Below are 231,813 nucleotides of genomic sequence, written 5' to 3' on the forward strand. Positions count from 1 at the left end.
AATGTTGAGAGACAAGTACCAGCCTCTGTCCATAGTAATTTGTAACATCTCTTGTCTCTAGAACACTTTCTTTAACTCAGCTAACTCCACAACTTCCTTATGAGTAAAAAGAATCCTTTACTTTTTAATGCATTTCATGGCATCTAATACATACCAAGCACCCAATAAATGATGTAGGAAATAAATTGATGAATAACAAATGAAAAAAGCAAATTCGTAAAACTTTGGTAGACTCTATTTTCATGGCTGAGCTACACACAAATAGTGTGACCACGTGATAATGAAACTGATTTATGTATGTACGTGGGAAGATAAAGACTTTTTTAGAGCCATAATCCTAATACCAGTAGAAACAGAATTTTTTTAAACAAATGAACCAGATCCTTTGTACCCAAAGGAGAGTCTTCATCTTCAATGCACACTTTATAGTCCCCTGCACATTCTGCTTTACAATAACAAATTATGTTGAATTTTCCATCTTCCAAGGGTCTATTTGGAATTTGGAAGCATGGAAAAATGATCTAGCACTATGTCTGATAGATAATAAGCAGATGATCCAGTATTATTCATTTAAGGGTTTTTTTTTAGTTAATGGTAAAGTAACTGGCCTAGGTCTCTTATATGCTTTTTAAAATACCTGTAGGAAGTAATTTTAGGAGTGCATTTCCTAAATCCTTTAAAGAATGGTGAATTACCTGAATGTCATAATTAGTAGTTACTTATCATGTTATTATTTTGGTAGACAAAACATATTAACAGGATATATATATATCACATATATATATAATTTATTTATTTTTATTTATCCCTATTATTTAATGAACAGGATTATGCACTATGGATAATACAAATTAGATTTTACATTTATATATACATATATATATCTATACCTACACACATATATTCAATACATATTCTATATTATATATTTGTACACATACACTCATGTCTGTGTCCCCCTATTATTTGATGGACAGAATTATCCAGAATGGATAAACAAAATGTTTACCAGTCCAGACCTCCCATTATGTAAAGCATTTACTGGGCTCAACATTATTTTAGATGGTTACTGAAAAGGAAACCAAACCAAATTAAAAAAAAAATACTCTGATAGGCAAATAAAAATACAATAACAATATATAATCAGTTTAAATCATGTAATAATGTTTTTTCAGAGAAACTGAAGACATTTTACAGACATCAATTTTCCTAGGGGAAAACGAAGGCCACATCTCTTCTGCGAGCCATTCTTAGCTGTTTATGCAATGCTGAGCCATTATCTGAGATGTGGAGAATTTTATATTAACCACAAGGAAAAAACTGAATCAATAATGTTGCTTAGAGTGGACACAGCACTTCTCATCTTCCTAACAGTTTACCAACATTGATGAATTAAGCCTCCTGCTGTCCCAGTGAGACTAACACAGAGTCCTACACTTTCACTCAAGGAAACCGACTGAGATTAGGTCAAATCAGCTGTCCTCAGGAATGTGGGGAGTTAGGGTCAGGGGCAGCACAGAGAAAACTGGCATGGAGAGTAATAAACACTATACCCAGCTCACTCAAGCCCTCCACTGCACTCCTCCTACCATCTTCAGAGAATGGTCTTAAAGCTCAGGCACCCCATTGTCTGAGACAGCGTGGAGAATGTGTTTTCAAGTCAAATATCTATCAATCAACACACATTGATTTTCTTTAATTATCTCCACAGAGCAGACTTGATTCTGAGGAGCTTATGTGATTTGAAAAATGTATCACCTATTTGTCAGACATGTATAATTTATGAAGACCCTTTCACTCAAGGTCTGCAGTCCAAAGCTGGCAATTTGTGAGTTATTAACATGTTATTAGATACACCCTACTAAGATTTGCAGACTTTCAGCCCCTTACACAAAAGCAAGAGAGACACTACATAAATTTTCACTTGCACTATTAAGCTCAGAGGATTCTGATTCAAACACCAGCCTGTGAATCCTTCCTAAGGAACTGCCTGATACAAAAAAACTATCAAAAAATTATCCTTACTTTAGTAATCAAATTCTTTGGTTTAAAACAAGTCTGCTTCAGATAGATTTCTACTTTCCTGGAATGTATTGCAGTGGCTTTTTTCCCATGCATAGTGCTTGCCAATACTGATATTAAACTCAAGAGAAATTCTAAGGATTTTTTTATTACCCATATACGCTCTGGAATTAGAGTACAGATCACCTTTTTACAAGCACCTGACTTAAAAGTAATGACTAATACTTACTTCATGATTCCCTTTATATTAGGTATCACTTACTAAATACTAAGTAATATTAAATTTGGATATGTCCAAGACCCATGGTAAAAGTTTCAATTGTTCTGGTAAGATAATTAACTTTATTACCTGTTATTGTCTCATGATAGCAAAAATGAACCAAGAATAAATAGACATGTCACCATTCATAAAGAGGGATAAGTGGGTGTTAGGGTGCAACCTGATTCATTCAATCACTACAATTTTAATTTCAGGTCAGTGAGAGTTAATAAACAGGTATTGAGCATGTGTCCTTGGAACTGTGGGGATGGAGCAGAGAATAAGACCCAGAGCAGGGTCAGGGCAGATGTCCTTAAAGAAGCACCTAGAGCTTAAAGCTGAAGGGAGATGAGGGATAACAGTAAGCCAGGCAGAGGCACTGACCTGTGAAGACCCTAGATGGAGAGAACAGGGAATATAAGAGAAGACAGAAGTCCAACAGGCAGGGGAGAAGCCTGGGGCAGAATGCTGCAGGGCTGTAGGCTGCCTGGGGCTTCATCCTGAGGACAACAGGAGGCCATTAGAGAATTTTGAGCACGGAGGTGGGGAAGTGGGGGAAGAGACTCTGGGATATGTGAAACAAATCACTGTGAACAAAAAGGCCCTGACGGTCCAGCTCTTTTTTAAAACCAATCTCGAATCTGAGTTTGAGGTGATGTTTTTAAATTTAACAGAAAGAAGAGGTCACCTTCTCCAAACCACATGAAGTAAACCCAGACTTCTAGAAATTGTTCTTCGCCTGCAATGGTATTACATCCTTTGGAGGCTGGTAGGAGGAAAAGGGAGATGATGGGGGAGGGGGATGCACTGTTTTATTATTAAGTATTTCCCATATGCCAAAAAGCATAAAGAAACAATAACAGATACCCTTATGCTTACCAGCAGATTTAGCCAAGGTTAACAGTCTTCAATATTTGGGGTTTTGTTTTTTGAGAAATAAAATATTACAGCCATAAACTATTCCCACTGTGGATATCTTCCCCTTCCTTCCCCAGAGGTAATCATTATTTTTTTTTTATTTTATTTTTTTTATTTATGATAGTCACAGAGAGAGAGAGAGAGAGAGAGGCAGAGACACAGGCAGAGGGAGAAGCAGGCTCCATGCACCGGGAGCCCGACGTGGGATTCGATCCCGGGTCTCCAGGATCGCGCCCTGGGCCAAAGGCAGGCGCCAAACCGCTGCGCCACCCAGGGATCCCGGTAATCATTATTCTAAAATTCTTGAGTGTACCCTTATTCTACATTTTATTTTTAGTTTTAAATATAAACATGTGTATCTATAATGATACATAATCTTGCATTATTTTTGAACTTTAAGTGAAATGGTTTCATACTGTATGTATAATTCTGAAACTTGCTTTTTTTTCGCCCAACATGCTTTTGAGATATATTCATATTGATACACATAGTTCCAGTTCATTTACTTTAATTGCTACATGAATATTGTATAATAATAGTACAATATATTCATCAATTCTATTGATATTTGGGCATTCATTTTTTTTTTCTGATCACAAACAATACTGCAGTGAATATCCTTGTGTTTCTCTTGATGCACATGTATGAGAGCATCTCTGAGGAATAATATCTTCATAAAATGTTTTAACACACTGGAGGAAAGTAGTCCACTGAATTGAACTAATAACCTAATTGCTATAGTGACAACAATGACAGTGATATGTTTAGGTTACTGGGAAGAGTTCAAAGCCACCATACTGGAAAATATATGAAATCACTTACATTGTGATGAATGGGCATGTAGAGGTCAGCCAGAACTTGGTCAAGTGTTTAATTCAGTGGCTAAAGCTCTGCAGGGTCTGATCTAAGCTGAAAATCTGGTTGAAAAGAGCTGAGTGTTTCTAATTTAAGACATATGCCAACTAGACCTAAATAGCAAGGAAAGACGGGAATAGATGTACTGGGAGAAAAAAAAAAAATCTTGACAGGTTCAGGTTAGCTTCTCACTGAACAAGCTTCCCATAACCCCTGAGGCTCATACAACAGGAAGAGTTATACAGAATTAGCTACAGATGGATGAGATTTTCAAAGTCTGATTTCATTTTTCTTAATTTTTTCTTTCCAAAAACTAACAGTTTAGGGCCAAGCTGGAGTTAGGATTTCGATTCACATCTTACGGCTTGCTGTTTTTTTCATCATCACTCATCTACAATACTCAAACAGCCACCTTGTCAGAACCTGCCCTCTGGCTAAGTGAACTGAGAATGAAAAATCCTTTTAAACTGAACAGTAGTCTCATGTGGGCAACTGGCAAGGCTTCGGTGGGAAGAAATTAAGTACAGGATTCATCCCCTCGAAGTTGATGAAGGTCTTAGATCTCCCTACCTGCCTATGAAGTACAGAACAATGCTTTCGAACAGACCTAACATGTCCCACAAATTGAGCCCTCAAAACTGCCATGACTCAGACCCATTATGTACTTGGAATCAGAGGAGCATAGACATTTTTAATTCATAATGACCTTGAATATCATCTCTTTTCAACCTCTTGTTTTGCAGAAATGGGAGCCCAGCTGTACTAAGTGTCTTGTCCAAGTTCACACAGTAAACTGTGGGCATACAAAGACTTCGGATTATGTAGGCTCTTTGTCCTACATTATGTGATTTGCACATACCACTAATACATCATAGTAGTTAAAAATATTCACTCTTTTTAAAATTCGAATTCATCACATATTCCCATAACTTTTCAGCAACAGTATTTTAGGTCTTTAGTAGAAAATTCCTGTGGAAGATTATATTAACATTCCCAATCATTGACTCTGCCTTTCTGCCAGTGGATTAAACCACTTTATTTGTATCAGGTTTGACTGTGTGACTTACTCTAACCAAGGACATGTGACTAGAAGTGAAGCACGCTATTTCTAAGCAGAAGCTTTAAAAGCTATTTCATGTTTCCTCTCTCTCCCTCTCTTTTTCTCTTTGCTATCAGACAAGCATGTCCCAGATTGGGACTACTCCTTCAGCCTGGATCCTCGGATGAAGAAGAGACACACAGAAGAGCTGAACCTGACTTACAATTAACATACTCTAAGAAGCAAGACTTAACTGTTGTAAGCCAGGAAGATTTTAGAGTTTTCTGTTATTGCCCATAATCTAGTAAAAGGTGACTGATACAGTTACCAACAAAAAGCAAAAACAGCAAGAGTACCTGGGTGGCTCAGTTGCTTGAGCATGTGACTCTTGGTTTCAGCCCAGATGATGATTTCAGCTCCTTGAGACTGAGCCGCACATTGGGCTCCATGCTTAGTGAGGTGTCTGCTTGACATTCTGTCTGCTTGACATTCTCTCTCTCTGCCTCTGCCCCTCCCCTTCCTTGTGCACATTCTCTCATCCTCTCTAAAATAAATAATTTTAGTCAATTAATTAAAACAACAACAACAAAAATGTTTGGTCAGTCATAACAAACAACTCATAAAATTGTGAATAGAGAGACTAGCCCTATACACTATTTTTAAAGATGAAAACAAGCCATAATTCATGTTTTATCTTATATGTATTCACTTCCACATTGCACATAACTTCCTTTCCAAGAGCAGTGTGAAAAGTTGATTGTGGGATTACTACTGGTGCTTTTTAGTTATCCTTCTCAAGAATGCACATCTCATATCAAAGGTATCAAGATCCCTGCATGAAATTAAGATGTTGTATCTCAGCATCAATCGCTCTAAAAAGGAGGCTAAAGATAAGAGACCAGAGAGAAGCCCAACACTCCCAGAGTCAATGTCTTGGGGGATGAAGGCTCAAGCTACTTCTCTTTATGCCCACCCATGATGGTAGTCATCCGACAATCACTGTCTCAGATCTAGCCCATTATCATCTATATGAATCCTGCAAAAAAGTCCATCCTGCTTGGGTGGGAGAGATGGCATGACCCTCAGCAGAGAGCAAGCCACTTGTCTCCCATCCTTCTAAGTAAAAAAGGATGATCTTTCATTCATTCAGCTAAGATACATGAGTGCTTACTATGTGCAAGGCTTTGCTAGGACCGAAGACATAAAGAACAATAGAGACAAGGTCCCTGACCTCAATTAATTTACATTTTAGTGAAAGAGAGACAAAAAAAAACAAGCAATAAGCATAGATTTTGTAAAAATAAATAGCTATATATATACACATACACATACACACATACACATACATATAAAGTAAACAAGGTGCTATAGTAAAGGATTACAGCACAAATTGTTTTAGATAGTAAAAAGCCCTCTGAGAACATGACATTTTAGCTAAGATTGGAAGGATAAGATGAATTCAGCCATGCAGAGAAAGAGCTGCGGAAAGTGTATTCCAAACAGTGGGGGCAGGAACCTCAGAGACTCTGGGGCATGAATGAGCATGATATGTTCAAAGAACAGACAGGCTTTCAGGGAAATGGCCTTGTGATTTGACTCCTAGGACCAAATTGAACATCAGAACAATCCAGACTGAGTGAAAGTCAGGGAGTGGACTGCTGGGAAACAGTGCCATTTATTGAAATTATGAAGAATATTGAGCAGAGAAACAGATTTGGTAGGGAAAAAGAAGAGGAAATCAAAAACTTACTCTTGGCCGCATTAAGTTGGTGAAACCTATAAATATCCAGGTAGTGCCAAATGGGCAGTTGGATACCTAAGTCTGGAGCTCAGGATACAGAACTGGGCTGTGGGTATGGATTAGGGAGTTGTCAAGACATAAGTGGCATGAAAAAAGCAAGCTTCACATACTGTCAGAATTATAGAGTCACAAACTAATTTTTCTCAAATAAACCTATTACAAGAAAGCCAAGAGAAAGGGTTCTAATGGCTTCTGACTAGAAATTGGGTTTATGAATTTATGTAGAAATGGAGTTATGGAATAAAGTTAGTAAGGTCATTAACAGTCCTGGTTGGCATGCTACAGCTTAGGTGCATAAATCCAATATCCTATCCAGATATATTCTAATATATACAATTTCTTGTAATAGATACATAATGAATAAATGTAATTCTCCACAACAAATATGTAAAACAAGCTTTACAGAAACCATAGCCTCTGGGTTAAAGATCATATTACACAGATAATTACAATAAACCTCTGTAATAGAGAAGGAAAATATCCCAGGAGATTTCTTTAACTTCCCAGCAAATAAAGCAGCCAGAAATTCAATTTCACATGGAAAAGTGCATAGATAGATAGATAGATCTGACCTTAAGAGAACTTTTAACCTACCTAATAGAGTTTATTCTTTGTGCATTTTTGATAACTATTTGTAAATATTTTTCAACCTTGCCCCTTATCTTTGGAGCAAAGGATATGGAGTAGCTTGGTGTTCTGCATTCTTCTCAAGAAATCCCATTCCACACTCTTTCTTATTAAATTCCTACAATTTCAACTACTATATTAGCCACAGTTGACTCAAAACATTCTGGGCTATGCCGATTTGTTTTCAGCATGGACTGAATAAAATCACCTTGAGAGCAAATATAGATATGGAAGAGAAGAAGGTCTGGAGCTGGGCCCTAAGCATCAAGTTGAAGAGGCAATACAGTGAGTAAGACTGAAAAGAGTGAAGTAGGAGGCATAGTAGGGCACGGTCACATCAGAGAAGTTGTTATAGGCATTTGTTGTTTTTGCTGCCTGGTATTCAATCTCTTTCTTGTAAGAAGACCCCAAATATGCTTTAGGGGAGCCACCCCTCTCACACTTTAAATACATGGAATTCAGATGAAGCCAATTCTTTCACCTGGGTCTTAGGGCTGGAGCATTTAACCAAAACCTACGCCAGTTGATGCATTCCATTCCCCTGGCCACAGCGACTGGTTCAGAGATAGACACAGAACTTAGAACAAGACAATAGGACCAATTAGTGCAAATCCCAGGAATTCTTCGCTGAGGCATAATTTTTCCTGCTGGATCTGCACATTATTAAATGGAAGAGTGGAGTCTATGATAGCCATCCTGTCACTATGACAAGAGAGTACATATGAAAATGAAGCCAATTTGGAGAAAGTAGAGCCAGAAAATGCAGAAAAAGAAAACAGTCTTGGTAGTACCATCTATAAAGCCAGCCTTACCAGAACAGTAATTATATGACCAACAAATTGTTTTACTTGGTCACATTTGGCATGGGTTTCCCCTCACCAGCAATGAAATCCTAGCAGATGAAAAAGCAAGAGAAAAAAAAGAAAAAGCAAGAGAAGACTGTTTCAGTGAATGCAGCATATGCTGATTAGAGGTTTAAATGGAGTCAGAAAAGTTCCCATAGGATTTGCCAACATGGAGGCCAGTGAGAGCCTTGACAAGATCAGTTGCACTACAGTGGTAGGTTGGAAACCAGATTCGAGTGGTCCTGTGGAATGTCCTCCATGCACATGCATTTTTAGTCAAGGCTCCTAATTGATGAAATGGAATAGAAAGGGCCCTGGACAGAGAATCAGGAAGTCTGGAAGCCAGACACAGCTCAGACATTAACCGTTTACCTGACTTTGGACAAATTGCTCACTTTCCTCATCTGCCAAGTGATTACACCTGCCTAGCACCCAGAGGCCTCTCTGGCTCTAAAATTCTTGGTATTTGCTTATTTTCAGCAAAATTATTCTGTTCTGGAACTCAGTGAAGGAAGAAGTTATCAAATCCACTTGGGTCTTATTAGCATACTCTCCTATGCTGCTAAGTTAAACTCTCCTTAGCTCAATCTTCATTTCATAGGATCATTTCATTGAAGGTCCTATCGCTGTTGTGGGTGGCTTGTGCGACCCATGAGGGTGTGCCCCTGTCTCTAGCATTCTAGACTGGGTGTCTCCTCTGTGGTCACCCGTGACTAACACTGTGTCCTCTATGTCTTGGGGCCTCATACTGCTCTCACAGTTTACTGAAGATACAAGTTATGGGCTCCACAGTATCTAACCCAGAGAGATTCCCAAGCCTTTGATCCTCTAAAAGAAAAATATTTTTGCTGATCATCTTTCATTTTTGTCAAAGTTTTTTCTGAAGAATGTTGAATATGCATTGTTCTTTACTTCATACCGCACGCCGGTCCCACTGCAAACTAAACTTTAGCCGTGAAGCAAAACATACACAAAAGGTCAACAGTGTTGAAATGCATCTCTCTTATATAGCTCAATCGGGAGCAGAACAGGAGAGGTTAATTTTTCAACCCGGTAATATACCGTATATATCAGCACTAACAATCAGGTTTTATTTCCCTGAGTCAGCTTTAAAAATAATGTTGACTTTTATGGTCGATACATTATAGATCACCATATTTATGTCAGAACATATTGGCATGAAAATAAATCAATGAAAATATTAATACAGGAGCCTCGTGTTTAAATGAAACCTCTTGCAACTCCACACCTTTCCCTCGTATTTCACTGTAGTGTTTTCTGAGACCTCACTTCTGACATGTTTTACTGAACATGACATCAAGGCCTGTTTTCATTCTCTATGACTACTGTTTTTAATCTGTCTTGCATATAATAAGGTTCAAAAATATTCACTTTGTTCTTTTACCAAAAACATACATACCTGCATTCCATCATTAATAGGACTGTCAACTTAAATTTATGATTTATGTATGAACAAAATATCTCAGAGTCAAAGCTCTGACAGGCATACTATTAATAAATGAAACTCTCTGTGTTGGAGACCAGCTTCAAATATTATATTTGCTATCCACAACTGTTTTAGAGTCATGAGAAGTTTCTATTATAAGTATGTGTTTTAGAAAGCAAGTTCATAATTTAGACATTATCAAAGAAAAATGGGGTTTGGTGAGAAAGAAAACCTATTCTCATAAGTGTGTCTTCTCTTTTTGAATAATGGTGATACATGGGTCAATCAGAGTCTCTTGGGAAAATTTCTTTGGCTCTGTGTAGAGTTCATCATCTGCAATTGTAGTAGAAGCCAAAGGATGCCCAGAGGGAAAGCCGAGTCAGAAGAAGCAAGGAAGAAGGAGAAACTTAATAGAGAGAAGCAATAAAATAGAGAAATAATAGACAAAAGGATGAAAACATTGGTTGGTTGCAGCAGAAAGTAAAGTCCCTGGCATAATTCCTTTATCCCTATATTTAATCATCACCAGATCATGTTTATTTACCTCCTAAGTATCAGTTGAATCCATCCATTTCTCTCCATTGCCATCCTCACCACTCAAGTTAAAGCTACCATCTTGTCCCTCTTAAACTAAACCAAATGCCTTCCAACTTATTTCCAATGCTCCCTGCTCTCCACTCTCCAAAAAGCATTTAATCTAATCATGTTGTTCTGTGTTTCTCATACACACATGTATACACACACAAGCATTAAACGCATCAGTAGGACAAACTCATTTAGATCTAAATGGGAAAAATTTTCATATGCTAATATAGTAGAATATCTTTATGACCTCAAGACAGAAGCATTTTTAAACCAGATACAAAAAGCATAATCCATAAAAGAAAAATTGATCATTTCAACCATGTTAAAATTGAGAACTATTCTTTGAAAAAATACATATACCATGTATATACACCTACATACACACACACACACACACACACACACATATATACATGTTATTAAGCCAACAAAGCCACAGAGTTAAAAAAATTATAACATGAATAACTTTAAAGACCTATCCAAAGTGTGTAGAGAACTCCTAAAAATCAGTAACAACAAAAACAAGAAATTCATTAGAATACAACGAGCAAAAAAAAACAGGAAGAACGACTTCACAGAAAAGGATAAAGGATCAGATAGAGCAAGAGCTCTAATCTCCTGTGCAAAAGTAACACAGAAGTACAAGTAAAGGAAGAGGGTAACATCTCATAGGGCAAAAGAAAAGTGGGGTTTGGTGGGAAAATGCATTTTCTTCAGCATGTCTCCTCTTTCTGATGTTCTGTACTCACAGGACACGCCCACCAGTATGGCCTGGCCAGTGGGAGATAGAAGCTGGTGGACAAGTGCCTCCTTTTTTCTGGCCCTGGGAGGACCTTTTTTTTTTTTTTTTTTAAGATTATTTATTTATTTATTCATGAAAGACACAGAGAGAGAAAGGCAGAGAGGTAGGCAGAGGGAGAAGCAGGCTCCAGGCAGGAAGCCTAATGTGGGACTGGATCCTGAGACTGCAGATCACACCCTGAGCCAGGTGCTCAACCGATGAGCCACCCAGGGGTCTCCTGGGAGGACCTTCTTGAAATGCAGTTGATGTAGGTTTTCAAATGACAGTCTCTAGGGACTGAGCACAAAGTTGCCTTTTGTGGGGGCAACTCAATAATCCACCTTGGAATCCTATTAGCTCTTCCTCATTCACCAGGTTATTCCCCTTTTGTTCCTCACTCCTGTTCCCTAGGACTGTATTCCCTAATAAAATGATTGCACACTAAACCTTGGCTCTGCTTTCTGGGTGACTCAAGTTAAGACAACAGCATTCTCCTACCGCCCCCATGAGCTGAGTATGCAGAGCCATTGTGGATTCTTACCACCACTGCCCCCCACCTTAGCAACACCCTAGCAACAGGAAAGGCTCCAGTGATGGACAGCCTGTCTGCATGTTACTGATTTAAGCAGCATTTTAGGGGCAGGCTGGAGGGGAGCTTGCTGCCTGAGGGTAAGAGTGGATAGAGGGAGGGGTCCTAGACACAAGCCCTCCACTCTGCAGATGCCTTGGGCAACTTTACCACTAATCCTACAGCCCCAGGCTCTGCTACTGATCTCTGCTTTTGCCCCAAACCAAACATGCTTTCTACATTTCTTGACACAGAACACAGGGAAAAGACAGTCTCAGTGGTGGTGCATTTAAAGATCTTTGTCTGATGCCAAATGAAAGGAAAAGGAAAAAGTTTCATAAAGATCCCCTTTCAAGGTTGTGAGCCCAAAGGCAATGATGAACTTCTACAACCACAGGACAATACAACTACAGTTATTTTTACTGCAACATTAACGTTAAAAATTCCGATTTCAAAGTCAGTTTGAGGGATCACACAATTGTACAGATGGAGTAAAAAGATTTTTTTTTAGTAGTGATTATTTTTCTAGACAAAGTAACATCAGTTTCAGAGCAGCCACCTAGTCTGTTGTGACAGTACAATGTCAGAGAATGTTTCACAATCACTCCCCATGTTTACACTAATTTGAAGCTGCCAATTATGTCGCGTCCTTGTCAACAGGAAACAAAAATGTGCAAGCTGCTATATAAATTAATTATTGAAATTAAGTACTCACTGTCTCTAGACAGTCCCCTAAATTATTTAAAGGATCCAGTTTGCTTTCCTTGAGGGGAAAAAAAAAGCCCTTGGACTCCAGTGTTTTGGGGACAATCCAAATGTGTAAAAAGAATCCAGGTACACAATAGAGGTATGCTTGCAGTGTAAAAATATAGTATAAAATCATTAAAAAGCTAATGTCAGTGCCTTTTATCTTAAGACTCAACTGGGTATAAGGTTGCTATGTAGGTCTCATTCTTAATAGCTTTTTCTTTTTTTTTTTACAGTATTTAAAAATTCTATTTATTCTGTTCTCTCTTTACCATTATTTCCAAATCATGCTTTTTTTTTTTTTTTTAAGATTTTATTTATTTATGAGAGACAGAGAGAGAGAGAGAGAGAGAGAGAGGCAGAGACACAGGCAGAGGGAGAAGCAGGCTCCATGCAGGGAGCCCAACATGGGACTCGATCCAGGGTCTCCAGGATCAGGCCCTGGGCCGAAGGCAGTGTGCTAAACCGCTAAGCCCTCCGGGCTGCCCTAGATCATGCTTTTTAAACTAGGGTTCTGTCGTCTATAACAAAGGCACTACAGAAAGTTACTTCAGGGATGACCTGCTCTTTTATTTTCATGTCTTCTTTCTTTGTTGTAGTACGTCTATGGGAAGGGGAGGAGGGAGGGAGGTAAGAAAACATTTCCTGGAAATCTGGGAATGAGCTGAGTCTCTGTTTTGTAAAAAAGCCCAGGCTTTCTCCAGATCATCTCAGATAGGACTTCCCCCGAACCTCTCTGAACCTCTCTGAACCTTGGTTTGCTCAGCTGTAAAACAGGGAAAATAATGCCTACCACAATGCCTATCTCATGAAATCAATCATGATAACAGGCTGCTTTTGGCTGACTGTATCTCCATTTCGTAGTGTGAACCTAGCATAGTAACTGTAGATATAAGATAAATAAGAGGTAGTTTGATTGGTGGGGTTTCCTGTCTGTCCTCAAAGAATTATACCTCATCCACAGCAGCTATTCCTGGACCTGCGCCCAACCCTAGTTCCTATTTCCTCCAGGGAGGGGCTAGGGATTGTAACCTGTAGGTCTTCATCGCCACCCAGTGGTCTGCTGGCCAAGTAACACCAAATTATCTACTGGATTTGAAACACTTAGGAAAAGTAATTCAAAATAAATCACCAATTACTTTAATCCACCGCCTCATTTTTTAAAAATCTTGTTGAAAAATCAAATAATTACATGTAGTATGAATAATAAATCCCTAATTCATCTTTAAAGAGTACACATATTAACAGTTTTTCAGAATAACTTGTATAAATGAACTTTTACTGTCTGAAGGTATTTATGAGACTCCATTACATCGCTTCACTGTTGAAGTCTGTCCCTTGCAAGAAAAGTCTTCAGACAAAGGTAAAATATTAAATATTAAAATCAATTCATATATTTAAACACATATAATACAATAGTGGCATTTTAAAATGAAAATGAGCAATTCCCACTCCTTTGGCCCAGAATCTTTTTTTAAAGGTTTTCTCATTCAAGGACCATTCCTCAACAATTGAAAGGCAGTAACATTTTATTGTTACTCAAATTTATTCATTACTTTTCCCTTTTTGAACTCTTGAAATATGTATCTTATAAACACTTGTTAAAGGAGAGAGAATAGTTCTTTCATCTTAGGTGTGTCACTTCCGTGGGTGGTGATAACTACTTTAGACCATTAAAATGACAAAGACTCTCCTATCCCCTTTGAAAGACACCCAGTGTGGTCCGCAGAGATCTCTACTGCACCTGGGGGCTTGCTGAGGTCCCTGCCCTGTTCAGCAGAGCGCCAGAAACAGACCCAGGCTCATTGACACTCACAGTGGGAAGAACCCTGGGCTCAAGGTCAGAAGCCGTGGTACCCATTTGGTGACACCTGTGTCATTCTTTTCATGAGGCCCATCCTCTCACTGAGCCATTTGAAAGAAAAAAAAATCCCAACCCTAAATTGTGTCAGTCTTTTTGAAAGCTGTTGAGCTAATGGTAACAAAGAGGGGAAAGTGCATTATGCATGCAGTACACACTTGCTAGAAGTGTGGACTTCTTAAAATCGGATTCATCATGGCAGAGGCCCCTTAAGTTCTCTTGTGTTGCAAAACCTCAGCCTGCCACTCTTCCACTCTTTTTCCTTTGTTCTTTGAATAGCTACACAGCCCTTCAGTTCTGCATCCCAGAGAATGCAGAGAATTAGGAGTTTTAGGGAGCAAGGAGAAAAGTCCAGCGGATGACAGAAACCAGAGAAGAGAGGTTTCAAAGAGGAGGGAGTGGTCAATACTGTCACAGCTTCCAGCAAGTGAAGTAATCCCTTATGGCCTTCTTTCCCTCCCCCTCTTCCTTTCTCCATAACAGCAACCTCAATGATACACTAGTCCAAACACTGTCTAGTTCTCTACACTTACGCCTTGACTAATACGGTCATCCTCTCATCCGAAAAGCTGTCCCTCCCCACCCAGTAGGCCTTAAAGCACATTTAAGGTATCTCAGTCTGCTCAAGCTGCTGTAACAAAATACCCTACTTCGGCTTAAATGGTAGAAACAGTTCTGGAAACTGGGAAGTCTCAGATCAAGAACCGCAAGGTTTGGTTCCTGGCGAAAGCTCTCTTCCTGGCCTGAAGGCCACCTTCTATGTCCTCACATAAAGCAAGTTTTCTCTGATATCCTTCATTACAAAGACGCTAATCCTACAGAATTAAGATCCCGCTCTTATGATCTCACCTAACTTTACCTCCTTAGTTTAACTGTAGTTACATTGGGAGTTAAGCATTCAGCAGATGAATTTGTATGGAACACAGTTCAGACCATAGCCTCATAACCATGAAAGTAAAACTCATGAAGAAAAGTAACTTTCTCCAGTTATGGGGTAACAAAGGCACACTTGCCTTCCCATCCTCCCACATAAACAAAAGAGCTCAGGTTTTCAGGGCACCATGGTCTCTAGGAAAAGAGGGAAGAATGAGTAGGAAGAGGACTAAAATGTGTTGGGTCTGTCCCTTGCAGCAGGCCTGTGGGGCCTGTGTGCCTTTCTTCTAGATAATTCTCACAGAAACCTCACCAGAGAGACTGTCCCATTTTATACCCAAGGAGACCATGGCTCAGAGACAAGGTGGCTTATTTCAAACCTTAGTAGTGGTCCCTGACAGAGCTAGGTCACAGCGTTTTCCACCACACCACATGGTGCTCCGAGGAAGCAGAAACCCACAATCCACATCAGGAACAAGCCAACTAGATTAGAGGGCCTAGTGAGCCCTATAGGGGTGTCTTCTCTGACTCTCAATTTCCTCAGCAGTAAACTGGAGCTAATAATGCTTCATCCACAAGGTTGTTCTGAGTATTAAATAAGATCACAGTGTGAACTGGCTGGCTGAGCCTGCAGTAAGCCAGGCTGGTTCCCCTCTTTGGCTTCCCTCTGAGAGCCCACACCAAGATGGGAAGGCAGCTTTGATGGAAATAACTAAGCATTTGCCAACCCCCCACATGAAAGATTACAGAGAACAAAATGAGAGAAAACTATATTCTTTTTACTCACCCCATCAAAAAGCTTTGCTCTCCTAATCAAGTAGATCCCAAAGCCAGTTAGCGAGGTGGCCAGCCCTTTGGCAAGCTGCAGCACAGAGCCACCATCCTGCAACCTCAGAACATGTCTCAACCCTCAAGCTTCAGGCACTGGCCTCAACACTGGCCTCACCACCTACTCACTCAATCTCAGGGACACCCTCAACTCCTCCTCTGGTGCTTGCCCTATGTCCATTCAGTCCAGTCATTCCTGCCTCAGCAGCATCTCCGGGGACAGGTCCCTGCCCTCCATCCATCCCTCGTGGCCTCACCTAGAGTACTGAGCATCTCCCATCTGCATGCTCTGCTACAGCTCCCTTACAGTCTGACTGCTCCAGTCCTGGGCTGCTACTAAGCATCTCCCTCAAACACAAGCCTATCCCTAAACACTTCTGCTGAAGAACATTCATTCTCCTTCTGGTGGCATCCCCCACCCTGGCTCTCCTGCCATCCCAGGACACGCTGAGCCCTTAAACTCCATACCCTTTTGTGGGCTGCCTCCCCCACGCCACCCCCACAGGAAGTGCCTCATCCTTCTTTGCCTACCAAGCTGCTCTGTTCTTTTTCCAAGCAGCTCGAATGGCACCTCATTAAGAACCTTCACTGAACTCCCTTAGCAGAGAACTGCTGCATTCTGCTGGTCTTCACAGCATTTTGTTGACCATTCTTCACATTGTCACAATTAGCTGTGTTGGTTTGTGTCTTCCCCACCAGACTGTGAAATCCTGGAGAGCAAGAGCCATATTTTATTCATGTTCCTATCCCTAGTGCCAGACCCAATAGATGCTCAATAGATGTTTGCAGACTGGCAGAGTGAATGAGGTCTTTGCTCCTTTTGTTGTGAATAAAACTCTGCTATAGCTCATAGTCAACACTCAATTGATCCCAAAATTACCTATCTTAAACCTTTTTCTCTTGCCCTGGATTAGTCTTTCTGAATGTCAAATTCTAGAAACAAACTTTTCATTCCTGTAGGCTCCATGGTGATTGGCTGACCAACCCACTGACTTGCCAATGTGACACATGAGGATTCACACACAGCTTCCCCAGCTATGTGGATCTGCCTCTTCGATCTCCTTCATCAGCAGAGGCAGGAATATGAAAGAAGTTGCACCTGGCTTTATGGCTCAGACTTGTTTTCTTGGGTGTTTGGGATGCTGAGATGGTTAATAAGCAAATCAGCCTCAGTATTCAAATACGCAGTTAATAAATCCTGAAAGAGATACAAATCAAAATTTCCTTGGAGGTTTCCTGGCTCTATGCAAAGGATTCTAGCCAAAGGAGTCAGTGATCCAGGTTGTATGTCCTGTTTAAATTACAGCAGCACCTTCCTGCACCAGAAGGTGCTGCTGCACTTGAACTGCACCTGCACTTGAGCTTCCTAGCACACCTAGCCTGGAGCAGAGAGCATATAACACAGTGTAAGGCCAGCCCTTTGAACCTGGTAAGTCTACAAGCCCTGCTTTTAAAGACTCCTGTGCCCTTGGGTTATTTTTTGTTATGTGTGTGTGTGTGTATTTTTTCTCCTGGAGCTGGCCTATCTCAAACAAAGACTCTAACCAGATTTTGGGAACCCAGACTTGAATGCCAGATCAAGGGAGAGGCTAACCAACACCTAGCCAAGGTCATGATGCCATGCCGCCCATTTTGTTTTTTTCCCAGGAGGAGCACAAGCAGGAGCTATTGTGCTCCCAGAGGGAGCCTCCCAGAAGATGGAGATGCTGGATACTAATGCCTCAAGGGAACAGACAGTCTGCAAGTTCTCAGAGGACTACAAGCAAATCTACCTCTCCCTGACCTACAGTATCATCCTCGTGCTAGGGATGCCTCTGAATGGCATGGTCTTGTGGCTCTCCTGGCGCCAAACCAAGCGCTGGAGCTGTGCCACCATCTATCTGGTGAACCTGATGGTAGCTGACCTGCTTTATGTGCTGACGCTGCCCTTCCTCATCACCACCTACTCCCTGGGTGACAGGTGGCCCTTCGGGGAGCTGCTGTGCAAGCTGGTGCGCTTCCTGTTCTACACCAACCTCTACGGCAGCATCCTGCTACTGACCTGTATCTCTGTGCACCGCTTCCTGGGCGTGTGCCACCCCCTGCGTTCACTACCCTACCGGACCCGCCGGCACGCCCTCCTGGGTACGGCCACCACTTGGGCCCTGGTGGTCCTCCAGCTACTGCCCACACTGTTCTTCTCCCACACAGAATACATCAATGGCCAGATGATCTGCTATGACATGACTGGCCCTGAGAATTTTGATCAGTTTTTTGCCTATGGTGTGGTTCTGACGTTGTCTGGCTTCGTCTTTCCCTCCTTGGTCATCCTGGTGTGCTACTCGCTGATGGTGAAGAGCCTCATCAAGCCAGGAGAGGCCCTCATGAAGACAGGCAATGCAACCCGGGCCAAGTCCATCCGAACCATCTTGCTGGTGTGCGGCCTCTTCACCCTCTGCTTTGTGCCCTTTCACATCACACGCTCCTTCTACCTCATGCTCCGCTTCCTACCTTCACAGGACTGCCAGCTCTTGATAGTGGTCAGCGTGGCCTATAAGATATGGAGGCCTCTGGTAAGCATGAGCAGCTGCCTCAATCCAATCCTGTACTTTCTATTAGTTGGGAACAACAGAGTCAGGGTCTTCCAGGAACTCAGGCAGAACAAGGGAAAGAGACCCATGGGTGGCCAGATCTGGGTACTGACAAGATGAAGTACTGCCAAGATACTGACGATGACTTGTCTGAACACAGTCATGTGCTATTGGGAGAGGGGCTCAAGATCTCCTAGTTGTGTCCTGCTACAAAGGATTTTATATTGATATGAAGAGATTTTAAGGGTGACTCTGTCAGTTAAGCATTTATTTGCCTTTGGCTCAGGTCATGATCCCAGGGTCCTGGAGTCAAGCCCTGCATTGGGCTCCCTGCTCAGCAGGGGGTCTGCTTTTCCCTTTCCTTCTGCCCCCCACCTTCTCATGGATGCACTCTCTTGTTCTCTAATAAATAAAAATCTTTAAAATAATTTTTTAAAAAAAGATATTTTAAAGTTAGAATATGAAGAGAGCCACCAACACAAAGGAAAACCTTATTTTAAACAGAGCTGACATTTATCTCATCACTTAGACCTCGGCTAGAACACCACCTCCTCAAAAGCTCCTACCCACCCTAGTTAACACTGACCTCTCTCCCCATAACCCAGTTCCCTATCTACTTTTTAACACTTATTAGCATCTGAACCTTGTTTACTCATTTATTTCACCTGACTGCTATACCCCTAACGCCTGCATCTGCAGCAGGGCCCAGCACACAGTGAGTGTATAATGGACAGTAGAAATGAATGGATGCATGGATGAATGAATAAGTAATGACTGGTTGCATGAATAAGTGAATAAAGTCCTTACTATGGAAAAGCACTTTCCATAGAATAACTCATTTAATGCTGACAACAGCCCTTGGAGGGGGGAGTTACTGTTTGCCTCATTTACAGATAAGGATACGGAAATAGAGGGCTTTAAGTAACTTGTCCAAGGTCACCCAGCTGGAGAATGTCCAGATCATCATGCTGGATGGAAGCTTTGAAGCCAGGCACTGGCCTCCAAAGCACACACTCCTAAGACTGAAGTGTATGGCCCGATCCAAGCATTGGTCAAGATCTAGCCAAGTTCTCCTCAACAGCATCAGCTCATCATTTTAGGTGACTTCACCTTTCATATAGTTGCTCTCATGTACAGACCACTGAGTATCCAACGTGTGTTCTTTTACATTACACTTCTTAACAGGGTTCTGATTAAGATTAGAAAAAGCTCTGTAGGACAAAGTGAGGGGGGGGGGAAGGGCAAACTGCATGAATGACAACTCACCTTATTCTTATTTGAATTTAATGTCAGTTTATGACAGAAAAATTTTATCACTGTCTTTAATCATATGATGTTCATTCTTTAAAAAAATAACATCCAAAGTAATCCAAAAAGATAAACTTAAAAACCTCATATTTGAACAATATTGATCTCCAAGGAGTTCTCAGATCTAAACATACATTATTTAATAGTTCATTATAATCTCCCTATGAAGAGGTGAATAAGACTTTTTAATAAAAACCAAAGTGTAACCCCTCATTACTACCCCACTCTAATTACAGGAAGTGTCTGAAGAAGCCACGTCTATGTCTAAATTATAAAATTTTATTGTAAAAGTACAGTTTATTGCTTTCAAGGGCACACAATAATTAGAACTAGACAAAGTATTGCCTAGCAGAATTCCTTGAGATAATTAATTTAATGAATAGGCAAAGACGTTTTCTAATTAGCAGGTCAGCTGTTTCCACATAAGTGCCTCTATAGCAGCTAAGAGAACTTAAAACTGTTTGCTCTTTTGAATATTCTCAGCTTTCTTGCTTATATTATTCATTTTTGTCCCCTTCTTTGCATAGCACACCGGGAAGTCAGCTGTCCAACAGTCGCAATGATTATCCCTTACAAATTAATATGGCTTACATTACTGGAAAACTGGTGCACTAGGTTCCTCAAGAAAAACATAAAGCCATCCCCTGTGTCCTCTTAGCCCTTATCTTGAATGTACATCGGTCTGCTAACCCTGGAGGCGGGAAGAAGACTAATCTAGAATCCTCAGGACACATTACCTTTATCTAAAAAAAGTACTTTAACACCTATGGCCAAAGTTTTCCGCCTTTAGTCTTTGTTAACTTAGGTGTTTGCAATTATTTCCCTGATCTATATAATGCTAATTTTTCTTCTGCAGAGTCTTCTGACCTACTTAACAGCAAAGTAAAAGCATCCATTTTTAAGTTATTTCTGTAGAGTTGGGATCAAAAAAGTTTAATTTAGTTGACATCACATCCTGGTTTTCAGGGATAATTATCTCAAGACAAGAATCAAACTAGACTATTCCTTTTGGGAAAAAAAAAAAAAAAAGACCCACTTGTAAGAGGAGCTGGGAACCTACTGCCCACCATCAGTCTGAGGGATGTTCCTGACTCCTCTGTGGTCACTGAAAATTCATCCAGAAGGAAACAAAAAGGCTAGAAGAAACAAAAGTTCTTTCTGAGTCTACTCACTCAATGTCCCATCCTGGTCAAAGCCGAGATCCTCAAATATGTTATTGCTCTGGGCCCCAAGAATCTTGATAATCTTCCTGGTTATTTGGAACAAAGCTGAAGGTCAGCAAATATTACCATGTGCAAAATAGCATGACTGAGGCAGCAGTGGATGCCAATAAAATGGCTGTAGGCACCTACAAAAGTGTCAAGCATCGTACCAGCCCGTAAGGATGTTATAGACTATTGGAGAAGCAAAGCAAGACCACACAAACAACAATATGAATGTTAATTAAACAGTTTCAGCAGCTATGAAGAAATCATGTCAGTTGTTAATTAATCAAAAGCGAACAGTACAGAAGTTAAGTATTAGGGAAGTTTCCCAAGCAGGGTTAACAATACTACTACTGGCTGAGAGGATCCTGAAAAGCATTACAAGCATGCATAAGTCTAGTGAAATCTCAATTAGCACAATTTCTCAAGCAGTGTTCGAGAACATGGAAAATCTGTGTAAGAGTCGATAGTTGGTTCCTGAGGGGGAGGAGGTAGAGATGATGCTGGAAAGGTGGGCTGAAGTGTGATTACAAAAGCCATCCCAAAGCCAGCAAAAGAATCACTCAAGGCACAGGGCATCTCTGAGGGCATCTGAACAGGACAGTGGTTGATCAAAGCCGTGAACCAGAAACTTAACCTGCCAGTCCCCATGTTTTGAATGAATTGGAGAAAAGAAACAAAACTATCACAGCGGTCTTATGTGAGGTCTCCTAATGACTCTCCCTTCAAAGCCAGCCTCCACACCGCCACCCCATTTTCTTTAAAAAAGCATTTTTTGTGCATCACACTCTCCCTAATTCTGTCCATAGACCCAAACCCCATCCCTCACTTCTATGAGACAAAGCCCAGACTTCTCACGCAGGCATACTACACCTATCACAGTGTGGTCCCAGCTGAACTTTTCAACTCATAGCTCTCCTGATCCACCATGTGGATTTCTACCTCTCACATGTTTACCATTCAATACACCATCCCCAAAACCTTCTCCACAAGCTTAAGTACTCCTCTTCCCAGACCTTGCACTCTACTTCCTCCAGATGCCACTGGTCTCACTCTGAACTGCTGACTCTCCCACTGGCTTATCACCTTGGAGTTGATGATGGGCTCCTGTCTCATTCCAAGTCTGTTTTCTCTCCCCCACTACTCCATTTTCCAATCTGTAGAACATGGCATGCTAGCAACTTCTGAAGACAGTAGACTCTCAGTGGGCAATGGTGATGCTGATAATGAAGAAGGCAGCAATCCACATTGAGAAGACCACTGCAGTGACCCAAGTATATAGATAACGGGCATGAATAGAACTGAAAAGATTTTAAAACACCTTAGAAAGACTTAAGATAAATAAAATACTTATCTAGGCATGAGTGGTAAGGAGACAGAACAAAAATGACTCTGAGACTCCAAGCCCGAGGAATCAAAAGAATGATAAACTAGCAACTAGCATGAGGTAGGCACTCAATAGTCAATGAGGAAAGAAAAAGAGAGGGAGGAAAGGAGGCAGACTGAACAGTGCAGGAGAGAGTTCAGATTAAGACAAGTTTAATGTGAGTGCTTGAGGGAGGCCTCAGCTGGAAATGCAGGATGGAGGTTCAGAGATGGCTTCGGATCAAACCCTTGAGTTTAGAGTTGTCTAGCCAGGGATATATTCAAAGCTACAGACGTAAATGATACCTGTGAGAAAGAAGGAAAGAGAACAAATGGAGGACCAGGGAGATATAGGAATCATAAAAGTCTTGACAGGTGACACGGGGATAAGGAGTTGGTGCTAGAAAGTCAGTAAGACAACAATTTCAAGAACGACGGTAACTAATCAAAGGCATCACATGAAAAAGACTAGTCAGAGACTGAATAGCTGTCTCTCAGAAAGCAACCCAAATGCCAACTCTTCCAAGAAGCCTTCCCTGACCATGCATCAGAATGCCCTTTCCCTTCTCTGACCCATCATCCACACCTAAGGCACATCTCCCCTGTATGAGCAGCAAAATTTAAATGCTCTTACTTCCCCTCCTACAGGATCTAGCAGAGGCTTCAACATATGGGTACCTACTAAATCTTTGTAGAATAAATGAACACACAGCGAATGATTCTCCTGTGTATGCTTTTCTGAAATTACCGCCTAAATCCAATTTATGAATGTGTGCCTATAAAATTAAATCATGAGTTGTCTGGGATTTATTTGTTCTAACACTCACCAACTCCAATTCAAAGCAATTCCAGAATACACAATACCTGCAAGCGTGCTCACTTTTTAGCCCATATATTAAAGACAATAAAGAGGGGAAATGTTTCACAAAGTTGTCTGCAATTAAGCACAACTTAACCTAACATTAAAAAGTTATATATTCTCATTATCTTTTACTTTCTTGTAAACCAGCCAAATCTCTTTAGTATTTCAATTTCTTAACTTTTTGTTTTGTTGAGAGGTTTGTTTTGAACATATCAAACAACTTCAAAGGTAATGGCCTTAAGAAGAACTCCATGATGAGAAGCAGAACTTAAGTTCTTGCAGCAAGCTGTAGCTGGAAATTTTTATAGTGGTTAAAGCATGAACAAAAAAGCAAAGAGAGCCACTTCAAGAAAACTAAAGAATCGCAGTCTGAGAATGTTCCACTCCACAAGTAGAAAAACACATTAACAAGACCTGCTTTATAAATAAAGCAGTAACCTCACAATAAAAAAAAAAAACAGCCGCTGAAGACTCCTTATGTTCTCTCTTCCTTTGTAGCCTAGTTTCTTGCAAGAGTAGGCTACACTTTTTTTTAGAGTAATTTCTACCTTGGATTCATACTCCAAATCATTACAAGCTGGCTGCTCTTTCCTGTTAAATGGCACCACCATCCATTCAAGCTGGAAATCTGGGAGTCATCTTCAATTTCAGCCTCTTCCTCCTTACACATCACGATCACATTGTCAGTTGGACCTCCCAAGCATCACTAGAACTTGTCTTTTCCATCTTCCCAGTCACTGCTTTAGTTCAAATTTCCATCATCTCTCATGGGCTTCACTGCTCCAACATATTAAACATCTTCCTGACTCCAGATTTGTTTTCTCAAACTCCATGTCATTTCCTTCCTTCTGCTTCTAGGGCCACCTTTTTAAAATGTAAACCCCATCTTAATCCCCAACAGAAAAATCTTCCAAAAACTCCCATTTGCCTTCAGGATTAAGATCATGCTGTACATGGGGGTACCTCAGTGGCTCGAATCCATTAAGCCTCAGATCTTGGTTTTGGTGCAGGTCCTGATTTCAGGGTCCTGGGATCAAGCCCCACATCAAGCTCTGTGCCAGGTGGAAAGTCTACTCCTCTGTTCTGCCTCTATCTCCCTCTGCCCAACCCCTCACTCGCATGCACTCTCTAAAACAATCTTAAAAAAGATCATGCTGAAAAGGCTTCCCCAATCTGCCTTGTATCAAAATTTTCAAGCTAACCTCCTGCCCTCCCACATCATCTTCACTCCATTTTCATTAACCAGTAGGCTCGCTCAGCTTTAAGACCTCTTGCCCTCTCCACTCTTGCCCCACTCCCTCATCCTACTCATTCTTTATGATACAGCTCAAAGACCATCTCCTCTGGGAGTCTTTGAAGTATTCTAGGTCCTCTGAACCCCATTAGCCATTGCTCTGTAACAGTGTTCATCAAACTATATCACAATCACAGAATCACTGATTCCTTTGTCTGTTTTCCTCATGCATCCATGCAACCCTTGAGGAAAATGGGTTTACATTTTCCACATCTCTGACTCACCACCACCTCTAGTAAAGAACCTTAGGTTCAGTAATGCCAGAAGCAAATGATAACACAAAAGACTGTGCTTATCTTACATCATCAAGCATCATCATATTATTATAGTGTTATGCCTGGTTTTCCCTACAACTGCTTTTCTTTGAATTACATGATGTTGCCAAACATATATCCCAATTTCAAAGATGTGAAAGGTGAAATATTATAGTCCATGAAATACAGCATATTAAGTTCCATAATCATGAAAACTTTATGCACTTAATCATCAGACTAGAAAAGCCTTTCAGAAGTTCCAGTGTTAAAAAATATACCAAACTTAATTCTTAAATGAAGGGCCCACATGTACATTACCTTCAAATATTACAATATTTTTCCTACGAAGTGATCACCGAGAAACTATCTGTTCTATATCTTAACTGTGGTAGCCAGAACACAAATCTCTATTAAAACTCATGGAATTGTAAAATAAAGTTAAAGCCACGGAAAGTATTTCAAAGCATCCACTAAATATGTCTGCTGTCTTAGGCCCATTTCCCCACTCTCCATCCACCGAGCCTGGACTCTACTTACACGGACCCCACCAGAACCCAAAGAGGACACTTATTTCTCCTTTGACACTTTCACTCCATTTCATGATCAGTGACTCTAAAACCTGCCTGCAGGCCCATCTGCCCATTCCCTCTGTGTCCCAGCCCAGGCTTCTTGTTGCTAATTTGGGCCTGTTCTCCTTCCAGCTATTTCTATCCCAGCCTCCCCTCTCTCATCCTCCTCCCACCTCATTCCATCAACTATCCCATCTCTTATGCACTGTACCCTGTGAAATCTGGGTTGGGAAGGGGGAAAAAGAAGGGCTCACCTTGTGTCCTAACACTTTTATTCTTCCCTAGGGATGCCAGGATCTGCTCTGAAAGGTTAAAAACTACCTGAACATGCTAAGACACAGAACCCTGAAATAATCAGATTTTCCTTAGAAAACTGAACAAGCCTCAATATTGGGGGGGGGGGGGGGAGGCGGAAGAGTTGGATAAACTTCAAAAGAAGCTTGAAAATGTCATCAGCCCACACTTTCCTTTCAGCTGTTTGTGAACAACCCACCATATCCTAGAAATTTCTGAGCATGCTCCATTTATTTGCCAGAGTGCCCAACGGAATCTTTGGCACAATCCTAGGAGAGCCATTTTCTCCAACCCATCAACTAAATGTAAGGAATGGATAGATATTTCTCTAGATAATATTTTAGGTCATCCATCAATGAATATATATCTAACATGTGGCAATCAACCATATCTGTATATTTCATAAATTAGGTACAGGAGCCCTAGAAGAAACTCTAGTGATATTCCATTTTGCTAATTAGGAAATGGAAGCACAGAAAGCTACAATGTAGTGAAACTTAGGAGACAAGCATGAAAGGTGACCTTCTTCAAAGAGACAAAAAAGACAAACTCCTACAAAATACACACTAATCCCAAATAGAATGCCACGGATTTTTATTACACAATTGATTTGCAGTCAAACATATGGGGGAAAAATCATTTTAGGAAGTTGAGTGAGTTAGGCAGGGTCACTGCCAAGATGTGGGACTGATAAAGATCCACCACGGAGAAGACATGTATACTTGAGTACATGACCTTATATACGAACACCTCATGGAACTAACTGGTATTAAGTTTGTAAACAGCTTGGTTGTCTGGCATACCTGCATGATGTTAAAGGCTTTTCAGTATTTCTTACAAAATATCGAAAGATTTCCCCATTAACTTCTAGGTCGCAAATCTCTGTTCAGGGCCTAAACTCAATTTCCCCCTGGTGTACTCCAGGAACATGCAAATGGAAAAAGCCAAGGAGAATCAGGTTGAGATATCCCAGAAATCACAGAGAGCTTGCAGACAACTTGAACCTGTTCTTTGCCACCAGTGGGGCCAGAAAGTTTATTATTTCCTTAGTTTTTACCCCATTTTCTATTCTGTTTTTTCTCTCAAGTTTCCTTTCACATGCATTTTTTTCCCTGTCAATGCAAATTCTAACTCAGGGACCTATTAACTCCCACCTAACTCCATCCCCAAAATTCTTTGGGAAACATTACCTGTCACCTTCCTCCTTTCTGAAACTATCACTTTCCTCAAAAGTAGCACTCAAACTTGGGAATTTTGTTCTCTATGAGTTTTTAAAAGCTTTTATTACAGTGTTATTGCTGAATAATTAGAAGTATAAATAAGCCTTGAAGATCCCTGGATGGCTCAGTGGTTTAGTGCCTGACTTCGGCCCAGGGCATGGTCCTGGAGTCCCGGGATCGAGTCGCACTCAGGCTCCCTGCATGGAGCCTGCTTCTCTCTCTGCCTGTGTTTCTGCCTCTCTATCTCTCTGTGTGTCTCTCATGAATAAATAAAATCTTAAAAAAAAAAAAAAGTAGAAATAAGCCAAAAGAAAGTCCTCACTCAGAGACACTTACATACATATCCTTCAGACATGTTTGTTTGTTATTAAAATAGCAGCACTCTGTGGGTGCCTGTGTGGCTCAATTGGTTGAGCATGCTCAACCAATTGAGCATCTGACTCTTGATTTTGGCTCAGGTCGTGATCTCAGAGTTGTGGGATCCAGCCCCACACTGGGCTCCACACACACAGCAGAGTCTGCTTGGGTTTCTCTCCCTCTGCCCCTCCCAATGTGCACAAGCAAGCTCTATTAATAAATCATAAAAAAAAAGCAGCACTCTGAATCTTTACATGATAATGCCATCATTCCATGTCAATGCTCTCTAATGAAACCATTTAATGACTGTTTTAATATTTCACTTTAAGGACATGATATGGTGTACTTAATAAACCTATTCTAATAAACATGAGTGTTTTCCTTTTTAAGGCTATCATAAAACAACCAACCTTGCTACGAAAATACTTTCTTAAAATACATTTATGTGTATATTTGCCTGATAGCTTTCTTGGGATAAATTATTAGAAATAAAACTGCTAAGTCAAAAGGCATGTAGTCCACCATCATGAAGTCCCCTTTTTAGGTCTTTTTATTCATATTACCAATTTACCCTCCAAAAAGATTACTCCATTTTACTCTCCTTTTAATTTATGCACCATTCAAAAAATATTTATTTTGTGCATACTCTGTGATAGGCACTATCAACACAATCATAATTAACGTAACAGACACAGTCCCTGCCCTTTTAGAGCTTACAATCTGAAGGAAGACAGACACTCACACTATCACAAATTCTTCATTTTAAGTTGAGGTAAGCCAAGAAAGAAAAAACAGGGCTTTTCAGAGACCACAAAAATTTTAGAACTTGATATAGCCTGAAGGTCTGGAAGAGTTCCCACAGGAAGAATGCTTCTGAGCTGGGGCTAAGGTTTTCTGTTGTAAATCAGGTGAAACCAGGTTACCGAGGATCCTGGATAAAATATCCTAGGCAAAGGGAGCAGCCAAAATGGAAAGGAACATGACCCATTTGAAAAAATATAATTAAGCAGCTCACTATGGCTGAGGCACGGAGGTGGTGAAAAAAGTAAGGCATGGACCACGCAAGCCCTCCAGCAGCAGTAGCAGCTGGCTTCCTCCACTCTCACCAAGTGATAAAGCCAACACTCAATAATATGGGCTAGAACATTCTGTCACATGGCAGTCAAAGCCTAAAGAACTAACAACTGAGTAAGGACACAATAAACTATAAATCAGAAAAAGGGATGTAAGCAAACTTAGTAACCTGAATAAGGAATGTACTTTCAATCTGTTCCAGAACTTTCTAGCATACAATGTTACGTCCTGTATTTTAAACACTACAATTAGCTAAATATGACAGTTTAATAGTTTTCTAAAATATCTGCATACTCCTGGAGAGTAAAACACATGAAAAATTCTTCGACTTTAATTTATAATAGGCTAAGACTAACTCAAGTTTAAAAGTTTTTAAGTCTGTCAAAAAAAATTTATAATCACATTTTATTTAATCTGAAAAACATAAATGTTACTTAGGTCCTACTCTGGAGAAAAGGGTACTTCACTGACTTTCAAAGACTGTAATTAGGCAAATTTTCTTTATTCCAACTTAGATTTTCTTATAGAAATAATCTTCCAAATAAATAAGAGTTAAAATCAATGTTTTAATATTTTCTTTTAATCAAAGGTTTTAGAAGACATCGAGTATTTCTTTTGCAGTGTTTTTATCCATGTAGGTATGCAACTATCATAATCCATGTAGGTATGCAACTATCATAATTTAAGGGATACTTTTTAGAAATTAATCACTATAAGAAAACATTTTACAGAAAGTCTGTACTATAAAATTAATCCCTAAGTGATCAGGGTCCTTAGTAATGGAGAGATAGAGAAGCTCAAAAGGGTCACTGCTTGGCAGCCTCTCATAACTAAAGATAGCAGAATACAATCTGCTATTTGTGAAAATGAGGAGATTGCATAAAAAAAATCTCTTAACTATTCCCTATAAAAACAGGGAATGTCTACTAAAATGCCATTGTTTATTCTGTATAAAATATCCCTTTTACCCCCTCAAAAGCTTTTTGTTTTAAGATTTTAAAAAAAAAGCCATATCCTTAAGAAACATCTTCTGAAAATTATCTTAATACAAGATCCAAGTTTTCCATTATTTACTGTCCTTAATGAAGTTCACTTGCATATTCCAGAGAAACTTTCTACACTTCACTGTTAGCCGATTCCACAGAATTCTTCAGCAATACACAGTACATAAGACAGAGTCTGAAACAGCTCTCACAAATATACTTTGAAGTAGGTGTTTTTGATATATAAATATACTAAGTTTCCAAACCATTATTCTCCCTACATAAACTCTAGATTAAAAAAAAAAAAAAGTGAGGTTTTCGAACCAATGATGTGTGCAGCCCATTCTCATGACACAGTCATTTAAAGCTTCTCATCTGCAAAACACAATGTAATAAATTATCAAAAAGAGGGAAAAAACAGGAGGCCTCATTTGGTTTACAAAATAAAAACCATAAGCATTACAAAACAGATATGCCAAATATTAGAAGTTGCACACTTTGCTAAATAATCTCTTAAATCTTCTTGATTAGAAAAGTAACAAGATCAACACAGAAAATTTGGGAAATACAGAAAAACAATAGAAAAAGTATGCCCGTAACCTTACTATATTGAAATGGAATTGCTGGTATTTGGAGTTTTTCCTTTCAGTATTTCTTCTATTATATACAAGTAAGTAAGAAATATATGTGCCTGTGTACTTTTTCTTGAACAAAATGAGGATATTACATTTGCATTTTAATCTTTTGTCTCCTCAACATGTGGCATGGTAAGTATTTCTGACATGGTGCAGGGAGGGAATTATCTCTGACTTTTAAAATCCTTCTAAAACATGATTTTAACAACAGTATTATATGGATATGTCATAATCTATTTAATCATTTCCCAACTTTGGGACATTCATGTTGTTTCCAATATATTAATGTAACAAATAAGACTGTTATAAAGATATTTAAAACTTGTAACACTTCTGATTATCTTTTCAAGATGCATTCTAGAATTACTACCTTAAAGGGAATTTGAAATGGCCAAGAATCACCTACCATTTTTTGTTCTACAAGATTTTAACCCATACAAAATTCACAAAACTTATAGTTACATGGTGTATGTTTACAAATAAATTTTTTATATCATAAAAAATTCAATATCTAAAAATCAGAAATCATAATAATAGGAAATATAGTTCCTATTACATTTTACCATACCTTCATGAAAAAAATTAGTTCAACTTAATGCCACACTATATACTTAATCTGCTCCAAATGAGTCAGAGAACATAGAATGTTAGTACCAGAACAAAATGAAAAATTTTCTCAACTAGTTAAGAAAAAGAAAACATCAGAGAATGGAAGGGTAAGCCCAGCACAGGAGTTTAGGACAAAGACCCTTCCCTCTAATAAGTTATAAATACTAGAGTTCTGGTCTTTCTCTCAGAAAGCAATTTATTTATTTATTTATTTTAATTTATGATAGTCACACAGAGAGAGACAGAGAGGCAGAGACACAGGCAGAGGGAGAAGCAGGCTCCATGCACCGGGAGCCCGACGTGGGATTCGATCCCAGGTCTCCAGGATCGCGCCCCGGGCCAAAGGCAGGCGCCAAACCGCGGCGCCACCCAGGGATCCCTCAGAAAGCAATTTAAAACCCAGTTATTTTTCCCCCTTCACTTTAACCCTTGATATCCATCCTATTTAAATTTTCTGAACAAGACTTTTGTTATAGTAGTTCCGGAGATAATCTCTAGCTCTTGAATCTCAAAGACTAATTTCTTAAAAATCTAACCCTAACACTTTGAAAAAGCTAATGTTTGAGAATTGCGGGGGGGTAGGGGGGGAAAAACAACTTTTCTCTTTTAATACTTACTCAGCATGAGAAAGTTTTATTTCTTCCCTTTGTCTTGCAGAATGATTTAGGTTTCCCCCTAAAACACAGATAGGCATAGAATCTTTCTACATGACTATTAAAAGTAAAATTTTCTCTCTCTCTCACACACACACACACACACACACACTTACTTGTATGGGTATACCTTAAAGTAACAGAAAAGGCTATGAAAAATGAGAAAGAAATGTTTACCTCCTGGGACCTTCCCAAGGGGAAAAAATGTTTTTTAAGAATCTTTATATGGAAAAAAAAAATATGATCTACATACAAATAATCACTCCTTAATTCGAGCATTGTTTTTTTAAGTTTGGACTCATGTACTGCTTTACATCTTGTTAACTGGGAAATTGTATTTATTTTCAGTAATAGTGAAAATTAAGAGAAATTAAAGGAAGTGACCTAAAATCATTTAAACAGCAGGTATATACGTTTTACCAAGTGTATAACAAACTTTAGGAGCAAACTAGTTAGAAATAGCTTGGGCATTGGGCATAAGGGTAACATCAAACTCATATACAGAACAAAGAAAAAAAGTACAAATGCATTTATAATATGCCAGCAAAAGAAAAAAATCTGTAACACCTCATTCTGTATCAACCTTAAAATGCAAACTATTTTCTTACAACCTTAAAATGCAAACTATAACTATGAATTTGTTTCCTTATTATTTTAAATATGAGACAATAACACAGTAATGGCTTCAGGTTATTTTGAAACGCCATACTTCTTTATGCTAACATAAAAAAAATCTAAAATTTTATATTACAAAACTTAAATTGAAAAAAAAAAAAAAAAAAACCACTTAGATTGAACTGGCCAGAAAAGGCAGGACAACAATCTTAATAAATCTGAAGTTCCAAAATATATAATTACAGATTACATAATGAAATGTGTTTCCATCACTATGAAGAGAGTGTTATCATTACATGAACTAAAGCACTGGCTTCTAAAGAGGTATACAGACAATCCAGGGACCCCACAAGATGATCCACAATGGTTTAAGAAGAAAATGTCGAATTCTACTTACCTCGGGCACGATTCACCACATAGAGTAAGACCACAGATAAAAGTGACACTGGAAGTGAAAAAAAAAAAAAAAACAAACCACAGGATCCTTCAAAAACATGTACTTCTTCCCAATGATTCCTATGTAATCATAATTGCAAAGTAAACCTTATATAAATCTTTATTGATTGGCATTTAAAAATAAAAACACTATTATATTATCTTCCAAAAAGCACTAAAAATGATTTACACACCGTTTATTCGATGGGCTACAGGAGCCCAAGGGCAGCAGGATCAGAGACAAGCTGATACAAGAAAAGGGGTGATCCACAGAGATCATCCCAGCTGCTATTTACTCTCTTTATTCTTCCTTTTAAGTGGTAGTCCTTCCTGGTATTCCAAAACTCCTGCGAGCCCCCTATCTTTTTACAGAGAACCAAATAGAAACAATCCTTTGAGGATTCTAAGTCTGAAAACATCATGTTCATTTTTAACAAATTAACCAAACATAGAATGTGGCCATTTGACTCCCAAAAGCCTGGAGCCAGTGACAATCTCTAAGTTACAGCCTTTTTACCTTAACAAGTGAGGCACACTAAATTTAACTTAATATCGCAATAAAAACATTTTTAAATGGTAGTGTTTAAGAACCAAATATACATAGAATCGTGGATTGAAATTAAACCACATGTTGCAGCATCAAAAATAGACAAAAACACTTTGATGACCTAGTATTGTGAATTCTACATGACCCACTTTTTAAAAACAACATATTCTTAAAATTTGATGTGTTTACTTCTAAAATTATGAAATAATAAAATACATTCAGGGTTTTCATAATAATTATCTACTAATACCACCTTTCAAGAGAATGTGATTTTATAGAGATTAAATGCCTTTAATCTCTATAAATGTAAATGATAAAATCAGCACTGGGGTTAGGGTTTACCATTTTAAACACATGTAAAAGCATAAAGGACAACTTGATATATAAGAATTTTTTTCAGATGAATACAACTATGCATATAGTGAAGGCTACCACAGGAAAAATGCTAATTTATTTTTATTGTTTTCAATAGTAATACTGTTTCCTAATACTTCCTATTTTCAACCAACAAATCATTACAGGTAAACACTAAATAACAGGACTAAAAATAAAGGCAATTTAAAGTTGTCTAATGAATAAACTATGAGCACTCACACCTAACTCATACCAATGTCCACATATTCACACCAGGGATGTACTCGCCACCTTTTAAAATGGTTTCACTTCAAACAGGATAATGTTTCCTAAAAACTGTAAATATTTAAAATAGAATATGAAGCAGATTCCACTACTACTTTTAAAAATAGGAATTTCCTAAAAAAAAAAAAAAAAAAAAAAAAAGAGCCTGTGAATCCTCAGAGAACCAGAAAGCCACCAGCTGGGAAACTAATGCACAGACTAAGAAACAGGCAAATTTGAGAGATACATACTAGGGATTTGGTCTAAAAGAGGGAAAAAGAGAACAACAACAAAAACCTAAAAGTATAAATAAAAACATTCTGTTACATATTAAAACAAACTAAATGTTGCCACATAACACACTTACAAGAAACACAGGCAATGAAGAAAACTTCTAAGAACAAATATCCCCGAGTATCCAGTATCATGCCAGCAATGATGGAAATGACTGCCAACCCAAGATTCTGAATGGACTGCATGCTACAAAACAAGAAATACAAAAACATATTTCAGTTTCAAAAGTCTTCACACACAGAATAACAATTCACTTTAAATATTAGTATCCATAAATGACATACTATTAGTGTTAAGAGATGTTTTTAACCAGGGACGACCTGATTAGGTTTTTTCAACCCAAGAGTGTTTCTGCTACTAGCTGTTATGCTCAAAGGTAAGGCAGCTTGTCTTATTAAGTGCAGTATGAGCTTAATACTTTCCTGCTGAATGAAAGAAAAAGCTACGTGAATACCAACCATGAGTGCAGTTCCCACTTTTGCCTTCTGCCCTGTTCTGAGACTAGAACTCAACTTCTCACTAAGAAACGCTCAGATAAACAGGCAGTCAGTGGCAATGTCAGAAATCACTTCTAATGGGTTAGCTTAACATCAGCTATCTTGCTGGAGGCTTGAAGCATCCATTGCCACAATATCACAAATAGATTAACTGACTTTTCTAGTAGTTTCTAGATTCAGAGCTGTCCCAGGAGCCTGAAGAGGACTAGATTCAGGAGATCTGGAGTTTTATATGATAATCAAATTGATACAGCAAAGAGGGACATTATAGTGCAAACACTTACAAGCCATATGCAGTTCCTAGCTGATGTTCAGGAACTACAAACGCCACCATGGGCCACAACGCACAGGCAAGCAATGAATAGGAGAGTCCCAGGAGAACCTGTAGAATACAGAAAAGGGTAAAAATCTTAACATTAACCAAAAAAGGTGGTTTTCCTTTAATGCAAATTAGCCAATCTGCGATCATTAGTAAATATATGAATATTCATGCATATTTTATTATGATTATAACTAAAACTCACATTTGATACAAAAAAGTCCTGACCCTAACAGTATCCTTCTAGTGACAAAATACACACAAGTTTGTTTGTTTATTTATTTATTTATTTATGACATAGAGAGAGAGGCAGAGACACAGGAGGGAGAAGCAAGCTCCATGCTGGGAGCCCAATGTGGGACTCGATCCCAGGACTCCAGGATCACGCCCCTGAGCCACCCAGGGATCCCCTGTCTTAACCATTTTATATTATGTGTGCTTATAACTGACTGGGCCCAGGGTACAATCAAGGACTGAGCAAGAAAATAAAGCTAATTTGCAAAAAGTTACTACCAACATTTCTGGAAAGTTAATCTTCCAATATTTATTATTTACAAATTAAGCAATCAAGGCACACCATGCCAAAAGTCTATTATCTTACCTCAGATCATCAACGCCTAACTGGAGAGCAGGGTAGAAAACCATCACCTAGTGTTACTTTTTAATTATAAAGGAAGCCTTATTATTTAAGTTTAAGTAAGATCATCTACACCTATTATATTGGCAAAGGTTAAAATAAGGCCAATGCCCAACATGACTAGGATACTAAAAAATGCACATTTGTGTATTATTGGTAAAACTATAAATGGGTAAGAACTTCTTAGAGGAGAAGTTTCACAATGTCTATCAAGATGTTAAATGTGCAAAACCTTTGCTATAGCATTTATACTTCCAGGAATCTGTCCTAAAGAAATCTCACTAAGTGCAAACATATATGTTCAAGATATTCTTTTGTTAATAGTCAAGAAAAGCAGCACATCTCAGCCTGTGGTCTTTAAAAAAAGAGTAACAAAACCCTGATGAAGTTTTTAACCTTCTAAGGATCAAGGTCAAAAGAATGCAAAATCATGAATCATGGGTAGAAAGATTTTTTTTTTTTTTTTTGGTCACTTATGATGGAAGAATTTCTTTTAAAGAAGTACAGAAAAATAAATGGAACTAATAAGCATTTTAGCTTTCCTAAGACTACTTTATCTCAAATTCTATTTCAGCACTGAGATTATGTTAAAAAGCCAAATAAAATTAAATATACCTTATTCATTAGTAATCAAATTTACTTTTAAAATAGTTATTTTGTAGAAACTGAAATCAAGGCATTGTTTTTCCCCTTTCACAAGTTCTACTATCAGAATGAAGTATATGGTGGCTCCTGACATGCACTTTCACAGAGTCTTCCCTGAAGCCCTGTGCCCTGCCAGCATGAACAGTGACATTACCATAGCAATCCAAGGGTTCCACAGTGTGAAGGCCAGCATGATGTGGGAAGCAAGAGTGGTCACCACTGCACACAGAACCCAGATGATGTTCTTTCCTGTTTTATCCACCAGGAGCCCAAATATCGGGGACATGGGAGCTGATATAACATATACAATACTGCCCAAAGAATATAAAAGATATTTAATAAAATCATAACAGCTTTAAAAAAAAATCCAAGAAGTCCCTAAAACCATCAGGTAAAGCAAACCCTAGCTCATTTAATTTAGCATTCTTCTAAAACGGTCATCAGAAAAAAATAAAAAATAAAATGGTCATCAGTAAACAGAAATTTACAATATAGTATCTTTTTTTTTTTTTTTTAAGATTTTTATTTATTTATTTGTGAAAGACACACAGAGAGGCAGAGACAGGCAGAGGGAGAAGTGGGCTCCCTGTGGGGAGCCTGATGTGGGACTCAATCCCAGGACCCCAGGATCATGACCTGAGCCAAAGACAGACGCTCAACCACTGAGCCACCCAGGCGCCCCCAGTAAACAGAAATTTAAAGATTAAAGAGCAGCCCAAGATTTCTTCAGTTTTCCATTAATGCAAAGACGGTCTCTCAGGATCAAGTACCAACAATATAATGTTGATTTCATATTATGGACGTTAAGTTACATGTATTCTTTGTCTCTTAGGACATTTGGTTATAATTAAAGACCCACACTATGCACAAAATAAGCACTCACAGAATTAATGAAATACCTGTTTATAGCACTTGCTGCCTGGGAGGAAAATCCAAATTTCTCTGTAAAGAAAACTCTAAAATAGAGAGAGAGAGAGAGAGAGAGAGAGAAATAAGTACTTTAGAGAGAACTGCTGTTTTTAATAATTAAAGTCAAAATAAAACTAAATTAAAATAATTCTAAGTTTAACCAACTTTTCCTTCTTGATTATTATTTTCTTACCTGATCTAACATTCATCTTTAAGCAACTGATGTTAAAGCTTTAGTGTTTATGTAAGTATTTCACTAAATAAAATGCCCTGATGTTGACTTTTTTCATTTTAAATAAACAAACAGTACACATAAGTTTTCAGAATACCAAATGAATTACTACATGAAATTAAGAGTGCTTCTTTTCCTTAAAGCGGGACTGGATAGGTTCTTTGCCAAATAATGCCTAGAGATATTGTCTCAAATAATTTAAAACACTCTGAATTTAAAGGTTCTGATTACAAAGACACACCCCTATAAACACACTCAACATACTGCTCTGTTCGAGCAGTGGAAAGGCAGAGTTAAGTGATAAAAAAAAAAAAAAAAAAAAAAAAAGAAATTGATTTTTAACCCTGGCATAATGTAGTCCTAGCAAATGCGCCCAGGCATGGCACCATAAGCCAAAGCACTATTTCCATTCTTAAGAATAGGCTTCCAAACAAAGGAATAAAGAGGAAATTAAAAAAAAAGAATACTAATCTAATACAAAGCATTAAAATAAATCTTTATTAAGATTCAAAACTGTTATATTTCATCAAAAATAGAATGAAAGTATTAAGCCAAATACTAACCCTTATAAGGTAAGAAAATCAGTTATATCCCAGGATGTAAAACAATTCCTATGTAAATATAAACTATAACCAGAAAAGCAAGATTTATAGCTAAAAAAATTGCAATTGTGTGATTAAATTCTCATTATAATTTAGCAACAACAATGGAATGCCAGAGAATACTCACTTCCCAAGTCCAATAAAAGGGAACACTGCCACATAATAGCAGACACAGATGATAAATATTAGCCACAGGGGAAAAGAGAAGTCCTTTACATCAGTTAACTTAATAACTTCACCTTAAAAAGAAAGGGAAGAAGCTATCAGCATAATTTTGCACACCTAGGTCAAGAGTATTGATTAACCTTTGCCATTCAGTTTACAAAACACTTTTCTCAGTAAAGTACTGGAACATAACTTCTGGGAAAATCTAAAAAGCCATTAGAAAAAGCAAAACCCAAGATTACTGTCTACTTTCCTGCTGTCTTCCAGGAACACTCATCATTTTCCAAATACACAAAGTGCAATCAAGAATGTAAATTCTAAAAATAAAAATAAAAAAACAAAAAATAAAGAATGTAAATTCTGTCAAAAGTGCTTAAGTAAAAAAAAATTTTTTCCCCCAAAATTTAGACAAGTTGAAACAGATTGGAAATAAAAGATAAAAGACACGTATTAAGCCTCACTGGTCTTATAACACTACATGAGGAACTTATCTCATTGTAAATGATGTTCAAAGTTCCGCAAATCCCCAAAGCCCCACTTTTCTTGCATTTAGACCTACCTGTTTTTCCTTGTGCTTTATGAAGGATCTTTTCTGCTCTCTGATCCAAGTAAGCAAGAACCAAGGCACAGATTAGTGAAAGAATACATGTTATACCCCCTATAATAAAAAAAGAAAAAAGAAAAAAGAGAGAGAAATTTTAAAAAGTGAATGAAGGTTCCCAAGAGGCAGCACCTTACAGTCATAGCAGAAAACTTAGCAATTGAAAGGGATGCCATCCTGACACATATAAGAAAATCTTACAATTACTAAATCAGGACAAAAGGAAAGGAACAGCATGTGGTTAAGTACTCAACAAACTACAGTCACTCTTACTACATTTATTTCCCAGCAGAAGGTTGGAGACTAGAGGGAAAAGACCATAGCATACTAGTCTAGTCTTGTAATCTAGAATTTCCTTAAGAAAGTGGATGACCAGCTAGCAAATCAGTACTAATATATTAACTAAGTCTAAGCACTGATTATTGATGGATGCCAGCGGGGGAAATTATAAAAACAAAGTCTGGGGACGCCTGAGTGGCTCAGCAATTTAGTGCCTGCCTTAGGCTCAGGGCGTGATCCTGGAGTCCCAGAATCGAGTCCCCAGGTCAGGTTCCCTGCATGCAGCCTGCTTCTCCCTCTGCCTGTGTCTCTGCCTCTCTCTCTCTCTCTCTCATGAATAAATTAAATCTTTAAAAAAATAAATAAAAACAACAAAGTCTGATTCTGCGATCATCTCATCTTCCTCTCGATTTCTTCCCAAAGTCTGTAACCCTTGCTCCTGCCCTTTGGCAGCCCAAAGGGCTCCACCCACCCACCCACAGCACAGCTCACCCAGGCTCTCCTTCCTCTTCGTAATCAGCATTACTCACTAATGCTACACTCCTATCATTAAACTGAATCAGGATAAAGAGTAAATAAAGTTTATACTTTCAAGATTTTTAAAAGAAGTTCAGTAAAATAAATTAATCTTTAATTTCATAATGTGGTCTATCTGAAAATTGCTAAAATAAAAGTCAGTAGACATGGGTTCTACTTCTGCCACAGCTGAATGATGTTGAACACAGAACTTAATCTCTTAGGAGTTCAACTTCTCCATTTGTAAAACTAGAGGCTTTGACTTGACAGCACAAATCTTTCCTGGCTCTAAAATTCTTTAAAATTATTAAGTTCTCCGTTGTGGAGAGGACTGGAAGGAATACTGAAGAGCGTCTGAGAGTAAGAAAAAGAAGTTTTCGATAAGGCAAGGGATTTGAGAGGTGAGAGAGGAAAGGAGGAGACTCTAGATTTGTTACCTGTTCAAGACTTCCTCTCCACTGACCTCTATCAAGTTATGTATAAGGAATAAAAGATGGCACAGAATATTCTCCCCACCATCCCACAGGTCTTTGTAGGGCTCTCCAAGTGGCCCTCTTACCCACTATGGAGCTCAGTTACAAAAATCCACTACTCAGAGAAAAGCACAGGTGGTAACTCCAGAAGGCCTCATATGTGTCTCAGTGATCCACCCAGCAACCAGGACAACCAAGCCTTAGCTAAGAGAACTTAGGGCCAGAGGGACCTATACAGTTTCAGTCAAACACCTGAAATTTTACAGAAAAGAAAGCTGAGACCCAGGGGCTAATCATCTTGTCCAAGATGACAGAACTAGTTAGAGCCAGGACTAGAACCCACACTCCTGACTCCCAACACAGTGATTTCCCATGACAACTTCTGTAAAATCTTAGCTCCACAGGTATACTAAATGAATTTGCTTAAAAGGAAGTAATTTTCTATTTGCTACAGACTAGTAACACCTTACATGTATAAAGTCTCTGTTTTCAGAATTTTCAAATACACTCTTATTTGCTCATCATGACAGTGCTGAAGCAGATAAAGAGGGACAAGATCCTCCATTTTAAGAAAGTGGAAATAGTAACACAAACAGGGTGAATGATTTACTATTTCTAATTAGGTCCAAGAACTAGTGAACTGTTCAGGCAAAACTATAACCAAAGTGGTCTAACCCTGATTCCAGTGTTCTTTCCTCTCCCATAATACTTCCTATGACATGCTTTCAGAAGAGACAAAACAAGGGACATCAGGATCCACTAACCAATCATAAGTGTGACCCCAAGGGTTTTGTGACCAGCAGAACCCAACGAAGCTTCAACTTTAGAATACAGCCATCCCATGAGATTCATGTTTACTGTACTTCCCTGAAAATGAAGGAAAAGGCATATATATAATTTTCATTTATACATACTCCATCTCGTTCAATAAAGGATATGAGGTAGCTAGGAGAAACAGGTATAACAAGATCCAGATTAAATAGATAAATTTTTAAAAAACACTACTAAGTTTTTAAAACAAAACTAGCACACTAAGAAAAAACCACAGATAAGATTACTGCACACACAAAAAAGCTAATTTATAGAAAATGCTAGTATTGAAAACAGCAAAGTACACTTAGAATTTTCTAGTAGCAAAAGCAAAAATGAAACGAGTGACAAAATTCACAGGGTAGCTAAGAATAAATAAACTTTCACTCAGAAAAAGCATAGCGTTTGCTGATACTGACATTCTTAAAAAAAAAAACAAGAAAACTCATCCTATCCATAAAAAGACAATAAAAGTTACAGAAAATAATATCCTCATTCACATATTCATTCAGCAATTATTGAGCCCTGATTGAACCAGTCACTGTTCTAAGGTACTGGGAATATAACAAAGAACAAACAGAAAAATTCCCAGCTTTCATAAAGCTGATATTTCAGTGGGGCAAAGTGGCAAAATATGTAGTATATATATTACATTGTGGTAAGTACTTTTTTAAATAAGGGAAAAAATAAAGCAGAGATGGAGAACATAAAGGGGTAAAGGCCTCACTGAGACTATACTATGCCTTTGAGTAAAAACTTGAAGGCAGCTAGCCATGAGGTGATCTGGGGGGGAAGGACAAAGCATTCAGGCAGAATGAACAGCCAGGCCCTGAAAGTGCAACAGCACTGTGCTCCAGGAACAGCAGGGACGGCAGAGACTGGAACAGTGTAAATGAAGAAGACAGAAAAATGAGAGGAGATCCCTGGAGAAGAAATTGGGGGGGGGGGGGGGGGGGGGGGGGATACAGATAATACTAAGGATTCTGGCTTTTATTCTGTATGAGATGGGAAGCCACTTGGGTTTTGAGTAGAGAAGCAGCAGGATTCCATACATTTTAACAGATTTGCTCTGACTGCTGTATTCAAAAGAGACTACAAGTGGGGATAAAGGCAGAAGCAAGGATATATGCACTAGGAGGCTACTGCAATAATCCAGAAGAGAGATGGTGGGTCTTGGACTAGGGTGGCTAGCAGTAGGCATGGTGAGAAGAGGTCAGAATATGGATACATTTTGATGGTAAAGCTAATAAGACTGGCTAATGGAAAATACATGTTGACCGGGGAGGAGTAATTTAGGATGACACCTAAGGTTTTGTCTGAGCAACTGGAAAAGAGTTGCCCATAACCAAGGATGAAAGAACTACAGCATAAGCTGGGTTTGGCGGGGGGAGGGTTGAGGGGAGGGTAGTAGTAGAAAATCAAGAGCTGGCTTTTGACCATGTCAGGTCTGATGTGCCTACTAGACATCCAAGTGGAAATGTCAAGTAGGAAGTTGCATTATAGGGGTGTGGAATGCAGGGAAAAGGCCTGGACAAGTGATATAAATGCAGGAGCAAAGACACCTTATTTAAAACTTCAAAACTAGATAAGATCACCAAGGAGGTGAGTGTCAAAAGAAAAGACGAGACGTCCAATAACCATGCTCCAGGGGACCCCCACATTTACAAGTTGAGAAGACTAAGATGGAACTAGCAAAACAGGCCAAAGGAGTAAATAGAAAGGCAAGAGGGAAACTGTGAGACTGTAGTGACCTGGAACCCATGAGAAGACATCAGGGTAGGTGGAATGCCAACTATGCTAAATGCTGTTATTGACAGGTCAGACACTTAAGGACTCAGAAATAAATGTGTCATCCACAATATTCTCACAGCAAACACTGTAGCAAATTCCATGCAGCTATTTCTTACAAAAATAATAGTTTATGGCATTATTCAAATGAGTAATAAGGTATAAATAGAGACGTACTAGAAACTTTCCCCAATATCATTGAAAATGAAAGCTGCTCAATGACAGGGATGTTGTCCTAAAAATCCTTTAATTTTAAAATGCCTAAATGACATGACTTAGCAAGTACTCAATAAATATTTGTTGAAATAATGCATTTAAAAGTAACAAATTACAAATGAAAATCAAGAGTGCTGGACTTCCAACCCCCAGTAAGACACAAATAATAAGTGAGAAGTCCGCAGCCTGAAGATAAAATGCCCACAGCTCAGGCTATAGAAAAACTATAGAAAGGTAAAGCCAGAATCTCTACGACCATTTTGAATATGCCCAGGGACAAGGAAAGCACAAAAACCCTGAAACTCCAACTATCCCAGCAGCTCTGAAATGGAATCCTTTGGTCTCATATCTCTCACAAGGACCCTAAGCAAGAAATCAGGTCAAGGCTGAGCCGCCCTAGCTGAAGAGAAGGTGCCTGCTTGCAGTCTGGCTCACTCTACCTCCTCCTCAGGTCCCCCCATTACCCCAATTACCTCCACCCTGCATTCTAGAAGCCCCTAAGATTCCTTTCTTTTTTTAAAAAAATATATTTTTTATTGGAGTTCAATTTGCCAACATATAGTAAGTATAATATCCAGTGCTGTCAAGTGCCCCCACTCAGTGCCCGTCACCCAGTCACCCCATCACCCCGCCCACCTCCCCTTTCCACTACCCCTTGTTCATTTCCCAGATCTAGGAGTCTCTCATGTTCTGTCTCCCTCTGTTATTTCCCACTCAGTTTCTCTCCTTTCCCCTTTAATCCCTACCTAAGATTCCTTTCTAAAAAACTTAGGGCTCCTTAGAATGCAGCTGAACGGATTAGAGCTAATTTGTGACCATACAGAGAAGAACTTGAAGACCACGAGTAGACACAATGATGTCACCAAGAGTGCATCTCACTTCCTTCTTCAATAAGTTATTAGACAATGAGACCCACAAACCACCACAGACATATCTTGACTTGCACAAGATACATAACAAAGTACTCAGAATATCCTTGTGTATAAAATTTAGATAATATGCAAAATCACACTAGCTAATAATTACAAATAAAGTAATATTTAGGTGTTTCCAATCAAATTGATAAAATAATTTTTTAAAGCAATAACAGTCTGTACTATCAAAGCTATATAATAAAAAGAATCCTTTCATATCCCACAGATGGAAATATAAACATCATTGAGAGAATAATATGGGAATATGTCCTAAGAAAGCTTAATTCTCTTGACTCAGTTCCATTCCTAGCAACCTAGCCTCAGAAAACAGATGCAGACAGGTTTTATAGAGTGTCACACAACAGTGCTGTCTATAATGGTTGAAAAATTAGGAAGAATCTACATGTATAAAGTCACAAAAGTATCATACAGGTGACACGTGTTACACATTTCATATAATGAACTACTACATTAAAGACTTTTTTACTGGATTTCTTTTTCCCTAAGAATATGTTACAAGCATTTTCATGCCATTTACTAGTCTTTGGAACCTTGATTTTCAGTGGCAAGGATTTAAAAACAAAACAAAACAAAACAAAACAAAACAAAACAAAACAAAACAAAACAAAACCAAAAACAAAAAACCCTCTATTCATAGGAGTTTATGAGAAAAAAATACCTAACAGGGTTTGGGATGGCCAAACACCTTATAGGTTGCATTAATAAAAGTACAATGTTGCTTCCCTGAGTACCCTCTATCAGACCAAACCTGAAACACCACAAATAGTTCCAGGTTCCAGATGCTGAGAAAAGTACTGAATACCTGCAGTAAGCCCAGGCAGGTGGGAGCACCATGGCCAGGGAGCTGAAACCCATGTCATGTGGCTTAGACAACCACAGGAAATGAGTGAGGAACTTAAAAGCTGTCTTTATAAGCAAAGTGCTGGCTCACAGCAAAGGAAATAAATATTAACAAGAGGGAAAAAGTTTGGGCAATCAGAAAAAGTTACTTGTGGAGGCAAATTTCGTCTCTATGTGAGGTTGAACTTCACAAAGCTAACTAAAGGAGCCGCCCTATCACACAGTGAGCTTCCAATCACTAGAAATGTTCAAGTATAGTCTGGAAGACTTTCATAGGAGGAATGCAAAAAATGGGCAAAGAAATTTGATAACAAAACCTGGTAAGATTTTGGTAAGATCCCTACCAATGCTCAGATTCTTTAAACTAATAAATGCTCAATTAGCCTTTTAGACTGTTTCCTGAGTGAAACAAGGTAAAAATGCCTTAAAGTAAGGTAAATGTTATACTATGGTCTACAGAAATACATAAAAAAATCAATACCTAATGTAGCAAACAAAAATACACTTCATCCCATTATTTTTAAGTGATAATTATAAGATTAAATCTCTTACTTCCTGTTTGACTTCATTAGGTTTGTCATACTTACAATTCTAGCCATACTAAGTTGGAGTCCAAACACCAAGTTTAATTCTTTGCCTTTAAACCAACTCACAGCGTATGTATTCTGAGCAACTGCTAAGGACTCCCCACCAATCCTAAAAGTGAGAAAAGGAAGAAAAATTACCGCTTTTACAGAAATACCACTATTAGCAATGCAAGTTTAAAATCTGACACTCTTCCTATCAAAAGGTGTGTCCCCACCTCTGAATCTAGTGGGCCTAAGACTGCCTCAACCAATAAAATATGGTGGAAGTGGTGCTATGTAATCAAAGCTGACATCTGCCTTTTTACTCAAACATTCCCACTTGAAGCCCTGAGCCATCCTGTAAAAAGTCCAACAACCCTCAGTATACCATGCTATGAGAAAGCCAAGCCACCCAGAAAGACCACATGTAGGCACTCCATCCAGCAGTGCTAGTCTTCAAGTTATCCCAACCCCAGAATGAGACGTTTAAGTCAACAAGCTTTCAGACGATTCCAGTACCCAACCTTCCATGAATCTTTTGGGCTGAGACTCCAGACATCCGGTGCATAGACAAGCCATCCATGCTGTACCCTGTTCAAATTCCTGACCCACAAAGTCCACAAGCATATTGTAATGGCTGTATGACACTGCTAAGTTTTGGGGATTGTGGCATGTCGCAATAATAAACATGACCTGTAATAAAAGGAGTCTGGGTTACATCATCACCTATGTTACCTATGTTACATAAAAGGTCCCTATGGGAAGAGTAGTTCTTACTTTGTGGAAACACAAAAATTCACATTTTCCAGGCCAATACCTTCCATATTTGACATTTTTCTATTTCCTGGGCTTTGACTTTCTCTCTGTAAGTCCTACATACTGACCACTCCCTCTCTAGACCTTCAGTTAGGAGATTCTCCTCCATATCCTAACACTGAGTCCTCCTCACTCTGTCTTAATCCAAAAACCCAAAAATATTCCCCTTCTTTCTACAAATCCAAACCTGATGCTGAAGTCAAGGCATACTTCATCCATGAGGCCATTTCTGACAATACCTCCATCTCTTGACCCTTTTCACATTTTTTAAAAAGATTTTATTTATTTATTCATAAGACAGAGAGAGAGAGACAGAGACATAGGCAGAGGGAGAAGCAGGCTTCTCACAGGGAGTCCAATACAGGACTCAATCCCAGGACCCCGAGATCATGCCCTGAGCCGAAGGCAGATGCTCAACTGCTGAACAACCCAGGTGTCCATCTCTTTCATATTTTTATATATATTTTGTTTCCTTCTCTCTCAGTCAGAAACTTTCCAAGGCGTATCACATATGTCTATATGTCCCCAGTACTTATAAGAAAAGCTTAAGTAAGTTCTATCATCTGCATCTCTCAGCAGGGAGCCCAAGGCTGGACTCAGAATGGATGTATTGAACAGGCACTGAAATTCATGAAGAATAATCAGTCTGCTGGTAGTTTGATCATTCAAGCCTCTTTAACAGGATTCAAAAAGACCTGCATATCATCCATTAAGAAATGGAAAAATGTTCATAAATCGCCAACATACAAATGGTTGGTCTATACTTTTCTAAATGAAGTTTAAATCAGTCTTCAATATAACAAAAAACAAAACATCCGGGAAAAATATCATTTCTGGAAAACTATTTAATATCCAAACCCCAAATAGTTAACCATGACCACTCAAAATTATTGCTTACTTTAAAGGAAAAGTAAGACAATAAACAGTCTTGTGTATATATAGATAGATTTCAAGGATTTGAGGTATTTCTCCAGAAGAGACATAATTTTATGAATCTTTAATAAATTAATAATAAACACTAAAATAGTCATTAACATATTAGGATGAATAAAATTATGCCTAACTTACCCAAACACAAATCTTCCAAATTCCATCAGCCAAAAAGCATTAAATATTCCACCCAGAGCAAAAATCACCTAAAATGTAGAACAGAAATGTAGAATCATTTCAATAGAAATAAAAAGGTAAAGTATTCAAGAGAAATAAATAATAAAAAACCACAACTTCTATAATGGTTTTAATGTTCCCTCTTAGTAAATCTGTGAAATTTAAATATTAATGTTCATCTATCTCAAGGCTTAAAATGGAGTCTGCATTATGCTACATGGGCATCTGTGGGCCCTGCTTAATTAAGTGGGGTAGTCAATAAACACATTTTTGCTGGTAGAATTAGACAAGAATTGAAAAGTCACTGTTACATAATCAATGGATGTTTTGGACTTTCTTACCTGTCCAATGCAAACAAAGCAGCTAAAAATAATGGTGCCCCATCTGTGAGAGAGAGAAAGAGAATGAATTAAGACTAAGTCACCAAGTCCTTCAGTAATAATTCACTCCAGTTTTCTTTGACCCCTACATATTTCTTCCAGGAAAAAAAATAAAGTGCTAGTCTGCCTCTAAAGTCAGCAGCTTTCCTAGAGAGATTAATCTACAGAAGTCTTGACTTCTAAGAGGATTCCAGAGAATGGCATACACTTTTAAACCATTATCATCTCTTCAACAAACAAAATTTGTTAAATAATCTTCAAGAAGTTCCCAGGGTTCCCACTTAAAAATCAACATTCTAGGGGTGCCTTGGTGGCTCAGTCAGTTAAGCATCCAACTTCTGGCTCAGTTTAGGTCATGATGTCAGTGTGGTGAGATGGAGCCCTGCATCAGGCTCCATGCTCAGTGGGGAGTCTGCTTGAGATTCTCCCTCTCTCTCTCCGTCTGCCGCTCTCCTGCATGCACAGGAGCATGTTCTCTTTCTTTCTAAAATAAATAAAATCTTTAAAAAAATGGACATTCTTTATAAAATTACTATTAAGAGTTTAGAATTTATTCCAAGATTAAGTAATTTTAAGTGGTTATAATTCCCGACAACTAAAAACTATTTTTATTTTATTTATTGATTTTTGTTTTTGTTTTTTGAGTATGGTTGATACAGTGTTATAATACTCCCAGGTATACAACATAATGATTTGACAAGTTTATACATTACTCTACGTTCACCACAAATATAGCTACCGTCTATCATCATACAACACTATTACAATACCATTGCCTATACTCCTTACGCTGTGCCTTTCCATTCCTGTGACTTACTCATTCCATAACTAGAAATTTGTATCTCCCACTCCCCTTCATCCATTTTGGCCAACCTTCCATGCCCTCCCTTGTGTCAACCATCAATTTGTTCTCTAATAGGAATGACTCTGTTTTTTGTTTAAATTCCATATATGAGTGAAATCATATGGTATTTGTCTTCCTCTGACTTATTTCACTTAGCATAATTATTTTTAAAAGGACAAGTACCAACCAAGTTAATACAATTGCAAATCTGCCCACTCACACATTCTATACTTCAAATCTCTCATTAATGTCCCAGAGTAATAAAATGCCAGTATTAGAAGAGACTTCAAAGATTCTACGAGTAAATTCTACTTCTGAAACTCAAATCCCTCTCAAGATCCTTGTGAAATGGCCATCCACATTCTACTGAATAGTTCTCTAGCATTGGAAAACTGGCCGTGGTCCCAAGGCAATTCATGGCCCCTCATCACACTCACCATCACACTCACCAAAGCCTACATCTAAGTAGGATCGGTCTCCCTAAAGTTTCAAGCTAATTCCATCCCTTCAGACCAAGCAAAATAACATTAATTCCTCTTTTATACTTAACCCTTCAAAACTTTTAATAATAATAATAATAATAATAATAATATAGGTTATCACAGTCAATACAGAATTTTAATTTTATCTTTATCTTTATAGAATGTCTTAATCTACTTCTGTGTTTTCCTAATAACATTTTACCCACAGGGAGATGTTTCTCAAGCTTACCGTATTCCAAATACTCGATCTATCAAAAAGCCACCAAAAAAACATAAAACTACATTGGGCCAAGAATACCAGGCATACAGCAGCATGAATTTCGTGGTATTCACCTGCATATCCTATAACGAAAGAAAATAAAACTCGTTTTTTTCCAAACAGTTAAGTATAGCAACAAATCAAACATTCTTTGTGCGTAGGACAGAAGTTTCTTAATCATTTATAGTCACTAACTGCTTTGAGAATCTCATGACAGCTATGGCCCCTATCACAGAAAAATGGTGACCCTTGGGATCCCTGGGTCCGTATGCCTTTTCAGAGCATTTATGGAATCCAGGATCAATAGATCCCCCCACTACTGGGACCATCTCCATCTGCCTGTAACTTCTCCATTCTTATTCCCATTATACCATGTGCACTGGTATTCCTTCCACATGGAAAAGATAATCTTAGCCCATCCCTATGCACCCCCCAAATCCTACCTTCTTTTCCTTTCACTCTAAAATGTTAAGGGCTAATCTTTTTCTTTCTGTACAAAGATAAAACCTTACAAAGAAAAAAATATCTAAATTCACAAGAAGCTGTAAATATCAAATATATTTTTTACAAAACCAGACTAAAGATACTGACATGGAGAATCCTCTGCAGTCAGCATCCACATTTAAAAAAAAAAAAAAAAAAAAAGAACGAATGAACAATAACAAAGATATATTTAAGAAAGCAAAAAGCTATTCTACAGAATCATTTGTCATTCAGATGATTATGCAATTGGAAAGTGCATTACAAACAAAAATCTGCTAATATTTTTTGGCAATTCTACGGAAATAGCACTCATTTATTTAAAGTGTAAAACGGTATCTCGTCACAAGTGTTATAAATGAATTCTTTGTGGCCACCCATTCCCACTCAAGAATACTCCTTACTACACATGAATGTCACTACAGATGTTAAAATGGATTCAACGGACGTTTCAGCCAGGCAATCTGAGACTTGATGATGCCTCAACAGTTAAACCTACTCCAAAGCCAACAAAAGAAATAAAGTGAAAAATCAACTTACCCGCTTAACCTGAGTCTGAAGGGCAGCAGGATTATCATAGCAAAAATAGCTGCCTACAATAAGGAAGAGCAAACATTTTATAAATAATAATACTGTCCATGTAGAAGTTTCAAGTTGCAAATATTATTCAATTGGTGATTTTCAATGTTTATATGAGGGGCTCAAGGACTGACAGCGTGGACCACTTCCTTTCCACTAATATTTTCTACGTTGTAGCCAAATGATGCAGAGAAAACATGCCAAATCATTTTCAACTTATGTGCATAAACAGCAAATATTGGGAACCTTAAGAGAAGTCAATCGACAATTGTCTTTTTTAGCATCTTCATGAAACAGCTTTGTTTTCCTTATTTAAAGCTACCAAAACACACACACACACTAAAGATTTCACAAACACCCTCAGCAGTTTCCTAATAATGTTACCTGAGGTCACCACTTACCATGAGAGTGCAGGAATGGAGTTTAACTACTCTGAGTTGGTAATTGAAACAATAATCTAGATCTACAAACAGAATTCCCAAGATTCCCTGCCTGTGTGTCTCTCATAAATAAATAAATAAATAAATAAATAAATAAATAAATAAATAAATAAAGTCTTAAAAAAATTTCTCAGTAATTAAAAAAAAAATAATAAAATCAGGCAGTTAACCATAATTTACCCAAAATAATCTGTCTGCTTGAGTAGAGGTAATTTTAAGTGCTTTGTATGTTAGGTTTTTTGGTTTCTAAACACAGCAAGTTATGATTCCTGTTTTAATTTCTGTAAAAGATACCAATGTCATGTTTTAAAGCTATTGGACAGGCACCACCTTTCCACAAAGTGTGGGGGAAGGGGTGAACCAAGAGTTGCAAAGGAGGTAAACCCAAAGCATCCTTCCTGGAAGCCTTTTTACATATTTCCAACAGCAGCATAAAATTATCCACAATAACGTTGATTACACATTCTAGCAGGTTCTAGCAAACGCCCCTGAGAAACACATAACCACCTCTTAAAACCATACCAAGCTGACACGAGAATGCTGGACACATCAGCTGCGGGAATACAAGCAGATGTTTTAGAAATCACCTCAAGAACTTTTCAGAGTCGTCAGAACACCGCCAGGACCACCACAGGGCAAACCCAGGAGGGATCCTCCACCAGCGGCAGAGCGGAGCAGCAAGGGAGCACACCTACTTACTGCAGCCACCGGCAGGGCACATTCAGGGACTTACCCAAAGAAGATGAGAAGCAAATAACAGACTCCTCACCTATTAGTCCTTTAAAAAGCTGGGGGGGGGGGGGGGGGCTTAGGGGTGGAGAGTTTAATCTTCCTGAATTCCTTCTTAAAAAAAAAAAAAAGATTTTATTTATTTATTCATGAGAGACACAGAGAAAGAGACACAGGAGGAGGGAGAAGCAGGCTCCATGCAGGGAGCCCGACGTGGGACTCGATCCCGAGTCTCCGACCGCCCCTCTGAAATCCTTCTTAACAATATATCGACACGAGCTTTGACAAACCAGGGGTTCCCCCACATCCATGGCCCCAGGGAGCTAGACCTTCTTGGAGGGCAAGAGAGAGACAAAACTCGCTCAGCTTAGCCGACTCCGACCCCCACCGAGACGCCGGGGACAGCAGCTTCCGCAGGCAAAGGGGAAGGGAAAAGGGCCGCGTCGCAGCTCCGAGCTCAGCGCGGATGTCGGGGCTCCCAGGCCGCACCCCGGCAGGCCGGAAAGCTCACCAAAGCCGAGGAAGCACATCAGCAACAGCACCAGAAGCCGGTGCGCCAGGCGACTGGGGTCGCAAATTGCCGGCAGCGCCCCGGAGCCGCCGGGGGCCCCTGTGCCAGCCCCATCCGGGCGGCCTCCCAGCAGGGCCCGCGCTTCCTCCTCGTCCTCCTCCATCGCGCCCGGGGAAGCCCGGGACGCCGCAGCCGCACTGCGGGGCAAGGCCGCACGCCCAGAGCCCCGGCGAGAACGCGGTCACGTGGCCGCGGCCGCTCACGTGACGCCGCGGCGGGTCACGCAGGGCCACGCTCACGTGAGCGGCCGTGGTCACGTGGTCGGCGGAGCCTGCCGGGGCGGGGGGAGAGGAGGGGGCGGGGCGTCGCCGTCCGCCGCCCCCGGGGACTGTCGCGGTGCCTCCCCCGTGGGCTCCCGCCCTGCTGTCGTTGCGGCGCCCGGGGAAAGTGCGGGCCTCCCGGGCGTGGCCTGGAGACGCGGAAAGACGCGCCCTCCTTCTCGCGGCCTCTGACAGCTGTTAACACTCACACTTTTTTTTAAATTTATTATTTATGATAGTCACAGAGAGAGAAAGAGAGAGACAGGCAGAGGGAGAAGCAGGCTCCATGCACCGGGAGCTCGACGTGGGATTCGATCCCGGGTCTCCAGGATCGCGCCCTGGGCCAAAGGAAGGCGCTAAACCGCTGCACCACCCAGGGATCCCGACAGTGGCATTTTTAAGTAAGCACTGGATTTTACCGAAAGGGCAGGGCATTTGGGAAGGGAGAATAGGTGCACGGTTTAACTAGCTTTGGAGAAAGTGGCCACAAAGAAGGTGGGAAATGCTGAAGGTGCTTGAACTTAGGGTCTAACTAAGAATGACTGAAAATGAGGGCAGCCCGGGTGCTCAGCGGTTTAGCGCCGCCTGCAGCCCAGGGCCTGATCGTGGAGACTCGGGATCGAGTCCCACGTCGGGCTCCCTGCAGGGAGGCTGCTTCTCCCTCTGCCTCTCTCTCTCTCTCATGAATAAATAAATAAAATCTTAAAAAAAAAAAAAAAAAAAAGAATTAGTGAAAATGAGCCGGTCGTGCTGCCTGTTTCAGGGGATGGGTTACTGGAAGGAGGGGGAGGGGTGGGTAGAAGGGATAATAAAAATGCTAGCATGAACCAGAACTGGGTGTGTGTGTGTGTGTGTGTGTGTGTGTGTGTGTGTGTGTATTTGGGACTGAGAGAAGGAATCCAAGAGTAGCAACACTAAAGCTGTTCCACAAAGAGCCATGCAAGGTTTTTTTTTTTTTTTTTTTTTTTTTTTTTAGCAGAATGGCAAGAATACACGATTTGTGTTTTTACAAATTCAATCTGGCGGCACCACCCGATCCCCAACCCCTTCTCGACCCACCTTTCTGCGTGTCTCAAGGCTTTACAAAAAGGATTTTTGAGGGGATCCCTGGGTGGCGCAGCGGTTTGGCGCCTGCCTTTGGCCCAGGGCGCGATCCTGGAGACCCGGGATCGAATCCCACGTCGGGCTCCCGGTGCATGGAGCCTGCTTCTCCCTCTGCCTATGTCTCTGCCTCTCTCTCTCTCTCTCTCTCTCTCTCTCATAAATAAAAATTAAAAAAAAAAACAAAAAGGATTTTGAGGGTGACGGTCCTAGGGATCTAATTACAGCGAGGAGTACTAGGTATCAGGAAGATTAGAGGTGGCAAGGGCCTGCAAGAGGAAATGTGGATGGAGCAAAGGAGACAGCAAAGGAGACAGCAAGTATTTAGGAGGTGAAACAGGATGTCTTTGTGAATGGCATACAAGGTCTGAAGGAAATGGAGTCAGTGTTTCCCAGGTATCTAGCATAGGCCTCAAACAGAGGTCAGAGTATAGGAGGAGAGGCGGGGAGAGCGTCAGAGGAGACTGATTAGTTTGGAGCTTGTGGCCTTTGAAATGTCCGCACATGAGGTCTCCGCTTTGCACCTCCTCTTCTCTCTTCAGTTCTAAAAGAGCAGCACCCAGTCCCATGAAACAGTTTCGCCAAGATGTCTAACAATTGCATTTTCCCAATTACAGAGATCACTTCTCTGTCCTCGTTTTACTTCTCCTCCTCAGTTGATGCAGTTGACAGTCTCCTCCTTTATGGCCACTTGACACTATGTTTGCCTTGTTTTCCTCCTAGTCACTAGCCTGTCACTTGCTGTTTCATTTATCAGCTCCTCTTTTTTTTTTGTTTTGATTTGCATCCTTAATGTTCAAGTGCTCCAAGACCCAGTCCTGGGCTCTCTTTTACTCCTCTGGTCCCATAGCTTGAAAGATCATCAGTATTTCTGCTGTCCATTAGGTAGCCATCCCTGTGCGTGGCTATTGAGCGCTTGAAGTGTGGCTACTAATTGAGATGTACTGTACGTATTTTATACGTATAAAATACATGCCAGATTTCAAAAATTTTGTATGACAGAAAAGAAAATATGATGTTAATTTTTATCCCGATCGCATGTTAAAATGATACCATACATATATTGGGTCAAACAAGATATTACAATTAATTTTACCTGCTTTTAATGTGGCTGCTAGAAAATTTTAAATTGTGTATATGGCTTACACACATACATACGTGTATATATGTATACAGAGAGAGAAAACGATGTGGTGAAATGTTAACATTTAGGGGATCTGGGTTCCAGACATATGGAAAACCTTTGTACTAGTCTTTCAACTTTTTGTGAGTCCTATTATGGTATGACCTATCGATAGTCAAGCAGATTGACTTTATAATTACCATGTCATGGAAAAATAAGAATGAGGGCATAGGTATAGACTATTACCTGGGACGCAACATAGTTAGATTGACCAGCCACTTTCATTGGTGTGACGATGTCTACAGCCTCTGAAGCAAAGTTAGCCCATAGAAAAGAGACTAAGGTTCTCTTGAAAACCTTAAGTTAGTCTAGATTCAGCTTTCACATGCCTTTACTATCTACCACTCCTCCAGAGGGCTGGGTGGCTTAGAACATTCCTCGTATTTCCATCCTATGCGGAAGCCAGGCTGAAAACCTCATTAGTCCTCTTCAGTGCCTTCTTTCCCTCTGTGGCCCACATCCACCCCACCTCCCCACACCCCCACACTAGCAGTTTGAGTTTTCTAATGTGGGGCAAGAGTGAGGAGTATCTGGTTCTGCTTGGGATCCCAGACACAGTAATAAGTGAGCTTGATCTCTAAGAATGTAGAAGATTCAGGGGCCAGGGGCCAGGGGAAGGGATTAAAGTAGTTAAGGCAAAACACAAAAATACTACCACATACAAAGACTCAGAAAGGGATACAAAAGCACATGAACTGCCATACCAGCGTCATCCAATTCTATATGGAAGATGTGCAAAGGAAAGCTTTGGAAGTCTGGTAAAAATAACTAGATTGATTTAAATCATGGGACTAAATAGTGTAGGATGAGATTACCCTTATATTTCAGAATTGAATTGGCAAAACTGGTAGCCCAGAAAATGGGAAGGTACCCACTAGGAGTTCTGGGGTGCATTGGCTAATTCATATAGTAATCATTCTTTTAACTGTCTCCTTTAGTTTTTTCATTGTTTTGTTTTGGGGGGAATTTTTTAACATTACCATCATGATCTGAGAATCTGTTTCTTCCATATATTTTGCCTGATACCTTGCCTTTGACTGTCTCCAATGTGGAGAAAGCTCTTCCCTCAACTCTCAACTCTGGGACTCAGGTAATGCTATTTTTTATTCCTTAACATTTCTCTCAAAAATATGTTTGCAATATTTCGAAATCCACTTGAATATCTGCTTCCTTTGCCCAGAATATAAAATTCACTCTTTTATAAAGAATTAAGTAGCGTGACATAAAGTTGAAATGATGTTTTTATTAGACATGATTTAAAAGCTGATTGAAATAGAAGTGATTTTTCAATAAGAAAAGATACTTAGTATATGACTTGGACTCATTGCACATTTCTGCACCTTAATTTTTCCATCAGCAAAAATCATATTTTTGACCTGCATACTTATTGGGTTGCCAAGGTGATTGTGAGATTTTTAAGAATGTTAATTTAATGTCTTCATATGGAAAAAATATGAATGATAGTGAGAAATAAATAAATAAAACTAGTCTTAATGTTTTCTAAATATGAAGTTTTGCATCTAAAATAATTAAAGCCAAAGAGCAGTCTTTATGGATCTGATCCTCTATGGCCAAACTTTTTTTTATAAAGATCTAAAAGAATGTTTGCATGCTCAGTAAATGAGGCTTTTTATTATATAGAAAAATGCCTAAGAACCATTTAGATTTATTATATTCACCTCCAATAGAGTAATTCTGTTGTTTTCCTCATTTGTTTATGGCAAATTTGAGTCCTGAAGAAACAGAATAAATAATTCACTGGGGTTTCAATACAAATTAGTGAATAAACAAAAAATAGACCATAAATTGCTGTATGACCTACTTGAAAGAACTGGTTAAAAGAAGGAAAGAGATTGCAAAAGATATTATGTTAATATATATGACTATTCCACTGAATGAAAAAAATTATTAAAAATACAAAAAGTATAGACCTATTGGAAATATATGAGGCAATATGACAAAACAAAAATAAAGAGATACAGAATAAAGAATTACAAGATGAGGATGAAAAGAAAAGAAAAAATTAACACCACCAAAACCAGCCCCTTGGAAAAAAAGGCTTGAGAAAGTAAATATGAGCATGCTCCTAAAGAGATGCAAGAGATTTCTTATTGGGAAAAGTAGGTACTGGGAAAGAGAGCTCTTACACCTCAGTGGTCAGAGCTGCTGGCCCTTGGGTCTCAGTGAGACACTTAGAACCAAAATGTGTATGAGTGTAAAGTATAAGAGTAAATACATTTGTTTCTATTCATATGCAGACCCCCAGATTGGCACATCCTTATTATCTGTTTTGAAGACTAATTAAAGAGAAGGGGCCTGCCTCCAAAGATATGAAATTGGGATGTCAGGTTGAGGAGAAAGGCTGGTAAATTGGAAACAAAGATAGGTACCATGCCCAAGATGAAATGCCATCTCAAATTTTCCTAAATTTCTATTGCCAGTGACTATATTTATGCCCTTCAGACTTCAGTTTTTAATAAAGATATGTTTGTCTTACTATGATAGTTTTTAATCTATGTATATATATCTCTCTCAGTTTATTTCTATTTTTCTCTTTATGTGTCCAGCTATGTAGTCATCCATATGCCTACCTCTACCTGTACATTTATGTATTCATCTATCATGGTTATGGAAGTCTGTCTCATGGACTTGTGCACGTACTTATGAATAACATACTGAAGAAGAGAAAGAGAATGAAAAAAAGAAAAAATAAAGCTATCGGAGGAACAGCCACAGGAAGTGTATATAGACATGCCTTAACACAGATTTGTGGTTACTGCCGTAGCTTGTTCTTTTCACCTGGTCTGTGATAATTTAAATGTTTTTCCTTTGCCCCTGGCACAAAGTGAAGCTTTGTCAGTAGACAGCACAGGAGAGACCTCTTAGGCTGAAAGGCACATGCTCATTCCAGGGATAAGTGTGGGCAACCTTTTCAGTGCCCAGTTCCTACGCGCAGGTGCATGTATCAAGGAACCCACAGCTTAACAGAACAAGCAAATCTATAAAGTCATGAATATAACAAAGCTGTACAACAAAGATAACCTCTGAAATTTAAAGTGAGAAGAAAAATAAAAGGATGAGAAAAAATTAAAATAACCAGCCCGTGGGACGAATGACAACAGAAAGGGAAATGTGAGCACACCACTGCAGATGCGGGGCAGGTTTTATCATTTGGGAAGTAACAAGGTCTTCTCCACTCTAAGCTTGAAATTTAAATCAACACACACCTACATCAAACAGATCATTGTAAAATCTTGGAGTCAACAAACTCACTGGACTCTGGTCCACCTGTTGCATCTATATTCAAGCATAATTTGTCTGTAAATACTGCAACATGGCAGAGTCAATGTGTGATTCAATTCAGACATCTAAACGTAAACACAATTAATTATCTGTTTTGGATCCCTATGAATGTTTGTATATATCTACCTCTCCCTCTATTGAGAGAACTGACCCGCTACACATAGAATCCATTAGTGAATATTTCCACAGGGCTGGCCCAGGGAAGACAAAGACTTAAAATGCCTTCCTCACCTATCTCTGTGATCCCTGAGTCAGCACAAATTTCTAGTACTAAAGTTCAAACTATCTCCTGGATTAGGTCGAAAAACAACATTAATACAGATGTCAATTATTAAAAGTTGTTTCTAACAACATATCCTGAAAAATCCTCCATATCCCTTCTTATAGATCTTACTTATTCTTTTTTCATACCTGTGTAATACTATGTGTTATACATGTACTATAGTTTATTCAACCACTTTCCTATATTTGGGCATTTATTAAGCATTCAATATTTTGCAATTACAAATCATGTTGCATTGAATAATCTTCGCATATGTATTTTTATATTGCTGGAAGTTTCTGATCAGGCTGACATGCAATTGCTGAGTTAAAGGATGCATATATGGTTTTGTTAGGTATTCCAAATTTCCTTTTAGAGGGGTTGTAATACTTTTTGCTGTGAAAATATCTGTTTCCCACAGCCTCACCGAGAGACTGCATTGTCAAGCTTTTGAGATTTTGCCTATTTAGACTGGCATATGCAGCATAGATTTATAAAAAATGACAAAGAAATGTTTACAATAGTGGATATAAATTTTTAAAGACAGAAATCATTGGCATTTGGATTGGCATATTCAGCTATTTAGAACATCTGTCTCCAGATGCTCTTTCTTTGTTATATCAGAGGTAAGCTCTCTCTCACATAAGCCAATAAAGCTGTTTGGCCAGTGGAGGTCACTCTAGTGCTACTTTAAAAGGTAGATTCTAGTACAGCCCTCTCAGTTCATATATCTTAGGACAATAACTCTTTAAAAATCCACCGCCTATGTTCACTAGGTAAACTAGGCAAAAGACTTTCCAAAGGATAAGTCTTTTTTAAAAAACCCAAGACCTGGAACGTCTGGGTGGCTCAGCGGTTGAGCGCCTGCCTTTGGCCCAGGGCATGATCCCGGAGTCCCAGGCTAGAGTTCTGCATCGGGCTCCCTGCATGGAGCCTGCTTCTCTTTCTGCCTATGTCTCTACCTCCCTCTCTCTCTCTCTCTCTCTCTCTCTCTCTCTCTCTCATGAATAAATAAGTAAAATCTTTAAAAAATAAAAATAATAAAAAACCCAAGACTAATATGCTTAGCAGGAAAGAGCTTTCTGAAGGGCTAAAGAATAACAATTTAGCATATTCTGATTTAAACAGCATGTGGTAGTTTTGATCTGATAACAAAGGTTAGCTAAGTTCAAGACAAAAGTTATGGGCAATGAGAACTAAACAGCATTTCTGTCCCTGATGAAATGACCTACACAGATCCAGAAAAACTAGAGGGTGTCCTTACCTGTACTCAACAGACCCCTCTCCAGCCAAGGACAATGTCTTTTTCACTTACTACAGTCTCCAAACATAAAATGACAATGTCTTAGCTTACCTTCATAAAATTGATCCTGACATGAATTCCTAAGGCATTTTTGGATTAAGAAAAATTGGCAAGGATGATCTTAAGGACCAGAGAATCCTTGCATTGATTACCTTGTGGACTAAAGGGAGACAGAGATCTTAGCAAACTTAAGAGTATTAAACTGTAGATCTTGAATATTCATTACTTCAAAAAGTAGGTAATTTTCAAATCAAAAAGAAGGTTGAGTTCACAGATTAGAGCTGTGTTATTTATCTTCAGTATCAGGCATGTTTGTTATCAAAATAATTAAATGGCATATAGATTGTATTTTTGAATATTTTATCAGTAGAGTCCCAGCAGAAAAATGAGAACAAAGGAGTAGGGTACATCAAAATAGGGTATATCAAAAAAGGTCCTAAAAGTTTTAATAAATCCTACAAAAGGTTAGTTGAGAATAGCCAAACTCCCATTCTAGAATAAGCACAATATTCATTAAACATAACCATGATCAATAAACATGATACACACTGAGTTTTGATACCAACAGTTAAATCACTCCTTACGATAACCTTCAGTCAAGTGTAGCTAAGGAATCATCTCCATTCTGAATTTCTTTCTTTGCACTGTGGAAGTTCTGCTACACATTGTCACCTGCTGGCTCAGTCCCTTTGGGGTCTTACACAGCCTTTGTTCCAGTTGCTGGACTGTCCTGTGTTCTTGGTTATACTCTCGTCGCAAGGTCACCTGAAATGCAGTGTCACAAACGAATTCCCAGGATTATCCTCTTATTTCTACTGTGCTTGCTAAATGTCTGTTGCTAATCGTCTGTGGCCACAGGACTGGCTCATCTCATTGTGTGTGCGAGGCCCTGTGGCGTCTGTATGTTTCTGATTTGAGCCTTCCATGTTTCTGGCCATGGCTTCTCTATTCTCCTCACAAGCAGTTATAGAAGGAGGGTTTTTCATGTCTGCTCTGCAAGTATTGAGCTATTTTTTTAAAGGTAAGATTAAACTGTATGGGTAGTAGAAGCTGACGCGGAGCTTATAAGAATTGTCATTTTATTACATTCCATTTCTTGAACAAGAATTTCACTAAGTCTACCTAGCAACCTTGAATTTAGGAGTTGAGCTGGTAAATCATTCACAACTGTTTGAGAGGAATAGTATTGTGCCTAGAACTTTTGAAATTTTTCAGAAGCTGAAATTGAAAATCAGCTAAGTGTTCCTGAAGAATCTACTGCCTTTCTAGTCTCCTGATGCATTTCAACGAGCAGGTTGAAGCAATCTGGGCATTCCATTTTTTCCTAATAAATATATATCTACCAACTATTTATACATACATAATAATATCAACTTCTTACTGTATTCCAAGCAGTTTTAAGCACTTCTCTGGTTTTATCTGACATAATTCTCACAACCCTGTGAGATAGATACTTTTATTATCCCCATGTTATAAATGATGAATTTCTAGTCATCATCAGAGAAATGCAAATTAAAACACAATGAAATGGGATCCCTGGGTGGCACAGTGGTTTAGCACCTGCCTTTGGCCCAGGGCGCGATCCTGGAGACCCAGGATCGAATCCCGCGTGGGGCTCCCGGTGCATGGAGCCTGCTTCTCCCTCTGCCTGTGTCTCTGCCTCTCTCTCTCTCCCACTGTGTGCCTATCATAAAAAAAAAGTAAAAAAAAAACACAATGAAATAACATTTTACTCCTGTCAGAATGCCTGAATCAAAAACACAAGAAATAACAAATCTTGGTGAAGATGTGGTAAGGAAAAGGAGCCCTCATGCACTATTGATGGGAATGCAAACTGGTACAACCACTGTGGAAAACAGTATGGAGTTTTCTCAAAAAATTAAAAATAGAATTATTACACGACCCAGTAATTCCACTACTGGATATTTACCCAAAGAAAATGAAAACACTAGAATTTAAATAAAATTTTAAAAGAAAATGAAAACACTAATTCAAAAAGACATGCACCCCCATGTTTATTGCAGCATTATTTACAGTAGCCAAATAAAAAACAAGCCAAGTGTCCATCTACAAAATAAATGAAGAAAGAAGATGTGTTATACAATCAAATATTATTCAACCATAAAAAAAGAATGAAATCTTGCCGTTTGCAACATGGATGGACTGGAGAGTACAATGATAAATGAAATAAGTCAGAGAAATACCACATAACTTCATTTATATGTGGAAATTAAAGAAACAAAACAAATGAACAAAGTTTAAACAAAAGATAAAGAAACAGACTTCTTAAATACAGAGAAGAAACTGGTGGTTGCCAGAGGAGAGGTAGGTGGAGGAACTGATGGAAAAGACAAAGGAGTACACTTGAAACAGATCGAGAGTACACTTACTTTGATGAACACTGAGAAATACATAGAATTGTTGAAAAATTATATTGTACATCTGAACCTAATATAACTGTTAATTAAACTGGGATTTAAAAAAATATTTAAATGAACGGTGGGTTTCTAGCTGTGGAAGTAAAAAGAAAGAAAGAGGAAACTGTAAGTAAGCCAGAAGTTCTGGGGAATATAGACAGTCTACCAAGAGCTGGCAGGGTAGATGAGCCTACACTATACCCAGCTAGAGTATCCCTCAGTAATGCAGCCTGATGAAGGAGCCTCTGTCCTGAGGAGAGAGAGCTAGAGGCTCACACTGGGTGCCCGTCCTATGGGAGAGGAAGCCTACTCTTGATCCTACTAATTAGTCTGGGCTAGTAAAGAGGTAAAACAAAAGAAAACAGTAAACCCTGGCAGGGCTTCCTGTGACCGGGACTTGAAAGCAGGGGGAGAGTAAAGACCTTATTTCTGTCTTTTATGGATAAGGCAGATTCTCCCTGGAGCTCTCGCTGCCCTGGGCCAGACTGCAGCTTAAAAAGGACTCTCCTGGAAGGCAAGGGTTCTCTAGGGGGAATAAGGTGCAAGTATTTCACCCTAGGGAAGGCAATGGGTAGCATGTGAAATGACTGGACAGTAGTTCTATGTTCATGTTTTATTTCATGCCTTGTAGAGACTGGGAGAAGTGTCCCACCATATCCTCCACAGGCATGTATAATTTCCATACAAGCACATCCAACCTCCAGCTTCACCTCTTTGCTTCAGGGCTGGCTATGGCCCCCAGGGTCCACTGGGCCTCTACACAGGGTGGGCTAAAGGTTCCAGACAATTAATACCAACTGTTAATTAAATATCACATCCCTCTTGCCACTTGAGTGGATAACTCTGAAGTGCATGTTCCCCAGGAAAAATTTTGTCCTGATTGCCTGTTCTGGCAACTTATTTAATAATATATCCTTTTAAGGGCCATCATTCCTTCCTTTCTTCATGTCTTCTGGGATCACCTCTGCTGGGGATCTTCAAGACTCCCTGCCCCTAGGTTCAGTGATTTACTAAGAGGATTCACACAACTGAGTATATAGTCATATTCATGGATATGATTTATTACAGCTGAAGGACAAAAAGCAAAAAGAAAAGGTGCACAGGATAAAACCCAAAGGAAACTAGAAATGAGCTTTCAAAATTTCTTCTCCAGTAAATCACATAAGACGTTGTTTATTCCCACAGCAGCAAGTTGTGACATGTTTGAAAAGCTGTTTACTAGGGAATCTCATTAGAGACTCAATGCCCAAAGTCTTTAATAAGAGTTGGTCCTATAGGCAGGCACCCTCTGCTTGGCAGGTGCCCAAATCCAAAAAGAAAAATGGATGTTTAGCACAAACCACATTGTTTGCATGCAGTTTAGGCACAGTGGGCCATTCTTTTTTTTTTTTTTTTTTTTTTAGGAGTTTATTTATTTATTCATGAGAGACACACGGAGAGAGAAGCAGAGACACAGGTAGAGGGAGAAGCAGGCTCCATGCAAGGAGCCTGATGTGGGACTCCATCCTGGATCCCGAGATCATGCCCTGAGCCAAAGGCAGACGCTCAACCACTGAGCCACCTAGGTGTCCCCAGTGAGCTATTCTTATAAGGGTTTTGGGAACTCTCTCAAAATTCAAACTTCCTGAAGCCCGCCAAGTTCCAACCTTGCAAGTGGGCCTCAGGATAGCAATCTTAGTCCTGGTGTATTAATGCTTTTATCCACATAGAAAATATCCCAAATAGATTTCTTGCCCTCAGATCTTTGTGTCAGGGTTCACTTAACCCAGACTAATCCTAGAGTATGATCCTCCTCTGAGATTACTGGCTAGTAATCATGTCAGAAGCTCAATGTATTTGATTTTGAAACTTATTAATGTTTCACTCTTTTTCAAAATGCTTTGGATTTATATACAATAATATTGCACACACCAAAAAGAACTGAGAATGTGATATAGTGGCTAAGTCTCTGTTCTGGGAGTTAGGGATCTTGACTTCAGTCTTTTTATGCCTCACATAAGGATTGGCTAACATCAATGGATTTCACTTTGTTACTACCAATAATCCCTTCTTAATTTCTTTTTTTCATTCACTTGGGCTGTTATAACAAAATTCCATGGACTGAACAGCTTTACAAGTAACATAAAATTATTTCTTAAATTCCTAGAAGCTGGGAAGTCTAAGATCAAGGTACCAGCAGATCCAGTATTTGGTGGGAGTCCAGTTCCTGGTTCTCTTCACTGTGTCCTTTCATGGAAGAAGGGGCAAGGGAGCCCTCCTGGTTATCTTTTGTAAAAGTACTACTCCCATTAATAGGAAGTCTACCTTCCTGACCTGAGCACCTCCCCAAGGCTCTGCCTCCTACCATCATCACAGTGGGAATTAGATTTCAACATATGAATTTTAGGGGAAAAGCAAACATTCAACCTATAGCAATTCCCTACTACCAGAAACCCCACATTTCTTTGATTTTTTCTAAAAACTTTATTCTTTATTGAGGTATAATTTACATTCAGTAAAATTTATCCCTTGTCATTGTGTAAATCAATGATTCATGATAAATTTATACCACTATATAATCACACAACAATCTGAAGAAAAGGAACCAAAAATTTCCTTCATGGCCCATTACATTTAATCTTTTCCTCTACCTCTAGCCCAAATACTAGACATTTATTGATCTGGTTTTCCTTCATTGCAGTTTGCCTTTTCTAGATTTTCATGTGAATGGAATCCTAGAATATGTAGTCTATTTTGTCTGTCTTCTTTCACTTGACATAAGTCGCTTGAGATTCATTAATATTGTTGGGAGCATCAATAGTTTATTCCTTTTTGTTGCTGAGCAGTATTCCATTGAATGAATATAGGATGGTCTGTTTATCCATTCACCTGTTCATGAACACTTGAGTTTCTTCCAGTTTGGGCTATTATGAATAAAGTTGCTAAAGACATCCATGGAAAAAACTTTGTAGAACATGTTTTTCTTTTTCTTGAGTAAACACCAAAGAGTAGGATACTGAATTGTGTGGTACATGTATGTTTAACTTTTTAAGAACTGCAGGACTAGTATGCAAACTAGCTGTGCTTTTTGCATTCCCAATAGAAATGTATGAGAAATACAGTTGTTCTACATCCTCATAGACACTGTATATTGTCAGATGTTCTTATTTTAGTTTTAGCCCTTCTAATGGATGGGTAACAATAGCTCATGGTAGTTTTACCTTATATTTCCCTGATGAGTAGCCATGTTGATTGAACAACTTTTCATGTGTTTATTTGAATATGCATGTTATAAAACTACTTTAGTGAGGTGTTTTTTCAAATCTTTTCCCCATTTTTAAAAATTGAGTTGTGTTCCCAATATTGTAAGAGTTCTTTATTAGTTTAGGATACAAGTCCTTTCATCAGATTGTATTTTGTAAATAACATTTCCCAATCTGTAGCTTTCATTTATATTTTCTTAATGAAGTCTTTTTTAAAAATAGCTTTGTAGAAATATAACTCACATATCCTACCATTCACCATTTAAAGTATACAAGTCAAGTGCTTGCCTCAGCAATAAGGCAACAAAAAGAAATAAAAGGCATTCAGATTGGCAAAGAAGAAGTCAAACTCTCCCTCTTCACAGATGACATGATACTGTACGTAGAAACCCAAAAGACTCCACCCCAAAATTGCTAGAACTCATTCAGCAATTCGGCAGTGTGGCAGGATACAAAATCAATGCCCAAAAATCAGTGGCATTTCTCTACACTAACAATGAGACTGAAGAAAGAGAAATTAAGGAGTTAATCCCATTTACAATGGCACCCAACAGCATAAGATACCTAGGAATAAACCTAACCAAAGAGGTAAAGGATCTATACCCTAAGAACTACAGAACACTTCTGAGAGAAATTGAGGAAGACACAAAGAGATGTAAAAAAATCCATGCTCATGGATTGGAAGAATTAATATTGTGAAAATGTCAATGTTACCCAGGGCAATTTACACATTTAATGCAATCCCTATCAAAATACCATGGACTTTCTTCAGAGAATTGGAACAAATCATCTTAAGATTTGTGTGGAATCAGAAAAGACCCCGAATAGCCAAGGGAATATTAAAAAAGAAAACCATAGCTGGGGGCATCACAATGCCAGATTTCAGGTTGTACTAAAAGCTGTGGTCATCAAGACAGTGTGGTACTGGCACAAAAACACACACATAGATCAATGGAACAGAATAGAGAACCCAGAAGTGTATTCTCAACTCTATGGTCAACTAATATTCAACAAAGCAGGAAAGACTGTCCACTGGAAAAAAAGACAGTCTTTTCAATAAATGGTGCTGGGAAAATTGGACAGCCACATGCAGAAGAATGAAACTGGACCACTCTCTTACACCATACACAAAGATAAACTCAAAATGGATGAAAGATCTAAATCAGAGACAAGAATCCATCAAAATCCTAGAGTAGAACATACACAACACCCTTTTTGAACTTGGCCACAGTAACTTCTTGCAAGATACATCCATGAAGGCAAGAGAAACAAAAGCAAAAATGAATTATTGGTACTTCATCAAGATAAAAAGCTTCTGCAGAGCAAAAGAAACAGTCAACAAAACTAAAAGACAACCTACAGAATGGGAGAAGATATTTGCAAATGACCTATCAGATAAAGGGCTAGTATCCTTTATCTATAAAGAACTTATTAAACTCAACAGCAAAGAAACAAACAATCCAATCATGAAATGGACAAAAGACATGAACAGAAATTTCATCAAAGAAGGCAGACATGGCCAACAAGTACATGAGAAAATGCTCTGTATCACTGACCATCAGGGAAATACAAATCAAAACCACAATGAGATACCACCTCACACCCATGAGAATGGTGAAAATTAAGAAGACAGGAAACAACAAATGTTGGAGAGGATGCGGAGAAAGGGGAACCCTCTTGCATTGTTAGTGGGAATGTGAACTGGTGCAGCCACTCTGGAAAACTGTGTGGAGGAGTTAAGAGTTAAAAATAGAGCCACCCTATGACCCAGCAATTGCACTGTTCGGGATTTACCCCAAAGATACAGATGCAGTGAAATGCTGGAACACCTACACCCCGATGTTTCTAGCAGCAATGTCCACAAGAGCCAAACTGTGAAAGGAGCCTCGGTGTCCATTGAAAGATGAATGGATAAAGCTGTATGTATACAATGGAATATTACTCAGCCATTAAAAACGACAAATACCCACCATTTGCTTTGACGTGGATGGAACTGGAGGGTGTTATGCTGAGTGAAATAAGTCAATCGGAGAAGGACAAACATTATATGGTCTCATTTATTTGGGGAATATAAAAATTAGTGAAAGGGCATAAAGGGGAAAGGAAAGAAAATGAGTGAAAATATCAGTGAGGGTGACAAAATATGAGAGACACCTAACTTTGGGAAACGAACAAAGGGTAGTGGAAAGGTGGGGGTTTGAGGGTGACTGGGTGATGGGCACTGAGGGGGGCACTTGCGGGATGAACACAGGGTGTTATGCTGTATGTATGTTTGCAAATTGAATTCCAATAAATTTTTTTTACTTTAAAAAAAAGTAAACAAGTCGGGGATCCCTGGGTGGCTCAGCGGTTTAGCGCCTGCCTTTGGCCCAGAGCGCAATCCTGGAGTCCTGAGATCCAGTCCCGTGTCAGGCTCCCAGCATGGAGCCTGCTTCTCCCTCTGCCTGTGTCTCTGCCTCTCTCTCTCTCGCTCTCTCTCTCTCTCTCAAATAAATAAATAAAATCATTTAAAAAATTATACAAGTCAATGGATGTTATTATATCACAGAGTTGTGCAACCATCAGTACAATCTAATTTTAGAACATTTTAACACTCAAAAAATGTACCTTATTTTCACTCTCCATATCCCCTTACTGACCCCGCGTTACCCACCTAAGCCTCTATAACCAATAAACTTTCTGTATCTCTGAATTTGCCTAACCAGAACATTTCATGCAAATGGAATAATAGAATATATGATATACTATGATTAGTTCCTTTTATTTTGTAAAATGTTTTTAAGTTTCATCCATGTTATAGCATGTGTCCGTACTTCATTCCCTTTAATTGCCAAATAATAGTACACTGTGTGGACATACTATATTTTCTTAATCCATTCGTCAGGTGAAGGACATTTGGATTGTTTCCACTTTTTGGCTATTATGAATGACACTGCTATGAGCATTTTTATATGAGTTTTGTGTACATATGTTTTCACTTATCAATAGTTATGGATAAGGATCCTAATTTCTTCACATCCTTGCCAATACCTGTTATTGCCTTTTTTTTTATTTTAGCCATATTTCTTTGCTTTACATTTCCTAATGGCAAATGAAATTGAGAATCTTTTCATTCTTTTCATGTGCTAATTAGATTTCATAAAAATTTGGAGAAATGTGTTTTCTGATCCTTTTCCTCTTTTTAGAGAGAGAGAGAGAGAGAGAGAGAGAGAGAGAGAGATGGGGGAGGGGCAGTGAGAGAGGGAGAGACAAAGAACCTTAAGCAGGCTCCATGACCAGCACAGACCCTAACTCAGAACTCAGTCTCACAACCCTGAGATCATGACTTGATCCAAAATCAAGAGCCAGACTCTTAACTGATTGAGCCACCTGGGTCCCCTTCCTTTTCCCATTTTTAATTGGATTGTCTTATTAACTATTACGTATAACAGTTCTATTCTGTAGGTTTTACTCATATTGTTTGTGGAACAAAAGTTAAATTTTGATGAAATTCAATTTATAAATGTTTTTCTTTTTTCCCTTAAAGTTTTCCCTTAAAGTTTTGTCATATCTAATAAACCATTACCTAATACAAGGTCACAAAGATTTACTCCTATTTTCTTCTATGAGTTATAATTTTGTTCCTTACATTTGTGTATTTGATCTATTTTGAGTTAACTTTTGTGTGTGATACAAAGAAGGAGTATAATTTTTTTTGCATGTGTATATGTAGTTTATCTAGCACCATTTGTAGAAGACTATTTTTCTCCCATTGAATTGTCTTGGCACCCTTGTCAAAAATCAATTGATTGTAAATGTAAGAGTTTATTTTTGGACTCCTAAGTTCTATTCCATTGATATGCATTTCTATCCTTATCTCAATGCTATACTGTCTTTTATAGTAAATTTTGAAATCAAGTGAGTTCTCCAATTTGGTTCTTTTTCATGATTGTTTTGGCTATTCTGGGTCCCTTGAATTTCTGTATGAATTTTAATATCAACATGTCCGTTTCTCTAAAGAAAAAAAAAAGAAAAAATAACCAGCTGGGATTTTTAGTAGTGGTTTCACTGAATCTGTAGATCAATGTGGAGAATATTGCCATCTTAACAACATTGTCTTTGGGTGGTGGTGGCAATGAATCATATTTTATTTTCATAGCATATGCCAAATGGAAACAAAAGAAGCAACTCAGAAAGGTCCAACGTAATCAGCCAGTATTACAACATAATATTGTCTTCTGATCTATGATTATGGGATCTTTCTACTTATTTAAATTGCACTTAATTTTTTCAACAATGTTTTACAGTTTTAAGTATACAAATTTCTGTTCTTGTTAAGTGTATTTCTTACTATTCTATACTTTTTGATAATGTGAATGGAATTATTTTCTTATCTTAATTTTCAGATTGTTTGTTTCTAATATATACAAGTATAATTGAGTTTCATATATAGAAGTGATCTTTTATCCTGCAGCCCTGCTGAATTCATGTGCTATTTCTAGTGTGTTTTACTTAGGATTTGTTATACACAAGGTCATGTGATCTGCAAATAGAGATAATTTTACTTCTTCCTTCCTAATCTGAATACTTTTTAATTTTTCATGCGTAATCACCCTGGCTAGAACCTCTAGTGAAATGTTGAATAGAAGTGGGAAGAGCAGACATCCTTGCCTTGTTTTACCATTAAGTATAGTGTTAGCTGTAGGATTTTTTTGGTATATGTCCTTTATCATATTAAGAAATTTCCTTCTTTTCCTGGTTGCTGAGTGCTTTTATCATGAAAGGATATTAATTTTGTCAAATATTTCTTTTTTTTTTAATTTATTTATTTATTTATGATAGTCACACAGAGAGAGAGAGAGAGGCAGAGACACAGGCAGAGGGAGAAGCAGGCTCCATGCACCGGGAGCCCGACATGGGATTCGATCCCGGGTCTCCAGGATCGCGCCCTGGGCCAAAGGCAGGCACCAAACCACTGCGCCACCCAGGGATCCCCCTTGTCAAATATTTCTATGTCTATTGAGATGATCATGTGATTTTTACCCTTCATCCTATTAATATATATTACATCAGTTAAATTTCATAAATTAAACCTTGAATTCTTGGAATAAATCTCACATGTATATGATATATAATCATTTGTATATGTTTTTGGATTCAGGTTACTAGTATTTTCTTGAGGATTTTTGCCTCTGAATTCCTAAGAGATATTGGCCTATATTATCTTTCTTTTTCTGGTTTTGATATCAGGGTTATCCTGGCCTCATAGAATGAATTGGAAAATATTCCATCCTTTCTTATTTTTGAAAGTTTGGGAGGGATAGGTATTAACTCTAAATGTTTAATATTTGTTTGATATTTTAAAAATATTTGTTTAATATTTAATGTTTAATATTTTAATGTGTAATTCACCAATGAAGCCATCTGGGCCTAGGCTTTCCTTTGTGGGAAGTTTATAGTAAGTTGTTTTTTTTTACTTGTTATAAGTCTATTCAGATTTTCTGTTTTGTTGAGTCCGTTTCAGTAGTTTGTGTCTTTCCATATTATCTCTTAGATTTGTTGGCATACAGTTTTTTAAGGTATCCTCTTATATTTCTTCCTATTTCTATAAAGTTGGTGTGTGTAGCCTCTTTTTTATACTATCATCATCAATTGATGGAATGGACACATGGTCTGCTTCCATAGTTTGGCTATTGTAAATAATGCTGCAATAAACACAGGGGTGCATGTGTTCCTTTGAATTAGTTCTTTTTTTTTTTTTTTTGTAAATACAAACTGGCTGCACCAGTTTACATTCCCACCAAGATTTCTATTCTTTACATCCTCACCAACACTTGTTTCTTGTGTTTTTTTTTTTATTATTTTAGCCATTCTGACAGGTATGAAGTGATACCTCATTGTAGTTTTGATTTTCATTTCCCTGATGATAAATGATGTTGAACATCTTTTCATGTGTTTGTTGGCCATCTGGATGTCTTCTTTGGAGAAATGTCTGTTCATGTCTTCTGCCCATTTTAAATTGGATTATTTGGTTCTTGGTATTGTATCTATTTTGGATGCTATCCTTTATTGTGTATGTCATTTGCAAATATCTTCTCTCATTTGGTAGATTGTCTTTTAGTGTTGTTGATTGTTTCCTTCACTGTGTAGGAGCTATTTATTTTGATGTAGTCTCAATAGTTTATTTTTGCTTTTATTTCCCTTGCCTCAGGGGAGATGTCTTAGAAAACTGTTGCTACAGCCAATGTCAGAGAAATTATCGACTGTGCTCTCTCCTAGAATTCTTACAGTTTCAGGTCTCACATTTAAGTCTTCAATCCATTTTGAGGTTTTGTTGTGTGTGTATGGCGTAAGAAAGTGGTCCTGTTTCCTTCTTTTGCATGTAGCTGGCCAGTTTCCCAACACCATTTGTTGAAGAGACTGTCTTTTTCCCATTATTCTTTCCTCCTTTGTCAAAGATTAATTGACTGTATACTCGTGGGTTTATTTCTGAGTTTTCTGTTCTGCTCTATTGATCTATGTGTATGTTTTCATGCCAGTACCATACTATTTTAATTACTACAGGTTTTTTTTTTGAGCTTAGAAAGTTTGTAATCATTTAATCTTTCAGCAAATGCCACCATTCCCAAAACCAAAATTATTAGTATTAAAGAAAGCAGTTCATATTTAAAATCACATATTTACAAAATTCAATCCTTTGTGACCAGTCATTATGACAAGGTATCAATTTAAAAAAATAACTTTACATGTTTTGCAACCTCTAATCTTTTCAAGTAAACTTTAAATAAAAGGAATTACATGAATAAAATTTAAATATTCCAAATTTATTCCATAACGACTCAGAATATTTAATGTATGCTAAAAAGTTAAATATTTTAATATTTTGTTTTAAGTATGGAGTACATGAGGCACAATTTTAAATAATCTTTTTGAACAGAACAGTAATGCTCAACCCTCAGTTTGTCCCTAGGTGGCTCAGTGGTTGAGTATCTCCCTTTGACTCAGGTTGTGATCCTGGGGTCCTGGGATCGAGTCTCATATCAGGCTCCCCACAAGGAGCCTGCTTCTCCCTCTACCATATCTCTGCCTCTCTGTGTCTCTCATGAATAAATAAATAAAATCTTTTAAAAAAAGAACAGTGATGCTTAATTTGGAAATTTCAGTCACCAAAATTTTTAGAAAAATTATTATTTTTTTAAAAATCATGTATATATGTCTTTGGTGGATTATGCTCTTGATAATTTGTTACAGAACGTAATGAAATACATTTTTTTTCTGTTAAAAAAGATCATGTCAATCTTTTTGGTTCACATTTCCTTCTTTTTTTTCTATCAAGGTAAAGTTATTATTGAAAAAAGAATGGTAACTTATCAATAAAAGTTTTTTCTTTGAGGAAAACTACACGTATCACAATAGTCTGAAAACCTATAGAGTGTATTCAAAGCACTCAAAGCCTAAGAAATTGAGGAACCTATATTGAAAAAATAATCACACCTGGGATTTTTGTTTCTTTGGATAGCAGGTAGTTGAGTCTTGTGTTTTTTGGGGGTTTTTTTTTGTTTTGTTTTAGCATTTAAATACACATCAATATGTTTCAGCATGTAATTTGCATATGAGTTCTATGGAAGATAATTGTCAATGTTAAATTTACACAGTGTAATAACTATTGTATTTAGAGAACTGATTACTACAGCTTTGTGATATGACTTGAAGTCTGGAATTATGATACTTCGAGTTTTGTTTTCCTTTTTCAAGATTTCTTTGGCCATTCGGAGTCTTTCATGGTTCCATACAAACTTTAGGATTGTTTGTTCTAGTTCTGTGAAAAATGCTGTTGGTATTTTGATAAGCATTACATTAAAGGCGGAGATTGCTTTGGGCAGTATAGACATTTTAACAATATTTGTTCTTCCAACCCAGGAGCATGAGATGTTTTTCCATTTCTTTACATTGTCTTGAATTTCTTTCATCAGTGTTTTATAGTTTTCAGAGTACAAGTCTTTCACCTTTTTGGTTAGGTTTACTCCTAGGTATTTTATCGTTTTGAATGTAATTGTAAATGGGATTTTTTTTCTTAATTTCACTTTCTGCTGCTTCATTATTATTAGTGTATAGGAATGCAACATATTTCTTTTTTTAATATACATTTTTTTATTCTTAAGCAATCTCTACACCCAAAGTGGGTCTTGAACTCATGACCCTGAAATCAAGAGTCACACGCTCCTCCAACTGAGCCAGTCAGGGGTCCCTGAATGCAACAGATTTCTGTACATTGATTTTGTGCCCTGCAACTTTACTGAATTCATTTATCAGTTCTAATAGTTTGTTGGTGGAGTCTTTAGGGTTTTCTCTATATAGTCTCATGTCATCTGCAAATAGTGAAAGTTTTCCTTCTTCCTTACCAATTTAGATGCCTTTTATTTCTTTTTGTTGTCTGATTGAAATAGCTAGAACTTCCAGTACTATGTTGAATAAAAGTGGTGAGAGTGGGTAGCCTTGCCTTGTTACTGACCTTGGGGGAAAAGCTCTCAGTGTTTCCCCATTGAGTATGATATTGCCTGTGTGTTTTTCATATAAGGCTTTTATTATGTTGAGGTATATTCCCTCTAAAGCTACTTTGTTGAGGGTTTTTATCATGAACGTTGTTGTACTTTGTCAGCTGCTTTTTCTATATCTATTGAAATGGTCATATGGTTTTTGTCCTTTCTCTTGTTGATGTTTTATACTCCACATACATTTTATTATTTTATTTTCTTTTTTTTTAGACTCTAAAGGAACTTTTTGTTACTTTTTAAATTTAAATATTGTTAGTTAACATACAGTACAATATTGGTTTCTGGAGTAGAATTCGGTGATTCGTCATTTAAATACAACAACCAGTGCTCATCACAGTAAGTGCCCTCTTTAATACCCATCACCTGTCTAGCCCATGCCCCCCACCCATGTCCCCATCAACCCTCAGTTTGTTCTCTATTATTAAAAGTCACTTATGGCTTGTTTTTTCCTCTCCCTTTTGTTTTTCTTTTCCCCTTTCCCATATGTTCATCTGTTTTCTTTCTGACTTACTTCACTTAGCATAATACACTCTGGCCCCATCCATGTCATTACAAATGGCAAGATTCATTCATTTTGATAGCTGAATAATATTCTAGTGTGTGTGTGTGTGTGTGTGTGTGCATGTGTGTGTACATATGCCACTTCTTCTTAATCCATTCATCAGTTAATATAGCAGCATTATCAATAATAGCCAAACTATGGAGAGAGCCCAAATGTTCACATACATTTTAGAGTCAGCTCATTAAATTATACAAAGGAGACCTATAGTGTAAGAATATTATTAAATTCAAACCAAAATTACAGATAGGGGGATATAAAATCATTAACCTGGAATCAGTCCTTCACCCTTTTTGTAAGGTTCTATATAAAGATATGACTAAAACTGAAGAATCATAGTATTGTGGTGTAATGACGGGAAATCTGAAGGCCTTGGGGCTCTGTTCTTCCACATTCATCATTTAAAATCCTCGAGTCTTGAATTCTCCTGGATAGAATTAATAATTTTATCCATTTTTTTGGTTATATAAACTACCCCAAAATTCAGTGGCTTAAGCAATAACCAGTTTATACTATTGGGGGAAATACTTTATAACTGGAAAGCCTTGTGAAAACATAAGAGATTATTACTACTGATGTTCCAGACTATTTAATTTTTTTCTAATTCTAGCCTATTAAGTTAGAAAGGAACAAAATAATGTCTAATAATGCACTAATGGCACAGTTCTGAGCTATTGTATTCCTGACCAGTGTCTAACCATCCCATGTACACTCCAAGGTGTGCAATCACTCACCAGATAAAGAAAAGGGCATAAATCTCCCTCCCCTCTCTCTCTCTCTCTCTCCAGATAAGGCAAACTGTGTCAAGTCAGTCCCCTGTGGGAAGGGAAATATCAAAAAGATGTCAAGGCAAGATGATAGAAGGGAAATAGAGACAAGGGGAAATGTAGCTCATTCTTTCCTTCCCCCCAAAATAACTGTGGCCTCTACACTTTCTGTATCTTGCCAAATGCTCCCACATGGCTCAAGGTTGATCCAGGTTCTAGCCTGTCCCTACCACTAACTTCTTCATCACCTTGGACCAGTCAACTTCATCTCTTTGGGCTTTAATTTCCTTATTTTTTTTCTTTTTTAAAAAGATTTTATTTATTATTCATGAGACACACACAGAGGAAGAGACATAGGTAGGGAGAGACACAGACTCCATGCAGGGAGCCTGATGTGGGATTCGATCCCAGGACTCCAGGATCACACCCTGGGCTAATGGCAGGTGCTTAGCCACTGAGCCGCCCAGGCATCCCATTTTCCTTATTTTTTCCCAAGCTTAATTATGGTGAGGCTTACAATTAAAAATTATATATATCTTTTTTTTTAATTATATATATCTAAGGAATATAATGATATTTTGCACTATGTATATATTGTTAAATTATTACAAGATCAAGCTAATTAATATATCTGTCACTTCACATAGTTTTCATTTTGTGTGTGTATGATGAGAATACTTGAGATCTATTCTTTTGGCAAATTTCAAGTATATAATACATTATTATTAACTATAGTCATGTAGTATCTTAGGTCTTCAGAACATATTCATCTTATAATTGATAGTTGGTACCCTTTAGTCAATATTTCCCACTCCCACACCAGCCTCTGATAATCACTTTTCTACTCTGGTACTATGAGTTCAACTTTTTCTTTTTTTAAGATTTTATTTATTCATGAGAGACACAGAGAAAGGCAGAAACATAGACAGAGGGAGAAGCTCCTCACAGGGAGCCCAATGTGGGACTCGATCCTACGACCCCAGGATCATGACCTGAACCAAAGGTAGATGCTCAACCACTGAGCCAACCAGGTGCCCCTCCACTTTTTCTTAATTCCACATATAAGTGATACCATGTGGTATATGTCTTCCTGTATCTAGCTTATTTCACTTAGCATAGTGTCCTCCAGGCTCATCCACGTAGTTACAAATGGCAGGATTTTCTTCTTCTTCTTCTTCTTCTTCTTCTTCTTCTTCTTCTTCTTCTTCTTCTTCTTTTAAGGCTGAATAATATCCCATTGTATACTATTTACTGCATTTTCCTATACATTCATCTGTCAGCAGATATTTAGGTTGTTTCCGTATCTTGGCTACTGTGAACAGTGCTGCAATATAAAAGAGGAAATTTAACTAAATCTATATGATTCCTTCCAGTACTAAAATCTTATGACCCAAAGGCAGGGGTGGTAAATCCCTATTAGTAAATCAGTTTGCACACACATCCCAAATATATACATATTTATTTAGTTTCAAAATGTACATATGTACAGAGTACTAGTATCTTATAGTAATGAACACATACATATAAAAATTTTTATTTTTTTTTCATATAAAAATTTTTAAAGAAAGATATTTTAAAATGAAATAAAATGTCTGTATAATTGGGCATTATATTCCTGTATACATGAATATATACATGATACATTATATTCATGTATCATTATCAGTATCTCAACTCACAATATAGACTTCATGTATCATTATCGGTATCTCAACTCACAATGTAGACTTAGTGAATGTGAATCCATTTCTCAGGTGTTGGTTCTTGTTGGCTTGCTTTCTTGTTTGTTTGTTTGTTTGTTTGTTTTTTCATGCTAGGAGAAAGGGGCATGTCTGCCTAGCCATCTCCATGTTCATTGTCTCTGCTATATTATTTAGCTGAGAATCAACAGATAACCTTTGTCTCTTACCCACCTGTGTTCTAAAACACAGTAGTCAGAGAGAGGGAGATCAGAATGATAAGTAGTACATTAAATGGGCCTATGTACAGAAAAGAATTAACATAGCTGCTATCCTTGAGAACATAGACTTGCAAGGTTGGCCCTTGCCTGGTATCTGGGAACTTAGATTTCAGGAGAGTTCCCACCCATTAGCTGATAAACGTGGCTCACTGTCCAAACTGTGCAAATAATGTAGTTTATGCTGAGTATCTGCTTTCCTTCTAGGAGTCTGGAATGTGGATATATGCTAGATAAAGAGGTCTATGTAATAAGCCCTCAAGAAAAATTCCAGGTAATAACCCTCTAATGGAGTTCCCTGGTTGGCAACATTATACATGTAGTGTCACAACTCAATGTTGGGGGAATTCAGGGTGTGACTATACTTGGAGAGGGCTTTTAGAAGCCTGTGCCTGTTTTCCTCCAGAGTTTACCCAATGCACCTTTTTCCTTTGTTGATTGTGCTGTGTATCCTTTCTCTGTAATAAAGCCATCACCCTAACACACTGAGTCCTGTGGATCCTCCTAGAGAATAATTGAAACTAGGGTGGTATTGGGGACCTCATGACATGGCCTGGCAAACAGTTCTTGACATAAACGTATCCCAAACTATAGACCTCCCTTTGTTGGGTTATTTGAAAAGAAAGAGGCTTTATCAAAGTTTGTGTGAAAACAAAAATAAGCTCACATACTGTATCTTAAGAACAATATTCAAATATGGCAATACAAATATGTACTATTATAAAGCCCGTGCAAGTTTTGTTTTTTCATGACTTTTTAGCTTACTGTGTCACACAGGAAGAACTAACTCAATAAATGCTTACAAACTAAATAACATACGTTCTACAAAGGTAAAATGATAGTGGAATATTTTCCAAATTTTTCCAAATGTGTAATTAAAACAGCTCTTGAATTAGCATTAGGGAAATTGGATGCTCTTTGATTATGCTGCCAATCATCCTTTAGATGAACTAGATGCATTTTTGTCCAGACTTGCTCTAACACTACCTAAAAATAAGCATCTCTCACTCATTAATATGGACTCAATTATAAATAATGTTCCTTGTTGTGAAATTATTTTCTATTTAGATGCTCTTAGTTTGGTATATATTGAAATAGTTCTTAAATAATTGAATTATGCCACCCTAGTTATAACCATGCTAGTGAAATAAACATGAGACAATCCACATAAGATTAAACAGAACTCACAGGAATTATGTTGAATTTTTTTAAAAGTCAGTATCAAAAGGTTATAGACTGTATTATTCCATGTATGCAGTATTCTTGAAATAACAAAATCACAGAGATGAAGAAAAAATTAGTGGTTGCCAGAGTTCGGATCTGGGGGAAGGAGGTGGGTATGAAAGATAAACAGAATATGATTATTAATCAGAAATATAGAAAGATGAAATCCTGCATGTCACTTATTTTTTAAATATTTATCATTACACATTTGATCTTTTTCATTTCCAACCATATATAGTTTTCACCTTGGTGATGACCTTGCTGGGTAGGAAACATAATATCTTTAATACATGAGTTAAATCTAAGATGATGTTCAAAAGGACTACAGGTAACTGCTTATGTCAATAATAAATACAGTAGATTACTTTTAAAACCTATACTTTGGACTTTTTATTACAGATTCAGTTGCTGACTTACCATAAATCATTGTGTTTAAAGTGCCATATGATATCAGATGTTTAGCTTAACAGCATAAAATTGGGGCAAAACTGTAAAACATGTTTTATAGGTGCTATAAAATCCTGAGGCTGAGAAGGTCCCGATTTTTTGCATTACTCTGATCCACCAAGTCCACTGAAAATTCCAGATAGCCAATACACTTGGGAATTGCAAATTGGCTTTCAAAGTTTTACTTGCTTTGGTTATTATGACCTCAGAGACAGCATGTTCTGTTTCCTTTTTTTTTTTTAATTTCTTTTGCATGTTCTGTTTCCTAATATGAGGAGAGAAGCATAGGCTAAAGTAGGACCCAGATACTTAAAAACTTATATCCTTTACAGTGCTCTTTTATTCCATCTTGCTGATTCTGGCCTCACCTTCCACCCACTCAATCCCTTGTAGGCGCCTCTTTAGCATCTGAAAAGAGACTAATGGATATAGCAAGAATGTATTCATTGTTTATCTTAAAATGTTTGTTTCTGCCAATAGTGAACACTCATTCATTCAATAAATTGAGTTACTGCTCCACTTAACGCATTGTTCTGTGGTTAAGCAATAGAGAAGAGGTAGTCAGTGAGAAAGTAAAGATGGAGAGATGTGAATGGATGTGAGGAACCTTTAAGATAAGATATAGAGGCAGTCAGACTTGGTGATGAAAATGAGTGAGAAAGAGAGAGAAGTCAGAGATGATGTCCATGTTCTTGGCTTAGCCACTGGGTGGATGATGGTGCTGTTATGTGAGAGAAGAGTACAGAGAAGGGAGCTGGCACAGTGAGGAAGGGAGGATACATTGAATATGAGATACTCCAGGTAATCTGATGACAATTTACAATAGCAATTGGCTATATAGATCAAGACCAGAATACAAATTAAAAGGAATCAACTGTAGTAAACACCAATGGTGTTTTCTGTTGTTGTAAATGCAGTCCCTTCTATTATAAAACCATGTATCTCATGGATCCCTTAAAGAATTACCTGATTCAGCCCTCCTTCTTTATTTATTCTATTCAGTCATTGATTTTTAAGCCTAAGCCATCTATTGCTCACCTTTTTAGAACTTGGAAAGTCTGCTACTTTTTCTCTTCAATCTATGGAATCCAGAACTGAAGGTAATGCCTCAGTATGTTGTCAGAGATCAGCACTGAAGAAATGAGAACAGTCAGTAAAGAAGTCTATGACCAGTTATTAAAGGGGCAAAATGGAATAATATAAAATGTATTGACCCAAAAAATGAAAATAAAAATTAAAAATGTAATGTAATACAAAGTAGGTGAACTAATTAGAAAACCTATTAGAAAAGGTTATTGTGAGCTACAGCTTTCTGTAAAAATCGCTATAAATTCAACTAAGTCTATAATATAAATTGACTACATAATCCAAGTAAAAAACTAAAACTGTAATACTAGATAAAAAAAACAATAGACACTCTTTTTGACACACTATGCTACATTAGTTTTAGGTATTCAACATATTGATTTGACACCTCATATGCTATGCTCAGCACAAGTGTAGCTACCATTTGTCATCATAAAATCATTACAGTACCATTGGCTATATTCCCTATGTTGTGCCTTTCGTCTCTCTGACTCATTCATTCCATAACTGGAAGTTTTTACCTCCCACTATCCTTTACCCATTTTACCCACCACCCCATAACTCCCTCTCTCTGGCAGACATCAGTTTGTTTCTGTATTTATGGGTCTGTTTCTGCTTTGTTTGTTCATATGTTTTGTTTTTTAGATTCCATAAATAACTGAAATCACATGGTATTTTTTTCTCTGTTTGACTTATTTCACTTAGCATGATACGCTCTAGGTCCATTTATGTTTTCACAAATGACAAGATGTCATTCTTTTTGGTGTCTGAGTAATATGATATTGTGTGTGTGTGTGTGTGTGTGTGTGTGTGTGTGTGTACAGATCACTTCTGTCCACATTTTATTGGCCAGAACCTAGTCATATGGCCAACTTAACCATGACTAAAGCTGGGAACTACACAAGAGCACATGAAAGGTGCTCAGACTGCCTAGCTCTGCCATTATGAGCATCAGCTATAACAACAACAACAGTAATATTGTCAGTATTCTCCAGTGATAGTGTTATTATTCTCCAAGAATAGAATATTGTCTTCTGGTTATGTTTGCTCTCTACATTTCCATTGAACTTAGAGCTTCAGATTACTTTGTACCTCTGTCCATCAATGTTTAAAACACCATGAAACCTACTTTTAGGGATCTCTGGGTGGCGCAGCGGTTTAGCGCCTGCCTTTGGCCCAGGGCGCGATCCTGGAGACTCGGAATCGAATCCCACGTCGGACTCCCGGTGCATGGAGCCTGCTTCTCCCTCTGCCTGTGTCTCTGCCTCTCTCTCTCTCTCTCTCTCTCTCTCTCTCTCTCTGTGACTATCATAAATAAATAAAAAGTAAAAAAAAAAAAAGATGAAGTTAAAAAAAAACCTACTTTTATTTTATTCTCCATAATGGTAATCTAATTTTATTTTACTCTCCATCAGGAGAGCCACTATATTTACAACTGTTGAATTTTTTAGAAATCAACTAAACAAGGGCTCAGAGTTAAAATTCAGTTGATGTAAAGAAATGCAATATTTATTGCGCATCTGAGTTTGCAGTCTGAGACTGATTCCTAACCCATTAAAATATAGAGTCTACAAAGAAAGACTTAAAGAGATTGAAGTATTCTCAACTTTCAGGACATTCCATGCGTCTTGTTAATAAGGCCTGGTTGTTTTAAGAGCACTGGAATAAAAGGTTACTGTGAGCTACAGCTTTCTGTAAGTTAGGCTGCAGCCTAGAGATTTGACTGAGCAAGGGTTGGATTTGGTAGTCCTACTGCATCAGCAAAAAATCATGAGAAAGACTGTGTTCTAGTGCTCACCCTCCAGGTTCATCAAGACACAGGGTTTAAGGTTATCAGTACTGCCATGAGCAGTACACACAATATGATTTCCATTTTATATTTTTATGAGTTCAGAGAAATATATGAATTTTCTCGAGGTCACATAGTCATTTGGATGTGTTTGGTATATCTAGGGCTCATAGTGCAAAACATTTCCCTGGAAGAGTAATGGCAGAGAAGACTGCAAAGTAGGTTCAGAACAAATCACAGAGGGGTTAGAAGATATCCAATAATATTTGGATATTTTTCTTTTGGCAAAAGGACCTTGCTTTGCAAGGAAGCACCATGATCCAAATGATGTTCTATGGAGGTTAATCTACCAGTGGGAGAAGGGTTGGTTAAAGGTGGGAAGCTATAAGCAGAGAGCCTAGTTAGGAGGATATTGTAATTATTCTCAATATGGTCTGATCTAAATTTTGGTTATGGTGTCAAAAATGGCAATTAACTTTTAAGTGTAAGTGGCTGAATTTAGATTTTCTATGTTAAGGCTGAAAAACATTTTCATGCTTATAAAATGAAATTCTTTTGTTGCCATGTTTCCTTTTCTTTTCTTCTTATTTTTTAAAAATATTTTTCCCCTATTTAATCAGCCATGTTTCATCCCACTGAATTGTCAACCCACATATGATCATTTCAGTAGTACTTCATTAGGAATGAGAAGGCCATTGGGAGAAGCCAGGATGCTTTCAACCAAAATTTTCATCCCCTATCATCTGGCTCTACGAATATGAGGCATCAGGGTGGTGGTGGTCTTCAACTTCCACAAAGAACAGCCTTGGGAAGGGGCTCTGGGTCTATCACATCCAGTGCCACCACCTTACTAAAACCTTTAAAATCTGCCAAGCCTCCACCACGGCATCTTGATCGACCAAGACGTTTACCAGTGTGTTAAAGGATGTGATAAAAGATATGAATCAACAGCCAGGTGAAGATATGCAGAGGGTGAGGTGTGAAAAAGGGGTGCAAGCTTTCATATCCTCTCCAGGCAGACACTGCCCCCTTCTCCACATGTTCACCAACCTGGAGCTCCTCTCCTGTCCTCTTTTCAAGTGTCCATTCTATCTGATGGCTGTTATATCCTTCCTTTGTTCCTGCAGTGTCCCTGGCAGCTGAAATCTTCACGGACCCATTCTGGAGTTTGCTTCTATGGATTGTTCTTTTCTGTATGGTTTCCAGACCCCTTTCTTCAGCCCTTCTAACAATTCTCTAACTGCCCACTATTAATACATTCCTTTTTTGCTCACCTTTCCCAGAGACCATTTCTGTTACTTCCAAGTAAGAACCATAACTGATTCATTCATTAAATTTGATGCCATAACCCAGATATTAACTAGAACCACGCTGCCATGATGATTTAGATAAGACTGATTCAAACTACATTCAATGGATTGTAAGAAAGTCCAATGTCTTCTCCAAGATTTCTACAAATTTTGCCAGAGATTTAGGCTCTCATGGACACATCTGACTCAGATCTTTTGCTCCCTCTAAATCAGGATCTCTCAACCTTGACATTTTACCCACTTTATTGTGGGTGGTTGTCTTGCACATTGGAGGAATTTTGGCAGCACTCCTGGCTTCTGCCCACTCAATGCTAGTGGCTGCCCTGTCCCAGGTATGACAATTGAAAGTGTCTCCAGACGTTTCTAGATGTTGCCTGGGGGTGGGGGGCAAAATCACTCCTAGTGGGGAACCACTATCCTAAATTACTTCAGTACAGGAACTGACACCTGTTGTCCCTGTTGACACCAAGTCAATATAGGTGTGATACTCAAACATTTTTCTTAATGTCCATCTTTTATTTTTTTAAGTCACAAAAGGTATCTATACTGGTAGCAAATTTGATGGAAGTTCTGGAGAAATTGAGAGATTTTCATCCTGAATATCCAATCAAATCAAATTTGTTATATACCCATGTTCCTAAAAAAATTCTCTTGGTCGTTTTGGTGCCTTGGGCTCTAGCCTCTGGCCACGTTGCTTGTCCCTCTTTGGCTGTCTTCCCTTTTCTCTCTACCTTCTCTATTCTCTGTTCTTCCCTACTTCCAAATTTCTGTTCATTTTCAATTCATAGTGGTTTAGTTATATCATTTTGCTTCTTTGTGCCAACTCATACCCTTAGGGTCTTACCTTCCACTCCCAATTGGCAGATCAAGGGATTTTTCTAAACAACAACAAAACACCCATCTCCCATAGTAATTCTGGAACCTATTTTGAAGATAATTAAAATAGAATCTTGTTGCAATTCTCACTACAAGCTCCCTCTATGTAGCTACTGTAGTATTAATTCCCTTTTATAGGAAGGAAGCTGCTCAAATTATGTCGCAGCATAACAACTGACCAAACAGGTGCTGGCTTAAAACAGCAACCATTGCACCGTATCTCTCTTCAAACAGCATATACACAGTTAGCTTGGCATCCTCCAGCGGGGTATTCTTGGGCTAATTCATGTTTTACATGGCAGCTTACGGCTCCTAGAGGAAGGGTTTTATGTAGCAGGAAGAGCCATCAGTCTCATGAGTCTTGAGACTTTGATGTCACTTTTGCCATATGAGTCAAAGTAGTCACAGAGCCTGTCAGATTCAAGTCAACATATAGTATCTTTATTTTACCACTGTATGCCCTCTGACCATAAATGTTGACATTACTCCTTCATGCAAATTACCCTCTTTCCCTCCCAGGACCTCCAAAAGTTTCCTTCCACTATAGCCTCAGACTCAGGTTTGAGGTCTAGGTTTTTGATGCATCAGAGAACTGGAAAAAAAAAAAAAGCTAAGGCAGCTTAGTGTTCTGAAAGCTGGGGAACAAGTGGATCTCAAGGACAGTGATCAGTGGGGTTAAAGATCAAGTAACCCAGAGACTGAGGAGAGGAGAGCTTTGGCTGTGGCCAATGGAAGGCTTAGATCCCCTAATCCCTCTCCTTCACTGTGGTGGTGGTGATGCTGGGAGCCATACCTTGTTTACTTTACTTTTTATATATAATATTATTTTTCTGATGGCATAGAATATGTTTCTTCTAGAAATTCAGAAAATATGGAAAATTACAAAAAAAAGATGCATAGATAGCCACTGAAACCTTTCATTGATTTCTCTATTCTTTATATGAACACGTATACTTATATATGCATGTAAAAATGAACATGGGCGTATATATATATATTCATTCCTTTCCACGCCCATCTTTCCTCCTTTGTTCAATCACCAACAAACCTTTCCTGTGTGTACTCAGAGTAAAGTTACAGCAGGAATGTGAAGAGAAAGGAAGGAGACAGTTATCAGCATTTATGTTTTCTAAATAGACTTGACATTCCTGGGAAAGATATTACTTAGAGGAAAAGGATTTCTGAGTCTCCAAATTAGCCTTAGGGGACAAAAACTTAATTTTATTTTTATACATAATAGACTCTGGAAATATGAGTGAAGCAAGAGCCAATTTTCCTGCCATGGATTTGATAGAAATGCCATAGCTGAGGAAGGAGAGATTTGGAAGGTATGCTTGGGTGGTTTGGTGCTAGTGTCAGTCTCAGGGACGTTCCCATACTTTGTGGCATCATAGAAGTCCTAGAGAGATGAAGCTGGGACCTGAAGCAGAGAAGCATATCTTGATTCCTGGGGGAAATCTGAGGAGGGCAGTAATGATGACACAGACGTCCTTCATGCTAGCATGATGCAGCAGTAGTGGAGAAGAAATGGGCAAATCCAGGCAAATCTCGCTGGAGACCACACTCCACACTGCCTGTGGCCCCGGGGGGCTTGGGAAAGTGCCCTTGAGTTTTCTTTGCTCCAAAGGTGTAGAGAAAGCAGAGATAACATGATGAAGCCACAAGCGTCCCAGGGGAGGCAAGCCTAGCACAGGCAAATTACCAGATAAACAAAGACAAGTGATGGCTCACCTGTGCCAACAGAGGACAGAGGATGGGGAAGGACCCGCCTTTCCTCACCCTGTGACACCAAAATCTAGTGAACACTGGTGTCAATCTAATGGAACGAAGAAGGAAGGGGGTAAATCCTTCAATGATTATTTAAATACAGAGTGCTGAGGAATACCTGGGGTGATTGAATTTTTTTCTCCCATCAGGAAAAATGAGGGATTAAGACAAAATCAAGTTGAGTCATAGAAAAAATAGTTACATTTTCTGCATGCTGTGACCCGAGAACTATGCATCATTGTTTATTTGTGTATGCGTATATATGGTTATCTATATTATTCCCCAAAGTTTTGGTCACCCTGTTGGTAAATTTTACTAAACATTGTATCATGAACAGTTTAACTATGTCATTAATATTCTTAGGAATGCCTTTATTGACTGCACAATAGTCCTAGATATAGATACAATTTTCCTTTTTTCCAGTTTCTTCCTTCTTTTCCTCCACAATTCCCTGATTGTTAAACACTCTTTTTTTTCAGAGTTTTCATTATTATATATGATATTTTTTGGTGTTTTAAATATTTTTCTATAATTTGTATTATTCCCTGGGGAACAATTTCCAAAAGTGAATTACTGGGAGAGAAGCATAAACATTTTTGTCTTCAGGTTCACATTGTTAAACTGCGCGCCAGCCTAAGTGTGCATTTTACATTCTCACCAGCCAGTTCCCTCCCTTAAATGTGTCTCTCCTCAGAGACCCCTCGGGAAGGTGAAGTGGGGTATTGTTCCAGCAGAAGGGCCCTGAGTATATTGTGGCTCTTGTCTGGACTTTGAAACACCAAAAGTGACTGGCACATGCAGACTGTCCTTTGCCACTAAACGTATATAAAATATGCAGCCACTAGAGGGCAGAGTTATCTCACTAAACCAAGGCGGGGGTTTTTTTGTTTGTTTTGTGAAGCCCAAGCCAGTTTATAACATCAATCCAGGTCAAAATCCTGACATTGCCATCAAGGTGGCTTCCGTTACTTTAACAAGACGATAAACAAAGGCAGGGATGCTGTAAATTTGGACCAGGCAGTTCCCAATAACCGTAATAAACACTTTGTATTCACACTGCTTTTTAAAGACTGAACTTTTAATTTTAAAATAGTTTTCAATTTACAGAAAAATTGTGAAAATAATACAGCCCTCTCAAAAGCTCCAAACCCAGTTTCCCCTGCTGTTAACATCCTGCTTTAGTGTTTTACATTTACCACAACTAATGGACCAATATTGACATAGTGCTATTAAGTACAGTGTATAATTTTTTCAGATTTTCTTAGTTTTAACCTAATGTTCCTCATTTGTTCCAGGAAATCATGTCACATTTAGTTTTCATAACTCCTTAGGCTCCTCTTGGCTGTGACAGCTTATTGAACTCTCCTTGTTTTTGATGACCTTGACAGTTTTGAAGAGTACTGGGCAGGTATTTTGTGGAATATTTTGTCCCTCTATTGGGTTTTGTCTAATGTTTTTTTTCATCTTTAGACCCGAATTATGAGTTTTTTTGGGGGGAGACATTACAGAGGCAAATGCCATTCTCATCTCATCATGCAAAGGGCACATACTACCAACATGATTTATTATTGTGGATATTGACCTCCATCACCTGGCTGAGGCTGGTCAGGTTTCTCCACCACAAAGTTACTCTTTTTTTCCTTCTTTCCATACTGCACTCTTTGGAAGGAAGTCGTCACTGTGTGCAGCCCACACATGAGTGGAGAGCAATGGAACCCTCCTGGAGGTAGGGGATAGTATCTACATGAATTATTTGGATTCTTCTGCATAGAATATGTATCTCTTCTCCTTGATTTATTTATTTACTCTATCCTGTATTTACATCAGTGTGGACTCACGGATATCTATATTATACTTTGGGTTATAATCCATATATTGTATTTTTTTTATTATTGTGTAAAAGATACACAATAAGAATTCCCATTTTCACTATTTTTTAAAAGATTTTTATTCTTTTAAAATAATTTTTTAAAATATTTTTTTTAATTTTTATTTATTTATGATAGTCACACACACATACAGAGAGAGAGAGAGGCAGAGACACAGGCAGAGGAGAGGGAGAAGCAGGCTCCATGCACCGGGAGCCCGACGTGGGATTCGATCCCGGGTCTTCAGGATTGCCCCTGGGCCAAATACAGGCGCCAAACCGCTGCGCCACCCAGGGATCCCTCCATATCCAATTTTTAAATTTTGTCACTCAGATTGTTTTAGCTTTGGCCACTGGGAGATCTTTAGTTGCTCCAATTCCTTATGGATATATCCTCACCATTGTTTTGTTTTGTTTCTAAGCCCTTTATGTTTTGGCACTATAAGGGGTTTCAGGCTCATCTTATGTATTTGTTGCTCTAGTCCTGGAATCAGCGATTTTCCCAAGGATCCCTGGATATTTTTACTGGAAAATGGTATTGGAAACAAAGATCTGAGTGCTAGGTTTATGGTCTCTCATGCACACATTTTACATACTTTTATTCTTCTAACAGCACTGTAAAGTTATAAGGCTTGTATTGTAGATGAGCCGTCTTGACAGCCTTGCATAGGCTCCCCCATTTGGTTGTAGAGTCTGGTCTCACATCCGGATCTGGGGTGACTGTAAACCCATATTCCTTTCAGTATGTTCAGAAATAATGGCTAAAGCAAGGAGGAGTCTCCATTATTGCATGCAATTGGATGAACAATTTTGCCTTTAATTTTACTTTTCCCCTCAGAGAAAGAAGGAGCTTTTGTCGTAGAATCAACTGTTTGCCAAAGCTCTTTGGTAGTCAAAGTGAGTGATGGTGCTTCTGGTGCTCCCAAATACAGAGGACACCACTATGGACCTTGGATCTCAGGCAGGCTGCCTTGTCCAGCTGGGCTCACTTGATCAGAGGAAGTGTATGTGTGTGGGGGGGTCTGTCTAGAGGACCCTGGGCAGGCTATGAACAGGACCAGGGCTAATCAGGTTTGGAAGAGGCAGGGACTGGAGGGGAGAAAAGAAACAAGGGACATGACAGAGATGAAAAATTCTGGAAGATATAAACATCCTAGCAGAAAAGAGAAGGCTTAAGGCACGGGAGCTAAATTTCCATTTCTTGGGCAGTTGAGGGAGTTTGGTGCATCCTTAATGAGGATTCATTTCCTGCCACCAAGTGAGGTGCACAGCTTCTTTATTTCAGTGTTTTCTATACAACTGGGATGAACTTGCATTACATTTCCAACTCCATATCCTTGGAAATAATACTCACTTCTAGCTTGCGGATGCCTTCAAAGAGAATGACCTTCTGAAGCTCCCACTGGGAGCAAGAAACTTAGGCTGTAGCAGAGGTTAAGAAGAACCTAAAGAAATAATGCTATAGCAAAAAACATGCTTAATATATTTTTTTCTGATTATAACATTAAAGCATGTTTATTATGGAATAATAGATGATACAGACAAATGAATAATGCAAAGAATTATCCTAATCAGAGACATTCACTATTGGGGCTTTGTTCTATTTCTTCTTTTCCTTTTTTCCGTTTTTTTTTCCTTGTCTATGCATTCGTGGGTAATATTGGGCTTGTGTCACATGTAATACTTTGCATTTTGCTTCTTGCTTAATATTATTTTTTTTAAACATTCTATTTATGTATTCACGAGAGATACACGCACACACACACACAGAGGCAGAGACATAGGCAGAGGGAGAAGCAGACTCCCCAAGGGGAGCCTAATGTGGAACTTGATCCCTGGACTCTGGGATCATGCCCTGAGCCAAAGGCAGAGGCTCAACCGCTGAGCCACCCAGGCGTCCTTCTTGCTTAATAGTCAATTACCTTTTCCACATTACTAAATATTCCTTTAAAACTTGATAGATGTGTAATACTCCACCAAATTGGATATATTTAATTCGAACTATGCTGTGATAATTTTTTGTATACATTCTTTTTGAAGATAGCCAAAATTATTCCCTCCAGAACAATTCTAGAAGTGGAATGAAGTGATGATAATAAAAGTGTCTACCTCATAGAGTTGATGACTGGAAAATGAGGTGAGGTGAGTTAGCTTTCACCAGTGTTTGGTACAGGCAAGCAGTCAGTGAATGTTAGGAAGGATTATTGTAAATATATTCCACTTGAAAAATAGTAACAAATAGTCTTCCATAAAACTCCTTTTCATTCTTAATATGAGCATATTATCAAACACTTTGTTTTTTCAAACACTTTAATAATAATTGAAACTACTGTGAACCACAACACTAGGCTTTGGGAATGACAGCTGGGATAAGAGATGGGGTCTTGGCCAAAGGGATTGAATAAATTAGCGGTAGCTCTCCCAAAGAGTGAAGGGGTGAGAAAAATCTGGGAAGGGAATGGTGAGACAATTCTCACCGGTGGATCTAATGGGAGAGTAACTAGGGCGTATGCTGAGATACTTAGTGTGTACATGTATGTGTGTGCATGCATGCATGTGTCTGTATGTGTGTACATGATATTGTGAAATCAGTTTTGTGCTGCACAGATTATTGAGGGACGAATACAAGCTAAGTGGGGTCACCAGTGTTTTGAGGAAGGAGGCTAGGCCAGCTGCTGTCCAGATAAATATATGGAATGTTCAGCAGTGGACAATGTATAAACTGAAGACCATCTGTTCTATACAGGGCTTATAAAGATCAAGGCAAAGAAAAGGCTGGAGATACAAAATTAAAGACAATCAATGAGGTAGTAAATTCTAATAAGTGAAACTGGAATTTAGGGCAGCAGCAAGAAGAGTAGGTTAAGAAACAAAAGGCAGGTTCCAGAGAACCACAGCCTAAAACACATCTATATTACCTGGTGGGGAAGAAAGCGCTTGACTTGTCAGTAACTGCACAGGCTTGTGATTTGAGGATGCAAGTATTCCCTCCTCTATGGCCCTCCCGTCCATTACCTCCTAGATGCTCAATGATGACGACCTTGTGGTTTGCCTCTCATGGAGCACTGAAGTCTCCACTGGGCAGTACTAAGTGCTTTACAATGTCACGAGGATGTTCTAGTGTACAGAGGAAGAAACTGAGGCTCAGAGCAGTGAAGAGACTTATTTAAGGGCACATGATGGAAGAACAAAAGGCAGGAAGTGGATGTTTCCCACCTCCTATCCCACAATACATGGTTGTTCCATAGTGTTTGGTATGCAAGCTGTTGGCTGCCAGATGCCAGCAGAGTGCCAGCTGGGGAAGGTGCCCTGTGTGGTGGGAGAGAAGAAGAAGGCCAGACCCCACATAACGGAGTGGGAACTCTGAGTGAGACTTAGGTCTGTCAACCTCTAAAGCTCCTTCCCATGCCAAGACAATCTGGCTCTGAATTTCTCTCATTTAAGGGGCTGGGGTTGCCCTCGTTAGACAGTGAGACTGGCCGAGGTCGGCTATGATTCTTTCCCTTTTCTGTGCCCTCTGATGGTCTTTCAAAGGCCCCCAACATCCCAGGACCTCCCAAACTGCCCTCCCTTATATGAAACCACTCCTTCCAACATTAAGAGCTTCACAGAAGTAAAGAGCATGCAATAGCAGCAACAATGTTTGCTGCCCATTGACCCTGTGCTAAGCGCTACCTGCTCCTCTTCTCTCCCAGCTTCTTGTCAACTCCAAGAAATTAGGAGTCAAGGAATTTGTTCTCAATCACACTAACCAGAAGTGGCAAGGTAATCATTACAGCCCAAGGTCTCTGACATTAAGGCTAATACCTTCTTCTACTTTATTGAAGTATAATTGAATTACAATAAACTGGACATATATGAAGTGCAAAATATGTCAGGTGCACACCTGTGAATTAGTCACCACAATCAAGAGGATGGAAGCCCTTACTCTTAGCTAGTAGGCAACAGCTTCCATTTGTAACAACCCAGCCTTCTGTGTGACGAGAAGTCAGGTATTTGAAGATGACCAACTTGCACTTTCTAAATCTCCTATTCCTCAAGATAAGCACCTTCATAAGTTTCTACAAATGCACTTCATAGTACACAGCTGAGTTTCTTTTATCAGCTTGTTAACCCTCCTATTGGGTTTTTGCCCAGGTAATTGCTTATTTGGATGATTCCCCAATCTGTCAGAAGCCATCCAAGCTTTTGTCATGAAGACCATAGGCTGGTACCAGGCCTGCAGGTGGCAGCCAGGAAAGCCCACTGCAAGGCCCAGGTAGGCAGGCTGGCCAGGGTTGGGAGGTCTCCTGGTTAGCAAGTCCTGCCCTGAATGCCGTCGCATTCAATAGGCTGATACCCTTCAAGTAAGCAATCAATTTGTATGTAACTTAAAAAGATTAATAAAAACATTTAAATTGTCTTTTTCCTCCATTTATATATATGACAAAATTTCCAAGTACAATTTATCTTCGATTTCCACTACTAAATTTATATTTTTAGATTTTTATATTTAGTATCTTTTCTTTTAAAATATTCTTATGTTTTCTTTTTTAAAAAAAGATTTTATGTATTTATTCATGAGAGATACAGAGAGAGATGCAGAGACACAGGCAGAGGAAGAAGTAGGTTCCCTGTGGGGAGCCTGATGTGGGACTCAATCCCAGGATCCTGAGATCATGACCTGAGCCGAAGGCAGATGCTCAACCATTGAGCCACCCAGGAGTATGTCTTATAAGTTTTCTGACACTAAGCTGTACATATATACATTATCTAGCCATCTCATAGAATAGCTATCTCCTTATTTACCTTTTTTTTAAAGTAATGCAAGCAGGGGCGCCTGGCTGGCTCAGTTGGTTAAGTGGCTACCTTTGGCTGAGGTCATGATCTCAGGGTCCTGGGATTGAGTCCTGAGTCAGACTCCCTGCTCAGTGGTGGTTCGGCTTTTCCCTTTCTCTCTGCCACACCCCTCACATCTGTGCTTCCTTTCTCAAATAAAATTGAAAAAAATCTTTAAAAAAATAAAGTAACGCAAGCGTAACATAACCTATACTTGCAAAAAATGTGGATCTTGTGTATCGTCTCCCAGAGACTCTGATTTGGTAGGTCTGGATTTGGACCAGGGATTGTGGAGTGGAAAAGCTCCTGAAGTGACTTGACAGCCACCACTGGTAAAAGAACCTCTGCCATTCAATGCTGCCTCTTGCAGGGTGAAGGAGAAATACACAGAGCAACAATGATGCATACAACCAGCCAACTACGAGAGCCCTGGAGCCAGGGAAGACTGGGCTGAAGTCCCAATGGGGAAAGAACAGTAATACTCCTATGGCAGACACAGGAAGAAAGGTGTGTGTTTCATAGGGACTTGTAAAGGAGGGAAGTGCCAAGACAGTGGCAGCTCCCAAGCCCCTCTGGAAGAACAGAGGCTAAACTGGAGGCTGGAAGATTTATTTTAAAGTTGTGTTTGCATGCCAAACACAGTGTTTACTTACTTGTTAATTTGAGGTGCTTTGACAGATTAATGGAGGCTTCGGGGTAGAAAAAAAAACCTCAGAGAGCCCCCTCTGATGCCACACTAAATGGGGGAGGGTCTGAGTACTGGGAGTACCTTAGTTTCACTTTCCACTCTTTTTTTCCATCAGGAAATTACATATTCCAGGGTCTTGAAAGATATATATAATATGGACAAATAAAAGCTATCAACCTCATTAGTTGTGCATTTCAGTCTTCTCCCAAAATATCATTGACTGATCTGCTAGAAAGTCTCCTATCTTCTGTGCAGCTTTCTTGTTGATGAAAGCAATGACCAGCATTGAGTGGATACCAGGAAGGAGGTAAACAGAGGGGCCCAATAGAAGTCCTGGCTTTGTGTCCCTCTCTTTCCATCTCTGGCAGGCCTCTGTTCTTGATTTCCCCCCGGGGTGGCTCATGACCTTGTGCCTGGGTCATTCTGGGCCCGTGGTGGAAGTTCTGAACCCAGCCCTGCCTGGTTTTCTATTGCTCAGCAACGTCACACTCCCTGCCAGAGTGACCGGAGGTGCTGCCCTGATTCTTCTCATTGAGCTCCTGCTTCATTCCTAAGTCTAGGTCCCAAGGCACTGTCTGGTGGCCTACACTGAGTCCATATCCTTCCTAGAACTTAGGGCTAGTCATTCTCTCGGCTCTGACCTCAAACTTGAATCTCACCCCAGGCCTGAGGTCTCTGGTTGGGATTGGTCACTAGGCGACTGATTCCTGGAGCCAGCTTTCTGTCTAGATTTCCAGGTATCACTTGCCTCATGGCTGGACTCTATCTACTTGCTGGGAATGTTCCACTTCTGTCTTATGTCCTTTCCCCCACCCTCCTGACCAACTGCTCTCTTAAACTATAAGCAAAGATTGCCTAAGTTTCAGTTGCTTGCTATATTGAACTTCCTTTGCTAGTCTCTGTGACTTCATCAGTTCCCCAAGCACTCCTTTCTTTACCCCAGTGGATGTGTCCAATGCCATGTCCCAGACCCTCTCTATGCTGCTTAAACAGTTGGATACACCCTACAGTTCTGTGACATGGTCATAGCCTTACACAATTGGTGGGTTCTGGGAATTTTTTATTTAAATCAAACTTTTCAAATGAAATTCTCTTCTAAGTATTCTAGAGAGAATGTTTCAAATATCTTACTCTGATTCTTTTACAAAAGGTAGACAGCAATACAGTGCTACATGAACACTTGAGTCCCTGATTTGAGTCCCATCTCTCACAGATTGTAGCCTTGGGCAAATCATGATATAGTCTTCCTGGAACTTTTTCCTTACCTGAGAAACAATGGGGTCATTTTAGTACCTTCTAAGTCTGTGATTTCTTTTTTTTTTTTTTAAGCTTTATTTATTTATTTTAGAGAAAGAGTAAGTGGGGGTGGGGGGGCAGAGGGAGACAGAGAGAATCCTCAAGCAGACTCCCCACTGTGTAGGGAACCTGATGTGGGTCTCTATCCCAGGATCCTGAGATAATGACCCGAGCGGCATCTAAGAGTCAGCCACTTAACTGCCACCCAGGCTCTTCCTGTGGTTCTTAAGTTGTGCTCTACCATGTATTATTTTGTATTTTCAAATTTCTAGCTTAAAAGTTCTCAAAATTAAGTACACTGGCATGAAGTTTCTGCCTGGAGATTTACTCTCTTGGCTTTTTAAATTATTATTATTTTTTAATAGACTGTCCTTCGTGACCTGGAATTATCACATTAGTTGTCAACTAAGGTAAGCTCCACAGAAGAGAAACTGCTTTACCTCCAAAGAAGAGTCTTTTATTTTATTTTTGGAAATAGCAGAATGCAAGGGGATGGGGCTTTTCTAAGTGTGGATATATGGGCCACCGCAAGCCACCTTAAAGAAGGTCAGACCCCAGTGCTAAGTACAGAGAACCAGGAGCAATGCCTCTGAGAAATAGAGACAGCCATTAGCCAGCTCTTTTCTTCGGTAATTAATGGGGAAGCCCTGTTTCTTTGTATTAGACCCTTTAATCTAAGGGTTGCTAAATGTTTTACAAACATTAATTAATTCAATTAAACTTCACATCACCACCTTGAGGCAGGTAATTCCTCTTTGGGACATCTCATCTTTGCTTGCTCCAGTATCATGCACACATTTTGCATTAGTGCAGACTAGGCTAATGAACAGTAAGAGTGAAACCTTGAGTTTAGATAAAGTTCCACAACTAAAAATCTCAAGTACTCTATAAAGATCAGTTTTGGATAATGGGGACTGAAGAAGAAGCTTGAAGCAGCTCATTGCCAATGATGGCAAGGCAGCAACGTTGCGCATGTTTCAGGTTCCACTCCATGCTGAGGACACATGACCTTGAACAGTTCTTTGTGACCCATTTGTGACTCAGTTCCTCTAGTTCTCAAGTGGGGGCAATAATATTACTCACCTCCGTACTTCACAGAGATGTTGCAAGGAGCAATGTTTGTAATATGCTGTGGAGTTCTCAGATGAAAGGTGGAAATTAATATATGATGAAACATTATTACCATTTATCTTCACACCATCTAAATGGGTTAGGCTAGTGAAGTATCAGCATCCCCACAGTCCTGGCAGAGACTAGTACTGCCATTATTCCCACTTAACATCTATTATATACACCCAAAGAGGTTGAGAATTGCTCAGAGCAGCAGGCTTGCTCCTGGGATAAAGGAAAGCAAGCCAAGATACCAGATCAACAAAGAGGTCGCTAATTATTTATTTTCGTCTTCTTTTTTTCTTTCCTTTTTCATTCTTATTTTAGATGGAGTGTTTAAAAGGAAATGAGTGCAGAGGAAGAATCCGGGAATGGCTGAAACAACTTTTCTTCGGACTTTCAATTCTAAGTCATCAGCATCTGTGCATGATTCATAGTCCCTGAATGAGCTCATGGGCAAATCCTCCTCTGGGCCTTTGCTTTCTGTCTCCTTTTTCAATAAGGTTTTCCCTACTTATCTAACCCAGTATTGAGCTCTTTACCTCCATGGAAGCTTCTTGGCCTCACTCTTTACCTCAACCCCCTCTGCCACTCTTTTGTAGTTATTAGCACGTGCTTTGGAATTTATATTTTGATGCTGGTCTTACTTTCCAGCAGCTTAACTCTTCAAGGTCATATTCTATTAATCTCTATTCTTTATCTAGTACAATTCTTGGCTTACTGAAGTTAATCAAGTAAGTATTAAATAAATGAATAAGTGGAATCCATCAGCAAAAGGATAAGATACAAATTCAGACCACACCAAATCCATATCCGCTATTCTCACCACGCTGTATCATACCTGTGAAGCACATGTAGTGCAGAATAGAAATATTGAACAAGCAAAATTGAAGAGAGACAGACTTATTTAAATTTTAAGTCCCTTCAGGTAAATACTAAGGAACACAATTGCTGGATCGTATGATAAGATGTTTACTTTTGTAAGAAACCCCCAAACTGTCTTCCAAAGTGACCGTACCATTTTGCATTTCCACCAACAATGAATGAGGAGAGTTCCTGTTGCTCTGCATCCTTGTTAGCATTTGGTGTTGTCAGTGCTTTCAATTTTGGCCATTTTAATAGGTGTACAGTAGTATCTCGCTGTTTTAATTTGCATTTTGCTAATGGTGTCATCAAATTGTTGAAAACATATGTCCACATGAAATTCTACACATGAATGTATGCAGCTTTATCTGTAATTGCCAAAACTTGGAAGCAATCAAGAGGTCCTTTGGGAAGTGAACAGATACGTAAACTGTGGTACATTCATGCAATGAAATATTATTTAACTCTAAAACAGAGTGAGCTATCAGGGCACAAGAAGACATGGAAGCAACTTACATGCATATTACTAAGTGAAAGAAGTCACTCTGAGAAGCAACATACTGTATGATTCTAACTGTATAACATTCTGGAAAAAGCAAAAACAATTGAGATAGTAAAAGAATCAGTGGTTTCTAAGGGCTAGGAGACACATAGGGATGAAATAAAGGGAGCAGAGAGAATTTTGAGGGTAGTGGAACTTCTCTGTTGGTGGATATATATGCCATTATACATTTGTCAAAACTCACAGGATGTATAACACTAAGAGTAAACCTTTACATAAACTATGGTCTTTGGGTGAAAATGATGAGTCGATGGGGCACCTGGGTGGCTCAGTGGGTGAGTGTCTGCCTTTGGCTCAGGTCATGATCCCAGGATCCTGGGATCAAGTCCCACACCAGGCTCCCCCTAGGGAGTCTGCTTCTCCCTCTGCCTATGTCTCTGCCTCTCTCACTATCTCTCTTTCTCTCTCTGTCTCTCATGAATAAATAAAAATCTTAAAAAAAAAAGAAAATAATGAGTTGAGGTTGGTTCATGGATGGTAACAAATGGATCACTCTAATGGGGGTTCCCAATAGTGGGGAAGGATATGTATAGGGAAGAAGTATACGGGAATCTTCTGCTCAATTTTGGTGTGAAATTAAAACTGCTCTAAAAAGTCTATAATTTTAATGAAAAGGATACACTTTCCAAGAGGGAAATTGAAGATGTAACTTCCAGTGTCCAAGGGAACTCTCCAAAGGTATACATTATCTAGAAAGACTGAGTCACTTTAGAACCTACTTATGCAATGATTCCGATATTTACACACAGGCTGATCATGTGAAATGTGCGCATTTATTGACATCAATTTGCCCTCACTGGTTACTCATTGTTTTAAGTCCACACGTAGGCCTCAAATTCCAGACCTCCCAGAATGCCCTTGATCTGTATTTTTTGCCACCTCTTACTTCCCTCTTCTTCCATCACACACATACCCTGGTTACCGTAAAGGTGATGGACACACTCTGGACAAGCCTGTGTGTTTCTCCTCCTGATGGCTTCCTCACTTCAAATACCTTTTCCTGTGGCCCCACTCCCATTCTGAGCTCTAACATCTCCATCTATTGCCTGTTTTCAAGGCCTTCTCAAATGCTTCTTCCACACAAAGGCTTTCCTAGCCAAATAAAGGCAACTCCCTTGCAGAACACTTTGGATATGCCAAATAAACGTGCACAGCATCTGGAAGAGCACCACCCATGAGGTCATGCTGCCAGAAAGGCACTGGGATGTTTTACTATTAGAACTCCTTGAGGAATGTGAAGAAACTGTCACTGTTTCAAAGTCCGCAGTTCTCCTGGGCAATGTTGTTGGAAATGATTTTCTATGGATTTTCCTGGTTTTCACAAAAGTTTTTTTTTTTTCTTTTTGTTCCTAGAGATGGATTTTGCTATTCGAGTGTGGTTTAAGTATTGTTATTGCACAACCAGATTGCTTGAGTGAAGTAAGTTTGTGTGAGGGTTTTCCTTTAACTCTGAATCAGTTACACACTCATCTTCACCCACAATGGTACATGAGTTGCCAAATGCGTCCAGGAACCTAGCCAGAAGGCAACAGTGTGAGGATTACCAATTATGGATGCTAGAAGGAAACACTCTTCTCTTACCTGCACACCAGCACAAGTATGGTTTCACCACTTCACATAGTAACACTCCTCAACCACAATAAATTGAGATCAGGTGTGAAATCTTGTTTTGTTTATTTGTCTGCTAAACATTGGAATGACTGCTGGCTAGAATTCTAACATGTTCACTTAACTTTTTTTGAGGTATAATTTTTTGTTGAGACATAACTCATGTTCATAAAATTCACCCTTTAAAAGTATAAAATTCAGTGAATTTTAGTATATTCACAAAGTTGTGTAGCCACAACCACTATCTACTTCCAGAACGTTTTCATCCCCCTAAAAAAATCCCATATTCCTGTATTTGGATGTTGAGATCAAAGGCCAACTTCACTTATTTATTTGATTAAATTGTGTTAACAGTCTTTGAAAATTCAGTGAATAGTATATATATATATTGTAATTAATATTGTAATAGCTTAGCATTTTTTAATGTTTATCTTGCTTATACTTTACTATTTGATCAAGGTTTTACATGTGCATACGTGCACACACACACACACACATACACACACACTGTAGTCTTGGTCTTTTTAGGGCTACTAGGGCCAAGTTGGGGATATTAGTGCTGAGAGTTGTAGCTTGAAGGAATGAGTGGGCACAGCGAAGGTAAAAATAAACTCAGCTTTATTTGAATACATACTGTTTCCCATGGACTATTCCTCACTTATGTGAGGAAATGGAGGCTTATGAAGTTTATGGAACTTATTATCCTAAGATGGTATAAGTAACCTACCTTGGTTCATAGCCCAAATTCAAACCCAGGCTCTCCAAATTCAGAGCACACACCCTTAACTGCTATGCTCTATTGCCTGCTGTTAAATTGGACATTTAATTTAATTATACCAACAGCGCTTGATCAGTGCTGTGCAATATGCTTTCACAAGTCCTCATGCAATGCCTCATATTACTGGATGAGAAGAGACAGCTTCTGTAGGCAAAATAATCACATAGCTCAACCAATGTGAACAAGCAGCTGGAATCCAGGGTTCTCTCCAAAGCCAATGTGGATGTGTGCTCCCCTACATCATGTTGAGCTTCTGACAGTTATCTTAGACTTCCGTTCCAGCTTTCATAATAACAAAACACCCTCTGTCGTATTTATTTGCATGTTTGAATTCCTACATCAGTCTGAGGGTTGTAGATAGGAGTTGATTTATATGTGTAGTCCTTATGCTCAGATCATGTATGTTGAATGGATACATGGATAAATTAGAAAATGAATCTTGCCACAAAGCCACTTGAATATTTGATTCCTGGACCTCCTTAAGAGTTTAACCACCAACATTTCAGTGAAAGGGGACCTCATAAAATAGTGTGATTACACCTTTGTTCTTTCTCTACGTTTTTCACAAAAGCAAACTTAATTCCACATACACATTAAGTCAAATGCTTTTTGCATACACAAAGAAATGTGGCTACAAATAACTTTGGAAGAGGATTAGTCCTAACTTGTGCTTTTTGTAAGCAAAATGAATGAGGATACTATTAAAAGCTGGTGGATTGGGGCTTTTATTAATGGAATAAAATCTGCAACTCTGTTAGCCCTCCCCACCCCCAATTCCTTAGCCTCTGTGAATAAAGCAGTGACCTGGGAGCTCTTGAGCCCGCTCCCCCACTCCTTGGAAAGGTCCTGCCAACTCCGCATTGTCCTGTTGGATTTGCAGTCAGATGTCTTATGCTGGCAGGCACTGGGCAGGCAATGAGTTCTTTCCCTGGAAGTTGGGCACAAAAAGACCGGCATGGGAGCAGCCTGTTTTGGGACAGCTGCTCTGAGACAATGCAGTAAGCAAGGCAGAAATTCCTCCGAGCAGAGGGTGACTCGTGGGAGGAGTTCAGTTTGCTAAGTATTGTCATTTGCTGAGAGTAGGTGTGTGCTCCAGAAGGAGTCTTAACCTGGAGGATCATTAACTCTTTATATCAGCTGGTGAGTTGCGGTGGCTCGGCAAGTTGGTCCTGGAGGCTCCTGCTCAGGAAGGCCAGGGAGGAGGAGTGGAATCACTTTTTCATGGGGGACCAGTTTGAGAAGGGCCAGCATGCTCTGCTCAATGAAGGAGAAGAGAATGAGATGGTAAGATTCTAGCCACATACCCTTCTTCCCATTCCCCAGCCTCCAATACTGTCCCCCTACAGGCACACACACGCATGCATGCAAACTCTCAGACACACTCACATGATCCTCTGCAATTTGACTCTGGTGTTATGTGGAAAAAGGTAGTGTCCAAGACATCTCTCTCTCTCTCTCTCTCTCTCCCATAAATGTAATCTCTAACAGCAGAAATTGGCTGGAATTAAAACATTGTCTTCATTTTATCAAGAAGTTTTCCTTTTTAAATAAAACAGAAAGGGAGAGAAGCACAATGCCATTTTATGATGCTTTTTTGAGCCTCAGGAGTCTAGCACGTTCTGTTCAGAACTTGAATAATTTCAGCAAATCCCTACTGTTATGAGCAGTGTATGTCTTGATAGGAAGAAGTGGAACAGCCACGGTGAGGTAGGAGTGCAGCTGAGTCTCTGACTGTCTTCTCTTCAAGTATCTGTGTTTACAAAGAATGTTGGAAGGGAAAACATAAAATATTAACAATTATCAGCCTATAAATTTCTCTGTTTCCTTCTAAAATTTTGCTTATAGGTCTTTAGCTAAAAAGATTAGTTACAGAAAACTTTCTGTAGTTGACTGTCTCTTTTATTTTAGATGTGTTTCTCCTCTAGGGAATTATAGGAAAATCAGAGATGATTCTTATGTTCTTGCTGAATTTAAACTGTATTTCTCAATTACAATGTAATCAAGAGAGAGTTAGAAATGTGTACGTTTGGTTAATAAGGCCTTTCTGCTAATTGTGTAAGCATAGTCTTTTAAGCCAGTAATGGTGTAATTAAAATGTTAAAATGTGATACTCCCATTCTATAATAGCATTTTATCTTCCTGGAATTAATATAGAAATAACAAACCCAAAAGATATTTATTTAAATTTTTTTCTTGGTTAATTGCTTTAGCCCTGACTATTAAATTCTTTGTTCCTAAACTGGTCTTTCAAGTTTAATCTGCTTACCTGTTCCTATAGCAACAACATTTTTTTGGACCTTCAGGAGTAGATCCCTTCTGCTATCAAAGCTGAAAAAATTATAAGGGAATAAAAGACACCCAAATCGACATGGGCTTCTTAACCATCTCCCTACTTCTTTCAGATTGGACTGACAATGACAATTATTTTTAGGCCCTACACAAATATCACTAGAAATGACTTTCTGATTTTTTGTTCGCTATAATCCTTACTTCTCCAAAATGTTTTCTTTGGAGGGTCAATATCCTATTATTCTGTATATAAAGTTGAAAATTTGACCCTCATCTGGAATGCTCTTCACCAGAAGGCAGGGGCTCCTCCCTCACATCTCCAGATGGAAACACACCCACTCTTTTCTCATACACTCATTTCTGCTCTTTGACAATTTGTCACTGAATAGTCATTAACTGTGATCCACTTGCTGGCAGACATTCCTCGTGCTGGGAAAACGACTGTCCTCTAGCCTACACACTGCAGCGTGTGATTCTGTGCAGTTCATCTTCATAATGGCACCACCCAGTGCATCCTCATGTTGCATACAGCTGAAAGTCCAGTTAGGACAGGGCCTTTGGTATGGAAAGGGGCTCTGTGTTTTCTGGACAGGATTCGTTTGGCCAGCAGTCTTAGCGGAGGTGCGGCCATTAGTATGCAGTCTTGAGCTCTCCATCTTGTTCCGCCTGGAGAAACCTGGCCACCTGCCTGTTGCTGTGTCTGCCTCTGTCCCTTTGTAGCTCACCACTCCACCCCCCACCCTCTGCCCAGAGCTGTAAACATCCAAAGTTCTGAAAATCTCTTTCTATTCATTTATTTATTTGGTTTTGATAGAGTATAATTGACATACAATGTCATGTTAGTTTCAGGTGTACAACATGGTGCTTTGACACTTCTATACATTATGAAACGTTTACCACAGTAAGTGTGGTCACCATCTGTCACCATACAATGTTTTTACGATATTATTGGCTATAGTCTCCATGCTGTACTTTTAACCCTGTAACTTTTTTCATTTTGTAAATGGAAGTTTGTACCTCTCTGTCCCCTTCACCTATTTTGCCCATTCTTCCAGCCCTCTCCCCTCTGGTAACCATCAGGTTGTTCTCTGTGTTGATGAGTCTGTTTTTGATTGTTGTTTTTTTTTTTTTTTTTAGATTCCCATATGAGTGAAATCATATGATATTTGTCTTTCTCTGTCTGACTTATCTCATTCCATAATACCTTCTAGGTCCATCTGTGGTACTGCGAATGTTAAGATCTCACAAAATTATCAAGTTATCTTAAAGATATTTCACATATTTTTATAATGAGTTTTAGTTTACCAAGTATTTTTTTGGCCACTAGCTGATTTGGTTTTTACTACACTTTGTGAGGTACACGCTATGATTCCTGCTTTAGAGATGAAGAAATTGATGCACTGAGAATTTGCTTGTCGAAGGTGGTATTAGCCAATAAATCCGAGAGCTGAGGCACCACATTAATTAAGTTGGTACCTCTTTTGTCTCTGGACCTAAACATAGCCCAGTGATACCTTTCAGTTCTTCCACAGGATAGTGTACTCTTAACACACTTCCTTAAGATAAAAAAACGTAGGGAGAACTTTGGATCTCAGATCCCCAGTATCGGTTTTGTTGTATATAATTTGTAAACTTGAATTTCCTGAATAAGTCTGCATCCTCTGACTTGAATTTTAATCCCTTTAAGAAAGCCAAAAATTGTCTAGAAATGTGCCACATCAAAATGTTTATAGTTTCTTGCTTTATAATATACACCGTTGGACCTTTGCAGAAGGCATTCCTCCAATCATAGAAATGACTTCAAATTTCAAGAGAAAACAACATTCTAGCAGTTATCTTTCATGTCCAATGAAGAAGAACAAGAATACTTCCAGGCCTAAGTATGCCTGGGACTGTCTTCCATTCTAGAATAAAAGAAATAGGAATGAAAGAGCAACTCTAGGTGATATGAAAGTAACATTATTAAGTGTGAAATGAGACAGGAGCCACAAGAAGAAATAATTTGTTAGAAGGACAAGGAAGAAAAGGGAAGAAAGTAATCTTCAGAGCAGGTTTATCTGAATGACTGCCTCAATAGCCTCAAAGAGCAGACTAATTCCTAGTCAGCACTGCAAGTGGACCAGAGGCCCAGTCTCACTTACTGCTTTAGCCTGTTTCTGTATCTGTCAAATAGTTGTGGTCCTTCTCATCCTACCTGTCTCACAGGGCTCTTATGAGGATCAGCTGAAATAATCTGGGGGAAGTGTTTTAAGAAGTATAAAATTCTAGGTAAATGTAAGTTGCTATTATCTAAACAAAAATAGGAAGAGTTAGGGCTTTAGCAATTAACCAATTGAATGACTACTAACCCCAAAGCGAGGTCATCTCTTCTCATTAAATAACTGTAAGTAAGGACTGTATGCTTTTATTCTCAAGTTATAGAGACCACTTATACATGGAAAAGAGCTGAGTTACCTTATACCCAGCCTCATAGTCCTTCTTTTGGGAAAACCTCAACCCTTCTTGGGACTGAGTTTCCTTATTTGTGGAGGAAGAGTATCAGACCTCCTGGGAACCCAAATTCCTTTGAATACAGTGGATACATATTTATATTTTTAAATGCCTCAGATAGGCTAAGTGCTCATTTCCTTATACTATGACTTAACAAAGTGGTTATCTGGTTAATATTGTAGCTTAGTTAATTAGAATATTGCTCACTGTTATCCTTTGTTATAATCTAATGAAATCATATTCCTTTTGAGGATGTTATTTTATTCTAGTGAGACTTATTTTAAAAGTAATATTTCCTGATTTTTTTCTTTCCTAGGTTCTAGCAAATAAGAAAGAAAAAAAACCTTGTATGTTTTTCTGATTATAAAGATAACATATGTTTATTATAAGAATATTGAAATGACATAGAAAAATCTAAAAAATGAAGTAAATATGATTCATAAATCTTCCACTCAGACCTGATCAGCATAGTCGACCCTCCTTCTAAAGACATAAAAAGTGAAAATTTATCTAGCTCATCTAATGTATAAAGCTTTCTATTTTTTTTACTACATTTTAATATTATCTATACCACTGTGTTTATTTACATCTCTGTATTTGTATCATGGAAACACTACATACTACATACAGTGTGTTACTATTCATTTCTTTTGACTTCATATTCAGTACACTGAAATAAATAATGTTGGGAGTATTTATGTCTTAGAAATCAGAAAATGCTACACAGGACTTGCATCTTGCCTCACCTGAAGGCCAGTTATGAAATATTTACCTCTGAACATACCTCTGAGCGTATTATTTAAGACTTCCTTTTTCTTTTTTTTAAAGATTTTATTTATTCGAGAGAGAGAGGGGGGTGGGCAGAGACACAAGCAAAGGGAGAAGCAGGCTCCATGCAGGGAACCTGATGCGGGACTCAATCCCAGGACTCCAGGAGCAAGCCCTAGGTGGAAGGCCCGCGCTAAATCGCTGAGCCACCCAGGGATCCCCAAGACTTCCCTCTTCTTCCTGATACATGTCTAAATACAGAAAGCATGTTGTATTTAGATATTATCCATTTATTTGTGCTATTCATCATGCCAAAACACAATAACAGCAATCACAATCTATTCTAAAAAGCATGCATAATACACATATTCACAAATATGTATTTTTTAAACAAAAATCGGATTTATCTCATCTATATGTTTTTTAAACTGTCCTTTTCATTGTATCTAAAAATATTTCATGGCTATATTTTCCTTTTGAGAATTGTAGCTCCACATAATGATTTTAAAGCTTAAAGTATATGTGGATGAACTATACTAGATTAAGCAAATCTCTTATGTTGTATACTTCTGTTAATTCTAAATTTTTTGGCTGTGATGGACAACTTTGTATGTGCAATTTGACATATTTGTCAGATTATTTCCTTAGGATAAAGTCCTAGAAATAGCGTTGATATATAAGAGGGAGTGTGTGTTTTAAGTTTTCATTGATACGTAATACTTAATTGCCTTTCAGATGATTATGCTTGTACCAATTTATACTCTAACTAGCAATCTTTTTTTGAGAATACTTGTTTTCTTTACCATACTTGCCAATGTTGAGCATTATCAATCTTTTTAACTTGGGCTGATTTGATATGTGAAAATGACACCTTATGGCTCTATTATTTTTGCATTTCCTTGATTTGAAATTGAGCACATCTCTATATGTTTATTGGCATTCATATTTTTTGGACTAGACTCTCTTAATGTCATCACTCATGTTATATCAACTAGTAGAATGGGTAAGTAAAACCTGTTGAATCAGGAAAAGCAAGAGAAACTCTTTTTGAATTTCCATGTTGTTTTTGAGAACAGCAAGAAATTAGTACTGCAATGAGTGCATAATAAGGCAGCAGGGTGGTGTGTGGTCTTTGCCACATTGGAAGCCCTATCGTGCCTTCAGCATGAGCAAGGGACATCTGTCCTCACCATTATTTGGCTCACTTTCATAACTGATGTTTGTCTTTTCTTCTCTAACACCAGGAAGCAAAAGCACCTCCCCCCACCTCAATAGCCACTTATTTATTATGCTCCATGAGCACCTCCGAGTTGGTTGCCAATGTTAACTAGTGAACCCACAGATCTCATAGTGGGAGAATTGTGTTCAGACTGAGACATTTTGTCAGCTGAAATGTTCAGGAAGCTGGGCTACTGGCCAAGTCTAGTGTCTTTATTCTTGATTCATTGCTGCAGAACTCCCATGAAGTCAACTCATCTTTGATATAAATTCTTGAAGAGTGAGATTTAATTGCTTCTTGAGGACAGGAACCCTGCTTAGTTCACCTTTCTGTGGCCTGCCCATTCCCTTCCCCACTATTCCCAGAATTTAGCATAGTGCTTGGCACAAACAGTAAGGGCATGTTTGATAACGTAATTCCAAGCTCCATTAACCTGTAATTTTTTTATTCCGAGAAGAATGGGGAGGCAAGCAGGGCTTAAAGGGAAAAACAATTTGAATAATAAAAATGAAACTTGGGAAATTTTGTGTTATTTATTTGGAATAACCAATCATTTTGTGAATTTATCAATTGACTCCTCTTTCTCCCAAGCATAAACAAAGCTTATTCTTCAGAGTTAATTAGCCATCTATACTATTTTTCTATGAGATACTTTATGCTATCCTTTCATCTGTTCATGTATAAACTCAACAAATATTTACCAAATGCTTACTCTGTGCCAGGACTTCTCTGTGCTAACCAAGGAGGACTTTGAGTGAAAAGCAAAAAGCTTTTGTTTTTAAGGAGTTCACAGTCGAGCAGGCAGGACTGGGTACATAATTTGTGGGGCATAGTGCAAAATAAAAATGAGTTGTCCCTTGTTCAACAATTATTAGGAATTTCAAGATGGCTGTAACAGAGCACTAAACCAAGTTCAGAGCCCTTCAGAGAGCAGGGTCCTGTGGGATTACACAGACACGTGACTATGTAGCAGGCCCAAGTAGGGGAGTGAGAGGTGTAAACATAATGAAATTGTGATAAAACAAGTGCCACTGAGGGAGTTTTGCACACAGAGCTATGGGGCACAGAAGAAGGAGCAATGCAGTCAAGGGGGAAGATGGCATTTCATTTCCCTGGAGGGGTAGGTGAGGGCCTGAACGTGAAAGACTTCACAGGACACTAAAACGAGTGCATATTTTATCCTTTCTAATTATGCCTGAAAGCTAGTCCATGAAAAAACTGTACCAGAATCAAGTTGGGGAGTATATAAAGAAGAGATTCAGTATGCAACTATAGCCTTGATATAGAGGATGCTGAGTAGAGAATGGATTGGAAAGGTCCTTAGAAATTAGAATTGCAAAGACTTCATAATCCATAGACCAAGGGTGAACAGGATGAATAGGATTAAGGGTGTCTGTAATGGGAGAAGATGATACAAGTGCTGAATCCCATAGGGAAAAGTAGGAACAGGTTGGGAGTGGAAATGGCAACAGTAGTAGCAGATATTTATATGGTGATTGATCTGACTAGGAACCTTACACATAATAACATATATAATTATTTCAGAAACCCTAAGAGGAATCATCATCTCTCTTCTGCAGATGTAGGAACTGAGATGTAGAGAGGTTAAGTAACATGACCAGGTTCATTTGGCTAAGTACATGGAAGGCTATGGCTTAAGACCCCGATTTAAACATAATGGTTTGCTGCTTTTTTAAAAAGATTTTTTCTTTATTAGGGGGGGGGGCGGTGAGGCAGAGGAAGAGGAAGAGAAGGAATCTCAGGCGGACTCCCTGATGAGCTTAGAGTCTGCCTTGGGGCCAATTCTATGACCCCAGGATCATGACCTGAGCTGAAACCAAGAGTCAGATGTTTAATCAACTGATCCATCCAGGTGTCCTGGTTTACTGCCTCTTAATTTTGCTAAATTCTGGATGCATTACTTTAGTTATTAATTAGGTGGCAAAAATAACAGGGCGTGAGTGAAAGAACCACAACATTAGGAGACTGAACACTAGCATTGTTGTGTTGGCTCTGCCATTATTTATTCTTATACCCGTAAAGCAAATCATGGTCACTTCTCTTTGGTTTTGTCTCATTGATAAGGTGGAAATGATAATACCTTACTAGTTTGAACCAGGGACCAATGCAGGTGGTTTCTTGAGGTTCTCTCCAACACATGTAAAGGATATGATATCAAAAGTTTTAAAATAGGTGGATAAAATCACTATGAAATGTCTTAAGAAATTTAAGTGATACTTCCGATTTTTTTTTTCAAAGCGCTATGAGTTCTTTTAGTCAAGGAAAGGAGGACATATATGGAGACATTACATCAAGTGAGAACTGAACATTTATGGCAGTTGTTTTATGAATGTTTATTATGGGTAAAGAGTAAATAAATCCATTGATAAATGATTAACCAGTGCTGAACCCTATAGGCTCCTCAGGCCTACAGAAGACATAGAGCACAGCAACTTGACCTTCAACAGCATTGGTGCATTGGTGATGTGTCCAGAAGATATTCATTCCTGGTGCCATTTTCAAGGCTTTGTCATTAGTTTAAAGCTTTGTGAAGATTAGCCAAGTGGGATCGCTGACCTACATGGGCTACAGCTATTTCTGAATGTCAGTCATGTAAACCTTGGTGAGCTGTCTGAAACCATAGCCTAGATAGAGATGGAAGGAAGCTCAGAACGCTGCCTCCTTAACCCTGTCCTCAGCCTAAGGCTACTTTTCTGGACAACAAGCACAGCTTTGCCCTAGATGCCCCCTCAGAAATCAGAACAGAGAGGAGGCCCAGTGCGCTGCAAGCTTTCCAGAGAAAGATGTCCCTCAGGCCAGGACACTTTCTGATTTTGGTGGTTACACACACAACACTCTGGCTGGGACTGTATATTTTAGCATTTCCAGAATCTATTTTGGAGCCATGGGTAGATGATTTTGAAGCTCTGGTACTCGAGTCTCAGAATCAGTAAAGAGATCAATGTTTTGACACCAGTTCAAAAACAAAAGAATCCAACAAATGAGTTTGTTTAGATAAGTGGTTCCTTTTTCTTGCTTTTTAATGGAAAAATAAGGCTGATTTTTATGGCACACATTTTCCTGCAACTTTGTTCTCTTTCAACTTGGAATCACTGAGCCAAAGTAAGGATCTTCAGCCTGGAAACCAAGCCACCCTGTATAGGTTTTTCCTTTAGCCAATTTCAACAGGCAATTATTTATTTGCCATTCTCTCTGCTTATGCAGATGTGCTCTGCTTGTTTTCCCAAGAATACATTATGGACTGTCTCTGCCAGGGATATATCTTCACCTAGATACCTGGCCATCAGAGGCCTGCACATTCACCAGAACCCATCTCAGATCTGATTCCCTTCCTTAAAGCCATCTGGGAGCCCCTGGATCACACTTAAGTACTTCCTTGTCTGGAGTAGATTTGAATGCCAATTTTGGCAATTTCACTAAGTTTTATAGGTAGAGTCATGTGTTTATTCTCCTCCCCCAACAGTTTGTGAGTTGTTACAAGCACGGACAGATCTTATTTCATGTCTGTATCTTCTATGCAACATTGAAGTTACTTAACATGTTTCTGATAAGTTGAACTGAAGATTTCTGTGCACAATCTTACAAGAGTTTTTATCTTCTTTACTGACTTTTGAGTGGTTAATGCCAATTTTACAAAAGGAAGCACTGAGAAATTATTTAATTTGTCCAAGTCTGGAAGCTAAGAAGCAGCAAAAACAGACCTGGAACCTAGGCAGCTTGCTTCCAAAGCTCCTATTCTAGCCTTAGGTTTTTGATGTGGCCTTGCTACTACTACCACTACCGCTACTATTTCTACTATTACTGCTGCCACCACCACTACCTACTACTATTGCCACCACTGCTCCCACCCACCACCACTACTACTACCTCTATCTCCCCTGCTACCACTACTACCATTACCATTACCATTACTGCTACTACCATCACTACTACCACTACTATTCTACTACCACCAACACTACTGCTACTGCTACTGCTGCCAGTACTACTACCACTACTATGACCACTTCAACAACTGCTAAGTAAGCCCAAGACCATATTAATTTAGCAGTTATTTTATACTTCAGGTTCAGGTTCATTTTAAGCTTGTGAGAGGCAAAAACCTCCAGGTCTCTTTTCACAGAAGTCTTTGCTCTCTGATCTTTTAGGTACAGAAGTAAACGGGTACAGGTGCTGGAACTGAATCAGCCATCTGTGCATGCCCGCATCACTTAAGCGGTCTCTCCTCGTGCTCTCCCCCCTTCTCCAGCAGTGGCCTCTTTGGCTTGTCACTCAATGCTTAGCTCCTAGTAGGGGTAGAGAAGTTACCTGTTGTCCTTGTTCTACTTACTCTTAGGCAGTCCCTTTGTGTCTGGGCTTAGAGGAGCGGGAGTGCTGTGCTTTATTAATATTCGCATTCATCCTCCCCATGATAGCTACCTCTATCTTTATCTGAAGTTGGCTTCAGATGGAAGTTTCTTACACTCTCCTAGCAGTTACTTGGGCTTGATTTTGTAGAATCTTGGTTTCAGGATGGTTAGTTGTAAAAGGTTATTTGCTACTATACTTCATAAAAGGCTATTTGCTACTATACTTCATACAGCATCAATTGATTTTTGCTTTCAGCTTTTTATTTTATTTTTTAAGATTTTATTTATTTATTCATGAGACACACACACACACACAGAGAGAGAGAGAGAAAGAGAGAGAGGCAGAGACACAGGCAGAGGGAGAAGTAGGCTCCATGAAGGGAGCCTGATGTGGGACTCAATCCCAGGACTCCAGGATCATGCGCTGGGCCACAGGCAGGTGCTAAACCACTGAGCCACCTAGGGATCCCCATGATTTTTGCTTTCATCTTTATAGAGGATTTCCCACTTAGAAGTAATTGACCTTTGTTAATTTGACCCTAATGGTTTTATTCGCAAACTTTGCATGGGACCCTCTGGTAACTGAGGATATTACCTATCCTCAGGTATTACACCAGTGGAAAAAAATTGCCCTTCATTCAATAGTCTCAGCAAAATACTCATTTGTTTTCTCACTGGATATGATTAGATGATTTCCCTTTCCAAACGTATTAGCGTGGCCAGAAGAAGACCAAGATCTTAGTCACATGGCCACATCTGGAGTTGGAGTCAGAGTCAGCTCTACATGAAACACAGTTGAGAGTGGTAAAGTGGGTGGTTTGAGACAAAAAAAGTGAGATAATTGGGGATCTAGTGGTTTCAACAAAAAATATAAATGGATAAACGGAATTTCCAACCTGAGAGTCAATAAATAATAATTTAATGAAACTGAACAATAGTGTTTAAGGTGGTCAGGTCCCCCACATGATTTTCTTTGCTAGAGAGAACATAAAATTTGGAGCTTTGCTACTGTTATTTTAGATATCTGTGAAGAAGTAGAAAAGGGCTTTTAAAACATATATATTTATTTTTCAGATTTTAAAAATGAAACATATTTATTGATTAAAATATGCATAATACAGATGTGCCTGGGTGGTTCAGTCGGTTAAGCAGCCAACTCTTGATTTTGGCTCAGGTCATGATCTCAGGGTCCTGGGATTGAGTCTGGGTAGGCTCCCTTGCCCAGTGGGAAGTCAACTTCTCCTTCTCCCTCTGTCTCTCCCCTGCCTCTTGTGTACATGTACAAGAGGGATTTGTTTTTTTAAGTCAGAGAGTCTTTCTTAGTGGCCTAAAATCATCCCCTTTGGAGATGTGCACATTCTTTCAAAATCCTTCTCAGCAGTAGAGATTTGGGCTAATAAGGAATTGCCAGGAAGGGGTCTGCTTTAGATGCTCAGAAATGCTGCATTTGTCATTGTCTATCCCAGAGAACTATGAAGAAGGAGTGCATACTAGGAAGTTGTGAAGCTTCTGTTTTACTTAACAGCATTTCAGAAAGCATCATGTGCATATAAAGGGTCAGTTCTGACCATAGCAGACAATGAGCCTCTAGTAACAAACGAGAGGGCCTTCATCTTTCATTTCAGAAAATTTCCCATGTAGCTTCCTTCTGCTATTTCTTCTGTAGGAGGAATAAGTAAAAGCTATAATTCTTATTATTTGGTAGCAAATTCTATCTCCTGTGGACACAGTTAGAGTATCTGTTCTTTAATAAAGGCCTGATGGTGGGGGCTTTCAACTTTATGGGAAGAAAAATCTATTCATCTTCCTTCTGAATTTTTACACAAGCTCCTGGAACAGGAAAACATTTTATTTTTGAGTTTTAGCATTACTGAAATAATTGCCTACAGAGTATCCCTGGGTAATTAATTGGCCAATTAAACAATAGCCAAGTAATATACAAATAAAAGTGGAATATTTCATTCCCCAAGGGAGGATATGCTTTTCTATTTAATTCTTAATGACTTATTGGTGACCTATTCACTGCTTCATTTCCAATACTTAGAAAAATTATAAATACACAATATATATTTGGGGGGTAAATGAATGAATGGTGGATGAATATAGCTAGTTACAGTTACATTCTAAGTCTGTATGAAATAGTATACGGATCTATAGGTAAATAAGGATTAGAATTCAGAGAAGAGGATTGATTTACTATACTTCATTTTACCCCTTCCATAGAATCAACTTTACAGCAATCCAAACTTTGTCTTTCTCCTGTTCCTTACCTCACCCATCCAACCTTCCCTTAAATGCCCTCAGAAAGGGAAACTTGCTGTAAGACAGGGCATTTCCTTGTGAGACAATGATGACTATTATAAAGACTCGTCTACATTGAACGGAGATATGTTTCTGTTAATCTGAATTCATTAGTTCTACTTCTTTTGCCTTTTGGGGCCACCTGTCAAAAATCAGCTTCCTTTTCTCATGCATGTAAAAATTGTTCTTACAATTTTGTTCTTACAATGTCCTTTTGTTTTCATCCCTCCTGCGTTTCTTCTTCAATCTAAACACACTTAATTTCTTCAACACTCTTCCTGTGGCATAGTTACCATTTATTGACTACTTACTAGGTCCTATGACCATTGCTAAGCATTTCCACATGATACTTTATTCACAGTAACCTCATTAGGTAGATATTATCACTATAGGAGAAAAGACCAAATGTTTCTATTGTTTCCCTGTGGCAGGGGTCCACAAACTATTGACTATGAGTGACACCTGGCCTACTGACTTATCTGAAAATAAAGTTCTGTTAGTAACAGCCTCCTCTATTTGTTTACAGATTATCTCTGGTTGCTGTTATACTACAATGGCAGAAATGAACGGTTGTTAGAGAGACCACATAGCTCATAAGGCTGAAAATATTTTCTATCTGGTACTTTACAGAAGTTTGCAGATTCTACCGTTTTCCTTCTGATCTCTCTCTCTCTCTTTTCTGATTTCATTAAAAAATATTTTTCTTTATTGCCATAGTAAAATGTTATTTGTTAAGGTTGTCCAAGTTTTGCATCCATCAGCCATGGATGTTTAGGACAGCCCTGAAAGGGCTTAGGCTGGGTGGTGTTTAAGGATTTAATTGGCTGTCAACGTGGTCAGTAGATATTTACAAACTGCTGTGGTGGAAAGGGCCCTGTTTGAAAGCTTGCATTCTTTCTAATCTGGATTCTTCCATTAACCATTCATTTTATGTGAGGAGTTTCCCCTTTCTTGGCCTGTTTTTCCATTTCTTTTTTTTTTTTCCAAAAGATTTTATTTATTTATTCATGAGAGAGACACACACAGAGAGAGACAAAAACACAGGCAGAGGGAGAAGCAGGCTCCCCACAAGGAGCCGGATGCGGAACTCGATCCCGGATCCCGGAATCAGGACCTGAGCCGAAGGCAGACGCTCAACCACTGAGCCATCCAGGCATCCCCTTTTTCCATTTCTAAATAGATCTAGCTCTGTAGGATCTATCTGATGTAATTACATAGCTATCTTCATTTTGAGGTTGCCTAGACCCTTACTTACCAGCATGAACATTGGTGTCCAGATGTGTAAGAATCTTCATTTTTTGGAAATAGTACACCCTGTATAACCAAGAGCCAGTGGACCCTTAGAGCCCCCCAGATCATAGAATTTCAGATAGAGAAAACTACTCAAAGATAATCTAGTTCAACACATTCATTTTTTAAAGTTTTTTTTAAATAAATATAATCATAGATTCACATACAGTTGCAATAAATAATACACAAAGATTCTGTGTATGCTTTACCCATTTTCCTCCATTGTAATGTCTTGCAAAACTATAGTAAAATATCACAAGCAGGGAATTCATGCTGATGGGTCAAAGTAAAGAACATTTCCATCACCACAAATATCCTTTGTTTTTGCCTTTTTATAGCCACATCTATTTCTTTCCCATTCATCCCTACTCCTTAAATCCTGGCAACTACTACTGCTTTCTGTTTCTATAATTTTCACATTTCAAGAATGCTATATAATAAGATCATACAGTATGTGAGCTTTGGGATTGACTTCTTTTACTCAAAATAATTCCCTGGAGATTGATCTAAGTTGTGTGTATCAATAGTTCATTCCTTTTTATTGCTGAGTAGTTTTCCATGATACTACATTCATGGAATATTTAATCATTTATTTATTTAACCATTCATCCATGGAAGGACATCATAGTTGTTTCCAGTATTTGGCTATTATGAATAAAATTGCTGTAAACATTTGTAAATAGAGTTTTATGTGAACATAGGTTTTTGTTTTTTCTGGGATAAATGCTCAGGAAAGCAATAGCTGGGTTGCATGGTACTTATATGTTTAGTTTTTTTTTAAAAAAACTACCAAACTATTTTCCAGTGTGGTTGTACTATTTACATTCCTACCAGCAATGCGTGGGTGATCCTGGCTTTCCAAATCCTTACCAGCACTTGTTCTTTTTACCATTTTTTTATCTTAACCATTACGACCATTTATTTCTAACCATTCTCTACATAGCTATAGAGTAATACCTCATCGTAGTTTCAATTAAACTTTTCTTAATAGCTAATTATTTTGAATATATTTTTGTGTGCTTATTTACCATGTGTATTTTCATGTCTCTTTTCAATTATCTGATTGAATTGTTTGATGTTTTACTGTTGAGTTTTGAGAGTTTTTTATGTATACTAGATACAAGTTCTTTATTGAATACATGGTTTGCAATGGGTTTGTAATGTGGATATCCAATTGCTCACTCCAGCACTATTTATTGAAAAGACTATTTCTTTCCTCATTGGATTGCTTTTTCGTATTTGTCAAAAATCAATTGGGCAGAGTTATATAGGTCTAAGTATAAGAAATTATATAACACTAGGGAATTATATAATAATTCTTGAAATCAGGTAGACTTGTTTCCACTTAATTCTCATTTTTTCACAATTGTTTATCTCATTAGTAGGTCATAGAAATAAAATTAATTTATTTTATATGTTTATCTTGCATCTTATGACCATGATTAGCCCTTTTATTAAACATAGTGTTACCTGTATGTTTTTAAAGATGCTTGTTATCAAGTTGAAGAAGTTAGTTTTCATTACTATTTCTCTAAGAATTTTTACCATGAATGTGTGTGAAATTTTGTCAAAAGCATTTTCTGTGTCAATTGATATGATCATGTTATTTTTAAAATAAAAAAATTAGTTTTAGTCTGTTTACATAGTGGATTACACTGATTAATTTTTGAATGTTAATGTAGCTTCATATCTTAGGAATAAGTACTACTTGGTAATGGTGCATAATTCTTTTACCATATTGCTGAAATCTATCTGTTAAAATTTTGTTGAAGATTTTTGCTTCTATGTTCCTGAAGAAGATTGGTCTACAAGGCATTTATTTTCTATCCTCTTTGTTCCATTCTTCCTCCCTCCCTCCATTCCTTCCTTCCTCATTTTTTAAGCACTACCTATGTGTTAGTCCCTGTGAAAGCTATTATGTATACAAAGAAAAGCCCTAGAGCTCAATATCTAGTGGAGGATAGACTTCAGTGGGCCAGTGCTATAATAGCAGAATATGCAAAGTTCTGTGAGAACACAGAAGAAGCTACAGTCAATTCCTGGATGACTTCAGTGGAAAAGTGCCAATTGAAAAGAATCTAGATGCACGAATAGGAGTTTACCAGCAAGCCCCGTTAGGGTGAAGGACATACTAAGTCAAGGAGACACAATGTACAAAGGTACTGAGATGTAAAGGAACAAAGCACATTCCATTCAGAGAACTGAATGTAGCTTGGCAACGCTGATGTGCAGGGTGTATGTGTGTGTGGTGGAGTGGGACGGGAAGAACAGAGAGTTGAGGCTGAAGAGATAGTGTGGGAAGATTAGGAAGAACTCCACATGCCATTCTAAAGGGATTTAAGGGTTTTAAGTAGGTAACCAACCACACTGGCTTTGCCTGGACTTCCTGGGCATTAGCAAAGGTCACATCCTGAGAAACCCTTCAGCCTTGGGCAAACTGGGATGATTGGTAAGTCTAGTAAGGAAGTGAAATCAGATGTCTGCTTTAGAAAAGTAACTCTGTAGCAATGTGGACAACAGTGTAGAGAGAAGTGAAGCTGGACATGATGATTCTTGCCATGATTCTAGTGTGAACCCTGGTTGAATTAACAAGGCAGGAGTATCAGGGATGGAGAAGAGGAGGCCGATCTAAGAAATATCTAGGAGATGACCAATAGACCTCGGGCTAATTAGATGTTGAGGGAGAAGGAGAAGAATATTAAAGGGAATTCCTAGATTTCGGTGTCATAAAACTGGATGCGTAGTAGAGGTCATGGTAATGCAGAGAGAGGAGTGTGTGGTTAGTGAGTTTAAACTTATGATCAATTCTGACTGAGGAGGCATCATAGAGAAAATTTTACATGAATAGTGTTTTTAAAGATTGTTAGGATTTTTGGTGGGGGATTGGGGAGAGGAAACAATGAGGTCGGGGCAGGTATTTTGCAAAACAAAAACAAAAAAAAACCGCTTGAGTAAAGATATATTGTTGAGTAAGATAAGAAATTTCTAGGAATGGCGAGTAGTTATAGGATATACTCAGTTTAGGTGTAATTTTGCCTGATATGAGTGTGATTAGACTGAGGAAAATAAGAAAAGACAAAGGCATTGTTTTGCTATAAATATATGATAGGGCAAGACTACCAAACTGGTGTGCCATGAATAGCACTGGGATGCTAGAGATGGAGGACAGAAGTTCTTAGAGGAATATTGGGATATTGATCACCTCTAGTTTTAGGCAGCCTCATCTATTTATCTGATCTGCACTGTGCAAATATTGTCATTTTACTATGGATACCATTATATGGAAAAGATGTGGAAGCACTGTGCTGAGGAAATTCCTTCTTCTGTTGAGTTTATTTTTTTTTTTTAATTTTTTATTTATTTATGATAGTCACAGAGAGAGAGAGAGAGAGGCAGAGACACAGGCGGAGGGAGAAGCAGGCTCCATGCGCCGGGAGCCTGATGTGGGATTCGATCCCAGGTCTCCAGGATCGCGCCCTGGGCCAAAGGCAGGCGCCAAACCGCTGCGCCACCCAGGGATCCCCTTCTGTTGAGTTTAGAGTTAAACTTACATTGATTAAAAATACATCCAAATTGGGCAGCCCCAGTGGCTCAGTGGTTTAGCGCCGCCTTCAGCCCAGGGCCTGATCCTGGAGACCTGGGATCGAGACCCCTCCCTGCATGGAGCCTGCTTCTCCCTCTGCCTGTGTCTCTGCCTCTCTCTCTCTTTCTCTGTGTGTCTCTCATGAATAAATGAATAAAATCTTAATAAAAAATACACCTACATTTTTATTAGAATGCAAAATAGCAAAACAAAGATTAAGTTTTCGTTTCTTTCTGGCTCATAGACTTTATTTTTTCCCAGCTCTTTTGAGATATAATTACATGTAATATTGTATAAAATTAAGGTGTATTATGCAATAATTTGATATACATAGATATGGTGAAGTGATTAAGTCTGGGTCTAAACAAAAAGTCTGGGTCTTTTTTCACCATTGTCCCTTGTGGGACTAGTGTTATTATTTCTAAAAATATATAGATACCCGTTAAAATAAAAGCAGCCAATGATTGGTCATTTGCTATCTTTGAAATTAGTGGGAATGTAGCTATTAGTATTTGGACTCTTGCAGAATGACTGGCCTTTCAGAAGGTCATTATTATACAAAATAGGGAAAGAACTTAATTAAAAAAGAACCAGCAAAATTTCACTGATGCCCGTATAAGAGTGTGTGACATTTCATCTCTTTTATTATAAAATACATTCTTCTTTATCTATATAAAAGTGCACAAATACTTTTGTACAGAATGGATAATTATAAGGCGAACATTTATTAACCATCGTCCAGGTTAAGAAATAGGGTAATGCCTAACCAGTTTGGAAAAAACAGTTGTAGGGGACATTAATGGGATGTTGTGAAATTTGAAAATGATTTGGGTATGAGTTGAGATAAAAACTCACTGATCTGGAAAAAAATGGAGGCCAGTGAATGAAAAATCATGCTGTAAAATGCTGTAAAAGAGCATTTACTGGGTGGTATCCCAGGATATTTGAAAAAGGTAGAAATTTTGGTTCCCCTTCTGCCCCACTATTCTCTCAATTTTCCATTCTTAACAAGTTACTCATTTCCCCATTACCTATCCTATTTTCACCTTTCGCTGCATCCATCCATTTGCTTGAAATTCTTTGGCAGATTAGGAAGTCCTTCTTCCATCAGCCACAACCAGAATCATGCATTCACAGGTTGACGGTGACATTTTACTGAAGAGTGAGGAGCCTTTCCCAAGGAGGTGCTCAATTCTGAATACCAGTTATGGAAATGAATCAAGTTGTCTTGTCACACTGGGGGAACTCTGATGCTAAGTTAGTGAATATGGCACAGTGGCAAAGGAGTCACACTTTGGCATAGTGACTCCCATTCTCGGGGCCAAGCATGGGGCTTCCTGCATGTAGCATACTCCCTCTTCCAGAAGGCCGTCTGATAGTTCTCCAGCAGGTGGTCTGCACAGCCTGTTGGCACCAGTTTGCACAAATGGTGCAACAATAACCATCTTTTATCTTTCCTTAAAAGAACGTTGAAGTTTGAGTGAAGGTCACTTGGGCAGCCCTGAAGTGAAGGCAGGTATCTCCGTGGAAAGGATTTGTGATGTAGATACCTCTGAGGTGACTCGAAGCTGTCACACAGTTGGTGTTAGGGAAGTTCTTATTGTTACAATAATTATAGGTATCAAAATTTAGAGAGATTCAAGGGATCATATAATCTAACCACCTCTCTTACAGATGGAGAAACTGAGTCCCAGAGAGAGGAAACGGATTGTTTTATAGGACCACGGTTCAGACTAAAATTCCATCTCCAAACCAATATTTTTCCCCTACACCAGTGATTGCAAAACTGTGGGTTGTGACTCTTGATAAGTGTTAAAGTTATTGCTTTGAGTCCAAGGCCATGCATGCCCAATGAGCATTGGTATAACCTTTACAAGCAAAAGTAGAACACAGTCATTTGGAAGTGTGTGGCAGTTTTTGAAATGCCATATAAATGTGTGGAAAAATACATACAGCTAATTTAATAATAATTCAAAGCCATATGATCACTGCCTGAGTCAGAAGATAGAACACTGCTTGCACTCCAGATGTTCTCCTGGGGCCTGCCCTAATTTTGACCCATCTCTGCTCTCTGCCCCCGACTCCACACAGAAGCAACCTCTCACCTGGCTTGTATAATTATTATTTTCTTGCCTTTAAAAATATTTTTTTCTAATTATGTCTGTATCCCATAATAATTTTTTTGAGGTCTCTGTGATTGAAATCACACTGATTATATTCTTTTGTGTTTTGCTTCTTCTGCTTGTTATATTGGTGAGATGTATCCATATTACTGCACAAAATTATAGTTTATTTATTTGCATTGTGACAGAATATATCATGGTAAGACTATACTTTCTAAAGAGTCAGTTCAATTTTCGATGGACTCTTGGATTGTTTCCAGCTTTGAATTTTTCTTGTCTGTATCTCTTGGTATGCAGGTCCACAAGTTTCTGTAGAGAAGATACTTGCAAGTAGAACTACTGAATCGCACAGTGTGTGTATATCTTTAACTTCACTGTGCAAAGTGCTTTTTAAGGTGGTCTTGACAATTTATCTCTCACCAGCAATGCTAAGAAAGGATTCTTCACTCTAAAAACAGGTAGTAACCATTGTTCTAGTACATGCTTTCAACTCACTGCCACTATGTGGAACAGATTTCCAACCTTCTCAATGAGAAAGCTTGGTCACATGGTGCTTTTCAGAATGATTTTTATTTACACAGGTCCTTGTTTAGGCATAAACTTGTGATGGAAATTGATATATTTATATTAATTTTATGTTATGTTGGTTGAACAGGTGGAAATGGTTGAAAGGGCAGTGCTTGGTGTGTGTGTGTGTGTGTGTGTGTGTGTGCACTAAGTGGGAGGGAGTGCAGAGTACACTTGCTGGGTCCTAGCCTAATGTCTGGCACATGGTGTAATTATTAGTAGGGTTGTCTGAAAATGGAACAGCCTTCCCAGGAAGTAGAGTTTGCTTCATTGGAGGTGTGGGAGTTTCACATTGTGAAAGAAATATAGGATCAGGTCATCTCTGATCGTTCCCTCTCATAGAGTTCATGACAGCATACTTCTCCCTCTTTCATTTTCTAAAATCCTATGGTAAGTAACAAATAACTGGGAGAAAAACAAAAATAATACTTAGGGATATAACTTATTGTTGGGAAAATTTCTCTATTTGTCAAAGAGTATAAGGCTGACTTTGAGAGGATATCATTGCTTTTCCCATGCTCTCTCTCTATGTGCCCTTATTTGAGAATTCTCTTAAGAATTTTTTTGGAGGGCCTGGCGGTTCAGTTAGTGAGGCGTCTGATTCTTGGTGTCGGCTCAGGTCATGATCTCATGGAGCCCCACATTGGGCTCCATGCTGGGCAGGGAGTCTGCTTGAAGATTCTTCTCTCTCTCACTCTCTCTCTCAAATAAGTAAGTAAGTAAATAAACAAACAAACAAACAAACAAACAAATAAATAAATAAATCTTTTTTAAAAATCTCAGCTTTCTTCCTGAAAACTGATGTTTAGCTGGATATTTGCTATGCTTCATCAGGTGCTAATAGCCAATGCTTACCATTTTCTACCTCTCTGTTTACCAGTCTAATAATATTTCAATCTAAGAAATAACAATATAACCAGAGCTATTGATGCATTCAAACAGTATCTGTGGGCCTATCATGTACCGAGAACTGTTCTGTTCTGTGCCAGGGATTCAGCAAAGAACAAGACAGACCAAAGCACTGCTCTTGTGGAACTTACATGCTAGGAGTAGATCACAAAAAAATAAACAAAAATATCAGATGGAGATAAGGGCTCATACAGGTTTAACATGGGATGATGTGCTAGAGAATGATTGGGTGGCTTCCTGAGACCATGTGGTCAAGGAAGCCCAGATCCCAATGATAAAGAGAGGCCAGATATGTCAGGGTGTCCCTAAGGGTTTAATAATTAACCTTAAGTCTAATTGCCCTCATAATGACAACAACCTATATTTGAATAATGTGCCCACTTCTGTTATTCCATTTCATTGTCATAACAGTTTTGTGAGGGAGGCATTAGCGTTCTTAATTTTTAGATGGGGTAATGACGTCCGGACGATAAAATTAGTAAATGGTAGACCAAAACCAGTCTTGAACCCTTGGCCTTTAAGTGTGGTCTTTTCCCATGCCCTGCCTGATCTTGAGTCTCTATCATGTTCAGTGAGTAGGCTGCCCAGACAGGCCAGTAGTCCCACATACTGACCTGTCTGTGCTTTGTCTTATGTCACTCAGACATCATTAGAAGATAAGTTTTAATTTCAGCACCACACGAGAACCTAGAAAATGCCTCTTGCCTAAGATCGCCAGACCAGAAGATTAGGATGTTGCTGGCAGAAACCACCACCGTCTGGTTGCTAGGTGGAGTCTCTCTTGCCTATTTCCTCCCCCTCTGCGGTTTGAGCTTGTGAAAACCTGTTTAAGGGGAAACCTAAGAACTTGTCTGGGCAGCAACCCCACTAACTCAAATGTGAGCAATTAGCAGGAGTTCAAGTCTTGTCCCCCATGACCTCTGCCACGTGAGAATGTCAGAGCTGAGGATGGAATGCCGTCAGGAGAGGCAGACTGGGGTGGGGAAGAAAACAGTTTTAAGTAAGAAGGACTTGACTCTGTTATCTACAAGCAGGATGACTAAGGATACATCCTTTAACTTCTGTAAACCCTATCTTCCTTACTTCTTGCCCATGGCTGATATTAACTTCTTTATAGAGTTGCGAGGATTAAATCATAATGTGGAAAAATATATATTTAGTGTGACAAGCACATAATAGAAGTCATTTACATGAACTGGTTTTTCATGAGCTTCAGCCAAACTAGATGGACAATTATTCACAGGGCAGAGTATTTCCACCCTGTCTGCCACTGACAGGCGGGACAGTTTGCTTTTCAGCCAGCCAAATGGTGCGACCAAGAGGAGTTTCCACAGCCCAGGCTGGAGAAGAAACGCTGGGTGGAGAAGAAACGCTGCTTAGTCAAAGGACACTAAAGTCCCATACGCATCTGTTCTTCCTGTTTCCATAATCAGACTGCTCCCAGCTAAAAGACTGTAGGCAGCGGCCTCTTCCCCTGATTTCACCTGAGGACAGCAGCTTTAGGGAAGCCATGAGAAGTCCACTTGTTGGGTGTGGAGGGAGAAAGATGGAGGTATAGATTTTAAGGGTTCAGCAACTTTTGGCCACTGGCTATAGAGGCCACTGGAGTAGAGGACACATCCCTGAATCCCTAGTCCCACCCCAAAGTACCTTATCAGGCCTGATGTGACCCAGTTAATGGGTCAACACCACAGTATAATGACCTTATTATACCTTAAGCTGACATTTTGTCCTGAAATACACCTCCATGTTTCAGACTCTTTTTCTTTGCTCTGGGCTAGTCCCTTCACGTTGAGTGCCTTTTCTCCTACCCTTCTTTCCCGACTGTTGAAATTCCAATCTTCCCCAAGTCCACTTCAATGAACAATACTCCTGGAGAATCTCTAGCAGACCTACTTTACCTTTGGCCTTAGACACAGTGGGCAATTCGAGTTGAACTTAAGGAAAGACACCTGAAGACTTTGTTCTGAGAGGTAGCACGTAAACATTTTTATGATGAGTTCCTCACGTCCGGGGCCTGACACAACACCGGTGTTGTTCCACTGTTTCCAATAGTAATTGTGTGAGGTAAGACTTTAGCAAGAGAACCAGGAGTCAATGGCCAGGAGATGACTTTCCTAAGCTAGGAATGAGAGACAAGTGAGAATCCAGAGCTGGGAATGAAATTAAGGGGCATTTCATTTGCCTATCATGGGATAGTGAATGGTACCCAGGTCACTAGACTCTTAAGGATTCCCTCAAGGCACGCCCTTGCCACAAGTCAATGGATGTTAACGTTGTTTGTTTGTTTTTAAGATTCTATTTATCTATTCATGAGAGACACACAGAGAGAGGCAGAGACACAGGCAGAGAGAGAAGCAGGCTCCCCATATAAAGCCTGATACAGGACTTGATTCCAGGACCCCGGGACCACACTCTGAGCCAAAGGCAGATGCTCCAACCGCTGAGCCAGCCAGGTGTCCCTGAGGTCAACACTGTTAATGGAAAATGGAATGGAAAAACTTAACTCAGCTGATAAGTAGTGATATATTTCTTTATCTATTTCTAAAGTCGTCTTTTTTTTTTTTTTTTTTTTTTGGTTGGAGTAGTGGTATTTTCTTTATCTATTTCTAAAATAGTTTTGGTTTTTTTGTAAAGAAATTTCCAAGACAGAAATTAGTATAACTTACTGACAGGCAATTGTGAACACACCTTTTGGTCCAGAGCAGAAGCTTGAGGAAAAGATATCCAAATCAGTTTGCTTCTTGCTTCCCAAGCCCTTGTTACACCTCTGTTGAAGGAAGGAGTTTGTGAGACTCAGTCTTACCTTTAGCATCTTTTCAACTCCCAGAGAAGACAATAAAGAGGAAGAAAATGAAAATGAAAGCACTTGTTTAAGAAACCTAGTCCTAAAGATTAACTTGAGTGTAATGCAAATGCATTTCCTAATGACCAAAGGCAGAATAGTCCTGAGATTGTTTATGTTTCCTTTTCCCCATATCAGTGGAATGATTTAATTTTTAGAGAATCTGAGAGATGGATACAGTTAAACTAGGGCTAGGAACAAGAAGAGTAAGGGTTCATTACCTTCCAGACCAACCAACCTTCTTTCTTTTTTTCCTTCTTGCTCTTCTCTCCTTTTTTCCTTCCTCCCTCCCTTCCTTCCTCCCTTCCTTCCTTCCATATAGTCACTAACCTACTTATTCATCCATTCAACACATATGCAGATAATGTGCCAGGTGCTGGGTAAACTGTATTAGAGGAAATAAACTTGAAAGGATCTTAAACTGATAGAACTTACAGACCAATCAACCTTCTTTCCTTTTTTCCTTCTTGCTCTTCTCTCCTTTTTTCCTTCCTCCCTCCCTTCCTTCCTCCCTTCCTTCCTTCCTGTCACTAACCTACTTATCCATCCACTCAACACATATACAGATAATGTGCCAGGTGCTGGGTAAACTGTATTAGAGGAAACAAACTTGAAAGGATCCTCAACTGATAGAACTTAAAGTCCTGTGGAGGGTAGAAAGGAGAGAGCTAGAATAGCAAGCAAAAAATACTAAGAACAAATTGTGAAAATGATTTTTAAAAAGTCTTATAAAGGGTGGGTGATATCAGGGTCTTATCATTATATAGGAGGTTGACTAAGTCCTCTCTGAGAAGAACACACTTAAAGGAGGCTGCCACAGACTAGAGATAGCCAGCCATGGGAAGACCCTGAGGGAAGAAAGGACTCTGTGCCTGTGGTTGGTGTGGCCAGGGCAGAACCAGGTGGTGGGAAGTGATTCAGTTTGGCGAAAGAGACAGATGCACACAGGCAGAGACAGACAGATCACAAGAGCAATTTGCTTTCTCTCTTTGCACTCAGTTTTCCTCATCTGCAAAATGAGCTGTTGCACCCATTATTGACCTTAGTGAGCACTTCACGCAAAGTGCAAATTCTTTTTTTTACTATAGGTTTCAGTATTAAAATTCTCTAGTTCTCCTCTGAGTGCTGAGAAGAGCATCTTAGGCACTAGGACCTAGAGACCTGTGTAGATTAGGTGGGAGAAACTCAATACCTACTCAGGTTTCTTAACCTCAGCATTATTTGGGGCCAGAGAAGTTTTTGTTGTGGAGGTTGAGGGGCAGTTGTCCTCTGCACTACAGGATGTTTGACTGCCATGGGTGGGGGGTTATTTCATAGCATTCCTGGCCTCCACCTAGAAGCTATGTCAGTATCACCTCTCACCCAGTTGAAAGTCATTTAAAATGTCTCTAGCTATTGCCAAATGTCCCCTGGTAGCAGAATCACTCCTGATTGAGAACCACTGGTGTACAGGATGAGGCTTGTAATCTTATGAGCAGGCCCAGTATGAGATGAGAAAGGAATCTGGCATATGGCCTTAGTGTTGAGGAAAGGAGAAAGTATGGCAAGAACCATGAGAAATAGAGGAGCAACTGCTCATTTAAAGGGAGCATCTCTTACTCTGATTGATTCTTTCTTCCTTTTTTCCTTAAAACTTCAGGTGCCCACAATTAGATCACCCATAATCCTTGGTTCATGATACTCTCATTACTTGTCAATGCTGCATTGCATTAATTCAGTTAGCTCTTTAATTGGTTCTTTATAATAACGTGATGATTCCTCCACCCCCAACAAAAGCCAGGACCTTGACAATAGTTTGCATTTGACAATGTGGCCCTGCCTTGCCTCAGTGGAGGTAACTACTGTCCTGTATCATGTCTTTGTCAATTCCTTGTTTTTCTTCCAACGTAGCTTTCTTTTATTTAACTCTATCCCAAAAAATATATTTTATTTTTCATTGCTTTCAACTTTGTAAAAATGCTTGCATGCTGATGTAATTGTTTGAACTGATTTTTATCACTTACTAGTGTGTCACTAAGAGTCATCCACGTTGTGGAGTGTTGCTGAAGCTGATTTGCCCGAAGTGCTGTGTAAGATCCCATTGTATGACTGTACTGTAGGGCCTTATTCTCTATCTCACTGGATGGTGTTGGGATAGTTCCTGGGTTATTTGGTGCTTTCCAGCTGATTCTTCCAGTATAAGAATGTGGGTACTGTGCTGTCACGATTTCTGATTTATTTTAAAGAAAAGCCAGAAATCAGAATTTTTTTATGTGAAAGTAACTGGAGGACCAATATAAAGTTTTAAGAAATGCTGACCAGGCCAACAAGAAACCTATCTGCAGGCCATTCTTCTTGAGCGTCCAGTTCAAGATTTCTGGAATAGCTCATTCAGGTTGAGAATATCTCCCTTTGATCTAGAAGTCAACTAAACTTAGGGGTACCTTGAAAAATCATCCTTCAAAGTTACAAAGTATCAAACAAGAAGCTACTGAGGTAGAAATTGGAGTACGGTTTGTGGTGAGGATAAGCAGTTGATAGAAATTGATAGAAATTGCATTCATTCAGAACAAATTAGTACAGTGAAACAGTCCCTTCACATCCAAAATTTGGAAATAAGGTAAATAAGATTATCTTTTTTTTAAACTTTGTTTTTTAAATTTATTTTTTATTGGTGTTCAATTTGCCAACATATAGAATAACACCCAGTGCTCATCCCATCAAGTGCCCCCCTCAGTGCTCATCACCCAGTCACCCCCAACCCCCGCCCACCTCCCCTTCTACCACCCCTTGTTCATTTCCCAGAGTTAGGAGTCTCTCATGTTCTGTCTCCCTTTCTGATATTTCCCACTCATTTTTTTCTCCTTTCCCTTTTATTCCCTTTCACTATTTTTTATATTTCCCAAATGAATGAGACCATATAACGTTTGTCCTTCTCCGATTGACTTACTTCACTCAGCCTAATACCCTCCAGTTCCATCCACGTCGAAGCAAATGGTGGGTATTTGTCGTTTCTAATGGCTAATATTCCATTGTATACATAGACCACATCTTCTTTATCCATTCATCTTTCTTTTTTTTAATAATAAATTTATTTTTTATTGGTGTTCAATTTGCCAACATACAGAGAATAACACCCAGTGCTCATCCCGTCAAGTGCCCCCCTCAGTGCCCGCCACTCAGTCACCCCCACCCCTGACCTCCTCCCCTTCCACCAACCCTAGTTCGTTTCCCAGAGTTAGGAGTCTTCCATTTTCTGTCTCCCTTTCTGATATTTCCCGCTTATTTTTTCTCCTTTCTCCTTTATTCCCTTTCACTATTTAAATAAGATTATCTTAAGGGAGATAAACTATTTTTTAAAAATCACTTAAATTTTCAAATATTTAATGAGACCAGGAAAGAAATGCAGAATTGTCTTAAAGAGAATAAATGGTTCCCACGCTAATGGGATTTGACTGTAATTTGATTGAATGAATTAGCAGGCATGTCAGTTAGGGTGGGAGATGGTCAGAGAAGAGTCCAGAGCCCATTTTAAGCACTATGCTTGCATTTGGCTCCATTGGCAGGACAATCACTCCTGGAGATGGTGCTGTTGGGAAGAGAACAAACTTTTAATACCTACCCATGTATTCATCTTGTCTTGTGAAGGTTACATGCATATCATTCTCTCATTTCAACCAGTCTCTTGGACCAGGTGAGCTTTAATCTTCTCTGCCAGAGGTGTTTTTCCAACAATCTTTGAGTCTTGAAGGCTGAGAGCCACTCTTAGGACTTGGTGAGGCCTGAGGTGATGGCATTACCCTTAAAGCTTCCTGGAGTCAATGTCCTACTCTCATCACCCTCTCATGTGCATTTCCAAAAGCATTGTCTTCCCACAAATACTCACCCAGTGTCAGGCCCTAAGTATAAGGGCTTGTGAATCAGATTTGATTCAGCCTTGTGCACTTTCTAGGGCAGGGTCTTACCTAGACTGTGGGAACTCCCTAAGTATGGAAAAATTTACTTGTATGCATCTGTATGTATCTGGGTATAGGGTCTATAGACTTTTAAGGGGTTCTGTTGGCTGAGGTAGTTGAAACCATTGCTTTGGAAAACATAAGTGTGACATCTTGAGTATAGGGATCTGCAGAGGAGAAGACCTGGACACCCAGCAGCCAAAGTTTAAACCCTCAGGAATGCAAAGGACCTAGATCTCCAGGGACGGGGGAACGGGGGAATCTGTGGGTAGCAGAAAAGATAAGGAAAGGGATAGTGTGCTATTTCATAATGCATGTAGACTGCCATGAGTGTGATATTCTTCTGAAATTTTCTCAATATTCTCTCTCTCTTTTTTTTTTTTTTTTGGCTGATGGACTACTTTTTGTAGGAAGTAAGGGTGGGCAGAGTGCAGAGTAGCAAAGATGACTCCCTCTGCATTTTGAGGGATGAGCTACTAACTGATGTAGCGTCCACAGAACTGAGAACAGGCAAGCTTTGAATGAAATACTCTGGTCTAACTAGGGGATATTCACCTGGCCTGACTGTGGTACTTCTGGTCTCCTGCTGTACCGGTGTTTTTATTAATAGTACCCAATTTAGATGACAATTTATATAGTCATTCCTCTATCTAACCCTTTTATTGCTCTAACCTTGTTTGTTCTTATCTGTTTGTGTGTCTCTCTTTCCATTAAAGTAATGAGTTCCTTGAGGCTAGAGGCATTGTCTCATTCATCTCTGTGTCTAGCACATGTCTGCTGTTTGGTGGACATTTAGAAATTGTTTGTTAAATTGAACTGAAATCTGAGACAGAATGAAGAAGAGCCTTAGAATGGAAATGACCAGCTCAAATTATCTTCCCTGTGCTGAAGAGGTCTAGATTGGAGGTCCAATTTTGAGTTACTCATGAGCTTTATGCTTTAGAAACACATGTAATCTCTTTCAAATAAGTGAGAAGTCCTTGGAGAAGGGCTTTGAGTGCTCAATAAATGTTAGCTGCTATCATTGTTACCAATAATACTTGCTAATCATATCTATTACATATAATAACTTTATTTTCTTATTTATTTTTTACATATAATAACTTTAAATTTCAGTTTTCGTAGCTGGAAAATGAAGATAATTCATGCTCATATTGTTTTGATAATGAACATGCAGACAATTTAGAAACTATAGAGGGCTCTTATTGGATAGCCCATAAAATAATACATGGTAACAGGGAGATTTGTGCTTCTAGAATTGGCATAATTCTGACATATTACATGGGTGGCTCAACTGATGGACAATATAAAGAAACTTTTAAATATAACATTCAAAAAATGATACAATGTCTGGGATGTGGAGCAGAAGTTGACATATTCCCAAGTGCAGGAACATTAAAAAAAAAAAAAAAAGCACATGGGAAAAGATGATAGGGTAGACTCAGAGCAAGTATGGGATTTAGGATTGGGTTCCTGCTCAGTGTAAGATCAACAAAGCATTGCTTCAGGAATGATGAGGGGGCTGAACCATTCCAGGCTTGGCAGCTGGAGAACAAGAACTTGAATTTAGAACAAAAGAGGATTCATGTAAAGAAAGACATCCTAGGTGGCAGAATTGGCCATGAGTTTATATTTATGAGTTAATGTGAACATTTAATCAAAGTCATGCCAAATGTGAACGACACCTGAGGCAGACAGTCAACACCTGCATGCATTGCTAATAAGAGGAAGATTCCCCAAAATTCGACATTAAAGCAGCCTTCAGCAAAGATCACAGAAACACTTCTGGTAATGTAATCTTTAAAGTTGCATGTTCCAGGTCCCTTGTTATTTTAACAGGCAATCCTAGCAGGAGCAGAACTATTGACACAAGGAATTCTTAGATCTAAAAAGTGCCATTAAACCAAAGGGTAGAATTTCAAGTCTACTTCTGGGAAAATGGCTAGATGATAGTAGAAGTAACAGCACCAGCAGCATGAGCAGCAGCTGTGACAAACACATGTGTAGCACTTGTACATAGTAACTCATTTAATTTTTACTGAATTTCCCAGTTTGATTGCAATGTCCAGGAGGCCTGAGATTATATGGTACTTTGTCAGGGATCCTTCTCCCCCTTCTCAGTCTCTCCTCAACTTCTTCAATCTCTATCCCCAGTTTTATCACCCGAATTCCAGTTGGTTCAAATGCTATTTATTGTGCTTAACCAATATTTGCGGTCATTTTGGTTCTTCCCCAGGAGATATTTGGCTACCGGACTCAAGGCTGCCGGAAAACTCTCTGTCTTGCTGGATCCATCTTCTCCTTTGGGATCCTCCCTTTGGTGTTTTACTGGAGACCCGCTTGGCACGTGTGGGCAAATTGTGTGCCGTGTTCCTTGCAAGAGGCAGACGTCGTGTTGCTGAAGACAACAGTAAGTGTGTACCTGGCTTTTACCTGGTGGCCCTTTTTCCTGGGCATCTCATTACAGGATGGCAGTGGGAGATGTGCACCTGGCAAGTTCCATCACAGCCTTGCATTTATTTACCAAGAACTCAATAATTTCTCTATGATAGTATTTCAGAAGAAGACCTACTTCACTGGGTATTCCTTTTAAACTTGTGAGTCTTATGGATATTAGGGCTGAAATAACAATAGGAGTAGCTAAAAGTAATGGGTAATGTGAAATAGTTAAGTCAGGCTACTAGCTACAAAATTTGCATGGATGCTTCCCCTCATGTCCTGATGTATCACACCTACCCCATTTCCCCTGGAGCAACTCTGCAGGAAGAGATTGGGAGAGGTAGGAAGGAGATGGGGAGTACCCCTCTGAGGAGGATGTGGTCTTCTGTCGATTTGAGAGAGCCACGGTCTTTGAGGGAGTGTGTTGCATCCTGCAGATAGGCTAGAGTTAAAAAAAAAAGCAGCCACCTTTTTCTGAGCTCATTGTTTCTCTCTGTTAATACCAGGTACAGGTGTTAGGTGAGTTTCCATGAATTTGCTCAGCTAACACTACCTCCTAACACTCATTACACTTAAGCAACGTCTGTCGTTCATGTTTATGCTGGACTGTCAGCTCCACAAGGGAAGGAATTATTTCTCACTTGCTAATTGCCACATCCCTAGTTCCTGTGTGCTGTAGGGATTCCATAATATGTGGTGGCTGACAGGCTGAGGTGGATATTCCTATTGATGGAAGTCAAAGTACAGTCTTACAAAAAGAACCTTCTCTGGCTGACTAACAACACATCAGCCCAAATGACCCAGAATGACAACCACATTTTGATAAATCAACCTCTGCTGGGCTCTTAGCTTATTTTTATATATAGTAATCTCTCTAAATAAACACACTATTTAATACAGCAAGAGGAGATGTAAGCAACAGTCTTATAACCATGACCCTGGAGGAACCTCCTTCCAAGTTCTACTATTGTTCTCAGGGGGCAATGCTCTTGCTGTAGCAGAAATAACTTCAGGAACAGAAAAGCTTTTCTGCCCTTTCAGAGTGTACCACCAGACTCTTTGGATCTGAGAATGGCTGGCTGGCCAAATTGTACTCTTTGAGATTGCTGGCAGAGTCAAGGCACAAATCGGAATAGGAAGAAATGAGCAAGAAAATGGCAAGGGAAGGGAGGACAGTGAGAAAACTGGAGGGTAGTGGATAAAGGGAAAGTGAAGAGGGAGAAAAGAGAAAGAAACATCCAGTAAGAGAAATAAACAAGTTGTCACCAACAGGGAATGAATGTGCAGTTTGGGATTCGGAGTCAAGAGGTTTGACTCCTGGTCCTAGCACCCCAAGTATGTTACACCTCAGGAGTGTTACCCAACCTTTCAGGACTCTGTTTGGAAAATAGGCTAGAAAAAGCACTCATTCTTGCTTGCATTGATGTGAGAATGAAGTGAGGTTTTGTATATGAAAGCCCTTTGCAAACTGTAAAATACATGATCAAAGACCATTTTGATTGTGTGTGTGTGTGTGTGTGTGTGTGTGTGTATTATTGCTGAAGCAGCTCAGAGAACTTGCTATATAAAAGAGGCTGTTATACAAAAGAACCTGCTATAGACTAAATGCACCACATATAATTGTTTGATTGTCTGGATACTGTGTCCTCCCGTTTTTAGTCAGGAGCATTCCTTCCAGGATGGGAGACATAGGGAAGAGGTCCAGTGCCTGTGAATCCCCAGTACTCATTCATCATCCATGCTCAAACAATCATCTCTCCTGGTTGCATGTGGTCAGCTTTGCAACCAGATACATATTGGAAAAATTTTAAGAAGACTGGTGCCATAGGGTTCTGGGTTCCATCCTCCTCCTCTTTCTTTGTCTCTTTCAAAGCCGATTAAGCCCCGCTCCCATTTCACTGCCCTCCACAACTAATCAGAGCAGCCTAAACCATCCTCAATCTTTCCTTTTTCATCTTGATTTCAACTTTAATTTTTAATTACCTCCTCTTATGTGTCATTTTAAATGGATTTGCTATGCCAGAGACTCTCCAAATAAATGAGGTCCTAAATTAGTCTTTATGTAATTAGACAAGAACTCAATTATATCAAACATTCTTACTATATGAACCTTAGATAGAAATAAGCTTTGGGCACCAATAGCTTGAAAATCTGAGGCTAGGTTATTTGCATTAAATGACACCTTAAAATTTTTTATTTGAATTGTATTATAATAGCTGGACTATAAGAATTTCCCATTAAGGCTAAAAAGACTCTTACCTGAAAATGTGTTGTATATCTATTTTTCATGTTATTAAAAAAATCAGTACTTGGTATTTATCATCAATCTCACACTGGTAAGATTATGGATCATTATCGCAGATACTGATTAGGTAGTCATTTCTTAACATTAAAAAGGGGGGGGTGCCATGATGTACTAACTAAAAGTCTTTAGCACTCCGTTTATTTTCAGTTCCCCATCTCTTATTAAGCACTTCTAAGAGTGGGATTTTTCCAAAATATAAGAGTAACTACACTTCTATTTTATAATTTTAAAAGTGGCATTTTATTCATTATTCATCTACTTTTGAATTTTAACTGATATCTGTAGGGTGGCCACATTTCTATGCAAATTACATGATTTACATTCATTGGTGTTTTGAATTCAGATGCTCCTGATGATTTCCATAGTTTTCATCTTTATTATAATTACAGATGTGTTTTTTTTTCCTTCCCTGTCATATGTCATGTTGTCAAAGACCCATGATGTGCAGAGGAGGATGTGAGGATTGGTTAGTAGGCTGAGTCAGGGTGTTTCATTTCAGTGTTTCCGTGGGGGGCATTTCCCCTCAGTTTCACCTAAAGGTGTCAATGCTTGGGGCTTTAGTTTAAAAACTCAGAAATTCTGCAAATCAGCCATGCAGATGGCATCCAGAGTCCACTAGCTCCCCTGGATGCTCTTCAGCCACCGGGGTTTGTATTCATGTGTCTGGATTTCTGACTTATCTCTCCCTTCTCCTCTGCAGCCTGGTCTCTCTAAGCCCCAGGTGCCTCACACCAACACCATTTCCTAAGGGAGCTAGACAGGTTTTGTCTGTGCTTTTACTCATAGCATTTCTTCTGCTATTCTTTGTCCTCTTCATTCATTCAGTTATTTATTCATTCATTTAATACTTCCTGAGCACCAATCACATACCAGACATTGTTATAGGTGCTGGGAATATAGCTGTAACCAAAACAGATGGAAATCTCTGTCCAGTAGAATGATATTCTGGTGAGGAATCAGCTCATACATGTATGCGCGTGCGCTCACACACACGTATTCGCACATACACATTTTCTATAGAGTGAATATAGAAAGGAGGTGTTCTACTTCTATTTATGAAAGCCTACTCATCCCTCAGCCATCTACCTCCTTCTCCATTGATGATCCATTCTCTGACTCAATTTTGGGGGAATTAATTACCTTCCTTCATTCTCTTTTGGCTCCACATTTTCACTCCTGACTACTATAATGCTTCTTGCAATCTGCCTTGTATTAAAATGCTATTCATTTCATATTTTATAAAACAGCATCTCATTGACTATTTCATATAATTCTCATAACACCCCTGGAAAAAAGGCATCATCACCTGTCTCTATTTTACAGATGAGGATACAGATTATATCTTTGCAGTCTAGTAAACCTAATAAATGTCACCCAGGCGTTTCCTCTCCCTCTTTCTCTCTCCCTCTTTCTCTCCTTCCCCCCCTTCATAAATTGATAAGCACAGGTTGTGTGCCAGCCATAGTGGTAGCTCATGGGCAGAGGGTAGAGTATAAGAGTAGTAAAATCAGGGTTCTTTTTTTTTAAAGATTTATTTATTTATTTACTTATTTATTTATGATAGACATAGAGAGAGAGAGAGAGGCAGAGACACAGGAGGAGGGAGAAGCAGGCTCCATGCCGGGAGCCCGACGTGGGACTCGATCTCGGGACTCCAGGATCGCGCCTTAGGCCAAAGGCAGGCGCTAAACCTCTGAGCCACCCAGGGATTCCCCAAAATCAGGGTTCTTGACCTCATGAAGTTCATTAGATCACTACACAAATAAATGTGAACATCCAACTGCTATAAGTGCTACTTAGGAAAGGTTCATGGTTATAATAGGATTGTAAAATAGGGCTTTGACTAAGTCAAGAAAGTCTTTCTTGAGCTCTAAAGAATGATGGGTCAAAAGGTGATGATGGCTGGTGGGAAGGAGCACATGGGAAACGGTCCAGGAAAAGGAAATAGTATAGGCAAAGAACTTGCACCTGTCTTCTGATGCTCTAAATCTAGAGTTTTTTCCCACTATGCTTCATTCCTTTTTTATAGTTTTTTCTTTTATTAGATTATAGGGTTTTTGAAAACAGTAACTATAGCTTATTTCATTCTTTTTTGTGACTGAATAATATTCAAATGTGTGTGTGTGTGTGTGTGTGTGTGTGTCCCATCTTCCTTATCCATTCATTTATCAATGGACCCTTGGGCTGCTTCCATAGTTTGGCAACTGTAAATAAAGCTTCAATAAACATAGAGGTACATATATCCTTTCAAATTTGTGTTTTTGTATTTTCTGGTAAGTATTCAGTAGTCTAATTACTGGATCATAGAGTAGTTTTATTTTAAACTTTTGAGGAACCTCTATACTGTTTTCCTCAGTGGCTGCGCCAGTTTGCATTCCCACCAACAGTGTATGAAGGTTCCTTTTTCTCCACATTCTCATTCTCACTAACACTTGTTTCTTATGTTTTTTATTTTAGCCATTCTGATATGTGTGAAGTGATATCTCATTATAGTTACGATTTGCATTCCCAGATGATGAGTGATGTTGAGCATCTTTTCATGTGTCTATTGGCCATCTGTATGTCTTCTTTGGAAAAATGTCTGATCGTGTCTTCTGCCCATTTTTAAATTGGATTATTTGGTTTTTGAGCATTGAATTTACCAATTCTTTATGTATTTTGGGTACTAACCCTTTATCAGATATGTTACTTGCAAATATCTTTTCCCATTCACTAGGTTGCCTTTCAGTTTTGTTGATTATTTCCTTCACTGTGCGAAGCTTTTTATTTCAATGCAGTCCTAATAGTTTATTTTTGCTTTTATTTCTCTTGCCTCAGGAGACAAATCTAGTAAAAATGTTGCTATGGCTGATGTCAGAGAAATTGCTGCTTGTGCATTCTTCTAGGATTTTTATGGTTTTAGGTCTCACATTTAGGCCATTGATCCATTTTGAATTTATTTTTGTGTCTGGTGTGAGAAAGAGGTCCAGTTTCATTCTTTCCATGTAGCTGTCCATTTTCCTAACACTATTTGTTGAAGATATTGTTTTTTTCTCATTGCATATTCTTTCCTCCTTTGTCAAAGATTAATTGACCATATAATTGTTAGTTTATTTCTGGGTTTTCTATTCTGTTCCATTGATCTTTGCGTCTATTTTTGTGCCCATACCATACAGTTGTGATTACTAACACAGGGCCATTTGTAATGTGATTTATATCTGTGAGATGTTTGCATGTATGTTGCCTCATTTAGTCTTTTCCGATACAGATTTTTTTCCCCCATTTTACAGATAGAAGCATAGAGAGTTCAAAGAAGAGTTCAGGGTCCCATAGCTGTCAGTGAAAGAAAAGCTTCTATCAAGAGCTGAACTGGAGTGGGAACTGGAGATCTTATTGTCCCCTGGCCAGCAAGCAGACTCCACTGAGGCAATAGTGTGAAACTGTGGAAGAGTAGAGTCTGGAACCTAAGTGCCTTGATTTCATTCCCTGTGTTACTCTTGACCTACTTTGAGTAATGCATTAGCTCACACTGCCATAATAGCATACCACAAACTGGGTGCCTTAAACAACAGAAAGTTATTTTCTCACAGTTCTAGAAGCTAGGGGTTCAAGATCAAAGTGTTGGTAGGATTGGTTTCTGGGGAGATCTTTCTTCTTGTCTTGCAAATGGCCAGCTACCCTCTCTCTGTGTTCACATGGGAGAGGGACAGGTTTGGTTCTTCCTCTTCTTATAAGGGCACCAACCCTGTTGGATTAGGACATCACTCTTATGACTCCCTTAATCTTAATTACTTCCTGAAGGCCCTATCTACAAATGCAGTCATACTGGGGGATGGGGTTCAATTGACTCATTGTCTAAAATATCTGGAAATGCAGTGCTCAGTAAGAAGTAACAAATAAAAAGTCTAAATTGGTTTTACAAAGTGTGTAGTAACCAAGAACCATGGAATGACTACATGCCAGGCACAGATTTCACCAAAGCACCTTACACCTACAGTCTCATTTGTTTCTCATGACAATGTGGCAGATACGACTGTTAGCCCCACTTAACACAAGAAGAAGAGGAAGCGGAGGGTGACTGGAGAGTGGGTAAATAACTTGCCTGTTATAAATTGAGTTCATCTCCAGATATTTCAGGCAATGAGCCAGCTAACTCACTACCCATTCTTCCCTCAGAAAATGTTCATAAAAAAAATATTCAATCTCTCCAAAAATATATGCTGAATTGTTCAGGATTTCCATTCCCACCCTCAAACATAGATAAAGCCTTTGCTTTGTCATATAACTTTCCTGCTTTGTCCACTCTCTCTACCACCACATCCACTGCCCCTCCCCCATGCCTTTTTTTTGGTCAACATATCCCAAGAGTGCTGAGACAATAATTAGGGTGAGATTTATTCAATGTTTAGAACTTTATTTCTTTATTTTATAACTAAATACTACATTCTAGCCAATGTCAACTTTTTTCCAGCTAAGCAACTTTGGGAATATGAGGTCAAGGCATCAAGAGTATCAGTGGGTATAATCAGGAGGGGAAAATGAAAGAAAAAAGTGATAATTAAATATAGAAAGAATAGTATTTTGCCAAAGTAAAAGGTCTGTAAAGGCAGCACAGCACTTTAGAAAGAACCTGAGAAATATAAGTTATTACTTTATCCATAAATCTCTAAGTACTTCTTAGGAAGAGTTCATGCTTTTTGCATTGCAATTGTATCCATCTCCAAGTGAAAAGTACTGACCTCCTGATATCTCTTTGGAGCTTTGCAATGGGTTACTCTTCTTAAGACAAGCTCGGAAGTACATTTTGTGTTAGCAAACTCCTACACAAGGAGGTAAGCCACAGCATTGGCATGAACTTAAAGTGACCATTACACTACTTTAAAATTCTAACAGATAAGATGTGTATTACAAAAAGTTGTACAAAGATAAGCAAGGTCACCCACTTTGCGCAAATGTAAAAGTTAGCCTGGCATTTCAAACTTCAGAAATTGCAAGGCCCCAGGAAATATAAAATGCCCAGGTTTCCCCCACCCCTACCTTTCTGTCCAGGTCAAGCAAAGGTCCCCTGTGCACATTCAGTTCTTTGAAATGCACTCTTGAATTATTTTAAATTCTACTTTAAGAATTCAGGGACTGATCTGGTTAATTCTCTTGCTAAAAAAAGTGGTAAAGCCTGCTCAGTGAGACTTGAGGTGTTAAAAGTCTGGATTTGCCCAGCAAACAGTTTGGATTATTTGCATTACAAAGCAGTTATTTAAAGTGGTAGTTCCTCTGGTGCACTTAAGTCTCTTATGGATCATTAACTGCTTGAGAGAGCTGGGAAACAGAGTGAAGTGGGATAGCCATTTCCAGGTAAAACTGCTTCTTTTTCCAAAAAGAAAAATAAATCGAAAGACTCTCAGAGACTCTCACATTTCCTCAAAGGTAAAGTGAGTTCTTATTTACAGAAAGCTCTCAGGAACAACATGTTGAAAATGAGGCACAGAGCCGTAGGCCAATGAGCATTTGTTGTACTCAGCTACAGGCCAGACCTTAGACCAGGTGCATTATGTATTATTGCATGTAATCCTTCAAGCATACATGAAATGTGGTATTCTCATCCCTACTTCAAGATGCAGAAAATTAGGCTCAGAGACTTACAAGGATTTTCAAGATGGTACAGAACCAAGGTCTGCTAAGGAAGGGGCCTGTGCTTTTTCCATGTTGGACAATATCAAACCAAAAGCTGGGAGAAGGTGATGATGTAATACAGAGTGACTATCTCATACTGACACACTTCTCCATCCATTTCTTTGCTTGCCTTTTTTTTTTCTTAAAAAGTTGGGTAAATTTCTTTAAAAATATGAATGATTTTACAGTGTTTAACACAGCAATAAATAATAGAAAAGTCAGTGTTATTACCTACTCTAAGAAAAATGGTTATCTCACTACGGTATCTTTACTTAACCCATAGAATTATAGTTTGTGTTATATCGATTGCCTGGATAGCTCAGTTGGTTATGTGTCAGACACTGGACACTTGATTCTAGTTTCGGTCATAATCTCAGGTAGTGAGATTGAGCCTGGAGTGCGGTTCCCTCTGCCTTGCCCTGCTTGTGTGTGTGTGTGCACTCTCTCTCTGTCTCTCAAAAAAAAAGGAATTATACTTTTCATTATATAGAATTATGGGTTATAGAGCTTGGAGGGTAGAGGGGATGGTAAGAAATAAAGTTAAAGGCAAATATATCCAAACACCTTTGATTTAATTATAATACGGCTTATATAATAAGATGGAGGCATATAGATGAATTTTGGTCTCATATGTACCTAGACTAAGGCATTCAGTTGTTACATTGGATTAACACTGACCTGGGGGAGCTTGGAAGCTCCAGTGTTCTACTTTGCCATTCCATTTTTAGACATTATAGTCTAGAGGTCTGTTTGCTGTCACACAGGGCCAAAGGGTAACAGCTTGGTTTTGGAAATCAGATTCTCTGATGCCAAAAGAGCAGAGATTATGAGAAACTGGATGCTATTTGTTACATGGTGCAGATTTCAGGGTAATTGTCATCCTACATGAGCCACAGAAACCATGGGCAATGTTGAAACAAAGAGAAAGGAGCCAAGATTTGGAATGAGAAGACCTGGCTTTAAGTCTTGGTCCTGTCTTTGCTACCTGTACCAGACTGGTCTGGTCTGAGCCTTGTTGTTGGAGCATCTGGAACAGAAGTGCTAAATAAATTTTAACACTTTTTATTATTATTAGATATTCAAACAAAATCCCCTTACAGCAACACTGCCTTTGAAGTGGTCAAAGACAAAGCTATATGATGCTAAACTATGTCAATGTCAAGATATGTCCTATGGAATTGTTGCCTGTCCCACAGTACCTAAAAGATGTCCCCCAGTTCAGTGGCTCAGCCATTAGAAATTTAGCCATCTTCAGTCATTTTTAGGCCCTGAAGGTAACACCATCCAAATCTGGTTTGATTTGATTTAGATAAATATCTTTTTTTTAAATGAGGATAACAGCCAAGTCTATTGGTTTTTAGAATTAATCCATTAACTTTCAAATTTCTGTTTTTACCCTTCCTTTCTTCTCCTGTCCCCACCCTTTTCATCTCTTCCCTCCTCTTCCCCCTTTTCCTCCACACACCCTTTGCTTTGCTTTCTTCTCTTCTCCCACCCCCACCCTACCTCTCTGTCTCTATCTGTCTCTCAGAAGCTGTGTTAGGTCTGGCTGAGCACAGATACCCATCAGATGCAGTCCCTACCCACAGTCCAAGAAGAGTGATAAGGTTGGACAGGTAAAGGGGAATGCAGCAAGGTAGAATGTGGTAAACATTTCAAGTACCCTGATGATTTAGGGGAAAGATCACCAAGATAAATTTGAAAGGTTCTTATGACGTGAACTTTGAGCTGACCCCTAAGAGATGGTTAGAGTCTAGCCATATGAAGGCTTAAAGAGAATAGAGAAGGACGTGTATTCCAAGGTAAGGAAGCCAAAAGAGCAAAGCCATGAAGGTGGGCTTCTCTTGAGGAGAATCAATGCAAGAGATTAGCTCCAACAACGAGTGTATCTTCTCTTCTCTGTCCTTTTGCAGCATCAGCTCGGACACTCTTCCCAGCAAACGTGGGTTTGGTGGAGACAATTCCCGGCTCTGACCTGCATTCCTTAGACAACAAATTGTTTCCCCGGGTGGACTTCCCTTGCCATCCTTCCTAGCTCCTGAGGTGTTCCAGTCATCCTAGTGGATTTTACACATAGCATTTACCCATTCAAATAATAACCACAGTTATTGCCATGTCTGTCTCTGAGGTACCATTGTAGTACCTGTTACTTAATCCAGTTCTACTCGCTCTGGTTTTATTCTATGATGAAGTCAGCAGTGAACTTCAAGGGAAGCAGCTTCAGTTAGGCTTATGCAAAAAGGTACCTCCTTCAATCCTAGTCATGCTAACCTTTGGACAGTCACCTCTGGGCACCTGCAGTCCATCCATTCATTCTGTCAAACATCCATTCATTCTGTCTCACTGGGCAGGTCACAGTTTTTCCACATGGATGAGGATATAAGGGACAATAAAACATGGTTTCTATCTTCCAGATGGTCTGGATGAACTAAGAGAATGCAAGGCAGAAAGTGATTTGGAGCACAAGAGAGGGTGGTTAGGATCTTTGGGAGTCAGTACAATGATAGACCCTACCCCCTACCCCAGCAAGATGGTGTTATAGGGGTTGTCCCAGAAGAGGTAGAATTGAGGTTAAGCCTGGAAACACTGGGATGGTTTGATTGATCTGGTTTCCCCATCCTCAGAAACCAGCAGAAACCTTTTGGAGTGCTTATCTGTTTGCCTTTTTTTTTTTTCTGTGAAATGTTGCATCTGGCTGTGGCCTCATAGCTTGGAGGATACTGGGGATAACTAGCTCTTTTCTGAGACTCTACCTCCCTACCCTTGAGTTTTATTATATGTGCCATTATCTCATATTCACACCCAGATTCCTCAGTAAATGATGACAAGCTTTTTCCCTCAAGGCTTTTTATCTACTAGTTTTCAAGGGCATGTAATTTTGTGTAGAAGGTTTATTAACTTCATGAGTTTATAGGATTACATTACTATGATGTATCCTAGGTTGAATTTTTGCCCAATGACTTCTTTTAACTTCATGGAGGTTTTGGTGTCTATTTCCTTAGGATGAATTCCAAACTTACTCATGGAAAAAGATAATGTGGATCTACCTGTCATCATTAAACAGCGCATCTGGTGTCACTCCTGACCACCCTCTCATTACAGATGAGGAGTACATCATAAATAGGGCCATCAGAAAGCCAGACCTAAAGGTAAGTAAGTTGTGGTAACTGCTGATGCTAGAGAAATGTAATCTTTTTCCCAAAAAATATAAGTTTAGATCCTTCACCATGCCAATCCTCAACAGTATGCAGAGAACATTATAAAGAATGTGTACTTTGGAGTTAGAACTAAGTTCAAATCTTAGCTTCATCTTTCTAAACTGTATAGCCTTGGATCCATTACTAAACTCTATTGAGCCTCTTTCCTCATATATAAAATTATCATGATAACGCCTACCTCCAATGTTCGTTAATGACATTCAGTAAGTTAAGGAATACAAAGATCAATATGGTACCAGGCACATAGCAAATGCTCAGTACCCATTAATGCTTTGTAGCATCAGGTCCCATATGATAATTTGTGAAATAGGGTTTCTCTTACTGTAGAGGTAGTCACCCAGAAACATCCCAGGGGTTTTGCTTATGTCTGCAAAATGATCTTATTTTGAGTTCTGTCATTCAAATGTATTTGGGTTACTCCTTCTTCTCCATATTAAATTAGTACTACTTAGATTATGACTAGGTAACATTCACATTTAAAGCATTTTATAAGACAGACTGTTTTTTCTTAAATTTATGTATGCGTAGACAGCTGTTCAGTTTTATGAGCTCAAGGTCAGTTTTTAAAAATAATAAAAGTCAATTACAGAGCAGTTTATTGTCCATTGTTATCATCCAATTGCCTTAACTACCAAAAATAAAAGAGGTCAAACACCTTCAACTAACAGATTGCATAATCTGTCACATGGTTATTCACCTGGAAAAGTAGGCATCCCAAATTGATCTTCTGGACCTGACCTCAGATTATTATTGACCTCCAGGTTCTTTAATTGCATCAAACAAATAAGTAGACAATGAGATGAAGAAATGGTCAAATAAACAAAATGTAAAGAAGGTCAGAGGTCTTGAAATGGAAACTCTGGCACCAGGCTTGATATCTTCATTTACCACATACGGCTTAGAGAGTTTGCCTCTCTGAGCCTTGAACTTCTTATTTATAAAATGAGAGCAGTAACTCCTTCTGTGCCTGTTTCTCAGGCCATTGTAAACTTAAGATGAGAAGGTAGATATTAAGGTGATTTGTGAACTGTGTGAGTTACATTCATAAAGGACAGAAACTTCATTGAAATTAGAGGAGGTGCCACAGGCTCAGTCATGATAATACTGATGGTGACAGTCAGAAGAGCAACAGTACCAACATGACAACCATTTGGGCCTTTCAGGGAGAGTTTGGAGACATGCGGCAAGGAGCTCTGTCAGGTTTACAGACGCAGGCTAAGAGGAGACTTTAAGGATCATCATGGGATATCATGCAAAACTAAATCCCAGTGCTTAACCTGTTAAACAGGACACTCACAATGTGTTCCAACAAGAAATGAGGAACAGGAACCCTGGGCAGGGGCAAGCTTCCTGGTTCTGAGCAGAAAGATGAGTCACCCCACAGCATACCCTTGATGTCCTAATTACTATTTCCTGGTATGAAGTTCCAGGAAATGTGCAAGTAAACTCGGCCCCCGACCCTGCAAATTTTGTGCTTAATATTCTCTTACCAGTATCCAGAGCCTCTGAAGGGTATGAGGGAGGCAGAGCAACTCCAGGCTGAGATGATTCTTGCTAGGAAAATGTAAGGATATTTGAAAGGTGTATGATGGGGTCATTCTTCTCACTCTGTGAGGAACGGCCTCAGGAAATTATCAGGAGATAATAGAACTTTCTATTTTCTGGCCTGAGGTAAAATTTACCGGCCACCTCTTATTCCCCATCATTGCTGCCTTCACCTGCTGATGTTCTGTGTCTATTATGTTTTATAAGCTTCTCAGTCTCAGTCTGTGCTTTCATGTCCTTTGGATTTAGGTTCCCTCATGGAGCAGGGGCCTCATTTTCTCCCACAGCTTGTCCTTTAAAAATGTTCTAACTTAGATTTTTGAACCTATGGAATTAAAAAGGGGGCAACCCTCACTTTATACAGCTTGAAACCTGCCAACAATGGGATTATCCAGACCTTCTGAGACTGGCATAAACATCATGCCCCTTGAGAGATTGGACTTTGGGAGCCAGATGGGTTTGAGTTCAGATTCAACCCCTGCTTCTTAATAAGTGTGATAGTGGGCAAATGATTAAATCAAAATGAACTTCAAGGATGAAGTGAAGGTGAAAGTAACCTCTGTCCTGCCAGAAGATGATGAAAAAGACTAGAGACCAGAGAGAATGTATAAAAAGCCCCCAGGTACTCAACAGGCAGTAGCTATGAGTACAGTCCAGCTCTGCTTGCAGAACTGCAGGGACTGAACAGGGATGGCAGGTGTAAGGCAAGAAGCATGAGGTCCCTACATGGGCCATGACTACCTTCATACCCTCTTTCCTTCCTTCAACTTGAAGCTTGCGAAGAAAGAATCACTCCCAGCAGCGGTGCACTTCCAATTTTATACATTGAAAATAAATTGGAAAATAGGATTTATTTTTTTGAAGTTATTTTGCAACCTATCTTGCTGAAATAAATCAATTCTATAAAATAAAACATCTAGCATTTAACACTCTTACCAGGTAACTATGTATATATGTATATGTGCACGTGCACCTGTGTGCACGTATATCTTTATTGAAAAATGTTAAGCTTCATTTAGTGTAACTCAGATCTTGACGCTTAGGAATTTAACCTTTATTTGTAGTTGTACAAAGCATTCATTCACTTATTTATTAAAAAAATGTATCGAATATTTACTGATGTTTCAGCTATATGCTCTTTCCAGGTCTAGAATTGAACGATTATGTGGACCATACTATCTATGGGTATAGATACATACTTGGAAAAGCTGCAGTGGAAATTAGAGATGATCTGCTCAGTTGCCTCAGTTTATTCATAGGGAAACTAAGGTATAGAGAAATTTACTCAAATTTCTCAAGGACACAATTATCAGAGTAGCTATAAAAGGAAAAACACTGTTTCTTAATTTTGACTGTACATTTGAACTATCTGAGGAAAATTTAAGAATATTTATGGCCAGGTTGCACCCTTGACAAATAAAATCAGAATCTCTTGGGAGCTGGACCCAGGCATTAGTATTTTTTTTTAAGATTTTATTTATTTATTCATAGAGAAATAGAGAGAGAGAGAAGCAGAGACACAGGCAGAGGGAGAAGAAGGCTCCATGCAGAGAGCCTGACGTGGGACTCGATCCAGGGTCTCCAGGATCACATCTTGGACGCTCAACCTCTGCACCACCGGGGCTGCCTGACCTTAGTATTTTTTAAAGCTTCACAATTAATTCCAATGGACAAAATGAGATTATAACCGTTGCTCCATAACAGTATGACAGTCTTGCTGTATTTCCTTGTGCTTAGTTGATAACCAGTTAATGGAGATTCAGATTTGCATATAAAATTGCTTAAAGAAACCAGAAACAAGAATGCAGAGTTGCCATTACCCTTAATCCTACCTTTTCTTTTCACTGCCCACACCCTCAGACCCTCACTTCCTGGAGCACATTTTCTTGCAATAGCCTCCTCACTGTTTTCTAGACCCTGCTGCCTGCCTAATCTTTGTCATTGTGTCTTCTATAGTTTTCTCTGCAAATCCATTGCCTACAAGAAAAAGTCCTAGATACCTCATCCTAGCATTTAAGGCTGTACACTCTGATCTTTATTTATCTTTCCAGCCTCATTCTCAGTCTGCAGTCAAAATGCCCACTCATTTGCCCCTCCCCACAACTAACTTGTGGCACAACTAACTTGTGCATAATCTCTTTAAAATGCCATTTTCCCTTCTCATCTGAGCAAAAGTCTTCCAACCGTTCAAGGCCACAGCTCAGATATCATCTCCTTTATGATGCCTTCGGTTATCTGCCCTCTCTCTATTTTAATACTGTAAATTTTACTTTATTATATTTCTCTTTGACACATATATGCTTGGCTGTATGGTATAGTTTTCTCTCTTTTTAAAAAGATATTTATTTGTTTATTTATTTATTTATTTATTTATTTATTTATTTATTTATGAGAGTGAGAGACAACATGAGCACTAGTGGGAGGGGCAGAAGGAAAGGGAAAGAAAATCTCAAGCAGACTCCACACTCAGCATAGAGCTCAATTCGGGGCTCCATCTCACAACCCTGAGATCAGGGCCCTGAGATCAGAACCTGAGCTGAAAACAAGAGTTGACCGCTTAACACTTTCTTCCCTTGTTGGGTTATCAAATAGTGGAATGCTGAAACTGAGTTTTATTCATATGTTTATCCAAGTAGTAGGCCTATGATATATGTTAACTGAAGTTACACTTCTAATAAAGAGTGCCATTTGTGTATTAGGGAAGGTTGGGGTAATTTAGGGAAGGATAATCGTAATAAGTATTTTAGGGCTCTGTCTTTGCTCCTTCCACGGATACTCCTTTAGCCACTAAACTTCTATGTATTTACTGATCATTATACTAGAGACTTTCTTGGTACTTTTCTTTTGCAGGTGAGATGCATAAAAGTGCAGAAAATAAGATATGTTTGGAACAACTTAGAAGGACAGTTCCAAAAAATTGGGTAAGTTGTTTTGGCAGTTTCATCAAAAAGAGAGAAATTTATCTCAAAAAACATTATTTCTAAATATGTCTTTCTCATTATTATTATTTCAGGTGTTTGGAAGACTGGCTCAGTTCTACCAAGATACACCTAAAATTTGGATCAGGTCTAACAAAAGAAGAACAAGAGATTAGGTACTATACCTACTGTTATCTATATCAGCTCAAAAGGACAGTTGCTATTAGCCAAACAGAGAGTCAGTCAATATCAGAAAACCTTATAATGCTCTGTTCAGTATTGTTAAATGCATGTACATACATTATCTCACTTCATCAGGGCAGCCTTGTGGGGGAGGTAGAAAAAATATCCTTATCATCCCAATATAATGCATGAGGCTCACAAAGGTTTAATGGCTTGAACGAGGTCACACAGATGGGAAGTGATAGAAGAAGAGCTGAGTCTCATACTCTGACCAGTTTAATTCTCTTTCTACTCTGTACAATGTTTCTCAAGGTTATAATAATGAGGTTGAGCCAGTTTTGATTGTAATCGGTAAATATATATTATACTAAGGTAACATAGTTGAATAATAATTGTAGAGCAGCAGAAAGTATTGTATGAGACCTGCAGCTCCATGATTCCAAGTCAGTTCCTGGGCAGAGGAGCAAGGCTTAGGAAGGCCACAGTATTGAATTTAAGAGTCTATCAACAATTCACTGTGTGGTTTTGGGCAAGTAACTTCTCATACCCGGGATTTGGTTGCCTAATTGTTAATAAGAGAAGAAGGATTCTGTAAAGGATTATTAGGCCCTGCTGGTCCTAAGTTTCTATGATTCTTACATTCTCCTCCAGCCCCTTTTCCGTTAATTGAAGGGACCTGCATCAGCATCACCTTTTTGGTTGATCACCTGCCTGTTGATCACCTGCTTGTTAGAAATGCAGAATTGTAGACCACACATCATCCTTGTTGAATCAAAATCTTCACATTAACAAGTCATGAAGTCATCTGTATGAATATTAAAGTTCATAAGGCACTGTTAAGTTCCAGAGACACTGTTCTAATATATTTGGCCAAGCTATTTGTTTTTTTTTTTAAAGATTTATTAATTTATTCATGAGAGATACACAGAGAGAGACAGAGATAGAGACATAGACATAGGCAGAGAGAGAAGCAGGCTCCTTGCAGGGAGCCCAGTGTGGGACTCAACCCCAGATTCCAGGATCAACGCCCTGAGCCAAAGGCAGACGCTCAACTACTGAGCGACCCAGGCATCCCTGGCCAAGCTATTTGATCTGAACATCTATGTAGAAGGAACGGAGAAACTGGCTAGTGTTTGCAACAGCAAAATAACTCAGAAAGGGTCATTGATCTGCATAATCAAAGAAACATATCTCTAGGTTTTCAGTTAAAGGATTGTATAACTGTGTATGAAAGCTATTTTTGAGATCCCAACATCTTTTCACTCACATTAAAACAAATTCTGCAGCTTCCCAGAGCTGAAAAGGAGTAAGAAGGTAGGTCTGACATTTCTAAGCAGTAAAATGATTTTCTTGTAATGATTCCTCCATCCCACATTCACACAGCCAAAGTTGGGGACAGAGTTGAGAGAATGCCGACCTTGAAACTACTTGAATGAGACAATGGCTCAATTAAATACCAAAATTGTCATCAGGGAAATATTTAGACCTGAGGAAGAATCTAATTCAGTAGATGCGATATGATCATGTTTATTATTTTTACCCTTGGGAACTCTCCCCTTCCTCAGTTATTTTGATAGGATGAGGACATTATGTAACAAAGGGGACTTATGCTGATTGTGAGAAAGTGAATACACCATTTTTTGAATGAGTGAAAAATGAGTGTCATTTTTATTATTAATGACTGACTTATATATGATCTATCCTATAGGAGGCTAATATGTGGGCCGAACACTATTGATGTTGAAATCACACCAATTTGGAAACTACTCATCAAGGAGGTAATCTGTACTTTCTCTTGGTGCTGGGTAGGGAATAAAGAAGCTTAGTTCTAGTCAAATTATCAAGAATGCTAATTGCTAATAAGTAACTGCAATTTGGAATACTTCAGAAGAATACAAAATATAGTTTCTTCATACCTATTTTCTACTCTTCTTGGAGACTATCTTTTGCATACGTTGCCTGATACAGTAGAAGATGATGCTCATGTGTCTACTTATCCTTCTATAACTAGATGAACATACATTTCTTCTCTTTCTTTCCTTTTTAATTCTATGTGTCTTAATCTGTCTCAACTTTGTGAAACTAAAATAATAACTAAAAAGTTAAAAACTCAAGATTTTCCTTATGGACAACATATACAATTTCCTCAGCATCTAAAATTATAGGAAAAAGAACATCTGTTTGGCCTTATTAGTTCTCTTGATCTTAATGTGTGTGTGGGAGGGAAAAAAAGGACTTGACCATCATTTACTGAGTTTATTTTTTCTTCTTTGACTACCACAGGGCTTATTTTTCATTTTGCAGTGGTTACTATGAGGCTATAACCATACAGCTGTACTCTGGGTCTTTTTCTGCACTTTGCTACTTGCTTTATATAAAGCTATTTTCTCAATATTTCTAGCAAGCTTTCTTTCAGGCATGATAGGGAGCAAAAGAAACTGATAGGAAATGTTTCTGTGCACTCCTTCCTTAACCAGTGGCAAGGATTACTATTCCCATCCTAGACAAATGAAAATCAACCAGAGTATTTGAGTAAGTGTGCAAACTGTCTTAAACCAAAACAGGCTAACGACTATTGGAGTTAGACTCTCCTTTCTCCCACAGTGTTCTAGTTGTTCTGGTGACAATTTCCCACTTGCAGCTTGGCTTTCTACTTATGAGCAATTGTAGTCTTCAACTTATCCATTGATCTAAAGTATTTTGATGGCTTTGAAGATGGCAGATGGTGTGTCTTAGGGTAGAACAGCAGAACTGAGAACATTTTAACTGTAGACCTGAACATTTTACTCTTCTGATGGCCAGTACATGTAAACTGGGCCTGATATCCATACTCTACACCCTTGTAATGGTCTACATGAGGACCCATGAGACACTACTTTGTAAATTATAAGGTGCAGCAGTGATTAAAAGTAAGTGCTCCTGGGCCAGATTGCCTGAGCTCAAGCCCTAATCTTGACTGTTGCAGCTGTGTGACCTTGAGCAGTTTGTCAAGATCTGAGGCTCAGCTTCTCCATCTTTGCAATAGTGATAAGAAATAGCTTCTGGGTAATAAGGTAATTATGGAAATTAAATGAGAAAATTCAGGTAAAGTTGCTTAGTGCAGTGTCTGGCACATGGCAATTGCTGGATAAATATAATAATGAGAATATTGTGTGGGGTAATTTGTGTCACAGAGATGCTTATGAAAGCAAACAAGTCAATGAATAGCTAAAAGTGAAGACTAAATATCCCCTTTGTCTTCCTGTTTTCCTGCCAACAGGTTTTAAATCCATTTTACATATTTCAACTCTTCAGTGTCTGTTTGTGGTTTAGTGAAGACTATAAGGAATATGCTTTTGCCATCATAATCATGTCTATCATGTCCATAGCTTTGACGGTGTATGATCTCAGAGAGGTGAGTTTTTTCCCACCAATCTTGTGGCTGCAGAAAGGAAACAGTAGTGACTTTATTGAAATTTTGTTAGAAAAAGGAATCAGGAAATAGTCATTGCCCACTCCACAATAAATGAGACCAAGTTTGTGAATATATAGCCCAAGTAATGATGCTAAATAATGTTAGTCCTTTTCCTTCCCTCACATCCCAATCCCTAGACTTCTGAGTAATTTTCCCCCTTTAGTTTACTCAGGCTGATGAGAAGAGTTTACAAATATCTGTGAATTATGAATAAATGAAAAAGTAGGTGCTCTAACATTGTTGTATCTTTAAAGACGGTAGAAGAGGGTGGAAGGTGGAAGAGTCTATTTAATAATGACTCTTTTGCTCTTTTAATTTGGTTGGTACTGACTTGTCAACGCCTAAGTCTGACACTTGGCTTTCTTTATGCCCACACTAGGGAATCTAAGTGCTGTTGGGAAAAAGTCATGTAGAACAGACTGGTTGATCACACTCTAAATCCATGAATGCTATCCTCATCTGGGCAAGCTTTCTGTATGTCCCTGATCCATGCATTCTCCCATTCTCAAAATTAAGGTTTCAAACCAAATCTCTCTTCACCTTTCATGAGATACTCCATTGCTTTTATTCCACTTCTCCTCTAATTCAGCAGATAATCTCACCACTTGTTCCACAAAGAGGACAGAAACAATAAGGCAGGGATTTGCTCAATTTCCCACTCTCCAACTGCCAAATGACCCATCTCTCCCTTCCTCTTGCCCAGTCCACTCATTACAGAGGACAAGGGGCCTTCTGCCTGTGTTTGCAATAGTACCCTTTCCCACTTGCTCAGAGTGCTTCTGTAGTCACTGAATGATCTCTCTACTCCCCACCCAAAGGGCCTTTCCGTCAACGTTAAACATGCTCAAGCCAGGTAACAATCCTTCTCCTGACCAAGCTTCTACCTTTAGCTACTACTCTATCTCTCTTCTCCCTTTTACAGCAAAACTTCTTTATGCATACTCTCATCCCTTCCTCATCTCCCTCTCACTTCTCACTATACCGACCTGATTTTCTCTCTTGTGACTCCATTAAAGAACTCTTGTTAAGGTCACCACTATAATCCTAAGGCCATGGGTAGTTTAAATATTTTTTAATTCCCTTTTTAAATTTGTTATTTTTTTTCTTAGTAGAAGGAGTAATATATTGACATGATTTTTAAAAAGCTCAAATAGAACAAAACAGTGTACATAAAAAGTAAATATTCCTCCCATCTTGGTTCTTCCAGTATCCAGGTTCCTTTCCCAATGCTATCCACTGGGGCCAAATGCTCTATAATGTTCAGAAGTTTTAAACAATCTATTTAATTCAAAGTCACTTGTTTAGGAAAGATTTCTATTGCTTCCATTGGCTATATATGCTCCAAAAGCACATCTTTTTCCTTATTACTAATCATAATGACACATTTATGTTTGTGATTATTTGACTGAAAGTGTTTTTCCCAGTGGGTTGTAAATTCCTTGCTAGAACTTTTTTTGACTATTCTATCCTCACCTCTTAGCATAGTTTCTGATATATAAAGGTTATTTAATAAAGGTTGAGTGAAAGCAAAAATGAATAAAAGAATAGGTTAATAGAATACTCTTTCACCTTATATTATTCTATTAATCATTCTTAGGACATATTAATCATATTTGTAAATGATTTGATGCAAGGAGATTTAGGGGCTGTCTTAAATGGCAAAATTGGAATAAATAAATGAATATACTAAATGATTAGGAGTTTTAACCCTAATAGTTCTTTTAACCCGCATAGTTCTCTTACAAAACAGTTTCTTAATCAATGTGAAATCTAGCATAATTTTATTTTATTTTTCTTTTCTATCTTTTTATTGATCCACTCTCAATGTCCCATGCATTTCATATGTTAAAATAACATATACTATGAGGAAATATGAGGCACCACCAAACTCTTTATGACGTTATAGATTGGGAACTCTGATGAGGTGTAACTCAAAGCTGAAATGACTATTAGTTCTCAAAGCTATTTAGGTATAAACATATATCTTGAATGATTAAAGTTCTTGATGTTCTTTACTGAAATAACTAAACATAAAATTTATGCTTATCAAAAATTACTTTGAGTGAACAGAGCATGCTGGGAAATTCCTTTCTATCAAAGAACACATACTTCTTATTGCTGGTGAGCAGCACAGCAAGTTGGATGACTTTTCAGTTGACTGGTAGGCTACTTAGTCTTTCGTTTTTAGTCAGTGTATTCAGCTGGAAACAAGACACTGCTCTATCTTTAAAGAGACCGGCACTTTACTGAATTAATACCTGGTACCTATCTTCAAATAGATAAGCATTTTTCTATTTTCTGTTCTTCTTTTTCAGCAATCTGTAAAACTCCACCGTCTAGTTGAGTCACATAATAGCATTACAGTCTCTGTATTTGTGAGAAAAGGTAAGTCTCATTATTTTAGATCTATGTGTTGTTCATAAGAAATCAAAACAACATTTAAATTTGTATCTCTGACTGTTTCTACTACTCTCATCTTCATATACCCTTTTCTCCTGTGCATTTACTTAAAAGAATGAGGTACGTGCAACATTTTCACCTTAAAAAAACTTTATTTTAAAAAAACAACTTTATTGAGGTAAAGTAGACATTGATTAACTGAACATATTTAAAATGTACAATTTGATAGATTTTAACTTATATGCATCTGTGTAACTATCCATGAAACTATCACCACAATAAAGATAATGACTACTCATTACCCTCAAAGGTTGTCTTTTGCCTGTTTGCAATCATCCTTCTCAACCTCTCTCTACCCATCCCCATCCTCAGACAACCACTTGCATGTTTAGAATTTTATATTAATGGTATCATACAGTAGACTTTTTGTGTCTTTTATAATACATTTTGGATAGATTTTACTGGGATCAAATTCCTAATTATTTTAAAATGCATCCATTTTGTTAAGTATGTCAATAGTCTATTCCTTTTTGTTCCTGAGTAGAATCCCAGTATATGGATAGACTAGTTTGTATATCTATTCACCTACTGGTGAAAAATTTGGGTTGTTCCTAGAATTAGGATATTATAAATAATGCCTCAATGAAAATTTGGGTTCAAGTCTTTGCATGGACTACACTTTTATTTGTTATGGGAAAATACAGAACTGTAGAATGTCTGGGTCATATGGGCATGTAAATGTTTAACTTTTTAGGAAACTTGCCAAACTATTTTCCAAACTGTTTGTACCATCGTACATTCTTAACAGCAGTATATGGGAACTGAAGTTGCTTCACATTCTTGTCTACATTTGATATGGTCAGTTTAAAAAAGTTTAGCCATTTTAACAGATGTGTAGTGGTACCTCATTGTAGCTTTAATTTGCATTTCCCTAATGAGTAATGGGACTGACCATCTTTTCAAGTGCTAATTTTCTATTTATGTATCTTCTTTGGTGAAATGTCTGTTCAAATCTTTTGCTTATTAGGTTGTTTTCTAATTATTAACTTTTGAGAAGTTCTTTCTATATTCTGAATCTAAATCCTTTACTACAAATATGATTTGCATATTCTTTTCTCATTCTGTGACTTATCTTTTCCATTCTCTTTATAGTGTCTCCCAAAGGATGAATATTTCTACTTTTGTTAAAGTCCAGTTATTAAATTTTTCTTTTTATGGATCTTGCTTTTTGTATCATATCTAGGACATCTTTGCCTAATCCAAGGTTATCAAGCTTTTCTATGGTGTCCTAACGTATATAAGTGCTTAATACATAAATTGTTAATGAATATCTATTCAATAAATTGAGGTGAGGTACTTTTTGATTTTCAATAATGCATTTTTATAACAATACAGGAGGAAAATATTGGTGATTTTCTTCCTAGAATGAATTCATCAGATCCTTCTCAATATGAAGGGTTATAAGCTGGAGACTTACTTGGAAACCTTATACACTTAGGGAATCTGTTAAAGATTAGGGTAGATTGAACATATTTAACAGTATTTAACAACTTCATTGCATAGGAAGTTTGGGAGTACAAAGTAGGAAGTTTATCTAAAGGATTGAATAGCCTGAACGACTCATTTCATCAAGAAATCATCCACAGTTTTTAAAAACCATCCACAGTTTTTAAAATAGGATAGTAATTATGAATATAGCCTGGTGGATATAATTCTAGTCTTTATCCAACCCTCATGAACATATCTATCTGGTTCCCAGGAGGAGAGGGCTATAATTAACAACTGCAACAGATATTTTCCTGTAATACAAACAAACAAAAAAACAAACAAACAAACAAACAAAAACCTATAAAATTTGTTGCCTAAGCAGAAATGATTTGGGTTCCAGAATCAAAATGTAACATAAAATATGGAGTAATGCCCCCCTCTCACACTTCACCTTAGACCTTCACAAAATAGAGTTCTTTACAAAATGGAAATGTCTTGCATGAGAGAGTGAGAGAGAGAGAGAGAGAGAGAGCCCCATAAGATCAAATCAAGTATTGCCATTTTGTCTTACAAGTTGGTAGCGAAACCCAGCCTGCTTGCTTGGCTTTATTTACTTATGGTAGCTAAGAGTTTGTGATTGGTGCTGAAAAACTGGGTGCTTTGCAGGGTTTATCACTGAGTTGACTTTGGTGAGTAGAGGAACATATTTTTGAACTCCCAAATAATCAGCAACACCACTACCTTTTCCTTTCATGAGCCTATTGGTGAAGTCCTTGGTGGCTAGCTGGTAGCCATGAGTATATGGTTTTGTTTTATTTTGTCTTTCCTCCAGGTATAAGAGGCCTTCTCCATAATAAACATCATTAATGAGCCTTCTAATGTACAAATATACTTGCAATCTTTCCAGACAATTCTTTGCTCCTTACTATAAAATAGCATAGATCTGGTCTTCTAGTTTTTCTCCTTTCAGGTACAATAGGAAAGTTAACATAATAATAGGTGGAGTTCTGCCCACCGTGAAGGTTTTCTTCTCCATAGTTATTCTGGGACTCTTTTAAGCCAGGATCTAATACCATGAAATGTTTGGGATTCTTTCTTGTCTAATAATGTCCACAAAAAACTTCATCTGAGGTCTTAGATGTAGGTTGAGGAAGAGACAGCAGAATGACAGAATTGGGAAAACATGTTGGGAAGTGAGAAAACTGTTCTTGAAATTCACTTGGACTTTCAACATCTGTTTAGGTCTTATTTTGTATATAACTCTTCTACTTGATAATTTAATGCTGTTGGGAATTCATAATTTATAAGGCCAGCCATATCAAATAATGTTAAATTCATGATAGGTGGGTAAGGGCTCCTAATTTCTTGAAAGCCAAGGATGGTTTTTAGTATCCCTTAGAGATTAATAGCAACAAATAAAAAACCAAAAACTACATTGTCTGCATTGTCTTAGAATGTTCAAAGTTTTAGGTTTCACATTTAGATCTATATTGTATTTTGAGTTTTTTAAATTGACTCTTTGCAAATAGATATTCAAAGTTCCAATACCATTTAATGAAATCTATTCTTTCTCCACTGATTTGCCTTTGTATCTTGGTCAGAAATCAGTTACTCATACACAGATCTGTTTCTGGACTCCCTATTCTGTTTTACTGATCTATCTGCCTATCTTTTTACCAATGCCACCACATGACTTTATAATTAATCTTTAAATAGGGTTATGTTAGTCCTTCAGCTTTGTTCTTCTTTTTCAGTGTTGCTTTGGTGATATTAAGACCTTTGTATTTTCATATGACTTTTAGAATCAACCTGTCAATTTCTAACAAGAAAAAACATGAGATTTTCATTGGAATTGTGTTGAATCTATAGATAATTTGTGTAAAATTGGCATGTTAATAAATGTGGGTCTTTTGACCTATAGACATAGTATGTGTCTCCAGTATCCAGTCTTGGTTAATTTGATCTTCTTTGATTTCTCTCAGCAATGTTTTGCAATTTTCAGTGTATGGGTCTTACACACTCTATGATGCATTCCTAAATATTTCATGATTTTGATGCTATTATGAATAGTATTTTTAAATGTAAATGTTCAATTGTTCATTTGCTGGTAGTTACCTCAAATGCATGTGATGATTAGTTTCTATAGACTGTCATGTCTGTATTCTGAAGTCAGGAAGACCTCTAGATTTTGTCTGGGTTCCCTCCCCCCCTGCACAGTGGTCTGGAAACTCTCTAAAGGCAGAAAGTGCAGCAATTGTAGGTCACCTTCACTTGTTTCCTGTCTTTTGTTGCTTATGTTAGGTGTTCAAAACCATTGTTTCATATATTTTGTATAGTTTTGGTTGTTTTGGGTGGGAAGATAAATCCACTCCTTTTTACTACATCATGGCTGGAAGTGAATCTTCACCTTTTAAAAATACCCTGCTCATTTTCTTGTTTAACTTTTTATGATGAGATAGTTTGCATACATACAACAATGGGGAGAATACAATAATGAAACCCCATATAGCTGTCACTCAGATTCAATAATTATCAACACATTGAATCTGTTTTTCAACTGTTCTACTATCTCCCTCAGTCTGTATTATTTTGGAACTATTCCAAATATCATATAATTTCATTTGAAAAAAATTCAGCATATATGTAAACTATAAAGATTCCTTCTTAATTCCTTTACCTAAAAAAGTAAAATAACTCCATAATTTAAAAAATTAATTATATAAAACGGTTGAAATTTACTCAATTGAATCACAAGTGTGTGTTTATACATGTATATATTTTTTCAAATCAGGATCCAAATAAAGTCTACATATGGCAATTAGTTAATATGTCTCAGGTTTTTTTAACTCTACTTGTTCCCTCCCCTATATCTTATTTTTTGACTTGCAATTTTTTTTTTATTGAAGAAAGTAAATGATTCATCCTGTGGGTTCTATAGTTTGGATTATATTGATTACATATTCATAAAGTTATTTAACATAATTTTTTGTAGCTTGAACTTTCCAAAAATTGGTAGTTAGATCTGAGGCTTGAGTTTTTAACAAGAATACTTCATAGTTGAAATCACATACTTCCAACGGGAGGTACATACTATCTAATTATTTTCTTTTTGTGATTTTAGCAGACATAAATGCTTCTGACCCAGATTATTTCATTAGGAGTTTTAAATTTCTATTTCTATCATAACATCTTCACATACTAAGGGTAGTATTTCTACAACTATTTCATTACTCTCAGATTCAGTTTGTTTAAGAAAGACAGGGTTAATATTTTATTATCACCTTTTATATACTAGCTTTCAAAATAATGGGTTGATCTTCTAGCATTATCCAAAGGATTTTTTAGTGTCATTGTGGATGCATGATGTTAAACATCGTTGGCACATTTCCATCTTTGGCAACTTTTATTCTTACTGTGCTCTAATTGTCTCATCTTTGGCCATTGAGTGTCTCCTCAGGTTGGCTTCTGAATTCTTTTGCTGTGACCCCAGTACTCTTTATTTCTTTTTGATATGATATGATATGATAGGATATGATATGATATGATAGGATAGGATATGATATTCCAAACTTATCTTGGAAAATTCTTGCTCCAAACCTGGACACATTCATTTTTCCAAAGAGCCCTTAAATATGGTAGTTAGAGACCTCAAACAGAGCACTAAGAATGGCCACCCAGGGATCCCCAGAATGATAATTTTTATGGTGTTAGTCACTGTTACTCAGCCTTTTCAGAAGACAGACCTAGTCTTCTGACATTTCTTTTTAGAGAGAGAGAGAGAAGGATGGGGAAGGGGTAGAGGGAGAGAGAGAATCTTAAGCACACTCCATGCCTAGCACAGAGCCCTCACAATCCTGAGATCATGACCTGAATTGTAATCAAGAGTCAGATGCTTAGCCAACAGACACCCAGGAGCCCCATCTTCTGACATTTCTAAATCAAGTTTGGAACTATGGGCTTTTTACTTAAGTTTGTTGATTGTATTTTTGTCTCTCCTTTCTCTATCTCAAAAGTCATGATTCTTTTTTTTTTTTTTAGTTTTTTTTTTTTTATAAATTTACTTTTTATTGGTGTTCAATTTGCCAACATATAGAATAACACCCAGTGCTCATCCCATCCAGTGCCCCCCTCAGTGATTCTTAATGATAGCAACAAATTACTCATTTACTCTATCCCTTATATGCAGTAATCTCAGAATAGAAAGTCAAAATACCTTGGAGGAATATAATTCCTAAAAACAATTTGAGATTTTGTTGAAGTTTTTATTTTTCTCTGTTTGTGGCATACCATTTGAAGTATTATTATACTCAAAATTTGAAGTAAATTATACTCAAAAAAAAAAAAAAAACAACTTATGTTTCAAAGTTACCCAAAATGGTTCTTCTTTGTATGGTTATGCCAGCAACTCGATAGGTTCATCTCATTCGTTTTTTAGATTTTTAGTGTTAGCTTTTCAAATTTATTTTTTATTAGTTTATGTAGATACTATACACAAATATATATATATTTTTAATAAATTAATTTTTTATTGGTGTTCAATTAACCAACATACAGAATAACACCCAGTGCTCATCCTGTCAAGTGTCCCCCTCAGTGCCCATCAAATATATATTATTTAAAATATATAAAATATATGAATTATATAAAATCTTATAAAATATCTACATGGTTCAAAAATTAAATCTGTAAGACAAGACATTCAGAAGAGTCTGGCTCCTATCCTTCTTTTCTCTACCTTGTGCAGTCTCTCTGTCTTTTTGATTTATTCTTACATTTAAAAGATGCAAAGAAATTATATATAATATCCATATCTATATAGTATATATGCAGAATTGCATATATATTTATCTTGCTGCTTAGGTAATGGGGGTATATGTGTTTAGCTCATATTTCCTAGTGTGTATGCTTTACATACTTTTATTTTTCATTGGAACATAGTTGACATACAATATTATATTAGTTTCAGATGTATTTACATACTTAACCATGCTTCCTAGAGATTCTTTCATAGTGGTATATATAAGTATTTTTTACTCATTATTTTAGCTTTCTAGTACTCATGTATGGAGGAACCATTGTTTATTCAATCAGTTCTCTGTTGAAGGATTTTATTCTATTTTTTTTTCAGTTTTTTACAGATAATGCTGTAATAAAGAGGCTATGTATATGTCTGTCTTTTCATATTTCCACCAGTCTATCTTTGATATAGATTTCAAGGAGTAAAATTGCTGAGTTAAAGAATAAATGTGTATATGTATTTTTGCTAGATAGATATTGCCAAATTTCTTTCCATGGAGATTATACCAGCTTGCATTTGTGCCAGAAATATGTGAGAGTGCCTGTTTCTTCACAGCGTTGTAGACAGACTATGCTGGCAAACCTTTAGATTTTTCTAATTAGCTAGGTGGGCAATGTTAGATGTAGCTCTCCCTCCAAAACCTTTTGTTAAAAATATTTTATTTATTTATTCATGGGAGACACAGAGAGAAGCAGAGAGAGAAACAGAGACAGAAGCAGGCTCCATGCAAGGAGCCCAATGCAGAACTTGATCTCAGGGACCCCAGGATCACGCCCTGAGCCAAAGGCAGATGCTCAACCACGGAGTGACCTAGGCATCCTCTTTTTACCCCCCCTTTTTTTTAAGGAAATAAAACTTACAGAAAAGGTGCAAGAATAGTTCAAATAACTTTTTCCCCCGAGCCTTTTGAGAGCAAGTTGCCAACATATGGCTCCATGACTCCTACATATTTTCGAGTATATTTCTTAAAGACAAGGACATTTTCCTACATAAAAGACAGTGTAACCATGAATATCAGGAAGTTAATATTGACATATTAATAGCAAATGCTCAGACCCCATTCAAGTTTTGCCAGTGGTCTTAATAATAATGTTCTTTCTTTCCCTTCGTTCTTTCTTTCTTTCCTTCAAAATTTTATTTATTCATGAAAGACAAAGAGAGAGGGGCAGAGACACAAGCAAAGGGAGAAGCAGGCCCCCCACAGAAAGCCTGATGCAGGACTCGATCCCAGGACCCTGGGATCATGACCTGAAAGAAAGGCAGACACTCAGCTGCTGAGCTACCCAGGTGCCCCTTAATAATGTTCTTTATAAGAAAGGATTTGGGATCACACAATACTATTGTTTGACACGCCTCTTTAATCTTCAAACTTTCCTTGACTTCGTGACCTTGACTCCTTTGACTCTGGTTATTTTATGGAATGCCTCTCATTTTGGATTTGTGTGATGTTTCCTCATAGTTAAATTCAGGTTATGCACTTTGGGCTACAATATCATAAATGTGATGCCATGTCCTCATTGCTTCTTCTCAGGTGGTACATAATTTAAATTTGTCCTATTACTGGTAATGTTAACTTGGATCAATTAATTAAATATTATCTGCCAGGTTTCTCCATTGTAAATTTACTCTTTTCTCCTTTGTAATTAACAGTTATTTTGTTAAGAGACACTTTGAGACTATGTAAATAAGCCATCCTCATAAAAATTTACCCACTAGTTGTATCCATTTCTATTTCTTGGCTAAATTATTACTTTGATAGTTGCCAAATAGTGATTTTTCTACTTGTGTCTTTTCTCCTACATTAATTGTAATTTTACTGTAAGAAAAAGCTCTTTTCTCCCCCATTTATTTATCCATTTATTTATGTCATATGGACTCATGAATTCCTATTTTATTTTAGTTCATTTCTCATTATTTACTGTGATGCTCAAATCATTACAGATTTAGGCAATGAGAGCCCGTTAAGTTGGCTTTGATATTTTTTCTATCTGTCTCCATCTTTTCTCCAGCACTTTTATACTTAATGTTGCAACTAAATGTTCTAGCTTATATGATACTTTTCTTGGCCCAGCCTTGTAACCAGCCATTTCCTTAAGGAACCCTGATTCTTTTTTAGGGGGAGGAATAGAATTTATAAAACAAAATGTGGACAATAAATATGCACACTATTATTGGGGTTTCACTGCTCCCAGGCCCTCTTAGAATTAGTGAATGTATGCACAAAAAAAAGACAAGCAAACATATTATATATGTATGTATTCTCACATACATATTCATTTACATCTATATTATTTCTCTACTTATATACTGAAAACCCATCAGTTTACATTGTTGTCTCCAATTCTAATTCAATACCGCAGAGTTCAGTCTAGTTTTATTTCTGTCTATATTTGTAATTTGCTATCTTTGTGGGAAACCTGTCTCATTGGCCTCATTATATCTACTTATTCTATCAATCCCTGCTGAGTGTAGTCTGCCTCCCATAATTACTGATATTCCCTCCCACTTCCATGTAGACACCTTTTTCACTCTGCTTGGACTCCAACATCCCACACCAGGCTACTGTCACCATGGGGGCCCTTCTTTCCCTCTTTGGGGAAACACCCTGCACCAGGCCATGTAAACACCTGTCTATCCTTGTTAGGTTCTAAAAACTGCAGTTGGCTGCCATGCACATCCCCACCACCAACCTTCTGCAAGGATGCCTCACTTGTTCAACCCCTATAGCTTTGGGACTCAGTGAGGAAGGAAAAAAAGTTTAGAAGAAAGTAGACAGGAAGGTAGGTAGGAAGGAAAGGATTTTAATTTTTTAATTATGGGTAAGAATGAGATCTTTTCAAATGTTTAACATGCCACTTGCATTGTGTGTGCGTGTGATAACTGTTAACATCTCCAGCAATTTTACTATAGTCATTTGCTATACATCTCTTTTTTTAGGAGTTCTTTATGTATTAGGAATATTAATCTTTTGTCATATAATGTAAGTTTCAAATATGTTTTCTGAATTTGTCTTTAGTTCTTTTTCCCCCTGCTTATTTATTTATTGTTTTGCCACACAAAGGTTTTTATTTTTTGCACTTTATTACTTTTTTCTTATTGTTTCCAGATTTTGAATTGATGTTGAGGAACGGCTTGCATTTTGGAAATGTCCTGGTTGCTTTTTCATTGATTTCCAATTAAGGTAGATGTTGGGCTATGTGTTTATGGGGAAAATAATCTGACTTGACTCTGCCATCTCGCACTTTCAGCAGGAGTCCAAGAGCTGGAATCACGTTTCCTGGTACCTGGAGATTTATTAGTTTTGACAGGGAACAAACTACAAATGCCATGCGATGCCATCCTGATTGACGGCAGCTGTGTGGTAGATGAAGGCATGCTGACAGGTAGGGTCCTGTCTCACAACTTACAGCCTCTGTGAGCTCTCCCAGGTTCCTCTTCTATCTGATGACAATGGCAAAGCATGGCAAAGCACAGGGGTTTTGCGGGACCTTCCCACTCTCACAAGTTTTCCTTATCTGTCCTGCTCTGGATGGTTCTGAGAGTTCAAATTAAAGCTGCTTTCCATGTGCTAGGTTGGATATAGTTGTAACTTTCTGAGTGCTTAGCATTTTCTTCTTGAATCAAGAGTATTACAGCCCTGTCATTTTACCTTAAAAGATTGTGGAGATCATTAGACATTTCAGAATCATCTGTGACTTTTATGTTTAGTGTTTTCACATAAAATATATCTTCAGATAAACTTGGAGGATTTGAAACCTGTTGATGACATCCTGAAACCCAGGTCAAGTCCAAGCTCTTCCTGGCTTGGCTTGAACATGTTGAAAAGTTCATGACACAGGATTTGGCACATCTATTACTTTGAAAATACACATTGGGAATTTTGGACTACCTATATTTCATTTTTAAAAAGCATGCTGAAGGGGTACCTGGGTAGCTCGGTCGGTTAAGCATCTGCCTTCAGCTCAGGTCATGATCTTGGGGTCCTGGGATGGAGCCCTGGGTCAGGATCCCTGCTCAGCAAGGATCTTGCTTCTCCTTCTCCTTCTGCCCCCCTGCTTGATTTGTTCAAGGTCACAGTGCTTTGAGTTATCATGTGTACATTTGGAGATGTGGTATCAGCATTTCTGTAAGATAAAGAAGAATCATAACATCTTTTTCACAGAGGGACTAGGGGGCGAGAAGACACAATGACATACAGTGGTTCCCACGAAAGCCCAAATTGAATCCATTTCTCCTGGGCAGACCAGGAAGGCATGAAATAGAGGCAAGATCACATCTTTCTTCTGTTAACTTTACCAAAAAAATTTTTAAATGTGTGGCAGGCCAGGTTTCTTCCTATAAGGAGTACATAGGTTTGTAAAAATCTCTTAGTGCTGGGACTTCTGCAATGCTAAATACCATTTTCCTGGCAAAAGTGGCCCTAGTGTGTGTGTAAATATTTATATATATTATATATATATTTAATTTATTTAATTTATTATATATTTAAATATATATATTATATATATATTATATATATATATATATAATCTCCCAGTCTGTGAAGACCAGTGGAAGGCTTTACAAGGTTTGTTTCTCAAAACAGGCCCTAATTACTTCCATAACTTCATTCACCACCTTGATTAGCACTTCAACCTGCTGCAACCTGTCCCTTCCACCACACTGACAAAATTCACCTCTTTCTCAATAGCCAAATTCAAAGGATTCTTCATATTTCTCTTCTTATTGACTTCTCTGCTGCTTTTAAGTATTCTGACCATCTCTTCCTCTGGAAAACTCTCTTCTTAACCTTCCAAGACAGCACTGTTTCTCCAAGTTCCTCTACCACTGTTCATGTCATCCCGTGTCCTGTGCTGCCCCTCTTCCCCCTTATCCTGGACTATTGGTGCTGCTCAGGGTTGGGTCCTAGTCCTATTCCCTTCAGTCCTCACACATGGTCCCTAAGTAATCTCATCTCTCCTTGGCTTTAATCATAGTCTGGTGAACTCTGACTAAATGTCTCTGGTCAAGGCCTCTCCCTTGAATGCCAGACCCAAATGAATAAACACAAGACATCTCAAAGAGCCATTCCACAAAGCATCTCCAACTCATGGTGACCATAAGACAATTCTTCCCTCCTCCTGTAATCCCTGTGTTGATGACTATTGCCACCCTCTGCTCATTTTCCCATGTCAGAAACCAGGACGCCATTTTGAATTTCTCTGTCCCTGCGACCTGCCAATAGAAAAATCTCCCCAAGTTTTGTAACTACTTTCCTCCTCATTTCTCAAATCCATTATTTCCTCTCTATTCCCACTGCCAACTGCCATAGCTCAGACCTCGTTCTCTCCAATGGAATGCCCAGCCTCCAGCCTCACCAAACTTCAATCCACTCCCTGTATTGCAGACTCCTTTATACACAAATATGATACTGCACTCCTGAATAAAGCAGTGAATTATTTCCCCACCCCTTTCTGCCACTAATGCTTATAAAACCCATTTAAACCCTTAAATATGTGCACTTAGGCCCTCCAGGCTTTGGCACCTACACAGCTCTCATGGCCACTTACTCCTCATGCTCCACATTCTGGACTGTACAACTTGCTATTCCCTACATAGCTATTTCTAGCCTTTTTAAGCACCCACATTTAATGTTACAAAACTTACAGTATTCATAATACAACATTATGCTTATTTGTCTAGATTACAAATCTCCTAAAAACAAGAACCATATTTCTTTCTCCTTGTAGCCCTAAAACCTAGGGTTGTCCCTGCTACCATAGCAGGCTTAAAACAAATGTCTGTCACATGCTGAGTGAATGCATGCATGATTTAAATGAGTGAAGTTTCCTCACCTCACAAAATGAGATGTATATTTTCTATAGGAGAAAGTATTCCCGTGACTAAAACCCCATTACCCAAACTGGAGAGCTCTGAGCCCTGGAAAACACAGAGTGAAGCAGACTATAAACGACATGTCCTCTTCTGTGGGACAGAGGTTATCCAAGCCAAGGGAGGGTGCTCTGGGACCGTGAGAGCAGTGGTGCTGCAGACTGGTGAGTCAACATCTCTTCTTTTGTTTTGTTACTTTAAGGAAATATTTTTGTTCCATTTGTCTAGTGCCTTAAATTTATGAGGTAAGGAATAGTCTTTAGGTAATAAACCAACTGTATGTAAATTTATATATTTTAAGTGTGAATTGCACTATGGTGTATGCCTTTTAGTAAAACTAATACTGATGACAATTGTTTATGTGTTTTATAGTTTATGAACTATTGCCATATAGCAAACCAGCACAGCAAAGATGCTGGGTCTAGACCTTAGATCTTTTACCCCAAATCCCAAGTTCCCTCTTGTCAGGGTTAGAAACTGAAAACTTTACACTGAAAAGTATTAGAAATTAAGTCCATTGGTATTTACTGGACCATATGGTTTCAATTCAATTAATGTGCACACGTGCTTGGATGTATATGTAAGAATGTTCATGAGTCGTTTCCTTATAATAAAGTTATACTTGGAAAAGCTGTATTCTGACCCTACTGTGGTGGTTTCCTTGCTCTGAGATGCATTGAAATTGAAAGTAGAGAGAACAAAGATCAGAGAGCAATAGGCTCTGAAATGGGTATGTTGAGATATTTCCGTTGCAGCACTCAGGTATTTTTCCAATTATCCTTTAGTTGTCTTTGGCTTAAGCACTGTTTAAATATCTCTAGAGAAAAACAAAGGCCATGTTGAGGCTTAGAAGAGGGTTAGCAGGAGGATTTGTTATCCTGAGAATGTGGACTGTGTGTTTGTTACTTTAGGATTCAACACTGCAAAAGGGGACCTCGTGAGATCCATTCTCTACCCAAAGCCAATGAATTTTAAGCTCTACAGGGATGCCATCAGGTTCCTCCTGTGCCTTGTGGGGACAGCAACCATTGGGATGATCTATACTTTGTGCGTCTATGTGCTCAGCGGGGTAAGCTATTTTTGTTCTTTTACTACATGTACACATACACTCATCTATGTATAATTTATATTCTGCATGTTAACCTTTATGTCAGGCATGGTTTACAATCTGGGAAACAAAGCCAAACACTGAACCCTGCACACATATTCGAAGTTCCCCAATATAAGTGATTGATTGCTAAGTAATATTCTAACAATCTGATCTAGAGAGACAAAACACTGTTCATTGAGCTATCAACATGCCTCTCGTCTTGAACACTCCCCCTTACAATAATTTTTCATTTTTAATCTGAGAATATTTTTATTCCAATAATGTAGTGTTTTTTTAGTTATTAAATAAGGAGTTTAAGATAAAACCCAGATACCCAGTGTTGGTGAGGTCATGGTGCCCTGGTGGTAGTAGTAGGAATCATTACAACTTTCTCATTGCACTTTGGAAAATATATGAGAGCCGTACTCATACTTTTTGAACCACTTATATAATTTCTGGGAATTTGAACAAATAAGTAAAAAAAAATGGAAAAAGGAAAAAGCCATATGCACAATGGTGTTCAGGATTGATTTACCTGTAATAGCTGCAGAGTGACGTTGTGTTCCAGGAACCTCCTGAGGAGATAGTGAAGAAAGCCCTCGATGTCATCACAATTGCAGTTCCTCCTGCCCTGCCTGCTGCTCTGACTACGGGCATTATCTATGCCCAGAGGAGGCTGAAGAAGAGAGGCATCTTTTGCATCAGCCCCCAGAGGATCAATGTATGTGGACAGTTAAACCTTGTCTGCTTTGACAAGGTATGTGTGTTTCATCCTCCTTCTCATCACCATTTTATCATCATTGTCATTGGGTGGAGGTGCTTCACACTCCCTTAGGGCAGGAAACAGGATGTGGCATCAGACTTCATTTTATCTCTGGTTAGGGTGTGTGATCTAGGAAAGGCATGTTTCTTGAGCTCTGAGATTCTGGAGTTTAGAGGAGGGAGAGTAGGTACTGAATAGGTGAATCTTTTACGATCTTTCCAGCTCCAATATTCTATCAAATACAACTAATTAAAATATCACTCTGTCCCTCCCCAGTCAAAACTCCATACAAAGAACAAAACTTAACCCTTTACTATGGTCACTGCTGTATCCCTGATATTAAGAATATTGCCAGGTATATAGTCAGTGCTCAATAAATATTGAATTAATGAATGAATAAAAAAAAAGAAAAGTTTATTTAACTTGTGTTTTACTTAGGTAAACGGACTTGGTTATAGGAAAGCCCCAGTCAAATCCTTACCATATTTTCCCATCTGTAGTATATTGCTTAAAGTTATCCTTGATTATATGCCAGTTATTCCAAACCAGCCTCTTATTCTACCTTCTCTGGAGTATATTGTTTCGGCCTACGCCTCTACTGGGGGGAAGTAGAGCAATGAGAAGGGAAGATGGAGAAGATGGGCTGCTTTGTGCCCAAGTCTTCATTTATAAATATGACTGATGACTGCAGAGAGGTCAATGCCTTTGAAAGAAGTTTAACATTATTCACATTTCTGGTAAGGAGAGGCACTGCTCACCTTGTGGGGCCACAGGAGGAATGCCAGGCTTTGACGAGGAAACAAAGCAAGAGTGAGGGGAATGCTCAGGCGTGGTCTTTATTGGGGTCTCTCCAAGGAAGGCAAGTCAGACCATAGCTTATGATTGGCTTGCTTGAATGATGTGGGTGAGCTTGTGACTGTAGGATGGTCTCTGGCGCTTGGCCCTGGGATGAGGAAGGTGAACTATTGCCTCCTGAGGAGAAGGGGTCCAGTAGAGGATTGGTTAGTTTGCATGTCAAATGCATGCTGAGATCCTGGTTACCTGTGTAAGAACTGGCTAGCTCCAGAGATGCAGTCTTTCCTTAGAAAGTTTTTCTAAGCTGTCAAATCATCATAACATAAAGAAAATTAATTCAGTTCAAGGGTATTAGAGGCAGGTAAATATGGGTACACAAATGGATACAGGAAAGCAATAGAGTTTGTGGTTTTGACCAGAGCAAGACATTAGTAATAGGAGACACCTTTAATGTCTGTCTAAGAATTTTTTATGTACTCTTAAGCAGTGGGGAGCCTCTGAGGTGTTTTTGCTTTCTAAATTGTTCTCTTTTTTTCTTAATTTATTTTTTATTGTGGCAAAATATATATTAACCACTTTAACCATTTGTAAGCGGCTTTAAGTGCATTTGCATTGTTGTGCAATCATCACCACCATTCATCTTGAGAATTTTTCCATCTTCCCAACCTAAAACCTATGCCCATTGAATAGTACATTGAGGTTTTTGATGACAGAATGAAGGAGATCAGAGAAGTGTTATATAAGTACTGGGAAATCAGAGAGATCTACCAAGGTCAGAAGATTAACATGGCTCTTGCCAGCAATTCCGTATTATTTTGTCAGCAAACCAGCATAACAAAGAAGGATGTTCTATTTGTGGGGTCATCTCTTCCTTGGGCCTGGCAAAAGAAGCAGGTGTGAGAAAGACAATTATAACATGAATTTGAATAAAATAGGTAATAAATAATTATGAGCAATTATCATTACAATTTAGTCATACTCTATATGTGGGACATTAAGTTAAGCGCTTTATTTGTATTACCTTATTTGATATTCACGACAACCTTATCTGATTATAAGCATGTTATAAGTAAGGGCTCTATGTTCAAAGGGATTAAATAATTTGCCCAGGTCATAGAGCTGGTGTTTTTGTTGTTGTTTTTGTTGTTGTTTTAAGATTTTATTTATTTATTTGACACAGAGAGAGAGTGTGAACACAAGCAGGGGGAGTGGCAGGAAGAAGGAGAGGGAGAAACAGGCTCCCCACTGAGCAGGGGGACCAGATGCAGAACTTGATCTCAGAACCCGGGGATCATGACCTGAGTCAAAGACAGACAACTGACTGAGCCACTGAAGTGCCCCAGTATAGCTGATGTTTTAAATGAGTCCAAGCTCCAGGAAAACTTACTTCATTATCCTGCACTGAGAGAAACAAGCAACTTTTTTAGGTGTCAAATAGGAAACCATCTGTTTAGAGCAGGGAAAAATTCACTCATTACTTACTTCTGATGACATGCTTTTATCTTCTGCATAAAAACTGGAGCTCACTCATTTTATAGCTCCTACAGATTTACTGAGGCTTTCCTGTCCATTCAGTCTACCATTAGATCCTTAAAACCAGGCTCTGGAGTATGCGAGGCAAATACTGTTTTCTTCTTTTTATTGCCAGCTTGGCCAGACAACTGGTATAAGCTCATCAGAGCTTCCATCCAGGACCCCAGATACCCACCTCATTGTGTTCTTCCTTGAAGTATTGATCTCAGTAACATGTTCGTGACATATTTCCCTGTTAAAACATACCTTATGGGTTGTCATCACGGGGCTGCCCAATCTTTGAAGTAAACCAAGTGCTTGTTTCTGTTTAGACAGGCACCTTAACAAGGGATGGTTTGGATCTCTGGGGAGTCCTGCCCTGCGATAGGAGTGGGTGAGTACCCTGAACTGAATGCTTTGGTGTTTTTATTTTCCCAGAAACAATACTCCACATTTTCCTCTGTAAATTAATAATGAAGACATTTTGGCTTTGGCCTTGGAGCAGTGGTTAACACAGTATCTTTATGTAATGTCTTTTTTTGAACACTTCCCAGTCTTACTAAAACATGCATTATCTCCCTTCACCCTAGCTCCCTGCCATGTGCTACTAAGGAGATGGAGGGGTTTCAAGTCCTTGCTAAAATGTAATTTGCAATAAATGAATGAATGAATGAATGAATGCATAAATAAATGAATGAATGTAATTTTCTGTCAGCATATTAGTCAGGGGCTTGAAGTTGACCCAGTGTACCTAGTGTGGAGAATACTAGGACACTGTCCATCTGGGAGGTCACATTGTACAAACAGAGCGTTGCAGCGCGCCAGGAGGAAGCACTACACGGACTTGTGTACACTGAATTGCAGGAAGACGAACACCTGTGGAACCGTAGCTAATGCACTTATTTTCCTTGGTATCCGAGTTCTGGAAACCCCACCTTTTGGTTGCCAGAAACTCTTTCTGTCTGGCCAGAAAAGATTCCTCTTTGGCAATTTTCAGCTCAGGGTGGTAGGATTTTTCAGGGCCCTCTTGTGGCCATGTCTGACTTTACAGCCCTGTCTGCTCTGACCACTGTCTCCACTTGTGATCAGAACACGAAACACTTGACATTTACATTTTGAGTTATTCAGTGAAAATGTTTCCCTCTCCCACTTACAGATTCCACCACAAAAACATCTAATACATAAAAGGCACATGGTGGTTCTTCTGCGTTATGCAGATGACAATGAATTATCCATAAAAGATTTGTAATTATGGGTGTTTAATACACTTTCATATTAAAATATGATTCATAAACAAAAGTCTATTTCCTGGGTTAAAAAATAAATCTTAGTGATTCTTGCCACTTTAGTCCACAGAAGAAACCTCTTATAACTATTAAACGTTCTAAAGTTCTTTTCATTTTCTCTCAAAGATAGATTTAGATATATACCTGGTCTTCCTGTTCACTAGTATGTTTCTGCTTCAGCTTCTACAAAAAAATGTATATATTTATTCAAATATGTGAGCATCCTGAGAACAGTCTGTTTCTTACTTAAATTTGTGTTCCTAGTGTGGTAGCATTATACCAGGCACACATAGTACATGCACAGCAAATGTTTGTTTAATTAAAATGAACTTACTATGTTCCATCTTTTGAATGCTTTTCTACCTATTGAATTGCCATCATCTTATTCACAAAACTTTCTAAGAGTAGTGTATCAAATTTAAATAAAAACAACCAATATGATGTTTAAGTTGTTGATTGATTAATTAGGACTGCCACTTTTTCTTCCTCCTTTCTTTTCTTCCCTCAAAAAGGTCAAAGTTGGCTTTAAATGACTAAAAAGGAAATTTAAAAATTGAAAAAAGATTGATAAATTTAATTAATAACATCAAACAAAACGTACTCAATACTAGATAAGAAGTAAGCATCTGACCTATTCACTATAAGTACCTTGTTGTAAAAGATAAGCTTATCTTTAATAATTCTTACCTTTTCCAAAAAGGCCAATGTGCCAGATACTTCAAGAACCATCAGAGGCTCTTTAGGTTACTTGAGAGGGATCAACCAGAAACATTCAAATGAAAATGCAAGGACAAGGATGAAAGCCAGTTTTATTTATTTGTTGTGCAAGCCAGAGGTTGGTCCAATCCTCAGGAACTCAAGAATTACATAGTGATGGGAGTGTGTGTGCCACCTTAAAAATAAGATTTGTCCTCCTTGATCTGTGTTTACTTTTTATTTTTTTTATTTTTATTTTTTTTATTTTATTTTATTTTTGTGTTTACTTTTTAGTGTGAGCTCAAGCTTCTGTGTTAAGCTCTCTGCTGGTGATTGCTTAATGTTTACTGAACTATTAGGGGGTATGCTGAAAACCACTAAGACAACTTGAATTTTTGATATATAAAAATAGATACGATCAACAGGATCAGTAATCAGCCAAGAGGTTTTTGAACTTCTAGGGAAGCTTGAATGAGGAAGCCAGGAAGAAATATGGCTGCATTATGAATTCACACTGTGATGTGGATGCTTTCAAGAATAAAAGGCTAGAGGACATAATTAAAGAATCGAAATGTCCATATCATGAGAAATAATCATCTGATCCCAGAGACCGCATATGAAGACAAACTATGACAAAAACTTTTCCAAAAAAGAGTTATTAGGATGGTGAGAAGTCTGGAAACTGCACGTTGTCAGCACAGCTAGTGGTTCCTGTGTAATCCCAGAGGAAGAAAAGATAATGGGGATGTGCTTCAAACTAAGGGTGATACTTCTAGTTTTTCCCACGCCTTTGGAATTAAATCACTTCCAGAAAGAGAGTAAGGAAGAGAGAGAGTTTGTAAGAACTTCAAAGACCTTTCTCATACTTGCTAAACTTCTAGAAGGATGATGGCTACATGAAGCGATTTGGGAAGATTAGAGAATGGGTACTAATGTAACAAACCATGCTAAATTAATTTTTAAATAGATATTTACTTCCAGAAGCTCCATCTTGGCATGGAGGAAGAGCTCTGAAGCCTCTTTTCTTTTCTCCTTTAGCTTTCAGGAAGTCCACAGCTTTGCCTCGGGGAGGTCTGTGCCGTGGGGCCCTCTGTGTGCGGCCATGGCCAGCTGCCACTCTCTGATCCTTCTCGATGGGACCATCCAGGGAGATCCTCTGGATCTCAAGATGTTTGAAGCCACCACCTGGGTAATACCATGCTCTTCAAAGAACCTAAGGAACTTCTCCAATGCCAGAACAACCCAGATTTCATAGTTATTCAATGCTTACAAACGTGAGGTTTACAATATAGAGTTACATGTAGTAGAGACAGGGAAACTAATCTAAGTCTGTTTTCCTCATCTGAATGATGCAATTGGTAACAGTATCTCCACTGTAGGATTATTGTAAGCTTTAAATGGAATGATGCATTTAAAAAATCCCTGGTAATGTGCCTGGCATATTACAGGTTAGTAGCATTAATATAATTATGATTATTATATATTTTCCATCTCTTAAGACAATATAATTATTGTATAATTATTTTCCAACTCTTGAGCAATGTCTGGTTATAAAGTTTTCTAGAACATGGGGATTTGGAAACAGCACTGGCTCCCATGTTTAGGATAACTCATTGTTACCAAAAGTTTTATTCCTATTCATTGAATATTGATTTTGTTTCTAAGGCTAGAAACAATAGAAAGGGAAACCATGAAAGAACTTTTGTTGAGACTTTGAGGTAGGCTTTAAGAATAAATGGTATATGTTGTTTCTAATGGCTGAGTAATATTCCATTGTATACATAGACCACATCTTCTTTATCCATTCATCTTTCAATATTCCTCAGCCATTAGAAACGACAAATACCCACCATTTGCTTCAACATGGATGGAACCGGAGGGTATTATGCTGAGTGAAATAAGTCAATCGGAGAAGGACAAACATTATATGGTCTCATTCATTTGAGGAATACAAAAAATAGTGAAAGGGAATAAAGAGGAAAGGAGAAAAAATGAGTGAGAAATATCAGAAAGGGAGACAGAACATGAGAGACTCCTAACTCTGGGAAACGAACTAGGGGTGGTAGAAAGGGAGGTGGGTGGGGGTTGGGGGTGACTGGGTGACGGGCACTGAGGGGAGCACTTGATGGGATGAGCATTGGGTGTTATTCTATATGTTGGCAAATTGAACACCAATAAAAAAAATAAATTAATTAATTAATAAATAAATAATTATATATATATATATATATATATATATATATATATATATATATATATATAACAAATGGTATAGTTCAGGACCAGCAGGCTGGCTTCCTGGTTCTAGTTTTGGCTCTATTTTGACTGCTTGATCCTGTGAAGTCATCCCTCTTGTTGGGGCTTTGGCTTTTGTGACCTTAAAATGACAGGACTGAATTATATCAGTCAGCAGTGTTCCTATAAAACAAACAAAACAAAACAAAGTAACCAAACTGGAATCTTATCTTAAAAGCAAAACTTATTCAGAAGCATTCTATAAAAAAACAACAGTTGGAGTTGCTGTGGCTGAGATAGAAGATGGGGAGCATCACATGAGGTGCAGGGAACCACCCTCCACATACTTAGCCACAAGCCCACCTCCACGCCCTGCATCCTGGCACAGCTCTAGGCCGCTGTGATACATGTGTTCTCCCCACTGAAGGACACAATCTCTGGAGTCCCTTCCAGCTCTAGTAGCGCGTGCTTCTGTAACTGATAGAACTTTGCTGGTCCCCCATTCTTTCTGGGTTACTGTTTCTGTATCTTTAAGTAGAAATGACAATTTCCTTTCTGAGATTTTTTTCAACTGTTGGATGATACGATTACAAAGCATTTTGACATCTTCGGGGAAAAGGTTCCTTTGACTATGATTTAGGGTTATTATTTCAGCAATTACTGAGTGTTTACTTAACACTAGCCATGCACATCACAGTCCCTGCCCTGCCTGGCCCTGAGGACTATGGATTCAAATTAGACAGAAAGGGCAGGGCAGGGCAGGAGCAGCATCAGACTCCAGGAAAACAAAGACAGTATGGTGCTTGCCTCACACGCAAGTCTGGCTCTTCATGCTCACTATTTTCAAGTTAAGCTCTTCAGAAGTGGAGAATGAACCTTTATGCAGCACAGTCCAACGGAGAAAGCAGGATAAATTGCATGAATAATTCAGAAGTATCTGCCCTTCAAGTTCTGCTGCATTTCCAATGCACTTTTTTTCCCCCTGTGGTGAATTAACTCTGGTTCACCTCCATCTAGCTGAGGGAGGAGAAACCAAGCATACATTGAGGTGGTCTGAGGATTTTCTCAAGGAGTGAGTTTGAACCTAGTATTAGTGGATGAACAAGAAATAAATCTCTACAATGAAATATCCCATTTGTGAAATAGGAGATGGCTATTTCTGAGGACGATTTCCACATCAAGGGAGTGCCAGCACATGCCATGGTAGTTAAGCCCTGCGAAACAGCCAGCCAGGTAAGCCTTGCCTGCTATCTGTCCCACAATGCCCAAACTCAAAGGGAAAATCTCATCAGGCCTAGAATTTTGAAAGAACACAGATGTGTGTTCTTTGAAATCTATATGTGAAAATTGCTAAGAGCTTGCTTCCTGTGTTTGTGAAAATAAGGACTGAAGGATGACTAGTTAATTCCTAATAGCTAGGAGCTATGTGGGTATGTCCTACTCCATTCCTCATCCCTCAACCAGGTCCCAGTTGAAGGAATAGCAATCCTGCATCAGTTCCCATTCTCATCAGCACTGCAGAGGATGACAGTCATTGCCCAAGAGATAGGGGGTGACCGGCTGGCATTCATGAAAGGTGCACCAGAAAGGGTGGCCAGCTTTTGCCAACCTGAGACAGGTAAGTGAATAGACTTATAGTACAACTGACAAATCTGTATTTCCAGCCCGAATATGTCCTGTCAGCACTAGATCTATGAATCTAATTGCCTACTGATCATTGCTAATGTGGTGACTCAACTGGCATCCCAAACTCAATACTTCTCTTTCTAACTTCCTGTATCTTCCATTTTGGAGAATAGTACTACCAAGTTACACTACTACCCCCAATTTAGGATTTGTCCCCTGATTCCTCCCTCTCTTTCAGAGCCTTTGTTTTATCAATTGCTAACCCATGGCTCTGTCACTCCATCAACTCAGGCCCTATCATCCCTCCACCAGATCACTTTAATATTTGATAAACCAGCCCCCTGTCCCCAAAGTCCTTATTCTGATTCACCCTTCATACTGTGACCAGATTGGTTTTTCCACCACATAGTATAACCATATTGTCACTTTCTTGCTTTTATTTGTTCAGTTGCTTCCCACAGGTTTCAGGATAGTCTCAAACTCCTTTAGGATTATATATAGGTCCTTCATGACCTGACTCCTATCACACTTTCCAGATATGCCTTACCACTCCTATCATCACTTGTGCTTCCCCTGAGCTGAACTCACTACTGAAGTCTTCCTTGTCTTGTGTCTTTATGTCTGAGCATATGATGCTCCCTTGGACAAAATACCTTTCCCCTTCCTTCATCTACCCACTTTCTACCAAAGGGCTTGGTATAAGCTCTTTGAAGTGTTTCCATAGCACATTACAATTGTTTGGATCTCATTGCAATGGCAATCATCTCATTCTCCTGGCTGTTGCCCTACTAGACAGAGATTTCTAGATCAGGGCCTGTGGCTTAGTCTCTGCAGATACATCTGACACATACATGGTTAAGTACACTCTCAATAAATGTTTGTTGGTTAAGCTAGAGAAAAAAGAATTACATGCTTTCCCCATTTCTTTCTTTTTTCTTTTCTTTCTTTCTTTCTTTCTTTCTTTCTTTCTTTCTTTCTTTCCTTCCTTTATTCTCATTTCAACTTCATTGGATCCCAAGAGATCAGATCAACCCTGATGATATAATTATGTTTAGGGTTTCCACTGATTTATTCATGTATCTTTTTAGAAGTATGTTTTCTTGGAAAAGAGTTGGATCTATTTTTTGTTGTGTTTTTTTTTTTTTTAGTTGGATCTATTTGTAAAGAATTTCTCCACAGTACTGGCTGAGTTAATGTTGCATACTAATCTTGCATTATTTTCTGAACAGTACCAACTAGTTTTGCTAGCGAACTTCAGATTTACACAACACAGGGCTTCCGGGTCATAGCACTGGCATATAAGAAGCTGGAAATGGATCATCACACCACCTCCTTGACAAGGTAAGTGGGGAGAATTTAATAAGGCAAACTGATTTGCTGGACAGTGGACTGGGCAGTGAACTGAGCAACATAGCTTGCTGGAGCAGTGTGCATAAAGTGTTTCTGAACTTGATAAACAAGGATATGGTCATCCCTGTCCTGCCTCAATCACAAAGCTGATGTGAACACTGGGAGAATTTATGAGAAATAGCTGTATAAACTATAAAGTGCAATGTAATTATACAGCTTTGTGAAAATAGTTATATTCATATATCTATTCTCTGTTTCAGAGAATTTGAAATTGTGAGTTATGCCCCCAGTTTGAACCAAATATAAGTAGCTAATTTTTTATTAGAGTTAGCAAACTGGTTAAGAGTTAGAAAACATTTATCTGAAAAAAGTTTTTGATAAGTACTCAATGAAACAAATAGAGCTTAGATTTAACACATAATCCAGATAATGTTTGTAGGAAAACAAGAAAAGCTTCAGAGGATCCATTCTAGAGAAAGTTTTTATATGTAAAAGGGGTGTTTGAAAGCTAAAATGGATTAGGGTATTTATTAGTTCAAATTTGTTGTTTTATTTTCCACAGTTTAGAGATTACTGTATTTCTTTTGCCTTCACTGCCATGTCCAATACTCTGTGTCAGCTTCTATGGGTAACACTGCTATGGAGATAATCAAGCCTTATTTTGTTATATTGGATTTTAAATTTGATATAAATTTAGGTTTAATATAGTTGTGTTCAACCCTGTCAGATTCAACGTTCTCTTACTATAATTACATTTTGTACTGCTTCCTTTAAGATAAAACTCATAGGTCATATGATCTGCATATATTCTATGTAAAAAAATAAATATAATGCCCTCTAATATAGTAAAAATAGAAACAAACATACAATTCATGTCAAAAAGTAATAATTCAATGTTTACTTAGCTGATTCCACTAAATCAAACTGAAGCAATATGTTGCTTGCACCTGTGTGTAGAATCACAGAGGGGTGGGGGGTAGGCTGCAACAGCTAGGAATGTAGACTGATACAGGTGTGTTTACATATTGAAGTCTCAAGTACCCCCAGCAGTCATGCTGTCAGTGAGATGACTCTGAAATGGTTATAAACTCTTGGTAAAACTGAATAAAACAGCACAATCTCTTTTGAATTTACATGGTAGTTAAGTTCCTGAAAAATTCAACAGAATATCAAGGACATGCGAAAATACTTTGTGTTTGTATATAAAACACAGCAGAAGGAAATATAAAAGTTTATATTTGCTTAACATAGTATTAGATATATTATAGTACAGTATCCTATACAGTATATAATAGTACAGTATAAGCCTATACTGGCTTAGGAAAGTACAAATGATTTTTTTAATGTCCATGAATAATCTGTAAAATATTCAAAAGGCATGTAGGGTGCAGGGGAATTATTCATTGTGCATTGGTTCATTGCAGAAAACCTCACATAGATACCTAGAAAGTTTCCAAATATCCTAGAGGCGGTACCATTCCTGCTGGGTGAGAACCACCAATATGCCCTAACTCTGTCACTTTGTGAAGGGCCAGTGGGGCCCAAAGAGGGAAGTGGCTCATCAAAAATCACTGAGTATTGGATTCCTATGGCCAGCTTAGACTGACCCTCAAATCTTTGGCTATTACAACTCTGGGTATTTGTTGTAATTTAATCAGTGCAGGCCATTCAAGCTGCTGAAGTCAGAAGGCTAAAAGTGACCTTTGAGACTGGATCTTATATTTTCAAGAAAAAAAAAAAAAAAACATGGGTCTAGGATATGGACGAACTGGGAATGGAATTTTATTTCCTGAGAACTCATTGACAGATAAATATCTAGACTCTGGCTACTGTGCTGCTGCTTCTGATTATTATAATAATATATTTGCCTATCTACAAGTCTCAAAATCATGGCTTTGGTGCTGGTGCAGATAACAAAGCACTAATGGGGAAGGCACGTAAGGAATGGCACAATAGGGGATGGCAAGGGCTGTGGCATGTAGGAGGGTACATGCCCTGGGTAACAGCATTGAAATTCCAACTTCTCAAAGTCTGGTAAGATCTAAACACTTGTAGGATCTAATAGGATCTAATCTTAGGTTGTCAGTTTGTGCTAAAGCCACATCACCACTACATCTACTCCTAACTAAGCTAATTTACCTGAACTTTGCTAATCTCTAATCAGAGCAGAACATTCTTTCTTTCTAGGGGGTATGTGTGTGCATGCTTGTGCATATGTGTGTGTTTACTCAGAGTGCTTCCAACACTGATATCATTTCTCTGAGTGTTTTTGGCCCACCTTTTGCATATTTCATCCTTTAAAGATTACATGGATTTTAGGAACATGAGGGGTTATCTCGTGGTTGACAATGCTCCCTTTGTATTACATTCCCATTCTTTATTATTTTTGGATGTTTCAGAAGCAGGTATAATGTTTGTGTTAGATGTAGGAAAAGATAGCTCACTATTCCAAGTTGCAGAGCTTGAGATCCCTCAAGAGACCATTTCTCTTTACTTCTTGGTTCCCACTGAAACTCATGAAAAGAAGAATCATGTAGTGCTAGAGCTAGACGAGATCCATTAGTTTTACGACCTTCTTTTACAAAAGAAGAAATAGATTACCAGACAGAGAAAGTGATTTGCCCATGGTCACAAAGCAAGGTAGTGGAAGGTCTTGGATTAGAAGTATAGTCTCTGGATTATTGTGTATTGAACCCTATGAACACCATGTGCCAGAGGAACCAGAAATATGAGTGCCAAGGTAGACTGAGGACTGTCAGATGGTAGACCATGTGGCCATTTTCTTGACCCAGTCTGGTAGCCTTATGATTGGCTTATGTCATATCATCTCTGAAAATATCTAAAGCCTCAATCAGGAATCACCTAAATTATCCTTCAAAGAATAGCTCAAATATCCCCTGTTCCAGGAAAGTTTCTCCAATCAGTCCATGCAAAAAAAGATTACATCTTCCTCTCTGATTCTCAGGGCTCTGATTCCATAGGACCATTATTTGTGCATGATGATGCTTTTCCCAGCCTTCTTTACTAAGGTGGTCAAGTCTAATGTCTTCCTGGTTAAACATGAAATCTCTAGAGTTAGGGGCCACTGTCGTTTCTGCATATTCTCTCCCTTTAGTCTTATTCCTTGCCCTTATTTAGGTATTTGTACTGGCTTTGCTTTCCATGAGAACCCTCTGGCAGTAGAATTTCGGAGAGAAGAAATAAATTTTCCTAGGCTGCCTGTTAAAAAAAAATGATCACACCAGACACCAGAGCATTTCAGTTAAGGGTACCCTAGCCACTTCCTCTGTGTTGGGCACCACATGCATGTTGAGACCCTGTTGCTGACCCTCAAGTTGTTGAGAGTGATCAGATAGCAAAGAATGGTGAGTGATAAAGGAACAGATAAAATGCATGCTACACTAATGTACAGGTAAGATGCTAAGAGAGCAATTATTTCTACCTGGGGAGGTTTTGATGGGGAGGTACATGTGAACTGGCACTCAAAATATAAATGGGAAAGATTTCAATGGCAGATCATGGGGAACTTACAACATTTTCCACGAAATAAGAAAGAATGTCTTATGGCAATCCAGAGCAAATGTTTCGAGATGGTTGAATAGAGAGCATAGCCATGGTGTCTGGTTCACCTTGTCTGGAGGTTAGTGTGGGTGAAGAATTTAGTGATAGGGAAAGCCTGGAAGATATTCTGGAACCAGGTTATGCAGAGACTTACTGCCAGTTTCAAAATAATGGGAAATGTCTAGGGTGAGTAGTGCAAACTATGCCCACTTCCTTCTGGCCACTCTGGTGGAGGTGGTAGCAGTGTCCTAGCAGCATGACTAACTGTAGTCCATGCCCCTGGTTAACATGAGGCTCAGCATTGAGATGTCCATGACAAGCAAGGCAAGGTGTTTTTCTACGTGTTGCTTTCATCCATATTTCAGTCAGAATTAGGCAATGCTGATGTTTTGCTCTTGTATCTGCTAGAGGAGTCTGGGTTTCAGATAAATGAATCATGGAAGAATTTTTGCCCCAGCCCCACCCCAAATATACTCCCCTGCACTTAATCCTGTGGAATGTCTTGGAAATGTTGTTGTAGTGGGAATAATAATCATGTAGTGGATGGAAACCTCAGAGGCTCCACTTCCTTGCAGAAATATTCACGCTTTATGCAGAAGAACAATGCTGCCTGTAGAGGGAGGAAGTGAAAGGAAGAGCTTGGCTTTAAAAGAGGGGCTGTTTTTTGAGCAGCATACCTCTTAGGACTAAAATAGTATTGCTGATAGGCTTGGATTATGGAGAAACTGGCATTTTGTTTTATTGTTCTTGAGCCTCACTTACTTTTCATGATGTTTTGTACCAGAGCTAGAACTCCTCTCTGGTAGTTGCTAACAGGTGAAGAGCTAGAAATCAGACTAACTACAGTAGAAAAACTTTGGGTCATTTAACTCATTCTCCATGGAAATTAAGGCAAATCTTTTGCTTAATAAATACTGTCCCTCTCAATTGATTCAGTCAGGATAAATGTCTTAGTATCCTTCATGTCCACTCCTGTTTTCTTTCTGGATATTTCCCAGCATGTATTCAATGGTTAAGGAATGATACTTAAGTGGATGGGTGAGAACCACTTTGATAGGAACATATTTGCCTTTGTTTTTGTTTTGCTTTCCCTAAGAAAGGCCATAATGTGCTATTTATGTTCAATTATATACCTATACATTTCCAGGGACAAAGTAGAAACAGATCTGATATTTCTGGGATTGCTAATCTTGGAGAATCGGTTGAAGGACGAGACAAAACCTGTTCTGGAAGAGCTCATCTCAGCCCGGATAAGGACTGTAATGGTCACAGGTATAGAACAAAGTGTACGTGAAAACAAAGAATTTGATGTGGGAATAATCAAGATTCACTCATTTCCCAAAGATTGTTGACTACCTACTGTGGGTTGGACGCCATTGGAGATTGGCAACAGGAAAAGCAAAGTTACTGCTCTTGGCCAAGTTTCTATTCAGGTGGAATGAGATAGAAAAATCAATCAATCAATCAATCAATCAATCAATCAAATAACAGCTAGTAACAAGAATTATGAGGTACATGAAACAAAACAGGGTAATGTTAAAGCATGTCTGGCTGGCTAATTTATATGTGGTGTCCTCTCTCAGAGGGGCCATTGAGATAAAATCTGCATTATAAGAAGATATGAGCCACCCAGAGATGATGATTTTTGCTGTTGAATGTTAGAGGAAGAGAAATATTTAGCTGGTGTGGTCTGTGAATTACACTGAAGGCCCATCAATAATGAGACCTCTTAGCTCTCAGGGCTCTAACCTCAGGGTAGGGAAGCCCCTGCCCACCAGTTAGTTCTTCTGGGGATTCTCCTAAGTACTTTGGTAGAAACCTGAAGAAAGCCATGTTAGGGATAGTAAGCTGGTGTTATTTATTGTTTAGTGGTCACTCTAGGAATCACAACATCTGTACATATCATTTCAAGAAGCCTTATGACCATAAACATCCTCTGCATTTTCTCCTTTATATTATAGTTGTCACAAATATGACAAGAAAAACCCCACAAGACCATGTTAAAGTTTTTACTTTCAATAAGCAAGAGTTACACACAAATGAAGAAAAATAGACTTTTATATTTACCTAGATCTTTATTATTGTTGTTGCTATTATATTTACCTAGATCTTTATTATTTTTGTTGCTATTATTTCTCATGTTACAAGTTTCCCTCTGGTGTCATTTCCTTTCAGCCTAAAGAACCTGTAGGATTTCTTTTTGAGTATATCTGCTAGTAACAAATTATCTTAGTTTCTCTTCCTCTAAGAATGTATTTATTTATTTCCTTCATTTCTGAAAGATACTTTCACTAGCTATAGGAGTGTGAGTTGATAGTTCTTTCTTCAGCACTTCAAGGATGTTCCACTGTCATCTTGTCTGCACGGTTTTTGATGAGAAATCTGTGATAATGTGAATAATCATTCCTTAATATATAATGTATTTTTTCTCTAGCTCCTTTTAAGATATTTTCTTTATCTTTGTTCTTAGAGATTTGATTATAATAGGTCTCAGTATGGTCTCACTGAGTTTATCTTGTCTGGGATTCACTGAACTTCTTAAATCTATAAATTTAAATCTTTTACCATATTTGGAGACTTTTCTTGTTTCTTCAAAATATTTTTTCCTGTTCTCATTCCTGTCTCCTCTCCTTCCTGGATTCTAATGACATGAATGTTGTTATTCTTTCATCTCTGTTCTTTTGTTTTTAAATTATTCTCTCTATTGTTCAGATTGTATAAATTCTATTGATCTATTTTCAAATTCACTGACTTTTTCTCCTGTCATCTCCATTCTGCTTTTTGAGAGCATCCAGTGAATTTTTTATTTCAGTTTTGTTATACTGTTCAATTCTGAAGTAGTAGTTTTGTTCTTATTTATAAAGTATATTTTTTTCTCTTGAGAACTTCTATCTTGTCATTTATTTTAAGAGTGTTAACCTTCATCTCATGGAGGAGGCTTATAAGAATTGCTTTAAAAACATTGCCTGGTAAGTCCAACATCTGAATCATACTTGGACTAGCAACTGTTGATTGTTGTTGTTGTTGTTGTTGTTTTCCTTGAGAATTGACCACATTTTCCAGGGTTTTTTTTTTTGTATGTTTAATAGCCTGAACATTTAAAATATTATATTGCAAGACTTTGAATCCTGTTATAATCATGTGGAGAATGTTGAGGTTTTATTATTTTAATAAGCAAAACCCTAAGACATGAGAGGAAATTAATATTCTAGTTCAGTTCTTGAGGTTTCTACTCTTCTTCTGGGTTTATTCTGCATGTACACAACTCTAAGTTGAGTTCATATACTATTAGTTTTGTTATATTGTTCTCTCCTTTCCAGGGTCTGTCCCATAATTCTTCAGGCCTTTTTTTTCTGGTTTCTCTGGCCAGAAAGACTAATTTTCTCTTGGAGTTTTTGCTTCCTTCACATCTCTGGGACTGGGGTTCACACTCAGGTCAAACATGTGAGAGGAAAGAGGAAAGAAAAGCCAAGAATATCATCATATTGTAGATTGTTTCTCCAGATTTGACTCCCTTCCACATTCTGCCTGCTTCTGTTTACTTTTCAAAATCCTTGGAGAGTTGCTTTTTTATTTTTCCCATAGTTTTACATTGTAATCAGTAGGAGATAGATTTTAGTGGTCTTATTCCAGTTTGGCTGAAAGTGGAACCACCTGATACTATATTAAATCAGTGGGGTTTTGCTAAATGTTTACCAAGCTAACAAATGGTGGAAATAGATTTGAATTTTGCCTTTTTATTTTTTCCTCTCACTCTCTGGAAAAAAAAAAAAAAAATATATATATATATATATATATATATATATATATATATATACTGGTAGGTTTTGAAGTAACCAGATGAAGAATAACAAGAATCACAAAAGGGATCATGAATCCATGGAGAATCAGAGTGAGAGAGACTTAGAAATGATTTCATTTCACACCTAAAATTAGTTCTGAACTCCTTAACCTAGTGCTCTAGGCCCTACATGAATTGGTTCTATTTCTTCAACCTCATCTTGCTATCTTCCTCCTTTCTTATAGGTGACAATCTTCAAACTGCAATAACAGTGGCCAGAAAGTCTGGAATGGTTTCTGAAAGCCAAAAAGTCATTCTCATTGAAGCGAATGAAACCACTGGATCCTCATCAGCATCTATATCTTGGAAATTAGTAGAAAATAAGAAACACATTTCATACAGCAATCAGGTATACCTAACAATAGATGTTCTGCCGTAGTATCTTACTCGCAGTGTTGGCTACTCAGTGTTGGCTACTGAGCAGCTTTGACTGGCTGAGATGTGCAAGTGACTTAAGATCAACATATTTCTCACACATATGCAGTTTGAAGAACTCCTATAAGTTTCTCGTACTGTTCCTATCAAGCTTTAATGTATATTGCTTTCCTGGGCGCCAAGAAGAATTCATTCTTTTAAGTGTAATAAAGTTGTTGGCTCTATATGAGGACTGTGAATCTAATTTCTCATCTTCTTCTTGCTTGCTAGCCATTCCATTGGATCCAAAGGAGATTTAGTCCTTGGGAGAGAAACTGCTCTGTGCATTGGAAAATTAGATTATGTTTTCAGGGTGGGAAAAGAGTTTTATTCATTTAATCTTGTCAGTATTTTATCTCTATTGTGTCCTTGTGGAACAATATTAATTCTATAAGAAAAAAAAAACTGTAGGTTCTCACTTTAGGGAGAGATTTGTTAAGCTGCACTGCTTTGTATTTTACACTTGAAATGTGTGAAATGTGCTCTTCTCTGGGATTCACCAAGATCAAATCAGGATGAGAACAGGACATGAGTAAGTGTTATTCTCCTATTCACTAGAGGCTGTGATGTGCAAAGATTGATCGAGCAAAGAGAAAGTGTTTCTTTGAGGAATCAGGTGTAGAATGTGACTCTTAAAGAGAGACCCCAGACTCTCATCAGGCCTTCTCTCTGATATATTTGTGCCCCTTTACCACTATATCAACTGTCTAAAGTAACCAGGTCTTGCTTTGCAGGATAATTATATTAATATCAGGGAAGAAGTCTCTGATAATGGCAAAGAAGGAAGTTACCATTTTGCCTTAAGTGGAAAATCCTTTCAGGTTATAAGTCAACATTTCAGCAGCCTACTGCCAAAGGTAAGTTCTAAGAGGGTATCAATCCCCCAGTAAAGATGCTGATGATGTCACTTACAGAGCATGTTCTTAAGTAATTTCAAGATATATCTATTGAATATATCATAAAAGAGGCAAATATTCTTGTTGTCTCATTTCCTACTAGATTTAAAATTAGTAAATTTGATTAGCCAGTTTCTCATCATCTATAGGAATAAAGTATTAGGGACTCTCAAGTCATAAGGATTGCTTTTGGATGGCTATCTTTATATTGTTATGGTGAGGGGTCTCCTAGCATATTGAAAATCCAGTATTTATATAGGAAGGCAGGCCAAAAATAGAGGAATTCCATTAGGTTTTTCGATAGAGAAACTCTATACAAAAGAGGGTCAAACTTAACACTTCTCTGATGCAGAATGAACCCATAAGGGGGCAGGTAAGTTTTATGTATAACACATAGATAAACTAGAAAAAGATTGTGTCCAGTGTAATCCAAAAAAATAAATTGCTTGTATTCAATTTATTATCCTCTTAGGAACTATTTAAGAAAGAAAAAAAAAAAGAATAAAGGCTTTGAGGCTGATGGAACATTAAGCCGAGTTAGAGCCCAGAAGAGCAGGGTACATGGAGATATAAGACAGAAGCATTTAGATCCTGTAGAATAAAGCTCAAGTGGATGGAAGTAGTATGTGTTTAATATCTCCAAACCATCGATGTTCCATAACCCAAATTAGGCTTGGGATATCAGCTGAGCTTCACAATTGGTCAAGTCTAGTTGGTATGGTTAAATTAAAGACTACAAATTGTCACTATTTCATCATCAGGCTGTTTTTCTACTTGTTCTGAACAATTTTCTGAGAAGCAGTTCTGTCCTTTCCTTTTCTTGGGTCACTAACCTCTGAGTATCTTGCAATTTCTTATACTCTACTGGTTCAAGATTCCATGAAGCTCAGGATTTTTTGACCACATTCTCTATGGCAGTTCCACTAGATTCTTGAAGATCATCATTTTAATCAAATATTTTTATTAAGTCTTTACTGACTTTTGGTCTCCTTGGTCATTTATTTAGTGACCAGGTCTCAATGTCTTAAAATCCAAAAATGGACTTCTTGTAAACAAACTATTTTTGTCATTCATGGATTTTATTACCAAGTGTTCTGAGTATTATCAATTATCTCATGTATGCCCAACTGACATGATAAAAAATTTCTCTTGGGTTCCTTACAGATACTGATCAATGGGACCATCTTTGCAAGAATGTCTCCTGGGCAGAAATCCAGTCTGGTGGAAGAATTTCAGAAACTGGAGTAGGTTTTTTGCCAACTCAGGTGGTATGAAGTGCCTAGAGGCGTGACAGTCAGGGAGAGTTGTGTGAGGTACAGAAGTCACCTAGTTTGGCTAAGGCAGTGGTTCTTAACCTAACTGCATATGGCAGTTACCTCAGGAGCTTTGAAAAAGTAGCAATACAGGGACCCCACTGTCCAGAGATTTTGATTCAGTTGCTCATGTGAGGCTTAGACATCAGTGTTTTTTCGAAGCTCCTCAAATTAAGTCAGTGTTGCATCCGGAGTTGAGAACTACTGGATCAGAATATATGGGGCATGAAAGTGTATGGTGAGAAAGGAACCTGAAAGGGTAGTCTGAGTTCAGCTCCTAAAGGTTCAATGAGAATTTAAACTTTATTTTTACAAGTTATCATCACAGTTATGACATAAGGAGATTCATATGACAAAAGATTCATATAACCTTAAAAATATTAAAACATTCATATGACAGAGCATTCTCTCTATCCTAAATCAGAAAAAATAGTTCGAACGCATGGGTCTTCATGACAGAGTAGACATTCAAGTAATGTAAGCATCATTTCGAACCCTTTATTTCTTGTTAATAGAACCCAGCGAGTCCTGGCAGCTTTCTTTACTTCTGGTGCTGGACCACATAGACATGACTCCTACTCCTACCCACTCCTACTTCATGTAGTCACTTGGCAAACTTCTCGATTCACAAAGCCCTGTCTTCTCCACATGGTTGCAAACCCAGACAGTAAATGAGTCGCCTTCGTATGACAGTGTGGAAGCCAATTCTGTAAATGCGGTCAGAGCACTCCTACCTGAGAAGCAGACTATCCTTAATCTTTGTCAACAAATAAAGCCAGCAGTCTGCACTCAGCCCTGAAGAGCGATCCTGAAGCAGGGTTGTGTTTTCTTTCTTCAAAGTCTGATCCTGGTGCTGCCTTTTTTAGTTGAGTGACTGCTGAAATGGCAGATATTCTCTCCTGTTGAGAATTTTCTTTCCTATTAAGAGCACCAACAAGTAATTTTTGTTTCTCGTTTTAGAGATTATAAGATGCTTTTCCATACAGCGCATCACTGAATACTCATAATCCTTTGTAGAAGAAAAAATGATGGCCAAAAATGGCAAAATGATCAGGTCAAAGGTCTCAATCTAGATTCAAATCTGATGCCCTCTCCACCGTGCCACTGTGCCATGGTGTCACATCATATAACTGCGAGCCTCCCCTTAACAGCCAACAAAGCAGCTTCCTAAACAGTGACGTGCAGGGTCTCCCTGAAATGCTTGGAGTCAGGAATGGTGCACTGGACTTCTCGTTCTATTGTGGAAACTGCTGAGTCACACTTTACTTGTGTCAAACTAGACTCTTAGGAAAACTCCCTTAAAATAAATAATCACTTTGAACCTTCAGTAATGAAGTTCACCTTATCTTTTTAATTAGAGAAATTAGCAGGTCAAATTGCTTTGATACCCTTTACAATTGACATGGTTCCCTTTTAGTTACTTCGTAGGTATGTGCGGTGACGGGGCCAATGACTGTGGGGTAAGTAGCTGCCAGTGAGTGGCACACTAAGACACTGAGTCACACTAAGACATACCAGGACTTACACCTGACTGTGCCTCCCCAGGGGGCTGGGGAGGTGGAATTGGCTGCTATAGGTGAGGGGTATGTGAAAGCATTTCTGAGTAGGTGAGAGATGAAGAGGAACTACATTCTGGTAGAGCAACTGATGGCAGCAGAGCACCCAAACAGGAAAAAGCCTATCTTGAAATCAGGTTTTGGAATCCCAGGAAAACATTATGACCAGAAGGAAATTTAAACTCTATTTTCTTTCCAAGGAAAGACATAAAAGTGACAGTTCATAAGTAATCTACTTTATGCTTTCAATATATACTATTTACTATCTATCTATCTCCTTTAGAGACAATATCCCGGGGATGTATACTACCTCCATTGGTTTTGGTGGAGAAATTGATGTGGAGAGTTTGGGAGGGTTTGGACCAAAGCCATAGAATGGCTCAGTGGTCAGTATAGACCAAATGGCTAAGAGTCCCAGTGCCATCTCTTTCTTACACAGTAGGCAGACCAAAAGCTGGTCAGCTCCTGGCTAGTTCTTGGGTCCACAAGCCACTCTGTGGCTAGTTTGATGGACTTCTCTCATGTGGCTTCAGGAGAGATGTATGAGACTGTGTTTGGAGAGTAAGCTGACCCTTTGCTTTCAGGCTTTGAAAATGGCTCACGTGGGCATCTCGTTATCAGAGCAGGAGGCATCTGTGGCCTCACCGTTCACTTCAAAAACTCCAAACATTGAGTGTGTACCTCACCTTATCAAGTAAGTAGACACTTTGCACCAGCACTGTTTTAATCTTTCTTGACTTTCAGGTGCAGATCCCATTGTGCTGCCAGGAAAAGAGCAGGAAAACTTTCTGTTCCTGGGTGGGGAAGGTGCCTTGCAGGACAATGCAATCCACCAATCTACTCCCAAGTGGATTTACCAGGAGTTAAAAATAACTATGGGAGAATAGTGACATTTCTAATGAAAATCACTCAACAGGTTATTTTTAGAAAATTGGAATCTGGAACTTGTTACTTGCTTTGAAAATGTAGTTCCTATTCTTATTATTGTTATTTTTACACTGATTAGATGCTTTATAATGGGGGATGTACAGAAGCTTTCTCTTGCCCACTTTCTCTCTTTTCCTCTTGACTCTTTATGCTTCTTTGGAATATCCTTCCCATCCCCAAATATTTTCAAAATATTTATTCATTTTTGCTGCTTCTACTAAAATTTCCCCTGGTGCTTTATCTCTGCCTCCCAGAATATGTACTTCTGCTATATTTTATTTGAATGATAGAGATGGTTAGCATTGTGGTCGCTTTGGGCTATTATAACTAGCATGTATCTACAGTTTGTGAAGTGCTTTAATACCTACTATCTTATGCTTCAAAATAGCCTGGAGATGTAAGAATGGTCACTATTTTCTTTTGCAAATAACAAAATTGAGGTTCCATTGATGTGCCCAAGCTCAAACATCCATATAGGATTAGAAATTATTAAAACATTAAATTTTACTTAAATGTCTTTTACCTACAGATATCATACTATTCCCACCACATTAAAATAATGATTTGGCTAGCTCCTCCCAATCTTTAAAAAATTATGCATGTATTTGACAAATATTTATAGAGTAAGCACTTAGTGCCAGGGACCAGTAGAGACGCTGGAGACCCAGAAGAAAGTAAATCACACATCCCTTGATCTCATAAAGCTTTCTTCTGGTGAAGAAGTCAGGCAATAAACACATGCATGGATAAATCACGGTAATGAGAAAAGTAGGAAGGGGGCTGGGGAGGTGGAATTGGCTGCTATAGGTGAGGGGTATGTGAAAGCATTTCTGAGTAGGTGAGAGATGAAGAGGAACTACATTCTGGTAGAGCAACTGATGGCAGCAGAGCACCCAAACAGGAAAAAGCCTATCTTGAAATCAGGTTTTGGAATCCCAGGAAAACATTATGACCAGAAGGAAATTTAAACTCTATTTTCTTTCCAAGGAAAGACATAAAAGTGACAGTTCATAAGTAATCTACTTTATGCTTTCAATATGTACTATTTACTCAAAGTCAATCAACAGTAACAAAAACAAGGATGCTCATTGTTTCCAGTCTATTTAAATTCCATATATGACTAATTTGACTGTAGGTATTGTTCTAGTCCAGTTTCAGAAAAAGTTGGCACTACCAAATGAGATTTTTTTTTTAAGATTTTATTTATTTATTCATGAGAGACACAGAAAGAGAGGCAGAGTCAGAGGGAGGAGAAGCAGGCTCCATGCAAGGAGCCCAATGCAGGACTCGATCCTGGGAATCCGGGATCAGGCCTTGAGCCAAAGGCAGATGCTCAAGCACTGAGCCACCCAGGCGTCCTACCAAATGAGATTTGAATGAAATGAAACACCTGCATGAAAATAGCCCCCAAGTCAGCAATCTTATTTAAATCCCTTAATTCACACAGATGAAGAAACTGTGTTAGAAGGAAACTGACCTTCCAAATGACATCAGTGCATAGGTATGAGATCTGGGACCAGTTCCCAGTCCCTCTTACTCTGGGTTCACATAAGGCCCCACACAAAGGAAGAGACTAACACTCAACCTGGGCTCTATAGCTGAACCAAGCCTGTGGATTTTGGCCTGGAATCGCTGTTTCCTGAAAATTTAGTCATTTTAGCATCCTGACAGCCAGCTCCCACTGGCTCAAGCCAGCTCCCAGTCTGTCAGACAAACAGTCAAATAATCAGGCTTTTGAGGTTTTTTCCTGCACTTAGCTGAACAGCACAGAGTAACTGACCTCATTTCCTTCTATTCCTTTCATTTCCTTATTTTTCATTTCTTTTCTCACACAGGGAAGGACGCGCAGCTCTCGTCACCTCATTCTGCATGTTTAAGTACATGGCTCTGTACAGCATGATTCAGTATGTTGGTGTTCTGCTGCTCTACTGGGTATGACTTGGGACCTGAGCTCTTGGTTAGTGAGAACTGAAACGAGTGGTGGTGCCCTCCCAGTCTGCAGTGCCTCTAAGGAAGAGTGCATGTGGGGAGATGCGAGCACCAACAGCCCTTCTAAAGTTACCTTTATTTTGAAAGTAAATCAGAAATAGATGAATATACGCAGGAAAAGTTGATGGTATTAATTCTCTGACTCTCTGACAGACATTTTTTATGTAGTAGTGGTAGCTGAGGATCAGAACACAGCAGACGCTCCCTCTTTTTCGCTGTTGCTTCTGCCTGCTTGGACCAGGTCTCTATCTTCCCAAGTCCAGTGTGACTCTACTCCAGTGTACTGTTCATTAAAGAACCGATCCTCTGATTGGGGTGCTGGTAAATGTTTCATAGCCGGCTCTCCCTGGAAAAAACAAGCCCTGGTTATTAGTGTTTGCCAACTTTCATGGTGTAAATACTCCCACCATGGCTGGTTTCGAGCTGTCTTAACGGCTGTCACTGAGCATCGAGTTGGGAAGAGATATGCAATAGCATGCCATTACGTAGTACTTGCACTTCAGAGACACAAGAGTTGCAACTATCTTAAAGAGCGTAGATAACAGTATAATGTAGGATAATGATTAGGAAGCGTTGGTTTTGGGTCATTTACTAGCTTTGTTTTTAGCATAATGTATTTAATGGTAGATTTGTATGACTTAAGTTTTTATAGTGGCTGTGTTTAACAAACAGCTCAAAAAGATCCCTGAAAACTTGGCAGTTGACTCTCATGAGCTCGTACAAGCAGTATATTGCTGATTCCTTAGATTCATCTCTATGTACTGCCCTCTTGCTTCTGGACTGAAGGTTTTGGTAGTTATTTTCAAATTATCTATGACTTTTCCCACTCACTAATGAATGGGTTGGAGAAGGAGAAGTTATGTATGTAAATTTGGCCCTATTTTGGAATCCCAATAATGCATGCTATAGAATTAAACATGGGTCATCATTATTCCTTTCCACTTAAAGGAAAGGGGGGCAAGGAAGCAAGTTTCTTGAAATCAGTAAGACTTTAACACTTTTTTCTCAAGAATATCAAGGTGCTTTATCAGGACTTTCCAATAATGCCCAAGAATGCAAATAGTGAGTTCAGTTATTCTCTTTTTCCATCAGTAAAATTTTGGTAAGATCACCATGTATTTATCACTTGCTACTCCTGGGAACCCACTGTCCTATTGTGGCAGCCCAAACCCTGACTTCTCTGCTAGCAGGAAGAAAAGAGATCAGAGATGAATCTACTAGAGTAAGATGTCCCCCTCAACAAGGGGATACCGATGCACAAAGGACTCAGCCCAGAAAGCACACAAAGGTAGCCTCCTGGCGACAGAGGGTTTTACAGCCTTGTCTTTGATACTCTCACCTACATGGACAGGACCCTGGCCACACCATCTCCTTGTAAAATCCTATGTTGCAGTGACAAAATGAATGCAGTTAACATCAGACTTCAACCAGAGGGTCACAACTTTTTTTTGAGTCATTTTCCTTTTTATTTTTAGGAGACAAACAGCCTTTCAAATTACCAGTTTCTGTTCCAGGATCTGGCCATCACAACTCTTATTGGCATAACAAGTAAGACATTTTTAAAACTTTCTTTGCTCCCCTCAGTATATTTCCCTCTGCCCCAGAAGGCCCATCAGGAGGGATACTAGCTATAGCCTCAGGATTGCGGGACTCATTCCCGAGGATACATACAGAGAGGGAAAGAGGAAATAGGATCCCTCCTTTTGAGTGTTAGGTTAAAAGAAAAGTGTTAACAAAGGAAAATCTGGTTAGTCATCTTGCTGTTTTGCACAAAATATGGGGCTTCCATAATGGTCACTAAACATTTAAAAGGAAAAGTGCACCTTGAACATCAAGAATGCTGACTTCAGTATGCACCCCGTTTATAGAAGCTGAATGGAGGTTATGTTTCCATCTTTAAATCTTAGCCTTTTGGGGTTTTGAATGGAGATTAAAGGTTATCTTGCCATTAGGCCACTCTCACTCCCACCTCTTAATTGACATGAATTGTGCCCCCAATTTCCCTGCCGTAGGATTCCCCCACTTACCCACTCCCCATCATCTTTACCATATTCTCTGCTTTCCTGTTACAATAAATGCCAACAATTCCACTTGTACTTTTAATACTACCTCCTCCTACCTTCCAAGGATTTTGTTTCTGTAATCATGTCTTTCTCCACCATCATCAACTTTTCTCTGGTCTGCTGGATCATTCCCATCTGCATATAAATATATTTTCTTATCCTGTACCAGATCTGATATTCAGCAAAGTCATTGACTATGGACTGAGTGCCTAGTTTGTGTTACTTACTGGAATAGGCACTTGGAATACATCAGTGAAGGAAAGAAGCAAATAAAAATTCCTTTCCTTACATCCTAGTAAAATAGCACCACTAAGACCTGGAGTCATCCTTAATTTCTCTTTTCATTACTCTTCACAGCCTTGGCTGTACCTGCAGAAGCCATCCTGCATCCCTCCTCTCAATACGCAGCTCTATAGTCATTGTCATAGAGCAATGTCACCTCCCTTGTGGATTCCTGCAACAACCTCACAACTGATCTGGCTTCCCCTTACCCCTATGCACCTTTCCAAGGGTAGCAAGAGTGTTATTTTTAAAAAGTAAATTTTATTGTCATCCACATGCTTAAAATGCTTTCTTTGGCCCCTGCCTGCTTCTCTGCCTTTACTTCCAACCACATTGCTACTCCCTTGTTCCCAGCACCCTGGTCTCTCACTCTCTTGAGCACTGCCAAGCTCATGGTGATCACAGTACCTTTGTTTTTATTATTTTCTTTGCCTAAAACACTCTTCCCTTCAATCTTTATATGGCTTTGACTTTTTCTTATTATTCAGACCATAGCTCAAGTGTCACCACCTCAGGAAGGTCACTTTAAGTAGTCACCAAGCCAATTATTCTCTATCACATAATTGTGCTCTATTTTTATTTTATTTGTTCCCAAGTTTTATTCAAGAACACATACAAATATTCCAGATAAATGAATTTTAATCTTCACCTTCCTCCTCTTCCTTGTCCTGATTAACCTGGAAGTAATGCAATCCGTGATTCTCTTTGCTGTTAGCAACTACGCTCAAACAATCACATGGATTATTCTTCTTCAAATATTCTTTTTCTTTTTCTTTTTCAATTATTTTTTGATGAGATACTTCATTGCTGTAATTTTGCTCTTGCTCCTTTCAGTAGTTAAAACCCCTCCACTGAGATTCCTAGCTTTTTTGTTCATTTTGATTCTCTCTGGAAGAAACTGCTCAAAACTGGCAGTGCCCATGAGTCCCTCTTCTACAGGGTGGGTGCAATCAAGGGCAAAGTTCAGAACTTGCTTCTTTTTTTTCTGCTCCCCTTTGCCACAAGCTTTTTCAAAGGCGAATGGTGGTAGCAGACGCAGAAAGCACAACTGTGCTCTATTTTTCTTGTATGGCTCTTTTCACAATCTGAAATTATATTTATCAATATTTTACTTGCATTTTCTTGCCTTCCCTCTTCCAGTGCGCATGAATGATGAGAACAGCACCCTGTCTGTCTTGACTACTGCTATGTTCCCAACGCTATTGATACTATTGACAGTGCCTAACATATCCAAGGGGCTCATTAAATACTTGCCAAATCTCTGGAAAGAACACCTTTGGACAGTCCATACTGTTAAGCGAGTTCTTCATTTCAAGTCAAACCTATCTCTGTGTAGCTTCCATTCACCTTTGTTCTGCCATTGCAGTGGCATAGGGTAATCTGAGTTTTCTCCGGGACAGTCTTTCTTCCAGATTTTTGAAAACAGCCCTCTTTTCTTTCATGATTGTTCCCTGTTCAATAACAGGCATCTCCAGGTTTTTCTTTATTTTTTAATAAATAACTTGATTATTTTTGTTCTTATGATTACTAATACATATTCATTGTAAAATGAAGATAGAAAACATCACAAGGTATGACAAAGGAAAAAAACCCACCTTTGTTCTACCATTCAGACCTAACCAACTAAAGCATTTTAATGTATACGTATAAATGAAGAAATCTGAATTATGTTCTCTAGATAGTTGTGAATACATTTTTTTTCATTTAACTTTATAAGTATTTTTAGGTTTTATTTAAATTAAAGTTAACAGATAGTATATTATTAGTTTCAGGGGTCAAATTTAGTGATTCACCAGTTGCATATAACACCCAGTGCTCATTCCATCATGTGCCCTCCTCAATGCCCATCACCCAGTAACCCCATCTCCCCACCACCTCCCGTGCTGCAACCCTCAGCTTGTTTCCTATAGTTAAGAAGAGTTTCTTATGGTTTGCCTCCCTCTCTGTTTTTATCTTATTTTCCTTCCCTTCCCCTAAAATCTTTTAATGTCATTAAATATTTTAATTCTTTTTTATTGTGGTAAGATGTATATAACATAAAATTTGCCATTTTAGACATTTTTAACTGTCTAGTTGAGGAGCATGCATGACATTCACAGTGTTGTGCAAACATTACCACTGTCTACTTCCAAAACTTTTTAATCACCCCAAACAGAAACTCTGTACCCATTAAATAACAGCTCCCCATTGTTCTTCCCAGCCTCTGTTAGGTAATCTGTAATCTACTTTTGGTTTCTATAAAGTTGCTTATTGAGATATTTCATATAACCAAACCATGCAATATTTGTTCTTTTGTATGGCTTATTTCAATTAGCATAGTGTTTTCAAGGTTTACCTTTGTTGTGGCATGTCTCAGAACTTCATTTGTTTTTTATGGCTGAGTAATATTCCATTCTATGTATATACCACATTTTGTTTATCCATTTATCTGTTGATGTAGTTGAGCTGCTTTCACCTTTTGGCTCTTATAAAGTGCTACAATGACTATTTGCATAAAGTATTTGTTTGAGTCCCTATTGTTAATTATTTTGGGCATAGGAATTAATTTCTGGGTCCTATGGTCATCATATATTCAGCTCTTTGAGAAATGTCCAAACTATTTTCCACAGTGAGTATATATCATTTTCCACTCTCACCAGCAGTGTATGAGGATCTCAATTTCTCCACAGTCTCATCCACGCTTGTTATTTTACTTAAAAAAAATTATTTTCACATCCTAGTCAGTACAGAATGGTATCTTATTATGGCTTTGAATTTGTTTCCCTAATAATTAATCATGTTGAGCATATTTCCACATACTTATTGGTCACTTGTATGTCTTTTTTTTGGAGAAATGTTTGTTCAAGTCTTTTGCTCATTTCTTAACTGGATTTTTGTCTTTTGTTGTTGAGCTCTAGAGTTCTTCAAATGTTGTGGATGTTAAAACCTTCTCAGACATTATTGCAGACATTTTCTCCCATTGTAGGTTGTTTTTTTCCCTTTCATGATAATGTCCTTTGATGTACAAAAGTTTCTGATTGTAATTAAGTCCAGTGTATCTATTTATTTTTTTTATAGTTCATGCTTTTGGAATCACATCTAAGAATTCAGTGTCAAATCTAAGGTGTTATAGATTTACTCTATGCTTTCTAATAAGATTTTGTGGTTCTTAGGCACCTTTTCATATTTTCTTTTTATTGATATTTTCATTTAGTTCATACATTGCTTTCTGATTTGAAACAGTTGTTTTAAAGTCTTTGTCCAATATGTCCAATGCCCATGCTTCCTCAGAGATGATTTCTGTCAGTTTATTTTGTTCCATTAAATATTATCATGTCATAACTCTGGAAATCAGATTGACCCCCTTCCCTAGGGCTTGTAGTTTTTGTTTTGCTATTTCTTGAATGCTGTCATAGTCCATTTGTTTAGTGACTTCCCTGAACTATTTATGCAAAGACTTTATCAGTTGTCATGTATGGTCAATGAAATCTCTGTTGCTTTAGCTTTTGTTCAGCTAGTGTTTTGACAAAGATTTTCTCGACCTCTACGAATTTAAAATTATGAGCAAAGAAAAAGCTCTCCCAGTCTTTGCAGATTTGTTCTTCACTGGGACACTTCAACACCTAGCAGGCTTACGCTGAGTGCAGAGATCATCCAGAGCTGGAAATTGGGGGGCTATTCTGGTCTTTTCTGAGCATGTATCTATCTTGCCTTAGGTGTGTGCATGGCTTTCTATAATCCCCAATATACACAGGTGCTTTTGAATGCCATAATTTCCCAAGGAAACTTTCTTTAGCCTTTATTTATAATAGCTGTTTTTTTATGTCTCAACTCTTTTGCCCTGGGTGATTATAGGTAGTTGGTTAGCCTTATGATATTTTTAAGCAGTATATGCTGCTGCCCTGAGTTAAGTTTTGGATTAGGTGAGATAGAGATGAGTGCCTTGCACCAGTGCTTCAGGTAACCCCCAGACAGGTTAAAATAGATCTATACAATAATTTGTGATGAAGTCTGCTCTTCCCCTTCTGTGACCAGACACCAGAGTCCTTCCCACTGTAGGAGTGTGAATGATCAACTTTGAGATTGTCACTGAGCTGAGAAGGGGGTAGGGCAAGGGCAATTAAAAATGACACAAAGCTTTCCTACCATTTTTAAGTTGCCTTTTTCTTGATTCAATGTTTGTTTGATTGCTGTAAACCTTTGTTTTTCAGGATTCTGACAAAGTTAGTTTTGACGGTTTCTGCTTGTTTGTCAATGTTTCTGTGGAAGGATGGGAACTTAGAGTTGCCTGCTCTGCCACTTTTTTGATGTCATTCCTCATTTTGTCATTGACTATTTTAAAGCATTACTTCTTGGTGAATGCACGTTGTTTCATTATGTAGATGTGCCATAGTTTACCGTTAATGATGCAGTAATGAACATCTTTCTACATCTCTGATTTTTTTTTGGCTTAGGATAAATTTCCAGGAATGACTGTGTCAAGTGCTATGAATATCTTTCAGTCTTTTCATATTTATTGTCAAATTGCCCTGCAGAAGGTTTGTGTCAATGCACATTCCCCCAAGCAGTCTATGAGAGTATGCATTTCATCATGCCTCACCTATAATTTGATAGCCTTTGCTCATTCAATAGACAAAAATAAAAATGCCTTATGATTGTCCTATCCACTCTCTTAGGAATTCCTCATATGATTTGAGTTGGAATCCATTCATTGTTTTGTTCCCTCAAAACAATGATGTACTTCAGTTTGTCAATTTGCTTGGATGTATGGGCCCAAGAAGTTATACTGTTCTTCTGATTAAGAATACAACATTTTTCTGCTCTCACAAATATGAAACTTGAATTTATTTTGTAGTGAATTTGAATGGTGCCTACCCCAAGCTGGTGCCTTTCAGGCCTGCAGGACGGCTGATCTCTCCACCTCTGCTGCTTTCTGTGATTTTCAACATTCTTCTCAGCCTGGCTATGCACATTGTGGGCTTCATTCTGGTTCAGAGGCAGCCTTGGTATTCCATGGAGATGCACAGGTACTATCACAGCCTCAATTCCAGCATCTCACATTCTAATTTCTATCAAATGTCATCTGGCCCCTATGACAGGAGGCAAATCATTCTTCATTCTTCTAGGAGCATTGACTTCTTGAAGTCCCTTGGGAAAATTTCTGGTGATCTCTTCTCCATAACACAGTTTGAGGATATTATTCATTGGCACTTACCTCTGCCTGTCTTGTGTCATAATGATCTACGACCATCTTTATATCTAGGGTGACCATGTTTATACTTTGCCTGGGCAGCCTCACTTTAAGCCTGATATCACAATGAAATTATTTGTAATTAATTAATTAATTACTGAAGTATAATTGGCATACAGTGTTATGTTAGTTTCAGGTGTACAAGCTATCGATTTGACAATTCTATACATAATTCAGTGCTTACCACGGTAAGTGGAGACAATCTGTCACCATGCATTATTATGATATTATTGATTATATTCCCTATGCTGTACTTTGCATCCTCATGACTTATTCATTTTGTAACTGGAAGTTTGTATATCTTAATCCTCTTTATCTATTTTCCCAATTCTCCTACCCATGTCTCCTCTGGCACCTACCAGTTCTTCTGATGATATTTGTCTTTTCCTTTAACACTCAAATCTGTTCTTGTTGGATGACAAATTATATGGTCACCCTATTTATAAATGTTTAGAGATCTTAAGCCATGAGAGGGAAGAATCATGGCTTACTCACATCTTTCCCACACAGCCAAAATACACATGATGGGTATCCAATTTATTGAATAAATACCTTGCTTATCTATCTATCATCTATCTATTTATCATCTATCTATTTTTTATTTTTTTATCTATCCAAAATATAGATCTACCTGTGCTGGTTTCCTTCTTTTTACTTTCCAGTATATTCTTTCCCAAAATATAAGTAATTACACTAAGGACATGGAGTCCTGTAGATATAAGTGTTCCATAAAGACCTACCATCTTACTTCATTACTTTTTGTTTTTTTTAGTGCCTGCATACTGCAAAATGAAAGTATCTCAAAGTTAACTATTTCTCCAACTGCTCCAGGAAAAATTGGAAATAACGGTGCCTTCACAAGCTATGAGAACACTACCATATGGTTCTTGGGAACAATCAACTGTATCATTGTGGCTCTTATTTTCTCTAAAGGAAAACCATTTAGGCAGCCCATCTATACAAACTGTGAGTAGCACTGTATTAAATCAAGGTGAGAGATCACCAGAGGGAACAGACATTCCAGGGTCACTCAGGGAGCAGCTGCAGAGTTGATGCTTATCTTGTGTCTCCTGACTTCTACTCTAGGGCTCTGTAAAACACATTGTGCAGCCTCATCCTTTGCTCCTTCCCTCAAAGGTGCATTAAATTCTAGGGTTTCCTTCTCTACCTCTTTCCTTCACCAGAAGTTTGTCTCTAGGTGTCTTTTCATGGCACCACTCCAAACTGGGATGGCTCATTTATTTCCTTACTTGTCATTACTTGTCAGAATTCATCTGAGAGGAGGTGGAGAGGAAATGTCACAGCACTCAGTTAGAACATGAGTCCTGTCATGAAGACAATGGTTAAGATGGCATTGTGTCATTGGCAGGGTGGGAGTGGGTCCAGTCTGTAGGAATCTGGCCACAGTGATTGTGAAAGCGTTGAGCCAAAGTACCTGCCTCTTCTTACATTCTGGGTGGGCATGGGGAGTATGTTAGGAGAAGAGGGTGACCTGGTTAGCACTTGGGACATTTATTTGTATGTTACCCCCATCTCTCTAATTGGAAAAATTTAGAAGCACAAATTGAAGAACCAATATCCTCATAAAAATTTGTTTGTTCAGAGAAAACTATGTTGCCATTCTCCTTCTTGGGATGAAAAAGCAGTCAAATGCTGACCTGTACATGACTGCAATTTAAACTTTTTGATTATTTACAACCCTCTTTTTTTCCAGAAAAAGATTTGAGGCAGGTGTTTTGCACCTGCAGTCTCTTTAGAGACTCAGATACTTAAATGTCTTCAAGGCATTTTCTGAAAATGTATTATGTCAGTGTTGCTCTCTCTATATTTCCCACTTTTACTAATTGAAACTTACAACATGTATGTGAAAATTTCCACTTGCCCCAAGGACATGCATAGACATTGTGGAGGTGAGACCCATTGCATTGAAATGAGCACTTTCCATTTATTATGCTGTGTTTGGATGTAGAAATCAAGTAAATTTAATCAGTGCTAATATAAAATATGTCTATCAATAGATGCGACACTCTATACTCTGATTTCTCTAAATGATAGCTTGTGTTCTTATTTCCTCAGATATATTTGTCCTTGTGCTGGTCATACAGCTGAGTGTGTGTCTATTCATTCTATTTGCTGATATTCCAGAATTATATAGGCGTTTGGATGTAAGTCTCATCTCTGGGATGTAATGATGGTTTACAGTTGTATAACACCCTGACTTCAAGAAGCAGGTCACGATTGCAACTGACATAGATTCTTGACACTGATTTTTTTTTTTTTTTTTTTGGAATAGTGAAGTTAAAAACAATACTGAATTTATTCATATTTTCTATTTAAACAGGCCAGGAAGTCAGATTATGTCTAGTCTTGATTTCAAATATTCCAGAAACATTGAACATTTTTCTTTTAAAAGATTCCTGTAAGAATGGAAAAATCTATTTATATATATTCCCTTTTAAGTGTGTGAGAGAAATTTTTTCTAAATGCTTCTGTTGTGAAGTTGTTGAAAACAGTTTGCCTATAACACTTTTCCCGTTAATCCTCAAATCTGTATTTATATCTTTTTTTAAAAATCTCTTTAAAAACATGTTTGTCTATATGTTCATATTTAATGTCTGCAAAACTTTCTTGCAGAGACCCATACCTTACCTCATGAACTCTCTTAAATTGTGTCACTTTGAGACAAATTTCAAATTCCTTAAGAGACAAATTTTTGAGCATGGAAAAATATATATTTCTATTCCTTTAACCTATACTTTTGAATTAGAAGTTCATTAGTTCATTATTACCAAATATCCTTTAGACCAATAAATAGAATAGAGAAGAGATGGTGAAAGGAAATGAGCTTTTATTACTTAGTGCTACGTGAACCTACCTGCCCACCTCTCCATCTCAAAGACATGTTTCATGAAGGTCAAGATCCTATCCTATTTATCTTATTCATCTCTTATTACTAGAGCTTGACATAGCCTATGGCACATAATGGCAATAAATGACTCACTGATTGTTGTAGATTAGGTTCCTATGTGGAGATGAGCACAGGGAGCTCTCATGCTGTCTAGTTATTGCAAACCAGTAAAACCTTCACAAACTCTTCTTGACATGTGACATACAAACTAATGTCTACATTTGGTTTTCATTTTGATGATTGTGTCACTGTGTTAAACCTGTAATTGCCACTATTGTTAAATATGTCCATGAATTAGAGTAAATATTCATGGAGGTAGTCTTTGCCCACTAGTCTTCTAAGTAACTTAAAACTTCTAAATCCTGTAGAAGTTAGGGTTAAGACATATTGGGTTTGGTCACATTCTTTATGAGTTAAGACTCTTACAGAGAGTGTGATTCCTCCAGTACAAGAAAATAGGGAGTCTGTTTAGCTTGGGGAGAACCTGTGTGGGGTCATTGCCAACATGACTGCAAAGGAGTCTGCAGAGAATTATTGCTCACCTTAAAAATAATTATCTTTTCTTATTATTGCACAAAATTGGGGGTATATTTTAGAAATTGAATATGCAGGCAAAGAAAATTGTGACCATTATTCATTATATCCTTCTATCTTTGAAACCATATATTATAATGTGCATTGACTGATTTATGAAGTGTATTTTAAATGGAGTCATGCTGTCTAGTTATTGCTCATTTTTTTAAGAAATTGCGTGATTTTTTTAAATAGAAAACACATTCACACAGTTTAAAATTCAAGTTAGAAACTCTATATCAAAAAAAAAGAAAAAGAAAAAAAGAAACTCTATATCCTCCCATCTTTTTTCCCCAGCTATCAGGTCTCCTCTCTGGAGGCAACTGATGACACTACTTTATTTTATGTACTTTCAGGCATATTTTATACAAAGGCATACACACATATATATTTCTGACATGTATATCCTCCCATATTTTTACACAAATAGTAGCAGACTATTACATTCGTCCAGGTCTTCTGAGCTGGAAATGGCAAGGTGAGATGAGATGTGTAAGCAAGTTGTGGAGGGAATGCCTGTAAGGAAAAGAACATTAGGAAGCCAGAAGAAGAGAGGGAGGGTCCCACACTATGATGTGGGCCTGACCCCTATGAAGGAGGCAAGGAGGGAAGAAGGACCAGATGAGTAGGGATTCAGACTGCAGTGCAGCTCTAAGAAAGCCTAGCCACAGTTGCCCATCACAGGTGTCTAGTGTCTCACAAGAATGAGTGCAATAAGAAGATGTGCCATCCTCAGTTATTAGCTTTGAGTAACCCCTGGGAAGTGTGGCCTTAAGGTGAGCGTGGTGGGGATTTCGAGGGTAGCACTGGAGCACCTGCCACTTATTCCCCCAGTAGGAAACCTGCATGGAGTGCGTTCATGGCAGCCACAACCACATACATGGTTCCTCACCTTGTTCTTTCATGAGACGGTGTATTTTGGTAATTGTCCCGTAACAGTTCATAAAACTTCCTCATTCTTTTTTTTTTTTTTTTGCTAATATATACCATAATTTATATGTAGTTCCCTATTGATAGACATTTAGGTTGCTTCCAATGTTTTGCTATTATAAAAAAAGCTGTAATGAAATAACATTATACATATATCATTGCAGGCATGTACAAATATATCTCTAGGATAAATTCCAAGAAATGGTTTTGAACTCTTAATTTTACTAGCACTGCCCTCCATGGAGTTGTACCAATTTTAATCTCCTCTCCCCCCCACCTAAAAAGCAGTGTATGAAGCAGTGCTGAGTATAGCAGTATGCGTTTGGTTTCATTTCATTCATCCATCCATTCATTCCTTAATTTATCCATCCATTATATACATAATGTGCATGGGAGGAATTGGGAAAGATGCAGAGAAACTGGGAAAAAAGGCATGAAGTGACAGCTTGATTTCAGCCCCACTTCTTCCATTGGTGACTATCCTCATCATGGTACCATCCATGCAGCTGTACACACAGTCCTAAGGGTGAGCCCTGACTCAAGGCCCAAAAAGCAGGGTTCAGCTGAGGGGTGATGTGGAACCAGAGAGAAGAGGACAACAGTGCCCTTTGTGGAGGTTTGACATGTGTATCCTCAGAGCCTCTGAGAAATAGAACCACATTCCTGTATTCCCTCATAAAAGCAAATGACTGTAAGCAAACAAAAACTACTTTACTAAATTTATCACATTTTAATCACATTTATCTTAGGAAATTCAGAAATTATGGGGAACCAAAAAATCAGAAGAAGAAAGAAAGAAAAAATAGAGTAACAATCCTAGTTTACAAATCATTGGAATTTTGGAGTATAATCCTTCCGTATTGTTTGATACATGCATAAAAATATACGCCTTATTATATGTGTTATACATACGTATGTGTATCTAAGATGTATGTATGTAACATACACCGACACACATGTCTATATCACATACATGATTTATAACCCATGAAAATGTACACGGTGAACATGTGAACATTTTTCTAGTGTTTGTCTTCAAACTAACAGTGATTCTCCATCTCTCACCAGCTGCTCTGCACTCCTGTTGTGTGGAGGCTCTACATCATCATTATGCTCAGCTCCAATTTCATTGTGTCCCTTGTTGTGGAGGTAAGTGCCCTGGGGCTGCCGATCATTTGGAGCAGGGAGGGACAGGGCATTCTTTGGGATTCTGAAAAAAGGAACAGCTTTAGTAGATCAGACTCAGCAGTGTAAGGGGCTCCCTTCCTTGGCCACATGAGCAATGGTGCTTTCCCCTGGTGAGTTCCAAACAAGGTGTTAGTTTTCCCATCTATAGAGTGGACCTGGAGAGAATGGGATTATGATATCCAAGGTCCTGTTCGTTTCTAAAATCCACAAATAGAGACCAATTCAATTAATTTTTCTGAAATTAAATATGATTCACATACTATAAAATTCTCCTTCTTGAAGTGTACACTTCAGTGGTTGTTAGTATATTCACTGAGTTGTGCAACCATCACCTCTAACTCTAGAACATTCTCATCACCCCAAAAGAAACCCTGTACCTGTTAGCAGTCGCTCCTTATTTCCCCTTTCCCCTCCTTCACCCTTTGGCAGCCCCTAATTTATTTTCTGTCTCTAGGGGTTTGCTTATTCTGGACATTTCACATAAAGGGAATCACATAATATATGGCCTTTTGTGTCTGGCTTCTTGCACTTAACAACTTCTATTACTTTTACTTTACAGATGGGAAATAAGATTCATAGTGAGCTTTTCCTGGCTTTTATTCTTCATCTCCCATTTGCTCCATTTCCTCAGTAAAATGAGTTTGTGCTTCCTATTTCTTTGGCTACATGGTTCAGTCTCTCCTCCTTCAGTTCTCTTAGACAAGCTCTCCATTCTTCAAAGCCTACTGGAGAACAGGGGGCATCCCAAGAAAAGGCATCCGTGTCAAAGGGGAGGTGAGCATCAGGATTCTATCCATCCCCACCCCTACTTCTGGTTGCAAATCCAGCTTTGTTCCAGCGATTCACAGCGGGCAGAGAGTACCTGGAACCTGATTTCCCTGCAGAACCTTCCATACTGGGCAAAGTAAAAAATGCACAGGAGCTGGTGGCAGATCAGGGCATAGAATTAAGGTACTGGAGCCTCTCTCTGTATGCAAAACCAGGGCCTCTCAAACTTGAGTGGGTGTCAGAGTCACCTGGAGGACTTGTTAAAACACAGGTTGCCCAGCCCTTCCCCCAGCACTTCTGATTCAGTAGGCCTGGAATAGGCACACATTTTTGTTTCTAACAGGTTGTCAGGTGATTCTAACCCTGCTGGTCAAGGAACCACGCTGAGAAGTACCACGCTAGCCCATAAGGCCTCCAAAGCCACCAAGTTAATAAAGGATACATGTGTATCCTCATAACCTAGTTGCGGAAGGGTGAATCTTGCCCTTTAAGGGATAACTTTATGCATGTATCTTGTCTCTGGCACGACCACATTATTTCCTCTCTCTAGTACATCTGCCTTCATGTCTGCATATTGAAATGCTATTTCATCCTCCATGGCACGGCCGTAGTACTATCCTCTTCACGAATCTTTCCCAAAGCATAGATGGGTTAGGCAAATAACAGTGGCTTAAACAATAAAGATATTTACTGACTCACTTAAGAAGATTGGAGGTAAGTGGTTTCAGGGCTGGTTTAGTAACTCAATGGTGTTGTTGTGAATCATCTTTCACTTTTCTGTCTCCCCATCTTTAGATATTGACCTTTCATGTTTGTGTGTATTGCTTATGGTGTCCAGATAGTTTCTATGTAGCTGGGCAGCATCTCCGTTTTAATGCAGAAAAAAAAAAAATGAAAGGAGAGGCACCAGCAAGCTTTTCCCCCTCAGATATGAACCTCTTACGAAGAAACAAAATAATTCCCCATAGCCACCCAGTCTCTTAAGCCTCATTGGTTGGAACTGTATCTTATTGTTGTCCTGAGTAGAAAAGGATTCTGGGAGAGTGGATCTATGCCAAAAAAATTAGAAAGATTGGCTTAGATTATTTGTGAGTTATTTCCTTTTAGGTGGACAGGAAAAAGTTGGGAGGAAGGCACAATACGGTAACTGAACAACAAAGTCTGCCAGGAAGGAAGCCGTTCAACTGCTACAATATTTGCAGTTAAGAGCATAAGCCAGAAGTAGTCAACCTGGGTTTAAATCCTGGCTCCACCCTTTCTTGCTGCCTGACTCTGGGTAGCACCTGCTATTCCACTTCTCTGTGCTTCTGTTTCTTCATCTGAAAAACAGTGATAATAAGGGTATCTTACCTCATAGGGTTACTGTAGCATGAAACCTGAACACAGAAAAAGCACATGGTAAATGTTTAATAAATATCAACCATTATTATCATATTATCTCTTGTGGTACTTAGTATTTCTTTCTTTGAATCTATCAATCATTTAGGCTTTCTTCTGCTCACTCACTCTTCCCACAGACAGTTGTTGACCATGTGTCATGTGCTAGGGCACAATGTGAGGTGGATTCTGATGATCTTGTCGATTGCTCACACTTTATGGTGAGCAAGAGGATAAACACCACAGTTATTTGTGTATCGATATAAGTTATGCTGGCAGGAACTCATCTCAGTACCTTCAGTATCTAAACTGCTTTATTCTCATCGAAGCTGGGTAAAGTTTGGTTCAGTGATGAAACGTAAGAAGTGACACTGCTCACCTGCAGCAGATGGAGAAGGTAATTTGATACTCATGAAAGATTAAGTTTCTCCTTTGTTTCTTCTGTCCAGTGAGAAATGGAGACAGGTATGGATGTTTAGAGTGGGTTCCCAGGAACTTTCACACTGAGAAATAACACTGTGGGATCCCAGCTCCCATCCCCTACTGGCTCTTTCACGGCAGACTCCAGTTGTTTGAAGTTACCCTTCTGCTGTCAGTAGGCACACAGGAACAAACCAAAGCCATTTCAGTCTATGGTGAAGGCCGTAGCAATGGAGAATTAGGGACACTGAGATTTCTTGTCTTAGTGGTGTGCCTAGCAGAGTAGGTGAAGACCCTAGACTGTCATGGATGCAATGAGATATTTTCCTCAGGTAGCTGTAGGTATGTGTGACAGCAGATGCTAGAGATTCCTAGGATGGGCTTGCTCACTCCATGTTACCTGGCCGGCCTGTGACAGAAATGGTCCAGAGAGCTTTTGGGGGAGAGGCATGAGGGATGGCTGGCCTCCTTTTGTACAATCCTGAATATTGCCTGGTCCACTAAGATGTGTGACTCTACCCCTAATCTTAGAGCAGCCCAGCAAACAGCTTTGAATGGAACCTTATCCTTACTTTGCCTTCTCATGATGTGACCTCCAAATAAAAGGCAGAAGAGTAAACATGGATAGCTTTAATTCTCCTCGCTTTTTTATTACTTATGTGTATTTTGTATATGTATGTATGAATTACTTTAGTAGCCAATCTGAAGTTTTGTTTTCTGTTATTTTAAGAAATGGTAATTCTTAAAGGGTTTCCTTTTGTTTCTAGTTCTACATTTAATATAGAGGGGCAGGACAGATCACTTCTCAGTGCTTTGGTTTCCCTTTCCAGAGCAGCAAAGTGACACAGGTCATCATAATTGTATGTAATTCTAGAATTCTGTAAACACTTAATGCATGGTATACAGCACTAAAGTCTGTCTGTGAGGGTGTGTGTGTGTGTTGTGTGTGTGTGTGTGTGTGTGTTTTGCTTTGTTTCATTTGTTTTGTTTCAAACCTGCTAAATTAAAGACCATTAACAGGATGCCTAGGATCCTGCCTTATTCTAGCTCTAAGGAGAACTACTGTTCTCTTGTTAATTAGGAAGGACAAAAAAATCTTGGTGTGGGAAAGTAGAATCACAAGTTTGACTAGGTGAGCCCTGAGGTTTGCAAGATGCTCTTTAAATGGCTGTGTGGGTCTTCAGCAGCCTAGTAGCAGATGATCCATTTTTAGAGAAAGACTAAGACTAGCTACTCCCATTATTTCTATGGACAAAGGGACTCAAATGTCAAAGATGGGTGGATTTTAGGAAAATTACTACTCTGGCAAAGTTCCTTGTAGAATTCCATAGAATTGACTCTTTCATTTAGCAAAGATACCACTGGCAGACACCAAAATGAGTTCTAATTTTGTGGGACAGCAGGCTTCTCATATTTTTCTTTTTGTTTCTCTCATGATAGCTTCTAAGATGATTAGCTTTTATGGCTACATATGATACAAATGAAAAATGAACAAAATAACCTCTCCTGCACTCTGTGTTGTAAGTTATAACTTGGGCTCTATTTGAAGCTTAGTATAACTCAGGAAATAAAAAGTCAGTCTAAAATGTTTCCAAAGAGACAAATCCTTTGTATTCTTAAAAAATGCATTGCAATGAAATATTTGTAGGTGAAGGTCAGAGGCCGCAGTCAACATAGTGCATTAGCCACTTGTTAAATAAATAGTTTAGAAGGGGGGGAAAGAGAGGCACCTATGCCATGCCATGCCCTGCATTTTGAGGATAGCTATGTAAACTTTATGACAAACATGAAAGGAAGGAATTCCTTTTTCTACTCACTGAGGCTCAGAGAAGGTAATTAATTTGCCCATACTAAGTGTCAGAGCTGGAACTTGAATCCAGATCTGTCCAGCCAAGGCTGTGGTGCGTATTCCAATTTTACTGACCTATGTTCACAACTATGCACTTACATGCTAGGGCACACCAAAGCCACATCTTTCTATAGGGTAATTTCTATAGGGTAATTCCATTTAGGGGTAATTCTAAATATAAAATTTTATATTTTATAGTGAATTTATAGTAAATCAAATACAGATGTGGTATGGAGTGGACTGCAGAATTTGAATGATTTTAAATTTAATTTCCATATGAGAGTCAGAAGAAATTTCATCCTTGAGCAGACTACTTCAAGCTATTTCCAGATTCTTGAAACTATGTACCTCTCTCTTCTCCCAGAAGATTTCCTTAAGTGGAAAAGTTTGAGAGGCTGAGACCTAACCCATGAAACCACACTGAAATTGTCTGTTCAGGCCTCAAGTGTTTTGTCAGGCTGGATCTTAGCAACCAATGTGGTGGTTCCTTCTTAGGGTCTATGGAGGGCCATCACCTGGAAATATTTGACCTCTGGTTGTAAAGAGTAACTCTTTTGTTTTGCAGGAGGCCATCATTGAAAACCGAGCCCTGTGGATGTCATTCAAAAGGTGTTTCGGTTATCAATCCAAAAGCCAGTATCGGATATTGCAGAGGACCTTGGCAAATGACCCTAGTTGGCCGCTGCTAAACCAAATGTCCTACTCTGACACGCCAGGGTGTGAAAGTGGAGTGTCTTACAGCAATCCAGTATTTGAGAGCAATGAGGAACAACTCTGAAGCCAGCGTGATATCGAAGTTGACAAACAAACAATGACATAAGGAATGAGTTTCAGTGATTTTCAAGCAAATAGACTCTTCTAAAATCAACGGAGTTTTTGGGATCAAAAACTCTATCCAATCGTGGTGGCAAGTTAGAGTCTACTTGATACAATACTTTCTACAGAGCAGAACACTGCCCCAGAAGAGTACTTTCCTCTTGGCTTCTGAAAATACTGATGGTGTTAGTGAAATAAGAATGGGCCAAGGATGGCAATTGACCAAGAACCTGAGAGGCTAAAGGACAAGAAGAATATTTAATCTTTCTTCTTAGATAACATATTTTTCAAATGAATCGTGAGAAAATAGCACTATGTGTAGTCATGGTGAAAGATCATTTTTGAATTTGTATTTTATTGGTGGAAAAACAAATGCATGGGAACCATCACACCAATCTTCACTGGTTTCCTTTCCTTTATAGTACATTCAGGGTTGAGACATTTCCTTCTGCTTCTGGCTTTCCCCTATGTACTAGTAAAGATGGGCAAAGCTGATGCTGCAATAACAAACCACTCCCTTGTCTCAGTGGCTTACCACACAAGAGTTTCTTTTGTGGTCCAGGTGATTCTATCGACTAGCTCTCCTCCGAGTGGTGACTGCTTCAATCTGTCAGTCCCACCGCCTGAAAACAAGGATTCCATGTTTACTGTGATGGGGAAGGAAGAGTCTGGAGATCACACAAGGGCTTTCCACTGCCTCATCCCAAAAGAGCCATGCATCTCTTCCACTACTCACATCTTATTCCTCAGTAACTTGGCAAAATAGTTGAACAGTACAGTCTGAGTTTAGAGCTGGTTTCATGGGCATATGACCTGTGCCATCACCTAAGGGGCCATGCTTAGAAGAGACCCACACTCATTTTAATGCTTTGCTGTTGCCATCTTGAAATTCTTAATTTTTGAACAGAGGTCCCCACATTTTCATTTTGCACTCAGCCCCCCAAATTATGTAGTTTATCCAACTTGTGTTCCAGAAATACTGACACTGTTCTCTGAGCTCTGCATCTCTTGCTCCTGTGAGCCTCTCCTGTTTTAGGAACTCCACATCTCACTTGTCCAACTCGAGGTATTTCCACTCCTCTGCTCTATTATTTTGGAGAAAAGATCGTCTTGTGCTACAACATTGTATGTTATCATTGATGTTAAGTTCCTACATAATTTACACATTCCTTAAATCTGAGGCTTCAGTTTTCAGAAAATAAAAATTGCCCTTATTTTATCACTATTATAATCTTATTATATTAGATTAATTTGGCATAGAAAACACCCAGGTTTCTGTTAGCTCAGCAGACAACTCTGAATTCTAGGATAAAATACACAAATAATATTTTAAAGCAAAAGCAAAATTTTCACTACAAAAATCAAATCCTAAGTGAATGTTCTAGGTAGTGGGTGGGTCTCAGGCTAGCTTTGTTACTTATCAATAGCATCTACAAGTATTCTCTCCCCTGGCTGAATTCCTGAGCATGGTTGGAGGCTCTGTGGCTATAGATGATTCTGAGAACATGATGTTTCTCAGCCATGAAAGTACCTTGTTGCTTCTGGTTTTAAAATAGGGTGTGAAGAATCACTTAAATAGAATGATTGTCTTCCTTGGTCCAGAAAGAAATGTTTCCTTTTACAAAGTTAGCCTCAGCAGTGATATGGTTGCCCTGAATGTCTTTTTCTAGGACTTACAGCTTACTCATTTTTTAAGAGTGGAGGGTTGTGGATAGGGCAAGCTGGAGATGGTCTACAACCTAGTGATGGGCAAGAGCAACATGTGCAGTCACATCTAGAAGAACTTACCAGGTGCTGTTACCTCCGTTAGCTCATTTAAATTGCATGATTCTCAGGACTTAGGCAAGGAAGGACTTATCATCTACTTTTACAGGTGAGAAAACTGAGATTCAGAGTAAGGCAAGCTGACCCAGGCCTCAGACACAGATCTTCTGAGCAAACCTTCTGTTGTTTCCAAATACCTCCTAATTACAAAGCTACAGCAGGGCAGGGTGTTTGGGGTGATCTCACAGTCAAACAAAGAATGAGTTTCTTATTTGCCAGGTGGAATGAGGCAACCGGTTGCTAATACCAGGGCCTAATGTTCAAATAAATGCCAGGAATCCTGCCAGGCTTGGGATGCAGGTATATTCCAAACAAAACAAAACTAAAACCTATGAGTGTCTATTGAGACTCTGAGTTGCTCTTGCCTTGGTCCTAAGTGATTCAATCACAGGGGATTGAATCTAAAATCTTTGTCAAAAGGGATTTATTCTGAAGACTGTACTTGAAATAAACTATATCTTAGAGGTAGTGAGAAAATGCTTAACTTGGAAAAGCAAGGCTGACAGGGTGTAGTCAAGGGATGTAAAAGTTGTTTTCAAATACTTGAAGGGTTTCCGTGGGAGAGAAGGCTCCCACCTGTGCCAGGTGGCATGATCACTGGGTAAAGGGCATGGTGAGAATGGCTTTAGTCTAACACAAAGACCACTGTCCCAACAGAAATGGAACCTGGTGACCTCATGAGGTGTGTGCTCCATGGCATTGGAGGTACAAGTGGATATCCAAAGACAAATTAAAGATGGAAGTCAAGTATCAGATGGAATTTAATTACCTGCAAGCTACCTTCCAGGCTTAATGTGCACATGTCTCAGTTTTATACTATGATATGAACCATTCATCGTCACTGCCCACATAGAATATCAGACTGCCTATTGTGAGGAGATGGGCTGGGGAGAACAGGCTCTCAGCCTTTTGGGGTCCTACAGTGTAGACAAATGGGCTTGACTGCTCTGTGCCTTGGAAGGGGGCTTTTGATGAAGATAATATTCTAGAAAACAGGTGTCCACTGATGGGTCCTGATTGCCAAACTGACAGCTGGGGAATACTTCTGATGTGTGTATTTTCATAGAAAAAGAAGTTTGAACATTTCAGTGAAGGACTTGGGAGAGTACCCCAAACTGAGGGCAGAGCTACCTGCACCAAATACACTTGTCTGACCAGGACTCAGAGGAGAAAAGGAGACTCATCTGATCCTAATAATTTAAGAGTTTCACCATGTGTTTACTCCAAGGTACACAGCTCTGGCCCACAGAAAGGAACCCTTGCCCTGGGCTTTTCTCACTAAACATGTAATGATCTGAGAATGGAAATATGTCTGTGCCATCTGTGTCCTTATGAGCTCACAGAAGTGTGTATGTACACACTTGCAGATGTGATGAATGAGAAAGTGATTATTCAGAGCCTTGTATTTAGTTTATGCTGTAATAAATTATTCTGTACAAAAGAGGCAAGTATAATCTATAATTCTAGTGTTTTAAAATCAATCTTTCTCCTTTTCTGCAGTGAAGCCTTTCACTCTGGCTAACAAAATGGTGCGATCTATTCCAGTAATGTTGAATCAAAGAAACATCTTTATAAAGTTCTAGGCATTTCCTAACACTGTAGATACAATTATTCCCTGCTTTATAACGGGGCGCTGCAGTCTACAAAATACATTCATACTCATTCTCTTAGTTAAACCTCATAACTATCATAGGAGGAAGGCAGGGCAAGGATTACTATCCTCCAGACCCTCCAAAAATCACAGTAACTTGTCAAGGGCATAGGGGAGCTAGAGCTACATTCAGACACAGAACTTCTGCCAAAGAGTTCCCTGTTCCGTCACTCTCCCATGTTGTTTCTCCTGGATGAAATGTTTGTAGCACTGAGAAACAAGAAGGCAAGCAAGGAAAAGCAACTATCCAATGGATTGCTGTCACAAGTGTAATTGCTTCCAGAAAGGGTTTTTAGTTCTCATAGAAGTTCTCTTGAATTTGATCATCAATCACAGAAAAGGTCAACTCCCATAGCTGAGGAGTAAAATCCTATAACCAGAGCCCTGTGAGTCTACTTCATGTGAGCAGACACAGCTCTGGTTTCTGACCTCAGCCTCCAGAAGCATTGTATCTCTGCTTGAACTTTGCTCAGCCTCTGCTTTGTACAGCATTTTAGGGTCATATGGATTCTCTCTTGGCTGTGTGCTAAACTCACTTCCTTATGCAGTCAGTAGCTCACTCATTCTTGACAGCACTCAGAAACTCACTCATTCCAGGCACACAAGAACTTACTTCCTTAACTCAATATTGTTGTTCATACTGCTTTCTGTTTGGAGGCACCAATAATTATTACTCTTATCTCCACACCCAAATCCCATCCATTTCTCAAGACCCAGTTAGAATGCCACCTTGTCTGCCATGCCAGAAGGCAGATCTCTTTTGTCTACATGCTGCTCACATGCCACATATGTGTCTTTTGTGTGGCAGACAGCTCTTTTTATTTTTTAAGATTTCATTTATTTATTCATGAGAGACACACACAGAGAGGCAGAGACATAGGCAGAGGGAGAAGCACGATCTTCAAGGGGAGCCTGACATGGGACTCGATCTCGGGACTCCAGTACCACACCCTGAGCCACAGGCAGACTCTCAACTGCTAAGCCACCCAGGTGTCCCAACAGACAGCTCCTTTTACCATATATTATGGTCCTGTAGTGTTTTGACTTCCTCCAACTCCCCCTCAACCCCACTTTAACTAGAGGGAACATTCTCTGAGGGTAGGGACCAGGACTGATTCATCTCATCTACCCACATTGAACCTAGCACAAGGCAATGGTTGGAGCTCAGCAAGCAGCTGTGTGGCATGATTGAATAAAAAATATAATCACTGGGATATTTTGTTGATTTATTTTTCCTCCTTTATCCATGAACATCTGTTTTCTATTCAGTACAAAGAAACTTAACTAAAACAATAGGACTATGAATAAAAACAACAAAAAGTGCAAAGTATAGTAATTTCAACATTGAGTTTACTCAGTTTGGCTCTGCAAACCTGGAGGGGTGCAGAGGTGTGCTGTGGAGTTAGAGTTAGGAATATGGTGCAAAGACTTTCTCATATGAAGGGGACCTTAGAGGTGAATTTGTGTGCAGCTACAAAGGCTCTCCCAGGAATATACCCAATCCAAGGGGAAGGAAAATTGAGGCAAGCAAACTTGATTAAAAACCAACATTGGGTATTAGAGAACAAGGGAAAAGTATGAGTACAACTGGGTATGTATTTTTCTACCGGTTCTCTGGTTTCACTCTAACTTTAGGAGCTTTTGCAAGGACTTGAAGAAGAGAAAGCTATGATAGAGAGAGGAAGAGGCAGAGAAAGAGACTCGTCCTGTGATCTCTGTGTCAGAGTGTAATGAAAGGAGGGCAGAGGGAATCCACCTGAGGCCTCTTGTCACCTGGCAGTGATGTGACTGTGGGAGCACAGACAGGAAATGATTTGCTAGTGGCTGATGGTATCATGCAGAGACACATAGGTGACATGGACAGTCTAAGCATATCTCCAAATGGCTAAAGGAGATAGAAAGTGGCTGAAGAAGATGGAGTATGGCCAGGTGACACAGTGATCACGTAGTCAGAGAAGTCCCTGGCAACCAAGCTCAGGGTCAGACAAGGCCCACAGAAGCCTCAGGCTGTAGTAGAGTTCATCTCAAAGAGGTAGCCTGTACATACAGCCAATCCAGGTTGCAGGAGGAGAGACATGGTGTAACCAGGAGCCCTGCATGCAGCATCACATGTAGACGGCTTCTGTGGAACTTCTCAGTGACTCAGGAAGGACTTCAGAGTGGTGGGCCTTCTATGATCCTGTTTTAGACTATTTATTGTTCCAGGTTTATGTGACCTGGGAAATATAGGTTCTAAAGATAGGCAAGATTCCTCCCCATTAGGTGAATGCCTATTGGGTGAAAGTGCATACGGACATTTAGGGGGAAAACACTCTGAGAAAGCTCCGCAGAGCCCTAAAGCCACTCTGTCCCTGGCCTCTTAGTGACAGAGCAAAGCCCAAGAGGAAGTGGCTGCACAGCTGGCTGGATGCCCTTTCCTAAAAGCTAAGCCAGTTCTCTCTTCACCCAACACAAAACTAGCCTCGAGAATTTGGTGAACTTGATAGTCGTAAGAATCTAGCCACAATTTCATAGGTTTGGATCCTCCCTAAATGAATCTTGGACACTGATTTGGTCTGGATGCCAAGATTTGTAGTTGGGAAAGACCAAATCTTTGTATCTGCCCACACCTCGCCCTAGCACAGTTGGGAAAGTGCACAGATGTCCAGAGAAGAGTAGGTGGCTCAGCAGGAGTCCGGGCCTGCACCTGGGGCCTATGTGAGGGCAGAGCCGGATTTTGTTAGCATAGCAGTCATGCTAGCTGAAGTCACTGGCTCTCAGCCAATGCATGTCTGACACATGCGTGGCCCTGATAACACTTGGATAGATAAAGGCAATCTCTAATGCCCTTTTGGGCAGGGGTATATGTCAGTTAAGAGTACAAGCTTAGGGGTCAGAGCTCTAACCCAGATTTCCTGATTTGTGATTTGAGCGAATTAGCCACTGCATCTAAATCTTGGTTACCTTGACTATTGGCATGGGAATATTATTTATTACCTTGTTCATAACTGCAAAAATCAAGAAAATTAAATGTGGCAATAACTTCTTTTCCTTCATCTCTAAAACTTTAAGGAGGATCCTTAAGTGTTAGTCTTGCACAGAGTATAGCTGTTTAATGTGTTCTATGAATCAGTAAAGGAGTAGATAAAACAATGCATAAATGAAGAGCAAATGAACTAACAAACACATATAAACTTTTAGGATTGAATGACTGTAATTCTATTTTAATTAAAATGTAATTATCCACAATTTGCTAATTATTTAAAATTATTCTTTTTTATGTAGTCTGTTGATTCTTATTTATTTAAAATAAGGTGTAGAATGACCTACTTCCAGCCTTTGTTTACAGAATCAATTATTTGGAATTCTAAAGAGTTAACTTTTTTTTAGACTTCATTTTGCAGCCTTGTCATCCCATTATCTGATCTTCCTGAAGGCTTGCTTTTTAAAATTGGTCCTTGTTGGATGACGTCCAAGTCTACCAAAACTCTCATGAAATGCAAAGATCTGCACAAAGTAGTCCAGATTCAGACGTATTTGTAGGTAGTGTTTACTTGGTCTCTTTGCTGCCACGTTGTTAGTTCGCCGTCTCCAGGAAATAGTCCATGGAAATTCGTAGGCTTCTTTTGGAACCTGGTTCTCAAACGACCCACCATGAAAATCCCCAAGGGGTTTATTAGGAGTAAAGTTCTGGTCCCAACCTCAGACATAGTCAGAGAATCTCTAGGATGGGTCCTGGGGAGCTGTAGCCTTATCAAACTCTCCAGGTGATTCTGATGATGAATCAGATGCAATCCTAGGAGAGTAATTTAGATTAGATTTCCCTAAATGTGATATATTGCACTTGTCCCCATCTATAATTTTTCTTGCCAACTCCTGTAGTGCTGAGAGAACTTTTTGTGATGTATTTCCTTTGGAAAGACTGTATTTGTCACCACGTATTCTCTACTCCATTTTATTTTTATGACTCTGGTGAGAAGAAATCCCACTGTCAGACATCTTTCCTTTGAGTAGACCTCAGTTATCCCTGTTCTTTGTTAAAACCCTAAGTACTCCATTCTTGACAAAACAATTACCTACCAGCTAAGTTCAATGAGGAAAGCATTGCCACTAGCCAGAGGCAAAAGTATAGAATGATGTGTAATGTCTTGTATTCTTGGAGCTGGTTGAAAATTTATGCAAAAACTCTGCCCCTTAAATTATCCATCTGATTCACTCTTCCGATAAGGGAGAAAAAGAATAAGTGATCTTGAACCATGCCCAGGTCTGGATAACTCAAAGGAATTCTCATCTCCCTAACCTGTTAGATCATCTAGAATTGATTAGTAAGAAATTAATTTGTTTCAAAACATCACTTTAGAGGTCTATATTCTCCTTAGAATAGACCACGGGATCCAGCTCACTTTGGAATACATAAATTCATACCTTGGCTTTGTAACCATCTCAACTCATCAAGGCTGTTTTCTTCCCAGGGAAGCCTCTTAGATTGACAGATATAATTGAACCCCTGTTCTTGGAGCAGAAACAACACCGATTTCAGAAATGCTATCACCTTTCTGTTCAGCATCCCTCAGTGATCTCAGTACTTATCAGCATTTTCAGTAGTAGTGAGGGAGGCAGAGAGGAGGGTTTAGTGTTCACCATGGTATTGATCTGACAGCATTGGGGCACTTTTGGCCACTAGTCAGACCCTGGTTGGTGACTTACCTGACAAATACAGTTAACACTTGACAGTCATTCTCACTGGCATTTACTGTGTTCGGTAGACAAGCCATGCAACTGGCAGTCTGTGTAGATTTGTTCTTGCAGCCAGTCATACAGAAAGCCCTCCCAAAAATTAAATTTTTTTTCCAAATATTAAATTAAACAAACATTCTGTTTCTATGCAGCTACTAAATGCACAGAGTACTCGGGCAATGTGGCATAAGCTTGGCAAGCTTAAAGTCCTTGACAATAGTCAATATGTTTCCAGCAGCATAAAATGAGCTATTGAATTCTCCTGGAACATTTTAATACTTTAGGCAGAAAAAATGGTTAGCCTAAAGTCAGGTGGTTTCATGGAAAATTTTATAACAGGGACAGAAGAAATTAGAGGCTTTGAGGTGAGGTTACTGGGTGAGAGCAAGTTGAGGGCATGGGAAGGTGAAATTTCATATAGTAGGTGGTTTCCCTTTCCCCAAAAGAAATGAGTAGATGGTGTCTACATAGATTCAGGGGGTGCAAATATCAGGAACCCTTGGTTTTTTTCTGAAGTTGGATTTCCACAGACACTGAGACATGGGTTTGTGTGTAATTATTAAGGAACTGTTCTTAGAGAAACTGGTGAGGGAGTGGAAGAAGAAACAAATAAGAATGTGAATTCGGGGAAAGTTTAAACCTCAACCGGATGCTGCCAAGGAACTTTGGGGTGTAAACTTCACCCCAGTGTCCCAATTCTTGGCAAGGGAGAAGAGCCTCAGACTCCAGCCTTAGTCATTGACTCAGGACTGCTTGGGCCAGGTGGGGGTGGCTCCAGGCACTTCTGGGTCTTTGCCAGGACAGGCAAAGGGGCTCAAGAGTAATCCTCTGCAGAGAGTGGCAGGTGCAGGTCATTGGAAGAAACATGCAAACGCCAGTTGAGGCATGGGATGCACTACACAAGGATCCAAACAGACCACAGACAGTATCTGCTCTAGTTCTATTTTCCACTCTGCTGCTATTTTATTTTTTTTTTAAGATTTATTTATTTATGATAGACATAGAGACAGAGAGGCAGAGACACGGGAGGAGGGAGAAGCAGGCCCATGCCAGGATCCTGATGTGGGCCTTGATCCCAGGACTCCAGGATCGCTCCCTGGGCCAAAGGCAGACTCTAAACCACTGAGCCACCCAGGGATCCCCTCTGCTGCTATTTTAAAGGAAAAACTCCGTAAGCATCTGCCCAATCTGAAAAAATGGAATACCATAAAGCAGATTCCCTAGGCAGGGACAGTGTGATTTATTCATTTATGTATTATTTATTGAGCACCTACCCTATCTGCCACTCCCTGAACTAAGTGCTTGGATTTGAAGAATGGTCCTTTCCCTTGGATGTGATAAGAACCATTACTGATTAATGTGTAAAATGCTATGGGAATGGACCCCAAAGCAAAGTTTTTGGACCCATGAGCAGCAAGGGCTACCAAGCCCGGACACATAAACCATTCAGAAAATATAATTGACTCCATAACAGATGAAATCACTTAATACTTATTTAATGACTGAAAAGGTGATGTTTTTAAAACCCCAACGTAAGCAATTAAATGAATAAGAATATTTGCTTCAATGGTCCATACCAAATTATATTACCTGCAGTGCATCGGAAGCCAATTTTATAATGAAGATCAAGTAGAGCCTAGGATTTGATCCAAGTTCCGGTACTTGCCTCCTATGAGGGCCATGGAAGAGCTAGCTCAGGTACCTAATTTATGTCTCCGCCCGACAGAGGGCAGTTGGATTAGCAGCCAGACCTAGAATAAGAGCAGAAATGAGAGCCTCAGGGAAAATCCTTTAGCAGAAGAAGGGGAGACTTTTCCTCATGGATCAGGAATCAGTTGTCAGTGGGTGAGGCGGAATATTTTTTCCTTTTGCTTCACATATTTTCATCAGAAATCCTTGGGCTGCCTTATTCTCTATTATAAATTTCAGATATTCTAACAATCAATCATTTTCAAACAGTATAACTTCTGTCAACAGATTCTGAATCATCCACTTTCTACAGGAAGATGCCCCAAAGGACAGAGCTGAGCAGTGAATGGTTGAGTTTGTCAAAACACCTTCTGTGATGTGGGTCACAAGAGCAGCTGGAGGAAAAGTAGAAAGTACAGAAGATTTAGATTCTAGAGCATGACTCTAGTAGACTGAGCTCAAGGGTCGGGTTCAAGCCTCAATCATCTCTGGATTCCCAATTTAGGGTCTACAACAGTGAGTGCACTGCACATGGCAGCTTTTCATATGTGCAAGCAAAATGGAATGGAGGAGAGCCGGACAGATCTGTGAGTTACTACGCATGTCCAAGGGATGCCTTTTTGCCAACTATATAAAATCTTTTTTTTTTTTCAGATCTCTTTTATATATTAAGAATCCATTTTCTCTGATTGCACAAATACAGTAGCTCTTAGAATCCCAACTATAAAAAATCTAATTCCTTGGTTAGATAGTTCAGATTTCCAACCCTTTGGCTCCAATTTGGTTATCTAGTTTTTTTTTTTTCTTCCAAGGTTTTTTCTCAAAAAGAATAAAGCAAGGTACACATTGTGAGTTGAAATATTTCTGTATACTAAGTGAAAATTTTAGTTCACACTTGAAATATATCACTGATTTTGAGTAATATCTTTAAAATTAAAATTTATTTTTCTTTTCAAATTTTTAATTGTTTTAAAATTAAAGAATGGGTCAAGAAAAGAAAATGTTACATCAGTAAAACAATTTGATAATTGTCCAAACTTTAACCTTTTTCAGATGTTTTGATTTTATTAAAATTCATTTATTAGTTACTGCAACATTACTATTAATTGCAATGTATATTTCTTTTGTAAAAATATACTAATATAATTAGAAAGTATTAATCCATTATTTCTTTATGTAGAAAAATATTTTTTTTATTTTTCAAAATTCTTTTTGTTGGCCTAATTATAAACATAAAATCCAATAAAAAGACCATTGTAGTGCCTATGTTTATTTTTTAGCCAACACTGTTGTTTTTTCTGATACATATTTTATTTTATATAAAAATTAAAAATAATAAAAATATAAAAAGTGAATAAAAGAGAATATATATGATATTAATGAATAAAAACTTAATATCTTAATTTGTTCAACAAATTAATCTCCATTATTATAATTGGAAGTCTTAGATTCTGACAAAAATTATTTTAAGTCAATCTTTTAATGTGGGAAAACAAACAGGAAGGACTCGATTCACCCCTATCATATTTTGAAGCCATAATATTAAATAATATATATTTACTTATTTTTTATTTTTCAAATGTTTATCAAGAATGGATGCTGTAGTTTGTCAAATGCTTCTTCTGTATCTATTTACAGAGTCATACAGTTCTTATCCTTTCTTTCATGAATGTGGTGTATCATATTGATTGATTTGAATATTGAACCACCCCTGCAGCCCTGGAATAAATCACAGTTGATTGTGGTGAATAATTCTTTTAATATACTATTGGATTGGATTTGCTAGTATCTTTTTTTTTAAGATTTTATTGATTTATTTGAGAGAGAAAGAGAGAGCACGAGCATGAGTGTATGAGTGGGGAGAGGGGCAAAGAGAGAGAGACAAGCAGATTCCCTGCTGACCAGGGAGCCTGATTCAAGGCTGAATCCCAGGACCCTGAGATCATGAGCTGAGCCAAAGGCAGATTCTACACCGACTGAGCCACCCAGACAGCCTGGATTTGCTAGTAGCTTGTTGAGAATTTTTATATCCATGTTCATCAGGGATATTGGCCTGTAATTCTCCTTAGTGGGGTCTTTGTCTGATTTTGGAATCCAAGTAATGCTGGCCTCATAGAATGAATTTGGAAATTTCCTTCCCCTTCTATTTTTTGGAACAGTTTGAGAAAATAGGTATTAATTCTTCTTTAAATGCATTGTAAATTTCCCCTGGGAAGCCATCTGGCCCTGGGTTTTTGTTTTTTGGGAGATTTTTTATTACTGACTCAATTTTTTTTTTCTGGTTATGGGTCTGTTCAAATTTTCTGTTTCTTCCTGTTTCAGTTTTGGTAGTTTGTATGTTTCTAGGAATTTGTCCATTTCTTCCAGATTGTTCAGTTTGTTGGCATGTAATTTTTTATAATAATCTCTTATAATTGTTTTTATTTCTGTGGTGTTGGTTGTGATCTCTTCTCTTGCATTTGTGATTTTATTTGTTTGGGTCCTTTCTCATTTCTTTTTGATAAGTCTGGCTAGGGGTTTATCAATTTTATTAATTCTTTTGAAGAACCAGCTCCTAGTTTTGTTGATCTGTTCTACTGGGGATTTGTTTCTATATCATTTATTTATTATTTACCTCTTCTGCTGGCTTTAGGCTTTATTTGCTATTCCTTTTCTAGCTCCTTAAGATAGAAGCTTAGGTTGTATGTTTTCTTGCTTCTGGAGGTGGACCTGTTTTGCAATATACTACCCTATTAGGACCACCTTCACTGTATCCCAAAGGTTTTTTTTTTTTTAATAATAAATTTATTTTTTATTGGTGTTCAATTTGCCAACATACAGAATAACACCCAGTGCTCACCCGTCAAGTGCCCACCTCAGTGCCCGCCACCCAGTCACTCCCACCCCCCACCCTCCTCCCCTTCCACCACCCCTAGTTTGTTTCCCAGAGTTAGGAGTCTTCCATGTTCTGTCTCCCTTTCTGATATTTCCCACTTATTTTTTCTCCTTAAGGTTTTGGACTGTCATGTTTCATTTTTCATTTGCTTCCACATATTTTTTAATTTTCTTCTTTAATTTCCATTCTTTAGTAGGATGTTCTTTCATGGCCATGTATTTGTGGTCTTCCCAAATGTTTTTTTTTTTTTGTGATTGAGTCTAAGTTTCATAGTATTGTGGTATGAAAATAGGCATGGTATTATCTCCATCTTTTTGTACTTCTTGAGAGCTGATTTGTGACCTAGTATGTAATCTATCCTGGAGAATGTGTCATGTGCACTCAAAAAGAATGTTGCTTGAGATGAAATGTTCTGAATATATCTGTAAATCCATCTGGTCCAGTGCATCATTCAAAGCCATTGTTTCCTTGTTGGTTTTCTGCTTAGATGATCTGTCCATTACTATAAGTGAGGTGCTAAAATCCCCTACTATTATTGTATTATTATCTATGAATTTCTTTTTGTTTGTTATTAATTGATTTATATATTTGCCCCCAAGTTAGGGACATAAATATTTACAATTGTTAGATCTTCTTGATTATGAAATAACGACCTTCTCCATCTCTTATTACAGTCTTTGGTTTAAAATCTAGTTCATCTGGTATAATAACAGCTAATCCAGGTTTCTTTCTTTCTCTCCATTTTTTTTTAATTTTCCCCTTAGAAAGGGGGACAGAGAGAGAGAGAGAATGTGAGCAGGAGTGTGAGGGGGTGGCAGGGGAGGGTAGAGGCAGAGGGTGAAGGAAGAAAAAGAAAATCAAGCCCCATGTGGGGCTTGATTTCTCGACCCTGAGACTATGACCTGAGACAAAGTCAAGAGTAGGATGCTTAACTGATTGAGCAACCCAGGCACCCAACTACAGCTTTCTTTTGATGGATGATTTTCTATCCCCTCACTTTCAATCTGCAGATGTCTTTACTCTAAAATGAGTCTCCTGTAGGCAGCATATAGATGAGTTTTGTTTTTTATACATTCTGCTACTCTGTCTTCTGATTGGAGCATTTAGGCCATTTACATTCAGAGAGATTATTAAAATATATGGATTTAGGGCCATTGTATTGCTTATAAAGTTGGTGTTTCTGGTGATATTCTCTGTTCCTCTCCAGTCTTTGTTGCTTTTGGTCTCCCCCCCTCCCCCCCCATTGAAGAGTCCCCTTTAATATTTCTTGCAGGGCTGGTTTAGTGGTCGTGAACTGTTTTAGTTTTTGTTTGTCTGGGAAACTATTTCTCATTCTACTCTGAATGACAATCCTGCTGGATAAAGTAGTCTTGGCTGTGTTGTTTTTTTTTTTTTTTTTCCCATTCAGCCCTTTGAATATATTGTCCCCATTTCTTCTGGCCTGCCAAGTTTCTGTAGACAGAACTTCGGCAAACCTAATCTGCATTCCCTTGTGGGTTAAGAACTTTTTCCTCTTGCTGCTTTCAGTTATTTCCTTGTCTGTGTATTTTGTTAATTTGACTATGATATGTCCTGGCAATGGCCGGCTTTTGTTGAATTTGATGGGTGTTCTCCACAGTTCTTGGATTTCAATGTCTGTTTCCATCCCCAGATTAGGGAAGTTTTCAACTATAATTTGCTCAAATAAACCTTCTTCTCCTTTTTCTTTCTCTTCTTTTTCTGGGATGCCTATGATATGAATGTTATTATGCCTTAAGGAGTCTCCAAGTTCCCTAAGTCTGCATTCGTAATCCAATACCTTTCTTTCCCTCTTCTTTTCAACTTCATTATTTTCCATAATTTTATCTTCTATATCACCAATTTGTTCCTCTGCCTCCATCTATCCTCATTGTTATTCCATCCATTCAGTTTTGCATCTCGGTTATAGCAATTTTTAAAATTTTGCCTCGTCTAGTTTTTAGTTCTCTCCATTTCTAGAGTAAGGGATTTTCTAGTAGCTTCAGTGCTTTTCTCAATCCCAGCTAGTACCCTTATGACTATTGTTTTAAATAACTTGTATCTGTATTGATCAAATCATTGGCTGTGAATTCCTCCTGTTGTTTCTTTTGGGGCAAATCCCTCCATCTTTTCACTATATCTAGGTCACCGTGTGTGTGTGTGTGTGTGTGTGTAATTGTTAGTAAAGCCTATGGTATTCCTCCTCCTGAGAGTAATGACTGTATTAAGAAGAGGTCCAACCAACCAACCAACCAACCAAAGCCAAACAAGCAAATAAACAAACACCCACAAAAACCCAAAAAACAAAACAAAACAGAAAACAAAAGAAAGGAAACTAGATCCTAGGTGTGTTTTGGTCTATTCACTAAAAGAAGCTAGATCCAAATAATAACAATAATGATAATAAATAAATAAATAAATAAATAAATAAATAAAATTAAAAAAATTTTAAACTAAAAATATAAAAAAAGGAAGCTAAATCCTATTTCCTCTAGAGTTGAGGCTTTGCAGCACTTGCTAATCAGTAGATTTGGTGTGGCCCAGCGGCTTGTGCTCATCTTCTGGCAGGAGTGGCCTGCTGCTCTAATTCTCAGGCTGACTTGACCCAGTGCAGGTACACCTGGGGGGCACAAGGGGATGCGACTTGGTGTAAGCAGCTCCGGCCTCCACTGGGTGGCACTGTTTTGCTCCCTGAAGTCAGGGCTGATGGCTGGGTTAGCAGGGGAAGCCTCACCCTGCTCTCCCCTCCCCAGAGCAGGAAGCTCAGGCCTGCTTCTCTTCAAGGAGCCCTCAAAGAAGAGCAAACAATCACTTCTCTTGTGTCCCAGTGAGTAAGGGACAGGCAGGGTTGGGTAGTAGAGATAGATAGGGGGTCACAGAATCGGGTTCACAAAAATCCCAACAATGCGGAGATAAAAGGAAACCAGAGATAAATGAACCAGACCTTCCTGTCCTAGGTGTCAGAGGTGAGGTCCTGTGACCAATAGAGAATTACTGGACCCTAAAAGGGAAATGGGCCGTTAAAGATGTTATCACTAGTCCTTTCAGCAAGGCTGCTATCAATGAAGATGTTAAAAGAATTTAGGTTCTCTGGTTGGCTTTCAATAAAAGAGCTGCCCTACAGTGGCTGCCCTGTTGGGACCCCTCTCACTCCTGAGAGCTCCTTCTGTATCCTTGCTTAATAAACTTCTATGGCTTTACTTACTCTCCTTTGTCTGCGAGATTCATTCTTCGATTCTGTGAGACAAGAACCTAACTCTCCACTTCATTTTGATACCAAAACCTGGGAACACTCCCACCAAAGGGTGAGCAAAAGTGAACTCTTTTCTTTTCTTTCTGGGGAGATGTCTTCCCTTGGATAACCTCTTCTTTTAACAAACAGCAAAACTGGGCCAGTTAATGGCCACTAGAGGGGCCTCTGGTCTTAAGACTCCAGTAACAGGCTTCTGGAGAAAGGTTTGGCCAATCCCCCCTTCCTCAGAGAAAGGGAATATTGGCCCCAACCTACTCAGTTCTCCTTTCTGTTCAATGGCTTTTTCTTAAATGACTTTCTCCCACCTCAGTGGCTTTGCCTTTAGGGCTCTTCCAACCCCCATGAGCAGTATGCCCTTTTAATTAGGGATTCATTCCAGGAAGAATGTTCCCTCTGTAGATAAAAGACTTTTTCAAAAGTGTATTTCATGAGAACTTAGTTTAGGAGGAACAACCTTTTCCTCATGTTTGCCGCCTGGTAAGACATGTTTTTCTATTAGGTATAATTTAGGTTTAATCACAACCAGGAATTAAAATCCAAGTTATCAGCAAGCAGGATCAAAACTGTCTCTTTATGATAAGTTGGGGGCAGCCTGATGTTTCCTGGGCATTTACTCCCTTTGGAATATTTTGGACATTAAGGAGGGAATTAATTACAAAGCCCCAGCCAATCCCTTGATTGGTTGCATTAGTGGCTGGGACTTTAAGGGGTCATATTGTTGATGCTTTCTTGCTCCAACAACAAAAATATGGAATTATAATGATGCTAAATCTCAGGGTCTGCATCCCTCAACAGGGCCATGCTTGCAAATGGGACTTCAGGTATACGGACAGAAAAATCTCCCAGGGATAAGACCAGGAAACATAATCGAAATTGGCTTATAATTGGCCTGACTAATCAGGCGTCTTGGAGCTAGGGAATGCGGGCAAATTTACATGACCAAACAGTGAGAGCTCAAACAAGAGAGCTCAGAAGAAGGAGGCCATTAAAAGGATCCCCTGTTTTGTTTAAGGTTCATAGGGGGAGGGGGGAGCTCATAGGTGGACTGGCAATCCAGAGCTCTGAACCTGCCCTTCTGGTACCTTTGGTGACCTTGGGGTCTCTGAGACATGTGAAAGGATAGAGACTGGCCTGGGTCAAACCCTGTGGGAGCCTCATCCATTAGCAGCACTGAGAGGCCCTAGCTATTTTGGTCACAGTCATAGCCTTCTAAAAAGAATTTCAAAGTTTAAACTGTTAACCTCGCTAAACCCTATGATTAGGCCAGACTTTTTGGGGGGAAATCCGGAGAAGACAAGGAAGATCAGGTAGTGGATAGGTAAGAGTGGCTATGTCCACCAGCCTGATCCCTCTTCAACCCAAGATGTTAGGACACTCTTTAGCCTTGAGTACTCAAACCAGGAGATGTATTGGTGAGCTGTTATGTAGGGACACCTACATAGTCACCTCTCTGTAATAGATACAGGGTAACTGACTCCTACTGGGATTGTGAGATGAGAACCAAACCATTCTCTGACGGTTCTCCTCTGGGTCAGGTACTGCAAAATTGAGTAGTTTCCCCTTGCAAAATTTTTCTAGTGTTTTCCATGGGTTAGATATGATGGTTCTTCAAGGCAAGGTAAAATAAAGGGTGCCCTTCATAGCAAGGCATGGTCTCTTCTTCAGTTCCCAAGGACTCTCCCTTGGGGTACCTTTTAATCCACTGGAAACAATTTGGATTGCAAAATTTAGGAAAGGACTGATATCCTGTAACACTGTGTGGTCTCCATGGGATCTATCAGTTGCAGAGAACATGGCTCTACATCAGGACCCCCACCTAAGGGCCTCTTGCAGACTGTGTTTGCCTGAACACGTTGGCTGGTAAACTCCCTCCTGACATTGGATAATTGTCTAAATAGGCCTCTGAATAACTCCAGGAGGAAACACAGGCCTTCCCTAGCAAAGGAGACTCTGACTCTCACTGTTCCTCTTCCTAATAGATGTGGGGGCTTGTCCCTCATTCATTTTTCCCAGATTAATGGTTATAATTGGAGCCAACTGTGTGTGGTTAATCTGCCTCAGGACAGGGCTTTAAGGAATCTTCCCAAGCAGCTTCTCTTTGTTTTGGGGAAATTCCTTGTCTTCTCTGGCCTGATATGGTCTATCTAATTCCATTTGTTGGTGGAAAGTATGGCCCCTGTTCTCCTGTCCAAGCCGATGAGCTTTAGAACTGGGAACCAGTTCTCTCTGCCTTCTGGCTGTTCTTTGCCTCTTCAGTTTCCCCCTCCCCTCCTCCTGTTTCTGCATCACCTTGAGCGCAACCTATAGATACTGTTCACTTCAGATTTCCCCACCAGTGCCTCAGGTAAAAATTGGCAATAGGGAACACACTGATTTTTAAAAGTGGACCCAGGTGAAACATAGTCAGCATTTAAACTAATTTAAGTTTGTTGCTTTAATTAAGACAGACACGTCTTTAATGTTACTAGCATTAAATATAGAACTTTTATTCTATTGAGGTTTGCTAAAGGTCAAATAAGCTCATGTTATCTCTGTTGCAATTTGTTAGCAAAAAAGGATTTAAAATGATGGTTAATTGTCTCAAAGTTTTCATGGGTAATTGTTAAGATAGCTTTCAAAATCTTTAGTAACCTGTAACTTTAAAGTTTTACTTGGATGATAATTGGGATTAAATTCATTGGACTTCTAGGTTTTCTCCAAATAGGAAAAATGCTAAAGCATTGATTACTGGATATATATTTGTGGTTTTGACTTCTTATTGCAGAGAAACTAAGGATATTTGAGTCTGTTGGTAAACATGCTTTGTGCTTAATTCATAAATTTGTCATAAAAAGAGTTTTGTTATAACAGTTCACAATTGGTTACTACTTAGTTTTCACTGGAGACTAAGATTTCTAAGAGTGAAAAATTCTGCTAAATGTAACTAAGACTGATGGGGCTAAGAGAAGCAACTCTGTATGAAAAAAATAGAAGATACGTTAAAAAAGATATAAGAAATGGGAATGCATTTTTGTTAAAGGTAAGAGAAGGTAATTTTGTCCTGAGACTGGTTCGAAAAGAAATGGCTTGGGACAAAATCTAAATGCCAAAAAAGTGGTGAAAGCTTCATAAAGGGAAATCTTTGGAAAGGAATTTTAGGTGCGGGCAGGACAGACTGAGATTAAAATGAAGGGATTTTACTTATTTTTATTTTTTTTTAAATAACCAAATATCAGGAGTTTATTTCTTATTCTTAAAATACAAAGTTGATTTTTTGTGTATATTTTTTATTGGAGTTTGATTTGCCAACATATAGCCTAACACCCAGTGTTCATCCCGTCAAGTGCCCCCCTCAGTGCCCATCTTTTAAACGTACACAACTATAAGATTAAAAGTCTTTCTCTTATTCAAAGGCTTTCTTGAATTGTTGGTATGCTCTTGAAAAGAAAATGTAATAGTTGTTTCCTCTTCGCTGTCCGAGAAAAACCAATTTCTATGTTTTGCCTTTATCAGGTCTTTAACATCCCTATTCCTATTTAGGCATGTAATTAAAAACTTTCTAGGGTTTAAAATACTTCCCAATATTTAAAGTGTGAATGAAGTCTCTTTGATTCACTAGGCCTTTTTATTTGGTATGTTAAGTTACTTTGGAAGCACTGTTAAACAAATGATAAGCCTTAGGTTACATTTCGGTAAATGCTATAACTATTCCAGAGATGAAATGCAATTCCTAAAATTTTAATATTTTTAAGATTTTTTAAAAAATTATTTATTCATGAGAGACAGAGAGAGAGAGAGAGAGAGAGAGAGGCAGAGACACAGACACAGACAGAGGGAGAAGCAGGCTCCATGCAGGGAGCCTGATGTGCGACTCAATCCCGGGACTCCAGGATCAGGCCTGGACTGAAGGCAGGCGCTGAACTGCTGAGCCATCCAGGGATCCCCTTAATGTTTTAATATAAGGTCATCACTTGATATTTTGATAACTGAAGTATTATGTGTCACGAAATAACCAGATTTCCTTGCCAGCTATATTATAGCCTCATCAGATGTTTAACCATGTCCATTTTTGAGTCTTTTGTCATTTATAGTTTTTGTTCTTATTCTTTTGCAAGACACGTTTCATCTTTAAAGAGATCCATATAAAGGATTTTTAGGACAAATACAGGTTTTAATTTCTTTAAGATCAAAACTAAAATGGGTAAGAATTTCCAAAACTAATTAAAGCTGCTTTCAAACTGAACAAGAATAAGTAATATGGGACTAATTGAATTGGGGAAAGTGATTATAGTTTTTTATGACTCTTGTTTAAAACCTGCTGACTCTCTCATGTTTGTTCTCGTAGGTTAAGAAAATTTTCTCTTAAGATATCTATGACTTACTGAAATGTGATAAAGTATTCATTTGTAAACAAATTAAAACATTAACGTGTATCTCTAACCTGAACCCTCTGAAATTCAAAAGGTCTCAGTATATATTCTTTCTTCCATGGCGATCATAGTCATTTGCATAAATTCAATAAGAATCGGTTCTCCTTGTCAATAGGACACCATTGGAAAAATTATTTTACCAGGGCTTTGCTGGAATGTCATATTTGAGAGAAAGCATAGGCGCAGATATGACCAAACAGCTTTAAGGAACTAAGGTTGACTTACGAAACATAGAGCCATAAAGCCACAGAGAGAGGCACTTGATGGGATAAGCACTGGGTGTCATACTGTATGTTGGCAAACCGAACACCAATTAAAAAAAATACAAAAAAAAAGAAAAAAAGAAAAAAAAGAAAAGAAAATATTGGCCTGATACTCTACTTGCATTACAGAGTTCCCAGCAGCCTCACCAGGTGAGTTAAGAATGTCACTTCCTGGCAGGTGCAGGAACCTCATGATACTTTGGGGACTACATAAAGAGGAACCAGCCCCCATTTACAGGTATTGCAGGCATGTCTGATGGTAGGTACTTGCTTGGCTTGGCTTCTGGCCTGGAGAGGTTACTAAAAGTTCAACCTAGAGATTCCTTATAAAAAGTTCCAGCAAAGCAGATTCTAAAAGATCTATAAGATCTAAAAGATCAATATTCCTGCTGAGCTTATGTAAATAATTAGGCCAACGTGTTAAAACTGAACTTGTTTTACAGACAGGTCAGTCCTGATTTGGCTACCTCTGATTTTAAAAAATGACGGTTATTATAGAGAGAAACTATATTTCAATAACACATCTTTGCAGATGTTAAATTATAGCTCAGTCTATAAATGAATGTTGTTTGCCTAAGCTAGACTACTTGAGGTAAACTTCAGAGAAATAGCTTTTCTACTTCTACACAATAGCTCATGTATAGATAATCTTTATGCTTTTTATTCTATGGAGAAAATAACAGGACCCCATAGGTATATGATTATTTAAACAATTCCCCAGCAATTTAATAAATCAACTAGCCCTTTGACCAATTCTGTATGGCTTGGATGACAAAATCACCCCTTTAAAGCCAGAACGTATCCCACTGTATGGGGTTAATTATAGACTTGTGAAGATAATGGATGACCCCATTTTCTTTATAATTTGATTGGATGATATACTTGGGGATGTTCTTATCTCTAGATAAGTTTTTCCCCCCTTGCCAGTGATTCCTTATAATACTGGTCAGGCTAGACTTCAAACAAAGAGGGCTTCTTTATGGTTTTAGCCCTTAGTCATATTTATCCTAGAAGCCACTTCTACTGAAGTACAATCACTTATCTTGTGCCCCAGTGTCCCAATCTCTTGTGTTCCCATGAGTAAGTCTCCTGTGTCTCTTGTGTCCCAGTGATTAAGGGACAGGCTGGACTAGGTAGTGGAAGATAGGTAGGGAGCCATGGAATCAGGTTCACAAAAATCCCAATGATGTGGAGATAAAAGGAAACCAGAGATAAATGAACCAGACCGCCCTATCCTAGGTATCAGAGGTGGGGTCCTATTCTAGAGAATTACTGGACCCTAAAAGGGAAATGGACCATTAAAGATGTTATCACTAGTCCATTCAGCAAGGCTGCTATCAATGAAGATGTTAAAAGAATTTAGGTTCTCTGGTTGGCTTTCAGTAGAAGAGCAGCCCTACAAGCATCCAGCGGCAGCCCTGTTGGGACCCCTCTACTCCTGAGAGCCTCTTCCATATGCTTGTTTAATAAATTTCTATGGCTTTACTTACTCTCCTTTGCGAGATTCATTCTTCGACTCTGTGAGACAAGAATGTAGCTCTCCTGCCACATTCCAGGTTTCCAGGTTTCCAGATGGTCTCTGCCTTCACCCTGCCTGCGTCCAAGCTGTCCGTCTGCCAGGCAGCACAGCACTCCTGTGTTTTATCTTAGGTGTGTGCCTGGGTTTCAAAACTCCAAATTGTAGAGATCCCCAGGCAGAGACTCGCAATGATCCTCTGGTGGAGGGTCTTGCTGCACTGTGGCTGGGGCCCGCTTGTCCCCCAAATTGGTTGCCCAACTACACAGTGGTTTGGAGTTCATGATAAAGTGTAGCTAAAGCCAGAACCAAGGGTTGTTCCTTCAGCCAATGTCTTTGTTCCTGTGCTAGGGAAAAGGGAAGCTCAATGGTGCCCACAGGCCTGTGTCACCTCTTGTCCCTGTGTTGCCACTCCCAGATGCACTCCAAGCAGGAGAACCACTTCTCCCCCTGAGACCCAGGGGATCCTCAGACTGTGCTGCCCAGTCTTGGAACTCTGCCTTCCTTCATCACCGCCACTGGAGCATAGCTAAGCCTGTTGGGCACAACCCTGACGATGGCTCAGACCTCTGAACTTCAGACACTGTGGTCCACTGTTTATTAAATTTGCGGTATTCACCCTCTCTCTCTCCCTTTCCCAGTCAATGGTTTTGGGGAAAGAGTTTTTCTTGTACAGTGCCCTGTGCAAGCTTTCACTCTTTCTCTCTCTTCATCTCTCATTCTTTCTCCATGATCAGGGCTCCTTCACCTCCGCAGCACCCGCAGCTCTTCTCTCTCCCCTAAATCAGCTCTCTGCAGCTCCTACTTCCACAGTGTGGCTTTTTTTTTTTTTTCAGTCTCTAGTTGTGCAGTTTGCTCTCTCAGTCCTCAGATCATTTTCTTGGATGTTCAAAATGATTGGATATTTATAAAGCTGTGTTCAAGGGATGAGGCAAGACTAGAGTCCCTTTACTCTTCCTCCCAATGTTGTTTTGATTCACTTCATTTCATAAATTGAAAGTCATTTGTCATCTAGAGAAGGAGGTAGAAGGAATTATTTGCTCTGGGTGCCAAATAATACTAATACCAATGCCTCTCTACCTCAATTCCATCCTATGACTTTGCCCCTGGCATATATCACTGTAGGCACACTGGCTTCCCTCCTGGCCTCCAGTGCCAGAGTTTTGACACTGACATTCCCTTCTCCTGGAACCTTCTGTGCCCAGGTAACCACATATCTGAGCTTTAATATCTCCTCGTCAATGGTGTCTTCCCTGACCGCTTCATTTTAAATGCAACTCCATATCTTTTTCTGCCCCTCCTCACTCTTGACCCCACTTACCTGTCCACATTCCTAACCTTATTTTCTCTCCAGAGAAATATCACTATCTTCCAACTGTGGATTTCACTTGTTTATTCGTGCAGTCACTCTTTCCCTGCTGAAATGTCAGCTTCATGGGATGGCACCTTCTGTCTGCTTTGACCCCTGCTGTCATCCCAATTCTTGGGCAATGCCTTATAGAAAGTAAGCTCTCAAGAAGTATTTGTTCAACAAATTAATGAAGAACTATAAAATGAAGGGATTGGGCCAGATAAGTGGTAGGTAGGTAGGTAAAATCTGACTTAAGTAAAATTTTATGCACATGTACATTTGTGTATTATTCTTGGAAGGAGAAAATTTACAAAGTTCATCAGCTACTCAAAATTCTCTCTGAAAAAAAAAAAATTCTCTCTGATCCCACAAAGCTGAATAAGCCACTAGACACAACATCTTTGTAAAAAGGAGCCTCTGGAGTCCGAGCTCCCTCCCTCTTCCAGCCCTCTCTCCATCTGGCTTATTCCATTTCATCGCCCCATAGCGGGATCATATTTTTGTCTTGCTTTCTTATTAAACTGTCAACTCACTAAGGGCAAGGTT

At 38.7% G+C, this 231,813-nt stretch overlaps 2 protein-coding genes, 1 long non-coding RNA gene and 2 pseudogenes across 14 annotated transcripts; 3 read left to right on the top strand and 2 right to left on the bottom strand.

The window, feature by feature from the left end:
- Positions 1–17,699: 17,699 nt before the first annotated feature.
- LOC112933327 (P2Y purinoceptor 3-like) lies at positions 17,700–18,746 on the top strand (annotated as a pseudogene).
- A 9,135-nt stretch (positions 18,747–27,881) lies between these two features.
- On the bottom strand, positions 27,882–51,757 carry MFSD1 (major facilitator superfamily domain containing 1). 2 transcript variants are annotated; one of them, XM_026016452.2, is made up of 16 exons: positions 51,475–51,757; positions 49,756–49,808; positions 48,706–48,818; positions 47,112–47,154; positions 46,732–46,799; positions 44,869–44,977; positions 40,457–40,559; positions 38,383–38,481; positions 37,786–37,897; positions 36,815–36,871; positions 36,070–36,226; positions 34,599–34,696; positions 33,891–34,003; positions 32,321–32,368; positions 31,273–31,330; positions 27,882–29,786 (listed from the first exon to the last, which is right to left on the bottom strand). In XM_026016452.2, the coding sequence occupies exons 1-16, from the start codon at positions 51,635–51,637 to the stop codon at positions 29,783–29,785; spliced, it is 1,398 nt and encodes a 465-aa protein (XP_025872237.2). In that variant the 5' UTR covers positions 51,638–51,757; the 3' UTR covers positions 27,882–29,782. The 2 variants fall into 2 exon arrangements, with proteins under 2 accessions (XP_025872237.2, XP_025872238.2); XM_026016453.2 differs by lacking the exon at positions 27,882–29,786 and having other exon boundaries at positions 31,269–31,330; positions 51,475–51,737.
- Positions 51,758–51,882: 125 nt separating this feature from the next.
- LOC140598120 (uncharacterized) lies at positions 51,883–95,467 on the top strand. The gene is made up of 3 exons (XR_012000247.1): positions 51,883–52,195; positions 91,977–92,113; positions 95,028–95,467. It is a non-coding gene; the product is annotated as an uncharacterized lncRNA (long non-coding RNA).
- Positions 95,468–99,388: 3,921 nt separating this feature from the next.
- On the top strand, positions 99,389–210,988 carry ATP13A4 (ATPase 13A4). 11 transcript variants are annotated; one of them, XR_012000404.1, is made up of 31 exons: positions 99,416–99,796; positions 129,438–129,611; positions 140,597–140,743; positions 145,208–145,278; positions 145,371–145,451; positions 147,167–147,236; positions 148,718–148,852; positions 151,228–151,297; positions 160,847–160,981; positions 163,463–163,633; positions 164,381–164,538; positions 165,128–165,316; positions 167,962–168,023; positions 170,650–170,800; positions 172,993–173,079; positions 173,311–173,464; positions 174,702–174,813; positions 179,531–179,655; positions 182,410–182,573; positions 183,373–183,495; positions 184,699–184,778; positions 186,265–186,307; positions 186,988–187,097; positions 189,166–189,262; positions 190,795–190,867; positions 196,499–196,670; positions 197,667–197,860; positions 198,971–199,059; positions 202,374–202,454; positions 203,053–203,267; positions 207,473–208,942. XR_012000404.1 is itself a non-coding variant. In XM_026016444.2 (31 exons), exons 2-31 carry the CDS (start codon positions 99,734–99,736, stop codon positions 207,683–207,685), a joined length of 3,594 nt encoding a protein of 1,197 aa, XP_025872229.2. In that variant the 5' UTR covers positions 99,427–99,510; positions 99,650–99,733; the 3' UTR covers positions 207,686–210,988. The 11 variants fall into 11 exon arrangements, 6 of the variants coding, with proteins under 6 accessions (XP_072608497.1, XP_072608498.1, XP_072608500.1 ...); XR_012000409.1 differs by having other exon boundaries at positions 189,166–189,234; positions 207,473–208,118; XM_026016444.2 differs by lacking the exon at positions 203,053–203,267 and having other exon boundaries at positions 99,427–99,510; positions 99,650–99,796; positions 207,473–210,988.
- On the bottom strand, positions 192,303–193,133 carry LOC112933309 (large ribosomal subunit protein eL22 pseudogene; annotated as a pseudogene).
- Positions 210,989–231,813: the final 20,825 nt, after the last annotated feature.

This window comes from Vulpes vulpes, chromosome 3 (assembly GCF_048418805.1).
Source record: "Vulpes vulpes isolate BD-2025 chromosome 3, VulVul3, whole genome shotgun sequence".
NCBI classification, from domain to species: Eukaryota; Metazoa; Chordata; class Mammalia; order Carnivora; family Canidae; genus Vulpes; species Vulpes vulpes.

Coding starts and splice junctions, on each gene's coding strand:
- ATP13A4 (XM_026016444.2), top strand. CDS start 99,734: ATGGGGGACCAGTTTGAGAAGGGCCAGCATGCTCTGCTCAATGAAGGA. Junction 145,452..147,166: donor AAAGAAGAACAAGAGATTAG/GTACTATACCTA, acceptor TCTATCCTATAG/GAGGCTAATATGTGGGCCGA. Junction 179,656..182,409: donor AAGGACTGTAATGGTCACAG/GTATAGAACAAA, acceptor CCTTTCTTATAG/GTGACAATCTTCAAACTGCA.
- MFSD1 (XM_026016452.2), bottom strand. CDS start 51,637: ATGGAGGAGGACGAGGAGGAAGCGCGGGCCCTGCTGGGAGGCCGCCCG. Junction 37,898..38,382: donor TAAAGCACAAGGAAAAACAG/GTAGGTCTAAAT, acceptor TTTCTTTTTAAG/GTGAAGTTATTAAGTTAACT. Junction 32,369..33,890: donor CTTCATTGCCTGTGTTTCTT/GTAAGTGTGTTA, acceptor TTTCACTTCCAG/TGTCACTTTTATCTGTGGTC.